At 26.5% G+C, this 253,183-nt stretch overlaps 11 protein-coding genes across 16 annotated transcripts; 3 read left to right on the top strand and 8 right to left on the bottom strand.

Moving 5' to 3' along the window:
* Positions 1-54,635: 54,635 nt before the first annotated feature.
* On the top strand, positions 54,636-122,590 carry LOC132929844 (cell adhesion molecule Dscam2-like). Its single transcript, XM_060995447.1, has 28 exons — positions 54,636-54,764; positions 79,106-79,162; positions 99,237-99,426; positions 105,126-105,268; positions 106,790-107,225; positions 107,294-107,510; positions 107,584-107,830; positions 107,903-108,079; positions 108,150-108,269; positions 108,334-108,606; positions 108,661-108,942; positions 109,053-109,172; positions 109,234-109,407; positions 109,484-109,750; positions 109,809-110,090; positions 110,196-110,266; positions 111,544-111,775; positions 111,855-112,001; positions 112,341-112,499; positions 112,566-112,693; positions 112,766-112,922; positions 113,032-113,164; positions 113,237-113,646; positions 114,496-114,792; positions 116,111-116,279; positions 117,733-118,058; positions 119,290-119,448; positions 122,211-122,590. Exons 2-28 carry the CDS (start codon positions 79,117-79,119, stop codon positions 122,240-122,242), a joined length of 5,394 nt encoding a protein of 1,797 aa, XP_060851430.1. The 5' UTR covers positions 54,636-54,764; positions 79,106-79,116; the 3' UTR covers positions 122,243-122,590.
* LOC132929846 (SH3 domain-binding protein 5 homolog) lies at positions 122,293-127,492 on the bottom strand. Its single transcript, XM_060995453.1, has 8 exons — positions 127,099-127,492; positions 126,971-127,033; positions 126,364-126,541; positions 124,133-124,251; positions 123,882-123,965; positions 123,598-123,819; positions 123,290-123,526; positions 122,293-123,217 (listed from the first exon to the last, which is right to left on the bottom strand). Exons 1-8 carry the CDS (start codon positions 127,180-127,182, stop codon positions 123,020-123,022), a joined length of 1,185 nt encoding a protein of 394 aa, XP_060851436.1. The 5' UTR covers positions 127,183-127,492; the 3' UTR covers positions 122,293-123,019.
* On the top strand, positions 125,295-151,345 carry LOC132929845 (sodium/hydrogen exchanger 9B2-like). 4 transcript variants are annotated; one of them, XM_060995449.1, is made up of 11 exons: positions 125,295-125,406; positions 128,092-128,142; positions 141,548-141,605; positions 144,927-145,223; positions 145,847-146,029; positions 146,695-146,870; positions 146,971-147,077; positions 148,685-148,843; positions 149,033-149,176; positions 150,693-150,794; positions 151,021-151,345. In XM_060995449.1, exons 2-11 carry the CDS (start codon positions 128,124-128,126, stop codon positions 151,189-151,191), a joined length of 1,416 nt encoding a protein of 471 aa, XP_060851432.1. In that variant the 5' UTR covers positions 125,295-125,406; positions 128,092-128,123; the 3' UTR covers positions 151,192-151,345. The 4 variants fall into 4 exon arrangements, with proteins under 4 accessions (XP_060851432.1, XP_060851433.1, XP_060851434.1 ...); XM_060995450.1 differs by lacking the exon at positions 125,295-125,406 and adding an exon at positions 127,787-127,919; XM_060995451.1 differs by lacking the exons at positions 125,295-125,406; positions 128,092-128,142 and adding an exon at positions 132,804-132,953.
* LOC132929847 (proline-rich protein PRCC) lies at positions 148,587-155,172 on the bottom strand. Its single transcript, XM_060995454.1, has 7 exons — positions 154,982-155,172; positions 154,585-154,909; positions 154,455-154,511; positions 153,192-153,605; positions 152,871-153,077; positions 152,678-152,777; positions 148,587-148,818 (listed from the first exon to the last, which is right to left on the bottom strand). Exons 2-6 carry the CDS (start codon positions 154,903-154,905, stop codon positions 152,691-152,693), a joined length of 1,086 nt encoding a protein of 361 aa, XP_060851437.1. The 5' UTR covers positions 154,906-154,909; positions 154,982-155,172; the 3' UTR covers positions 148,587-148,818; positions 152,678-152,690.
* A 548-nt stretch (positions 155,173-155,720) lies between these two features.
* Positions 155,721-165,271, bottom strand: LOC132928837 (uncharacterized). Its single transcript, XM_060993747.1, has 3 exons — positions 164,953-165,271; positions 159,248-159,366; positions 155,721-157,825 (listed from the first exon to the last, which is right to left on the bottom strand). Exons 1-3 carry the CDS (start codon positions 164,986-164,988, stop codon positions 157,561-157,563), a joined length of 420 nt encoding a protein of 139 aa, XP_060849730.1. The 5' UTR covers positions 164,989-165,271; the 3' UTR covers positions 155,721-157,560.
* Positions 165,272-165,378: 107 nt separating this feature from the next.
* On the bottom strand, positions 165,379-169,139 carry LOC132928836 (uncharacterized). Its single transcript, XM_060993746.1, has 3 exons — positions 168,998-169,139; positions 167,238-167,326; positions 165,379-166,942 (listed from the first exon to the last, which is right to left on the bottom strand). The coding sequence occupies exons 1-3, from the start codon at positions 169,016-169,018 to the stop codon at positions 165,646-165,648; spliced, it is 1,407 nt and encodes a 468-aa protein (XP_060849729.1). The 5' UTR covers positions 169,019-169,139; the 3' UTR covers positions 165,379-165,645.
* Positions 169,140-172,791: 3,652 nt separating this feature from the next.
* LOC132929018 (AT-rich interactive domain-containing protein 1A-like) lies at positions 172,792-177,347 on the bottom strand. Its single transcript, XM_060994043.1, has 5 exons — positions 177,195-177,347; positions 174,949-175,160; positions 174,312-174,562; positions 173,969-174,243; positions 172,792-173,664 (listed from the first exon to the last, which is right to left on the bottom strand). The coding sequence occupies exons 1-5, from the start codon at positions 177,201-177,203 to the stop codon at positions 173,362-173,364; spliced, it is 1,050 nt and encodes a 349-aa protein (XP_060850026.1). The 5' UTR covers positions 177,204-177,347; the 3' UTR covers positions 172,792-173,361.
* A 16,828-nt stretch (positions 177,348-194,175) lies between these two features.
* On the bottom strand, positions 194,176-195,338 carry LOC132928307 (uncharacterized). Its single transcript, XM_060992887.1, has one exon. It carries the CDS (start codon positions 195,336-195,338, stop codon positions 194,745-194,747), a length of 594 nt encoding a protein of 197 aa, XP_060848870.1. The 3' UTR covers positions 194,176-194,744.
* Positions 195,339-197,233: 1,895 nt separating this feature from the next.
* LOC132928306 (uncharacterized) lies at positions 197,234-213,608 on the bottom strand. Of its 3 annotated transcripts, none has more exons than XM_060992884.1 (3): positions 213,327-213,608; positions 200,087-200,190; positions 197,234-199,385 (listed from the first exon to the last, which is right to left on the bottom strand). In XM_060992884.1, the coding sequence occupies exons 1-3, from the start codon at positions 213,345-213,347 to the stop codon at positions 197,936-197,938; spliced, it is 1,575 nt and encodes a 524-aa protein (XP_060848867.1). In that variant the 5' UTR covers positions 213,348-213,608; the 3' UTR covers positions 197,234-197,935. The 3 variants fall into 3 exon arrangements, with proteins under 3 accessions (XP_060848867.1, XP_060848868.1, XP_060848869.1); XM_060992885.1 differs by lacking the exon at positions 213,327-213,608 and adding an exon at positions 200,253-200,400; XM_060992886.1 differs by lacking the exons at positions 200,087-200,190; positions 213,327-213,608 and adding an exon at positions 199,681-200,057.
* Positions 213,609-229,525: 15,917 nt separating this feature from the next.
* LOC132929772 (prisilkin-39-like) lies at positions 229,526-232,796 on the bottom strand. The gene is made up of 3 exons (XM_060995331.1): positions 232,636-232,796; positions 232,380-232,488; positions 229,526-230,433 (listed from the first exon to the last, which is right to left on the bottom strand). The coding sequence occupies exons 1-3, from the start codon at positions 232,639-232,641 to the stop codon at positions 229,625-229,627; spliced, it is 924 nt and encodes a 307-aa protein (XP_060851314.1). The 5' UTR covers positions 232,642-232,796; the 3' UTR covers positions 229,526-229,624.
* A 10,290-nt stretch (positions 232,797-243,086) lies between these two features.
* On the top strand, positions 243,087-245,602 carry LOC132929977 (RNA-binding protein 14-like). The gene is made up of 3 exons (XM_060995635.1): positions 243,087-243,247; positions 244,022-244,259; positions 244,854-245,602. The coding sequence occupies exons 1-3, from the start codon at positions 243,242-243,244 to the stop codon at positions 245,381-245,383; spliced, it is 774 nt and encodes a 257-aa protein (XP_060851618.1). The 5' UTR covers positions 243,087-243,241; the 3' UTR covers positions 245,384-245,602.
* Positions 245,603-253,183: the final 7,581 nt, after the last annotated feature.

Here is a 253,183-nt window from a genome sequence, read left to right as displayed (position 1 = left end):
GAAAAGCCCTCATTTATCAATCTTTAACAATAAAACAATATAATATTACGTGTAGACTTGCAACTAACACAAAAATAAAATATATTTGTTTATTATTTAATTTTTTTAATTAATTGTGTGAAAAAAAAACTCAATATACTTAATATTTTTACAACATTACAAATTACAACATGTACAATCCTGTACACTAGTGATGGAAGAGTAGGGCCTTTAGAATATAACATAATTATCCATATCAGTGTATACTATAATATGATCAGTATTTTAAGATGATAAATAGTAAGTAACAGTTTTAAGGTCGTTTTCCAAAGCTTTAAGGTAAAACATAAATTAATAATATTATTATAAATTGTGGTAATAAAAGGTATATTATTTAGTTTAATAAATTGAAATAGTAAATATTTTCTTTAAAAACAAGTTTTTTCTTTATGAAACGCTAATACGAGGGAAGAGTTATAATTACTTCTGCCATACAGCATCGTTATTTCAGATATATTCAAACAGTAGGAATTTTATATTTAAATAATTTATTGTAATGGAATAGAAATATGTTACATCTTTATTTTTAAATTTAATAATTTATAAACATTGACACTAGATAATAGATATAATGTGAAATGCAACGATAGTCAAATAGTATTATATTCATAGTAATGTTATAATTGTTATGTTATAGCTTTTGATTAGTTTCCAAAGAACATCACCAAGATACACTTTATCTTCAAATTGTTTTTAATTAATCTTTACCAATTTATTATTTTGAAACTTCCACATACGTAAAAATTACTTCATCAAAGTTCGTTTGTAAACTTTATTCATGTGTAGCAAACAATCACAGCCAATATTCTTTTGGGCGATTAGTTTAAATTTGTCACATAATATAATTAATTTCATTGGAAAATTTATCTTTTAAAAGTTACAACATATAAATATCTGTCTTATGTTTAAAAAAAGTTGTACCAACAAACTATTTATAGGTTAAGTAAGAAAAATCTTGATATCCATATTCCTTTGATTGTCATTTTAATATAACACAAGAGTAGAATTCCAGCAATTGACTGTGAAGGTGTATACCATCAAATAACAAAGGTATCGGGTACTCTTTTAAAAGTCAAACTTTCAAGTGAATAAATGCACATTATTGTTATTTGTAATTAAAACTTTTAATGGTTAAAAACTTTATTCATCTCAGTTGTTATTATTAAAAAAAATAACTGAGGTATTTTTTGTTTTTGTACTAGGAAAAAAGTAAGTAGGTATTTAGGTATTATTACCTAACATATAATGTGTTGTTAGACAAAATACAAAGTATTTTATAGAAAACCATCAACTGTTTATCTATGTTAAAATAATATTTTATAAATAAAATTTGATACGCGTTTTTGAATGGTTGCTATGTTTCCATAATATTATTTCATTAATTATGTTGAAATATATTTTATGATAGTTAAAACAATAATGAAAATATTAAAATTACAAATATATTTTTATTAATAAAAAATTGTCAATTTGTAGACAGTTTTCTAGTATCTGATGAAATACATGATATAAATACATTTTTTTTAAACGTCAATATAACCGTACTATTTCGATATATTCGAATATTATACTATTATACTATCCGAATATTACGGTTAAACGAGAATATTCGGATTTTACAATTTGAATTATTCGTATATCATATTACAGCTATTCGAATATTTAATAGATCCGAATATATGTCTCAAAACTAGTGTGAGCCATTTTTAACTTATGTTTTACCTACTTAAAATTGTATGTAAGGGCAAAATAAAACATACCATTTCAATACATTTTATAATGGCGTAAATTAAATAATATTTTTCTGATGAATTGAATATTACTACTTACTGGTTATTAGATAATTGGATACTTCTACCAGCAGTTCATTTTTTAGTTGGGCTTTTCCATCTGATGACCATTTTACACAAGGACATTTTTGAATGGCCTTACTTTCCATAAGAAATTTGTTCATAAAAATAGTAATCGCACTGAATTAAACTGTATTTAATATTTACATCGGATAACAATAATAATAATAATAATAAATATTAAATTCTTCCATCTAGTAAAATAAAAAGAAATCTTATAAAGATAAATTGTAAACGTAAAATTGAAAACTCATCCATTTCATTATATTTTATGATATGCTTGAACAGATATGTCACTCTAAAATTTCTACTTATAACATTTCTTTCTAAATATTTTCCAAAATCTAACAGTCATCCACAACCCACAGATTAGGCTAGACATTTTAATTTATTGTAATTGTATACCTGTTATTTATTTCATTTTAATGCTAATTGAAAGTATGATTTGATTTTAAAGAATAATACATTTTACAAAAAAATACTATGCATAAGAAATGTAATTATGTACGAGTTTTAAACAGTTTTAAACTATTTCACTATTATTTATCACTATTAAAAGTTACTACTCCTAACTACTACTAAAAATTAGCACTCATTTTGTTTCACTTATTCTGGAGGATAAAGGAGTGTTGTGAATTCGTACTGTTAATTATATGATACTATGATAGAAATCATTAGAACTTATTGTTAATACTCAAAAGTGACATTGTAAAACTAATACACATGTACCTAAAATGATCCAAAATTATAATTAGGTTAAACAATTATTAATCATACATTGTTTAAATCAGAAAATATTTTATTCACAAATATCAAAAATTGACGCTACCAACAAATGTATAAAAATAATAATTTTAGTTTTACATTTATGTGTGAATAATAAATAAAAATTAAAATATATGTAATAATATTGTGATGGCTTAATATTTTTCTCATTTCCCCGAAGGTGCTTAAATCGTTAAATTTTTACAAACAAAGCTTTTAAAACTAGGACTCAATGATGCCATATTTTTACTTTTGAATGGGTTAATTTGTGGAATATATCGAATTACCTACCTTTTTATTATATTTATTCTTTATTTATATACTAATGTTATTATTATATTATGTACAATTATATTTATGCTGAGATTTATATTTGTAATTTGTAAATAATGTCTTGAGTTTATGCTATATTTTCCTAAAAGGTATCTTGAAACAATTTTTCTTATTGCGCTTGAAAATTAGTCAAAGAATATATTTTTGTTGCTTGTTGCTTACTCCTTAATTGTCACAACACATCATTATCAAGAAAAATTTACCAACCACCTATTTATAAATGTGTGGATGATAAACATTTATTTTTATCCACTGTAAATATTTTTAGCGTGTGGTGTGATTCATTGCCCGCTGTTCACCGATTACTCGCATAAAATTTATATTATTCTCACAATTTTTTTTTTATAAATATTGTTACAAGTATAAGAGTATACTCCATGTATTTCAATGTACGTTTCGATATACTCCTGACAATATATCTACTTAAATCTCAATATTTTCTTCCTGGTATCATATTAGTGACCGCTCCGCCTTAATAATTTGTTGATACTTCCAACACCCCACATGATATTAATCATTAAAAAGGTGGAGTAGAACTGTACTACTAACTTAAAAGTATAATAATAAGACCTTTAAAAATTAAAAAAAAAATTTAATTAGATTGCATAGTCGTATATAGAATATTGTAAGCTATATTATTATTATTTATGCATAAAAATAAAATATCATTATCGTTACAATTCGATTTTCGAGAGTACTCAAAAATATAATTTTACTTACAGAAGAAAAAAATAATAAGATTTAAAATATCAGGTGTAAAACTTACAAGGCATGTTGTGATGAAAAAAAAAATTTTAGTAATCATTTAATCGAATTGTATATACTGTTTTAAATTATTTTATAACTTTAGTCGAAATGAAAAGTAGGTAATAAAAATAAAACAATAAACTTGTGACTATTGTTTTATATTAATAACATTATGTTTGTAAAAGGAATAATTATCAAGGAATATAAGAAATATTTTATGGTTATATATATTATGTAATAATAAGTATTTGAGCATAGATTTATTACTTAAGAGGTTAATATGGTTATCGATTACAATAAATATATAGACATAGAAAAACACATAAATCATTTTTTTTTTGTATCTTGATACAAGGCAACTTACCATTGCATCGTGATTTCTGGAAAAAAATAATTTTGAAGTTTATAATATTTTTCAATAAAAAAAAAAATGATTCAAGCGTTTGTTTTAATGGACTAAAATTATCAAAATGATAAGTGGTTAATTGATAACTGGCTTAACAACTTAACATAATGCCTTTAGTAGGATTAGTAATAAATATTTTATACTTTGGTAGTCTAGTACAGTGTTTCCCAACTGGTGTTCCGCGGAATCTATAAGGGTTTCGTTAGCCGGTGCCAATAAGGGTTCCGAGAGCAATTTGAGAAAATATAAATTAATTAATAATATTCTTGATTTGAATTATGATTTGAACATAGAAAAGCTTCAAAAATTGTATGGGGATTCAAAACAAAACGTTCAAGCTCCTGTAAAGGTTTTACGTGTAAAATAAGTTGGGAAACACTGGTCTAGTATATATAAAATACCTATCCAAATATATTATATAATTATGGTACTTCTTACTACCCACGAGATTCAGCTAATTACAGTACCCAATTTATTTTCAGAAATTATTGATCAATTTGAAATCGCTTTCATGTTTAGAAAACTTTATCATGAGGTACTGCCACTCGTATGGAATTATCCTACTTTCTTTTATATCAATACCATGCGTTAAGTAACACAACGAACGATTATAGTGGCTATAAATTATAATTTATAATAGTTCGGTGTGAATAACAACACGTGAAACAATGTGTTGATTTTTAGCGGTCGAAGGAAGTTATCTAGAACTAAACTTGGGTACACTATGATGGATGAGAACAATAGATTATATAGTGTTAGATATAAGTATATAATATATACTCAATAGTAATAACAATATAAATATATAATAAATTAATGTCCTTTGATATATAATATATATATATATATAGGTCTCCGTTAAGATTCATTTTTCGTATATAATGATTTATTATTGAATTAAAATTTAACACAATATTCATTATAGTGATCTAATCAATTGCGAGATACATTTGAAACCTATTATATAGAAGTACGAAATCTTTTTGTTTTATATATAAAAATCATATAATTTAAATGGTTTACATTTTTTTGTATGGATTTTATTTCATTTTTTTAAATTTATAATTTGAATAATTATTTTCAAGTTGGGTTTTAGTAATACCCCGAAGACTTAAATAATTAGTGTAGTATAATATATTACATAATATTCAGTATTCTATTATTATGTAAATACAATACAACTATTATTAGAATCACTCTACAAGTTTTACGTAGTGGTTGGTTATTTTTGCCATAAAGAATCCATATGCATTAATTTTCAATTTTATTCAACAAAATTATAATGAGAATTTAAAATCTATAGGTAAATTAAATTTTTTTTTAATTCTATGAACACATAATATATCATTTTATATTTATACAGTATTGAAACGTGTGACTAAAAACAAAAAAGTACCAATACAGACTTAAGTTTCTCGGAGAAAAAGAAATATGATATACTATTAAAAAAAAATTTCTTTTATGTTTTTTTTTTTTTTTTATTAAATTTCTTTTATCTTTTTATTTTTTATACATGTAATATTGAGTTTAAAACTAAACGCAATCATTAATATGACATTTGCAATTACATAACTATGTTCTGTATATATTTATCATTGAAAAACATTCTTATGCAAAAAAAACAAAAAAATATAAAAATAAAAATGAAATGTATAAAAAAGCTCTTTCAAAGAGATTTTCCCTACATTTCCGGTTTTAAAATATCCTCATTAACGAGTTTTCTACTCAAGAGAAACGGCTTTAGCTGAACGGGCGAAAGCAAGTTAAGTATTTTAAATATTACAAGAAAAGCACATGTATATTTTTATATACTAAAGGCTGTTGTTTGTAAATGTTTTTAGAGCCGATCTTTTTCTTTGGTAATGATTTTTTTTTATGTGCAACAGACGAAAAACAATAAGTCAAAGGATACACTATAAGCAAAAGAATTTTGCATTACCATATTATATATATGGATCGGTGAGCAAGTATAATGGGTTTAATTATTTTTTTTATGACTCACTGATTGTAACAAATTACTTAATAAACATTATTGCCGGAACACGTTTAGTTGTTTAGCTATAGGAATAGTTCATATAATATCGTCTTTGGTAAATACTCTTAAATTATATACCATTAATAAATGTAGTTTAATCTTATTTTATTGATTTAAATTGAATAAGTAAATAAAAAATAATAATTTACGAAATTATTCAAAGATTACACTAAATTAAATTAAAAATTACTATTAGTGTAACAAGTCAGTATATTGTAAATATACTTTCCTATAATAAAGATAAAAACACCGTTGACAGCTTTAATTTATAATACTATATGAATGCGAGCTGTATAATACGGTTATATGGCTGTTGAAGCTATCCACGAGTTATTATACTATTGTTTATTTCGTAAAAATGTTCTTTAACAATAATATTATTAACCGAGACTTATTGTATCTTATTAAGTAATATTTATTATGATGAAATAAAATAAATCGAAGTATATATTATATTCTTTTATAATACGATAGTGATTATTTTCATCACACGTTTGTAATACCTACATGTATTTGCCTCGGCTCGATTTATGTAACTGCTAATTCGAGAATTAAGGGTCAAGGCATAAAACAAAATGTAGTCTTTTCATCTTTATATGTATAAGTTTATTGTAACTACTAACTAAGAACTTTACATTTTAAAATAATAATAATAATAAAAAAAACATAATTATATTCGAAATATTTAAGTATTGTTCACTTCAATGCGCCTTTACGAAATAAAATAAACATAACATTCGCAACACCATAGAACATAATCACAGCTGGTAATTAAATTACTAAGATATCATGCAGAGAGTATGAGGCGTGTAGGTACTCGTGCATATTATAATACATAAATGTTCCTTTCTTCTACCTCGTAAAACCATCGTCGATAATAATGAGGCAAAATTAAATTTGTCTCTGCCGAATGATGGCAGAACGACGATTAAGTTATAAATATATTATATAAGTTGTAAATAACGTATTTTAGAACACATACTTGAAAGTTGAAGTATATAGGTACGTGTAAAATATTTTATTTAGGTATATCTTATCATCAACGTAATTTCGTAATTGTCGTCGAGTCAAATCTAAGATAAAGTTTTATACAAATTATGTAGATAAAAATTCAAAATTCGTCGAAAGTGCTAAATAACTAATTATTATAGTAAGGTTCGCGAGGAGTGAGCGCCTGTCTACAGAATTTACTAGTTTTCAGCGGTAATTATAAGTTAATGATTATCAAAATAAATAAACACGCTTTTAAACATTTTTGAACGTTTGTAATTTATTATTTTGTTTCAGACATCACAGCTAAAAAAATAAAAGGAGGTTCATTCTATACTAAAAATTAATTGTAAATACATATTTTTCCGACAATACCTATTTTGGCTCCATCCATTGGTCGCTAATATTAATTTTCTGGAGTTCTACTATAAGTAACCATAACAGTTTAGTTTATCACTTGAAAATCTATTTAATGGCTATTTTGAAAAAAATATAACCAATAATTATCTTCAAAAGCTAATAACAACAGTAGAAATATTAATAGTCATTATTTATTCAACTTTCCAAAATTTATTTTTATTAAATATATTTCAAAATTAGCGTATTAAAAAAAGAAGATATGATAAATATAATTGTCCACGAATATTTTGTTGTGTGTGAAATCATATTATAGTAAAATAAAAACTAATTACTGTTGGGAACTTAGACATTTTGTACACAAATCATACAATTATGTGGTATATAATTTTAATTTTTGCTTTGTTTTTTATGTAGTATAAAAATAGTTTAATTTTATGGATTATCATGAAGTATGAGAAGTAGTGTTATTTATACATTTGAAAAATAATAATATCTTAACTGTTTTCATCTAGTATTGTCTGAAATAAACGTAACAATAATATTTACATTGTATAATCTACAGTAAACCATCTAAGTACTTACGGAATGTTACATGTTTCAACGATCAGAGACGAGCCCATTGTAATATAATATGTGAACTCCTAGTACCAGACCCAAAAACCACAACTTAACTAATTTCTCCATTTATCGAAATTGTATTATAATGTTAAAACTAACAATATCTAATCTGTGCTAATTTTATTACTTTTTTTATTTTGTAGATATCTTATTTATAACAGTTTGTCATTACTCATTGCTCATTACTAATAAATCATTAGTAACGCTAATAAATTTGCTGTTGATAGTTGACACGTACATAAAGATATTAACAATATATATAATAAAGTTGTTAGATAAAATAATAAAATGTATTAAGTTTAACATTTTTTAATTTCATTAGACTTACCCAAATATAATTTTGTTATAAATTAAATTTCACAAAGAAAAAATATTGCTCCTTATCCTGTATGTTCCTTATTAGTTTTTAGACATTTTTTATCTTATGGTTGGAAAATAAAAAGTGAAATTAAAAATACTTGAGATTAATTCCAATAGTTATATAATATATACTTATATAGAGATTATTTATATACATATATAATATAAAATATGTTTTACCAAAAATATAAGTAATAATATTAATTATAGGTTTTCTAAAAAATTAATAGTGTCAATTTAAAAAAAAAAAATTTCATCTGTTTCGTATGTATATTTCACTCGATAATTAATTTATAGTTCGTATAAATTCGTATTCATAATACTATAATAGTTCTTACTATACACATTTTTTTTTTGTAAATCTGTGTTGTCTTGGTTCTTAGAAGTATTTTATCTTTAAGATACCTACCGACTACCAGAAATCTAAAATACCATAAATATTAAAATTGTATGATAAATTATTAAAATGCGATGATGAAGTTATGTTACCTATGCTACGAAAATAATCGGTGCCTATATTTGATAAATAAACAAATTGCAATTTGGAATCGATAAATAGATTTATTATTATATGTGATACTGTGATAGTGTGATGTGTAAGACTAAAATATTTTGATTGACTTTTATAAAACAAAAATCGAGAATTGTACCTAGTTACTGAATTTTTCTGAGTTATAAGTTATTGAATAAATTTAACCTAAAAAGGACTAACAGCAATCTATAAATAATTTTCCATTTAACAAATAAACCCTCTAACTTTTTAAACAAATCATTAGATCAACATAGTTTATCGGATTGAAGAATTTAAACGTCGTTTAACTATCAAGTAATATGCATTAAAATAAAATATACTTTTTATGAATTATAATGATATGATTCACATAGTATGTTTCAATTTAATTTTTCTCTTGCACGTCTGATCAATAATACTGAAACTAACTAAACTTTGTAATTTACATAGATACATAATAAATGTATAATACAACATTATGATTTGATATTATTCTCTTCAAAATTTTAATATTTATAAGGTTTAAAATGTTCAACCCTCGTGATGGTTATTAAATATCGGACGATCACGCACGATTGAATTTAAGATTTAGTAGAGACTTTTTTAACTTTCACCCTTTAACAGGTATCGGTATAGAGTGTCCTGTAAATTTACGGATACACTATTGGCTTCAGTTGCAAAAAATGAAAGGCTTCAATTCCTTGCTTTATGGTTACACGATATACATCAATACTATGGGACGTGAATGGACAAACATTTCACTGAATTATTTTTCCCTCCTAGAATAAAATCCTTTTTTTAAAATTTTTTTTTGTCATTCCAAATTGAACGAATATAATAATATGTACATCCTTAACAAATGAATATTGGTAATGTGATTATAATTATATTTAGGTACTAGTTGGTGAAAATTTGATTGGACATTTATTTTTAAACCAAACAAAATATCTAAAAAAACACATTGTTACTGATATGACTAGTAATTATATGTTTAGTATAATTCACCTAAAATAGATTCTACTTGGAGACATGTAAATCAAGAAAAAGCAGCAGTTTTGATAATTATTGTCGGGTAAGATATGCAATGTAATATCCATTTTCTTATTGAGTTGAAAATTAGAAAACATAACATCAGACTATGATTTTGTATGAAATCTTTTGGAAACATTTTAAACATATAATCGTTATTAGAACGTTTTTAAAATGTTTCTGTAATATTTTTGGAGCATTATCGTTGCTGAATACTAGAAATTAAATATAGGTAAATGTGTAATTTATTAGTTTTTAAAGGGTCAAACTAAATAAAACTGTATAATATCATTATTAGAAAACATTAAGTATGTATACTTTGTGCATGCATTGAATCAATTTAAAAAAAAACTACCTTTTTCTGAAGTCCCACCAATGCCACTATAACAGTGTATACGAAATAATATGCTACTATAAGTACATACGTTTCCATTGTGTAATGTATATTTTATTAGTAATTAGAATGTTTCATGACATTATTTAGAGCTTTATATTACTTACTTAATTAGTTCTAAGATATGCAGTAGCGTTTTATAAAAAATAACATGGAATGTATTATAATATAAGCGGTACTATTAAATACTATTAAATATTAAAACATTAAGCAAATACTAATTAATATTATTAAGATAAGCATGTGTTCTGTATTATTATTTGTTTGAACTAATAGAAAAAAAAAACTGTTCTGAGCTTAAATTGTAGGGCGTATACTTATTAAATACATAAATAAATGTTATTAGGACATTAGGTATGCCATTAAATCAGAATATAATATTTAATAATACAAATATTATGTACTCAAATATGAGATAATTGGAAATTACCTTGATTGTTTTTATGATTCACTTAAATCGACAAACTCTTCTGTTTTTTAAAAAAAGAGTCGTAAAACGACAAAATAATATTACTGAAATATAATTTAGTCATACTAAAATTAAATACAGTAAAAATAGATACCCAATAAATGAAATAAAAACTTGTTTTTGAATTAATGAGTTAAAAATAAATATGATCATAATAACTAATATTAGATATTTAATAACAGACTACTGATAATTTGAGTTTAAAGTTTTAATAAAACCAAGATTTCAAAATGAAAACTCAAAATATCTATCTGATATAAATTTAAGTTTTTAGTTTATTACATTGTACAGAATAAAACTAATTATTATTCAATATTGATAATTATATCAGTTTGTTTCATTTATTTATTTATTTAACAAACAATAATGCGTGGTAAATACAACTGAATTTAATTTATTATAAAATAGTTTTGTTGATTTTATTTTCATCAAAATTGAAATAAAAGACGATTAAACTTAATCAAAATTATTAATTATTTAATTATGGTCATAATTAATTATCTTTAATGCTGACCAAGAAATAAATCGATATAACACATATAAAAATAAAATAAAGATATTATATTGATGTACGAAAAGTGCATTTTCGAGGATTTTTAAGTTTAAGTAGGACATATTATTTTGTAGTTGTTATTTATTTTAAAGTTTGGTATAATTGTTTTATACATAAAAAAAAAATGGTTGTTCATGAACAACACTTATTTAGTAGTGCACTTATTTGGGTTATTTCCTTATGCCCGTGGCCTTTATTATGCTTTAGGAATACGAAACATAAGATAACCTTTTTATTATTTTAAATCTTATTATTTCATCAGCTAAATATTCAAATATTAAGACATTATTTACATCATATTTCAAACTATTTTAATTAAAAAATTCATTATATTTGTTTATAATAAACTTATAAATATATTAATTTATACAAAAATAATAAATAAATTAAAATCAATTTTTGTTTATTCACCAAATTTAGATATCCAACTTGTTGATTTAAGTGGTAGATCTGAAGATTGATTTTGAGACAAATTATAGTATTTGATAGAAAATAAGTCTTCAGCATACCATTTTATTACCGATTTTACTATACCTTAGAATTAATTTAGTTAAAGAAAATTAAGTAACTATATAGTATAATGCATTAGTGCATATAATTCGCGTTTTATTTAAAAAAAAAAATACAAGTTTACCTACATATTATAAATGATAACTGATATTGAATAGACATACACACAGTTGATGAGTGAAACTCAGATACTGTGATATTTATAAATAGTAAATTTAAATTAATTAATTATATTATTAAGTATGTTTATTTAATATAATATGTTACGGGTATGTTTTGATTGCATATCAACCTTTTTTACTATTACGATTGTGTACGTTCTACCTATTTAAACTTAGTGCAACGTTGCAGTTATTGGCAATTGTGCAAATTTGTAAAATAATTTATTTTAGGAAATTATTGCTTATCTACGATAAACTTTAATAAACGTTACTGTAACTATTATTCCCAGTGCCAATTTTTTTGGGACTGGTTATTTATTCCAAGGTTTCAATTTGTAATTTGTAATTTTATTGATTATCATATATATATATTTATGTTACATCCGGAGTACAAAAACTGGTAGTTTACACATTACCAGGTAATAAACACCTTATCCATATGGACAATATAATATATAATTTATCAATTTTAAATTTGTACAATGTATACATTATCCATTTTACTATATATAAAGTATGAAGTAAAAAAAACCGAATCTCATTAATCCGAAAAAAATTATTTATTAAATAAATTAAATATTGTTAAGTTATTATTTTATAAAAGAAAAAAAATTGAAAAATTAAATAGTTACAGTTATTTATTAGAACATTTTAAATTCGGGTGACATTTGAAGTTGCAAAGTTGCAAAGTTTATCCCCAGATTTGCATTAACATTTATTTGATAAACATTTAGCTTTTATACAGAATAGATATGTTTTAAAATCTTTACCATTAGAAAGAGATTGAGTATTAGCTATTTCACGCAAAGATTTTTGTTTAGCTGACACTTCTAAAATATAAATATCTATCAATGGTCCAGAATATACAGAAAATTGATTTATTGAACAAAGTTAAAGAAGAGTGTCATTTTTTATTTCCGAGCTTATAGTATTGATTACAATACCAAAAAGTATATTCTGCGGATCACCTTTACTTCTAGTAGTTTGACTCTAACTGTATCGCCAACATTGCATGGAATTAGTTAATTGATGTGAATTTATTTTACCACTTTTTGTTCAAGCGACAATTTTGAATTTTTTCTTTTCTATTGGTGCACTAAAATATTTTTAGTAAAAATAAATTAACATTCGCCTAAATACAACTTGTTGGTAATTATTAATTGTATTATTTATAAATCATAAAAAAAAGATATTATGTTTGTTAATTACTAAAAGTACAGTCACATGATTCACAGAAACAAGATACTATAATACTGTTCCGTTTTATAAAAATAAAATAAAATAAAATAAAAGTTTATACGTGAAAAAAAATGTGCCTCTTTATCGGAAACACGATTGTCTCTTTGGCCATAATTCAATACGACACTTTTCAATATTTCTTCTAACTCTCGTTTAGTTGTTAATTTTTCTATTGCGCTTTAACTAGAAGTACCTAAGCACGACAAAAGTCCAATTTTCACATCAGTTCCAAACATGGCCATGTATGGTAATCTTTTAATACCATCCTGATAAGCCCCTATTATTCGTCAGCTGTACAAATCCGTTGACCCTCTGACCATGATTTACAGTTGTTTGTTTTCATACATGTTATTAACATATTCTGTATATCTTGGTTTACTCTCTCAACACTTCCCTGAGATTGACTGTGGCATGGTTGTCCTCGAACAATTTTTAATTTATCCTACATTTCTTTTAAATCTGCTATTATTTTGTTTATAAACTCGCGACCATTATCTGATTTTAGTATCACGGAAGCTCCAAAAATATAAAATATGTCAATAAGATGTTATGCAACTTTTTCTGTCCTCTTTGTTTTTATTATTTTAATTGTATGAATTTAGTTAGGTGATATTTATATATTGATATATCATGATAAACCAGAACTCTCCATTCTTCTGCTACTCAATATCGATCAGATCAACATGGCACCTATTACTGTAGTTTATTTTTGAAAATACCATTGGTTTTAGATTTTTTTTTGGATTGACATGACTCGCAAAATGTTAAATAGATAGACACTGCTTAGATAGGCATAATTAGTATTCACATTACACGGGCAATGTGTACATTATCCAATTTTCGTACTCAACTCGTAATATAATATATATTTAAATAATTTTAATTTTTAGAATTATTTAAAATTATATTGTTATTTTTCATAACATAAAACTGATCGAATAATACAAAAGAAACATAAACATTTTACTTAAAATTTGTCATTTTGTCAGTTAATGTACTATATTTATTTGAAAATATTTCTATTGTTATTATTACTGATTAATAATAGTAGTACATATTGGCATCGTTGCATTTATTTTTGTACGCAATCGTAATATCTTTAAGGGTAATGTTTAGAATTGTACGCAATCGTACAAATGTATGCAACTGTGCTACTAAAAGGGAAAACGTATGTAATCATATTTCACCTCGGCATGGTTAAGTTATTATCATTGAATATTGGTCTAAGCAGGTGATTATAAATTAGTAATTTAAAATTACGATCACGCGTGGTAGTACACATAATATTGTAAATGTAAACTGCACCCGTCATTTTTTGATTTTTCTCATGAGTATTTTTCGCTTATAATATCAGAATTACCTCCTCGTTAGGTACCTATTTTACAGTTGTTAGTGTAAATAAGATTTAAAAAAAAAAAAAATCAACGTGATTTATATACGAAATTAATATGAAATGACATGATTCACGTAGGGCTCAAAGTGTGATGATAATGTCTGGAAACTATAGTAGATAAAAAATAATTTTTATTATAAATGGTGTAAAAAAAATTTAAAAAAACTTTTTTTTACTATAACTGTATTCTGAATTTTACACAAAAATATATGATTACATTTTTTTTTAAATTTTTGTGGCAATCTAATAGAAATATCAGAGGGTAATGCTAAATGCAAAATTACTATTATAAAAATAATATCACTTGGAAAAAATGCCTGGCGAAATTTACTACCTACAAATTCATACCTTAAGTGTATTGGATACATTATAAAATGTTACCCTTTCGTTAGGAATAATTTGTGTACGGCCATCGGAAAATAATTATATTGATAGTAGCTACAATAACGTAATGAAATAAATAATTAATTTGTCGGTTCATAATAGGATAGCTTTTAATTGGATTTTCGGAATTAAATCATTTTCAATCCTAAGGTAGGTTGGTAGATACTCGAAACGCACAAAAGGTGGTGTTTTGTGATGTTAATTGTTTTTCAAGTTTTGTATTCGAAATTGAACACTATACATAATTTTCACTTGTATCAAAATTGAGGGTCTCATATTTTTAAAGTGAGTTCGTTGATGACTTCAGAATTATCCATTGTGTAGTTCATATAAAACATGCCCTACTGTTTTTTAAATGATAATCTGCCGCGCGTTCAACACGCAGTGGCTGTTTTAATGTCGTATTTATTTGATTTTTCTTACGGATGTTGTCCGATTTATACAGTATCTACTTGCTACTATACTGCAAGATAAAAGAGGGAAGCATCAGCTACGTTCGTTATAATATTTTTCCTACTCGAATATTAATTATTATGTAATATATTCATTATTATATTTTATAGCATAATATAATGATATGTGTATTGTTTATGTTGATTAATTGTATCGATGTAATACTTCACACTATCTAGACACATTGCCTTTGTAGTTGTTTCGTTTGTGTTGTTCATGTAAATCGGTCACCCGAGTTCATTTCGCTCGATTTCGCTTCGCTACCCAAATGGGGTCGACATGGTACTTTTTGTATAATATATTGAAAGCTTGGAGAGCTTACATTTTTTTTTATTTGCTACACGGTCCTGAATTCTTGATGTCATTGTGCCCCTGAATATTTAGCGAAGATCGAGAGGAAATAAATATTAAGGTTCCATCGCTTGGCGTTTTATAGATGTTAAGCTCATAGGTGAATTTCACAATAATACTATTGTATCAAGTTTGACAAGTTACATATTTTCATATTTACAAGATACATTTTCAGGCATCAATAATGAAATTTGGATTAAAAAACGACTTACCACCAAGAATTTTTCTGCATTTCAAAATAAAATTTCATAAAATGTAAAAAAAATAATAAGTTTAAACTAGTGTTAATGTTGGTATATTTTTATTACTACATTTTCATGACCAAATTACTTTTATTTAATCGAGAATCTCTTATTTTTAATAATTTAGTATACATATTTTATATCACAGAAGTAGCCAGTGGGCACATAGTTTATTATGTATGGCGCTAACCTATGCTAAAAGTTAAAAGTAGAATTATTAGTTTATAATTTTACATTTTTATTGGATTTTATAATTTAGTTTTTTTTTTACTAAATAAAAACAATTATTAAATATTTTTAACACTTATGGTGGGTTTATAATTATTTAGTTATGTGCCTATAAAACTGTCCAGCCTTTCCTAACATATAGTCATTCATCGATTAATAAAGTCATGATAGAATAGATAAATCTATTTATTTAATATTACATTTTTATAACTTTTAAATATTACGTGTATATAATATTTATTTTGGCGGACATGTATTGTGATACTAATATTATAATAATAATATACAAGTAAAAATACGGTATTGTAACATTTTTTTGAATGCGCCTTTAAATAGTTTACATATATATTTAGGTTAATTAAATAAAAGGTTTTTCATTCAATACTATGATAAATTAACCAATTATTGTAACTGGTTATCAATTTTTTACCATCAATTGGGGAAAATATAATTTATTATGTTTTTCGTATTCATTTAAGATTAGGTCAGTTCCTTTTTTAGTTGTTCGAAATTTATTATATGGTTTCAACACAGTTACACGGAGGTTAGGTTGGTTTCTATTATAAATGTGTTTATTTTTGTGATGTGTTGTTATAATGATAATATTAGTGAATGCATTGCAATATATTATACGTTGATATATTACATTATACAAGTGGATATTTTTAATTTTAATGTTGTTATCAAAATATAAGGTAAATACAAATATTCATTTATGTTTCATTTTTTTCTTATCTTTACACGTAAAAATGATATTCTTTTAATGTTAAAAAAAATATAAATCGTTGCCATTTTTTATTTATGTAAAATTATTTATGTTCCAAAACATAATTTTTACATTTTCAGGAATGGAAGTTTTTCTAGGTATAATGGTTTGTTTGTTGTAATTTTAATTAAAACTAGAAATTAGTAAAATTTGCACACTACAAGATCAATGGTGGCTGGTGTCTAGTTTATTTGTTTGAAACATAATATATTCAATAATAATAACGAGAAGTTGGTCAATTACATTCATTATGTTCAAATTAAATAAATTACTAAAATAGGTAGGTATAAAATATTTAAGCAACATGACGTAGCTACTGCATGTAAAATATAATAGATGTATAAAGTACTATAGAAGAATATATTATTTTGATTAATTTAATGTCAATTCAATAATTAATTAAAGACAATTAAATATTGTTGCCACATCTATAGTATCTATAGGAGTGTAGGCCAAAAGGTATCGTTAAATAATATTTTTATTATTATTATTATGAACTGTTATGGAAACTTAAGCCACGACAATATAGACAAGCACAACACGCCACAACAAGTATATGATTGCATTAATGTATATTATTGTTCTTTGTGTAGAAAGCTTACATTTTATTATGAAACAATCATTCATATACAATAACATAATATTAAAAGAAGTTTTTGTAATGCAATCATATTTATTTTGAATTCGAAAAGTGATATTAAATACTTAAAGAATTAAGTGCATTAAAGATTAAATACAATTGCTCAATAAATGCTATAATTATATACCAGGTGATTCATTTAACGCAAGACATTAATTATTTTTTTTATATTTTCAAGTCGTTCAATATAATATTTTTCTCTAAAGAAATATATTTGTAATTTTCTTATTTTATTGAATGACAACAGTTTTCAACTACTTTTTCCAAATAAAATATTTTTAGAAGTATTCGCTGTTTAAAAATATAATTTGGGACGAATAGCTTATGAGTAATGAGTATAAGAATTTCAAGATTAGATAAGCTGAGTAGAAGTGAAGTTAGTAGTGTGTAGTAAAACGGAAAAGGTAAAACAGTACCTCGAAAAATGTTGGTCCATCACTATACTCATCAAAACTTTAAGTACTTATTATAGACAAAAGCTATACTTGGTCTAAATATTTTAGATTATGAAATTAAAGATGTATTTTGTGATTAAAAATTAAAATTAAAACTTTAAACAAATATAATGATAAAAATTTTATTTTATAATGACTTAAAATTATGTAAAAGAAATATTTTAAAAACGTTTGTAGGTATTTTCTGAAATAATAGGTGTATTAAATTAAATGGATCACTCCGTATAAAATATTCGGTCACATTTTTATATTAGGTACCTATATTATTATTTATATTTTTTCCACTTCAACCATTGAAGTTACTAAACCAATATGGATGACTAAGCACAATTTATTATTTGATATATTATAATAATTTTATTTTATTTATATTTTGATGTATGTTCCTTATGATCTTTAAATCTGACAATAAATAATATGTTGTAGGTGCTGATTTTTTATCATCGTCCGTGTGTGTGAAAATTGTTGATGTTCACCTTGCTAATCTTGTTTGTTATCGTCTCTCCGGCTATATCTCTGATGTATTTTGTTTAATATACTTATCAAAAACTTTGTAATCTAATGATTTGATGGTATTTGGAATATCGTACTATACTAGATAGTTACTATAAGTATTTATATGAGAAAACCAATAAATCGAACACTACACACCTTAAGCAGCTGAATTTACATTCAATTACAGTAGCGCTGAAAATAGACAGAATGTTTACTAACATCTACTTTCTATAGGTATATAAAACAAATAGTTATCAGTTAACCGTGCTATAGTAGATATTTACATTTAGTGATTAATTGTGATGTTTTATTGACGCCAATAAATAAATATACAAGACTTATCGATAAGTTATTATTATTGTGCCTCATACTTATATGTATACAATATAATTAAATTATTAGATAAAACATTTTGAAAACAATATTCTAACAATTAAAACAGTAGGTATTGAATTATTATACTATGTTGTAAGACAAACTTAGCATCGTACACGGTGGCAGTGGTATTTTATATTAGTCAGATGTAAGTCATAATAACAACTTTTAATTTGTTTTCATAGGTACATTAAAGGTAACACGGAAAAGTAGGTAAATAAATACAATTTTACGGTTGTTAACTTTTAATAAATTTTGTTGTGTATTTTTGGAGATTTACGTGATTTATGTTCGTTGTAATTTATCCGTGAAAGCATAATGTAGTAAGCGTACCTACATCATAAATACGAACAAAACATACTGTGTACTGTCATATAATATACTATATATATATACAGAGTGATTAACAAAGCATGTGCAGTTTTTCAAAATTTGATTTTTGGAATTTTCAAATATTCTTAAAGACTATATTTTCAAACTCTTGAAATTGTTTGTATAACTTGAAGGATTATTTTGTGTATGTATAAATTTATGATTTTCAAATGGTAACTTTTATTTTCTCCTGTAAATTATTTAATGAAATAATTTTTCTAAACATTTAGAAATATTAAATTTATAATTCAAATGAGTAGTTTATGAGTTATTTATTTTTTGTACCTACTAAAGATAATAGGTCCACGTTTGGAAGATATAAAAGCTATGACATGATTTGAAAATTTAAATAATTAATATTAATTTATCTACATTTTTATTATTTGTAAAATTTCCGTGTATAGTAAATGCCTGATAAAATAGTAGTCATTAAATGTATTTAATATTTTAGTAAAAAGGTTTTTAAAAAAATTGTATACTTAATACCTATAAACATTTTGATAACAGAAAAACTACTCATTAAACTTTTGAATTAGGTAGTTAAATATTTAGAAAACAAATTTATTTTATAAATTAAATATATAAATATATATTCTCTAAACAGAAGTTCACAGTACAGGACACCCCTTAAGTAGTATAAAAATCTTAAAATTCGAAAACATGGTTTTTAAGTATAATTAAATATTCCAAAGATCAAAACTTGAATAAATTCATTTTTAATTGAAGAAATAGGGGTTTAGTGTATTTGGTGAATCACTCTGTATATGTATGTATTATGCTGAATTACACCTTAAATTGAATATTTTCGTGGTTCATCCCATTGGAACTTTTTTGTTTGTAAACGACTTTGAAAATGCCCAAGGCCAGTGATAACGTGACGCCAAAAGCCGTTTTGTATTTACCATAGGTATAGTGTGGGTGTAATATAGGTAGGTACTACACACGTCGTACCTATGTGTGCGTTATCCAATCATTGGTCGTATACACGTATATTACATACATATATTCTTACAACCATATTATACTTTCATGTGAGAAGAGGATTTTCGTGTGGAAAAACAAACATCATATTATTATTCGTCGCGAAACGAATCGAATCTTGTTGGCAAACAATATCGAGTATAGGTAAATTAATTATTCCCTAGAGCTATTTTCCCGAGTACACAATATATATATATATATATATAATATAATATATATAAATATATAATATAGTTCTTGGCGGAAACTTGTACGTGAACTTTTTCGTGTATCCCGTCGGACCCGGTCCGCTCTGAGCGAAATCAAATTATTTATACCGGAACGTGATAAGAATGACGTTCGTTATATAAAAGAGATTAAAATGCAAGCGATTTCTTTTCGGACACATCACATTTCACGACCGATCAATAAAACTCGATCGCTAATCCTCGACCCTTATTCGTCCACCCGTCGCAGGTATTACAACACTCCTATATCCATTGTACGTTGAAATACATTTACGATTTATTCTCCAAATTACATTTCTAAATTAAACTGCCTCGCGTCGCGCGTTGGTTTAATCGGGACGAACCAATAGGCGAATATTGAGCAAACAATTTTATCGTATTTAACATTATGTATAGAGCCATGTAGGACGTATAGGTGCTATCGTTATATTGTTGTCTTTGCTGAATTCGTGTTGGACATACAGCAATAGTATTTAGCTTGGATTTAGCAAGATTTAACGTTCTATTGAGTATTTACACATTGTAGGTATTTCGCCCTTTTATTGTAAGCAAAAAAATAAAATAAAATAAGCTAGTGTCTGCGGATTGTCAATATCGCAACAAATAATTGTATACATTTATGCAGTTTGTACATTATCTACGACAATAGAATTAATGTGAATATAAATTATATGTTTAATATTTTAAATTACAAGTTGCTTTTGTTTTTTATTGACACATACTTAATTTTATTTAATTTAAAACAAAGAAATTAAAAATATTATATTTTTTTATTTTTATTCATTGTTTCTAATGAAATAAAATTGTTATGAATCTAATTAAATTATTATTTGACTTTAAAATGGTGAATGTAAAAAGCAAATTCACAGAATTCAAAATAGTGAAAATAACTGTAATGATACTAACATGATATAATACATTATAATAATGTTATATTTATTAACAAAAAATACGGCATTTTGAAGAATTGTTTGCAGTTTATGAATGAGAGAAAACTAAAACTAAATATTTATCTAGGAAAATATATTTTTATTTAAAGAGATAACTTCCAAAAATCAATGATTTTTTAAACATATAAATAATTTATTATATTAGATAATTACAAAAAGAACAATATTTAATTTACAGATTTTTAATATATATTTATAATATATTAACATTATGTAAACATAATACATTTCAAACTCAAAGAACAAACAGTTTTGAATCATCTATATATTATTATACATATTTATTTGTAAATAGATAATGTTTGTTATTATTTTGTTTAGAAGCTAATAATGATATCCATATCAAAGGCCACATCAATATCAAAGGCTACCGTTTCGTATATATCGTCAGGATGAAATGAACGTAGTAGGAGGAGGGATGAACTGGAAATTTATTTTTTATTTCCCTCACATATTGTCGCAAATTACGGACAACAAAAAATAAAAACTAAAAGTTACTTAACCCTAACAAGTATATATCTACACAAAACTCCGATCAATAAATCTAGTAGACTGCAATTCCCTCTCGGTTCGTTTTTATTATATTATGTATTTTTTTATTATATTTTTATAGCTGGGCAAAATATGTTCAATTTTTTCCGCACAACAAAACTCGGGTGAAATGTATTTTTCCGAGGCAAAAGTAAAACGCCATCGTCGTTACACGATTTCCTCTTTTGATAATATAAAACTTTTTTCACAAGACTAGGTTGACAATGGTAATTTCACTGGAGAAAGTTAAAAAGAAGTTTCAATGGTACGCTTTTAGCTTCTCCGTTGCCACCATAGTATTGTATATATACATTATACATAGATATATTGCGAAAAGAATACATTTATGGGTATTACTCAATAGAAAATGTTGCCAGGGCCCAGGATAGACCCCAAATGATAGAAGATTCATAAAAAATATACATAGACGAATACAAAACACGTACTAACATTTCTATTGTAGTTTCTTGTATTCTTACGATAGAATAAAACAACCATAAAATTCAACAAAAAACATGAATTATTACGATAACAAATAATACAATATTGAATATACAAAAAAAATTGAACAATCGGATTTTAATTTATATAAATATAATCCCATTGTAGTTTTCATGAGTTTATGATGTATGTGAAGACGCTTTAAGCCCTAACTTTGTCAAAATTATAGTACGACCTAACTTGAATATTTAGTCATAATATTTGTGGTAAAAATATTTTTATTATATTAAGTAATCACCGCACACTTTCATGGTTATTTAATTTAAAAGACCCGCGATCGAAACTCGCACGATGGCGAATACGATTGTGAAATTGAATATAAACCGGGAGTTCAAAACGTAAACGTAGATGCATTATCTAGCTAGAATGTATACTATTAACGAAATAAAAAACGAAAGCTATCCAGTATTTTTAAATAAATTTGAAATGCACTTAATAACAAATAAAAACACGAAAAAAGTCAACGGTAGTTTTATAGAAGCACCTGCTGAATATCAAATTGTGTCAGAAATATAACGGCATTATAGCTGCATGTCGGGAATAAAATATATTATGAACCGAAATAGAAATACGGTGACAAACAAACACTAATACCAAGTAAATCTGCCGGGGACGTAAACTATTTTATAAATAACAATAGGTATATAATATTCTTAACAACAAAAAATTAAATTAAGCAAAAAGCCACTTACAAAAATATTTATATGCCTTTATTCAATCTAAAATTATTATGGAAGGATAAATCTTTGAATAAAGTAGCTATGGATAAATTAGGATTTAACGACAGACTTGAATGGTCACAACCTCACGGGTACGGGCTAAGATCTGATACGTATTTTGGTATAATGATATAAAGACATAATCATTTGTTCCAAGTTAGAATTTAGCGACGAGGAAAAATTATTAATATTTAACCAATGTCGCGATTCTATAATCGGCAAACATGCTGGAATACATAGGACAATAAATAAAATTAAAACCCAATTTAACTGGAAGAATTTAAATGAGGATGTTGTTGAATACATAAAAATTGCGCATCATGTCAAAAGGGAAAGGTCACAAATAAAAAAGTAAAGCAATCTATATTTATCACATCGATAAGTTCCGAACCATTTGAAAAAATATTTTTACACATTGTGTTGTTCCGTTTGCTACTACATTACCGGGGAATAATATATATTAACTTTACAAGACGATTTAACTAAATACTCTATGGGGACACCTTTACCTAATCATCAAGCTATTACACTTGCCGAAGCTTTTGTAACACATTTTGTATGTACACATGGTATAACACAAACTATATGAACTGACCAAGGAACCGATTTCTTGAGTAAAATATTCATAAAAGCACATAAATCATTACAGATAAATAAAATAAATACAAGTCCATTTCACTCACAAACAAGGTCTGGGAAAAAAAATTTTTTTTTCCTATATTTTTATGGATATCGTCAAAATTAACACGAGAGCAATATTTACACAACCCCTTTCCACCTTGTATAAATTATTCCAGAAAAATGTGAAGTTAAAGTCTTAATCTGTAAGTAATTGTAAGGATATCCTCTCTGTTAATTTTGCCTATATCTTAGAATCGATTTAATTATAAATTCCAAAAATCGACTTATAATTACTAATAAATTGAGCTCTACAACTTGCAATAATTTATTCTGTTTAATTGGATCAAATCAAGAGAGGGGTTAACTCAATAGTAGGAATAGCTGTATGCAGCCTTATTGGTTTAGCTAATTAAGAAAATTCATTTTGGTTTTAGTTATTTTTCGTTTATCACAAGTTAGAATGAAATTATTTAAAATTTTACCATCTTCCTTTAAAAGTATTACTTGTTTAAATAAAATAAAACTAGTCAAGTGTGATAAATCACGTTGAATTTAATATTGCTTAGTATTAATGTATTATTATTAATTTTTTAATAGCTTAAAATTTAAATTATAGATTAAGTGATATATTAGAATTTGAATTGTATATAATGTTTTAAAATGAAATTCCCATTACATTCTTTATATATATTTTATAAACCACTTATTCAATTTTTAAATAAGACTTTATTTATTCATTACATAGTAAATGAGCTTGGTTCAAAATCACACGTGAATGCATTGATTGATCATTTTTTTTTTCAAATTTAAATAAATGATTAACCTTTTAACTTATACATAATATATAATATATATGGGTTATTTCAGTTATTTTACGTGCAAGGTATAAGTTCCTGTTTTTTTTTATATACATAGCGTTTATTCAATATTTATAATCTTGATAAATACTTTTAAGGTAGATAAATAATTAAATACCTACTTTTAAAATAAAAATTGAAAACAATTCACTTAAAATGTCATTATTTTATTATTACATTCATTCATATATGAGGTTAAAAATAAATTAATTAAACCGGGAGGTAGGTAAATTAATGGCTTGGTTTTATTATAAAATTATTATTTAATATAAATTACAAAAGTTTCATTTATAGTGTCTGCTAACTGTTTATATACTACATCAATATAATAAGATATAAATATCCCGATAAAAAAACCTCATTTATGATTGCTCCTAGATTGTGATATATTTTATAAATTATAATTAACTAAAATGTAATAACTATAATAACTAATAAGTTATTTGAGTTAAAATGTAAAAACAAATTGTGCTAATCAATACGTAATTATTTTTGAATATTAAAACAATAAAATTATTTACTAATAATTAATAAGGCTTAAAATATTTAAATAAATAATGATAAAAAAAAAATAATTGAATTAAAGTTAATAAAAACTGAAAAAAAGTATTTAACTGTTTTAGGTTACCGTTTATCAGTATCGATGTAGATTTTGACACTAAGAAAATTATATAAAGAACAAAACTAGCGTTTCAAGTACTAGTATTTTCAATTATATTGTTTCAAGCCCCGATTTGTTTCGTTATATTATTGTTCTGTACGTGTCAAATTCGCGGACGTTCGAGTAAAATGTGCGTTTATATATATAAATATGATATATATTTTATCGACTATACTCTGCGGGTGTTAACGGGTAATGTTTGACGCGCTTGGCAATACTTGACGAACAGATTCGTTATTTATTCGTTATAAATCGTGGTTTTCTGGAGTGTTTTACGAAAATATACAGTGTGATTCACCAAATATTCTTACTCTTTTTTTTTCATTAAGCATTGAATTTATTGAAACTCTGATTTTTGAAAATGTTAAATAATATGTTTTAAGATCATATTAAAAAAAAATAATTAAATGCCAAATGTGCTATTTTTTTTTGTAAATTATGTAATGAGTATTTTTTTAAAAAAAATGTTAGTGTGTATACTGAATACAACATTTGAACGAGAATTTTTCATTTATTAAAATGTTTATACAAAGGATAAATAAAATCTTTAAAAATGGGTTTATAAAAACAAAAAAATGATTTAATTTTGGATCTTATATTTATTATTTTTAAATCATTTTTATAAATTATAAATATTGATAGATTAATATAAGTAAATTTTCAAATCATCATAAGATTTCGATTTTCAAGACTTAAAAATGTATAGAAAAATCATCTGTTAAATAATTTACAACTTTACTGAAGAAAAGGGCGGTTCTCACTTGAAAATCAAATTTTGAATTTCTAGATTTTTAAAAAAAATGCGGTGAGTATGTTGAATCGCCCTGTATATATATATATATGTATAACTATGGTAGGTATACAGAGAACCTTGTACTTTAAAGATCGGACTATAGAGGTATAGTCGTGGTTTGGGGGCGTAATATAATAACAATAATAATAATAATAATATAGCGCTAGGCGTGCGACCGTTTCAAGTCCCGGCACGAATTCCTCTCCACCGCGTCATAGCTTAATAGTAGGTATCCTGCTCGTCCGCCGACCGCCTCTCCTCCCGCAGAGAGCTTAGCCGCCGCGTACATTACATAACACGGGGTAGCGCATGTAATTACGGCGGAGAAACAGTGCGGACGGCCGACCACTAATGACGAAACGTACCTTAACACCAAAAATAATAACTCAAACAGCACTGGCGGAGTGTGTAAACGGTCGGCGTCGACGGCGGCGGCGGGAGGCACGCCGCACATGTACACCGTATAATATATTATTATACATAGCGTGTAACGTATATAATATATATATATGTATAATATCGTGCACCGGTCTGTGTCTGTGTGGGTTTCGCGCAGAACGGACGAGCATTTGGGGGTCTCGGGGAAAAAAAAAAGTCCGGCAAAAGCGTAGTCGTAGTCCATACCGAAACGGGTCTAGGGGAAAATAAAAACCGTACAGTCGTCTATATTATATACATAGAACGCATTTCTAGCTGTATATGTAACGTGCGCGTGTGCGGATATGTATAAATGCGCGTGAGTGTTTTCTCTCCCCACCCCCCCTCTCTCTCTCGCTCTACCATCCCTGTCCATGAATTTTCCTCTCTTTTATTTTTTTTTCCTACATTTATACCACACACACACATGTACTGGGGCGAAACGTGAGTTACTTTTACTAGCTCGCACACACCTCTAAAAGCCCCTTTCTGCGTCGGATCACACACGCGCACATATATACGTATACCCACGCCGTCCATCGGTTACGATTTCGTTATGTGCCCCAACACTAAATCGGCTTACCAACGTTTACTGATGGACCAAATTGCCTACGGGATACTACACCGCCACGCCCCCCTCGCGCGCTCGTCGTTTCCACTCTCGACCTATCCGACGAGTCTTGACCCGGAAAAAGGATTTAGAACCGGACGGGCCACTCCGCCTCTGTTCTCCGCAAATCGAAATGGAAACGCGCTCGGTCGTGCCGTCGGATGCACTCGCCACCCGCCTGCCCGTCTGCTCGCACGTCCTCGCGACGACGGTAAAAATAATTGTTGTATTGTAATAATGTATAGGATGGTTCAACAAACACGCTCACGCCTTTTTTTTCACTCCAATAATGAATTTATTCGAATTCTGATTTTTAGAAATTTTCAGTTTTTAAATTCTTAAGATTCAACGTAGTATTTAAGGAGTGTTCCACGGGGACAATGACTTTTGTTTTTTAAATGAGAACTGCCTTTTTGAATTACGAATCATTTAAAATAAAAATTGGTGTTCATAATTTAAAAGTCGAACGAGTAGTTCAGCAATCAGTTTTCAGTTATCAAAATATTTGAACTAAGGTTAAAAGTTCTTAATAATATAACATTTATGTAATATTGCATAAAGTGTTTATTATACTTAGACTATGCTTACAAATTATAAGTGTGAATAGATTGATATTATAATTACTAAAATATTTAATACACCATAATCCTTATAGCTTTCAAGCCTATTATCGTGGAATTATTATTTTATAATAAAAAAATTTAAAAACAATTATTCTTTCAAATTTTAATTTTAACACGTTAAAATTAAAAAAAAAATTATAATATAATAATTTATAATTTATATAATAATTATAAATTACAGTAGAAAAGGGGCGTTGTCATTTGAATAACAGATATTTAAACAAGACACTTTGAAAATAGTACAAAAATCTTAAAAATATTTGTCTAAATATATTAAAAATTACAAAAATCAGAATTTGAATAAATTGTATGTTAAAATAAAAATATGAATGAGCATGCTTGGTGAATCATCCTGTTTATATTTTATTTTTATATATAATATATACAAGTTCGAAGTATAAGTATTTTTATTTCAGAGTTCGGCCGGACGCTGATTACTGTTTTGTTGTGGGGACCGTATACAATGACTTAATTGCCCTCGTCGTCAATATAGCCATTTCCGCTGATTAGGAATTTGATAGTAATGATGACGTGATCACCTATAACCTGTGATATTTATAAATTTAAAATCTTTCCACTAAAAGTACTCCATTTAAGCCAGTTTTTTTGATTTAGATGCTCGTGATTAACAAGCTCGATCATGTATTCTACAGCTTTGTTTACAAAACAAATATATGAAAAATGAGTATGAGCGTTTCGAGAAAAAAAATTGTGCAGTAGACTAGTAAAATATAATGTATTATGTTCTATCTATATATAGTAATATTTTGATTTACACACAGTGATGATAAATTTATTATTAAAATGACCTAAAAAAAAAATTACCATGGTGAACATGTGATAAGGTTTATTTGTACGTGTTTCAATAACAAATAATTATTTGATATTATTTTATTGTTTTTTAACAATTCTGTTTCACGAATGTTGTTGAATTTTTGACAATATTGATAAGAAAAAAGTTAATTTACAAATCAATGACTCGTTAACACAAACGAATTTATTGGCGTTGATGTCAAATTGTATTATTTGGTATATAATGGAAATATGAGAAGAAAATCTAGAACGAAAGTCTATAAGATATAGCTTTATAAAAATTGAAATAAATAATAAATATAATACTTAAAAAATAAAAGATCTGATAGATATTACATTTCAAATGTAATATAGATCACATTAATATATTATACTAAGATGAAAAACTTGTATGCACTTTGTTTTAACAACAAAACGATGGACGATGCATAAAAAGCAATGTTTTCACAAATGTATTGTTTCTAATAACAATACTATTTTTTGCTTGATATTATGTGAAAATCTGTTTAATGAGAATTCTATGACATACTTAAAATACAATGCATAGTAAAGTTGTATACTTGCATGAGTTGTGTATAATATTTATTCGATTTCTGATTAATTGAATGACCGACAAAAAAATATATCAATCAAAGTTCAGCCTTTAAAGCAAATGTCTTTAATAAAGCATAATAGCTCTCTCGCTCCACTTAGAAGCTATAATTATACATAAAAAATATTATTCTCTTAAAATATTCATTACATTTTATACAAAAAAAAATAATAATAATAAAATAAAAATAACAAAGTTATAAAAGACTGAAGTGTTTTAATATTCAATTTTGTTTTACTGGGAATGAGGTTGATTATAATAAATATTTGTAATTCATATTATTTAAATAATCTAATTAGCATTTTGTTCTTATACTTTTTATACAGACACTACTGACTATAACAAAGAAAGAAAGATTAATCTTATTTAAATTAAATTAAATAAGAAAAAAAAACATTCGGTTAACTCTTGTAAAGATTGATAAGTTTGAGTATAAATATCAACAATCTAACGATTCATTATTTTTCTTAAAAGTAGATATAAGAACTGGTTCATTATTATTTTTGAGTGTAAATTGAGTGTAAATAAATATTATCTAAAATATTTTAGATTTATTAATAAGCTTTGAAATGAGAAATTAATTTACAATATTTTTTTTTAAAGTTGATGCACTTTCATACATTATTATTAAGTTTTTAAATCGATTATTGTGTACGCATTTAACTATATAAGTATAATACAGTCGTAAAAGATACTTTTAAAAAATTTAGAGTAAATTATATTTAATAAATAAAATTAAAAAATCTGTATTCAAAATATAACTCAAATATCACTTTAAGAAAGTATTTCAAATACTTTAAAAAACTTAAAAAGTTAGAGTTAACCACACAATGTATATTTGTTTATTTATTTATTGTTACATATTTTTGTAAATAGTTTTTCTTTCATTAATGTACATCCATAAGATGTATAAGCTATTTTTTCTGTCATAAGTTTCCTTATTCCTGACAATATAGATATACGTTCAATTGAGGTACTTTTAATTAACTTTATAAATATCTGATAAAATACAAATTATTTTTATTATTATTTATTGAAGAAACAAATTCGAGGTCATATTTTTATATATTCAGTTTTTAATTTTGAACTAATTTTTCTTGAAATACTTTTTGAAAATATCTAATTTATAATGTTGAATACTTATCTGATGCATTTTTTTTTTAATATCTAAAATACACATAGTTTTAAACAATTTAAACAATAGGTGACTAATATTAGTAATATTTTAGCAAAATTATTTCATAACTATCAACTTTTACACTATAATGGACGAACAACATAAAACACGTATTTAATGCAAGAAACAATATTTCAAACACTTAAATACTTGAACATAAAAGTATTTAAGTACAATACTCAAATACTCAACAAGACTGAATAATATACAATAACATCAAGCAATGTATGACTAAATATTGACTTGGCTCACCTCGTTTTTAATACAAGCTAATGTATATTTATTACTTATTAGTTAATACTTTATTAGATAAACGAATATATTTGATACCAAAGATGTACAAAATACAATTCTTGCTATACTCAAATTAATTATTAATAATTTTTTTTAAGCTGTATAGGTTATTGGCTTAACAATATTTTCAATATTTTCAGCTTTATCACTAATTCATATTTATATATGCATTACAATAATGTAATACACAATAATATTATACTCCAAAGAGGCAAAGAAATTTATTTTTTTATTTCAATTAAAATATTACAAAAATAGTTTGTGTACTTATTTCATAATCAGTGCGAAATATAAACTTAATTTTCGAAAATATTATCTTATTTTTGATCGAAATAAGGAGAATGAACATTTTTAAAAATGTGATATTTATTTCATTGGTATGAAAAATAATTTATAATTATTATTTAAAATTGAAAAATTTATAATTATATTATTATTAGTTTATCTTAAGAAAATTGATTAATGAAGACATTAAATGTGTTCTAAAAGTTACCTTATGTATCGTTAATTATTGTAGTAAAAAATGTACATACAAATTTAAGAAAGTCGTTTTCAGATAAATGTTTATAAAAAATTCAAATATGTTTTAGAATTAGTTATATAAGTAATAATTATGTTTCGAAATCTCCGAAAAATCTCCACTCAAATTAAAATTGAAAATATAAATAAAGAACAACACTTTAGTTTTGGACGAGTGATTGATATAAAAAAAAAAAGTAAAAGCTGCATAAATGTATTTAGTTTACTTTTGGAAAATTATTAAACATGACTGTTATGGAAATTGAAAAAAAAATGAAAACATTTTAAAATAAAATCGATTTTAAGCATCATATTACTATTATATTCTTTACTTGTCCAAACACATTTATAAATTACAATATAATTATATTTATTCATATTATTATACATTCTATTTTATGGCATATATTTTAAGTAGATATTGATTTGCTCATTTCAGATGAATCGAATTATCCTATCGCGTAACTACCGGCGACCACTACTTGTGAATTATCGCAATATCTGTAAAATCTTTTGAAAATTCACTAGAAAAAAAAATAAATCCAATGAAACTTTAATTAAAAACTCTTCAGACTCATATTCTTCGTTCGAGCGAGTTATGCTTGAGCGCTGCAGCATAGTACGTATATTAATAACGAAGTTACACACGTTGTACAAGTGTTAATAATATATAGATTCTCTGATTCTCATATCGGCATTTCCGTGGATTGAAACAATGACAGCATTTTACGAGATAATGAACCCGGACACGTCTTTGGTTTACTATATCAGAGCGAGCGATACGTTAACCCGAAATGTATATTATTTTCTGTGCGCTGGAATTACAAAAGTTTTGTTTAAGCAACTATAATATATAAGGATGTCTGTCTATTCAAATACGTATAATTAAATTTCTATTGGCACGCCGTCGACAAAGACGTGGTGAAATGTTATTTCAATGTTGAGTTTTTAAATCAGTGTTATATGTATCTCTCAACCACTATATTCGGATTTGTTGAAATATACCAATTTATTGTGTACGACATTGTGTAATATTTTAGTAGAATCATTTTCAGTGGTGGGCGAATAATGGAAACTGCGATAAAAGATTGAAAAAAGAAAATTAGATTGCAACTGTTAGGATTGACCTGACAGATATTTAATAATATTTCGTTTGAATGAGATTACAATCGGAAAATGGTTTAAATATTAAATGTAAATGAAATTTCACATTTATAAACCTTTTATCCTACATTTTCAGTATTATATTTATATATTTAAGGTGCTAGATGAGTCGTTGTTTCACTTTTGTTCCGTCTTTATGCTATTGGGACCATCTATGCGAACTAATCTACCTTATTTTAAAATAACATTTGCCAATTTTAATGAAAATACCTGTAAGAATTTTTTTATTGAATACTTATATAATTTATATTTTAAATATAATATGCTTAAATTGATTATGTTTGATGAACAAAACTAAATAATTTTATTTAACGGTAAATTTTGTGTATTATTTTATATATTATAGACTTGAGTATTATCTTAAGTTGTTTTATTAAATTATTCATTAATGTTATAAATAAAATTTAGAGAAAAATAATTTAGATAAAAATATTGAGTTAACTATCATAAATAAATAAAAATCCCTTTAAACTGTAATAGTTTCTATAATCATGTAAGACAGTATTTCTGCAAAAAAATATAACTGTTATGCATGTAAGTCATTTAAAATAATAAACGCTTATATTGTTTAACAATAAATTGTATAATAGACAAAAATATCAAAGTTTCTTCAATAAATCATAATTGAAATATTGAATGTACATTGATTATTTTTTAATAAGTAAAAATATATATGCGTAGACAATTATAGTTTTCTTACCTAAATTAATTTTTCAATACTAATATGTTAGATGATTCAAAAATAAAAGGGTAAATCGTGCAGAACACGTACGGCGGGATCGGATATAAGAAGTCGGATAGGTCACAAAATAGATACCAGAGAGCAAAATATAACCACTAGATCCTAAGAGCTCATCGAACTCGATGGGTAGACAGAGTTCAAAAAGATCACGCTGAGCATACATAATGACGAAGATATAGCTATGGATCGAAACAGATAAAAAGGATTGATGGTTTTGGTGAAGGATCTGAACGGTCTACGTTAAGCTAAATAAAAAAAAACCAATGTTTAAATTTGTAGTAGTTTGATTTTCATAAAGTCAACCATTTGATTTATATTTTTTTGATTTTGTATTTTAAAAACTTTAACTACGTTTTATTTGGTAGAATTTCTAGGGTTGTAAATTTATTATCTATTTGTATATAACACCCACGAGCTACGACCTAGTCCGATCTAAAATTAATGTAAATAGATGTTTTTCACTACACAATCACATCATATTCAGATGTATGAAGTAGGTTTGAACAAATATCAATTTTTTTTTTTTTTGAAAAATAGATATAAAATACAAAAAAGGTTACCTCGATAACTTATATTATAATTGTATATAGAGCTATTAGTTATTAGTTATTACTGTTATTAGTTTCAGAAATGTTAAGAGGATGCCATACCCGCATGTGCTGTCTCTGTCTTACTAATGTACATCATAAAAATTCGCGTTCAGCAAAACACATTTTGTGAGGTTAGTTTCAATATTAGAGTAAATTTGATAATAGGTAAATTTTCTTTAATATAAAGGGGTATGGTATTCTCTTAAATTAGTTTTTGCTTTAATCATGCTATATTTAAGCAGATTATTTAGCATCGAGTATTTTCGGCTGAGTAAATTTTATGTAGTTTAAATTTTTGTAAAAAAATAAATTGAGATTTATGGGTATCAGCATACAGTTAGTAATAATAATAATAATATATTCGTTTGAATAAAACGGGCATAAGCCCAATTTTTTATAACAAATGATACATTTAAATTAAATCTAACAGGTTAATAAATAAAATAATATAGATATAAAAGATAAATATGCATAGTATACGAAATAGAAAACAACAGTAGATAATTTGTAATAATAAAACATAAAGAGATAACAACCAATAAATAGTAAGATATTAGAAAACATAGTGTATAAAAGCCTTAAGTGTTACTTAGTTATCATATTTAATGGATTTTATTTGGGTGAGTTTTTGCGAAATTTGAATAATGAAATGGGACATCACGTAATTTTTAATGCTATATAATATTACTCGTGTCTTTTTTCGTTATGTGTATGAAACTATGAAATTGGATGGTTTAAAACAATCTATGCGACTGTATTATCCATTATTTAATATATGTATATGATATATATATCAGCTGGTTTCAATAGTGTGGCTAAACAAGTAATTTATGTTAATCAAATGTTTTTATATCTACATTACCCTCAAAAATAGGATTTAGTGCATTAAGGGTAAAAATATTTAAGAATACGCTAATGTGCAGCTCGTCCAAACGTTTGTATTAGATGCAGCATAAGTTAAAATAAACTAACCTTATGTCGCTATTAAAAGATTTTAATATACGTTTTTAATAATGAAAATGCAATATAAAATCATTCCAATTTTATTGTAAATATACTGTTAAAGAGTTTCAAGAATTTGTAATTCACGATTTTGTTCGTAAAAGTAACAATGTAAAGTTCTTACAAGTTCAAAATAATAATATTCTATATACATTAAAAAGGTATTAACAGATTGTTTAATTATACAATATATTGGTATATATATTTAGGTTTATTATTATTATTATATATATAATATAATTTATAATATATATATATATGTATGTATGTGTGTATAAGTATATTATATAACATTAATAGTAAAGTATAATTAAAAATTAAAAAATTTAGTAGTATTAAAATGATTGCGAGTCGTGGCGTTGTGAAAAATGATATTGTCTGCATAAAAAAATTCCAATTAATACCACTGCTTGGTATTAAGAACGATTTTTGTTAAACAGCGTCTAATGCCCCATGCGTCATATAACTATGACTATGAATAGACTTAACTTTGTACATATTAACTGAAATTAAATAAATAAAAAACGTGTAAACTGTGTAAACATAACATTTTTAATATTGTACGCTCAGGTATTTTATTTAACCGTTTTTTTTTTTTTTTTGTTAGAATTAAATTTAAAACACAAGAACGTCGAATAAAAATTATAAAACAAATATTTTTAATTAAAATATAAAGATATGTTTTAAAATTGTTAATTAATTTTTATATTTTTAATATTTGTTTTTGTCATGGAATCCGATAGGTATTACAAAAAAAAAAAATGTTGTGATTTAATTCAAACAATTATTATTATTTATTTATTGTTGGTTGAGTTTAATAAAATTAAAGCAATAAGGTGTGCTTATAACAATTAATTATATATATTTTTGCATTATTTACTAGTTATATTAATAAGGAATTTATTTTTCATGATAAAAAGTACGTCTGCTGAATCGATTATAATAACTTTAACTTTTTAAAATAACATAGCAATAATAAATTAAATGCAATATTTTGTATGTGATTTATCCAGAATTAGCTATATAATTTAGAACAGTGTCATAACGAGTATTTTTATTTTTGTTAAACAACACGAATTGTCTATTTTTATATTACAAAGTACGTTTATTGTTTAATTGTTTTAAGGCTTAAAACATTTAAACAGCAAAATATAAGTGTATTTTGATATTATTGGACCTTTTTTAATTATATTACACAATATGTTTTGTTTGTGTTTTTTTTATCATCAATTAATATACTGTTACTTGTTAGGTGCTTAAATCTAAAAAGTAAGACAAAATACCATAATCAACGAGATAACTTATAACTAGGGTTAGGATGTTTAAGATTTTGCATATTTTTTTTATATAGAAATGGGTTTCATGATATCTATTTTCAAAATATAAAAATTGTATTTTGCATATAATGGCATATTTTACAATTTTTTTATTTATAAGTGCATTATTTGTGTTTTTTTTCTATTTTTAGCGCATATTTGACGGTTTTCGATACAAAATGCTGAAAAATACCGTAATTTTATATTTTATTAGCTGAATCTAATATAAGTTTGATTATCTGTATTTACAAAGTAATTATAAATTATCACTTATTATTTCAAGTTAAGAATTCAATATAGTTATACGAAGTAAAGGTACCTATGTTTAAATATAATTTTCGATAATTCTCATCAATTGTCACAATCAAAACTTATCTTACAACTGCGATCCATTACAATTTTATCAAATATTTTAACAGAGCGTTTAATAATGTAGGTATACTTAGTTGACGTCTATAGTTTACGACCAATGTGAGTACCTATATAAGCATCAAATAGACGAAGATTTATCACGGAACATTTAAAACAAACATTAATTATTCATTGGAACTGTTTTTAAAATGTATTTTTTAATATTTTATTTGATTTTATATAGTAAATAAGAAAATTCAAAAATTAAATATACAATAGTAAATATATCGAGCATACATTCTATTAACAACTAAATTTGTCTCTTTATTTTATTGCATTTTTTATCCATATTTCTTTATTTTTTAATGCATATTTTTCAAATTGTTCATACATATTTAGCTGTTTTTTAGTGTATACATATTCATACATTTTTTAGTGCATAAATATCCTAACCCTACTTATAATAGGGTTTATTCTATATGACGTGTAATAGGTAGTACGCCATCTTTGTAATTTTAACAACAAATAAAAGAAAATATTTGTAGAATTTATACCTATTGGGTTTGGACAAAGATTCACAGTATAATAAAATTGACATACTCAGGATTTTCAATAATTATACACTATCGTACAATTGAATTATATTACATTCTTATTGTGTGTTTTCCGTTTCTCGGTATTTTTAATTGAGTTGTGTCTACACAATGTATTTTCAATCTATTAAAATCAAATATGGCAGCTCAAAAATTTTACCACTGCGTATTAAATTACTTACCGAGTAACCTGAACTCACGAAGTAAGTACCAATGATAATTTAGATTTTAAAAATTCTTCAAATTATCCTTTTAAATTGTCACCTTTTTAATAATTAATAATCAGGGACTAGGAATTTATTAATCTCGTATTACAAAATATATTCAAAACCAATCATCTGCTATCAAAGTAAAATTTCAATTTATTGTAAAATAAGTTTAAAATGATCATATTTATTTATAAATTTATAATATTCGTTTTTGTCGAGCTTGCATTTAATTTACTAAATAATTAATTAAGTCGGCCATTAAACGTTTACAGTGACTATAGAATTTTCATGTTTCAATGCGATTAAAATAGATATAAATATTTAAGTTTTAACTATAGTTCACAGCTATAGTACTGTACACTATATATTCGCAGATAAATAAATAATTTCGAATAAATAAATAAAAACTATCATTAAATACTATACTATAAATGAAACCTTATAAACATTAATATATGTAGATACGGTGTAGATAAAGAAAATGTGGGCTTTTCGTTTGTACAGCTGTACGCCTCTTATAGATTTTATATAGTCCGAACTAAAGGAATCGAGAAAAGTAATTAGAGATATTAAGCTTATTCAAATGACCTACATTTTGTCACCTTCTAGATTTTTTTCGTACCACTATTTAGAGATATTTTGATAACTGTTACACTGCAGTTATTGCGTATAACGAACGTGGGAAGTGTCATCGTGATTTGTCAGTTAATTGTAGTGTTGGTTTATCGTTAGATTCTTGATATACCTACTGTTGTTACCATATTTTTACTTGAAGTAAAATAATAAACAAGTTTTAAAAGTATAATTATATTACAATGTGAATTAATCCTTGGAATTAAGTGATAATGCTTTCGTAATAAATTAGTATAACATAAATCAAATCCAAAAATTACAGTTGAATTAACTGACATATCATGATTATTCTACCAACTTCCAGTGTAATAGTCATCAAATAGAATCTATATTCTTATGTTTATGAACGAATAATTTTGTTTCAATTTTTATAGTAATTTTTTTTGATAATGAGGAGTTTTTTGGAAGCAATAAAACTTTTTATATTTTGAACATCTTATGTAAGAACTTATTTTTTGTTTGGCATTTACACACTTATTTAAGCTGCTTAAGTCCGAGGAAAAATGTCTAAGTATTTACGTTCTACAAAGAAAAATAAGACTAATACGTGGTATAGAACTATCGAATCCACCCTATAGGTTCAATTATTTTTACACGTTTACAAGATCACCTTCACTAAATTGTTATTAAGGGATTAAGGGACTTTACAACGATAAGTGCATTTTATTTACAAAGAACAGGACATTATAACATTGTTAAGCAAACAATGAGCGAGACCTAGTCATAGTACCTCTATGGTACTTATATTAATCTAGTTTACTATATTTTTTTTTTAAAGTATTGACGTACCAATATTTATAAATTGGGTTTTTATAGTTATTTGTCATTTGCTTGTTTTTTTTTTCTATATAAAAAAGTAATAAGTGTGAATTTAAGAACTATAAATATATTATAATACAGTGAATAGATTCAATCTGTTTTATTTAATGCCTATTGTTAAAACAGTGTCATATTATGCATAAATAATAAATAATTAAAACTATATAATATTTAAACAATTTAATCATTGTTATATTTAAGCCCAAAAATAACTAAGTAATCATTAGAAAAGTTTATAGGCAGCTTAAGTAGTGTGTTTAAAGATAAGTTACCATACAAACATACGATAAATAAATAATGAATAATGATCAATGAGTAGCATTACTAACCGGCAGATTTTAAAGTAGATATTTTTTACTTTTATGAATTTAGATACACTTTAAAATTGGAGAATTCAATTTTTAGATAAAAATATAGAATTTAAGATAAATAGGTCATGGTAATATTGTATTTTATATTTTAATATAAATTTGTATTTTGTGTAAGCTAAATTATGTGTAGGTACTAACTTTTTCCGTTAGTCCTGGTAAGTCATCAACAATTGCAATTGGTCATTACTTATTAGCGATAGATGAACCGGCCAAGTACCTACTGACTATTGTATCTATAATAAGCTTACATTGATGGATTGTTAATGAATATTGTACCAATAATGATATTTCAGCATTCTCCGTTCTACATATCATGACAAATAGGGTTCATAAATATTTCATTTTATCCGTGGGGACTAAGGAATGCATTTAAATAATAGGTAAACTTGTTTAAATTTATAATAGTATAGAGGATAGATAATATTTAAAATACAATTTATTATTAAAATGCATATTATTGGGTAAAAATTTGACTAAAATTCTGTACAGTATGCAGTGGAAGTATGTTAAGTAAGTATAGGTACCTTTTTCCGTTCATAGTTATTCGCATATTTAAATTTAGTCATAGAAACAATATGACTTGATTCTTAGTCAGGATCATTTTTGTAATAGAATACATTTGATCAAACAATTAATACTTATACAAATGCGAATTTTTACAAAATATTATGAAGTTTTTTATATGTGTTATTTATGTTATTTATTTATAATTTCATAAGTGTCCTTTAATAATGGTTGGTAAATTGTTTATGTACATTTTTTTATGTGAATATAAGATTATTTATGTTATATTAGTTTCTGTTTAAAAGTATACAGCTTATATATTATTTTATTTTGAAATTTGTGTATAGTTGATTTCCACAATGTTTTTATTTAACAACAATTGTAGTTTAATAAATAGCGTATTATTTTAAAGTTGGTACTAAATATGTTATAACACAACACGCATTTAAAGAATGAAAATAATGGATAGAAATACAAGACAAAGAAAACCAATTGTATTCATTAGAATTTGTATGGTATTAAAAGTAATTGAAGAAAAAAAATTAAATTACATAAATAATTTATAATAATGATTACATTATGACTTTTTTCATTATTTTTTTTTTTTCGTAAAGGTAGGTAAAGGAAAATACGAAAATTGTTTTAAAGATACAGTAACTTTGGTACAGGGAACTATTTATTCAAAATGTGATGTAAAAGCTATTATGTTTTTATTATTGTGATTTCATAACTAAAATATTTTAGGGTTATTAAATTTAGAAGGGAAATGTGAGCAGTAAAGTACGTAGGTATACTAATATAACAAAATAAAAATCAGGTTATGTTAAAATTATTTTTATTACAATTTACACCAGAAATAATATAATTTAAATATATAAAAACTATTACCTACTAAAGGTATAAACTATTTAGTAATCATTACTTTTACTATTGTTTTACTTAAAATAATTCAACTATAAACATGTTTATCTTTAACTTAACCTATAAACAATACTTTTTTATTAAACAACTGACAAGTTTAGCAGCTAAAATAAGTTTGACTGAATAACTAAAGTCACATAATAATGTTGTCAACAACTAAGTAATATTGCTAAAGAAAAATAGTCGTTTTACTTTTCAATAATATAACAACCGAACGTATTTTTCAAATTAAGTATAGTAGTATAATGCCTGAATGTCTGATATATAATATGTTTGTATATATACACTAACAGAATTCGATATATTTTCACTTATACAAAAAGCAAAATATAATATATTTCACAAAGTTTTTTCCCTGTTGTTGTTAACACAATATAATGCTAACACATGTACCCATAGTTGAAGTATAACTAAATCGCCAGTCGTGTGAGACACCTAATATTATTTTTTTCGATGTTTACTTTTAAACATTAAGCGATATCATGATTTATTCAAAAATATATAAAAATATCATTAGTTTATTTTATATATTTTATATATCTAGTTGCATATGGGTATAAATAACACATAAAGTAAAATTAGTTGTTTACAAATGTATACTGTATAGGTTAACGAATGTAATGCACATCTAACTGATATTAAATAAATCATAACTTATACATATTTCTGAAAGCCATAAGCAAGTACAGTCACATAGAAAATATAAATAATGTTGATGCATTTATGTTTACAGTAGGGCTCATATAGTAGTTTATTGATTGAAAAATATAGATATATAATATAATATCAAGTATTTGAATAATCATTAATCTCTTATTATTTTAGGCTGTCAATCACATTTTTTTCATAGTTATTATTGTAACAGTTATAAGTTATCACTACTATTTCCTTATAATATTACGATACTGAGTACTAAAATAATAGTTTAAATACTACTTGCATATTTTGATTAATTATAGTTTTGTATACACTATTATTTAGTCATAGAGTTCAAAATGTATTTATTTTAAGACAAATTTATTATGATGTTATATGCAAGATTTGTGTTTTATAGTCCGGCGTATTATTCAATTTTTTCGAAAATCTATAATTAGGTATATTCAGTATTTATATGTATAACAACAGAATGCCATTATGTTAATATTTCTTAGTTTGATGTAAATTTGATATGTATACCTCTATCGTCATTTTTAATAATATAATAAATTATATAAATATTTTTTACGGTTGAAAACTTGACATTATTTATTAGGTATAATTTTTACAGTATACATATCAATAAGTATGGAAATACAATTGTGTTTACTAAAAAATATTTTTGTGTTTGAGATTTGTTGGTGGTTAACTTATATTTACATGTACAATTTAAATGCAGGGCCATAACTGGTGGGAAGGTCCAGGGGTCCGGACCCCCCACGAAATTTTTAAAAGTAGAAATATTTTAGTGGTGAATATAGTTTATTGACTATACATTTTCAGCATTTATATTTAAAAAAAATGTTGGACCCCCCGACATTTTTTTTCAGTTACGGCTTTTTTTAAATGTATCGACGTTAATGTATATTTTTGTTACCTACTAAAAAGTCTCAAATGTAGGCTTTGCAATTAATATTTTAAAAATAATATAATTTTTTTTAAAATCATAAATGCTATTAATTTTTGATTTATCTGCCAAGTTTGAGTGTAATTTTAAAGAAAACGTTTTAATTTTAATAGGTGACAGGCACAATAAAGATATTTGTTTTACTATCCCGAAGCAGTCGAGCGCAACATGATGGAATTATGCACTTTTGAATATAGGATATTAATATCCGAAATAGTATATTGTATAAATTATGTTATACTATGTGCATATAAATATATAATAGCAGAAATGTATTAAGCATGTTTAGGTCTTGTCAAGGTATGCATATTTCAATGTTATCTATTTATTTTGTTTTATCTTTTAAACGCTTAATTTGAAACCCGTCCATCATGTTTAGACGGATAACTTCATCTATATAATTTATATAATTAACATAGTTACATGATTAACTGCAGGGGAGACGAGACACTATTTCGAAGTGCTGTGTACTCTCGTTTTGTCATGATATGCGTGGAACAGGCAGCGATGGAATAGAACAAATTTACTGGAGCTAACCTTTTAACATAATACATATATATTATGTGTAAGAGTTGTACCATATATTATGTGTCTATTACCATTAGTTCAACTATAGAAAGTCATAGACCATAGTTTTAGAAGTACAAAATCCCAGTTTATCATATTGTACATGGTGCAAACGTTGAATAGAAATTTACCGTCAAAGAGGCCCCTTAATATACATTATGTATCATCAAATTAGAAATATAAGATCAGTGAAATAGAGAAAATATTTCTGTGTTAGATTATATAACTTATCTTAACACCAGTATTGTGTTTCAACACGTTCGCCCCAGTCATGTCGACACATGATTTAATTAATAATCTTTTTAAAAATTATTATCATTTTAAATAGAAATATTTTTAATAACTGATATATTTTTCTAAATTTACGTTTCGAGCTGAAAACAAAAATATTAAAATGGTGATTTTTATTTTATTCTTATTATATATTTGAGATAGTCAATTTATATGGCTAATTTATGTAAATATTTTAAAAGTTTAATCATTAATTTACATTAAGTACCTACAATCTACATGAATACTTATGTAGTTATGACGTAAGTCTTAAAGTTTAGTTTGGAAATAGGCTGGTATATGTATTGAGGACAAACTCATCGTTACTCCCTGCATAAACACGTATATTTATATTTTAACGATTAAAACTTTTTTAGGTAAATCAGAAAACAAGCATTATGTACAATAATATTATTAAAGATAGTGAATAATAATTAGTAATTAAGTAAATGTTTTTAGGTTCGTATTGTAACAAAATGTAATATAGATTCGAATGTAATGGTGTTATAATTAATATCGTTAGGTATGGTTCCGTTAAAATATATTTAGAATGTTTATATATCATGAAAATGATTGATATTTATTTTGTAAATATTGTTTAAAGATGTGGATGTAATGACAATATTGTATAATTAATTATATTTTATCCAACAGTAAAAAATTTAATTTATAAATTCGTGTGATTACCTATACGCGTAATTGCTAATATATCGCGTTAAAGGAGTTTAATATAGGCAATATGCAAATTTTACTTGTGGATACGTGCGTGAAGTCAATAATAATTTAATATTATTAGCGAATATCCCGAGTGTACCATACGATTTTATTTCACAATACTGATATCTATTGATTAATCGACCGACCGACTGACCTTTTAATAAAATCTGGATTTTGAAAACTAACATGTTTAAGCTTATATTATAATAACTTCATTTTTTGGAGTCTGGTTGTACTAGTTGGTGTTTGAATAATATTGTGAAGTAGACACAAGTTTTAATGTTTTTTTGAATTTCACATTTTTTTTTTCAATAAAGGTCTTAATAAGTATTATTTATGAAAATACGCTCTTTAGTTAAAAAAAATCAACTAATAGAATAATAAGTCAAATATTAAGTATCCAGTATTCTCAGTTCGACCGGTTTTCGTGAATGTGAGAATAGATCTAAAAAACAGTTCATTTGCAGTGTAAAATTTAAAGTATCTAATTATCTATACTACAGGTATATTATGCTATAAAAGGAGATTTAATACATATTCAATATCTTATGGCTGGCCAATAAAAAAGATAAAAAATTCATTATTAAACTTTCCCACTGCAAAGCAGTCATGACGCTTCGATAATTAACCTATTTAATGCAATATTATTACTGGATCATGTCCGCGTTAAAAATAGAATGACCGGCGATATGAAATAGTAATTCAAATATGCGTATGCCTTCGGAATGGATTATAAACAGTGATGGTTTGAATGTTATCTTTCTTTTTCAAAGTAGACAAACTATTTGTTAATAAAACAAAAACAAATACAAATTCAATTCAATATAGGTAATATTATATAAATACGATATCGGAAAAAAATCCTGCAAGGTGCCTGTGTCATTTTTCCACAAGGATCGTTTTAAATTGACATTAAAGCTGCATTAAGCGTTAACGCGATACCGCTATTATTATATCCACGGTATCTGCGCATAATAATACCTTTCTAGTCGTCTCCGACTATACATTTTTTTTCTCATATTCGCACACAAATCCGTTTATCCGTTTCTTGCATTGAGAAAAATAAGCTTATATAAGGCTTAACTTATTTTCGCAGCCAACAGTATGCTCATTTTTTTCGCTCGTACTCGTCCTCTCCTCCGCGTTCTTTTTGTCAGTCCGTATGTCTTTCTCTCTCTATCTACATATATATTTTTTTGATTTCTCTCTCTCTCTCTCTCTCCGTCACTCTTTTCTCTCTCGCCCTCTCGATCTCCCCGTATTGGCGACGGGCTCCGCACCGCTTGCACATAATCCATATTGATTTCGTCGAAAATTGGCGGTGCGAGGAAATTGTAAAAGATTGATTCCGCCTTAGGCCAGTGTTGTGTGCGTGTGTGTGGCTGGGTGCAGTGTACATATATAATAATGTACACACACACACACACACACACATATATATATGCGCAGTCGACGACGATGTATCTTCTCCGCCCGGGCGAATGATGACCCGCAATAAATTGGCTATATAAAAAAAAAAATCCCATACCGATGGCGGAAGCCGATGGCAGATCGAACGGAGTAGGAAAAAAAACAGAAAAAAAGGCTTTATACCTATGTTCGATATAGGTAAAAATAAAAAAAAAATCGTGTCATATTTACACGATAAATATTTCGAGCAGGATATAAACGCGCGTGCTGTATGTAGTAGGTACATTGAAAGTTCAATATGTCCGCGTTGATGGATATTTTCACGACCCGTCGCTGTCGTACCGGAAAAAATGAAATTTAAGCGATGCGCTTAACGAGAGTCTCGGTAGCAGTACGAACGCTGACTGTAAACCTTTATAATATATATATAAATTTGTATAAATATTATTATAAACATGGTCCAATAAAAATGTGAGTAAAAAGAATATGCGTGGGCCGGGCGAGAGTTGTCGTTTTTCTCAAGTTTCAATGCGGATGGCGTGCAATGTTCAAATCTATAATTTTTTTTTTGTTATTTGTGACGAATGTTGTCTAGACGTTGCAGGATTTGTCGGAGAGAAGAGGAGTACACGAGTTATAAACGTTGAACTGCAGTTCCGTGACCGGACAGAAAATCCTTTAAGTAGTAGCCTTTCAAATCGAATTATTAACAAATTTGTAGCCTACATTAAATGTGTTTCGTTCACTTTTGACTATAGATTTTTTACAGAAAATTATATTTTTGACAATTTCTCAGAAAATATGAAAGGTTATGTACAATACTTATTACTTATTTTAGTCGATAGTTTGACTATTGTAATTTAATCGGAAAACCATTTACATTTATATTTTTATTTTTTTATGAAAATATGTTATTCAATTATGAAATTAATTAAGCATAAAAAACTATTTTTATGTTTAAGTATTAAGTATGTATTTATATAATTAATTTTCAATTACGGCAAGTTAAATAATATAAAAATATTTTTTTTATAAATTGAAATGATTATAAGGTTAAACTGTTTTAGTAACATAAACGTACTCAATACGACCATACATAATATAAATAATAACGAGTAAGTACCTAAAACTATATTCTGTATTATAGTTGGTACCTAAAGTGGTTGATGTTTATTTTTTATAAATAAGTTGTAAACTTTGATAATATGAACTATTATTTTCAAACAAAACTAGCACATTTATAAATACATTTAATTAATTTAATGAAAACTATTATTTATAATTCATATATATTTTTGATACTTTAAAGTAAAGTCATGTGAATTACAAAAATGGAACGTATTGTTTAATTAAGTTACAAAACGCTTTAACTAAATTTATGTGCAGTTAAAAATGTGTTGTGAGACATGAAAGAATTTACAGCTTAAATTGGTTCTTTTTATTTTTTTTTTTAGTTTTGAATTATTCTCATTTTTTCTAAAGTATTTTAATATTATAGCAATTTCGGTTTTCCCTGTACTATATTCTGTTTCTTATTTTAATTAGAAAATGTTAATTACATTTTTAGTAACAATATTCCTTTGAATCTGTATTTTAACCTTGTTTTTAGGCAAATTATTATCAGCTGTTAATTAATTAGCATAAAACATTTAATGAACATTTTACTTTTATACTTTTTTTTTTACATTTGAGATAGAGTCTAATTTTGAATACGTTATATAGATAGACAAATGTTGAACTAATATTATTTGTAAGTTACACTAAAATAGTTTTAAAAAAATCGTATAATATTTATTATTTATTATTATTTAATAAAATTTATATACGGTTATGTAATTATTTTAATTTTATAAGTTCTGAGTTTAGCGATTAATGTTTTGGTTGAACAATGATATATTTTATTTTATTTTTTTATATCACACAGAACTTTTTGGAGCAAACCAATTGAATCTTTAATATTAAAGGTGGTTTAATGTAACAAGATTTTTGATCTGTTAGTAACTTTTCTTGAGTGTTCAAAAGTATGAAATTCCCATTTAATAATTGGGTAAAACTAAAAAAAATTATTGAAAAAACTACGAAGATAAACAATGCAAGTTTTTGACTATATGAGATCAATTTTGTTTTTACGTTATAAATCAAAAAAAAAATTACCGCTGAAACTTAATTATCATAAAATATGCTTATTAGTAATTTTCACGACATGGTATAATACTCGATATTTTTGAACTTTTTATAAACAATTTCATTTTTTGAAATTTATTTTCATATAATAATTGTTTCCAAGTCAATAAGCTTAATAATTTGATAATGTTCCTTGTAATTTTTTTTTTACATCTGTAGAAAAATATTGAAAATTCAATGTCTCATATTTTTTAATTTCAAATTTTATTGATTTTATTGTAAACATATAATATATAAAATAATCTGTCGTTAGAAATAAACTATTATTCATCAGTCTCCTTCGTTCATATTCGTTTTTCATTCCAATGCTACTTCATGGAATTTAAGTTAAACACATAATTACTATAAAGCGACATTGTCAACGACGAGGTACATTCGAAACCTTCTACACATCAAATCGAGTTCATTGAGTTTGTTGTTTTCTTTGATATTTGTAGTTTGTAGATTGGTTAATAGAAGATTTGAAGTTTCTAGGGTATATATTAATATCAACTACTATTGTAATATTTAGTTCAGCCAACTATATAGTGTGTAGTCATTTGAAAAGAATTTAAAAGTAATAATGTATAAAGTTGTTTTAAACATCAAACGCATACACCACCGTCTACCGGTCCATTGGGTTTTTCGACTTCGTCGCTTTTTTAGGTCATACAGTATTTGATGACATATCTGCAATATGAACTATAATATGTTCTTATTTAAATATTAATTTTAGATTTAAAATTTGTTTTTAGTGAAAGTTTAATATTTAATAGTTAAATTAAATTTATTAGCTACTGATAATGTTATTAATAAATTTGGAGTTTTATTGAGTTTATTAAATATTGAAATATTAAAATACTTAACTTTATATAAAATATTTGTTTTTTTTCAGTACCTAGGTGAATATGAATATAATTTTAAAATTGTTAATATATGTGTTATATTTTAAATCATATTTCATAAGTTCATATTAATATAATTAGTTATATTACATATAAAATAAGTGACCCGAATTCAAAATCATTCTCTGCTTCTTTTCATTCTGAAAAATTCCTAAAGAACAAATCATTAAGCAAAATTTTTCATTTTTCTGAAGTAAAAAAAAAAAAAATACATACATGCAAAAAATAAATAAAATAATACCGATCGTTTCAAACATTTATATAGTCATCATTTATCAATAACGATACTTGTTGGGGCACGTATATTTAAAAAAAAATCGTCAGGTGTTCAGTTGATGCTTAACCAGATCATTATTTTCACATTGGTCGTCAAAAGAAACAAGATAATAACTGTAATGGGAAGCAATGAGAGGATCAATAGTTCAAGAACGGATTTAACGTCTGATTGGAAAAAGTTCCCAGGAAAATTCACTACATCCGGTAAGTCAATAATAAGGGTTTTCTTTTGAACATCGCCAAAAAAATAAAAACGAAAAAAGTCTTTGTACCACCCAAATTTCCATCATATTTACTTACCAATTGATCTGGATTTTTACGATTACATCTATTTGGAGTCTCTAAATTATAAGATAATAAATAAAAAAAAGCATTTGAAATCCTTGTAATATATTTTTTTTTCATTAAAAAAACAAATCAAATTTTCTTTGATTGAAACATTGGAAAATTAACTTAAAAAAACATATTGTACAGTGTAAAAAATAATATCATTAAAATGTTAATTAATTTTATATTGCTTATGCATACTTGTAAGAGTAATATTATAATTTGTGAAGGAATATTTAAATTAACTAAAGCAAAGTACCATATTATGTTAAATATTATAATAGTATTAAATTATAGCATAGTTATAATTTTAATGTTTATTTTTGTAAATTTACCTATTGGGAATTTAAATATAGACCAAGTTTACCCTATTAAATAAATATGTAATCTAATTATACAATAATATAATTGAAATTACAATTGAAAAATACAATATTGGGTCCACATTTATACAATATGTATTATGTTATATTAACAGTTTGTAACGGTAACCTTATTCTCGTATCCTTATAGTATATTATTTTCTGCAAGTATTTTGTAAACTGTAGGAACGTTGAGATATCGTTAAAAAACTTCAAGAAACTACAAAAAACGTGTACGACATTATTTACGAAGTTTATGTCGTATTTTGATGATTAAGTCACCTCATGACAAAAGTGTGTAACATTTTTTCATTTGTCTCAACAATTCACGCCACGTAGGCAGTGTTTATTTTTAAGTAAAAGTATGTGCTCATGGGTTTAAAAAATTATGTTATATATTTATTTATTTTATTTATATGATTTTTTAACAACATTTTTGTATATATTATTATTGTGCTCGTTTAACTTTTTGTTATAAATTACATAGTTAAAATGTAAAATATTCAATGTAAATACATTTTTATTAGATACCCAACTGTTTATATTCAGATTTCTTTGTTGTTTTATCAATCTGATACATTTTAAGAAGTTAATACCGCAATGCTCAAAACCATGAATGTCTTGTTAAAAAAAATGACTACAATGATGTAAGTCAACATTCTATATACAAATAGGTAAAAAGTAGATATATGATATTTTTATCAATTTTTATTTAATTTTTATTAAGTATTTAAATGTACTTATAATATAAATAAAATACTTATTGATAACTGCTTACTATTTGATCTATAGCTATTTTTAAATTATACAACACCACGTTAATTATCTGAAATTTTTAAGATAAAAATAAACTTTTTTTATGCTCAAAATATTTTTCCATATATCTACAAGTTTAATCTAAACTAACTAATGTATAATACAATTATGTAGTTGTTAAAATTCAGGCGATAAGTTTTATTTTTTTATATTTTAAATTTTGATTGAAGTGATAAATGAGTTGGTTTTAAAGTGAAATGCTTTTATTTTTTGAATTTATATTTTTTGTGTCATCACTCATCAGATACATACGACGTTTTGGAGCAGAAAAAAATATCTTTAACATTGATGAAGAAGGTAGTAATAAATTGGATCTATAGTCTGTTCACTGATAGAATAGTATTGCTTCGTAGAAATTATAGGCGCTCTGTCAAAAATCGCCTCACCATGACTAAAACTATTTGATATACATAGTAGGATGCGAATGTGATCGAACACCCGATTATGGATTGCAATCAGTACAAAGAAACGTGACACTATCAACCTTATCCCCACTCGAGAGCAACTGGTGGTAAGTAGTTGGGCCTAACTGTTTCATGCTATAGTGAGGAGAAACGACGAGTTTTTGTCCGCTGCATAGTACTAATATAGTACTATTCTCTCGATGAATAGGCTATAGAGGTAAATGCAAGAAGTCACAGTACTTTTTAAAATAATTAAGGAAAATAAACAAAAGCAGCAGTAAAACGTGAATATTATTTATACGAGTACAATAATAGTTTTACTACATCGATTTTTTTTGGAGGGAATTAAAAACATATTTTAAATGTTGACATGTACTTACACTTGCTTTAATATGATATTACCTGATTGATTATTTTAAACAATTTGTTTATAATATATAATATATAGGTACTTTAAATATTAATAAATAAAATGATAATTCATTGTAAAATCTATAAATTTCTTTTGATTATCACATCATTTTAATGAAAAAATCCAGTAAAAACAGAAATTATATAAATCAAGAATTAAATATTCAACAAGTGTTAGTTACTTTTATAAGAAATTTAGTACATTAGTTGTTACATTTCAAATTTAAGTAATATTCCATAGACGAATCATATGCACTCAAAGATGAAAAAAAATATTATACGTTCCCTGCTGATAAACGTTCATTAGGTAACGTGAATGATGTTATACGTTTGCATTAATGGGAATTATTTGAATGCTGTTTATTTACTACATAATTCAAAATCATTTTTTGTTATTGTTGTTTTAAATTCGACTATAAGCTCAGTGATGGTTTTTAGTATAATGAGCGTGGTGTATTTTTGTATGTATTTTTTGCGAGAATAAGTAAAAATACTCAAATAGGTATTTTAGCGTATTATCTATCCAGGGATTGAAAATAAAACATAAAACATTATATTTACTAAAATATATTGTACTATTAAGAGGTAACTTTTCCCGTTTCTCGATTTTCGTTAGTTTTCAAGAATATTATGAAAAAAAAAATTGAAAGCAAGGACTGAGCACACTATTCTTAAAGAAAGTGATACCTGAAAAGATGTTATTTACTATTAACATAATAATGTCTCTTACGTTAATAAACTACATAAGACAGGATGATTAGATAAGCACACTCTTTTCTTCTTCAATGATACAGTGATTCTAAACCTAATTTCTATAATTTTAAAAGTGTACTTTTATTAATTAATTTTTAAATTGGTGTACTACTTAAGGAAGAGTTTTCCGTGGAGGGATAAATTTCGGGTTTTTAAATAACAAGACGTAACAACTTCATTTTCTATAGTTAACAAGTAATTTTGTTTTTTTTTTAATTTTTACTTACTAAAATAAAAATTCGAACGAATAATTGATGAGTTGTTTAACTTTATATACTAAAGATAATAATTCTATGGTAATGCGATTGAAATATATGAAGGATATGATTATTTTAAAATTTTATTTATATTAATTTATCAATATTTATAATTTATAAAATTATATCTATTTTTATATTTTTGTAAAACCATTGTCCACTACATAATTTACAAAATAAAAAAGCCGTCAAGACACCTTACGTAGTACCTATAAAAAATACAAGAATTTGAGATTTTCAAGTATATTTAAAAATGATAAAAATCAGAATTTGAATAAATACACAATTAAATAAATCAGGAATGCATACTTGGCATGCTTGAATCCCCTTTTATACCAATATACCTGCAAGATGAATAGTAACATTTTGTTTAATCGTTGTTGGAAATCTTATTGAAAAACTGTATAGTGACGATTTTGCATTAAAATCATTGTAATTGTTTATATTAAGTATACATTATATTTGTACACATAATAGATTTAGTGGAGTATATCGAGGAGGTGCGTAATTTTCTAACACGAAATGTCTCACATAATCATTTTACAAGTATTTAATGAAAATTACGAAGGACATTTGAATTATTTATTGGTAGGATCACACTATTTCCATCACTTCACTCCTCTCAGCAAAAACAAAATTCAGCGTGCGCCACTGAATATGATTAAACATCATCATATCGTTATTTGAATATATATACATAATACATTATTCATACATTGCCATTATATATCAAAATAATTTAAATTTGAATACATGTAGGTGTGTTCTATAAATATAATTCTATGAATTATTATTTTCAAGTCTCAAGTAACAAGATGAAAGATGGAAGTAAAACGTAGGAAGTGGATAGGTACTACACTATATAACTATATAATGGCGATATTTTACAAATATGATTTACATTTTTCATTTTCGTCCAAATAAAATTAATTAGTTTATATATTGTTCATTATGATGACAACAGCTGCTAGTAATTGAAAATATAAATGCATAATATTGATCGGTATGTACGTAGTATTTGTGCTAATATATTTTATTTATCAATATAAAATACATAGTAATATTTTCAGATTTATTTTATAATTCTAAATATTATACTTTTAATACATTTTCATATTACAATAATAAATACTAAATATATTGTATAACCAGCAGGTGTTAAAGTTTAATGACGATAAAACGAGTACTTAATCAACTATTTTTATTATAATTTTAACGATTTCCACGTTATTTAAAATATAATTTAACTAATAATAATATAACATTTGATTATATTTTGTAGTCGGTAGTTTATCAATTAAATATCGTTACTATAAACAATATTGTTTATGCCTTAAGGCATCGTATTTCGAGTATGTTTTCTTAAATCGGCTAATTTCAAAATATATTTGTTTAAAAAAATAATTGCACTTCATAAATTCCCTTATCTTCCCCCCTCTAGATAGGATACACGCCTATATCATAAATTAACACGTGTTTCAATCAAAATACATGGCTAAATATAACCAGAAAACTAATCAAATTAAAGTTTGCACTTCAAGTTAAATTCACTTACATAAAGAAAATCAAATATGATAAAGATACAGTACTATAATGTGTTGGTTTCTCATTATATTTCACTATAATATACACTTTGTACGGCATAGTTGTTGTTGTGATGTAAAATTTGGAACTTGGAAGTAATGGTAGCACTATAAAAATGATTTTGATGACACATTTTCAAAAATATTACTGTTATAACTATAGTTTTCAGCACTTTGTTCATATGCTCAGAGAAATTATTGTTAAAGTTTCGATTTTGATCTTGTTAAAGGCGCTAACTTTTTGAGTAATTATTTTACCCAAGAGAATGTTCATAGGAAAATGTATAAAAAAAAATACATCATTGTAAAATCAATAGGTTTAATATTTCTCACTCAAAATCTAAAATTTCAACTTATATTATTATTACATTTTTATTTAAATTATTTATTTTCGTATTATATTATTTTATTTTATAAATGTATTTAAATATCACTTCGATAAAGAATTGTTGTTTAAGAATTACCTTATATTTAAAAAAAAAAATGTATACCTATGTAAAACTGTGTATACGTTCTACAGTTTATTACTAAATTAACAATAATATTCATTTGTACAATATGCAATCTTGTTACGTTATAAGCTGATAGTATTATTGAATCTACATAGTATATACTATTAAACTTTTAGTTTAATTTTTAATTTATGTTATAACATTTTTAACAGATCGTAATATATATTATATATAAATATAATGCAATACATTTAAACTCAGATAGCTAGACTAGTTTATACGTAGGCGCAGAGTATATTTAATAGTATATTATTTGTATATGCGTATAATATATGTATTTTAAATGTTTTATTAAAACAATTATAGGTAAGTTATTATATAATCACACTTTCGTGTACAAAAACATATTCAATTACAACGACAGTAATTAGCAACAGTATTGTAGTAAATAGCAATACCTAATAAATTAATTTTTCATTGATGGATGTGCTATAAGTTACAACGAATGATGGTTCGGAACCCATAGTAAAACATATAAATAAATAATTGAATCATTTATGTCGTAATACATTTTCGGTCGGAGTTTGTAATGTACGAACGTTTGGCGGGTAAGAGATTACACGCCAACAGACCATTTTGTGGGTTTGGCGGCAAGGGGTGGTACGTTGGAAAACGGGGCAATTTTACTGCAACGGCGGCGTCGTCGTTGGTGGCGCGTACGCCGCCGTTCAAAGCACGTTCGCCGCCACGGTGGCAAGCAGTCGCGAACCGGCTCCCAAACGTGTCAGTACCCCCCCCAAACAGCCCGGGGCAGGGTAGTGCGCTGTCAAAAACACGATAGCTTCCGAAATCGTCTTGTATCACGTAAGTCCCATATATTTATATACTATAATATTTTTATTATATCTTGATTCCATTATCATTCAAATATTGATGGTTATTAGAAAACATACAACACGATAATAATATACTTATTACTTAAACTAGATAGGTATACTGTTTTTTTTATTATGTTCTACAGAAAATAATAAATAATGATAATAGTAGCTATGTCGAGTTGATTACTCATTAAATTCGTATTATGGTATTAATCACTAATAATAGTACTACAGGTATATTTAATATTATCTTCGAGAAGATTGTTGCGGCAATAAATAATAATAATTTAGTATAACACAAAGATGATTTATTAAGCACACTCACTCAATATTTTTTATTCGACTACCCATGCATAATTATGCAAATTATGATTTTTAAGTTTACCTAAAGAACATATTTCCAAGTAACCTCCTTTTTTGTAGTAAGTTGTTAAAAAAATGATTTTTTGAAAATGTTGATTTATATAAATTTAAATTAAAAAATTTAATAAACTTAAGGCACGATAATTTGAAAATTATAATAATTTATACTTGTTAATTTATTTAAAATTAATAATTCTAAAAATTGACTGAGTATAATAAGTACAAATCAAAATATTGCATACATTTTATAGTTTATTATGTAAAACAAGTATTAAGATTTATTATCCTCAGAACATTAAGTTTAGTAATTCAGAAAACTCTTTTAAATTTCGATTTCGATGCATAAATATTTTCCATAAAATCATTACAATTGTCAAGGCTAGTATTTATTTGAATAAAAAAATGACTACCCCACAAGATACTCATAAATAGTATATTTGTATACGGCCTGAATGTTTAATTGAAAATCAAAATTTGAACAAATTGGTATATTACGATTTTGTAAGAAAAGGAAGGAAGAACATGCTTAGTGATTTTCACTCTGTATTATTAAATAAATTGTATATTTTCTTGTGATATTTATTTTCATAAAAAAATTACGTAGGTATTGAATCATATTATGTAGGTAATAGTATGTTAAAATCAAAATAAATATTAAAAAATTAATTGTACAAGCCTAAAAGAGAATATTATATTTCGATATGAACTAATAATAAATTACCAATATAATTAAAAATTATTTTTGAAACTTATTTTAAATCAATCTAATAACTCCTAATTAATATTAAAATACTTATAGTTTTAATCATCATATTTGAAACATAACTATAATATATTTGTTTTTATTTTTGTTTTGCCACTAAAATACATATTTTCTGCTTTGGAATACGATACATTTATACATATAATATAATATATCACTCAATAGTTTTTATCAAAAAGTTCCATCTATAAATACCATAGTATATAAAATATATAATGTAGTATTTAATACATATATAATATATTATTATATTGGTACATACTACATATATTCAAAATAACAATAAACAAAAAAATGTCAAATTAATATTTTAAAAATATCACAGTTTTTTTTTATTTTTAATAATATGCAGTTATTTGTGGAATTTTTTAACCTTAAAATATTATTATAAAACTACCTGTCATTTTTTTATTTACCAATTAATTATGATTTATATAATATTATATGCATTTTATATATATATAATGATAATCAAATCATATTCTAAAATTATGAAGAAAAGTTTACGTGTTTTTATCATACGCAAAAATCATGTGCTTAAAATATTTGACATTCTTTAAATACTAAAAAGCTATAAATTAGGTAACAAATAATATTTAAATATATCTAATTCCGCGTGTATAAATATTTTTTTTTTTTTTTTTAAATCCACTATATCGATTATAGGTAATATTATTTAGTGTATTTTTGTGTGTGTCAAGTATTTCCAACATGATAATATTATTATATTATACCTATCTAACGCAGAATTTAGTCCCAAGACCAAAAATGTAATATTAGGTCCTTTAAATCCAGCACGTGAACATTATAACATTTATTCGAGAGAACATAAAAGTACATATACATTTCTTTATGTTAAGGTGGTTGGTTAATACCAATAAATTATACAAAAGTCTCTTACGAGAAAATGTAATACATATAAATGTTTACCATAGACATAAAACTATGTGCATCGAACATAAATTATTAAATTTTTTCGAATGGGACTTGTGCTTCGGATCCATTCAATATATACCTGTTCAGTGGACATAGACGTTTTCTGTACCTAATATAATGCTCTCTAGTCTTGTTTATTTACTTTTTAAATTTACATTTTAAATGTAAATTTTTGTTTTATTTACTAACATAGGATAAATTCTTGTAAAGTTGTAAACATAATAAACTATAATGGTTTATTTTGATACGTTCTATAGAAATTATTTTAATTGAACTATATCTAAATTTATGGGTAAATCTTGATAAAATTAAAATCCAATAACATTTCGTATTGCTAACTTAACGTAGACCTTTATATTATTAGATATTTATTTATAATAAACTAAATTGTTGAAAATCTTTCACGAAAATTATACAGCATAATAAACCTTCGTATTAAAAAAAAACTATAATCGATCAAAGTTTGCCCGTGTTCATGCTTTAACATTATTTTAAAAATATTTATAATAATAATAATAATAAACATGGATCAGTAAACAACAACATACTATTGAAAATACTTTAAAAGTTTTGTTAACGACGGTTATTACTTTTGATGATGATGGTATAACATTTTTATATTATGAGGTTGAATAGTTTATGTATTTACATGATTACGATTCATGTTTGATTACCTAACCTAACCTAGTTATTTTAATGATAAATTATCTGTGGATTTTTTTTGTATTATACCGAATATAAAGTTGTATAAATACTAACATAAATTATTTTAAGCAAAAATAAATAAAACAATTCTTTTTGTTTTTAAATATATATATATTTATTTTGAGACAAATTTATCACAGATATACTTAAGTTAAGTTGACATTTAAAAAAACATATATATATATATTTATATTATCAACACATTTTAATTTATATGTATTATTTAATTAAAATGCACAATATTACAAAATATAATAATTATCATCCACAATATATCTAAAAACACAATTACAAAATTAGAGGTACATTACGTTTTACCCCGTAGAAGTGTAGAGAATAGTACTCTACTAAAAAAATATAATTTATTTTATAACATTAACCACCTAAAAAATGTATTACAAAACAGTAATTGAATAATATCAGTTTCTCAAAAAAAGAAAATGATATAAAACATTATAAGTATACGTAGTTTTCTGTAAGAATGAATAAATTCCAATAACATCAACATTCGAGTAAGAATACAATTTTGTTCCCGAGATCTTCTGTCACTGCAGGAATATATTAATAATACATACTTGTAAAAAAGAGTTTTATACACATAAATGAGTTTTAAAAAAAGTACAATCAGATTTCGTGTAAAATCTAAAATAATCCCTCGAAGCCTAGCTAATGGTGTAATAAAATGTGTATGTCTGCATGGGCATTTATATGCGCGCGTGTGAGTATTTCAGTATGTGTGTGCTCGCCAATCGTTTTTCAAACCATTTATTATTATGTGTATGACACGGAAAAGGTCTAAGCCCACACACACACACACACACACACACACACGCACACACACATACACACACTACTGCAACAGCTTTCGACTCACTGTGTTGGCCTTCCGGTGGGAATGAAAACACTATAGTTCCGCAAAAGTTTGTGCAATACGTACAAATATTTAATTTCAAAAATATTTATTTACCTGTATAACAAGACTATTTTTTATTTACTTTCGTGAGTAATTTTATAATTTATCGTATTCTATAGTTTTAATTTTTATATAAATGTATTTTTTGCAGACTTTAAATGTTCGATAGGTGCATTTTATTTAAACACAATAATTTAACACAGTTATAATGTACAACCATCGGTATGTCTTAATTTTGTATTAAATATGTTATAAATATATTATTGTTAATATAAATAAATGTTTTAGATTCAGCACTTTTATTAATACCTAGTTGAGAAATAATAAATAATAATAATATTTTTTTAATAAAATAATATTTAACAATAAATAAAATCATAAAAAAACGTACATGAGATTCTTCTAGTAACCGTAGTTTGTGTTTGAACTGTTCGAAGTGAGTGAGTTAAAATACAATTTTATATTTTAGCATATAAACAAATTGTAATTGTCAAATAATATTTCTTAAAAATATTAAAAATCATCTGGTTTGAAATTAATTATAGAAAATGGTTTTTTAAAAATTTAAGCTCCATAATATTTTTGGAGTTCATTAAGTAATCTTAAACAATTATTTTTCATCTTTTAAAGTTTTCATAATTAAAAATATATTTAACATACATTAATATCCTACAGTCTACTATGTTTGATAATTTATAGTACATTTGAGGTATCTTCTGAATATTTTTTATTCAAATTATTTGTTTTAAAATTAAAACTTTATTGTCTGTTAAAACTAATAATTACTCATAGATATTATAAATCAAGTTATGAGAAATTTTTTATGGTTTATTATTTTCATATTACCTATACTCAAGTAAACTATAAATTAAACTATAAATTAAATGGAATACAATTTTTTTCCTAAATATTAAAGTTAAATAAAAATCGTAAATAATATTATTATTATTTAAATATACATTTATTATATATTTATATCTAAGTTAAATCGGTAAATTATAATGGTACTTATTCAAACAACTAAATTCCTAAGTACGTGTTTAGCTAACAAAACTATATTTTATACCAGTTATCAAATGAACGTAATGACTACTGTGTAATGTACTTATTCCATATATTATTTGTATAAATTTAAAGGTACTTAGTACTTACCGTCTTAACTCAAGGGGGAGGAATATGTAAATTGTTCTCTAGAGACAAATTTCGATGTTTTCATTTTGACGGATGTTAAAAGTAGGTACTTCAGAACAGATCATATTACAAGCATTCTTGTTACATTGAATATTATACTTCACCCCTCGGCCTTCACCTCTCAAACTAACTAAAAAGGAATATAAATATTACCAGTGCAATATTATATGATTTTACGGTTTGTTATGTTGGGTAATTGGATTTCATTCTTCCTGAAAGTATTATTCTTTTTTAACATAAAATGTTATACTGCAGGAATTGAAAAAGTATAGCCAATCAGCATTAGTCACAAGATAAAATTCGAATTAAATAGATATATGTACACACTAGTTTAATATTGGAATGGTCTTATTTTTAAATAATATAAACTTGTAGACAAAATTTAGGAGATTTGAAATTTTTGATATTAATATGTTAACTATTTTGGTACATTGTATTCATTAAATAACCAATAATCTATTATTGCAAGTGTTTCTATACATTTTATGAGTAGGAATGTAGAATTTTAGTTTATACGTCATATATTATAAGAATTCAATACGATTCAGCTATATTTTGAATATTTATAATTAAATTAGATATATATTATAATTTAATATTAAGGTATTTAAAACAGGATTGAATATATATTATAATCAATATAAACATTTATATAAATAATAAATATAAACTGATTATATATGTATAAGTAAACTACGTATAGTAGACTTAATAGTGATTTTTATTAAAATAATATTATATTATAGAATTCATCATTTCATCACATATTTTTATCTCGAAAACAGGATCGTTATGAATATCCTCTCAATAATTCAATTGGGTATACTTTAGCTGTGTCGGCATATTTATATTCAGCGTAAATACTAAACTGTGATAATCTAAAAAACAATGTTGGTGTGTATTAAACATATTATAAACATAATATTTTATTTTAGTAACAAAGGATTTAATCACAATAATTATCAAAGTTGCGAGAGTTTTTTTTTTTGATGAAGAGTTTATTAATGGGTTCGCAAAATTAATCAATATATTATTATTATTAATAAAGTTCAATATCCATTATTTATAATTTTTGATTACGATTTGTGATTAACATATTGATTAAAAGTTTAATTTGTCTGCATATCATAATATTTACCCATAATATAAAACAATATAATTATTTATATAAATTGAATTACTTCTTATCACAATTCAGTAATTTACAAATCATAATTACTTGTTATTTTTAAAAGCTTTATAGCGTTTATGACAAAAAAATAAAGCTTAAATAAATGAAGAATTGTCATAACTGCTATAGTGCTATATATTAGATTTTCTTCCAATAATTACGATATTCATGATATTTCACATTGTGTTTACAAATTAAATAAAAACTGGAATTTGAAATACTACATGACTTGTCGATGTTCATAATTAATTGTCAAAAAATATATAATGTAAAATAAGAAAGAAAAAGTATTATTTTTCTATCGATTAAATATTTTAAATAAATAGTTGAATAATATTTTAAAATAAACATAGTATATGTACTTAAAATAGACGACTGAAAGTTATTTAAACAATTTACTTAAAATGCTGATTATTTTACATAAAAATGTTGTATATTAATTCAATTCAATAATAGATACAGGTATATTATATAAAATCTAGAGAAGTGAAATTAAAACATGCTTAAAAAAAAAAATATATATTTGTATATATAAATGATCATCATTACAATTATAGTGTATTTTTAATTACAAAAAATATTTTTTCTTAATGTTTTCGTGAATTATTTTGTGTAAATTTTGATGGTAATAATAATAGTAATTTAAAAACGATTAAAAATACGATAGAATTTTGTGAACTGATAATTAATTATGATCACCGTGTGCAAATATTCATGTCTACAAGACTACAACGAATATTATTCGATTTTGTATTACCAAAATGGCAAAATATACGTATAACGTATGTATATTCTATTTTACTTGTAACTCTTCAACCCTTATATTATAGTTTGACACGGAATCACTTTTTTTCCGAAGCATATCGTGTTACTACATATACTCTCAATCCTGAAAAATATATATATCTCGGTTTTTAGACTTGCCGTGTAAATGTACTCCGAGTTAATTCCCCACTGCAACACTCGAGTTTCGTTACACACATACGCATACACGCGCGTATAAAAAAACTAAAAACACAAAACCACAAAAAGGTTTCAATTATAAATAGTTTATCTATATCCGATATAGGTAGGTATTAAAAACGAAAAAACAACAGCGACAACAACATTGACGACGGCGTGTATAATAAACGTACCTACGACCTAACTATACGTATATGTATAATATACATTGTATATATTTATTCTGTACAAGTCGTGGGGGGGGGGTGAGTGTAAGGTTTGAAATGTGTATCAAGTACTATAATAATGTATACTGATGGGAAGCCATGTGTCCGGCGGCGGGCGAGGTTATCTGATCGCAAAGCTCATTTGGTATGAATGTAAACCAAACATTTCCCCTCCGCCATATCTACACGACCTTTTGTCGCCGGTGCTCTCTGTCACAAGTCGTCGTCTCGCGAACTCTTCGCCCGTCACCCCTCGCCACGTATTTTTCAACTTCCAAAAGCATCAGCTACTATACATATATGTGTGTGTGCCTACGCGTAATGTGTATCTTATCGGTTTGCGGTAATCGCCGCCGCCGTGCAGCTCTGTATGCCGTAAAAACGTTAATTATCGAAACCGTTAATCTATTCCGGTTGGCGACGGACAAAGAAAAAGCACTACGCCGACGGGTTAGAGTAGGCGATAGAAGAAGTCGAAGGAGAAGAGGAAGAAAAAAAAACATTACAATAATGGTTCTCTCGTCCACGGGGGGAACTTTGTAATGATTAAAAACTACTCTAGGTCGTTGTGCGCACATTACACGCCTCTCCTCTTCCGGTCCCATACCCACTCGGGGTTTAGGTTTTCGACTCGCAGTTGGTCGGTATCGCGTGTGTGCGTGCGTGCGCTTACGGATGTTGTATGTATACGCGTATGCGTGTGCACGGGAAAGGTGTATGTGTACGCCGCGAACCCAACCGAGTTTTAGTTTTCCCCGTCTGCCGAGCCGCTGCACGAGGTAATGGACTGTAAAGTAAACAGGACATTAAAAGCCCGAACTCTAAATTCCGACGGTCCATTTGGCAGAATCTATAGTAAATGGGTCCGGCGTACCTATAATAATGACGACGATATAGTGGCGTCGACGGCGGCAGCGATGGTTTTCCGCAGATAAGTGGCCGTGAGTGATAGATTCGTTAGGATTTTCGACGATAATATAATAATAATAATAATAATAATAATAATACACATCTGACCACCACGCGACGGTAAATTCGGTTAACATTATCATTATTATATTTTTGACACGCTTTAATAAATGCGAATATACTAATCGTATAAAAATAACAAAACATTTATCTAAAATACCCGCGCAATTAATTTTAAAACAACACAAATCTAATGGTGTCATATAATAATATATATTATACACATATATTATAAACATGTCGTAGTTATTTTACACGCGTTAGTTTTGTAACTTTGATATAAAAAAAAATTAATAAAAATAAAATAAAACGCAGATATTTAAAACGTTTTAATCTTCTAAAAGAGTTAAAACAAAAATCGAATCATTTATATATATATTTATATACGTAGGGAATATTATTTTTCTGCGTACTAATCTAAAACATTTAAAAAGTGCTTAGTCTAAAAAAAATGTATTTTAAATTAAAACAGTCATTTTGAATATGTATATACGAATAATTAATAATACAATACGTGTAGCTTTATGAATGCTGTTTAAGTATAATAATTATTAGACAACTGTTTAAGACCTAACTGCAAACAATAAAATACAATAATAGAGATGGAAGAATACCAACAGCTTTATAAGTTATAGTATGTCTTGGCACTTTATTCTAGTTGATGAATGTAAAAATCATTACTTAAAAAATAAATAAATAAATAATGTTTAAAATTGTCTATCATAGCTGTGTATTGTGTACACAATATTTGAATATTTAAAGGATATTTTTTAAATTGTATGTGCCTCTAAAAAATTGGCTACTTAAATATTTTGAACATAGAGTTGTGAATTTTTATACAAATACAAATACAAGTAGGTATTATAAATTATTTTGTTAAATATATTTCTAATGTTAATTGTCGAAAAATATTTTAACATAATGCACGTTACTAAATTGTTTTGGAGGTCCAAAGTAGGTGCGTAATTCGTTATTATTCATTAAAATTTATAATTTAAACTCGAGAACTGAATTTAAAATAATGTTAATTACTCAGTACGCAATAAACACAAGTTTTTATAAGATGTATTATTCAAGATTTTTTGAGTGAATAAGGTATAAGTTTTATTCCAAAAACTTTGTTTGAAAATGTGTTTTATAATGTTGACATACATTTATTATTTTATGATTTGAATGCAGGTATTATAGATGTTTTTAATATTTTTAATATTTGAATAATATACACTGTTTGGTGAGTTTATTTGAAAAATTACCCTTAAATATTTAGTTTACATATAAGTTAATAAATTTAGTTGATTCTTGTTTACCAAACAAAACATTTAATTTAATTTTTATTTATAACTAGGTACATTATTATGTATTAAACACTTAAATAGTTAATTTTAAACAAGTTGGTCTCATAGGATATTAGTTTTATAATTTGTTCTAAATCGTCAAATAATATGCACATTTTTTATAAAGAACAGTATAGTACGGTTTGAATATTTGTATATGATAACATTCTATATAATTTATACCTCAAAGAAAGATTTATTTAGAATTTTAACATTACTTACATACATTTTAATCTCGTAATTTTCACGTTAATACAATATGTAACTACTCAGTACTAAACATTATATTACAATATAACATGAATCAGTAGGTATGCAGCATATACATTATACGATTAACTAGGTTTTAAATTAAATTTAATAATATTTAATGAACAGTTCACCGGGCTTATTAACTGATGTGATAATACCCGCCGCCACTGTGTGAAAAACCTCTGAGTAATTAATAAAGATGCTTTTTGAAAGGATTGATAATCTAGCGAAGACTTAAGAGTCCTTTTCATCGGTTTCGCATTTATATTTTAAAATATATTCAATATTATACCTCATTTAATACTTAATTTTATATGAAAAAAAACGAGGTGCGTATACTTTATATATTTTTTTTTAGTAATGTGCAGATGCAATTTAGTAATGACATATTGTACAGATAATTCAAATAATCTAGTTACGCAAGTATTTGCATAATTATTCATGTATAATATTTTGACAGTGTTATTTCAATTATTTATAAAAAGGTTTTTCATTAGTTTCTTTATATTTTCCATAAAATAGGCTTAGTCGTATTAGTCACTATAGTCAGAACTAGGTAAATGAAACATAGTAAAATTCAAAATAAATTAATTTTAAATATTATATACAATTTTTAAAATTCAAAATTTAACTCGTTAGTGTACATACAAGATCAACAATTATTATTATAAAGATCGATATAATTGATATTATATTACATAAAGTTTATCTTATTTTTTTTTACAAAATATAACCTATTTTCAAGAATATATTGTATACGAATCCAAGAATAATATAAGAAAATAAATTATATTTATTTTAAAACTTAATTTAAACTTTTAAGTTTGTACCTATAATATCTTCTGCATAATTCATAAAAAGATTAAAAAAACACTAAATACATTTTCAGAAACTAATTATAATACGAATCATAAGATTCTTCTATAAATAGTTATAAAAAATAAAGTAATGATTTATTAAAACAGTAGGAAGTTATCAAATGTTAATTAAACGATATAAGGAAATATTTGTATTAAAATGATTTTTACAAATATAAGATTTTTTAATTAAAAATAATATTAGTTTATATCCCTTTGATGCTAACAAAAAATTTAACATTCTACACTTATACAATACGACTGTTAACTTTTATTATAATATACTTTCGATTTTAACTGGCCGAATTAAACAACTCACATATTATATTATTATTATCACTTTATAAAAATAATGTTCTTATTTAATATAATAACTAAGTGTACCAAATTATAAAAAATATTGATTATTTAGCCATGCTGAAATATAATTTTATTATATAAAATATATTCATGAATATATTTTACATCTATTATTAAATATCATTTATAATACATTTCTAAACGATAATTTATACATTTTATACTAAAAATCCTTAAAAGCTAATTTTCGTATTTCAATTTTGTTTGAACGGCAATGATTTCTTATTACGTTAAAACAAGTATTGAAGTATATACGATTCATAAATTATTTAAATTTCTAAACAAAATTTAAAAAAAACAAATATCATTATTTATTTTTTATAACGTTGTTTAATACGTCGATTGCATCTATAAAATATACAATTGTTATTTATAAGTTTATAACGCATAACTAAATATATGACATCAAATCAATTTATTACCTCTTATGGTTTTAGACATGTTATAGTATGAAAATAAAATATTTTAAAGTGATGTAGAAAAATATATTCATTAAAAACTAACCATGATAAAATTAAAAACCGAATATTTTACATTTTATTTTTATAACTATAAAAAAAATTTAAATAAAATAATGAATAATATATTATACGAACATTTGTATTTCGTATAGTTATAACTTATAACTTATAATCATCTTGCTATACCTATAGGAAATAAATAAATATTTCGAATACTGATATAAATAACGATACGTCAATAGGTACTATAAACAATACAAATTAACTTGCCATTTGATAAACCACGAAATGTATTAAATTGTCAGTTTAAATTTCAGCGTTGATTTATAATTATATACGTTTAAATCGACAAATTCATTGATGTGAATGTTTCTAAAATGATAAAAAGGTTATAAAAACATAAAAAGAAATTCTATCAAGTAAAGCTTAAATCTTGATTTTTTTTATGCATAATATGAAAGAATATAAAAGTTAAATATTATTTTATAATCAGATTTAAATTAATATTGGGTTAAGTATACTTAAAAATTCAAATTTAAATTAATTAATTATTCAAGAAAAGTATGGGAGTGATCATGTTTGGTGAATTATTGTATATTATATAAGTATAACTTTTTAATATTTGTCAAGACTTTGACATCGATGGTTTTTACTTTGCTTTTGCTTAAATATAAATAAGAATAAAACGTTAGAAAATATTATATTGTATGTTATGATTTATAGTAAATATATAATTACAATACCTCCCCCTTCCATTATCAAAATATCAATTAGATTTAATTTGCAAATAGAAATCGCTTCCATTTTCAAAAATCAAAGCGTTTTTACTGCCCCTAAAAATGATTACAGACAATAAAAACCATACATCATTGTAAAATTAATACATTCATCGATCTGCTCAGAATTTAAAATAAGAATAATAAATAATTTTATTATTTTAGTCTGCAGTTTATAGTCTTAAAACATTAACGACTATTATTGCATAGCTAATGAAGTATAATAATAGTAGTTGTCTAGTGTGAAAATCTCGAGTATCTATACTAATCTATTATCAATATGATGATATATTTTTATTTTTTAAATTACCTATTGTACTAAGTCGTTTGCCGCTTGAAAATAATTTTTGATTAAAATAGCAAATGTATTAGTTTAATTATAAATTCGTACATACAATAAACAAACGCCGGATAAGAACGTTCTCTTAAGAATTCGATTCAGTGTTTCTCCGTGGCTTTTTTAAATATTTAATATGGACAGTTTTAATGAGTTTTTAAGAAAATTAAAAATGGAATTATATTAAAATACCAATTTAAACTAATTTAAAATCAGTTTCTCACCGTATTTAGACGTTGTTGGTCGTTACGCAATTGAAAATGTAGATATACTGACAATATTCACTAAAATATGTTGAATAAAACACTTATTTTAAAAACTATTAGAGGATAATAATTGAAAATTATATTTATTTTATAAGTATAATAAGGTATCAAAAAATAATTTTTTATTTATTCTATAAAATGTTACAGAAAAGTCTGTTATGCACTGTTTTTCAAAAACGGATATGTTATATAAAGTATAAACCTTTACAAAACATTGTTTATGTTGAATGTTCTCTGTAAGTGTGTTTTTAAAACTGAACATTTGTGATTTTACACCTAACGAGTAATAAAAGTGAGTATCTATATTCTATAACAACAACATCGTTAACGTGTAAATTGGATATATCGCGATGAACCTTTTCACAAAGCATAATAACTAATAACCCCGCGGCACGGCCAACAATCACTGAGTACAGCCCTACCTTTCTCTCGTCGGTCTGACGGGTCGGTTCACTATTAAATAGGTTTCGTGCAAACATTTGAGTGGACTGCGAATTCCGAAAATTTTGACACTTAAAACAACATAATTTATACGATGACATTTACATAATATTATACTGTCGGTAGGCATTCCGTTCAAAGATGGAATAATAATAATGTAGTAGACAATAATATATAAAGTATAAATGGTAAAATCGTTGGATAAACAATCGAACTATAAAATATATAATAATAATTAATCAGTGAATGAAAGGTCGTCGTGCACATTATTATTATTATTATGGCATTACACGAGTATTATTTAGTCGTCGAGTAGGTCAGGGTGGTGGACTGGCAAAAAGGGTCGCCTCCCTTAATTAATTTCTGTAATTATTGTACGCGTTGTCCTCTCCAGTATACAATGGTAATATAAGAGCGCTCGCCGATACACACGCGTATTGTTCGTCCGCGGGCATTTGTTTGTGCGCGCGTGCGAATTCTCTCTCCCCGGCCCATCACCCAACCACCCCTAATATACGTCAGTCCATCAACACCCCTTCCCACGCGGTGTCACCTATTATCCTCCTACCCGGCGGCAACTGCAGAATGCGTATACATACACGGCTAAAATCAATTTGATGGGACGCCGCATAAACAGAGCGACAAATGGAAATACGTAGACCGCACACATCATCTTCTATTGACATTGTTACGTATATAGGACATAGGTACACCGCATAAACTTCTATACAAAAAAATATACGTATACAGAGTGGTTAACTAAACATGTGCAACCAATTTTTTTCTTTGACAATGCAAAATCTTATTTTTAAAATGCTTAAATACACACATTAAGACTATAAACAGTATAAACTCTGCAAAGTCTTAAGTACTACTGAGAAGTGCTCTGTGGTAAAATACAAACTTTTGTTTTTCAAATGAAAACCTCCTTTAAAAGAGTTAATTATTTAGCGGGTAATTTTTTTAAAAATGTTTATGTACTTAATAACAATTATAACGCGTAGTATTTGAGTTAATCAACTTTGTGTATTAAAGATAATAGGCCTATGATAATGAATTTGGATTGTTTGAAAGATATGTGGCCTATGGTAATTTGAAAATGTTGGTAGTATTGATCATCATAATTTATAAAAAAAACAATCTAAAATTCTAAATATAATAAATACTAAATCCGATATTAAATCTATTTTACGAGTATATTTTAATAAAATTATTTTAATGGACTATTTACTTATACAAACATTTTGATAACTGAAAAACTACTCGTTCGAATTTAAAATTAGGTAAGTATATTTTTTCAGTAGAAAAGGGAGGTTCTGATCTAAAAAGCAGAAGCTTGTATAGCTATCCCTTATTAAGTATTTTGTTTTCCTGTTTTCGTTTTGTCACACGTTTATCGTATACATTGACTAAATATATTTACAATTTTCAAAAATCAGAATATGAATAATTCATTATTAAATGCATAATTGGGAGCGATTTCATGCTTGGTAAATCATAAAATATACATGCACGGTGCGGGATATTTAGTTTTTCCGTTTTATTGTGTTATAACATCACGGAAAACACGGCGACCTACGAACCAATAAGTGTGTACACCGTAATCTAATTGAATCATTTGTACATCCGTAGACTTATTATTTTCATTGTTAGTTTTTTTTTTTTTTTCTACTACCTACTTTAATTAACAAAAAAAAGCCCTTTATTATGTTAAAGTTTTTTTAATCCAGATTTTATTCTCGTAATTCACAATAATATAGTACTACTACAGTAATAAACGTTATCCGCATACTATACAAGCCTTATTCGCTGTGCACAAGTGTATATACATATATGGTGTAATAATGGGATAACGCATATTTCTTGAATTAAAACCACAGACGTGAATAACGGATTTCCCCATAAACCTTATTGTTATACTAGTTAGTAGTTACCTATAGGGTTTATTCGGAAACATTAAAATCATTCGTTTTGTTGAAGTTAAATAAAAAAAATCATCTACTAATCCGATAAAATATACTATTTAGGTTCCTGATTATTTTTTAATTAGTTCTTAAAAAAATTAGAAACAGCAACTATTTTCTTTTCGACTAGAAGAATAACAGAAACCGTTTTTTTTTTTTTCTTGTATAACCTAATAGTACAAAAATAAATCAGAATTCTCAATACTATACACTTAAACCTATTGGAAATGTTACTGTTTTTTTAATTTTTACTTTTGGAAAATTAATTTGTTTTATTGAGGAATGGAGGGTTAATGATTGTTATTTATTTGATGTACCTAACATAATATTATAGACGATATTATGAATATAAGATTTAAATTGTTATTTTTATCTAAAAATTTAAGACAACAATAATTACCTAGGTTTTAAGTGTTGCAGTTAGTTTGAAGACGAATCAGAACGATGTGATTAACTTACTTTGAAACAGAAATGGTTAACAATATAGCAATAGAAATAACAAGTAAGTCCTGCGGGACTTAAAATCTTTTGTGGTCCATTACCAAAATTACCAAAAGTATATTCCACAGAAAGGTCGACATGTAAAGTTAATTCAAAAAGATTTTAAAATAGCTAGTCCAACAAACTACAAAGTGGTTTACAAATAGTAATTTTAAAATATCGTTAATCGATAATACGTATAATCTAAGTACGTTAAAAAATATTAAAAATATTTAAAAATCATTTTATTTTACAATGAAAATTCAGTCAAATTATTTAAAACAACTAAAAAAGAAATAAATTACTATTTTTTTTTTTTGTAGTTTTGATAATCTGAAGTTGATATTTATATAATTATATTTCAAAGTTGGAAGTGTTATTGTTTTGAATTTTATAATAATGATGATACACTCATCTATAATATCTTAAAAGTTTTAATATAAATGTACATTTTTTTTTTATATAATGAAATTTATTTTACAATGACATATTTCGATTAATTGAACTTACACTTGTTAAGTTTTGAATTATTATTATTTTTTAATATCTAGTGAATCACTAAACTTCACGTTTATTATATGATACTAACCTATTTAAAATGTTTCATCATTACAATCATATCACGTCATGCTACATCTAGCCATTAATTATAAAGTAACTATTTTATATATTTAACATATTAAGGGATTGTTGATAATTAACGATCGCGTCCAACCGTGAATGATTCGTCCTAGAGATCGATCAATTAAACAACAAAATATAATTGATTATAAAATAAAATAAAAATTAACTAACACATTGAAAACATAAATAATGAGATACTTACTTGTTACGTACATAAAGCACAGCCTAAAACCATTAAAATACTCGTAATAACTGATCAACGGATATATATGTGCATATACATTATACAGTGCTTCTGATACACATTTTACTTACAAGCGGTAATTATAAAATGTATAATACTTGTATACATTTGTTGTTAATTTATGGTATAATTGTTAAATTTAATAAGACATCTTTCACTATTTTTTATATAATATACATTAAAATATTAAATAAGCACTATACAATATAAATTTAGAATTTAATAATTCCCAATTAATCAACTATTATCTATTAATACTTACAAACAAATTTGTATAATATTGACTATTGAAGTATATCGAAAGTATAACTTAATTTTCACTGTGAATTTGAAAATTGTATTAGGTATTCTTTTACTTGATATTTTAGTGAAGCTAATAGAACGTTTTGTAAATATTTAAATACCTTTATTAATGTTTACATTACATCAACAAATAAAATAAAATATTATTCTACGAATCAGAAATAACTTACGCAATACTTTTTTTTAGTTTTTAAAAGCAATGGCGCCACATTTTATCCACATCCGTTTTTCGTCTAGCTGTTTCAAAACTCCGGACAAAATATCTATATTGCAGTTATATTTTGTTCTATTTCACATTTTATATACGAATATGTGACAATAATACTTTTGTATTTTCTGTATTTATCAGATGTCAGAGTTCCCGCAAACGAAAATAGCATGTCGTGTTGAATTAGAAAATCTAAATCTAAAAAAAAATATAACAATTTTGTGTGAAAAAGATAACTAATAAACAAATATATTATAATATAAACGAGATGCTTCTGCGTAGATTTCAAATTAATGGATCACTTTTATGGTATTTAAACATGATTAAAAACTTTGAAACGTATTAATGAACTAATATACCGCCTAGGAATCGCGGGTGTTTATATTAGTCGATTAAAATCTTACAGTAGATGTTTTACTTGAATTTAATTACCCATATAATATAATGTATACGTCCTTCGTCAAATAAATATAAAAAGAACCTGACAGAGTCATAGATTTTGGAAAAGGTGTGGAACTCTTGTCTTGTTTCGTTCATATTGGTGCGGCAGGATAGTGATGTATTATCATTATGAAATTAATTTAAAAGTAAAGGGAAATTATCGCATTTTAAAAACGATTGCGGTGATTTGTTAAACCACAGTTGGTTAAATTTAAATTATCTGTAATTAAAAAAAATGGCCTCATCTAAACTGAGGTACCTACTATTATTAAATGACATTTTAAATTAAACTGAACATGACATTTTTGAAATACTTAAATGGAACACCAATATACTATACTTCTATACATAAGACCAAAATCATTTCTTGCGTCACTATTTATAGGTATCTAAAAACCTGAAATAAATCATAAACTTTTCTGGACTAGAAAGCATTGAATATGTTAACTACTTATAATATTATTATTATTGTAATATAATGTAAATCTTCTAGTATTTGTATTATTCGGATTACTTATTATATAGTATACTTAAGTTTTTCAAATTCTGTTGGTACTCAATTTCAACAAAACGTGTTTAAAAGTGGGTTATTTTAGCTGGATACTTTTCCTATCCATTATTATATTATATTATGCAGTATATAACATTATTTATATTTATTTATACTATTATACGTACAAAATATGTTATGCATAATAGTGTGTCTATTCTTATAACCAAATCCAAACAAACACTGTTCACCAAACACGTTTTAAATAGAGATTATGTGCCTCTCGATGCTAACGGAGTATAAGTACAGAAAATAGGGTGAACACACCTACATCATGTAGTTAAATTTTATCGAACTTGTGGTTTCGTCTACACGCAATATCTTATAATATAAGAGGTTGAATTATATATATTCCGGGATATTGAGACCGATTATTCGGTTCACTTTAATATTACAGTATGGCTATATAATGACTAAATGAGATGTGCTAAATTTATTTTAATTGGGCATACAAATCATAGGTGAATGTGAATTGGAATTTATTAATTTTTGAACGTAAACTACCGTATTGATTTTACAATGATGTGTGTGTTTTTTTTATACGAATCACAATACGTTGCCGATAAAATGCTATTTGAAATGTCTTTAGAGAATTCTTTACTTCAATGTTATTATTTTATAAACTCTTAATATTAAATAAAATATCAATAAAAAATAAAATATCTTAATCAATGTAATAATCTTCATTTGGAATCGTCAATAAAAAGTGTTTTACATATTAAATAGTGAATTTTAATTTTAAAATAATAAAAAATAATGCCTTATATTAAACAATAAATAATACTTAAACAATGCACTTCTGATAAGTGTTTTGAATAACAACAGAAAAATATCCATTAGCTTCAAAATTATAGATTTGAAAAATATTAGTGATTCGTATTCATTAATTACTAATTAATGATTATATTAATATGTAACACTGCCACAGAATAACCAGAAGGCTCACTTTTTTAGTATTACATGGGTTCTTATGGGGGATAGATTTGTTATTAATCTAAAAGTAAAGCCTGTATAAAGATAATAATACAATACAACATATCGATACAATAAATATCGTACATCATTTTATTTTATAATAATAGTAACAATCTCTAAGTAGTAAAACATTAATTTACACTGATAGACCGAACATTTTACCAATTTCTGAGTTCTCATTAAGTAAGCCTTCTGGACTTGAAGTTATTCTGTGGCACTGCGCCCATGACTGTAACAAACTGATATTTTGAAAACGTATTATAATATGATGTGTTCATTATATCACACGTAAATCTTTTAAGCAGGTATACTTTCAAAAGTATATAATGTATTAAGAAAAAGTTTTACCGACATTAATCCCTGACTTCGTTATAGAAAAATTAAGATCTTACTTTTACGCGGAGGCGTGAAGCGTTGCAATGTCTGTACAACTAAATCTTTTTTTCTGATTTATCTTTAATGAAAGTACAGTATAATCGTTTAACTTCATGTTTCAACCCTTATCAATCAGTTATTCGATGTCTTGAAGTTATCTACCGGTAATGTTTTTCACTTTAATTATTTTTGTATATTTCAAACATAAGTGATTATCTATGATGTCTACGACTTTATGAATAAAATTAGTTGTTATACACTAAAATTATAAGAAAACATTTTTTGGTAAATCAAAAATTAAAGTTATTTCCATACATATTTAATAGCAGAGAAAAGTATTTTTTTTTTCTAATAACGTATTCGATTTATTGATTATTAGCCTAATGATTTATTGTAAACATACAAATTATATTATATTACTCAATTTTAAAATATGACAAAATATGTATTATAACGTGTCTACTCTACATGACTACATATCTATAATTTTATATTAATGTGGAACAATCGAGAAGGTAATCAATACATCACGTTATTTAAACTCACTGAAACTAATTACACTAATTATGTTGATTAATATTATAGTATGTTATTATAAAAGTATATAACTAATAACGTATCGGGTTTTAGACATATTGTAACCTGTCGTTGTATATGGATATATTTATTAATTTATTTGATTATAATCAATAAAAGTAATAGTTATATATTGTTATTTTAAAAATTACTTTCTATTGTAAAATAGTCATTTACAGATTATGTAATATAATTTTGTTTAATAAACAACAATAATAAAAAAATATATTAATTGTAACAGGGCTATCGATTTAATATAACTAATATTTATATAATTTTATGTAAAATATATTATACGATAAATGATAATGAATATTATTTTAAATTTGAGATATAAAATATTTTTTTTTCCAATTAAAGTATTTCAAATATTTGTTATGACATGACATTTCAATTGTTTGTTATCTATTAACTAGAAGTCGGTACATGTTAATTATGATAATGTCAAGTCGTAAAGCGTAAATGTTTCTGTAATTATAATAATATAATAGCTTTTATAATAATATGATTGTTGATTACATGAGTTTCTGAAGGCATTTTAAAAATTACCCAAGCAAAATAATAATGTCCGTTATTGAAAATTGTTATTACCAACAATGTAAAATTATAAATAATAACTGTTAAATGTTTATATAATTAATATAATATATTATTATTATGTATTTATTTTTTTATCGTTTTTATTTGGAAATTAAAAATGTTTAATATTTGATAACGAGTAATTGTTTACCATATTTTCGTAATGTTTTTATGATTTAGCAATTTTCTAAAAATGTCATATAAATATAAAAAGTTCAATGTTTAAAGCAAGTTCGATAACTGCGTTTAAAATTTAATTTCAAATGTTTAAAGATAATATGCACGGGGGCATTTTTGGATATGGGTCAGGCGTTTAACAAAGTGTGCCACCAAGGCCACCTTTATAAATTAAAAACCATCTTCCCGCCCTACTACTACCTATTATTCAAATCATACTTTGAGCACAGACACTTCGCCGTACGTCCAGGATCAGCTATATCTGAAATTAATCCCATTCACGCTGGAATCCCTCAAGGTGCTGTAGCAGCCCCACTTTTGTTTGACTTGTACACCTTAGATCAACCGACAACAAACAATACAATCAAAGGCGATTTTGCGGATGACAAAGCAATTCTTGCCCTACATTCAGAACCTGAAATAGCATCTAACTTAGTCCAATCACACCTCAACCTGCTATAAACGTGGTACAAGGAATGGAAAATCAAAATAAATGAATCAAAATCCACACACTGCACTTTCACATTAAGACCAAGAAACTATCCTACTATAACTCTCGATAATCTACCCATCCCTCCCCTTCAGAATGTTCGCTATCCAGGTCTCTATATCTGGACAGAAGGCTGATCTAGGTCCACCATATCCATAACAAGCGTATTACTCTCAACAACCAATCCCGCCAGCCGCGATTCCTCCTAACTTCCAAACACATAAATATAAACAATAAAATCCTTCAATATAAACTCCTCTTGAAAACAATATGATTATATGACATATAGCTCTGGGGCTGAGCCAAGCCTTCGAGTATAAAATCAAATGTTTCTGTCAAATCACAAAAGCTCCTTTCTATGTATCCCAACAGTAAAAGAAGTAGCTAAAACTTTCTATAAATGCTTTCACTCACACTATCCAACCCCCAAAATCCTCTCGTATCAAATGTATCTATCTTTAATAACCCTGGTGATCCGAGTAGGCGTTTGAAACGTAAATGGTGCCGGGACTACTAAACGATTGAACGACTAAATTGTTAACTGTCGAAAAGTTCCAACACTGGATGGATTCTTCCATCAAGCCTCCAACCTAACAACTCTCACACTACTTGTACTTATTCTAAAAATAACACATTTACAGATTATATAAATAAATATTGTAACAAAAAAAAAAATGTTCAAAGATGTTACAAAAAATTGTTATATTTTTCGCTCCATATTAAATAGTTTTGTATAATAATACGTCATTATTTAAATTCTACAGACTACAATCTATAGAAAAATGTAGATTAATAATTACTAAAGTTTTTGAAGTATCTCATCCATTAATCTATTTGAATCCTAAAGTTATACTATTTTATAATGGTTAAAACTTATGAATAAACTTAATTATTTTATTGACTAAATTAATATAAAAATATTTACTCTGTGAATATTTTACACATTTATTGGTTATTTTTAACTCATATTTTACGATATTTAAGCCCTAATAGGTAATATAATAGCATATTCAAGCACCATAAAATCATTTCCCTGATTATAATCAAGCATATCATATAACTGAATACTAGTAACTCACATTTTGATATCTTTTAATGACCTTAAACGGTTAAATGACAAAATATTTGTCTAATATTTAACACAGGATATAATATAATTATGATTTATCGTTTATATAGTATTACTAAAACTATATAATAAATACTTATTTAATTGAGCACATTTTATAACTATCTCACCGAAGTAATATTAATAGTGTCTAGGTTCTTGGAATTGTCCCATGTCTATAAATTATACTGTTTATATTTTCAAGCTTAAAATAATAGAAAACTAAGATGAATTATTATTCACTATCGTATTTTAAAAGCATTGTTTTTTAATATCTAGAACAATTCTAAACGGTTTTACCTATTTTCAGCAATTGAATTTTATAATAATATATTATTATTATTATTATTATTATTGTGATAAAATGGAATTGAAATCCAATTTAACCTTTTTACCTATTTTTGATTCCGTTGGGTTATTTTGAATTTTATTTTTCAATATAATATAGGGAAGATATCATCTAAAATAGAAAGAGTTCACCCAAATCGATATTTCTAAACCTTCAAATATTAGTCTAACAAATATTATAAAATAGTGTTACGTTCATAAAATTAAAATAAATTTTTAAATTGTCGTGTTCTTAATTATCATAAAATTACTTACAAATATATATATATATAGATACTTACATTTACACGTAAAGTATTTCTATTTGAGCAAAATAATAACTAATTATATAAAAACTTCAAACAAATTGTTTTTTTATTCAATTGCTCTGTTTGATCAACGCCTTATTGGATCAGTCGTACTTTAACAAGTCATTGATAATAATAATTGTAATAAAAATAATAATAGTTAATAAAACGATAATTAAAAATTAATTTATTCGATTTATCATATTACTACATTATAGGTTCTTATACTAAGTAATAATAAATTATTAAAAAAAGAACTAGGGTGGTATGATTGTAAAGTATTCCACCTGAAATTTGAAGTTTTAGAAATTAAATTTTCACTGAATTTTTTATTTGTTTAATGACTAAACATTAATAATAGTTGAAAATAGCTTAGTTATTGTGAATTACTTAAATTTTTTTTTACCATTCATTCGTTTTCTAAATATTTAATTTAAAATAAATTATGATTTTACAAATATTTCAACTCGTTAGAAATTCAAGAGGAATATTATTATTGTAAAGAACCCTGTCACCGACAACTGGCACGTAACGTCAGAGTCGCTCTCGTCCAAAATCCATTTGTCGACAGAATAGAAACCTTTAAGCCTATAGAATAGGATACGTTTGCGGCAGCGTCTGTATTAGACATATTTATAAAAATTCGATTATTACGGTAAGGCCACCTTAATTCGACGGTAAAACGATTTTCATTCAAATGAAAATTATGTCACGCGGAGCTGAGGAAAGGATAAATGTAGTGTTTGGTGATTTAATCATGATTGATATTATAGTTTAATAACCATCGGAGAATGCTGTGGGCTTTGATGCTGCGTATAGTATGTTTAAATTACACTGTAGGTAGTATACATGTTTAAACCTCTTAGTGCCAGCATATATCACTTCTAATAAATTAATTTAGTACCTACTAATAATATATATTATCGGAATACAACTTTGATACACATATTATATAGTATATAAAGATATAGAATATATGTAATATTGAATCTAGTATTTTATTATTGTAAGACATTTTTTTTACATATTATAAACATTGATAGATAAATATTAATTAATACAGTTTTTAAGCCACTATATAATCACCCTGTATATATTGATATAAAATGCGTAATTTACGCGCTATATTATAATATAATATTGCAAAATATACCAAATTAATATAGCTTGTACTTTTATGATATACAAATTAACATTTTATTATTTATAAATGAATATAATTTTCTGTTCAGACTTTATATTGACTATAAATATTTGAAATGTTTTATAATAATTAAAGTTTATTATATACAGAAATTTTAACTAAAAATGTATTTTTTTAAATTATTTTACAGAAAAAGTTAAAATGGAATTGTTATGGATTTGTTTGATCATCAACGCATGTACTCAAGGTAATAATAACCGATAATATTAACATTTTTTCAAAACTTTTAATTATTAATTTTAGCCAACTAGATCCCGGGGACTTAATAACAAACAAATTAAATATCTCCTTCACTAAATTTTCATGATCTTGGATTTCGATATTGAATATATATTTATAATAAAATTTTATTCATATTATAATAAAAATGAAAATACATTTATTATTAACTTATTTGGATACTACATTTATAGCACTAAATTTAAAACTGTTCTTTCATTTAAATTTTATATTAACCTATGGATTTTTTTTTCATTTAAAGTATTAGATCAAGATAATTATAAAATTAATATTTCAATGGTTTGATTCCAATATCTATCAAAAAGAAACGAACAAAGTTTATTACAATTCCACGTGAAGGTTTAATTGGATAAAGAATGTAACCTTTTGTAGATTGAACCTTTTATTTTATCTAAGTATATTTTTTCATGTTTAGTACTTATATGAATATTATAATTTAAATATTTATAATCACTTTTAAGTATACACTTTATAATGTTGGTTAATTAGTTAATATAAATTACTAATTATAATGTTACGTTAACAAATGAGTAGGGAGATTTTCCTTAATCAATACTTTCTTTTTTATTAAATATTTTAAAATTGCCTTTTAGCGTTATTGTTAATATTAGTCATCTATTAATTCAATTTTCAAAAATAAAATTCTCCCAAAAATATTAAATTGTATTCTTCTATTCTGCGTGCAAACTTTAAACTTAATAATAATAGAAAATTATGTTTTCAACTAACGCACCGGTTTGGCTATATCAGAGACATACTACAGTGAGAAGTGATTTCAATCAGGTTCCGTAAATCTAGTTATTTTTATACTTTAGGCTTTTATTTTTAGGTGTTTAAAAAAATAGCTTTTTTTTTATTTTAAATATACAATTTATACTTATGAGACATAATAAGTATGTGTGATAAGGGAAAGGCAATACATACATATTTAAGCATGTTATGATAATAATAAATCTACATTTACAAAAGCTTTGACGTAAGAAATAATTAATTGATGACACATGGTTAGAAAATATGAAAAATTGTGTTAAGAAAAATTTGAATTTTCTTTCATAATAATATGAAATATGTATATATGATATATATATTATATATCTAGTTTTAAAAAAATAAATAATTATTGTATATTAAAAGTTACTATAGGTTAACTTAATTATATTATTAGTATACTTTATTTTCTCTTAAACACTTAATAATTTAATTAGGTAACTCAAATTTAATGTTAAATACATAATATTATAGTTATGAAATATAAAACATTATAACTGAATAGTTGGAAATTCAAAATATTATAATTCAACAATATCCCGTTTTTAATTATAATACATACATACATATTATATTATACATATATTTCGAGTACCAATACAATACATGTAGTGTAAAAATTATTATAACAGTCTTTATAATCGTCATTATTATTAATTTTTCTAGAAATTAAGAGTTTTGAAAATTAATCCATGCTCATCATATTATTTTAAATCTAATTAAATAGGTTATTTTAATATATATTTGGTTTTTATCAACTTGCATAATGATTTAATTGATCATGTTATATTAATAATATTGAAACTTTGTTTTTCAAAATCTTAAACCAACCTAACTTTTGAAGTTATTAAATTTAATTGTGAGCTAATAATAAAGTTATGTAAAATGGATTGGGTTTTACCTTTTTCTACATCGCCATTATTTTAAATTCTTTAATTTTACATTTATTAAATTAGATCCACTAAATAATAATACATTTCAACAGTGGTTTGTTAATCTATTGCGTATTAATAGAATATTATTCAACCAAATTTATTGGTTTTGTATAATTATATGAAGTGTCTTGCTGCAGGCTGAAGGGGATTCACCGAGGTATGATTCAAGTACCCACGTCCCACATCAAACTAATTACAGTTATACATTTATACCTGCCCGATTGTTATAACTTATAGCTGATTTGTGATGTAGGTGGTTTATTTTATTTTTGATCTAAGTAATTAAAATAAGTCCATTATTGGAATTGTTGAGTTATTTTTTGATTATATAGGAAATTATTTTGTTACCACAAATGTACAATTTTCTATTTATGATAAATTGATATGGATATGAGAATATATTATCAAGTCGCCACGATCGGTTTATTTTTCTATAGGAAAAGTTTAAATTTATATATTATTCGTTCAAGACATTTTTTTTCGTAAAATTTAAGTGCTTATAGTAATTGTGCTTTGACTTTTTCATTTGTGCAGTTGTTGATAGATTAACCACTTTGCCCTATCTATATTACTTACTATTAGTTCTAAACGAACTTACTAAAAACGTATTATTGTGATAAATTATGGTATTTAAATTTAAAATAACGTAATATGCATCTGATGTATTGGTTAATATTTTCTAACACTGACTAATATTAAAAAATTTTAGTTCATTATTCTAGACTTGAATTTTTAATTTCTGAAGATTAAAAGATTATTTTAAAATTCAACTGTGAAAAAAACATAATATTTTATTAATAACTTTTAAAATGCTGAGCGTATAGTTTTCTGAATTTTTTTTTTTATGTTATCATACTTTGAAGTATGCTAGTATTCCACTATTGCTTATATTATTAGTTTCTGTATACAATTAAAGTTTCAAAATGTTTAGATTAATATTAATATTACTCTATATTCTACTAATAAGTATTTTCGATTTTCATTTGTTTTAGTTTTTTTTTTTAAATATTGATAAAAAAATTCTATTTGTAAAATACATATAAGTGTAATATGATTTATTTTATAAAAAGTAGCACTTATAAGAATTTTAAAATATATAAAATATATTATATTAATGATTTTTAAAATTTTCTAGACCAATTATTATAAGGTTTATATACAAACATATTATTTTCACAATTCTACGTTACGCGTTACTGACTTAAAAGTAAATTACAATAAAATATTGTATTATAATAATTTGCATTTGGAAATATATAATTAATTTATTAATAAAAGTATTCTACGTAGGTACTACTAACAAAAAAAATAAATCAAATATAAAGGACTTTTCTAATTTTTAGTTATTTATTTCTTCGACGGATTCTACAGGTAATAATAATTTTGAATGATACCATTAATTGTTTTTAAATTAAAAATATTACTTAAATATACATTAGTATGTATTACTATTTTTAGTTAGGTACTCAAAAAAAAAAAGATTTTACGAATGTAACTTTTTTATATGTGCTTGTTTTTAAAAACAAAATTTGTCTTTTATTATTATATTTTACTTATGATTTTATATAAAAGAGAAAAACATTGGTGAAATAGAATCATATTCCGATGAAACAATTTGGTGTGTCATGAATTAGTTTAAAGGAAAATATGTTCAATACCTTTGGGCATGTTGTGAATAAAGTAAACATAACAGATAATAATTTAAAAAATATAAAATACAAATATACAATGAGCGCAAATACATTGTATCTATATTACTAGATCAATAGACAACTACAGCTAGAATACGAATTAGTGCATACATAAATGCTTCACTATAAATATTAAATAAGTATGTTTTATTAGTGTTTATTATTTTGCTAAAACTTTCATAAAAAAACTGTAAAAATCGGTTATTTAAAATACAATATGATTAAATAGACTTGTTTTTTATTTTATTCAAATTATAAAATTTAATATTTTACGCTTATTGAAAATTCATAATACCTAAACATAACTTAATATTTTATTGGGATATTGATAACATAATACATTATACAAAAACATATCATTGATTTAAAAAATAATAAGTAAATTCATGTTAATTAAATAGGTATGAATAGGTAGTGGATTTGGACATTTTTTTATTGTTTTGATAAATATTAAAATAGGTAGATGGATTAAAAAATGAATAACATTATTAATTTATTATTTTTATTTAACACAAATATGAAAATTTAAATCGAAAGAACGAAAATCTTCTTTAGCTGTAGTGTTCCAGGTAAACAGATACAAATAATAATTAATAATTTATGATTAATTATTTTATGAATATATACAATATTTAAAAATAAATATAAAACCTATACACATAAAGGCCCTATACTGATAAATACAAGGAATTTGAAATATATATATATATATATTGTATAATGTATCCAGTTATTTGCCTTATTTGTTTTAAAATAAACACAACATTTATATCAAACATATTTTAAAAGGTTTCTTACTATTGTATAATATTACATATAAATGCATGAATATTAATTGCTTATATTTAAATGTACATATTATAATACTTAAATGATAAACATAATATATATTTGTTTTTATTGTAATGTTAGTTTTAATTTTCTTAACTATTTTAGATTAAATAATTTTATTATTATTTTTGTCTTTTATTACACGACCGATTTATTACCATAGGATATAGATGCATATTTGTATTTATAATATCTATATTATGTCAATAATTTAAAAAAATAACATATTTTCTTTAACTGAAATTTTTATGTAGAATAATTTAAAATCTTTAAATGTTATTACTTTATTAAATATTAATTAAAAATAAAGTTTTTTAGAAACAGGTTTGATTTTATTTACAACATTTTTTCTAAACTTACAAGAATATAAAAAAATTATCTTATATAAATTTAATGGTTTTACAATGTATTGTGTGATGACTCAAACCTTAAGAAACACTATTGTTTTGCTGGAAAAATTATTTAAAGACAATATAACACACTTTACACACTTACTCAAACCAATGAAGTTTTTACTAGAATTCACCTATAAAAATTCTAAATAAAAAAATATATTCATTTCTTTCAAAGTTTTAATTTAACATTAGCACATATAGGTAATTAAAATTAGTACTAAATTTATTTAAAAGGTGTTTTATTATGATGTCATTGGTATACCATTTAAATATTTTTTTATTTTATTTATGAACGGTTTACAATAATATACTAAATATAGTAAAATAATGTGACTTATTTTCGGTTAATATACTTGTCTTATATCTTTTATCTTGTAATGTCTTTTAAACTTAGGAGGTTTCGCATTACTTCTCCAAATCTGTATAGTTTTAATAAAATGTTTTTGTAAATTTACAAAGTTTTAGTAAATTGTAATAAATCATTACATTGATAATAGACTGAGTTGAACTTCCATTTATTATTAATAAAATTAATTTTCAATCATTTTTTACATAATTATAATATCATCTCTGAATAATTAGCATTTAGGTACCTTTGATTGGTAATCATACTGATAATCATAATTTTATCAATATACTCGTAATAATATGCTATTTTGTACTTAGTTAATATTTATTTGAATATTTCATAGTTTATTATGTTACCAATTGAAATATAAATTATAATTGGTTTTAAATATACAAATAGTTTTAATAAAACTATTACATCGATAACTTTTATCTGTAATCTGATAACTGTAAGTTGATGTTTGTTTTGAAAAAAGTAATAACTACTTTTTTTTATGATGTATTATTTGAGAATAAACTATAAAGAACAAATTGATTTTTTTTCAATAACATCCAGTTATGATATATATTTATATACATAAATGAAAAGTTTACATATTATATTTCATATCCCAATAATTGTTTTGTTCATTCAAGAGAACGATGGATAAAATAACAATGTTTTATTGAAAAAGTTATTTTAATGCAGAATTTTATAAAAAAATATATATTTTAGTCCAGTGTTATGTATTTTCTTGAATAAAAATAAATTTAATTCTGTATAATTTATATTTAATATATTCATAAAACAAATTCTTCAACAGTGCTACTGTCACCAGAAAATATATGTTCGTTGTGTTTAGACACTTTTAGTTTAACTGTGTTTGAAGAGATATATAAATAAAACTATATTTTATTTTTTTTATGTGGTTAAACGAATTTCAAACTTCATGTGGCTATGTACTTTGATTTTAATTTTCTAGAGCAATATAAGTGTTTTGAGAGGGAAAAAATACATAGAAACAAATCATACCAAAAATATTAAACATAAGACAAACCATTATTAATTACATTATTCATAGCATAATATTATTAGTGCCTGCAAAGATACACGCAGACAGAAAAGTTTAGGGATTTCAACCCACCCACAAAATGTAAACACTCCGCATATGTTGTGATTAATACATTTTTATTTAAATTAAAAACCCTTTCTGAAATGAAATTCGGCGTTTACATTACTGTTATAATATGGTATACAATTTCCTGCATAATTTTAATTGCACACTTTTTCCCAGACCTAAATTCGTATACAGGGTGATTTACATTGCATGCTTACCTTTCTTTTTTTCCATTAATAATACATTTATTCAAATTTTTCGAATTTTTAATGTACTTAAAGAATGTATAATTTAAATGCATGACATTTTATTGTAGCATATAAGAAGTATCGTGAATTCGTGAAACAATACGAATTACTATATTTTTAAAAAATGAGAATTGCCCTTTTTTATTGTTAACTATTAAGGTAATTAATTATAAATTCGAATAAGTAGTTTCTCAGTTCTCAAAATATTTATATTAAAAATAATAGTCTTCAAAAATGGTTTTAAAAAATATATAAATTGGATCAAGTATAAATTTTACAAATTATAAATATTGATAGATTAGTAAATAATAAAATTTTCAAATCACCATAACTATCATATTCATATTTTCCAAATCCATCATCATAAACATATTATTATATTCCTGACCAAAAATTTAATTAATTTTAAAATTGATAGTTTTGATTATAATGCAACAACATTTTCACGAAATTATCCTAAAAACTAAGCAATTTAAAGTAGAAACGTATGGTTTTCATCTAAGAAACAGAAGTTTGTATCTTTACAAGATACTCCTTAAGTAGTAAAAAATAATTGAAAATATAATATTTAAAAATTCTAAAAATTAGATTATTAATATTTGTATTGTTGATGAAAAAAAAGGTTATCTAAGTATGCTTGTTGAATCATTCTGTATACTTACTGTACTTAGTCATAAAATAAATTAAATTTAAACATGCATTAAACTGTTTACTTTAGTCAGTGATTACAAAAATCGAATTCATCAAACTAAATTTATAGAATTTAAAAATTAAATATGATACATAATATATATTAGCAGTACATTGATTTAAAAATATATCTTTTTATAAAACCATTATAGTCAGAGAACCATTAATTGGTAATACTAATAATAGTGAATAGACATTACTCGAGTATATTATATAATAGTGATTTGTGCATATCAATTTTAAAGTAAAGAAAAATTTTATTTTTGTTAAATAATTGTTATAGCTTTTTAATTTATTTATACAAAATAAAGCTTAAATAACTGAATAATTGATTATATCGTAGGTATAGATTTTAAATTAAATTAAAACAAAGATTTATTTTTAAGTTAAATAAGTCAATATTTATTGTAAAATTAAGTATATATTTAAAATTATTTAATAAACTATTCACAACTTGCTGAAAAAATTCAAATTTTGGCTGTAGATAATAATCGATAATTTAAAAAGTTAATCAACTCAATAGTACTATTTTTTTTTTTTTTTTTAAATCAAATTTGTATAATATATAAATAATAAATATATTAAATTGTATAAAAAAAATTTCAATAACATTTATAGATTTTGAAATAATGAATGTTGTTTGATAAAAAAAATCACTCTACACGTGAATATCCTATCAATGATATTGTTGATAAAAAATTCATAGCTTAAATTTTAGTAATTATATTAATTGATATATCTTATTTTACAAGGAAAAGTAAATAAATCATCTTACATTGGCCCACTTTCAACCGTTTAAAATTAATTTTTCCTCAAACGGAACAACATTTTGAATCATTTAGATTTTATTACCATTAACTTTTTGATCTAGTTTGTTGTAATTTGTAATAAATTGAATTTTTCTTGTGTAGGTATATAATATTTTAAAGTTTTGAAAGTTAAATACCTACATTTAGTTCATTTCAGTCTTCATAATATTTCATAAAATTTAAAAATAGTCTGGAAACTATTTTTGCTTTGTTTAATTCATTTTGTCTAAGAATATAAAAATATGAATATTATTTAATCGTATGTCATCAAAAGATTTTTTGTTATCCATTAAAAGATTATTTTTCTGGCTACAGTCTTAGACTAAGCTGACAATCACAGCACTGTTCTGTATCCAATGTATACCTGGCTCTATTTTATTATCTTAGTTTTCATATTATTTGGTTTAACCAGACATTTAGTAACAATTTCCTATAATTATAGTCATGTGCAAAAAAACAAAATTGTTCCCAACATCTTATTCTAAAGATATTCTTAAAGAAAAACGCTTACAATTGCTCTCCAATTTTCTATATAAATTAATTTTAGCTTGACCTATTTCCCAGAACTACTTTGTTTAATCAATTTTAAAATTAATTATTTTTACTCTAGAAATCATGATCCTTTTTATCCTAATCATTCCGACAAAAATTATGTTAAACTGCCCTGCTAATTTGTTAATGATTGCAGGTAATACTTATACTTTTGATTTCAATTAGTTAAGTTATTATTTTAATATTTTCTAACACTTATTTAATCTACTGTATTGTATTTATTTAGTTAAGTATCAGATGTTTACTATAATATTATTATTATATATTATACATTTTGTACCTTAACTATTTTATTATATGTTTATACCATGACTGTTGTAAAGTAAACCATATTGTATAAGGACAACGTCCGTTTAATAATAACAAATAAATTGAAAGATTTGTATTGGGATAAATATTTTAAACTTTGGACCTATTTATCCTAAGCTCGACTTTCTAATCATCTAAATGTTTATACACCAAAAACCCAATTCTGTTATACTTTATACGCATTTAGTAAGGCAATACCTTTTTAGCTGTAACATATTGAGGTGTTTCCTTTTTTTAGTATTGGCATAGTTATAGCTGTTCTCTATAGTCTTCTGAGAAAATGGATATATTTTTCACGTCGTATTTTTATTAGTGGAGAGTGGATATATTCAATTAAGTTTTTGCCTGCAGAGTATTTTAGCAGTTTTCTCAGAATTCTGTCTTCACCATCATAGGTGATTTGTTGTTTTTTTTTTTTTTAATTTGACCTCTACTGTAATAAGCCTCAGAGAATTAAAATGGGTTCTCTGGGTTGTTACAATTTAACAAACGACTAAAATACTAAAACCACCTATTCCCCTGTTTTAATGTTGTTGTTATTAAAATTGCATCTTTGTTTCTTATAAAGCTTTTCTTACGTTTATAGTAATTTCTTAGTAAATTTACATTTTTGTGGAGAGACCTTGTTATATGATGTTGATAGTTCTTTACTTCCCCCGCCATTTTGTTTTGTATATTTATTATTTTCTAACATCTTAAAATATTTTAAACTTCTTTTTGCCAAATTTTGTAGTTTGACATATTTTCATCATCTTCTGAATTACTTAACCATAAATCCTTCTGTGTTTAAAGCTATAAAAAACTTCGAAAATTAGAATGAACACCGATTTTTTTTTTTGGTTTTTTGTTGTTTACCAACTGTCTTATCAGCCATTTTTTTTGTAATGAATTCTTTAAGTTCTTCCACATTGGCTCAATATCCTTATTATGTATATTTAGTTTAAATTCACTACGTGATTTTTCGTCCGTGTGTGAGTGGAAAGCTTCGCATATTTTTAAGTATTAAAATCTCTGTACGTCGATGCACCTATTCATATTTTCTCTTTCTCTTTAATATAATTTTAAATTTAACAATTATTAAAATGTGGTCCAAAATAAGCATCCCACTATTCAATATTTTTTTTTTAAATAATGAATTTATATTTTTTTATAATTGCTACTTAAATTTATTAATAAGTTTAACTTAATAAAAACTGATAACCAATTATGTATTTTAATTTTTTAAATTTTGTTCTCGTCTGCAAAAATTAACAATTGTTGTTTCAAACAAATTCAGGTAGGTACACACAAAGTGCATCACGAATTTTCAAAACTTACATAACTTCAAATAAGTAAACTATATTTCATAATAACAAATTATCATTAAATACAATTAAACACTTTTAACTTGTAACCGACGAGACAATATATTATAATTTATGTTTAAGCAAAAGTATAAATAAATGTAAAATGCCTATTAATAATAATAATTTACTAGAGATCTAGATTAGAAATAGATATTGCTTTGTCTATTTCGTCTATATGTTACACCATTTAACATTTTATGCACTTTATACCTTTGTGATTACCCTATTTTTATTATAAAACGTAATATTGTAAAGAGAGTAAAAATATAGGTAAGAAATAAGCCATATGGTTTATATAAATACAAATTGATATCTATCATGAATATAATAATAAAAACTAGACCAACTTTTTTTGTTTTTAATTAAACCTATGTACAATCTGATCTAAACGTATAACGTTTATTACACAGTAGTTGTACATACACAGGTATATTAAGCCTCGTGTATTATATTAAAATACTCGCACTGACTACATATACATTATATTATCCACGTAACGGTAGTGTTCGTGGCATGTCGTTTCGTCAGAATATCGAACGAAGTTTACTATTTTAGGGTGTTAAATATACAGAGTGATTCTTTTATGACTATACACGCAGTAATTTATTCAGTAAATAATTTCATGTTTCAAAGCAGAATATTTTACTGAAGATTTTAAAACATATTTTTTATATTTGATACGATTTCGAACCAGTTTTTGATAGGATGTAAAATTCTTAAATATTTTGAAAAAAAAAAAAAATTTTAATTTTGTAACGATACAAATTATAAAAACTATAATGTTCGAAAATTATGCGATATAATGACTTAAATTCACACAAAAAAAATAGTTTTAAAAATGCAAAAGGTTTTCAATAAAAATACTGCATATAGTAATAAAAAAACCATCCTGTATAATATAGTATATTATATACAGAATCGAAAAATCCGCACGCCTTACCGCGGTGATGACCGCACGGGGGTCAGTAGCTGATTTCCTCACCCTCCCCTTCCCCAACGACAACGATGGTTGGTGCAGGCAACGACCGACCGGAAAACATTATTATCCCGTCGCACGTACATCCGACTTATATATATATACATATTACATATACAGCAAGCTGGGATTTATTAAATGTTGAGCCGCCCGTCAGACCCATCGTAAAAAAATAATAATAACAATAATACGAGGAGAACCGAGAACTCGTACGTCTGTGTATTGTATATTATAAAAAATAATCGTTGTGGTGGTGACGATGACGACGGCAGCTGTAATGACAGATCAACGCATCTAAATAAATAAATAATGTGATATCAAAATTCAAATAGTCGATCACAGACGAGTACAAAACATATCCTTTTAAAAAATTTCTTGATATTATATTTGTACATTTTTTTTATACATTTAAATGTTTAATAGGTAAGCGATACAGTTACAGAATACAATATTAAACAGCGTACTAACTAAATACTTATATTTAAATCCTACGACTCATATAATTTAAATTTCAAAAATTTGTGTTTTATAAATTTTCCTTTTAAAATTTTTTTTTTTCGAATCATCCGTGATGTGATATAAGCCTTTAAAATTTGAGTCTTTTATGGAGTTGCTAAAAAATGTTTAGTTTTTAAAGACCAGTAGTTATAAATTATGTAAATTCGATTAAGTTAGACGAAAAAATATTAAAATTTGAAGAATATTAATAACTTATAGTTTTTACAAAAATAAAATATTTCCAAAATTAAAATTCCAAAAAAGTTACAACTTTTTGAAATAATAAGTGTCTTACGTTAAATGGATCACTCTGTATATATGTATATTATGTATTTATGCTTCAGTGGGTTTTAAAAAAATAAAATAATCGTGAGCCTGATAGTCATTGCAGTTCCTGAGGTAAAAACTGTAGGGGATCTTCTTTTGAGTCAAACTTATGTATTATATATGTTTATACAGAGTGTACACCAATCATGATCACCAATATATATATATATATAATATCTACTTTGCATTAATTTAAATTCTGGTGACGTGGAAATTATTACTATTACTATCAATTTATTATTAATGTTTCAAAATTTAAATAAATGTCCTAGTATAAGTAGTTTATTTTCTATTTTACGTCTATTGTACTATCTCAGGCTATCTAAACCGTATTTATTACAAACCTCTTATCACGGACAAATTTAATAACTTGGGAACGTCTTTGATTTGGTTATTTTATAGTATCTAGTTTATTTTAACAATATAAATAGATATGGATCTTTAAAAATATATTATTTATGTTTTACTTAAAATTAATAAACCTTAAACAATATATTCATTAAATAAAATAGTTAAACGGCAATAAAGAGTCCATAATATTATCAATAGTCATAATTTAAAAAGAATATGGTAATGGGTATTAAATAGGTACTTTAAAATTAATGAGGAAAAGTAAAGTAGACAATTATATTTTACCAGATAACAAACAATTTAAATATAAACATAAAAATGAATTTTATCAACAGATTTGTAGTAAAAAATGTGGAGCTTGTTTGAAAAAAATTAATTTCCGCAGATCAATCATTTAATTATATAAAAGGTCTAGACGTTTTAAAATATGGTCATTAATTTTATTTAAAAATTCCAAAAATTAGGATTTTAATAAATACATCATAAAATATGAAAATGAGTGAGAGCGTAATAGTTAATAAATCACCCTATATATACCGTATATTATACGAATATGTATGTATGACAGATAACTGTGACGGAGAATAAAACTATTTCTGAGAGTGTGAAAAACCTATAGCGTAAAAAATACAGAACAGACAACGCACGTTTTGAACTTCCGAAATGCATTTTGTGATTTAAAACCGGCACTCGTTTCGTATTTGTACGTGTCAAATAATTATAATAATAAAAACATAAAAGTAAAAAAAGAATATTCTTTTTTTTATGGCGTCATTACATCTTGTTATTATCCATGTTATTTCACCTAAATAATACTCGTAATATTAAAATGGCCTAAACGAGAAGAGGTTATTGTAAGCCGAACCAATATTTAAGAATTAAGTGTAATGTGAATATTACAAGAATGAAGCAAAAAGTAATACAAAATACCAATAGTAATTAGTTGCTCCACAATGTTAACTATTCGTTTTATATCATTATGTATTATAAATTAAAATATTATATAAAGAAATTTAAATTAATTTTACCAATGTTTAAATTATATTTTATTTATTTCATATATATATATATATATATATATATATATTATGTAAATCTGTTATTCAATTAAATTTTTAAGTTAAACTGAATGTATTTGTAGCACATACGAGTATACTAACTTTAAACATGTATTTTTAAAAAAATTTTAAAAAAACACTATCCATATTGTAAAGGTAATTTACAGGCATGATTATTCCATTTTTTCTCTCATATTGTAGGCCGTAGGGTATTTAAAATCTAATTTTTAGAATTTTTAAATATACGTCAAAACTATATTTTAAATTTATTATGATTTTTGTACTACAAAAAGGACTAGTAAGTTTAGTTTCCTATTGAAATCCAAACTCTTTTAAATTACAGAATCTTCTTTTCACAGCATAGAAGTAAACAGATCATTTTTCTGAAAATGTTGATATATGAACAAGTAGTTTTCGTGTCATTTAATTTTATATATTAAAGACTATAAATCCATAATAATAGGTTTGGAAAATATGGCGATTTAAAATTTATAGTAATCTATCAATGTGTATAGACAATTTATAAAAAATGATCATGTATAATAAATTATAGGTCTAATATTACATCTATTTTATATTTTTGTGAATAAATTTTTAAGGATTACTATCCTAAGTATAAATATTATATTAATTGAAAAACTAGTTGTTTGAATTTTTAATTAAGTAGATCAATAATCAACATTAAAAAAAAAATTACTTACTATGTAATTTACAGTAAAAATTAGAATTTGTATTGGTAACTCCTTAAGTAGCTTAAGTAGTACAAGAAATCTCAATAATTTGAAAATATGATCTTAAGTATATTTAAAAATGTCTTAAACCAAAATTTGAATAATTTCATTATTATAAATGAACAAATTATGCTCATTGAATTACCCTATATATTTTAATATGACAAATTTATTTTATTCTTCAAATACTCTGGACAAGTGAAAAATAATACTAATGAATCATTCATAAATTATGTTAAGCACTTATTAGGTATACGTCATTGTGGATGCACGTTGGCTGTTCAAACAATATCGTATTATATTTTGTATATAGTAGGTAGTTAAAAGACGAGATGGAAAATAATAATAACAAAAAGGCGTTGTAAGAGCCAAACAAGTATCAGTTATAATGAAAACAAACTATCTTTCATCACCAGTGTTGTGTACAAAAGGAGATTGCTGACAGTGGTAGTGAAAAATTATTAATTTTATTTAAGACAGTACCTAGCGCAAAAACGCCGTTTTCTTTTGAATTTATCTGTTACGTGTTGCCGTACCACCGTGGAAAGCTCGTAGTCATTGAACGCGCTATAATCGAGAGTTAGCGTATCGTTTATTCGCTTATTTTTTTTTTTTTGAAATTCCGTTACGTATTTTATGTTATGTAATTATATTGTCTTTACGATCCACTGCAAAGACTCTCAAGAAAGACACTCACACATGCATAAAATAAGAAAGAGGGAAAATTTCAGTAGGGCGTAGCAGGTACTACCAACGTACTATAGACACAATAACAATTTCAACGTGGTTTTGAAATCAAATCACGATTTGAGAGGGATCAGTGACCGAACAAAATGATCCCTATTCTATTCTGTCGCCGTTCAGTCGTCATCGTGGCCCGTGTTCAAATCCCTGATGACGTCCCGCCCGACTAACACTTCATTATAGTTTCAAAAAGAGAGTATAGATAATACTTACTACGGTTTACATTCGAAGATTATATTTTTATCAATTTTTTTTTCTCTGTGTATAGTTGAATATTATATTTTATCGACAATTATTTAATCAAATAGTTAATATATGATATGTAGCTATATGTTATAAATATTTTTCTGAAATACCAGCGATCTGTTTTTTTACCAATTATAACATTTAAATAATTCATTAAATTCATTAAATTAAAATGTTTTATTAATCATAATAACGTATAGTTTAATATTTTATTTGTTCTATCATAGTCCATCGTATTACCCTATTCTGAGGAAAATGTATGGTGTGCTATGTTATACAGTAGTCGCGGGTTTTTAAAATTTAAACATTTAATGCATCAATGGTATAAATAATTAGGAGAGTATTTCTCAATCTAATTTTAGTTTTTACGTATTTCCATTGAAAGGAATCCTAAACGAATTTAATCTATTTAAATAATTCGATTTAGTTTTTACATTGTTCATTAATGGTCATTATTATGTTTCTTGCATAAAAATTAAACTCAACACTCATTTTGTATCTTAATTATTATGAAAACAGATGCTGTGTATATTTTAATTGAATATTTATTAACTTATTAATTTATGGCTGAACTTATTGAATTTTATAATATAAGATATAAACAGAATGCTATTATTTTTAATCTTAAACAGTATTTAGTATTCAACAATGAAAACAAATAGAAATTATTCAAAGCTTGCTTCGAAAGGAAATTATAATAGTTATTGAGTTTTGTAAAAAGCACTATATCATAGAAAAAAAAACACGGTTTATAATAATATAGTGACCTTTTTTAATTTGTGTGACATATTTTATCATGGAACTGATGTACATTAATTATCCGTGAAATGAATTTATCATGTATATTAAACTTTTTACAAATAATCATATTCCCGGTTGTTACAGTTTTTTTATTTTTAAATACTGTTCATGGATGTTTTCAGTTGTTTAAATACATATTATGAATATTTTTTTTCACTCCCTGTATATTTATCTCATAGTTACAGGTTGAATCACCCTATTAAGTGTATATTATCATAGTATATATATACATTTTAAGACCTAATCCTAGAAAAGTACTTACTATTTTTTTTTTTTGTAATAATAGGTATATATAGTTCGTTTTTTCGTGACCACACACTTTTATGTTGAAATAAGCTCAAAAGTTTTATGACACACCTCCGTAAATTGAAGTTTGAATATATAGATAGTAAGATAGTACACATCATTTTTTAGAACTTCCGAAAAAGAATATAAAAACTACAAAATAATGGATAAAACAAGCAGCAGGCATATTTTGACAATTTTAGTATAAAAGGCTTAGAGTTACTTAAAATGATTGTTAAATGCAATGGCCAATGTTATATTTTTATTATCTTTTGAAATAATCTAACATATATTATTAAAAAATGGGATTTCTGAAAAAACATACAATACATATTTTGTGTATGCACATAAGAATATCGTTGACAAACTAGCTTTTTAATATTAAGAAAATATGATATAATTTGAGTATTTAATAATATATTAGGATAATAATTACTAACACTATAATCACAATATTATGTGATATATAAAATATCATAGAATTCTATTTGTTGCATCGGAACATAAAACAAAGGTCCATCAGTGGCGAAGTCAACCAAATAAATAAGTATCTACAAATAATAATAAGTAGGTACTTATTGTAATCTACATGTAACCTGCTTAGCGTAACACAAATAACAAGAATGGACTTTGAGACACACTATACACGCGCACACCGGATCATGTTAATTTTGTCTTATCATTTTGCGCATTGTGCGTGCCTGTTCATTTGTGTGAAATCTCATCAGTATTCACGTCGAAGAGCTATAGTAGTGTATAGTGGTGATTGATAGCGGACGAGTGGATGGCGGAAATGAAGAGGATAGGTACAGTGCATGCTGCATGGGGGGGGAATCACTGCGCAATCGAAATTTCCTTTGCCAACATTGTTAGCTATCCCTCGTTGTTAATAGGGTTCGAAAAATGAGAAGAATAATAATCTTGTCATTCCCGCCTTGTTCGGCGACCCTGTTGTTTAGCCGTTTCGTCGTTGTTGTATTTTCTTTTTACTCATAATGAGAAAAGACAAAATAATCCTGAGCTGTCTGGTAGTTTGGTCTAGTCTTTTTATTTATTATAGAAAAAAAAAGGAGAAAATTTGTTTTTAAAATACTACCTCACGCGTATATATACTCTTGGAACGCGTATTTGGCGTGGATTCTTCGAAAGGTCTTTTGTTTTTCCCCCTTTGGCGTACATATATTTTAATAATTAAAATGACAACAAAAGTGGCATCTTTTTGTTCGATTCTCACTGTACTCAAAGGCACACAAAGACACAACCCATTATACTATTTGATCTAAAAATATGTTGATAAACTTGAAATGATCCAAACTGTAATTATGAAAATGTGTGCAATTTTAATTTTGTTCGGTATTTTTATTTACGTCATTTTCGGTTTTATGTACAACGGCTAGGTATTTACCATTTATTCGTTCATAGTAGAACATTAGAAAATCCATAGTCAATATAAAAAAAGCATTAATATATGTATTAAAAATTATAAAAAATAAATAATTTTATAATATATTTATATCATTGTTAAATATTTATCAAGTAATAATTATTGAGTGAATATTATGTGCTTAAAATAGCGATTAATAATAATTGGATGGGAGATTGGCGTTGCACACATCAATATATTATATTGTCGGTATGCAATATAATATGTATAGGTAGGTAAATTAAATTATATCAAATTCAATGCTGGAGGGAGCATTAATATTCTTATCTAATAGCCACAAATTGTTTTAGTGTTCTGTGGTAATAATCGGGAGATACAATTTTGTACGTAATAATAAGAACTTTCATATTAATATTAATAATAATATCATATTATTGTTATAAGTTATTAATCTAACATATTTTTAAATATTCAAACATTATATTATATTTTTTTATAATTATCATACAATATATTATCAAAGCTAGTTTTGTCAACTCGTATATTCTTACGTGTATTAATAAACGTATACGAAATTTTCACAGAAAAACCGTTCTTAGTAATAAATGAAAGATTACTTCAAAAGATGATAAAAATAAATCATTGCGTTTAACAATTATTCTGAGTTAAGACCAGTATTTTATCCAAAAATTGTCAAGATTTAGTTTGCAAACCATGCCCGCTGATTTTAAACATGATTCTCTATTATTTTGTAGTTTTTCAAATTTATTCTTTTTCAAAAGTTCAAAAAAATAATGTGTACTATCTGTGTTCAAACTTCAATTTACGGAGGTGAGGTATGTTATAAAACTTTTTAAGCTTATTTTAACATAAAAGTGTGGTCACAAAAAACCAAACTATATTATTACAAAAAAAAAAAAAATACATACATTTTGTTTTATAAAAAAAAGAAGATAATATTAAATATTATACAATAGGGTATAGGTATACACATTACACATACAGATATTTAATTAAATGCGTACAAATTATGAATACTATGTTAATATTGTAATATATTTTTTCATTTATAAATTAACTTAGAAAAATGAGTTACCCACGTGTAATTATTTATAATCCAGTAAAAATGTTTAATTTTTAAAATAATGTTTATATTATTTTTAATTGCAATGTATTTATTATTTATATTATACATCCAAAAGAAAAATTATTTTGATTTTATTATATACTTAGGTAAACCATGTGTCCAGTTATTCAAATTTAAATAAGATGACTAAAATTTAAATATAAATGTAAAATCTCTCAGCAGTCGCAGCATCTGGTCAAATGCATTTTAAAGTTTTAGCAAGAAACCGTAAATAAAGTATAGTTTTCAATTTTAATTTTAATTATTACAAACATTTGTTTGAATATATTTACATACTTTAATTTTCATATCATATACTCATACTATTACACTCTAACTGTAGTCTTCTTATTTTTTTTTAATCATTCAAAATATGTTGATATTTATTAAAGTCCACTTATTTGTAAATATTTAAGTTTTTTATTACCTATAAAGCTATAAATACCTATTATATATTTTCGGTTTTAAAATAAAAAAAAATAATATTATTAAATTTAATTAAATTCTATATAATATACTACTACACATTTAAATTAACAAATTAATCAAAAATATATAATTAATACATTATTAATTAAGTAATTAATCGTTATTAAATATATTTTGAAAAAAAAAATATATGAATTTTATAGATATAAACTGATAGTGTATTATGATTTAATATAAATAGATTAGAAGTATTATATTAAATAAAATTGTTTAAATCAAACTTTAAATTTTGTAAATTTATATTAATAACAAAGTACGAATGGCATTAATACATTTGAATACAAAATTATCGTAATATTATATAATATTTATTTTGTTTAATTTCTACCTTATACTTTTATTTAACTAAGATATATTAATGTATACTATTATTGTTTACATTGTATTTTATTGATTTTTTTAATAAATTATATTATCGATATTTGCTACAAATATAAGTTATAATATATTTTTTCGGTTCACAAAATCACAAAATATATATTTAATGATATTTTGTTTTTTGTGTACTTGATTTTGTAATATAGAAATAGTATCAATTATCAAAAATAAATAGAAACCAAAAACTTTATTAAAATATTATATTATGTAAGAAAAACTTTTTATTTTTGTTTTAAAAATAAATGTAGTATTATTAAAACGTAGAACTTTTAGACATCATACTACTTATATTCAATAAACAAAACATAGTACATTATAAACATAAACCATTATATCCAATTTTTCTTTTTTTCGACGACTACGACTTAAAATGTAATATTCTATATTGTTAATTTACAAAATAAATGTACGTTCATGGGTAATAAAGATAAATTCTCTGAAATAATTTAAAAATCCAATTTATTTTAATATTTCTATATGCTAATAAATTAAATTAATTAATCCATATAATCTTACCTGATAAACATTCATTTTTGGTTAAAAAAATCCTATACAATTCCACTATATTTAAAACTATATTAAATCTAAAAATATTTTAATCGTTTCAGATTTGGTGTTGGGAATATGGCAAATCAGTCCGATGGAACCTCCTAATTTTATAGTAGAACCCCCGAGTTTAATATATTTCTCCAACACTACTGGCACATTGATAAATTGCCAAGGACAAGGAAACCCACAGCCTAATATTACCTGGCTACTTTACAACGACCGCATAGTAACTGACATCCCAAGACTCAGGTACGTTTATTTTATCTTATATAATATTATCAGATACATTAAAAACAAAAAAATAATCAAAGTACGCTTTGGACTCAACTTTTCGTTTTTTTTTTCGTCACAGTGTTATTATTATTGCAATTCAATACTATATTTTCCCGGTTCCTCGTGAGTATGATATATTTTGTTCAACTGGGGAAATGTAGTAACATTTTGGTAACACGGCGATATAGTTATGCAAAATAGGTACATCAGCACTGTTGTGGCCGTGGCCCGTGTGTTCGTGTTTCTGGGCTTCTCAAGTACGTGATATGTTTTTAAATTGCATTTCAATTGGTTGCCGTGATTACTGTACCGTTTTATACTGTTTATTAATTAACTCATGGAGGGAAACGACTAACAAATATATAGATGGACGCCCGATGTACGCTCAATTCGGTCCAACTATTACATCCCTATACATCGAAAACGAGTTACTCACAAAAATATTTGTCGGATGTATTGGAATTTGCTCACCTAACAACGTTAATCTAACCTTCTAAAAATATAATGTATACACTCTATAATGAAAGTATAGCAAAAATTAGAATTTTTTTTATAATGTTTTTTTTGTTTTTTTGTTAGATGAAACATGACACATATTATATAATATTAAAAAAAAAACTGTTAAGTCATATATCAACAATATAAATAATTTTTTGAAAAAAATTAAATGATTTTCTAGTCAACAATTAATTATAATTATTGAAAATAAGTACAACTATTTTATAATGATATTTTTGTTATTTAATATAACTACCTATAATATTAGTTAATTCTACGTAAATTATTTTAAATGTTTATGTTATTTAAAGTTCTTTCTCCAATTTTTCATTACTGATATAATATCAATAGTTACTTAAATTAAATTAATAAGATGTTTTATAAATTTATGAACATTATACTTATAAAAATATTTTTTTAGATGAATAATAGCTTGTATATTTAAATTAAATAAATACAAATAAGTATACATTTTTTAATTTGACATTTAAAAACAATTTAATGTTTAACTACATATTTAATGTAGTTATGTTTATTTATTTTTTTACTGATGAATTACATAGTATTTTTCTACAATTTATTTGACCAAACCTAATTCAAACTCTTAATGGTACATTTTATATTACATTATAATAACAAATTAGATAGCTTTAATGCTGTACTATATAGTATTTGCTATGATTAAATATCTGTTACAAAATATATCAAATTACACTTATAATATACATTTATCTTATAGCTATTCAATTTATTTTTATCATTGACTCAGTGATATCCAAATTGCGACAGGTAGTCTTAATAAAATACAAACAACCACATGCCTACATCTTACATATTAATCGTTATCGATGTATTCATAAAATAAATTAACACAATTATTATAAAACGCTAAAAAACACAAACAAATTATTTTTTAATTAACCGCCTGCTATATTTAAATATAACTCAATAGCATATAAAAAATAATCATATTATCCATAAAATAAATAGTAAATTGATTGAATAAATAAGTTCTTTTTATATAACATCGTATGTACAATCAACTTTTTTCATTTTATATACTTTAATTATTTTTAATTTTTGAAGCGTTAATAGTTGAAACTATCTTTGGTATCAATTAGTACAAATTGCTATAATGGGTATTTATTATAATATATTGGTTAAACAATAACAAATTAATTAATAATTTTATCACAAACATTATATATATTATTATGTGCACATAGTCAAATATTATTATCTACACGTATACATTTAAAATATGTTCATAATATATTTTACCACAAAAAAAAATAATATTTTAATACGTAATCATAGCTTTACAGTAATATATTTTTATGTTACAAAAATATTGGAATTAAATGTTTATATTCTATTTATTATTTCTCTTTTATAGAAAATATGGAAAAAATATACATATTGCATCTTAGTTCAATAACCAAACGTTTAGATTTCTTTTCTGATATGAGCGGGAAACCAAAATTCAATTATCTAAAAAAAAAAACAACGTAATAAATAATCTATACTCAGATATGTATTCAACCATAAAAGAAAATTACTTACTATATATAATAATATTCTATGCTACTGTTTTACTTGAAATACGTTTTTTAGTATTTCTATAACAAAACCCATAGGTTTTTCGAAGTTAAAACGTTAAGTGTACTAGAAAATAAGTAATAACCGTATCAATTTATTCTGTTGTATTTTTTGGACGTTTCCGCGGGTTTTTGAATTTTTACTATATTTTACGGTTATATGCGGGAGTTTTTCATTAAAACTCTATTCACAATTTTTCCTTTATCACTTATTTTACTTTGTACTATATATGAACATAAAAATCCTTCCACTTTGAGCACAATATCTTTATGGCGCGTGTATTTCCGACATTATATGTTTCTCGTATTGAATGATAATACACATCTCCGTAACACCGCGACTATATAGAAAGATGGCGTCTCGTCCTTAACCACATTCAATATTTACACACCACCAGATAATCGTCCATTCGAATACCGCACACACTTCAAACCGATTACGCGCCCTCTGAAACGCGGTATAATTGAATTCAATATCAAACCCCCACACGACGGTAGTTGCATTCGACATATATTATGACGCCTACTATTATTATATACATTGTTTTGAAATAATTTAAATTAATTTTACTCGCACGTCATGTTGTATATGCACAAAAATCAACGTGTGCGTACGTCGCGTACGAGTATTGCTTTGTTTATTGTGTTCAGATGTACTATATATCGAAAATGTTTATGAACATGACGAGTATGATGACATAACATCACTCGTCATTCATCCGTTTAAAATATATCAAGTACGTGTAAACGTCCAATAAATTTGGTATAACATCGTGACGCGCCCTTCGGCGGTTCAAGATGAATTCGTAGGATCTTTCATTTCGAAAGCCATTTTACGCAGGATTGTTTGAGTGAAAGAAAAGCACTGGTATTTTTTTCTTAATTATAGTGTTCATTATTATTTATAACATTACGTTTTTTCAGGAAAACGCAATTACATTGGGGCGGTAAAAAAATTTCAACAGTTTTCTGCTGCGCTTCTATATAGATTGTTACCTATCTACCTAATTAAACAGATTGAATGCCTATTTGTGTTTTACAAAACCACGAATCATATTATATTGAAGACATATTTTATAATAACTGCAGGTTTTTTAATACATCGTATTATTACCATTATTGTTGGAAATATACTTATAATAATTATTTATGTGCTGAAAATTACTATTTCAAAAATATCAATTTCAAAATCACACCCATCGCCATTGTATATATTACTTTATATCACATATAAGTGAAATTTTTTAAAATTATATTTTTTATAATGCAGGAAAAAACGTTATAAGACGGTGTAACAGAGCTGCAATTATAGTTAAAAATCACGAGCGTGCCCTCTATAGGGTATGATGGCTTTAATTTTACTTGTTATTAAAATATAATTATTTCATCAAAAAAAAAAAAAAAAAAAATGAAAATGTATGTTTGTATTGTTAATTTTTTATACAACGTAGTTGGTAGGTTAGATTCTTAATATATTTACATTTAAAATGTACAATTAATATTTTGTTTTTTTAATAAAACATTCAAATTTAGACATTATGAAATATAAAAAGACAACGTTAAAATATCTTAGTAGAAGTTCTTGAATTTATTTAATGAACCCATTACTATTGAATTTAGGATGCCATCAATTACGAACTACAAAAGCACGTTAATTAAGAGTGACACACATTAATAAGACCACTTGAAATTTCTATAAGAATGTTTTAAACATAACAAAGTAATTAAAGCTGTTTTTATTTTACTTATTACGTCATATTGTCAAATTCATTTGTACAATAACATCTAAAAACAGTAAAAACTGTTACTACAAATGTATAAATCGTTTAATAAAAAAGTACCTTCGTGCGATATTATTATCTAAAATGCGTATTATAATGAGAAAAAATGTCTATTAAGATTTCGCAAAACCAAATTCTCATAATCTTTTTTAAATACGATGATTTATAATAATTGCTTTCGAATGTATATAATAACGATTCCACTCGGATTTGCGCCAAAGGGAGCGAAGAGAAATGAAAATATATCCAATCACACCCACTACCATGTAGTGACTACAGTGTATCTGTATCCTGTCCATAAATCATTTTTCCTATTTCTATAATTTCAAGCAATACATAATGCATAGGGTCGGGCACCAAGTTTATAATCATGTTTTATTTTTGTATGGCAAAATTATTTTAACGTATATCATACATAAAAATTAAAAAAGAAAAAAAATGAGCATAATTATACAATTTGAGTACACAGAGTGGTCCATTTAACTTAAGATAATCATTGTTTTAGAAAACATTAACGTTTTTGAAAATATTTCTTTTACATAATTTTAAGTCATTACAATACAAAATTTTGCTTTGGAATAATGAATTTAAAATCTATGATATCATTAAAAAAATTAAAAAATAGTAAAAATTACAATATGTTCAAAAAAAACATTGTGTTTTGACAGCTTAAAATTTTGTGTAAAAATATATTTGAAAAAATATTAATAACTTATGTTATAATGTGTGTGTGCGAACCAATGGTGGTATAGTATTGTATATTATGTGTATTATACAATAAATAATATCAATAAAATCGCAACAGAATTGAGGCGAACGAGTTGATTTCATTACTCGTTACAGTCATTTAATGTTGAGCTGTTAAAAGTTTTAAGAGCAAGCACGCGTATAATAAAAATCTGGTACATTGATGTTATAGGTATAGAACTCTAAATGAAATATTATATTGCTGGAAGAAAACGCTATATATAATACTATTCCACGCGGTAAACGTTAAATGGCAACGGCAACGACCATGTGTCGCCAATAATTACAGTAATGCCGGGTAGTTATACTTTTTTATTACATTCTACTACAGTATGTATCTGACTGAATGTGAACAACGCGAGAGGAACGGAAAAAACACACTAATGTACGATAAATACGTTATATTATAAAATGTAGATTATACATATATTATTATTAATCATGACCGCGACTTGGCCGGGAAACGTTTTATGATCTGAATCCTTAATTGCAGTCGTTTATACGAGACAATACACGATTTCTGCGAATACGCATCTCGTGTGGAAAAACGGACTGAACTCATTTTTAAATAATAATTGTTGTCCTAGTGAAAAAAAAAACAATTTTTTTTTAATACAAACCACAAACCGTGTTCAAGTTTTAATTACACGCCATCGCGATAATATGAAATAATTATAAAACGAGATATGAATAATTTGTTTAACCAAAAAGAATTCGCGTGCACACATATATAGGTAGGTATACCGAACGGAATAAAAACACTCGAAACAACGCAGTCGTGTGTATAGGCACTGCATATAGTGCATACACATATATGTATAATTGCATGCCTATAATATTATACTTCCGACTTGTGTATTATATGTTTGATCGCTACAGTTCGTCGTGTGTATGACTGTATGAGTCACTCACGGCTGAGGCGTAAATTACTTTTCACGCTTCGGTTGTACAACTATTTTATTCGTCTTTTTTTTTACATTTTTATGTTATCTTTACAATTACTATTACAATTTTTCTTTTCATTGCGTGCCGCATATATTTTTATTTTCAGGGAAATGCGGCCGAACGGCAACTTGTACTTCCCGCCGTTCCCCGAGCAGTCGTATATGCCAGAAATACACGCGGCGACTTACAAGTGTGCCCTGGAAAATCCAGTGGGGAGAATCGTCTCGCGGGAATCCAGGATTAAAGCCGGTACGTATCTGTGTAAATATTTAATATTTGTTTCCGCATTCCGCGCCGCCACTATAATATACACCACTGATCCGTGACGTTAATTATATCGCTTGTTTTTTCCACCCGCGGGAAAAGTTAATCCAACGTCCATTCACAATAACATTCCTAATGCATATAATATTACTTCGACTAGAATATTATCAAGTTGACGATGTGTGCGCGAATGAGCATACTATACGTATTTTAGTTTTTTTCTATGTATTCCGTTAAAAAGATGTTTAACTTATTACTAAAAAAATGTTTTAATGAGCTATCAATAATCCTTTAAGATGATTATTAATTTATGTTTATTTTATTTATATATTGAGCATTGACCCATTCGTATTAGAATCAACACGAGCTTATAATATGTAATTAACATAGTCACAGCTAGCTCATATATTATTATGTCAAATCACTTATTTGCTGTTAGATAAAAATTAAAAATTAATTCAGCTCTTATGAAATTCATATTTAACTACTATTTAAATAAATCCAAGGTATTTTTATAAACATTTATTGAATCTATAATGTTCAATTACCTGTATGATTTTGTGAAATCATAATAAATCTATAACTTATAATAATCTAATAATGTACCTACTTATAACTTATTATTTCATTTAATTTGATTTTTACGCCGACATTAAACATGTATTTGGGAAAGAAGTCTATTTGAAATTTTTAAAACTTTTTTTTTATTACAAGTGTTTTTAAATTCTATGTTAATATCATTTTTTACCAAAATAAACACGTAAATAATATATATTAAATATATCTCTAAAACTCTAAACAAAATTCTTTTTTGAGTTTTGTAATTCAAAAGACATCTTCATGATCCAAATATCCAATATCTTTCTCAATAGGGAATAAGTAATAGGGGTTTTTTAAAGGTAAATTACTGTGTCGCTTTGCAAAATTATTTGTTGTATAATCTATACGATTACATTTAATTTTCGTATATATTATTTATTATCATTCATATAGTTATATATTATATAAAAGGTGATTAACTAAACTTCATAAACCAAAGTGTATTTCTCTTATAAACAACCTAAATATGAATCCCGGGAAAGAGTGTACTTATTTATACAGTAATCATCATACATTTTTTCTTGCTTATGAATAAGTAACAAGTATGCTTATAAAAAAAATCTTATTTGTTATTTATGTATTATTTTGAATTTTTGTGCAATAATAATGTCACTAGTTTTCATAAAATCTAAAAATTTGAATTTTAGTAATTTGCCAACTTCAAATTAAATTCGTTGTCAATTTTCCATGCACGATATTAAATTTAACCTAATTATAGTAATCTAAAAATAAGTTATAATTGTTTAATTTATTTTTATGTGCATATTATTTTACTATTCATAATAGTACTATTTTATTTATAGACACATTCAAAAAAATCATAAGAATATGTTATAGATATAATATAATAATAAGCAAAATATTGTTACTTAAATAAAAATTTCTTGACAATTTGAAATTTTTTAGTGATGTCAAAATCGTATGAGCTATCCGTCCAAAATGCGTTTGCTCTTCAAGGAAACGTAGCTGCATTTAAATGTCAATTACCAGAGTTAACTAGTGAACATTTAATAAAAACTTGGTTCAAAATGGAAGATTCTAGAATGGAAGTTGGCCAATCCACGCCAATACATCCAGGAGGACGTTACGTAATCTCGTTAGATGGTACTTTACTAATTCACAATGTAGTACCTGAAGATACGTTTGATAGATATTTCTGTCAAGTTGTCAACAAATATACGGGAGATCAGCTGGTCAGTCAATCGGCTAAAATAGTAGTCAAACAACCAACTGAAGATATACCACCGGTTATTAAACACCATACAGAACATATTCACGTCAAAGTCAATCAAGAAGCCGATTTGATATGTTCAGCTGAAGGATTTCCTCCACCAACTTATAGGTATAATTAATCGTGTTACGTAACAATGCACAATTGTTCAAGTTTTAATTTAAATCAATATTTACTAGATGGTTCCGTAAAAGTCAAGATAGTTTACAAGAAATATCTATGGAGTCACTGACTGTACATCCCTATCAATCATTGCTACATATCATCAGAGTTCCGATGAGCGAGTCTGCTATTACTTACGAATGCGTAGTTTCTAACAAACTCGGTCAAGATAAACGTCAGATATCATTATCGGTTACCTTACCATTTGCCGTCAGTGCATATCCATTGAAGCAGGTTAATTTTGATTAAATTATTTAGTTGAAATCACGGTGATTGATAAAAAAAAAAACGTAAATCTTTTCTATAGGTAGTCGATTCTGGTTCAACTGCAATTTTCAACTGTACCACTCAAGGTACATCGATACAGCCATTGTTTTCGTGGCTTAAAGATGGATCGCCAATACGAGGATTCGGTAGACACGAAATATCACAAAAAGGCAACCACTTAATAATACACAACGTTATGAAAGAAGATAAAGGGATTTATCAGTGTTTAGCTAGAGATCCAGAAACCGATGAAACAGCACAATCCAGTGTTCTCCTATCACTCGGTGGTACGAATTTAAAACAATAACGTATTAAATGTCATCCTTGAAACGAAACCTTTACATCACAGTTTATTTCAGCTGTTTCACCAGAATTGATGGAGACTTTCCATGAACAAATTGTCAGAATAAATGGTTTTCTATCTCTCAGATGTACAGCTTCTGGTAATCCTCCACCCAGGATCTATTGGTATCTTGACGGAGGACTCATACTTCCTCAAGGAGATTATGTCTTTGGAAGTTATATGCATGTAGATGGTAATTATTCAAAAACGTTAATGTATTATTATTGTATAAAAATGCTAGCTTAATTTATTTTGATGTATAGGGAATGTTGTTAGCTATTTAAATGTATCGGTGGCTGATGTATTACATGGAGGTTATTATACATGTTTGGCACGAAATATTTTAGGATTGAAATCATATTCTGCAATGATTAAGATTTACGGTATGATTTATTGTTTATACATCTTATGAAGATAATTTTGTTGGTAATAATAATAATATTTTAGGTGATCCAATTGCAAGACCACCATCAAATCTTACGGTTCGTTCAGAAGACGACGCATACCTGCAATGTCCAGTTGCTGGTTATCCGATCATTAGAACGGCTTGGCAAAAAGATATGATAACAATTCCAAATAGTGCTCGACACACTTTGTTTGATAATGGAACTCTTTTCATACGTTTTACACAAGACACCGTTGATTCTGGATTATACGTGTGTACCAAAATAAACGATAGGGGACAATCGGCAACGGGACATCTATATTTAAGAATAATGAGTATGCTTTACAATATAAATAATATATTTTGTATATAATATATTTTTTCAATAGAACCACCAGTCGTAACACCATTTCAATTTACAAAAGATCTACAAGAAAGTGAACGGGCCCAAGTGTCGTGTACAATAAAATCAGGAGATCTTCCAATGGAATTTGTGTGGCGTAAAGATAATAGAATAGTATTGACAGATAATGAAATTGAACTTCAAAATTTCAAATTTTCGAGTACTTTACTTTTTAGTAATTTAAAACCCAAACACGCTGGAATATACACTTGTATTGTAAGCAACTCGGTAGCTAGTAGTAACTATTCAGCTTTTCTTAATATCAAAGGTAAGATTATACTAATTTTTTCTATACTTTAAATCTAACTCTTTCCAACTAATTTAACTAACTTATCAATAGTATTATTTTATTAACCACATTATGTATATATAATTTAGTGCCTCCAAAATGGATTATTGAACCTGAAGACACCGCTGTATTAGATAATCAATTAACAATAATAAATTGCCAAGCAGAAGGATACCCAGAACCAAGAATAACATGGACTAGAGTATCTGGTTTGTTATTAAGTTATATTTTTTGGAGTATACTTAAATTATCTACGATTTTTATGTATAGATAATCAACTTTTACAATCACTCAATCATTTTTCCGAGTCATCAATATCAGTATTAGGAAATGGTTCTTTAGCTATTCGTCTTACAGCTAATTCAAATGAAGATAATTATACCTGTACAGCCAATAACGGAATAGGGAACCAACTAACGAAAACGGTGTCTTTAAAAGTTCACAGTTAGTCTGAAAATTATCTTACTTAATACCTAAGTATATAATATTAATGTTAACTATTTGTATTTTATTTGCACAGTACCCGCTCATTTCAAAGAAAAATCTATTAATAAAAGTGGTGTGGTTGGAAGCAGAGTAGTGTTGACATGTCAGGCAGAAGGTTCAAAACCATTAAATATTGAATGGAGTCCCTCAGTGGAAAATATCAATACTAGAAATACGAACAAAGGGATAATATCAGAACTATATTTAAATTCTTTACATAGTAGCCAGACAGGAATATATACATGTATGGCAACTAACTCATATGGCTATGACCATATGACGATAAATTTAGTCGTTAGAGGTAAGGAAGTATTTTTTTTAACAATATTCCTACGTATAAAATCATTGTTGTTGTTCAGAACCACCAGAATCTCCAAAACGATTAGATGTGGTGGACGCGGGTACTAGATGGCTGGAATTTCGATGGGATTCGGTAAAAGCACACGTGACTCATTATGTACTTCAAATGTGCATTAATATTTGTTCAGATTGGTCAAATTACACTATTGGTGGAAGTTTATCATACACTAAAATATCTTATTTAAAACCAGCTACACAGTATACAACAAGAGTTATAGCTGTTAATGATTTTGGTTCGAGCAATCCAAGCCCTAATAATACCGTCACCACTCTAGAAGATGGTAAATTACTCGAATTCACATCCAAACACACATTAATCCTTCTTTACTATTAATTAATTAACGATTTATTATAAAAATAAAAAACTAAGTAAATTTTTATTTCAGAACCTAGTGCACCTCCAAATAATGTGGAAGCCATTGATATTGATACAACTCAAGTGACAATTCGATGGAAAGTAAGTATACTTTTAATTGATTAGATAAGCGTATCTCATGACACTGTTACAAAAAAATAAAATTATATTTACGTCTAATAAAATTAATATACCTAATACATTTTGGTTGACCAGAAGCGTAACTAAGATGTTTTAAGAAGGGGGCTGTTAACAGTACATAAACATGTAATTACTAGATTGCAATATGATGAGAAGTGGCGCTCGTAGCTCTGGTGTAAAACTTTCACCTGTTGTATGCCTCTCATGACCTTTAAGTGCATAATGTGTTTAATGTGCATAATGCTATTGTTTCCAGTCTATTCTATATTAGTCCATGAAATCACCCTACCTCTTGTACAAGTTGAAATTTGAATATAAAAAGTAATATAATATTACTCTATAATTTTGAATTGTGAGCGCAAGATGACACGATCAACTATTCCCATAGAAAAACAAAATACAAGTTTTTCTTTAAGCTTTTATAGCCGTTACAAATTACGATATAAAATATATTTTACATAACTATAATAATTATAATATTACATTTCAAAATCATTAATGAAAAAATGACTAAAAATATTAAAATTAAAGTCAAAACTATTCGTTGACAATGTCGATAATTATTAATTTTTCTATTCACTTTAAAATATAAATTATTTTTAGTACTATAATAAATATAATCAACCTTAAAATAAATATATAATGAATTTAAAAGTTTTAAACGCCTATGGTTTGGATTTATATACATTTGAATATTGTTTTCTAAAGTTGGTTATTGTCTTATTATTATTTCGTATGGCTTAGATAAATATTACATTCAATTCACAATTTCACATAAGTAACATAGTATAAAATAGGTATAAATATAAAATAAAAATAATAATTTTATAATTGTCTTATAATAAGCTATAAGTGAGCCATCTTATTATTATTTATGACGAGGTTTAAAAATGATGAATTTAAATACATAGGTACTTGGCCATAATATTTTAGAACTGTTAAGTTTTAGTAATTTTTTTTTTTTGTACATTTTTTTGACAAATATCTATTATATTTTGGGAATTTTTTTTTAATTTAAGGCACAGATCCGTTTTTATATAATATTAGTAAATTATAAGTATGACAATGTTTGAGTGGACATATTGTTTTTTTTGTCCGTGTACTTGTAAGTTATTATTATTATAAAGCATTTTTTTAAATAATTGATCAACATTTGGACACATTAGGCTCATACATAAAAATCAAAATATAACAACTTTTAATCTAAATTATTTCTATAAAAAAAATGTGTTTGTTAGCCTCCAGATAAAGACACGTGGAATGGCCAAATAACTTGCTATAAAGTATCATATGCAGATGTAAATGAAATAACAGAAGTATTCACAAAGACAACCCTTGGCTATGAACGATGTGAAATTCGAATCACCAACCTTAAGCCATTTACGACTTACAGAATTGCAGTGAAAGCTTTCAACAGCGTTGGACACGGGCCAGATTCGGATTTTATACGTATCACGACCAACGAAGGAGGTAAAACAATAATGTTTGAAATGAACTTCTCAACTGTTAGTTTGAAAACGCACACTAATCAATTAAAAATGTTGTGTAGTGCCAGAAGAACCCCCACAAAACGTTCAGTGTTCGCCGTTGACAGCAGAGTCGTTACGAATGAGTTGGGATCCCCCGCCCATACAAAGTCATCATGGCACTATATTAGGATACAAAATACACTACAAAAAAGTGAATCCAAAATCAGGTAAAAAAGCAATAATCAAGTTCAATAATCGTGGATGGGATACTCTCCTAAGTCCTTCTATAACCTCCCGAAAATGCTTGAACAAATAATTATAATATTTTCCTTTGTAAATATTAATAATATTATTCATAGAAAAAATACTAGAAATAAATTTTATAATGAACGTAGTAAATATTTTGTCAAAAAGAAAATCTCTCTATTTTGCATTATCTACTTGTGTAATTTCCAAACGATAACCCCTGTTAATATTCTAAAATTAAATTATAATAATATACAAAATACAAATACGTTCGATTGGAATATATTATACAATTTATAATATATTATTTAAATGTATAGGGTCATTTGTCTTAAACGAAGTGAAAAAAACGACAAATTTGGAAACGAACCTGCACGCTCTAGACAAGTACACAAACTATAGCGTAAAGGTATTGGCGTACACCAAAGTGGGCGAAGGAGTGCAATCAAATCCTGTTTATTGTTTAACCGAACAAGACGGTAAGTCGTCGTATTCTTAATTATATACGTAGCGGGTTATGCATTATAACACATCGTCCGTTGTAGTTCCCGGGCCTCCGGATAACGTGAAAGCACTGACGGTGACGTCAAGTAGCATTCTTGTGTCTTGGATTCAACCGAAACGACCGAACGGCATGATTATCAAATACACCGTATACGTAAAACATAATAAAGTACATCACAATCGTTAAATCGAATGTAGGCAGAAGTGTAGATAATATATATAGAATTTCGTTGGTTTCTAGATCGTTGAAAAGGAAATTGTGTTTGGCGACAAAAGTACCAAGATAGAGGTGAGGCGGCTTAAGGAATTTCAACGGTACGAGTTTTGGGTAACCGCTTCGACCGTGGTCGGCGAAGGCCAACCGAGTTTTCGGGTGAACCAAAGCCCGAACTCCAGAGGTAAGATAGTATATAAATATGCCTACGAACAATGCGCGTGTATTATTATAATGCACCAGACACGTATAACAGATATATAGTTTTAAAAAACTGCTTTGTCTACCCACAGCACCAGCCAGAGTGGCGTCGTTCGGCGAACACGTGAATACCATCGTGGGGTCCAAGTGCACGATCGAGTGTTACAAGGTAGGCATGCCGACTCCCGTCATCGTATGGAAAACGCCCGATGGTATCGAAACCAAGTGAGTAGTAGCCTCGGCCCACTACGTCATTGTATACCACGTCGATCTCTGTTCATTTTTGTCGGTTCGAAGGATGCTGTCCGACGGTAGCTTATCAGTGGGCCCCGTGAACGACAAAACCTACTCGGGCAACTACACGTGCCACGTGGAGAACATATTCGGCAGAGACCAGATTTCGTACACGCTCAACGTACTCTACCCTCCGTCGCCGCCTGAGTTCAGCGTGGACCCAGTTTCGACCAGCGCCGTCCGGGTTCAGTGGAAGCCGGTCAAACAGCCGGACGCAGTGACTACAGCCTACGTGCTCAACTACCACACTGGCAACGAACAGCAGCAAAGCGTGGACGTGGACTCTGACCGGTTCACGTACACGGTAGACCGTTTGAAATGTGGTACCAAATACGCGGTGACCATGCAAACCGTGAATACGGTCGGCATAAGCAACGTAGGTCGCGTCGTAGAAGTGTTTACGAAAGGCGGAGGTAATTATTATGAACGGCGTTTATTCCGATGATAGATTTTTTTTTTTATTAATTGTGGATAACTGATATTTACAAAACATAATATAACCTATTTAAAGTCTTGAACGTAAAACTTATATTTCGTATACATTTATAATGATTAATGAGTGAAAACGGTACATATACCGTTTTTCATAACTCATAAGTCGGGGAGAAAAATGACAGCCCAGTATTTCGTACAGTTTACACAATAATAATACCCAGCAATGAATAATAACGTATATTTGTCACTTAAAAATCAAGCATCAGTCGACTATCATACATCAAGTTTTTTTAATGAGTTGTGTGTTTAAATAAATCAAGTTTAAAAAACGAATGTATGTAATACTAAGTACGGTCATTTACAACTGTTCATATTATGATCAATATTATATGAACTCCTGAAAACATTTAAACTTTTTACGTTACATTATACTTTCAATTAATAAAATAACATGTGTTTATAGAAAATAGAACCTTAGTTTTTACTGCTGCTTAAATAAAAGAGAATTAAAAAAAAAATTCAAATAATTTATTGTACCCTATAATGAGTTTATAGTCTTCATTCACATGAGAATAGGAACAGCGCTTAGAACAAATTTAGGTATTGGTTATATCTCATCAGTTCTATACTAGATAAAACCGCACTTTTATAGCTGAAATTTGTTGAAACAAATTATTTTATGCTTGAAAATATGACCGATATAAAAAAAAACTGATAAATTACTGACCCATTTAAGTGTTACTAACTTTTATAATATATATAATTAAATTACTTTTGTTTTTCACTGATCCGCTGTTATGAAATTAAAATAAATATAATATTTCCAGTGCCCAAAGAACCTGACAAGGACACCGTACTGTCCGTGAACTCGACCAGCGTCACGTTCATGTTCGATTCGTGGCCAACGCAGATGTGCAGTATACACTCGTTCACGTATCAGTACGCGGCCAACGGTCGTGGCGGCGGATGGATCAAGTTTCCCAGACAACAGTTGATCGGCGGCGACACGTTTACGGTTGGCAAGCTGCAACCGGCTACCGTCTATACGATCCGGATGGTCGTGCACACCGAAGCCGGTGATACGTCATGGGAACATCGGTTTGCCACCCGCACTAAGTCCGGAGGTAAGCGACAGATTAGAAGCAGTGACGACAGAAACCGCTCTTCTTCCTCTTATTCCTGTTTGGGGTGGTGATTCCTTCGTGCTTACACCCTTGTTCTGAAAAAAAAAAAATAGATTTCCACGTCTCGATTTATTTTTGACAGAGAAAACATACTAATTTCCCCTCCCCCCCCCCAAAAAAAAACCTAACGAAATTCCTGCACGCGCTATTGAGCGATGACGAGTTAAACACGTTTACATTATATTATACTTTAAACGCAACGTTTGACATCGCGACCGGTTAATAAAAATGTCCTGATTACCAATCGTTTTATAATTTCGATAGGCAATACCATTATGACAAGTGGATGCGTGATAGTAGTGTGTTATTAGGTCATTGCCTCATGATCAATTGGGAAGACGGTGGTCACCATTCGGCGCTCGGTCAACAATTATAAAGATAACGATATTATATTATGAGTATTATAACAAATTGATGGGCACAATATATAAGAAAAATAAACCATTTATTCTTCTTAAATTTGAATTAGTGAATTACAAATTATATAATTTTATTATATATTATAACCACAATATAACTGTGAAGTATGAATTAGCTACCTATCTAATTTATTGTTCAAATAAAGCTATAAACATCTATGAATTGCATTTTATATAAACTTTCAACTTTTCAAGTGTTGATTTGTTTGTTTAAATTACTCTACCTAATATATTTGAGAACATTAGTTCATATTATACTTTATGAAACGGTTAAAATATTATTTGTATTGACTATGGGTACTTGTTACGCAGTTACGCGTCTTGCATTTTAGACTATTGTAATAATGAATGCTGATAGGCGAATACTATATAATTGATTTATCGTGTAATTATATAAAATAATAGTTAAAATCATATTTTGGAAGTACTTATATTTTTATTGTAGAATGGTGATTTAAGGGTTTGTGGTATTTATTAGGTTTTTGGTCTTAATATATTATTATATTTTGATAGGTACTATAATTTGTAATTTTACAGGGATAATGCGTGAAAACTCAAACTATTTGTAGAGAATAACCACCTTTCCTTTCATGATCATTTTTCAAGTATTTCCGAGTACTAAGTACTACTCAGAATTATAATAATATTATTCGTTATTACTTATTATTCACTTAAGTGCATAAATATACTTAACCTATACAAAATAATGACATCAAACGACCTGCAAGTGTAAATTATCGTTTCCTACTCTGACGGCTTTCCCTATAGCGTAAATCATATATTACTACAATTTTGCATAATATATGTAATATTATTCACCATATACACTATAATTTCAGGAATAGTGTCGTTGGATGTGTACAGTAACGACGATGGCGTCATCGACGACGACGACGACAATTTGAGCATACCGAATTTTGCGCAGATGCACAAATACGTACCGGCAGCCTCCGCACTCGTTTGCATCGTGTCGTTTTGCATATGCATATGTGTCGTAATTCAAAGAAGGTAAAAAATAAATAAAACAAATAAACTGATGTACACACAATAAACAATTTAGTGCGATATACACACACACTTGCCCGCGTGTGTAAATAAATATGTAGATATATAATATTATAACAGTATATACGAGAAAACCGATAACGTTATTTGTAGAACAAAATACTTGAAAGCGTATTACATACAAAAAATAAAATACTACCTATATAGTTTAGCTAAATACGTATATGATAATAAGAGTACAAGACCATCCGGTCCTGATATAAATACAGCCGGTGGTATTAATGCACCTAAGCGTGTGTCGAAAACAAAATAAATATTATATATGTGTAATAATACGTAAACCCATCTCCCGATAATCAATATCTATATTATTCAAGATAGACCGTCATCCACGTGCAGCGTGTTTCATTATTTTCCGTCTATTTGGTTTAGGTACCGACTCGTGAAAATCGATCTATTTACGTTTATTTTTTATACTATGAAACCAATAACGTTGCTTGTAAATACCTAAGTAGTAAGTAGGCACTTACTAATACAATATAAAACCACAGATACAACTAATAATATGCTAAGATTGTTGAGTGTTGGGTAGACGGTCTATTAAATATAGCAATATTACTAAATATTACCTACCATTATTCAGTTTATATTATAATCGAGATATTGATTAGGTGTATGAAATATAATTTTAATTGAAGTTCAACATTCGGGGGTAAAAAAAGACATGCAGTCTATGTGATAGAGATGATAGCATTTGATATATATGTTAAAAGTATGATACCTTTATTTTAGGACCTTATGTATTGGTTTGTATTGATGACATAAAGTAGTGGAGTTTCTTTTAGGTTATTTAAAGACAGTATTAGTGTATCACTGATGATTTTTTTGATTAAAATTACCACTTACTATGTTAATTAATGACCAAGGAAGGAAAATTGAATAATTATATGTCTGGAGGAGGAGGGTCAATGAATTTCCAAAATTGTAACAAGAATATAGTGTATAATTAATGATATACCTGAGACTTGAAAAGGGAGATTTTGAATTTAAGAAAGTAGAGAAAATTGATTATTAATGCAGCACCTGCATAATAGGTATAATGTGATATTATTGGAATGATAATTTTACTTTGTTATACTTTAGACATTTATTGATAAGTATTTTAATTATTATTTTAATGAACAATGTATTTCCCAAGTAAATACTTTTCGTCTTATCCTCCCCTCCAAAAAAAAAAACCAAAGTACCCCTATTTTTATATGTAATAAGATTTTTGAGATTTCTCAAAACGGGACAATGTATTATTCTCATCATGGTGTTTTTAATATCGTCATTACTCACTAGTAACTATTAAGCAATATCTACCAACCTATTGAAATATATTATTTAAAATCAAACGAGAAAGTGTATATTATATTACTACAGTGTTGGCCCTGTGTGCGTTTTGTTTGGACAGGAAAAAAGACGGGGCGCAGTACTCCCGAAGGAGGAGGTCGAGCAGTTCAGCCGAAAGGAAATGCAGTTACGAGGTTGACAAACAAGTCGAGTACACGACGTCTACACTTCAGAAAAGTAAAAGGGACGATTCGGCGGACAAGATGTTCATGGGTGGCGGTGGCAAGAACATCGACTATGACGTGTGTCCGTACGCAACATTCAGTGTGATGCAAACGACACCATCCGGCAGCCGGACGCCCACGCATCACAGGGCCCTGAGCCAGACTGATTGTTACGAAACGCCCGACCACGTCGTACACGGTCTGCCGATCGACAAGTCCTACGGTGAGTGAAATAGTTGCCTGCACCTGCACCGCCATATTGGAATGTATCAACTAATATTATATTAGAAACGGTATTTTTAATGACATAAGTACTATATTATGTAGATACAGCTTAAAATGCCGTTATTATAACAGAACGTCACGAGACCAAAAAAAAATATTTTATTCATAATATATAAGTATCTAGACTCTAGAACTTTATTTATAAGTCGTGGACCCCCCTCCTCGTTTTAAGTATCATAAGTCAATTACCTAGTTGTGGACATGCAAACAAAAAATGACAACACGAAGTACGAAAAGGTAATAGGTAACTTATTTTTTCGCTTAGTAATAATTAAACGAACAGATTCAAGTATAAAATATGATATCATAGGTTTTAGATAATAATAGTTAATTAAACACAGTACACAATATTATCAGTATTTTAATAATACTCGATATTTTAATATTTTATTGCAATATGTATATAATACTTTTGAAAGTAAGACTATCCAATATCCATAGTATCAAATCATTTAATCAAAAATAAGATATATATAGGACATGGGTACTTACTCATATTAATTTTACAATCGTAATTTTTCCTAACAACACTTTTAAATTTAATTAAGACGCAATAGTTTTGAAACTCAGAAAAAATCATATAATTAAATTAAAACTATTTTATATGTCCCAACTAATTATTCAATTTTAATTATTATAATAATAGCTCTTTTACTTAATACAAAAATAAATGCATTTATGATTTTTAAAATTAACAGAATCAAATAATATTAGATGAAGAAAGTTAAACTTAGTTACCTATTGTATTATAATCATTGATCGTATAAAAATAATAACTACTTATAGAGTATATGGGACATATAAGCATATAGTAAACCATACCCTAATGTATATGTCGATGAAATTTAATTAAAAAATTATCTGTTTTAATAACTAAGTATTAATATTACATACAATGATAACAAACTTCGTTTTCTTTTAGACAGATTCTGCTTTATAGTAAGTATATCTTCAACATAATATGAATATGAAAATATGTTATATTATATTGGTTTTAAATGGTACCTACTAAAAATTAAATATATTTTATAAAGATTTCTGATTAATATTTATAAAATTTTATTTTACTGTAAATAGTCATCCCCACCGAACAAATTACAACCGAAACGTTCGAAATCATGTTTTTATGGAACCAAAATTTAAAAAATATTAATGTTTCTTTTTTTCAGAAATTTCGTACATATCAAATCAACAGACTCTCCCTCTGACAGCCGCCAAGTCGTCGGCGTCGAGAAAAGCCATGACCCCTGTTCATTTCTTAACAGACATGGACGACGAACAGTGTCGAAAAATCATAGCGTCCAACACAGTCAGAAAACAGAGCTCAGGTGATAATTATTATTAGGTATACTCGTATACTTTTTGAAGACGTCACGTCATGATGAACAAATATTGAAGTACCAATCTCAGACATATAATATTAACACACTGCGTGTTTAATAATAATTAATAACACTTAACAAATAGATAAAGAAATACAAATTTGTTATCGCCATAAAACGATTAGGTATTATAAAAATACGTAATAGAAAATATTTTAAATCTTTCTCAAGATATTTGAGTACAAAATAGTCATAAAGGTTTATCAATTATATCTTCTAATATAATGAGTAGATCAAATTGCTTCATACTGCAGCCCCCTCCTCATGCGCAACCACGCATCAAGTAGTATTTACAGAGCAAGAGCAAGAAATATTCTTTTTTCATTAAAATTTTAATATGGATATGATATTATTTTCCCTTGGGAAAAGCAGTAATCCAATCAAATCGCGCTTACCATGTTTCCTGTAACTAATGTCGTATACATTATACTTTAGGGCGTGAGGAAGTAGTTTTTTGCGGTATCACATAGGTGGTAAAATTCTAATTATACAACGCATATATTTTCATTTAATTAATTTAGGATTTCGTTATAATTTTAAAAGTAGGTATCATTGCTTAAATTTGAAACCCTCACCAATTATGTATTAATAATCATCAAATTTCAAAAAAAAATATTTGACGTTTTTTGTATTATACTATTATGTATATTTTTATAATGATTTTTTCCCCATTATCCTATTGGATTTTAAACCGTCAGACCAAGAATAGTTTTTCTATTATGTTTCTTCTACAAAAATAATAATGAAAAACATGTGCGTGAAACAGGAAATATTACTATTCATACTTCATACACAGTTAAGTAACATCGAATAACTTATGATCGCTTGTGCATGTATCAATTTTATTAAGTTGCGCATTATGACACTGTCAGATAGCAGATAATATACAAGCTAAGTAGGTATAATAAATATTAAATAATAATGTGATGTTTACTGACATGTGATATCATCGAGATCGAGTAGGTAATGTTTTTGTTTATGTTTACTGAGTATAATATGCGATTTTATTTTTATAGTTTACACGAATATTATATAGATTTAGCGTATAGGATATTATATAGATTGAACTGCAGGATATCTACACCAGCGTTTCCCAAAGTGTGTTCGGCGGGACAGTATCAAGGGTTCCGCCATATGTATATGATTATTGAGAAAATTATTTTATATTATAATTGGATTATTTATATTATTAAAAATTATGATTTTAAATAATTAAAAAAAAGGGGTACCGCGAAACATAAATTATTTCTCAAGGGTGCCGTAGTCGTAATAGTTTGGGAACCGATCAGTTTTTTCAAAAGGGGAGGGGGATATACATTTTTGACCATTTCTAGACCATTATATATAAAAAATTATATTCTTGCATTTACTAACAGGTGCTAGTTAATTAAAATAATATATTATAAATCGTGTGCAAGGAGAATTAGTATAATATTACGATTTATGATGAATATTAGATATTACTTATTACTTATTAGTTATAGGTATAGGTAAATCTTGGCGTAAATCATCTCGTGATGGCACTGATGGTAGTAAATACGCTTCACTACCTACCTACTCTATTGCTACTAATCAATTTAAATTTTATGGACAATTAAAAATTATACAGCAAAAAATATTAAAAACTTGCCAAAAATAAGTCAATCTGGGGGAAGGCGATCAACACACTCGATGGCTACACCGTGAACATGTCCCTGATCCGATTTATTGATACATAGAATTATTAGAATTCCGTGTAATTTAGATAATATTTAAATATTTAATCAGTAACGTATGAGAAAATAATATTGAAAAATTAATTTTATATCAAAATTAATAGCACATAGGTACTATATAGCAATATGGAAAGTAAAAATATTATATTATTATTTTTTATATATTATATAAGTATTGTATTTTAGACTTTAGTAATATATTTATATATCTGTATAATATACATCACTGATGCAGTGCCCATGCTGTAAAAATACTTTATTATTTTTGAGAATTTATAGTTTGCAAAGTGGTTTTTAGATTAAACAATAAAATTGAATTTTACCTCAAACTAAAGCTATATTAATGGCATAGCCGGTAGAAGTGCATCCCCTCTACAACCGAAATTTTAAGAAAATTAAAAAAATATTTCGATGATTTATGAATATTATTACAAAAGAAAAAACTTATAACTATTGTATTCTACTGATTTTTAATTGTTATCTTTATTTTGTTAGCTTATTTGTTCATGGACAAAACTTAACTATAAAATATTGAAAATAATGATTTATTTTAGAAAATCAGGTTTTTCGATAGCTAGTTGGTACTTTGATGTATCATTTTAAATTTCCCTGGTAATTTTCTTGAGCGCAAAGAAAAACTATCTAATAAAAAATATTATGTGTCTAGAATTTTTTATTTTTGCAAATTAGAAAATTTTAACTTTAAACTAAGTTACTTTTTTTTTTAAAGTTAACTTTTAATTTAACGAGTTAACAAAAAAAATATGAGTAACTTTTAACTTAATTTAACTTTATTATTTTAAAAATAACTTAACTTAACGAGTTAAAAAAAATCGTTAACTTGCCCAGTTTTGCACATTTTACATTTTAATAGAATTTAATGTTTGAAACATACCTACCTAATTAATCAAAAACTTTGTAATAGAAATCATAACTGATATTTAAGAAACAGCACAAATAATATTTTATAATATTAAATGTTTGCATTTTTAGAATCAAGAGGAGCACGAAGACACTACAATTAAGATATTATTAAAAAGACAAGAAAATGTTGGAAGAATAAAGTACGAAAATATAAATCTGTTGGACCATCATAGATTTCTTTTATCATTAAACATGTTTTATACATAAGATATATATTATAATAAATTATGTTTCTTTTCATAATTATAAACAATGTTATATTTAAAATTTATTTATAAAAATAAGTTACATATTAAGAAAAAAAATACATAAAATAAAATAGAATGGCATTAGGAAATTATACAATAAAATAAACTAATAAAAAAAAACATATTTTAATTTTGTTGTCATTTGGGTAACAATATCTGTAATGGAACAACATTTTAAATAAACCACTGCTATCAAATGAAGTTGTTGTTTTTTAGTACCTACCTAATTATTAATGATATTAATTAGTTTGCAACATGGTAAATAATTACAATCAACTAAGTTACTTAAAACATTATTGCTTTACAATAAACAAATATACATCCACATTGAATCATATAGCCAAATAACATTAAGTTGCCTATAATCTTAAATTAGTTACAATAGGATTAAATGGTATTGTGCTCGATTCTAGCTACCTTGATTTACAATTTCCAAATGGAAAATAAGTGTGAAATTAATATTAATAGATAAATCAACTTTAACAATAAGAACAAGAAAACATAACACTCATTGAGACAAGGCTAACATATACAATTTGATTTCCTATCTCAATACATTTCAGGTAAACATTTTCTCCCTAGGCCAATTAATTGAAAGCCTAACAAATTTTGATTTATACCAATAATTTACTAAACAGGTGATTGTTGTTGTGATTTTTCGCACTCCTGTTTTAACATCATTCTATCCAATTTATCAACAGTAGCATTTAACTCACTCTCCCAACCTTTACGATCTTCTACGCCTTCAACCTCTTCAGTTCTTTTACTTTCCATCATTAAAGGTTTAGTAGCGAGATCACGTACTTTTTGACGGAGTTGTTCAAGTTCCTGTTATAATTGAGACAAAGTAAAATCATTAACCTTACACTCAGATATGGTTTATTGAAAATATTTAAATACCATCGTCACTTGGCTATCATCATCAAAATCTAAGTCATCTGCATCACTCAAAATAGAACTAGTATCCATGGATAGACTACCCAAGCTTCTTGAATCACATTTATCCAAATTCCAATCTAAATTTATATCTTCCATGCCATTGGCATCCTTTTTGTTATCTAGCTCTTGCCAGCTGTTGACCATAGAAGAAACTTCTGCACCAACACCAGGTTCTCGTGGACCTTGTAATGAACATTCCTGTCAAAGAATACATCAAAATTGATCAATTTTGTTTGAGATATTTAAGATTTAAAAAAAAATGTAAGTACCATAAGTTTATTGTTTTGTCTTTGCACATGAATTTCTTCAGAGATCTGTTCAAGTCTGTGCAAACAAGCCGAATATTCTTGTTTAGCCCGTTGCACAGCATATCGGATTTGAATAATAGTATCTTTTTGTGCTGCTAATTGACCTTCGCATAAATATTTTTCTTCAAAATATGGACGAGACTTAATAATGCTACGTTTAAACTTCTGCTCCAACATTTGAACCTAAAATGAAATGTTATTTGAATATTAAAATTTAAGTACATAACAGAAGATTTACAATATACCTTTTGTTCTGCAGCTTGGTAGAGAGCAGCTTTTCTTTGATGCTCACGCCCACTTTCAGTCTTTTGATTTTCTGCTTCTGTTACCTGCACATAATAATGTTATTGGTATTTTAACTAAAAAAATTATTGAACATTTTTATAAAAGGTTATTAAAATTTAAATTTTTATACGTAATAAGTAAGAGGTAAAATAATAATAATACATAATATTCTATGAATAATGAATATTATGATTCCGTTACACTTGAATACCTTTAAAATAGCGTTATTTAACATTTCTTGCCACGCACTATCAAATTTCCATTCATGTTGTTTACTAAGAAACCGTGCTTCAGCTAATGCTACAGTTTCTTTAGCGGCTTGATGAATTTCTAAAATTTATAAAGTACAATTTTACTTGTAATACAGACTATACAGTTAAGACTATAATCTATTAATTCTTTTTTTATTATTATTATTATTTATTTGTACTTATTATACAATAAGCAGAAAAAATATCTTTATTTCATAATTAAATATAGGTATAGGATATATGAGTCTATCTAAAATCAACACAAAATTATCTAATTAAATTATATAATATTATTCATTAATAATAACTTTATAATGGTTTGCATTAAATACAATAACAAATGCCAAATAGGCAAATATTCAAGTCTAAGGAATGAAATATTTTTTAAATGACTTAATGTTATTTATTTTTAGATATTTAAACAAAAAACTAAATAAAGGAAACATCCAAGCTCAAAAAAGGTGGCCAAAGCCCTCTTACTCCTTTTTTGCCAATAATGAATATAGAGTTTATTTTATTGTTTATGTTAAGTATAATGTTTTGGTTATGTATTAATATACACCCCCCCCCCCATGAAAATGTCTGCAAGTGCCCTTGGATTTTATTAAAGTTATAAATTATATTTTTACTGATTTAACTGATTTAGAAATAAATCATAATTGGTGGTACATAGTTATGATTTTAGAACATTTAATTTCTAGGTCTTTTCAATTCAGTTAAATAACTTAAATTGATAAATTTTTTATTACTGAACGCATTTTAGGACTTCCTTATATAGATGATGAATGAATATAGATAACACATTCTTATTGGATCTACAATTATCCATTAGTATGAAATAATTAACAAACAGTATTTAAAATGAGCAAAGTACATTAAAAATATCTCATTTAAAACAGATTTTTTTTGTTTTCAATTTTAGTTAGGTATAATGTAATATAGAATGAAACTATTTTATATATATTAGAATTATAACAATATTTTATATTCTATATTACACACACTTCTACAACCTAATTAAAGAAGGTTTACATATTAGATTAAAAATTATTAATAAAATAATTTTTTCCTTCTATTTATGATAAGATAAAAATGTACTTGAAAAGTCTCTTATTTGAAATATTATATAGATTGATTTTAAAAAATGTACAGTATACAAACCAATATTGTTAGAATTGATATATCTCTAGTATAACAGATCACACAGTAAAGCACTACAATATTCGAGCTTTTGGTATGTACACAATTATATATTTAAAAATAAATAAAATTTAAATATGAATATTTATTATAAAGCTTAATGTTATAAAATGTTTGTCATATATGTACAATATGTACATATTTATAAATAATAGGTAAAGAAAACTAACTAATGTCTAATAGATACTGAAGTTGAATAATTGAATTCATCATTTTAAATTCCTAAATAAATTATTAAAATAATTAATTATTTAGAATAAGTATTATTTTATAGTTAGTTAAGTGTTAAAACCAACCAGAAAAAAATACATCCCTTAAATAGCTAAGTCAATAAAATAAAATTAGAAATAGTGGATAAATTTTTATCAAAATAACTATCAATAATTCTGTTGTTTTTGAGTAGTTTCTTTTAATTTAAAAAAATAATATAATCACATAAATATATGTTTGGAAAGATTATAATCTATTCTTAGTTTTCAATCTAATGTTTAATCTATAACAACAATATTGATTTTTCTATGAATCATATTATTTTTTAGATTAGAAAAATGTTATCTATAACTAGTACAAAAATGTTTCATTAATTTCATATTTAAAATATTTTTTTATTTATATTATTACTATACAATTCAACATGAATCTCTAAACATTATAGTAATATGTATTGGCTTAAGAGGATGCTATACCCGCATGTGTTGTCTTCGTCTTACACATGTATAAAATAGCAAAAATAGTTTTGCACAGGATAGAATCACTCAAGCTGTAGTGATAGTTAAGACTGCAAATTGAGTATAGTTTAGAAAATTATCCTTTTTATTAGAAGAACATTTTGTTTCTTAGTTATGACTGTAGCGTTCTCGGTTCTTTACCACACAAAAAAGTTTTTGCTATGTTTTATATTTTAAAACGGATACAATACATGCTGGTGTAGCATACTTTTAAACCAAGGAAAAAAATTAATTTTTATAAATGTTTATTTTATTGATTTTACCGTTAGCTCGTTGATATTTTACAGCTGCAATTTGACATTGTTGCTGAGCATGTTTAGACATATTAAGTGCTTCATAAAATGGCCGAGCTTTATCAATACATGAACCTAGTTTGCGAGCTCGTACTTTTAATCTCCTAGAAGCTTCAGCCATCAACATTCTGAATGTTGTATTTGCTTCCTAAAATAATAATATAACATATAGATTAATACACTTAATATTACATTTATTAAAATATTTGTCCATAAACTAAATTATTAAATATTATATAAAATGTATTCTGTAATAAAAATATAATTAAAGAGATTAATAATCAAAAATGTCTAGTTTGACATAAATTAACTATAACTGAAGAATAGAAATAAAATAGGTTAATATGTGCTTCCTCCATGGCTACATAGTAACTATTTCAAATATTCATTATTATTTGTTTACATTACTCTAATTTCTAGTAGTAATTTATAAAAAATAAGTTGATAGATTAACATTGTAATTTATGTATTAAATATAAATCTAATAATATAGGTAATGTGCAATAGGTGCATGTAATGTAATAAAATAAAATGTTTCAACTGTTAAATAATTTAGTTTATATGCACATATACTTACATCTAATTCAATTTCAAGTTTATTTATATTGTCTGTGGATGAATTCAATTTTTCAAGTTCCAGCTAAAATGAAAATCAAGAATTTAAAATATTTTATCCATATAAATAATTATGAAACCTATCATTACTTGAATTCTAGGGTCTAAACTATCCTCTTCATTGTACAGGGACGTGTCAGTCTCCTGATTACTCTGTCCGCTAGACGAGTCCATCGTTAAAACAACAAATGTCTTTAAACTGGTTAAAGCATTATAATTTGAAAATAATAGTATTAAATTTAAATTTAAAAGGATAGTAAAATAAAATAAAAAATAAAAAAAAATGTCAGTAAAATAAATACTAAATTGGCCGTACCAATTGTATTAAAGTATCATTTATTATTATTATTTTATCGTGATAAAGGAATGCGTGATAACAAGACGATAATGAAATAATACAAACATCAAACGTAACCGACGTTACGGTTTAAACCGTGTTTCCTGCGACCACCACCCACAGATGTTAAGTACAAAGTACTAAGACATTATCCGTCTGACAAACCGTTTACCGTTACCACTTATGCTATAGCCTCTAGGTAGGTATTTTACTTATTTTAGATAGGTACTTTAGTCTTTATTAGTTTATTGCTATAATAATGCAATAACTTTATTACTTAGCTGTATGTACCGTAATCTAATACAATTAAATAAAAGTATAACGTGTAGACTATAGTAATAAAGTCTTCTCTACTCTCTCACTCTTCAATTTTATTTCAACCTTCAATTTTCATATTTTGAATAATTGAATATTAATTTTTAATGTCGACCGTCGTACACTCGTCTCTACCTATCATCAATCGTTATTCATTTCATCGTAATAATAAATGTATTTAAATAATTACCCATCCTACCTATCACGAATTCGGCACGACAATTGCTGATGGCATCGAATCATTTTATAAATTTCTACGGTATAATAATAAAATTACGATATCTAAGTACCTAGTACCTTACCTATCTATTATAATATTATATAAGAATAACATTGTATTTAATACTTATTAAAAATCATTTATTACAATATCAGTTGTCTTTTACCGATCGCATTGTATAATACCTTCTTTGTTTATACTTTGTTTGCAGGAAATAATAAAGTATTGGAGTAAATCGAAATAATGGATAAACCCTTAATAGGTATGTTACACACTCGTAAATTGCGATATTGTGATTTGTATTTGTTTGCTTGTATACGCGTATAATAATATATAACATTACTTAGGTAATATTATTATACAGTTGTGTTTGTATATTGTATGTTAAACCATCAACTTACTCAAAAGTCGCAACATATTTTTTGTTGACCATGAATGAATTTATCAACGGTTATTGTATAAACTTAACACTGTTAGGCTACCAATAGCATAGATTGATAAATATATACTATTAGTAAATCGTGCAAATACACGTGTTTTATAAAAAATGTATAGTAGAACGGTATTAATGTGTTATAGGATTTAAGTGATACCTACCTACATAGGTATCTTAGGAATGAAGAATGTCCTACTCATGGCCGTACCTGGGGGGAGGGGGTTCAACCCCCTCAGAAATGCTTTCATGTTATATTATGTGGTAGTAAAATAACTTATACAATATTTTAATAAAATTAGAAAACAATTTTTTAACTTAAAAAGTTAAAATTCTACCGAAATTAATTTCCAGCCTTAGTCCTATTCCTACATTCCTACATAATATATTATTATAAAGGTACAATTTATAATTTAAATCTTATATAGGTAATACAATCTCTAACTTCAATACGTAGTTTACACGAACAAGCCTCAAGTTACTGGTGCTTATATTATATTATTGTACCTATATTATGAGTGATACGACTCATCTTACAGAGATAAACGTTGGTAGGAATAATGTTGAGTACCTAAACATTTACTGGTTTATTGCCTTATTGGTTATCAATTTAATATGTATTTACGTCTTTTTAAAATTATTTTTTAGATGATTGTTGAATAATATATGTTGTATTATGTCTCACTTGTTTTCTCGTTTAATTATTCTATAAGCTTTTAAAAAAATATGTTAACATATTATAACAAACGGTTAAACATTAAATCTCAAAACAACCACATTTCTAGATTATCTCGTAGGTTATACTATACCTAGTCATATAATAATATAATACCTACAACCTACGTGGTTATAGTTATTTCCAATCAAATTAATATTTATATGTATGTATATATTATATCAAATACCAGTTTAAAAAATTGATATAGATTTTTTATGTGTAAATATTTGCTGACATATAACACGTAGACATGTAATATGCATGCGTAGGTTGAAAGAAATGTTACAAACTTTCCCAGTTGGAAAATCCTGGCTTGGGGAAAAAATAAGTGACAAACCATAAAGAATGATGTAAGAAGGCCACGAGTCATAAACACCATAATTATAATAATATGATATATATTAAGTATAAACGAATACCTAATCCTAAATGTTTCATTGTTATGAAAAGAACTTCATAAAATTGAAAATACCGAAAAAGATAATATGTCATACTTACGTACATAATAATAATAATTATTCAACTATAAGCATGCTTTTTTATCTTATCCGTATATTTTGTTATTTGACTAAGCGGTCTACTCTCAAAAAATGGTAAAAAGATAAGAACTTATCTCGTATTCTTATTCTTCCGTAATATTATGTATACCTACCTCACAAATCGCTATAACTATGAAGACATGAAGTTAATCATTACGTAATTACTTTTGAATTATTTAAGTATCTGCCTACTTTTATAAATAATTATATATTTATATTTAAGAACATGCAATTAATACTTTTATAATTTGGGAATATCCAACCAACATTATAAAATTGGCAAATTTTAATAATACATAAATAATAGTATTATCTTGTCTTCTACCTTAATAACTAAACTATCCTTCTTTACAAGAAAATCAATTCTAGAAACATTTTTTGGTAAGCTAACCTACTAATCAATATTATAGGTAAATTTAAAATGTTTAAAAAACAACAATAGATTTTGTGTATTTTAAATTTTTACCTATATTATTATTATAAAACAACTTTTAAAGAACTTGATATTATTTTTCAATCTTTTTAACACGGAAAAAATAATTTAATTGTTATGAATCAAAAATTTAAAATTTTTATAAATAGTTCAAAAGAAGCAAAAATATTTTTTAAATTGTATTATGTCTGGAAAATACTTATTTAAATAATGTGAAAATTAATGCCTAATAACAATTATACTTTTCAATAAAATCGATTTTGTTGAAAACTTTAGGTATTGCATAAATTGTTTAGGTAATTTTTTTAATACTCCTAATTATTTTGAAAGGAACTGGAATATTTTACCCAAAATATATTAATTAGATCTATTTTATTACCAAAAAACATCCTCAATGTTGATTATTGAAGCCCTTTTATTACTCCTTAAGGTAACGTCAGACGGAAAAATTATGAAATAAATATTAGGAATAAAAAACAATCCTTAACATTTTACAAAGCCTATACTTGCAACATTACTCTGTTTAGAATCAAAGAAGTTAGTTAAATATTCACGAATACTGTATACCTACTGACTAGTTATTATAATTAATAGTAATTTAAGTGGTTTAACCACCTAGACTGTAACGATTATAAACATTTTTCCATGTATATTGATAATCATGCCGTGCACTTTAACTTGAAAACTATTAAGAAAATTATCTTTTTAAAGTAGGTATAGGTATTATTTAGGCTTAATATTCTATATCTGTATAAATACCATATATGTTGTAAACTTAATGAAAAAGTGTAAGATAAAAAAGGAAAATTATTAAATTTAACTGTTATTTCAAACTATGTACCTATCTATTAATTATAAGTAATAATATACACTGTACTTATATGTTTATTGTATACCTATTACACAATTTATATATGAAATAAAAAATTTAGCAGTTTATTTAGCTTTTTAATTGTATACAGAATTATCGAAAAAAAACTTACAGGTCCAACTTCTTATTGTCGCGCAAATATTTTATAATATGCAGTAAATATTTTGAGAAAATCATTGTTGAATGTTTGTAAACAAATTGAAATAAATCTTTGAAATAAAAATAAAATATTATTTTCATTATTAAACTGTCAATTTTCAAAGTATTTTTAAAATATTTTTATAGTTATATAAGTGATGCATTATTTTATTAATATAATGTGTATAACTTTAAATTACATTCACAGTAAAATTAATATGAAATATTATGAACTAAATACTTCTCCGTTTTTATCTCACTAATTGCAATGTTCCTATCTACATTGTTATTTGATTTAAAATTTGGAATTCAGAAGGGATTGAAGTACCTTACTATAATTTTGAAAGTGACGCACGCATTCATTTTCCTTAGGTAGGTAAAATCTACATATTATCTATATTTTTATTGTCTTACGTCATTTTACTTGGACTACAGTGACGCGATCCAGAGACCCCACCCCACGCTTAACATCTATTTGAATATTTATATCGGGTGATACATTTTATTCGGTATTCATGCAACATGCACATTGTAATAATTATATTAAATAATAAATCAAAAATATATATTATCCAATCCACCTCAATAAATGTATTCTAGCGATATCGACTTTGGATAATATTTAGGTTGAATTATGTTACATTTGTTTCATTCTTCAAGTTTAAACTGATAAATATATAATTAATCTAATAATAATAGGTTTAATTTTTTAAAAAACAGATGACAATATTTGTTTCAAACCAAAAATAATATAGATAAATTATTATATGTACTCAAAAAACTCTTCACTTTCTTTTTGAGAATTTATTATAAAATGAATTGTAAAGTGCATTTTTCAACTTACATCTCATAAGTAGTTAAAAATATATAGTATTCAATAGGCCTATCAATATAAAAAGACAAATAATTTAAATCCTCATAACACGTTAGCACTACAACCACACATAGGTAATATATTCAACAAATTTGTTATTAACTTTTTGCACAGTATAGATTTACTCCCGGATTTTGTTATACTTAATTTTTGCTGGGAGAGATTTTTTAACTTTTGTCCTGCCAATTATACTCCAACGCTATAAGTTTATGTTAGAGAACTTTTTCTTGAGTAAAAAATGACGATCCCATTTTATTTAATATTGTTAAAACACTTCAAGATTTTGTTGGACTTTATTTTCGCCTAAAGAAACTTTTAAAGTTTAGCTTTATAAACAGTATAACTTTATGATAATGAACGATTTTAATGTTTTTACTTTATTATAGAGCAACCACCAGATTAGAATTATGTAGATACCTTTGTTTTTTATTATCAGTCAAAATAAGTTGGTATAATGTGGTTTTAATAATATCCATCGAATAAAGCTGACAGGCTTGACATTTTTCAATTGGAATAAGGACGCTAACAACAAAGAACTAGTCAACTTAATCTAAACTTCAATCTTAAATTAAAAAATAATGAAAATAAATGTTGACGATTGAAGCATTATTGCTCCAAAACATAATGAGACGCATTTTGAAGATTCGTATTAATTAATAACTGTAGATCATAAATGATTATTACCTATCAGAATATATTTAGTTTAATTGTATATATTATTTGAATATTTTACAAAGATCTATTGTTTCATTTTTATTTTTACTGACACATAGCTTAATGAGAATGTGAGGAATTCAGCATTAGGCTTATCAAAATTTCCAATTTATCATTCTGATAAAAATATACATACAAGTTTATATATAATAGAGGGGGTTGTACTATAATAGCTATTAAATATAATTGTAATTCTACATTTATAAATATTTCAGTTATTTCACTGGGACAATTAATATATTATTCAATCCGTTATAAAAACAAATGATTATTTTGAGTAAAAATAGTTATATCTACTCGTCCCAGTCAATAAATTAAATATTTATATTTTGTTCAATCATCGAGAAGTAATCGTAAGTATTCTATCGTTAAATCTTAGATCAATTTTAATTTATATCATAATAATTACTATCATGGAATGATAATAATATAACTTTTTTAGTAAGTATAATTCTATGTATAATGAATATTAAATTTTATTCATTTAAAAATAATAATAATTTATTTATAATATAATATATATATATATATATACAATTTGTGGCATAATATTGTAACTATATATGGTAAGTACCAGGTACCTACACTTATGATAAGTTTCAATTTAACGAGTTTTTACTCTTTTAATGAATACAGCATATATTTTTAATTAATATATCAAAAAACAATATTTTAAAAAAAATTTCAATTCATAAAAATGTAATTTGGACAAGTTCATTAGTGATATTGAATATTAAAATTCTTAAAAAATATTCTGTTTTGTAACTTTAAATTAAAAATGTTTGCTATCATTAAAACAGATAATGTTTAAAATTTTTTTTTCATAAACGTTAATTCCTATTTATCTTGATATAATCAGTTTTAAAGATTAAACAATTACACAGTAATAGGTATACCTATATATACTTTTAGACGGTGACCTTTTTGTAAAAATTTGTGTATTTCGTTACACCACCTTACATTGTTTCTATAAATTTAAATAATAGGGAAGAGATATATAGTAAATAAATTAAAAACGTAAATAAATATATTATATACCTCTCTACTTAGTTTTGTGGAGTAAAATGTATTCTATAAAAATAAGTTAATAAATGTTTATATACAATTATAAATTATAGGTACCCATTTATTTTGATTAATTATAATACAATATAGAATTATTTGTATGTAAAAAAAAATTAAAAACTATGTAACACATTAAAATTATATTAATACCACAATATTATGTCCCATAATTATTTATTTTAAAATATGACGTTTGTTTATTTTATGAATAAGTTCCATAGTTTCATTTATTGTAATATTATTTTGTAGGAGAATAATTATATAATATATCTACAAGTATTACAAGAAGTTATATGATTAAACACATTATGATGATATATTGTATTTAACCTTCAAAAATCTTAATAATTTATAACTGCTAAATATATAATTGCACGCGTGTTACTATTATAATAGTATACCTAATACCTATATATAGGTACATTTAATTATCTTATTTTATGTAGTTAAATCTGTATTTATTTTATTAATAATTATTTTTTTTACTAATATTGAAAGGTTTATTGTTATTAACCATATTTATTATTTAGTTTGTTTACAATATTAAACAATAAATAAGGCGGATAGTATAATTTCAAAATTAAAAACAGAAATAGAAATCATTAGGAAATTAATTATGTTTGTTTTTTAACTATTCACGTTACATGGAGTTATCAGTAACCATAATTATTACAGTGTCAGTATATGCTTAAATATAATTATCCCGATTTGAATTTTAATTGTTTGTTTTATTTATTCTTAAGTTTGTATAGTATAACATATTCTAACTATATATTATTATATTATAAATATTATAATATGTTAAATCATGATGTCACTTTAATATTATCAAAATTAATTTAAATAGGTGCATTTATCGACGATTAGAGGCCAATATTTCAGTGGGCTATAAAATTACAACCAACTTTACTAGAAAGAATAAAACCTATTTGCGTCATTGATCATTATTATCATGCATCATTGTACACAAAGACAATCTGTTATAATGTATTGTATTTTAAGAACCATTTTAAGATGCATTACTTATTATAATATTTTATATTATTATATAATGTGGATATTTTTGACAAACTAGATATAGCTAACATTTAACATGAAAATAAAAATAGGTATTAAATTTTATTTCGATATTATTAGAGTACCGGCTTTTTATTATAATATATTATCGACTATTTTCTATCTACAAATTTTGAATTGTATCCAATTTATTCTTTTAATGACCTGAATACTTTTCATAGTAATTGTTGGTTATAACTTGAAAACTATAATTGTATTGAGTTACCTGTATGGTTTCATTGTAGTTTTAATATTTAATTCGAGAGTAGGTACATTAGTATGTGTTAGTGGTAATTTATATAGCATAATATGATAAAATACCTTTAAAATAATAGTATAAACTATATATAATAAAATTATTTTGTTGGTTTTGTATAAAATGATTTCCATAGAATTTGCAAATATGTAGGTAAAAACAAGATTTATGACATTTTCCTTTGTTAAAAATTAGAAAATCAAAGAAAAGAAAACAATGAATTAAATTCGGTGATATTGATTTTATTTTCTAACTCAACTCCTTAATATTTAAAGCCTTTTGAATAAAAAAACTCAAAACAATTTTAAGATATATTTAATTTTATTTTTACGTCACACACTTATATTGTTACAGAGATCCACTATAATATAAGTATCTTAGTAACTATATAGTAACTAGCAAAAACCTGTATTTTTCTTCTTCAGAAAGCATAACCGGTTGTTGACCCCTATAGTTAAGAACAAAGTGTTAAATCTTTGGTAAATCATATGCATACAACTTAATATATGTGATCATATTTTAGTTGTAAATATAATAATATAATACTTTGACACCAAAACATAAATATTAATCAAAACAAATTACATTTCAATTGACTAGAATTAGTATTTTACTTTAGTGTTATATTTTAGATTTTATAACTTGTTTTTTAATTTCATTGATACATTTTTAACGCAATTGTATTGTATTTTACATCGAAGCATAATAAATTAATAAAATGTTCGTAGATTGAACCAATGCATTAGTTGAATGCCTTGGTATAATACTAAAATTATTTATTGTTTTATGTTACTTATGTGTTATTGAAAAATAATTTACAAATAAAATTTAAAAAATATGAATATTTAAAAATAAAATTTCATTTTTCCTTTCAAAACTGTTGCATATTTAAGTATGTGGCACTATTTATGGAAAAAATAATTAATAGACGTGTGATAATATAATAGATAAATAGTCAATGGAACAATATCGAGTAAACCAATATTATACAGTATATCGAGTAATTTTTATATTGGTGTCCTCCAATAAATATTTCATGATTTTTAAAATAATTGACGCTTTTGGAAATATTTTGTGTATTTAGTTTGAAGTAATTACAAGAAAAAATATTTAAAAAAAAATGTATTCTTACTATTTTGTATTGGTATAATTATTTTTAAGTTGCTTACTCTTTTTGGATAACAGCATAAATATTGTAATTTATATTTTCAAGCAGAATATATATTTTTTTAATATCATACATATACATAGAATAGTCTGCAAAATGCTGGGTCACTCGTCAGTTCACTACCGCAAACTACCTCAATACACCTTTAGAAATAATTATTTACTTTAAAAGAATCACTCTGTATAAATATATTATAGATTATAGTGCCTTTGTATATATTTTCATAATGCCATGAATATAATATTTTTTATAAAAACTGCTTTATATCAAATATTTACTTTTTGTCTAAAAAATAATTAATACTAATGATGTAGCTATATAATTATAGTGATATTAATTAAAATTATAAAATGGTTGACATATGCATGTCAATGTTCATGCTTTATCATTTGAATGATTATAAATGTATATAATTTTTAATTAAATACTAATGAAGATAGTCTTCAGTTGTGCGTGAAATAAAGTATAGTGTAGTTCTTATTTTGATATATTATGTATATATATTTAATATATATATATATATATATATATATATCAGTTTGAATACTTGACATCAAAAATGTAATTAAGCAATTTATTCAAAACACTTTTAATAGCATTATTTTTTAAATTCTCCAAAAAAGGAGAATTTAAAAGCTTAAAATAATTAAAATTAAAGAGGAAATCAAGCTAATCAAAATTTGGACTACAACTTACTAAAAAGGTTAGTGTTTTTGTTCATTACTTAAAATGTACATATATACTCGTCGTTTTTATAGGTAAATAATAAAGATTCCAATAATTTATTAAGCTACCCATAATTTTAGTACCTATATGTGAACATTATAAACACGTATTTTTTGGTATCTAATTATATCTTTATTTGATTAACGCTTGTAATTAATTTTAAATATTAACATAAAATAGTCTGTACGCTAGTAGATAATACTTTATTTCAGTAAAGATAAAAAATTTAGGTTTAAACATAGGTAATCGCCATATAGATTTCAGTAGATTATAGAATAATCGCCATGATTTAAATAAATTTACTTAATATATGATTATAGTATTGTTTTATTAATTTCTCATATATTACATAATTATGCTTCCAAATATTAAAATAGGTATCTGTTGAAAAAAATATTAGAGTAATAGTGTACAAGATAATCATGTACCTATTTGTACAAGACATCAATATTTTTTTATCATCTCTATTATTGTTAATGATAAGCGGTCTTTCTCTAATTTTGTCTATAATGATCCACTGTGTGAGTTCGCTATAATACAGAATCAGGTCTTGTGTATTATATAATATATTGAATGTTTAGTGAGAAAGGGTTATGCCCTCAATCCTCCATGTGTTAATAAAGGAAATGATTTATACTTATTGTTTATTAATAGTTTATAGTGACACAATTTGACTTATAATTATTTTTTTATTGCAAATATATTTCATAAAATAATAATTTAAGACCCGAAATATCAATTAACTCTAATATAAACAATAGAGTGCCAAATAGTGGGTATATAGGAGCTTAATAATAAATTATATTAATGGATAAGATATTTAAAATTTAAGTAATAAAAAAACAATAGTAGATAAATATAGTTAAATATGAATATTATTTAATTAAATAGTTATCAATTCTCGGTATTGGCTATTGTTTAATTCCAAACATTATAAATTATGTAGGCATCTGTTACGATTTTTACAAAATATATTTTTAATAAATTGACATGTATAATGTCACTTTTGTTCGCGGAATCATTCCCAACAACGATTCTTTCTATATGAGGAATGCAAAGCTTTTTATATTTTAGTGTCAAATAAAAAAAATATAATTGATTACTTTTTGCTAGGTTACCCCTAACCTATTATAAAATATAAATTATTAAAATAATTTTATCAGGCTCAGTTTACCAAATTATCTTTATTTAATTTGAAAGTGTCACTATGTGACACGTCTGATATAGGTTCACCATCTTTGCTCTTGACAGTAATGGTTATTATTTTTGATTTAATCGATACCATTTTTTTAGAAGTTATACTATACAAATTTGATAGGATTTATACAATAGTAATATAAATGAATATTTTTTTTAAATTTAGATACAATGCCACAAAACAGTTTTTTTTATGTTTTGAATGTACTTAGAAATGTACATAGAAATTCGTTTGTAATATATTTTTTATTATTACTTGATAACAAACTTATATAACTCTTACTTATTTAGTTACATTAATTATCAATAGGTATAGTGATAGTAAATTAATTATAATAGTATTTGTAATTATTGTGCTTTTTATTCTTTTTATTTCATTAATATTTAACTTAATTTCTTCTGCCCTTTTCTCAGTTCAAAATCAGCTCAGACGCCGTTGTTTATATGTATATTTTGATATTAAATGACGCATATTATTACATGCACAAAATTAGTCATAGAATTTGAATTAACGATGTCAAATATTAAGATAAAACGATTAATTGAATTATTTAAGTAGGTAATTGATTATTATGTCTTCTATATGTTTATTTGGTGCTTTTAAAATGTAAACTAACAATGACATAACTATACTAAATAAATTGTCTACAATTTAACAATAATGTCCTTAAATAATATATTTTAAGAAATGACACTGAAATACGTCTTAAAAATCAATGGTGATAATAATTACATTGGCTCTATCACGTATACAGCTGCAGAAAGCTTTTACATAATCTACAAACAATTATTTGTATAGTAATATTTTATGGAGAATTATTAAATAATATTTATAGTTTGATACCCTTCGACATCCCATATTAGATATCAAAATACATATTTAGTATACAACTACGAGAATAATTGGTACGTCACTTAAAAAAAACGTATTCACTTATAGTTTTATTATAATTATAATATTATATGATATTATGTTAGTTGTTGTGCTGCCAACTTAAAATATTTAACTAGGTATCATTTTTCGTTAGATAAAAATATTCACAGTTGAATTCCGTTAGGTATAGTAATTTCATTTAATTGAACTCACTACCAATTCAAAGATGAATTACAACTTACAATAACATTTTTAATATCAACACATGGTATATATCTATTAAACAGATAAGATATATTATATTATTTCAATACAAAATAATAAGTCAATAATTATTTTAACGATTTTTCGATGTTTAATGTTAGATATCATAATTTGTTTATGTTAGATAGAAAATCAAATAAGTTTTCTATTCACTGTATATGAGAATAAAATACCAGTTTGTTATAATTTCTTAATTAGGTAACTGTAATATATACAATTATTTAAATTTAATGTAAACATAAATTGATTGGATTTTTATTTTTAAAAATAACCCTCATTTTTTGGTTGTATTTTCTTGGGTCAAAATATTGCATTCTTAAGAATATTTACAAAACTATTTCAGCACAAATTTTTAATTAACAATTTAATCGTGTAATGTTAAATTATGATACTTGATAAATTAATATAATAGTTGATTCAGTGTTTGCTCTGCGTGCAATGTTTTTCCCCTGGGAGTGAGAATTATACATCTAATTATGAAGTAATAAAATAGTATCACTATACACTCAATCTTGTATTTTCAATCTATCAATATTGATTACTTAATTGTTTCACCGTCTGTTGTGTGACATGGTACGTAGTAAAGATTGTTTTAAAACACAAGTTAAAAATAAAATCTTTATAAAAGTGGAACTTATAAAATAATATATTTTTTGTGATATAGTTTTAAAAATAAAACTAATAATAATGTAGTAAAAAGATGTCATTTTTTAAAAATAAAAAACAGTTTATAGGTTACTCTTATAACAGTAAACTATGTTGAAATTTTACACACATTTAACCTATAAGGTCAATCATTATAATTTATTAAATTAGTTAAATATATAGTTCAATACTCGAATAAGCAAGGTATATCTAATAATATAATATTGTATACACTATATTTTTTTTTTATACATAGAAATTAGTAGTTAAACAATCCTGTATAGTTTAACTTTTTCTACTAAAATTTTTTTATTGATATTATGTTATTACCTGTTCAAATGTGTACACTATAAAACTATACTTAAAATTAGTTTGAAATTAAAATATATATAATATTTCTTTAAAAAAACAAAAATTAGCAAAATTTAATAAAAACTAATTAAAATTATATTTTCTATTTCTTATTACATTCTTTTGGTTATCCACCTTTTATAGTTCGTATAATTTATTTTGATGTTAAACTATTATTATCTACAGTGCATTTAATAATTGAATTCAAATACTTGAAAATATTTGATTATATGGACGGTGTCGCCATGAAATTATTAATCATTTAATCATGTTCACTGTTATGGTTTATATTTTGTATATTAACATTTTATTAATGTGAACCTGCTAGCCGGTAAATATCTTGTTGTAACAGCGATCTATAGTTATAGATTATTTAGGTAATATATATAAATTGAAAACACTTATTTCAAAATTATAAGTTATTAATTATAATCATTTTTATTTGTAAAAATAATATAATATAATGTACAGAAATGTATGGGTTGTATATTATATATATATATATTTTAATATGTTACTGTCAATTGAAAATTATATAAGGCATAAGTAATATTGAAATTATCCTTTAGGTTAATGACTTTGAATAGTCAGTGGTGACACTTCAATATCCATGGTACTTTTACAATATTATAGTAAATTACTAAATTATATTATCGAAGTTTTATATTATTTAGTATACACATTAATACACTATGTATTATATAGTTATGTCTGTAATCTGTATGCAATTTTCTCAAATAATTTTTGCACAGCATATTAAATTGTATTTGTATATGATATTTAAATATGTATATACCTATAATCTATCTATAAACTAAATAGATAGAATAATAATACACAATTGATTAAAAATCAAACACGAATAATAACTTGTATTCCGGTTCGTGTTGATAACTATTGTTATTAGTGTTAGCCGAAAAAAAAATATTGAGTTAAGATGATGTCATGTCGTTGTAAGGTTCATATTCCTCTCTGGTAATAATGAATTAAGAAGTTACACTTTATTCATGTAGATCAATATGACTGTCAACTGGTGAGAAGTGTTCAAGTGTATATATATTTTATCGTTTAGTATAGTAAAAATGCACAAAAATATTATTGACATTATTTATTTAAATAAAATATATTTATATTATAATTTCTTATATTCTTCTTCTTAATTTTTTTTAATTTTATAATTTGTGACTGGTGATTTGCATGTGATATTTTTTATATGTTAAACGCACGCGATAAAAATACACATTACAAACACATGTATTTCATTATATATTTATTTAACAAATCTTGCAACCTTGTAATATTCTGAATCATCATAAAACTAAACAATTTATTTATTCAATTTAAGGAAGTGGCCAAATCAATTACCTAACAATGACAAATGGAGAAGATGGAATAATAAAAGGGTAAGTAATGATTAATGGCTAAAAGTGACCTAGTGTCCTAGTTACTAACATTTATCATACAATATAATATGTACATAATGTTATTGATTCTATAAATAGTTTAGTATATATTAACAATAGAAAGTATATTTTTCCCACATATTTAGGTATATAAATATATGATATTATAGTATTTAAGTACTCAAAAATTGCAGTGTTCAGTTTACACTAACTTAACTTTATTTGGACGTCCAGACTTATATGGTCATAAAAAACTTGTAATTATGCACCAAAAAAATCTTGTCATTTTATGTCTTAGCTAAAATTGAAAATTATATGTATTAATAGAAACCAAATAATACTAAAATTTTGTCAAAATTTAATCTCCAAAGCATTTATAAAAAATATTTTAATTATATATGTTCGATATTATTAAACTTATAAGCAACATTGCATTTATTAAATATTCAAGTATTTTTTTAATTTTACTAAAAAATTTAAAATTTAAAATGTCTATATAAATAACATGATTATTGGTTAGTCGTAATAATAATAATAATAATAATAATAATAAAAATTAAATCGATTTTGTCAAAAACTAATTTAGCACAAATTCTCCCCAATTTTTTCGTAACTGTTTTTTGTTTTTCCTAATTATTATATGAAAAGTGAAACTAGATCAAATTTAGTATACCTAAACATCTCCCTTAAAGTTCAAAAATGATAAATCCGAATATTTATTTTTTTTATTATAAAAAATGTCCACAAATACAAAAATGCTATAATATTATTATAAAACCAATACAGTCGTCCTACCACTCAAAATGTAAAGTTATTTCATGGAACAAAATATAATATATTTTTTCAAAATACCACAATTATATAATAACATATTATATCCCATCAATAATCAAAAATATGCTTCAATATATTATAAAGTTAATTATTTTTATATCATGTTATTGATTAAATATACAATATTTGAATATTGCATATTTAATCAACGATCATGTACATTTTTAGTAGAAAATATGTCCACATAGCACTTAAACTTACTTTTCTCAATCCGTTGATGTAAACATACGCATTTAAAAAATATATTGTAAAATAAAAACTGTGATATGTAGATAAATATTAAAAATGTATATAAATCGCGGTAAAAACAAGAATTCTTATCATGTATATATGTAACTATTGATCTTTATATGAGAATCCTAGACAACAAAAAGTTTTAGAACAAATATAACGATGATTGAAAAACTATTATTTTGATACAACTGTAAAGGTAATTGTAATTTTTTATAAATGTAAAAACTAAATAATATATAAAACCATCCGATTTAAACAGTGATGAACTTTCCTGTGTACTATAACATTACTCGGAATATAATTGATATATGATAAAATAATTTACACATAAATATTTTGAATAAAAGAAATGTTATTAGTCTATATTATAATAAAGAATTGCAATGATTTAATCTGAAAATTCATCGGTTGATTTTAGAATATGGATACTACGATAATTGAGTACAAATTTGATTTATTTTATTTTTAAATAACATATGCGCAAATTACATATTTATGTGTTTTGTATGTTGTATCGTATAAATTTAGTAGGTATACTCAAGTTCTAAGTCAATTTTTGGGTTTGAAAAAAATTGTGTGTAGTTAGAAATAGATTCATGTAACTGATGAAACTAAAAATCTGAGTAAGTTGGTACCGCTCTGTTGTGTAAAGAATGGGTTAAATTAGACGTTAATAATAGCTAGGTAGGTACATCATAATGTGTAAAAAAAATCTGAGCAGAGATACTCTATCAGCTTATATTACTAAGCAAATTTCATGATAAATTATTGATATTGCTATTAAATAAATTTGTTTTACTATTAGTATTACAGTAGGTTGATTTAATTTTTGCCGAAAACATGGCATTTATTATATTATTAATTATTAATTATTAAAATAATAATTAATATGATTATTTTAATTATGTTTAGGTATATCGTATATTATATTTTTTAGATTATTTAGTTCAAATATAACTTATAAAGAATATTGTATTCAATTTCCAAACCTTTGCTAAAAAAACTAAAGATTTTATCAATTTTTTCTATAAAGTACTTATACTTTATAAATGTTTGTGATTCTAAATTTTTTTATTAAAATTTTAAGTTAAAATAAAAAAATTGTACCTAAGTATTTTTAATATTTTTATAAAAATGTAAGAATAACTTATGCGGGATATTTATTAAATTTTCAAGAGTTTTGATTTAGCGAACAATTTTTTATCTACATTTATGCCAGTTTAGAATCTAAAATATGCGCTCTATTATACTTTATATTAACAAAATATTTCAAAACTTTTTATTCGTAGTAAATACTAATCCATTATATTTTGAACTCTATGTGAAACCTAAATAGCACAATGATTTTACAATGATATATTTTATTTTTACAAAGAATATTATTTATTTTAAATTTTATTAAATATAATTTTTTTTTAACGAACATTAAGTAAGAGATTATTATTATTATAAATTAAATTATTATAATAAATAATAATATATAATGTACTTACTATTGAGGCGCTACATTTATGTACTACACCGTACATTTTTTATATAATGTAACAATAATACATACCTAAATATTAATAATGTTGTAATCTGTTATTCACTATAAATTATAACATATAGGTACCTGAGCTTTTATCGACAAATTCGTGAGGTAATTATCAAAATTAATGTTTAATATTATAATTTTTTCTATCATGTCCGATTGCATGTTAAAGATATAAGTTTTCTGAGTCACATTTTTAAGAAGACACGTCTAGTAGCACGCGATAATGCTTATTTTACATTTTTACTGACCAACGTTAGTTTGCTCTACGTCATAAATATCGCAGACATAATACAATTATATTTTTCTACTTTTCTTCAGAAGTCTAGATTTAAAAGTTATACAAGACACATTAAGTATATAATTTATTAGTAACTTAATCTTTTTAAAATGTATTTATCTGATATAATAAAATAATTTTACATTAAAAGTAATAAAATTCTTTTAAAATATTATATTTACTATAACATTTACATGATGGAAAAAAATATTTTAGTGATTATGAAAAAAAAAAAATGTTTTGTGTTTCGTAAGATTAAACGATTTTGAATCGAGTAATTTTTTTAAGTGTTATGGAGGGGAGGGTAAAGTCCAAAAAGTATTTCTTCGGGATGGTGGTATGAGTGGCATGTCATCACCAACATGCATAAAAATCGTTTTATACAAATAAGGTCGTCTATATACGTACATTTTACATTATAATATTTTGCTCATTTCAGGGGCCGAACGACTACTTCATGGACATGCAAGTTGCATCCTGTATTCTACGCCACGACATCTGCCGCGTGCGTGCTGATGACGTGGTGCATGATGTATTTTTTTTTCGACATGACGCCCGACTCGCAGCTAGCCTCCGTCGTTTTGTTGATCTCGTGTTCGTGGGCATGCGGAAAGATCGCAGGGATGCTGTACCTGCCACCGTTGCTCGGCATGTTACTTGTCGGCGTCGTGCTCCGTAATACCGGTCTCTACGATGTGAACCAAAACGTCTTCCAGTCGCATATTATCAACTTGAGGTCTGATGTCGTCCAGCGACCCATTTATTTACATACAATAATATACTTTAATGACAATAATACCTACGTACCTTCACCAATACCTATATCAAAGGCATAATTATCTTTTTGGGAATCAACATTTTATCATAAGAACACATAATTATATTATATTAGAAAATTTTCGTTTAAACTGTTTTAAGTAAATATAGGTTAGTCATCCTACTTTATTTCCGACAAAAACAATATTACTAAGTAAAAAGAAAATGAAAATTTATAAACACTACTATAAGACATCAACAATACAGTGTAGAATAAATAGTTTTTATTTCATTTACAACTTTACAAGCATTTGAATTTTAAAATTTAAAAAATATAAATAAAGTAGTAATAGACAATATTACTTAAAGAAATATATAGTGCACATACTAGTCTCTCCACGTGTACGGGTCCCTGAAATGTTGAAATCAAAAATAATCAATAGACTCTATAATTATTACATATATTGAAAAATCGAATTTACAAAAATTAAATTTTTATCCCGAAAAATGCAGATTGCGAAATAATGTCACGTTGTAGTAGTTTTTGTCGTCGTTATCCTAACTGGTCCATTCCCGGTCGGGGTTGTATTGTTGCCGTTGCAGGGAAGTGGCGCTCACAGTGTTGTTGGCGGCGTCCGGTCTCAGCCTTGACCCAGCCATGTTGAAGAAGCTCAGTCTCGTCGTTACCCAGCTGGCCATACTACCGTGCATCACAGAAACAATTGCCGCAGCCGTGGTTACACACTATCTACTAGGACTGCCGTGGATTTGGGGACTGTTGCTCGGGTAAAAACACACATTTATATTATGTAATACTTCCTTACATATTATTATCACGATCGACATTAGTAGGCGGATATTAGAAGGGGTTGGTTTATGTGGGCTTAGCCTCTTCAAATAATTACTCTATAGCCCCACTAACAAATTTCACATTTACACGATTGACGAATATTAATATTTAAATAAGTACTTATTATATAATACAATTTTAGAACGAATTGTTGCTATTTCAAAATAAATTGGATTTTATTTTGATATATTTTTAAGTCAATAGTTTAAGTTATTTTTTGACCCAGTCCATCTCGCATTGGAAATAGACAAACACTTTTATTTAATTACAGATATCAAATAAAAATGTAATCAAAATATTGTTTTTATACTATATACTATATATAGTAAAAAAAAAGAACATTTTTTAAACATTTATAGTAAACGGGTAAAATTTTGGAAATTTATTTCACTTTTTACACGTAAGCGCTTTTTTTTTGTAATTCATTTACATATCCACCTACGTCGTCACGCCGAGAGCTGTGTATAACAAAATATGTATATGCACACGTCAATAACCATGCACTTGTTGAGTGATCTTTTTGCGCATTTATTTTGTATTTATGATTTTTATTTTTACCAACAAAAAATTGGCTCCACTCACTCAACTCCTCTGTCCACAGATGTATTTTGAGTCCGGTCAGTTCAGCGGTAATACTTCCGGCTCTGTTAGACTTCAAACAAAAAGGTCTCGGTGAAGATAAAGGGATCATAACACTGGTGATGGCCGCGTGCAGTTTCGACGACATATTTTGCATTTCCGCATTTGGAGTGTGTCTCAGTATCATATTTTCCGAGGGTATGAATTGTTAACATGACTATATTATTACAGAACAATGTGGGCTCACGTGACAATCGTTGTTGATTTAGTGTTTGTTTGTTTTTTCCTTTCCATTCAGGTAGTTGGCAGACGAACGCCATGCGAGGACCCATGGAAGTAGGCATCGGAATCTGCGTAGGCATCGTTTGGGGCTTAATTACCGGCTTCATCCCACACAAATGCGAAGTATGTATAATAAACTTACCGTATATACTACATATAGTATATTCATTATACAATATGGCAATATATAATAATAATACACAAGTTAGAATTTGAGTCCTCTAGTGTCCCAACACTTGCAAAAAAAAAATCATACAAGACTTTTTGGAGTATACCTAGGCGCCTAATTCTATAAGATTTTTCTATTCTATTCTTTTGTTGTTATTTCGGGGTTCTACGATTTAGATTTTGTCTATATTACTAATCGTGTAGAGTGGTTCACATACAAGTTAGAGTTGTCGACATACAAAAAGGTGCTCTGCTGCTGCGAGCCGAAACTTTAATATTTATTTTTTGTGCTTCGCGAACTACCGTTTTGACATAGGTATTTAACAAACCCGAAAGGCGTCACAGGAGACTGAAGGGGTTGAAAATTAAACAGCATGTTCTGACGAAGCAAACGGTACGCCGTAAATCATCTAAAGGTTTGAGCCTCTCAAATGTTTCATGAAATCATGACAACGTTTTCCTATATGGTTTCTAGAGAAACGTATTCCATGTAAAAAAAATAAATTTAGTCTTATTTATACCAAAAGTTTCAATTTTTATAATATACTGCCACATTGCAGTTATACTTTATAACTATAGATACTTACTAAAACTGTTAATAAATAATAAGTTAATATTAGTACTGATATGAGTTTATACTGCATTGAATTTAAAAGAAAAATACTAAAACTTTTCCTGAAATATAAATGTATTATATTAAGTATTTATAATTATAAATTATAGACTAATCATAGCTATTAAATTATTATTATCGACTCATCCCAAACAACACGTTTGGCTCATAAAATCATAACTACCTATAATAATAATTATTATTATAACTGTAATTTGTGTTATATTAAATTACTCTTTTTTTTTTAACTCCTGTGAATTTTTATGTTATTTAAGTTTTATGATTCTCGGCACTTGACTGAAAAATTAAATTCAGTTCATTGTAATGTTTCGACAAATACTATATTTTTTATGACTTTATTCTTAAGTTTACCTAATAATTCATCAAATAATTATACTTTATTTCTGATAGATTTTGGAAAGTTTAAATATTTTTACTTTACATATTTCAAATAATTCAAACTTTTTGGAGCTTTGTTAATTGTCAAGGAAAATGAATGTGTCATTGGGAATTGTAATTTTTTAATTCGAAAGGAACATCTGTTTACTTCAACGCGTATCGAATTCATAGACTCTTAGTCTACATGGATCATATTGTCTTTCTTATCAATAGTGAGAATTTTACAATATAAAATTGAGTTGTTATTAACTATGATAACTGCAAATTTGATGTCAATAACATAATCATCATAATAGGTACATCAAAAATGCACAAATATCAAATTTCTTAAAATCATTAGAATTAATAATGCAATCGAGTTTTATATTGTGTGGTCTGGGCCTCTGGGTATAACTAATGACGTTAAGGATGGTACTATGCAGGATATTGTGGCGGATATCGTAAAAATAATATTCATATACATTTATTTTTATTGACATTATTTTATATATTACAAATTACAGTATTTAAGTACGACTCGTATAAGTATTAAACAATTTTTTATTTATAGACAAGTTTGACTCTTAAACGGACGTACATAATAACGACTGGCGGAGTGTTGCTCACATTCGGATCGAAAATGATCGACTTACCGGGTGCCGGTCCTCTGGCAATCATGACGGCTGCATTTGTCTCCGCGATATGCTGGAAAAAAAACGATAGTTATAGCGTGAGTGATGACTGATGAGATAATAATATTTAAACTGAACGGGGTGTGGTGAAAATAAAAATTCAACCAGCTCATCAAATGCATTAATAATTTACAATAATTCCTAAATTAATCTGACAGTTAACCAGACTTCAGACTGATTATAAACGAACATTTTAAAATAATAATAATAATGTTTTATCGTCATAGGATAACGTGGAAATAGCGACAAACAACGTGTGGGACTTTATGGAGCCTTTATTGTTCGCCTCAATCGGCACGGAAATCGATTTGAGCAGCATAAGACCAACGTTAATTACGTCAGCGTCTATCTTATTGGTTATCACATCTTTGGTGAGTGTCATGCAAAGTTTTTAGTACATAAGCTGAGGACTGGTTACCAACGATTTTTAGTCAAATTTTTATGCGTATGTGTATTGTGTTGTGTAAAAAAATAGAGACATATAGTGTGTGTCTTAGTAGTATAGTGGTGTGTTCTGTGACTTCATTATGAAGATGTCAGCACATTATTTGTTTCCTCTCTGGTCCACAAATAATATAGGAAAAGCGTATTTGTGTAAATTTAATTTTTTATGATTTTTGAGGGTTTGAAATATTGTTTCAAAACCATTTAAAATTTATTTAATTTTACAAAATGTATTTTTTATTTTTTAAGTGGATTATTAAGCAATTAAAATTTAAGTATAAAAATAAGTCAAACCTTTAAACAGGGGCGGATCCAGGAGGGGACGATTGCCCCCTCCCCGTTTCCGTCTCAATCTTAAGTTTTTAACGTAATTACTTTATAGTTCATTATTCATACTTCGCAAGACATTATTGATATTTTGCTTGCTCTTTAAAAATCGCTCCCTTCCAGTTATCTTGGCCTAGATCCACCTCTGCTCTTAAAAATATTACCTACAATTTTTGTAAGAGAAAAAAACCTCTTTTATATAATGCAAATGCGTTTCAAGCGAACCAGTCTCCTTATCATACAACCTGTTTTATTTTTTGACTTATGTCAGAATCGTTATTATTAGTCAACCTAATGATACATGATGTAAAAAAACGGATTTGAATTCAACACAATAATGTCAAACGCCAACAATTTACGGTTAGACATATAGTAAGTCAATGGACAGAGAATTTCGAAACGAAATTTTTTCAGACAATAGTCAACAGAGCCGAATTTAGGGGGCGAACAGCGGCACTTTCCTGGAAGTCTTGGTCGGGGGCGTATATATTGATAGTTTAATTTTTATTATTATACGATAATTTTATACTTTGCCCGGGTAAAAATATATGCTAGATCAGGCCCCGATAATTAAAATGATAAAAGGAATATTTTAGTAAAAAAACCTATCGGTTAGGTTAGTATACAAATGTGTTCATTTAGTTTTGTTCTAATCACTGAGTTAAATTGTACGTTGATTGATTAATTATCATCCGACGGGAGAATGCATCAATCGCAACACTTCTAGATTGAAATTAAATATAATATAATATGATACGAACGAATTCACATTTTTTTTATTAATCGGTTTAATTTTGTATTAATTACAGTAGTCTATTATACGCTATTAATTGTTATAGATGCTCTGCATTACATTTGACAACTGAATAAAAATTAACAAAAAAAAAAAAAAAAAAAAATGATATCAAAATATGTTTTTGATACCTAAGCGGAACTCTGTGACTCGTTTATTCATAGCAATATTTATTTATTTGTTAATTTAGGTATTTAGGTACATAATATTATACACCATTGTCTATATTGTAATTATTTTATAACTGACAGTATATTTAATATATTTAGATTATAATAGTAATAAAAATTGATATTTGTTGATTATTATTATTTTTCTTTTAGGTAAGAGTGGTCACGTGTTTCTTCGTTCTAAGGGATACTAATTTCAATTTACGCGAGAAAATTTTCGTTAATATTGCGTGGTTACCAAAAGCAACAGTTCAAGTAAGATTTTATAGTTATATGACCTATCTGCATAGGTTGAAATACATTTGTAACGAACAATGGTTATAAAATAATAATAATATTAAAAATATCAAATAGATAGGCTAAATTATCAAACTTTTGTAGGTACTGTTACTAAAAATGTACAAATTTATTTTTGAAACATAATATTTCTCTCGCAAAGAAATTTATGAACAAACAATAATGTATTATTTATTTTGAACAGGCAGCGATTGGACCAATCGCATTGGATATGGCACGCAGTCGTGATGATCGCTTAATCCCATATGCATCTGATGTATTGGCAATCAGTGTATTAGCAATATTGATCACTGCACCGGTTGGAGCGATTATCATGACACTACGAGGAGAATACTTATTGAGGAAACAATATTGATTAATTATTATTTATACCGAACAGAGAATCTTGTTCAAACAGTGAAATTAATAATTGATCAATATTAGTTTGTTCTATTATTAATGCTAGTCAAATTTTCATTGTTGTTACTTAAATACATAAAACTAATTTCTTGGTTTTTATATTTTTTTAACCAGTTCTAGCCTTTAATTTTTTGCATTTATTATAAATTATTATCTTAAGGTTAATATTTTATACATATAATGCAAAATAATTAATTCACAAAAAATTCCTTACGTCCTTTCTTAAATATCCACTCTTCTTAAAAAACAATTTTTTTTATCAATTTAAAAGTATAGTAGTGCATTTATAGTAATGCAGTCAAGAATTAGGTTTTGAAAAAAGTTTTCTTTTTTAAAGTTATCATATAAATTTTAACTGGTTTTCTACTGGAATCATAAAATGCTTTTCATATTAATCTAATTATGAATATAATTTTGTTTTTGCCTTTATATTAAATTATAAGATCATTGAAATGTAAACAAAATACCTATGGTAGTAAATGAAAATACAATTTGTAAATATAGCAGTAATAATACATATATTAGTATATAACTTATATTACAACTAATCAACCATAAAAACATACAGTAGTTAGTTGCATTACTCAAAATTGTAATTTAATGTTATTTACATTCAGAAACTTTAAAATTTAAACATAATATAAATGATTTTAGTCTCATTCATAAATTAATTTTTAGTCCAAAGTTGTTAAGCTTATTAATATTACCCTATGATTTTGGTCTATGCAAAGGCACTGATATTAAAACATAAGATTAAAATAGTTTACTCAAATTATGTTTATGTTGAAATGTTGTTTTCTTTTTCAAAATTACTCAAAGATCTGTTTAAGACTCATTGATCTCTTTCCGTTTACTTATCATCGTTTCCTTACTATATCAGATACATTTAATGTTTAATATTAATTTTATACTTTATTTATTTATAATATTACTAGTTTAATTCAATCATTTTTAAACAACTACTTGAAGAATACAATTAGCAGATTTTTTTATAATTGAAATTAGGTATTAAACGTTTAAAATACCTCAAATAAGTCCAATTTTTTTTTTACAATAATAATAACAAAGTTATATCAAATTTATTTTAACATTGACATGTATATCTGTGTTCTAAAAATGCGATGTTCTTGCTACATTTCAGGAAATTAGTTATAAAACAGTACACAGAGTGATACTATTGGATTTATCCTCTAACCATGTATATTTATATTAAGTCTTAAATTATTTGTGTTTGTTACTCTGAAAGAGTGTAGAATATATAATTATGATTGTAAATTTAAAAAACAATAAAAATACATATGTGTATAAGTGTAAGAGTAAATATTAATAGTATCTTTATTTAAACATTTCGTGTATGTTAATTAATTTATATTTGTATATTATGTACACTAAGAATTATTCCAAAAACCTAATCTTAATTTTTTTTTTAATAAGTAACAAACCTTTTTTCAGCAACTAAAATCCATATTTAGCCTGTGTTTGCTTCCTGGTCATTCTATTCTCAGCCCACATGTTTTTAAGTTTCAACTCATTGGCTTTAGCCTGTACATATTTATAAATCGTATTAATTTTTAATATTTAATTTAAAATGGATACATAATGTAATATTGTACACCTCATTTTTCTTGTCATTACCTGTTGAGCTAAATATGTTATCTGGTGTTTGCGTTTCGATTGTCCACTTATATTGATATCACTACTGACATTTTTACTTTCTGCATACTCTTCAGTCATATTCTTTTGCAACCATTGTTGAGACTCGTCCATGACTTGACGCATATCCACATTTATTACTTCAACTTGCTTTATTTGAGTTTTACCAGGATCACTAAGTTGTTTTAACTGTTATAAAAAAAAATAATAAATGATAAATTAAATCATATGTAATATGCATATTGCATACATAAATGCTTAATATTCATTTTAGTATAAGAATTGTATAAGCATTAAACATACAGCATTTGAATCGAGAATTAGTTTTGTTTCATCCTCTTCATAAAGGTCAGATTCACTAGGTTCAGAACAATACACTGGTCCATAAACCCTGTCGTCATCTTCAATTATGGTAGTATTAGTTTGTATTTCAGGCAAATCAAATCCAGCAATAGGCTCTACATCAAGTACTTCATTTATTTTGTTTAATCCTAAGAAATCACCATCGTCTTGATCATCATCATCATCAGCTTCATTTTCAACTTCAATTGGTTTAGTTTCAAAACACTTAATTTCTAATGTTTTGGGTTTAAGGGTTTCTTTATTATTTCGAATTGTACGCATCGTCGCCCTAGGAACCATTGATATAGTCGTTGAAGCTTTGCTTGTTTTTTTATTTTTGGGATCAGGCAACATGGAGAATAAGCCACATCCACTCTGTAAAACCACAAAACAAATTTATTCATAATTGTATGATATACAAAATTAAATAGTCTAAAGGTATGGTTGCCCTGCAGCGTCAAAGAGTGGAACAGCACAGTGTCATGACGCTTACTATGACCAAACCAGTAGTTGACGCTAGACGTCTGGACGTTGCAGGGAAACCGTACCTTAAGACAAATTTATGTTAGACAATAGTCAATATTATAATAAACAGAGTAGAAATATTGAACCATACAACATTATACTTTAATAATTTCAAATTTTAGTTATGAAATGACTTATTCCAAGCCTTATAATATATTAAAAATGTATTTTGTTCCAAAGAATACCACACTAATGGATAACTTAAGGATTTAACCTAATACCAACATTTATTTTATCTATCTATGTGCATAATATAGGAACGAAGATTTTCTGTAATTCTACAAAGAAGACTCTTTGGTTTACCTATTATATATTTTATAAAGAAGAATATTTTCTATGCATTAACCGGATAGATTTTTAATATTTTCATTTTTGAATAAGTTATAAATGGTTAAAAATAATCAAAATTAATTAAAATTAAAATATGCTTATATTTATAAAAAAAATATTAAAAACAATCAAGTCAAGGAAAATACTCTTCTTTATAAAATATATATAAAAGGGGCATTTGCCCTAAACTAAACCAGAGAGTCTTAATCGTGGAAATACGGAATGTCTTTGTTCCTATATTATGCGCGAGATTGACAGAGAAAAAAATGTTTATGTGACAGCTTCTTAGGCTTAAATAATAAATTAAATAATCCAAAATTCTTTAGATTTGAATACACTTTAAATTATACATAAACAATTGAAACTTACATTTGAAGGTTTGATAATTTTACATTTTGGTTGATAATCATCATCTTCATCATAAAACTACAAAAATGAAAAATTAATTATAATCAAAATATCAAATATTTATACAAAGTTTTAATTCATGTATAAGTACTTCATTTAACGAAGGAATTATTATTTTGACTTTTCCTCCAGTTTTAGGTTTAGGTAATGTGGGAAATAAAGGAATTTCTTTTTTTTCTTGGATGCTATTGACCAATGGTTTTTTTCGTACCACTGGTTTTTCTTCGTCAACTGAATCATAATCATCTATTGTTTTTACATTTTCAATAGATTTGGGTTCAGGCAATGTTAAAAATGGTTTACTATCAACTGTATTAGTCACTGCTTTCACAACAGTGGGTGATGGCTTTATTTCTTCACCATTATCGTCATCTGAATCACAATCACTGTCTGCGTACGCCACGAGCGACATTATACTAACAAACCACAATCAAATAAATATCTACATTATGTTAATGTTAACACAAAACAAAATCTTAAATACTTACTTTATATTACTTGAATGTTTGCTTTTAGTTGTAGACAATTGTAGATATGCTTATATGTATCGATTAAATATGTATTGCATAGTTTGTATTTAACATAATATTGTTGTTATTTTAAACAATTAAAATTAAATCTATTAAAGTTATAAGTTATAACTAATTGAGTTGTGTGTTTTTAACTAAAAAGTGATTGTAAAAAAATAACATTGATAATTGAGTGCATTTAGTACACTATCATTCCATATCTATAACCGTAATGCAGTGTCACCAATCTAACCTTAAGATAATATATTTCATATAGACCTATAAAGTTTATAGCACGATGTAGAGAAAGAATCTCTTCTCTACATCGTGATAGGTCTATGATCTTCACATCTATCAATAGTATAATAGTTTATTAGTTTTTCATTATTCTATAATATGACACTAATTTAAATGTATAGTGTTATGGACCATGGTTAATCATTCATCTTCGATATTTAAATACAAAATTCACTAAAAGTTTTTTTCAGGGTTTAGAATAAATTTCAAAAAAAAATCCATGATATTTTATCTGTTTAATTAAGTTATAAGGTATACGCTTTTGTGTTGCCAGTAGCCAGTAGGTATACAATTTATATACCTATTAGATATATTATTAATTATTATATTATAACTTACTAATATTTACTATTTAGTTGAAATATTTTATAATTCTATTTTTCAACATTTTGTAATAGATGAACAATAATAAATAAACAAATTAATCAAAATATTTTTATTGAATAAATAATAATTTAATAACTTTAAAATAAATGCATATTGCTATTCTACAAAATCAAAAGTTAAAACATTGTAGTTAATAACATTTTATTAAATTATAATACATACTTAAAATAATCTTATATTATAGGTGTAACATTTATTATTTTACTTAATGGCGTATTTTTTTTAAGCTATATAAAACAGATACCCTATATTATTATATACTATATAGTTGCCTATTCGATATTATATTTTAATACTTAGGTGTATTTATTTGTACATTTAATAATATTATTTAACGTCTTAGCTGTTTTACAAACTTGTTTTACTTCAATTGGTGACAAATCCTATAAATGAGGTCGTGTAGTTGCCGTGTATTTATGTCAAGCCTTATGTAAAATATAATCTAAGTACTAGATGTGTTTCAATGGTATAACCAGGATTTTAATGTAAGCAGGGGGGTGTTAAAAATGATTTTTTTAGGAAAGGATTAACTAGAATCCTTATAATTGTAAGTCTGATACGTTGAAGTAGTTGGTATATTCAATGTTAAGCTTTTTCAGTAATCTTTATATAAATTACAATTGTATTAAATGGTTAGTTTCATCTTAATAATACATTCACAGAATACTGAAAGCATTTTTAATGTTCCTGAAAACTCCACAGAACTACTACCTTAACCCGGTTATACTATTGAAATGTTTAACGAAATGGTGGGCGAGTCAATCATCATTATTTATAATATTCTTAGTTACAAATAATTCAAAATAATCTAAATTTATTTTATAAGTTTTATATAGGTAGGTATATAATGTTGTATCAATGTAGATCATAATAGAGCGAAATAAAAATTTTAAATTTATGTGAATTTACATTTAATATTCATACCATAGTCCATAAGTTTTTACATTCAATGAGCAAAATATAGTGATTTTAAACAAATATTATTGCATTTTTACATTGAAGCAAAACCATTATTTACCACTCTTTATCAAAAGAAAAAATTCTTAATTAGTATGAACTATAAAACCACAGGATAAATATAAATTATTTTGCGATAAATTTACCTAAACTGATAAAAAGTAACGTATATAGTAGTGTTTATTTATTTTATATTCTGAGAATCGTATCAAATTGAAAAAAATTGGTACCTATTTATCTTTTTATCTAACTATTCTATATAACATTATAGGTAATTGATTTCTTGAGTTTAAAAATGTATTATTTATATCGACTGGTATATCAGTTAGCAGACGGCGGAACTCATATATAAATGTACTATAACTAGTGTTATTAATAATAAATAATTAAAAAGTGGATCTAAAAGACAAAAGTACATATCTTAACAACGAGAAAGTAAGAGAAAAATATAAATTGGGATATAACAACTAATCAGATTCAAAATAAATAATGTATGCACACAACGCAGTTACAAGAAATCTAGTTCTTAATATAGGTGGTACTAAGTAGGTAGGTAGGTATATATTATATATAGGTACTTCTTTGCGTTTAAAATTTCACACTTACTTAATCGATTTCACGGTGGGTGTAAAATTTACACTATACTATTAGGTATACTAAATATAAATAATCTAGTGGGTGGGACCCCAATGTTGGTGTACAATATTTTTACAGTTGTACAAAGATGTTTAGGTCATCAGTAGAATACATTTCAATCCGTTTAAATATTAATGAGTGAGCTGTAAAAAGTATTATAATAATACTACCTATATGACACTTTTAAAAGAAAAAAGAAAAGGAAAAAATAACAGCGACTATAGTGACTTTAAACTCTTCTCCTGTCGATGTAGACTATTATGTTGGCTAGTATAATATTTTTACGTCATGAACTCAAAGTCATGAATGTCTTCTTGTACGGCTATGTGCCTATAGATGTTGAACATGGCACCGAGGACATCTTTGGGTTGTGACGCTCCGTCTCCGTCGCCATTCCCAGTTATGTAGTTGAACATGCCAGAGAGCAAGCCACCGAAAGCGGTCACCATGTCAGGTACGTTGAACGTGATCGGGAATACGGGAACGGCTTCGACTAGGTTGCCGATGGCCGAGTAAAAAATTCGAGCTAATTCTGGTCCGTTTGTCCTGTTTAAAAACATTAAAAATAATAATAAAAATAAACTCGCGTGATTTTTACTTTTACTATACTCATGAACTTAAATAATTTCGGTCAAAATAATTTATTGACTAAAACGTAGAGAAGTACAAAAAATAACGAGTTTTGAACTAATGGTTTTTATATATATTTTTTTTATATGCGTTCCACGTTTAGATTATGAGCGAAGTAGTTGTACAATATAATTATTTATCAAAGTACTACAATTTACTAATTACTATTCTTTAAACAGCCAAAACGTAAATGTCAATGAAGAAATAAATGGGGAAAGTAGTTAATTGCTCTGTTGTAAAGTAGGTGTTGAGTGTACCTCGACAATAAAATAAGTTACTATAATGTATATGTAGAATATGAATTCAATGATAAATAATTGCTTCCAAAAAAAAAAATATTCTGTGTGACGACAGTCATTCTATATAAGGAGGTAATTTTATGATTTATTTATATGGCTTTATTAAATAAGTAATTTATTTTATTATATAAAATACGGTATTTAGAATTACATTAATTTGTCAAGAACATTTCATTAAAAAATGAAGTTGTGTGTATAAAATATAATAATGTACTTATCAAGTTTTAAGTTCCGCTTATAATATTTTTAAATTAAAACAAAAAAAGGAAATTGATTTGGTCAAAAACTGATTTTAAGTAAAATTTTTCGATTTTTTACTGCTAATTTTTTACTTTTGATCCCTTAAACTTTAGGACCTTAAGTTTCACTTTTCTATCAAAAATGCTCTAAAAGTCTAAAAGATACATTTATCGTTCCGCTAAAAATCTAAAAGCTACTGTTTCGATGTAGTTTATTATTTATTTACGTCAATATTTTCATGAAAATGTTATCTTACTATTTTTTAAGCAGTCTTGATTTATAAAATCGAATTTTGAACGAATTGTTTATGTGTCATTAATCATTATTATTTATATCTCACAAAACGTTACCACTATCCCGCTCATCTTAACTTAAAATACCTATACCGGCTAAACCTAATTAATAAAATATTCATATTTTAAAAAAAATTTGATTTTTATAGATCAAAATATTCCAAATAATTTTCTAATTCAAATATTATAAAATTAAAAATGTATGGTGTCATCCAAAAGTGTAAAATACTTAAAAACTACAGCTATAAAATAGTAAAAATAGTTTCTTTTTTAAAAATGTAAGTTTGTAATGACTCAAGAATATTATATAAAAGAAGTATATTCAAAAAATATTAGTATTTTCTGAAATAGGTAATAATTTTCTTAGTTTCTTACTCTAAATAGATAACCTCATGTATAAATTATACTATCATTAAATTAAATTGAGAACATATTAATTTTATTTTTTTGACATTATGTGTACAATAGTCTTATAAATATAATTATTTTTGATATTTTATAATTACGCTGTCTCTTTCAAATCATTCATTGGTACTGCCGGAATCACTCCAGTGTCTCTCAATAGAGCCGAAATTCCCGCATTCGTTTGTAATATGTTCAGGCAAAATAATGTGAAAATCGCCAACTGAAAATAAAAATTGTACTTTCAATTATTTTAAAAATCACTCTATGAAAAATATGGAAAAATACTGTGTTACATATCATTTTTTATTTTTAAATTTAAAATGTGACAATTTTTGGGTATAGAAATTGTTTTCTTTGTCGTTGAGCGTAAGTATAAAAAAAACTGATTAAATTATTTTTTAAGTTTCTATCTTCTATCTTTTATTTTTAAGACCTCCGATTTTCTACTTTAAAATAATTAGAGAAGTATAGAAGTAGTCATATTTTTAATGAGTAATGAGTGCACAGCAATGTATGGAGAACGAATGAACGATTCACTCGACATAAAATTATAATAATGTAGGTTAGGTGAGGTACCTATTATTGATAGATAGAAGAGAGTAATGGGTGCGATGCTGTGATGAGTTACAGGCTATGACTACTGTAATAATAGTAATAGATAATAACACCTTAATTAATACTAATACATAAATAACTAAGAATATAACATATTTATTTTAATATATGTCACGTTAATACTGGATTTTTCTATTAATTACCAGTTGGTAATATCAGTATGCTAACATTTTGTTTAAACTATAATTATTTTTTACACATTATATATCATTACACGATATTATAATATTGTATCACATTTACTTATATATGTTATTATTATTTTAATGGTAAGATAATATATATTTTGTAATTATATATTTACATTTCGTGTTTATTAAATAATTTTCTAACCAGTTTCTAGTTGAAATATTATCCAGTCATACAATTGTATTAAAAACATTAAGTATAACAACATTTAATTGTAAAAATAAATGCTACTTTGTTTCACTTAGAATCTAAAAATTAAATCAAGTTTTTCAGGAGAAATTAATTTATATTCTTGTATTTCATAAAATTAAATTATATTTCAACGAATATAATTTTTCTGTTTAAACAAAATCTTTATACAAATGATAAACTATATACCTAGGAAAACATCTCAAATCTCAAATATTTTAATAACTAATATTTTTTTTATTATTGATTAATGTTAAATATTATATATACCTAGTGATTTTAAGCATATAATATGTTATAATAGAAACACAATATTATCCAAGTGTAAAGAAGATAAAGTTTTATAGTTATTTTTAAAAAAAAAACGCCTATGGCTTGATGATTAATGCTTTAACCATACTTAGTTAAACATCAGTGTAATTTATTATTGTATAGAAGTGATGGGTCAAATGTTTTTAATTTCTCCAGATGCTTCTATAATCTATGAGCACGGGCAATATTATAGAACCGGTTTTTGTATATTATTTGATTCGGTTTAAGTGGAAAATCATAGAAAGTGGAAATGTCACGACTTTGGGGACTAGTACCTAAGTAATACCGGATTATGTGTTAACTATGTAGAGACGATTGTACTCGACTGTGATCACGATTTAATAACCTAAGTAGAATACATCCTTAAAGGGGTTTTTCCCATACGAGAAAAACAGACGTATTGAACTTTGATCTACTAAGTTTATGGACAAGTATTTTTTTAATTAATATCAATTAAATTCTAAAAATGGTTTACCGGACTACATACAAATAAACATGTCGTTTGATTTTTTTTAATCTTAAATTTGGTACCTACCCAAACACTTGAGTGTTATTACAAAATTGTTGTTTATATTACTTTATTGTAGTATAATTTTTAAGAACTTCTCACTCGATTTAACATCATAATATTTCAGTTCTTACTATTGTCATTCATTTATATAATCAAATAATCAATAAACAATATAAATAATATATTTTAGACATTAGTGTACGAGTTTCCTTAAAACTTATAATAGTTTTATTAAGTACTTTAACCAGATTTTATTGTTTTTGTTTATTTCCTGTAATTTTATGTTTTACAAATATTTATTATTATAATTAATACTATTTAGGGTATTTAGGCCAATTGCCATGAGCGTAAAATTGTTTATGTTCATCAATATTTATTTACAATCGTTCTACTCTACTAATCTGTTATAAGATGTTTTTTTATTCACATGTGCTTTCATCATATATATTATATATATAACACATAAACAACAAAGATACCGGATCTATTTTGTATTTACCATTTCTTTTAGAATTCGAAACCAGTTTAAATTAAATCGAATGTAATAAATTACATATTATATGGTTAATTTGGTTAAGTATAAGACCCAAAAATAATATTTTAATAGGAATTTATCATTTATATAAACATTTTTCTAATGAAACTTTAAATTTTTTAAATTTTTAAAAATTTTTATTTTTTTAATAATGTTTTTTATAATGAATGATTATAAGTGCATGTTGTATTGTAAATTAACAGTTATTACATGTCAAATTTAGATTGAAATATACGTGAAGTAGTCATTAAGAATCTATATTATTTTGAATAAATAACCTTGTATGGTCGAAAAAAGAGCTAAAATATAATATTTTCTTTTTTCAAAATATAATTTTTATAATACTTAAGTATTTATATTATGAAAATAGATTTATAAAAAATTAGAAAGGGGAGAAAAAACTTGAGATTAATATACTGATATAAATATATAACACAACAAATACTTTAGGTTTTGATATATTGTTGAATCACGTGGACAGGTTTTTTCATCATAAAAAAATATTATTAGTACCTACTATACCTACCTATACAAACCGTTGATCTATTGCAGTTGTACACGTGTACCTATTTTAAAATATATTTAGAATTACTACAAGAGCCTATAGTTTGTTTATAATAATATACACATTTATATTATTATTATTATTATTATTGTTTAATATGAAATGTATATATTATTTACCTATTTATACATTTATGTATACGTCACTGCGTAGGTAGTACGTAAATATTTATTTTTATTAATTGTTTTATATCTTTACGATAAATACAATTTATCAGATGGAATAATAAAGATTCTTGAATAATCGTTTCTACTGTTTATTCTATAATATCATGTAAACATCTGTTAGTATTTTGTTTAATATAAGAAAATAGCTAAATAATGATTTAAATAATCAATTAATTTCACAAAGCTGTGTCGTATTTTGTCGTGCTGCAATTGTTGAGGTACGCCTCCGTAATCAGCTTTCCAAAATTGAAAGTTGTTTAAATATTTTGATATTTGCAGTATAGATTTAAGATATAAATTTACAATTTTACAAGTTAAATTAATTCATTTTGGCTACAATAAAAATAATCCTGTTCTCAATTTATTTATTTACTCGTATAAAAAATTGGAGAAATCCTATTAAAAATCTTGATATTTTCTCCGGAGTATGGAAAAACATTGAATTATACAAATGGTTTTTTGAGTCCTTGTAATAAAATAACGAGATTGGTAATTATATTACTTATGCATCAGTTGCTAGAAGAAACTTAGATATTGTAACGCAAAATTGGTCAACAAATAAAGTTATCCATCTTGAAAACAGATTTTTTTATGACATAAACATAATATAGTAATTATAACAGAATAATAATACAAAGAGTCAACATACTCGTATTTTTTATTTATTCTAGAAAATCTGATTTATATTAATACTTGATATAACACAATCAGATTATTTATTTTTGAATAATAAAAATAATAAAAATCAAAAAAAATCGATTTTGTCAAAAACATGTATTGCATAAATATTTACGTTTTTCAATATATATATATATTTTAGTTTTTCCGGATTACTTTGAAAAAAAATGAAAATATTGTCTACTTTTTATCAAATCCTCTTATATATCCTTCAAAATTAAATCTATATCCAATATGTTTAATATTGAAGTATTGTTTTCTAATCTAAAATGTGATGTCAGACATACAAAAATAAAAAATAAAATACGCAACAAGACTAATAACAATAACCAAAGTGAATTTATTTTCTTGAATCTTCTCATAAGATTGTTATGTTTTTATCTCTCCTGCAGTCTTGCTTGCTAGATTTTGTTGTTCAATTTAATATTTCATATTTTATACCTCAGAATTATTAATTAATTAAAATCTATAATACCCGCTATTTTAGATAGCCCGGGGCTGTATCGTGTTTAAGGTAATTGTATTTTATTTCTCGAGACATTCAGAGATTGTTGATGGATAAACTTCCTAAGTCACAACTTGTATATTATTTATCTTATGGTCTAGGTCGTCTAGGAGAAAGTTTTAAATTCTTGTCATTGGAATTCAAGATGAAAAAAAATAATGGATGACATTGTTTATTGTGTTACAAACCATCATCATGTTTCCTCCTTTTATTTACATAGGTAAATGTAAATATTTGCAAAGGTGGTCATAATAAATGGCATAGAAAGTTCAAAATAACAAACATTGTAAGATTGCTCGAAGTATTAAAACTTATATCGTAATATTAAATATACAAAATACTAAAATACTTCCAGTATTGTTTAATTAAGATTACTAGATAAATAATTGTTTAAGACTTCCGTTAAAATTAATTATAATATTATACATATAAATATAATATATAATCAATATTTAAAGCATCTTATTGGTATAAAAAACAATATTATGGATAAAAGATTTACAAAACATTTAACGACGACGATAAGATTCAGAATAACAATTATGGTTCATGCTTCATAGATATGTAAATTTATTCATAAACCTTGTTTTTTATTTTTAGCTGAATGTATTTTTAACCTATTTTCTTAAAATGTTTTTTTTTAAATATGTTTGACTTTTTCCACATTATTTAGATACTATGTATATTTGTATTAACTTATTAGTTTAGGGTTCTATATTTTGAGTTTTAGGATTTTAGTTTTAAGAATTCATATATTTTATGTAAAATCTGTTACATTCAGAACTTATAATATATATATATATATATATATATATATATATACAATATATATAATATAGAAAATGCTTCGGTTACTATTTAACCGTATTAATTATACGGATCGTATAGTAACATTAATTTATTAGTGATGTTACCTTTTCTATGTTGCATCAATAATTTAGCTAAAACACACTTATACACACTAATTTACAATAAAGCTATAACAATACGATAAATATAACATATACTATAATTTTAGGTTAGGATTTTTAAAAATAATCTTATTTAAAACTTAATAAATTATATTTAAAGTACCTAATGTGAAAACACCTATTTAAAATAAAATAATATTTGTTGTTTTATTGTACTTTTAATATGATTTACCTTAAGTTGTTATTGTTTAAATAATTATAGCTAATCAGTGAATATTAAACACTCATTATTTTTCATGGACTTATTATCTTATATAAATAATCATTAATCATACACCCAAAAATAATTTAAAGAAAAGTGAAAAATATAAAATTACCATTAATAACTTTTTTTTTTAAATTAAATTATGACGTATAAGCCATAATATTATGTATTTATAAATAATTCAAGTTTAAATACACATTACAAAAAAAGTATAATCGTTGCATTATTTTAGATCTGTATTAAATATTATATTTTTAATTGATAGATATTCATTTAATCTGTTAAAAGTAAATATGTATAATGCTTAATTAAAAGATTAATTAAATCTTAATGCAAGTATTAAAAAGAAAATAATATTACTTACACAATAAAAAAGTTTGTTTGTCCTGTGTACGTACATGCTGCTTTTTATGAGTATAATTAATTTAGTATTATTTATTTTTAAATATTCCCCGGACTACGTAAAAAATAACTAAAACACGTTTTAAAATTTGTTTTAACTATACACACTAGTCGGTAGCGATATCACGATCGCGCGAGAGTTGCGTATAGACTGAAAGGACTTTCTTTTTCAAATATTCAGCGTGGAGATTCTAACTACCGTCGGAGCAGGTTTCAAAAAAGGGTTGTCTTATATGAAAAGTACACTGAACACAAATATAAAAATAATATTAAATACGTATGACTTTAAAACACAAATAATTGTTCAGTATTTTTATTCTTACAGGGAGCAAAAAAACTATACGATTTTAGAAGATACCAATATAAATTTGAAATCACATTTGAAACATTATATACGTATAAACATTTGACATTAATTTATTATATTAAAATATTATTGGTACTTACATGGTGTTAGTGAAATCATCATGTTTTTACCGTTATTGATATAATAGATATCCATAGAATAAATAATAAATAAATAATAATTTAAAATACATTTAAGTCGTTATTAAATAAGAAATTATCATTATTCATGCGTGTTACTAACACGTTCATATAAATATATTTATATATATATTTGTTGTCTTGATTAGAATACAATTTATGTTAGTTATCACTCGTCAGGATGAAAAGCTGCATATAGACGTGGGAATAATAACTGTTTTAAACGTAAGATTGGTGGCTTGGGTCTTCGAGTGTTTTCTTCGTAAGGTAACTGAGTATTAGGTATGTAGTATGCTGGGGCAGGTGGATTATAAGCTGGTGGATTATACGGTGGTAAGGTTGTAGGTTGTTTGTAAAAATAAAGAACGGTAGAACCAAGAACGGGCTGAGCTACTAAGTTCAGTGAAGGAACTTCAGTCGGTCCGTATCCAGATATAGGTTTAGGGTCACTTGCTGTTGAATTTTGTTTGGGGGGACAAGGTAGTTTTTGAGTCGTTATTTCAGGGCACTTAGGTTTCGGGGTAGTTGCTTCCGGGCATTTGGGTTTCGGGGTAGTTGCTTCCGGGCATTTGGGTTTCGGAGTGGTCACTTCAGGACAGTTAGGTTTTGGTGTTGTAATTTCTGGACACTTTGGCTTCGGAGTGGTCACTTCCGGACAGTTAGGTTTTGGAGTTGTCTCTTCTGGACATTTTGGCTTTGGAGTAGTAACTTCCACACAATTAGGTTTCGGGGTGGTAACTTCCGGACAATTTGGTTTTGGAGTGGTAACTTCCGGACAGTTTGGTTTTGGAGTTGTAACTTCCGGACAGTTTGGCTTTGGAGTAGTAACTTCCACACAATTAGGTTTCGGGGTGGTAACTTCCGGACAATTTGGTTTTAGAGTGGTAACTTCCGGACAGTTTGGTTTTGGAGTTGTAACTTCCGGACAGTTTGGCTTTGGAGTAGTAACTTCTGGACAGTTTGGCTTTGGAGTTGTCACTTCCGGACAATATGGTTTTGGGGTAGTGTCTTCTGGACATTTCGGCTTTTCTGTAGTCACATCTTCTGGGCAATTAGGTTTTGGAGTCGTCGGCACTATGTAAGCGTCCGGTTTATCTGAATATGCATTTTGGTCGGTAGAAATATTTTCATTTTCCAATGGCACAGGAATGATCACTATGGTGCTCGTACCGTTACACGGTAGTATTACCTGCGTGTTGTTCGACGAGTCTAACTGGTACCCGTCGTTTTCCGGATTATTGATACCGGGTCTTAAGTCATTTAAGTATTCTGGTGGATTGTACACGGAAAAATAGTTCTGTATGCGCTGTATAAAACGTTCGATTGGAGTCGGAAACTTGCCCTTGAACTTATTTGGAGAATTTGGATCCAAACGTATCAAAGTTGGAGGGCTGTCTTGTTTACCAGTCTTAATGTTTTCCGGCGGAATTGCTACATATATTTCCGTATCGACTGATTTTTTTGGTCTGAAAATTAATACAAAATTGAATTAATTATTAATTTGATTAAATTTATCACAGTTAGCCTAATTATTCCGATTCCTGGACATCAAATTCGGGTTTAAATTTCTGATACCAATTCATAAGACCTGATTTACTTTTTTTATAATACGAACATATAGTCCACATGTACATCTAAATAGTTTATAACTGATTTTATTTGAAATTCCTAATCAACAAGCCGGAAAAATAGATGTTCTTTCTCTCGCAAGATTTATAGTCATAGTCAATTATATACACGTGTAATAACGATGACGTTCACCTTGATCTGCCAGGATCGTTTTTGTTGAGTACATTGACGTGGTTCGCGATGCTGGATTGTTCGTAACACACTACCAAAACCACAATAATCTAAAAGTATATGTACAAAAAAAGTATGTAATTAGTAAACATGATCACCGTTTGTTTAATTGTATTTTACATTTAGTACTATCAAGAGTTACATTGTATTATAATAATAACATTTTGGTTTACATTATATAATATAGAAGATGTTTCACAAAGATTCAATTCATTAAACATAGTGGAAAAATCGTGTTTACGTTATTACATTACTTAATATCTTCGTATTACGGTTTAGGGTCAACACACGTTGAGGTAAAATAGTTATACATAATAAGGATATGTTATAAATGCAGTATTACATCGATGTGCATGTCATGAAACGATACGAAAAAAAATAATAATAATAAAACATACAATGATATTTTTATTCCAATATAGATATAACAATTTAGTAAAATATATATTGTGTTAGGAACATTTTTTATGGCTAATAATTAATTTCAATGTGTAAATATGTAATAAATAATAATCGACAGTAATAATTATAATGCATTTAATAATTCAATCATTTAAGTAGGTTTTTTTTACCTATTACTTATGAATTTCAATTGATATTCGATAAGCATCATTGGGAAAAGAAAATATCAGTGTAAATATAGTAAGTATTATATTATATATTAATATTTTTTTAACATTTATTATACACCAAAATCTCTATCTATAAATAGTAGGTGTCCATAAATCAAATACGATTTAAGCATATGTCATATTTTCAGGCGTAAACTATAATATATTATATTTTATAATTGAAAGATTTTATGAATGATTAAATTGTCATCATCGAAATACAACAAAATTATACCTATGCGGTTTTAATGAAAATAAATAAAAAATATTTTATTAAATTTATTAACTATTTCGGTAGATTTTTAAAATACATTTTTTTTATTCATTACTTAGTTTTAATAATATTATAATAGTATTATCTGTGTAACTCTATTTACATATCTAAAAAAATTACAATATAAAATGTAGTGTACCTATGTTTAGGCCTTTGTTTTTTTTAAATTTATGGATATTTACTATACACACAAATAAAGTATAATAATTGTATTATTTACATGTACTAATTATTTATTATTTTATTGATATTTTTATTTTTAGGCAATTATCGAATCAATAATCGAATACTAAAAAAATTCAACAGTTAAGAAAATATGTACAAATTGCAATTTAAATGACTAATGCAATTTTATAAAATATTTAATAATGATATCAATGATTTATGATTATCATTTTCAGTAATATTATTAATGCAAAATTTCTAAATATGTCTCATTCAAATTACAATATATATGTATACAAATAAAATATTGCAAAATATGAAGTTTACAATAATTGATAAATAAATAGGTAATAATTAACAATTTATAATTTATTTTACAATTAACAAGTACAAATTAAATTGTTAGGGCGAAAATGATTATTATTTAAAAATATTTCTGATATTAATAAGAGTTTATTATTGTTTATTAATTTACGAAAATATTATAATTTATAATATATCTATTTGAAATAATGAATTAGCAAATTCTATTGTTTTCTTAACATATACAATTGCTAAATTGATACTTTATAATAACATTTTAAAGTAAGTATTACATTACTTTAATTGATAATGTAAATTAAATAAAATGTATAATCAAATTCATTAAATTTGTTTTCGTGTTTACTCACCCAAAATTTTGTTAAATCCATGACTTCTTATTTTAAAAACACAGTAGTGTCTAGTGCGATTATATAACGAAGACTGGTATTATTGTGATTCAATCCGGACTATAAAGTTCCCTTCCATCCTTGTACCTAATATCAAAGGTCATCGATCTTTAAAATAAAATTTACGATTAACTCGTGTGCAGTTTAGGCCTATGCTATAATCTGGTCTAACGTGTTATGCTACACGAAACTGCATACCCATTAATGACATGCACTCAAGTTCAAGATAACTTCGTCAGCGGAGGTCAATTTATAATATTAAGTATCTTTGTCAAATATCCGAATTCGTTGTAAATGGAATACTAAAAACTATAATTGCGGATAATTTTGTATAGACGATCATTATTGCCCGTTACACGATTATATAATACAGTTTTGCGGATGATCAACATAAATAGTTCATTTTTGGAAGTATCATTAAAAATTCTTTATATTGTTTACACTTCTAAATCATATTTTGGTTATACACTATATGCATTATAATAATTAGAGCACAAATTTCTACGCAATTACATATTTTTTCTTTTTCGTAATTTTGGATTTTTTTCAATAATCTTTAAGAACCATAATAGTTTGAAACTAATAATGAAATTTTTGTTTGCATATTTTTGCATATTTAATGGTAATTGAATATTTTCGCACATTTTTACAAAATTAAAAGTATATTACATATTGAAGCTAAATAAAAAAAAAGTAAAGTCTTAAGTATGAGTATATTGTCAAGTAAAAAATTAAAAAAACATTTTGTAGGCACTAAATATAGTAATATAAACATGATAAATAAATTATGTTTTTTTTCATTAAGTATACTAGTAAATTCTATTATTAATTATAAAAAGTTTTTATATTTGTAAATTAAATAAAAATTGTGATTTTTTTTTAACATTATTCATTTTGCAAAAAATTTTTTTTTCCATATTTGTTAATTTTTTTTTCAATTTTGATTGCATATATTAATCAGTGGCGTATTAAGAATTTTTTTAGGGAGGGATCACATTGTCTAAAATTTTGCCAAATATACGTTACCATAATGTGATAACGGTGGTAGCGATTAGCGGTATAAACACAGAATATTTTGTGGTATAATAAGTCATATTATTTGAGTATGCGTTCATCTATAATACGAATAAAGAATATATAGATATTTAAAAAAAAAAATAGCAAATATGGTCAATATAGTCAATACGGTCAATTAGGAGGGGCATAGCCTCTGGATAGGCCACAGTATTTATGTTATGAAATATTTTGATACTTTTTAGTGCATAAAAATCCGTGCTCTATTAAATAATAATGGGAACTCGCGTCGTATGCTATCTACCTGAACTTTGATCGCGTTATATGTTATCTACCTTTCGGTTGATATCTACTTAATACTTTGTACGGAGACTAATATTGCAGGTGTAACCGTATAATTATAAACATCAATAATACACTCTACAGTCTACACTTTACACATATCATAGCTAGTAGACATATGACTTTTGTAAAAGTGGTGTATGCTTAAATTATTTTCAAATTAAATTATTTTATTAAATTATTTATGTAATTATTTTTTGTTAAATCAAAATGGAACATTTTATTGACTTTTATAGACATGTTATTTACAATGATGAATCTTGCACCAATTTTTTAAAACAATGTGGTGTCTTACCCACTGCTAAAGTATGCCAAAAAGTTAATTCAAAATAAAATATGGCATAAAAACACGTGGTGCCACTAACTTATTGGAACGGCAGTTGATGGAAGAGTGGTGACGTTCACTCAATGCATCAAAGAATCTTTTTGACCAGTTTTTTGAAGACATGAAAAAGAGTTCTTTAATGTAATTAATGTCTAGATGCACAGACGACACCAACAATCTACAAATTGCGGGGTGGAAAATTGTAGATAACATACAACGCCAACACACAATTTTGGTAGATACATTTTTCATGTAGATAGCATACGACGCGAGTTCCTAATAATGAATTATTATGGTTGTTTTTTTTAAAAAGACTTATTGACATAGTGGTCAATGAAATGGCGACAAACGAGCAAAATTAGCCATCTTATCACTTGTTATACCATTTTTAACATTTCTCGTTTACAGATGTAAAATGATCAGATAAAATAAAACAACAGTGTTTGTGGCAAAATATACTAAATAGCCAAACATATAAATAATATAAAATAAAACAATCGGTTATAAGATGAATAAAAATCCAAAAATTATCAAAAATCAAATCAAAAAGCTATCTTAATGGACATCGAACATACCAATCAACTAGTATACACAATTTTAATAAACGCGGACAATATTTGAAGAACATAGATGTATGGAACCATACAGCACTCATTAACTAAAAGTGGTAGGTTTTTATCCCACAAACAAATAAAAGATAATTAATTTTTAATAATATCCAAATATCTACTAGAAAAACTAAAGTTAAACGTTTTAAATAAATATCGATTAACATACGATATCGTATTTCGTAACTACCTATAATAATTATCATTTTAAATATTTAGATTATTATTATTATTATTTAGGTATATAAATACTTTAATTAATACTATTAAAATATTGTTGTTATGATTATACCACATTGCCACACTCATTCGTGTATACATACTGTATAAACAATCCATGATGTCTTATTACATAATTTTTCGAAATTTCAATTTTAATTTTGTTCTATTTATTTTTATTAAAATTGTAATACAAATGTAAATTTGTTTAATTATATAAATTCTTATTCTTAGGTATTAATTAGGTTATTCATACATAATATTTCGTATTATTCGCACGTATGATGTATGTATGGTATATACCTAATAAGTGTCTCCACACAATAATTTCGTCTGGATCACATTTATCTGATCGGTAAAAATAAAATAAATAATAAAAATAGAAGTACGAAATATCATATGATAAATAATATTTAATTTTATTCTTCCAGAATAAATGTTTACTAAATTGTTATCGAATTTTATCCATTTCTGTATAAAAATGTCAAAAAAGATGCAAAATAAAAGTTACAGTTAATTCTTCGATGTATGTAATTAACTTTGTGCTTGGAAAACAATATTTTCGGACATTCAGAAATAAAATGCTATTTGCATTAAAATTCGTTCTCTATTATTATAATGTTAATTCATGGACCTAATGCTTATGGCGCAATTATCGATATAGAACAAAGACCAATAAAAAAAAAATATGTAATTATAAATTACCTAATATCATAAGTATATTATATTATTATAAAACCAGGCAAGATTTTTGGCATTTTATTTCATTGGCCTTAAATATAAATACAATTAAAGTATTTTAATTTAAAAATAAAATTATTATCACAAATTCGTTTAGGTACTAAATACAAATTTATAATTTTACTATGTTTTGATTTCAGCAACTTTGTAAACTCCCAGTTCAGGAGCATATTTTGCCACATAGGCTGTTGTGTGCTTGTGAACTGGTGTTAAGTCAATTGTTGGTGTTACGTCCAGTGATATAGCAGTAGCGCTGGGGCCTGAAATTGCTGTAGCATTTTTGCCTACAATCGCTGTGCCTATAGGTCCAGCTCCGGCTCGGCCGCCGATTCCGGCGAACGCGATACCCTGTGGCTGAGCCACTGCTATTGTTGGACCTATTATATACATACGAGACACATTTTAATTTCAAATTTTTAATTAAAAAAGTTATAAATATAACTATTATAGCCTATTGTATATGTAGGTACATAGTATAATATAATGTATTAAATAATATCGTCATATGTAGGTAATAAAATTATATTTATAAAAAAATAATAAAAATCATATTATTAAGTTTTTATGTTACCCTCTACCCTTTTCCGTATTCTTTTAATGTAAAAGTAAAATGTTAACAATACTCAAATCTATTTAAGCTAACTTAAACTGTAAATGACCCAAATCAACAATGTGCGCTTTTCAGCATATTTAAACAATGTTTGATATTGGTTTATTATGTCATAAATAATTGACATAAAATTATTGCATGTAAAATATAAACCGGTTAAAAGGGTTTAAACTATTTAAGCAAAATAAATACATTTTTTTTTATTAACCAATAGTTTTGTATTACACATTGAAAAAAGTAGTTTTAAAATACAAGGATATTTTCGAAATACCTATTATTTGACAATAAATTCGTATTTTAAATCAGCTTCTATAATAACAATAGTATTATGTGCATCGAATTAGCTCACGTTACTATCATATTTATATTGATTTCAAATAACATTAATTATATAAAATAAAATTATAAAATTGTAATTGAATTGGGAAATTTGTATAAAATAATTCAGTCGGGTAATAGCTCCAAATTAGTTCGAACCTGTAGCTACTTTAGATTGTGGTTGCTGTTGGCCTTCAGAGTTGACTTGGAGTCCGGTTACACTAGAATCTACTACAACAGAGGATTCGTCTTTCTGAGTTTGTTGATCGTATTGTTGTTGGAATGGTTCCGGCTGTTGCGGGAATGGTTGATCTTGTTGTTGATGTTGGTATTGTCCTGGTTGGTATTGTCCCAGCAAGTGTTGTTTTTGGGACTGCAAGTATCTCTGGTAAGCTTGTGCTGCGGTACCTTGGTTAGACTGTGGGGCCTGGTAGTATTTTTGTTCAGCAAACTGTGAAAATTAAAATAAATTGTCAATAATAGTTGCATAGTAAAAATATAATTAATAATATATTTGTAGACAACAGATAAGGAAATTTCAGCACTTATTAGAATTTCCATAAAAATCGATTTTATTGGTGTAAATGTAATTAATGTTAAATTTATAACAACATTATTATGTATACATCTATAGCATAGATTTACGTTTTATAATTTATCGATTTTATTTTTGTACCAAGACCATAGTTAAAGAGACATTTATGCCGGGTAAGTTATGTCTTATGCATGATTTAACAATAATTATATTTCATTACCGGTTGCGGCTGTTGGAACACAGATTGGAGTTGACTTCTGGGGAAAAGGAAACTTGAAACTGCACCATTGTTCGCTGCATTCAATTTAGCTGGATCAAAGACAGCTGCTTGTTGATAAGGTGCTTGTCCATAGAACTGGGGTTGACTGAAGTAAGGTAAAGGATATGCTGCGAATTGTTTAGAAGGCGATTGAGCTGGTTGTTCGTCGCTAGCAACTTGATCTGATTTGGGTGAATCTGTTGGTTTATCACCTTTTCCTGGACTTGTGTTTTCAGCTATGAATGAAAAATATAAACACATATAATTTCGCGTTTTAATTATTTTTTATATTTTATTGCCGTACCTGAAGATTCAGCGGTTGCAGCAGCCGCACCGCTTTCTGCTTCCGAAGATGGTTGAGTTCCAGACGTTACGTAAGGGAAGTTCGGCACATAGCTCCAGAAACTGTTTGACAAGTATTCACCCCAACCGGGTTGAGCTGCAGCGGGTTGAGTTCCATCATTCTGGACGTAAGGTACTGGGTACTGCTGAGCTTGAGAATAGGCTGGGAAAGGAGCGTATCCGTAATAATAAGGGTTGTAGGTAGGACTAGCTCTAAAAAAGATAAGTAAAACATTTTATTATAAAAAGAAAATATTTTAATTTATGTTATCTGATGCTTTTATACGTTTCTATATTTATCATAAAACTTAAGTAATTATATCTATTTAATGTTGGAAAATTGCAATTTTTTATATATAATATTACCTTTCAGTTTATTTACATATGTGTAATATAATATTAAATTTGATACTGAGTAAATTGTAATTAATATATGTTTATAAGAAATAATCATGCAAAAGTATATTCAATATACAAAATATATCTTTTATCCTTTTTATTGGACTGTAAGTCTTAATTAAAATGTAGATATATAAATTGTATATAAACATAATACATTATACTTTTATTTTATTCACATTGGAAAATATTACACTTACGGTACAAAGACTTGTCGATAGCTTGCTTGGGCTGGGTATGAGGCGGCTGCTACATAAGCGGGTTGCACACTGTACTTCGGTTGTGCAGAATAAACTTGGGGATATACTTGAGGATATGCTACCGGGTATGGTTGAGGATAGTATGGCACAGCCTGATTTTGTGAGATCTTGCACTGAACACTGACTGCCAATAGGCAAGATAGAGTAAGAAACTGAAAAATATTAATATATTAATTATAAAACATTGTAAACGGTTTACATATATATATATAATATGTATATAAATAATAATAAGCTAACCATTTTATTTAATCACGTTTAACTATGTTAAGAAATATATTTGAGGGACGAGGGGATACCTATAAACTTAAATTTAACTACTATATAATAAAATATATACTTTTGTTTAATCGAGTATAAACAAACCATACAATATTTCATAATTATCTACAATGCTTCGCATTTATAGAGCATTAAATCCATGTCAAGTTAATTTTAAGTTATTGCGTATTAAGTGACTTATAATTAATGTATTAATAACAATATTGTTAGCTTCTACTCCCGATTGGTACCTGATACCGTTAGTATCATTACAAAGAATAAAGAACTATAGTTATGCAATACTTTAATTATATGTGGAATACTCTACACGGCATCCTAGATTCCCTTCACTTCTTTCGTCCCGGACACGGTGACAAACAATGTATCGATTAGAAAACAATTTTTTTTAACAATACCTATATAGAACTATAATTTTGTCAAAGCAAGATTAGATATGTAGAAATTATTTCGAAACATGTAAGTACTACAAGTATAGTAAGTTAATTAATACAACCATTTTGAGCCATGACCCATCATAATATACGCGCTTATTCACAAAATGATCAATATGATCTTCAATTCAGTATTTAATATTTATTATTATTCGATTTTAACGTAATAAAACGTTATTATGTTTAGTCGAATACAACGAATTGTTACAAAAAAAAAAAAAAAACAATTTATTTATCAATGATTTAAAAAAATATTTTATAATTATGAGTTTCTAGATGATTGTTACGAATAAATTATGTATACAAAAATTAAGAAACACAACATATAGAATTCTAAAAGTACAATGTTTTATATATATAAATAGTGAAATATTAAAATATAATATTACTGTATGGGATACAGTAACCAAAACTGTTTTTTTTTTTTTAGTATGCAAATAATATAATATATGAATTTTATTTTAAAATTATTACTTTTAATGAGAAAACTATTAATAAATAAATATAAATTTACAGTTATTTTTATTTAGATTACAAATATTTGAAATATTTATCACATTAAAATAAATGAGTAATTCAATTACGATGTTATACCTACTCATGGAACCAATCATTATTTATAAATAAATAAATAACGGATGGCATGGTGCACTAATATATTTGCACAGATGTCTTATAGTTCGTTGATCTGACAAAATGAAACGAGTTTTTTTTTCTAACACAACTAAATGGCAAATTAATGGATGGTCATGATTATTATACACGTTGGGCGTAAATTATATTATACTAATTTCTACCTACTATATACCTACATTAATCTTGAGCTGATTAAGATGTCGAGGTTAAGAAAGGTTATTGCCACTATGCTCCCAATTAAAGCTAGACAATATATCGCCTACCATATTAGACAACATTTTGCGAATTTTAAGATTTTATTTTAATTTATTTGATGGAAATTTGACATATGATCTAAATTCTACTTTTTTTTAAATAAAATGATATTCTAAAAAAAAATATTGTTGTCTTTTCAATGTACTTTTAATACATATATTATTATTCTACGCATATTAAAAAAATAAAATAAAAAATAGTTCAATATTACTATTATAAAGGTTTAACAATTAGCTATAGTTAAATTAATTTTATGTTTAAAACTTTAAACTATATGCTACAAGTATCTACATAAAATAGATAAAATATAAGTTAAAATAACTGTCAGTAAAATATTATACTACAAAAAAAGCCTTTATAACTATTATTTATTTTAAATTTATATGAACCATTATGCACTAAATAAGTATTTTGAATTGATTTTTAATGCTATGAATATTTTTAGGTGTTGAATGACTAAAAGTTGCAAAAAATACGATAATTTTATTGATATTATCTTCAATAGTAAAATTTAATTATTTTAACAATAGTTATATTTTTTATAAGTATGTAAAATACCAAAATGACTACAATAATGCTTACCTTGAACATGATTGCAGACTTGTGAAGACCAGTTCAGTGAAGTGTACGAGGAACGTCTACATGCGAGGCTTATAAAGGAGTTCGACTCCCTACCATCGAGCTGAGGTAATTGCCCAACGATTCGCTCCGGTAAAACCAAGCTAAGGACTTACGGTAGGTATGGAAAAAACAAAAAAATTATAGATTCTTGACATGATCTCCACCAAAGTGTAAAAATCGACAACTGTTTGAATTATACATATTTATAAATTTATTATTAAAACCCGATTGTAATAACAACCGACATTATTTTAATATAATAAAATAATTATTTTTCTTCAACTATTTCATTGAATACAACTTATTAATTTATCATATTTTATTAATGAACCATATTATTTTACTTGAAATTTAAAATCAGTTTATCATAAAACATTTCTTATTTTGAGGTATTATAATATTGAATACTTACATTATTCAAGAACTTACATATAAGAACCTGCGTATACTTTACAAGCTATAATGCTAATTAGATGGGTTGAACTTAAAATTACTCAAAATGTGTAATAATGAAATATTTACATAATTAATACTTAATAAATATAGAAATTTTTTTATAAAAATAACAATAATTCGTGTATTTGTGTATTATAAATATAATATTATTTTATATTGGTTAAAAGCATATATTATACATTATAGACCTATGTCTATATATGTTATTATATATTTACATTATATTTATTAGTTATAAATTCAATTATCATTGAATAAATGTATATATTATGACAAAATATAGTAATCAATTGAATTAAATAAATAATAATATAATTTTTACAAGTATTTCAATAGTTTTAAAAAATGATATAATTATCATAAAATTAATTATTATGTGATCAACAATGATGGATATTATGCTATAAAACTTTCTAAATTCTAATTTAAGTATCTTATTAATTGTTATCAAATACTTCGCAATTAACTACACACAAGCTTCAATTAAATAAAATATAGAACAAAGTGTATGAATAATAAATACGTTATATAAATATACGACTGGCACACGAAAGTATCATATAAGCAATTGTCATGTACCTATCACTATTGATACAATACAATTTTAATAAGCACCTATAAGATAAAGCTATATGCATACCCTTATGCAAATGAGAAAAAAAAGTGTTATATTATATTGCAATATAGTGATTAGCACTTGTTAATTGTCATAGTATGTCTGTTGAATTATAATATTTATATTAACAATATAATAATTGATATGATATTACATAATTTTTACACTCAATATCTTTGTTTAGTTTAAGAATTAAATATTTAGAAATCAGTTTGAATCCAAATCGGCAATAACTTATACTGGAAAGTAAAAAATAAACCTTAATAATACAAAATATAAATCGATAAGATATTTATTTTTTCTAACATAACGGTTTAAAAATGATTTCTAGTGTAAACAAATATTAATGTTTATTTAGAATGAAAAATAAATTTCAATAAGTACCTACTGTTATAATTTTTAATGTTTATAGCATAACATAGTAATTATTTTACGATTTACAAAATTATTTTGTTTAAGGTTTGACATTAGCTATACTTGAGTATTTATATATTTGTGTATACCATGTATAGGTACCATTAAAATGTTTTAGTCTACTAATTCTTATCATTATAGTTTAAGGCATTTAAGCCATACTTTTTGAAAAATGTTTATGACAACACTAATAACTAACCACAAAGTACGAAGATTCAATACTTTTTTTGGTCATATAATGATGAAGTCGATGACGATTAAATTATTAATAATAATATTTCATTAAATCTATATTAATTATTTATATTACTACATACATATTAGTACCTAATATCAATTGTTATATATAGAGTATATTTAGTTTGATAGATTAGATTCGCAAAAAGAAGAATTTTCTAATTCGTTTTTGATCTTCGTCAGTTCTAATGAATATTTTTATTTTTTAAATATTCGTCTCTTAAAAACTACAATTTATCTTCATATATTTCACATATTGTACATTATGAAACATCAATATTTTTTTAAATATAAATAATATTATATTATAGTTTATGAGCACAGTTATGTATATTATTATAAACATATTATTATACATAACAATAATTGATAAAATTATTAATTGTTTTTAACTGAAGGGACAATTGAAGCAGACAATTTAAAATAAAGTAAGTACGTATGTTATAAAAGAAAAACACCGTTCGATGATATGATTATTGTCTGTTAAAGGTACGGATATTCTCACGGTACCTATTATATTATTATTATGATGTTGACATTTATCCAATGTATCCAATGTGTATACATATACAACGCGATTATCGGATTTATATTTAATGGGTTTAAGGGGACGTGAACATGTTTGAACGTTGCATGTGTTTTAAACATTGTGGCTGCTAAGAACATTGAATAATAATATTACCCGTACCGCAAAGTTATTTACTCGAGATTTGCGCGTAGGCTCGCTTTACATGCACTTCCAAAGAACCGGTCTAATAAACGATAAATTAACCTAACCGAACGAGTATTCATATCTATACGAAAATAATAATAATAATAATAAATTATATAAAAAAAAACGTTAACTTTGGGCCGTTGACCCTGACCGAGAACTTCAAATGGTATCGTATTCCAAAATCACTCGACCCTCCTATGGTTGGACTCATGCTGGATAAATATCGCATTGTAATTTATTATATGGTTTATATTTCATTCTCCCACACACACATTTGGAAATGCAGATTTCATAACGTATTATGGAAGTTATGATATAACCTACGAGAGATAAGTAATCGACTTATAGTCATCTTCTCGAATATTTTCTACTGTCACCCACCAAGGCCAAAGTCCCCCTCACCGATTTCCATTATAATATTATTAGTTTTTCATCTTTTATACGATTTTTAATGCATAATAATATTGATAAAAAAATATAAAGCACATAAGAATATTATTCTTTTGTAGTTAAAATATTTTGTCATCAAAATGGGCTAAGATTTAATCATTTATTATTATCCTGTGAATTTCAGTATATTATTATACTACTTATATAATACCAATTACCTCTATGTATTCAATGATTTGTCATGTGGAAATAATTAAAGCGGTTCATCTACTTTAAAAAATGTTTTAATAGTTACTCATAATATTAACAATTTATTAAACCTACTGAAAATATCTTTATTTAAATGTTAGATTATTTTATAAGCCTCAAATACCCCTAATATTCATAATACCTAAAATAAATAGGTACAATTAATTCACAAAACTCTATTCATCAAAAATAATATATGTAATGAAAAAATGGTTTTACATTCAATATTTTTAAGGTTTGGTTTAAAAACTAAAAATCATTTTTCACTTCATTATATGTGTAATTGTAAAATATCTCGTATTTTAATCTATAATATTGTAAATATATTATATGTCTGCAGAGAAAACAAGCTTTATTCATAATTTATTCCAGTAAGCAACTATTAAAATTGTATCAAAGTATAAAATTCTTCTATAAGAAAAAAATCCTATTTTCTCTATTTAAAAATATGTGTGTTTGCACTTAGTAATATATTTCTATAATACATTAATTTAAATCAAATAAGAAGAAACTATGTACTTTTAGATACCTAGCTAATGTAAAATGTATAATATTAAAATATACTGTTATAAAAATTTATTAGTTCTCGATTTTAAACACTTAAAATGTAATATGCATGACACATGTATTCTAAGCGCAAAAATATACACATGATTTATTTTTATTAGTCTTAAATTTGCATGTTTTTACATAGATAATTTTATTATAATGAGTTTATTTTAAATGAAGTTAGTAGTTACACTTTAAATCGTATACAATATTAATGTGATATCATCATATAGCTGTAAGATTAAAATATAGAATACATTTCTTTATATTAATACAATTTTTGATCATATTCTTTTTAAAATATTAGTATTCATAAACAAATATACACTAAAATCATTAAGAGAATGCAACTAAAAAATTTAAAACCTAGTAGTCACATATCTAGTTTTACTTTTATTATACTAGATTCTAGTATAATAAAAGTAAAAAAAAATCCTGATATTTAAGCCTAATAGTTTTTGAGATTTTATTTGCAGTCAAAATATTAAATGTTAACTTATCTAGCAATAAATATAACGAAACTAAAATAATAATAAAAAAAATATATATTTGTAATAAAATATAAGCCCTTCCTATTATTTAATATATTCATTGTAATTTATGCATAACGATTATTTTTTAAATATTTTTTTAACTTATTTTTGATTTGATTTAAGTTACAAAAACACGGTGGAATAAATCTTACAACTGTCAAACGCTAATACTAAGTCTTTTCTGACGTCTATATGGATTGTTCATGTACTATCTAAGTGTATAATATGAGTTCTATTCGAACCATTTAGTATATTATAATATTGTCACAATAGGCATCCATCATAGGCACGATAAAAATCTTTGAAGCAAAGACATTTTTTTACTGTCAGACGAGACCAGATTTCATTAATTTAATGGCCCGACGACTGCAGGATTATAATTTTTTCTAGTAATGCGGTTTCCTCGTTAACGCATCTGCCATCTGGTATGCCACATAAACTGTACAATCACATCAGCAAACCAGACTTAACGTCGATTATCGTTTGACAGAACGTATCCGATGAATTCCACGATTCGGAGAAACATTTTGCGGTTAGGGGCTGATTTTTAAATCGAAGGGTAATAATGATTACGGTACCATTTTCATATTTCGTTCACAAAATATTCCCTTCAAAGTTGCACACCCATATCACAATGGTGTGGTATACATGGTTTGCATTATGCAGCTAGCATAAATTCGAAAGGTCTTCGACCTGAATCCCATCGCGGTAGGGCGTACTAAACAATCTGGTTTATTTGACGTAGGAACATGCCATGTTTGTTCCAACTTTTTTTTTTTTTACATACGGCCTTACATTTTATTCTGGCCACTTATAGACGCGGTATATATGTTATATGGGTGAGCCAAGCCAAGCTTTATCGATGCCAAACGACCTACACGGCCCTTTTTAAATTAACACACGTCGATTGTTTCCCACCCAGCAAAACAACTTCAGGACGCACTTTGATTAAATAAACGTGAAGATTACAGAAAATATTAAACATTACAGTCCGTAGGCAATATAATATATTATCGCTTAATTCATTCAGCTGGCCGATATAATATATATAAAGGTAAACAAATGATATTGTACGACAAATTGTGTGCGTGATGGATTTTTAACTCGATGAAAAAAATCATTTATGTACAGTATAATATTATAGTAAATCCAGTTCACACCAAAGCGCATATCAAGGTACTCATAATATTCCATAGTCAGCTGCACGGCCTAAATGACAGTTATTAAGGTCGTTGTTGGTGTTATGAGTTCAAAATAATTAAAATATTCATGATATAAACATCGTTCTATTTATTTTAAATTATTATTAAAAATTAAATGAATAATGTAAATTTTCTATTGAAAATAATAAGCCATTGTTTTTTTTTAAAATGTATAGTTGTAGTCATGATGTTTAAACTTACTCTAAAGTCGTGTGTTTCCGTTAAAATACATACGTCCACGGGAAGCAGAATAAATTGAAAAATTTAAACTGGTTATGTAATACTGTATTTGTAAAAATAACTCGTATATTTTATTTACGATTACTCAAAACACATTAGGTGATAATTATACCTTTTAAGAAACGTCATCAGAAGACAAAAGTAAGTATAAATTATAAAATATCTACTTTTTTTTTTTACTTTGAAGTTCGGGGTTGTTAAAAGAAAATATATTATAACGATTCTTTTGTACTACCTATTAAAAACAACGGATATTACTTATTAGTTTATTACATATGTACACATTATACATCCATTAGATATCTTAAACCAGTTTGTTTAAGTGCAAATTTAAATATTCTTAGTATATTGCGTTGTATATTGTAATAACCGCTGGCGGTCCAAAATAATTACTATTATTATAGATCTTATAAATATTATATCATATAAAAATGATTCAAATAAATTAAATATACACAAATAATTCATTTATAAATAATTGCCCAACCCTTCAAATTCTTCTTTGATGATCAGCTGATTCATTTTTTAGATATTAATAACAGATATCATTATTATTATTATAGATTGCCGCTAAGATATGACGTATCACATTAAAATAATATTTTGTATTTTTGTCAAATATTTTTATGTCCTTAAACATTTTCAATTTAGCTGTCTAATCTTATAACTATTCACTGCTATACCTATCTCTTGATTTTGTCGTACGTCGTTTAATATAATATTGTATTATCACTATTATGACATAGCATTATGTAAGTATATTAGATGATCCAATAAACATGTTCAATTCTATTTTTACTTCAAAAATCTGTTATTTAGAGCATTCAAATATTATAGTCATTGTAAATTAACTAATTATTTAGTGGATAATTTTTCTGAAAATGTTAATATATAAATATAAAAATTTTAACGAGTAATTTGAGTTATTTAACTTTGTGTAAAAGATAATAATATAAGTAGATTATAATGGGTTTGGAAGATAATATGGTAATTTGAAAATGTTAGTAATTAATATTAATCTATTAAAATTTATAATTTGTAAAAATAGACCAAGTATAATAATAAATAATAGATCCGAAATAACATATATTTTATATTTTTGTAAAACCATTCTTAAGGATTATTTTAATAGCTTAACATACTACTGATATAAATTTTGAATTAGGCACAACAAAATTTAAAAAATATATATACTCTAAATAATTTACTGTGAAAAAGGGAGCTCTCATTTGTACAACAAAAGTTTGTATTACTATGAGATATTCCTTCAGTAGTATAACAAATCTCAAAAATTTGAAAATGTAATCTTCCTAAAGTCCTAAAGTATAATATTTAAAAATTCCAAAAATAATTTGAATAAATTCATTATTGAAGGGAAAATTAAGGGGGTGATTATGCTTGATGAATATATAATATATATATATTGTTTTAGTCAAAATATCACTTTATTAGAAATTTGTATTCTACTTAATATTTTTTTTTTTTTAATTCCTTTATAATTATAAATAACTGTGCGTCTTAAATAATCTGATAAAATTATTTACTCCTTGTGCGTGGTAGTGTTGAATACGCCGTTGCTTTGACCATAACGTATATGTAACATAATATAATAAAATTAAATATATATATCACTCACCCACGTACAATTACTGTGTATTCAGATGATATTTATTAATATTTTATTTATAAGCATATTTCATACTTAGTTACTTTTGTTCGTCGCATATATCTTACATATATTATTTATATTCATGAAACGCAGTCAAATTTCATATGAGTTTCTTTTTTAATATTAAGTATATATATTATACTACCAAAAAGGACTCGTGATGTTATAATTTTAGATTTATAGATAAAAAGATTTTTTGTTGTTCACGCCGTTTTTAAATAAAATAAATAGGTAGCTACTCGTAAATATGCATAAAACACTGAACACTTTGGTATACAAGGTAATAATATAGTAGAATAATAAGTACCAATATTTTTTTTCAGTAATTTCTTGCTTATCGAAAAATTAAGTTTGAAAAAAAATAATAGGTATATAACAACTATAATAACACGTGTTTTACAACTATAATACACTTGTATACGATTTTGATGTGGTTTTTTTACTTCAAATCTGATATTATCACAACACACAACAGAAATGAATAAATCCTGTGACGATGTGAAAATGAGGAATTGTGGAATGAGTTCCATCTGAATTGTTTTTTTTAATCCATTCAAAAGTGTGTTATACTTGGAACCTACTTTTCCTGTTCCAGTTCATTATATTGTGAGCTAATGAAATCAACACGATTCAGTCGTAAATAGTGTTGTTAAGTTTCAAGCGTTTATAAACCAAATATCAGTTGAATAATTCAGCTAAAAAACTAAATAACATCTAAAAAATAACGGTTGAGATATGTACCTATAACCTAACCTAATAATCTAACCTTTCCGTGTAGCGTCAACAATTGAAATAATAATAATCGACGTGACTCAACTTTTCTGTCAAAACCCTAATACACAACGTGTATTGTCACTGTGCATTATAAACATATGAATTATAAGTTATAACACTTAATCTTAGGTATATAATATAAATTACACAAATTTCACTATTGTTTTCCTATTTAAAAGTATTGTATATCGTATACAATGAATTTGGTATTTTATGAAGTAACGTTGCCCGGGTTGGTATTTTATAATAATGTGTTTAAAACACTCATATTATACAATGACGTAAATGGTCGTATACATAAATCTTATTATTTATACTAATTCAAAATAATCATTCTGTTTTGAGTAAAGATGTTTTTTTTATATGCATATTGATAAAATTTAATTACATATTTATTTTTAGAAATATACTTATTATATAAATGTATATTATTATACTTCACGGAATTCGGTTCGATCAATATAAATTATTTTCTAATTAATTTTTTTTTGAAAATATGGTTCAAAAAGATTAAAATATTTTAATTATTCTACTAAAGAGATTATTAGTATAATTTATTGCAGATATTTTTAATTTTAGATAATTATCAAAATAATAAAATATATTTAAAAATCTTAAATAGGTAAACAATTTTTAAAGTTAATATTTTAAAAGTTTTTTTACTAACATTAGTTAGTGGCAGAGAAGTACTTTTCAATTAGTTAGTAAACAAGTGGCAAATTTATGGAAATAAACACAAATATTAATTCTATTTATAACAAAAAATCGAGAAGTTTATAAAATAAATTGATTATTAATCTAACATATAAGTATTGATCGTTTAATTATTACTGTATTTTCATCTACATATTATAAACATTTATAAGTGTAGTACATTTTTTCACTTAAAAACACAAAAGAAATAATATTTTCTAAGAATAGTATTAGCTGGTATTATCAGATACCAGATTATTTCAGTACACCAGTTATACACGATGTAGTTAATTTTGAATAATGTTTAAATTTATTTACCTAGTGATTTGGAATTTCGATTCTAGTCGAAAACGGAGGAAATAAAAACAACAGATATATTTATTAACCGTACACGTAATGTATTATAATTATTGTAATGCACGCATAATATAAACGTAAAAATAATATTATATCGAATGATTTACACATTAATCATTGTCGTGCCAACCTATGGCGCAACCATTGGCCGGAGTGGGATCGTGATACGTCGCTGACCGCCGATCGTATTACGAATTGATGAGTACATTTTTTTTACCGTCAAATATACCTACGGATATATGGTTTCCCTAAAAAACATAAATACGTCGCTCCAATGATCACAATATTGTTTACTATTATGACTACCTACTCCTGCATTTAAGCACGTATATAATACTATTATCTTATACCGCGTTGCGGGGGTCATCCACCCACAACAAAACGGGGGAAAAAAAATTACAGATATTAAAAAAAAAAAAAATCAGTTTATTTAACTGTATAAATAAAATTATGTAATTATAAATAAAAGTTTACGCGTTAAATATAATGATGAATATCGAATGACAAGGACTGCGATATCATATTATTAATATTATTATACGTTATTAGGGCTAAGATTTTTATGCATTAAAATACTATTTTTCCTTTAGTCATCCAAATATATTGGTTGCCTGTGTTTTATTCACGGTTTAGCTCATGTACTGAATCGAATAGAATAATTGTTTTCTTTCGCATTTTCGAATATTTAAATCAAAATACAGACAAATACATATTTTGGATTCTCGAGAATGTATTTAAAAAATGAGTGTAAAATCATATTCATCAAAATATATAGATCTATAGTTATTATTTTATATGTATTAAATATGTTATTTACAAACTGAAATGGCCAGTTAAAACGATTTCGAAGTTTGCCCGATTTTTTAAAGATGTTAAATTAAACAGAACAACTGTTGAATAATAATCTTACAGTTTACAAAATTGATAGTAAAACACTTGATTGTATTATTTGCGTTCGATCTTTGTATGAAACTATTTAATGATCGATAGAATTTCGAATATTTTTAAAATAAAATGCATATAAATCCTAGCCCTTTAAACGTTATTATCATCGTCGTATAAAATATTAATCATAATATCCGTCGTGCGCAGACCGACTAGTCCGTTAGTTGACGTTTTGGGGGGCTCCGTACACAGGTCTGAGTATGAATCCCCAAGCGTGTGATTCGGGTATCTTGTACAGCGGATAAGTGGGCCACACCTGCGGGACGGCAGTGTCGACAACGGAGCTGCTAACAGCGGGTCCGCGTGGGCCGGCGGATCTCCTGGTCTTGACAGCCGTCTTGGTCGGTTGCGGTGTGGCTGCAACGGCGGCGGCTGCGGCCTTCTGTCTGTGCTTGCCGCCGTTGCTGGCCACGCCGACCAGCGCTTCGGCGCCGGGTATGCCGGCGATGGCCGTGGCCACCGGTTTGGCCAGCGCCAGGCCACCGGGTCCGACCACGGCTGTGGCCACGGGCTTCGAGGACGCCACGCCGCCGGTGCCCGCGATCGCCAGGCCCACGGGCTTGGCCTCGGCCACGGACGCGTTGTCTGGCGGCAGGTTGACGCTCACCGACTCATTGGGCGGCTCAGCGGGCGACGGGTCCGCTCCGGTCTCCTCTTCCTGGCCCACGTCCTCGTCGTCTTCCTTGGGCACGTCCGCCAACTGCGGTGGCCTATGGTCCTCCACAGTGGTCTTGCCCGACGGGTGAATCACCAGAAACTTGCCCTTACCGCTACCGTAAAACGGCACAGCCTGCACCGGGTCATCGGTGTTGTCCATGAATCCTTGGTGTGAGGCACGTGACAGGCTGCGAACAGATAAAGAAATTATAATTTAATAAATATAAAAACCGACCACCAATATCGAAACAAACGATAGAGTAAACGTTAAGGCGTAGGTTAATACTATATTGTGCGGGTCACCGTACTTTGCGTCTATTTTTTAAATGTTTTATGTAAACTACGTCTTTCAGACTTAGGACTGACAATATAAATGTTTTGATATTGGTATGGTTGGAAATATTGGTTTTCTTGTCTAATGTGTGTAATTGTGTTGAATTGTTGGCGATCGCGGGTCTCTAGAAGAGTAAAACTTAAAAGAACTGGAATTCCCATACATATTCCTATTTATTTTACGTACTATACATAAGCGTAAAATATTTTTTGGAGATGTTGTTTTTTTCATAACGGTCACTTTAAGACTTAAACGTTATGCATATTCAATTTTTAAAATTACAATTCACAGTATAATATAAGTAAATACCAGATAGTTATATTATAGTAAATAATTTGCATTTACAATAATGTAAAATGCATTAAAGACTTTACATTTTTGTTGTGTAATATTTTTTTGGTCTTCATTAAGTATGTTCAGTCACAGTCTTGATGATATTATACTAGTCATGTTATGAATTGAGTATTTAATTTTATATTTAAATCGATTTTAAATACTTACTATAGCAATGGTATAAGCACCAATAATAGTAATATTTATAACCGATGGTATTGTTTTGAAAATTCGAGATTAAAAAGTATAAAATCGTCATTAAGGTTCTAGCCCCCAAGTCTTAAGATTATATATTATATTACATGTATGCTTATTTTATAACGGAACACAGAAAAAAACTTTGGGAATAATAAATTAAGTAAGTAATAATAAAATGCGGATGTGCCGGATACTTCGGTGACGATGCACACTTGCGAACTCTAAACATTTTAGCACCTATACACTTTTTATTATTATTAGTGTCTTATTCCGCCTGATGTGTGTACCTATAGTATACACATATAAATAAATATTACAATGGCCTATTATATATCTGCGGATAGGACTGTATGCGTACTGTACAACATTATTATAGGTAAACAACGCTTCAAGTGCGTCTATTCAACAATTTACACACCATCAGTGCGCGTCTATTGTGTTAAAATAATAATATTTTCACTGCATTCCTACGCGATTAAAAATATTTGCGTGTGCGTTTTTTCTATTATAATTTATGTATAATATACAAAAATAATAATAAAAACACGTTTCTAGTAAGATTTACTTTGACGAATTCGTACCTATATACCTATATCTACCGAATACGGACTATCGACTAACCTGCAGTGAGTGGCAGCGACCGTGTCGTGTTCTTACCGTGTGCTCAGTAAAATAATAGGTACCCAAAGCTAGTACACCGATTAATGCGGTAATTATTGTTGTTGTTGTTGATCTCTGATTCGTACACGATATTGTAATGTTATATACGATATGGCCATTTGCCCGGAGTAATGGCTTGGATTTAGTAAATTAAATTAACGCATATCTAATGTAATACGGATAAATAGCTATAGGTGCAGTCGTTTGTGATATTCGACCGTATGGTTCCTCTGCAGGCGGCAAAACGACATTAATTCAAATCGCGTGTTTCACCGTCTCAGGTACAAGAGGAGGGTAATCAAATAACTGTTCTTCGACTACATAATAATAATAATATAATATTAAAGGCACGGTTCAGCGAAATGGGCCAACGTGGTTTTGGCGACCGGTCAAAACGCGTCTGGTTAGCCGCCGAGACGTGGATGTTCGTGACGAACCTACATTTTAGGTCACGTCGCTATGATATTATAATATAGTAGATGGCAAATTAGTATAATGATAATATTGTCTTTATATATTATTATAATACCATAATGTTCAAAGTGCGGAATGTGCAGTAGTGTGTCGGCGGACTTGCGTTAATTGTTTGTTATAGTCAGTCATCGGCGTCATACCTACTAGGTGATTCAACAAGTATATGCTTTCCCCAAATATTTCCTTTCCGTATTCATTTATGAATAATACTGATTTTTTTTCCATAGTTTACCCTTTTTATTCGTGTGCCAGTTAAAAATCGTTCTATGACAATGCATTTTTTTCAAATACGTTATTTTTATGAATATTTTGATGTACCTAATATACTATATAAATCAAAATTTAAATCAGTACTTTCTGAGTTATTAAAGTGTATGTACTAAAGATAATAGTCCAAGATAATGAAAGATAAGGAGCTATGATTTAAAAAATTATAGTGATTAATTTTAATTTATAAAACTGTACAAATTATAAAATGGTCCAAGTACCTATATAATAAATACTATATATATTTTTATTTTAAGAAAAACTTTAAACTATAAATAAAGGTTATTATTATAAGTAAATAAAGTTTAATAATCCAAAAACTATTTGTTTAAAATTTGATTTAAAAACACTAACATTTATCATGTGCTAAACAATTTACAAAAAAAGAGATCATTTGTATATGAAAAAAAAATATTTTTAATATTTTAAAACATGATTTTTAAGAATATTTAAAAATCCTTAAGGTTAGAATATGAATGAATGCATAATTTAAGGATAAAAGAAGTGTCGGTGGACCATGATTAGAGGAATTACCTTGTAATCTATATATAAGTACCTACTATAATTATTGTATAGACGTTCAGGGAAAATAGATTTTTAAATTGTGATGAGCGGATTATTGGAGTGTTGGAGTTTACTATTTCCTTTACTACGATTTACTTAGATTCTTTTTTATTTAAAAAGGGACGATAGGGTTGAATAGAAAATCGTAAAAAATTTTACGCAGTACTTTCGTATATTGGATGTCGGACGATAGATTGTATATTATAGTTCTTAAAAGGTCGTTTTTAACTTATTGGTGTGTTCGAGAAAATCGTAAAAAACTATACGTACGAAAGCATTTTTTTCAATAAAATATTTACTTTTATAGCTCGGAACAATTGTTTTAATTAATCTAACAAATAGGTAATTGTTATAAAAATGAATAATTAATAGCAAAACAAAAATACGCATTATTGCCTGTTAATGGGACACTGTACATTGTTATGGGTTTGAAGCCAATTGTTAAAAAAACTCGTTCATCGTTTCTAATATACTTAACTTCATAGTACTTAATATAGTTAATAATAGTTATGATAATCGTATCAGTGTCACAATGTATCAATTAGTGACATTTCAATATTTTGTATTTATGATTATTTTCTATACAGTAATTTATTTTTTACAATATAATTCCAATTGTAGGTATACAATTATACATTGTTCAGTCATAAATATTAACAACATAATAAGTTATTTAATCGTTTTGTTTTATAATATAAAATAATATCATAATATATTTAATATTATCACGTATAATTGTATAATGTATATTCTCAGTCTTTATAAATTATTATACGCTTTTAAGTTTGTAATAGTTTCTCTTGGCTATTTTTTATTAATCTAAATATATTACTTATTGCGGAAAACTTTTAAAACCTACTTTATGTCCACTGGTTTATTAATGTTGAAAAATTATAAAATATTTTATTGATTACAAAATAAAATTATATTATACTAAATAACCATAAATAAAATATTATAATTATAGAATATATCTAACAATTAGTAACCCAACTGTGCTTACTCTATTACTATAATAACTAAGACACAATAAGTCACGTGTAAGACAGGTTACTACTATATAGTGTATAGTATACAGTATAATACTAAATGTTAAAAAAATACAAAACAATATGTAATGTAATGCGATTGAAATGCTTGTTGTGTTGCAGATACTTTGAATTGTAAGGATCAAACAGTAGATATTTACGTTTAATATTTAATAACGACATAATGATTGTGGTCACTAATATTGCATTGCACTTAAACATTGTACTAAATTAACTTGACGAATTTGTACAAATTGTCCAATTCTACAAGTACAAATTATTTTTTTCGTTTAAATTAGTATGTAGCTTTTTTCACCAATGCTATATTACAAATTGTATTCGTTTTTCCGTGGCCATCTTCAGTTAATTTGTTTTCTTTTATTTTATGTACGTAAGATATTCGCTTGTTTTATATGTTCGTTGAATATATTTATGAAGAGTCAGGTCGGTTCAGTTTTACTGCATATCATGGACTTTTGTATTATTTTTGTTCAAAAACCAAAAAAAAATCAACTATGCATAAAATATTTTAATACAATGGAAAACACTAAAAGTAAAGTAAAATTATCGCGGTATACTGAACTCTACGAGTAGTTTGACTGATCTACGATGATAATTTAAATCGAACAAAGTGATCGACACCATAAAGTTTATCGTAATCGTGAAAAAAAACTAATTAGGCAAAACTCACGAATAACCTTGAAAGCGAACATGACAACGATATGTATTTTATTTTATTAAACGTGGATCATAAAATATATTGAAATAATGAAAAACACACATTTTCAATATAGTTTATTACGATCATCTTGTCAATCAATATAATTTATAAATATCGTTTTATGTTATATTTTGTTATAAAAAATATGAAAAGTATAAAGATACCTTAATTTTATAATACTATTATGTACTGGGCTAATAATATTATTATTTTTTATTTTTATATTTTATTTTCAATGTAAACATTGTAAACAAACAAAATTTACACGTCTAATCCACAAAATAAAAAATAGGATACGCACACAATATCATATATCTCGTATGTTATGAATAAAATTTACTTATTTTTAAATTAGTCATTATAATTATATAGATTATTGATTATTTTAAACAGTCCAAACATATCTTGCTTCATATACGATTAGTACTATCGGTCGTGTGAAGAATATATAATATATTTGTCTGTATCCAAAGTACCTACTGTACTTTAAAAGTATTATGAAAATGTATTTGAATATTTTGAATAAAGAATAATTTACTTGTTCAGTGTCTTAGGTATGAAACCATTCAAACCTATTTATGTTTACAGATTAATTCTTGAGCACATCTTTTGAGTGTCGAAGTTTCTTAAATTTGGTTGAATAACCATTAACAACGATCATAATTTGAGGGAAAGATCAGTTTTGCATAATTTATAATCTTGGTTTTTTGTCAAAAACAATATTTTTTATTTCGTATCATAATAATATAGAGTATTTGAATATTTGTATATTTATATATACATATCGAAAAATATTAAAATAATTGTATGTGTTTTCTTAGTTAGACGTATAATTAATTATTATAAAGTATGGCATAGGTACACTAGAAAAATACTACCAATGGAGTGCCCGGTGCGATGATTTTGGTTGACATACTTGAAACTTTCCGATATAATTACATTATGCACTTAAGTCTTGAATGTATAAACTGTTTTTAATAAAAAAGTAGTATGACTGGTATGCACTTAAATTAAATAGGTAATACTCTAAAAATAGTTATTGTGAGTGATTAAAAATTAAAATACATATGGTTTGTAAGTTCATATTAACTATTCACAGCGCTTATTTAATATAAAATATATATTAACAGTAAATTATGGGTAACTGTAATAAATTAGTACGTACGTTAAGTTTTGTGAGTAATATTGTAACTTGTTATTAATATGTAATAAAACTATTGGTGTGTCATGTTTTCATTACTATTTTAAATTCGTTTCTATTCGTGGTACTGTAAACAAATAGATTATATAAAAAAAAAAAATCTGTTCACAATAATAAATTAGATGACGTAAAGATGTAACATTTTGGGATTTTACATTTTATTTTTTATTTATTAGCTTCTATTCAAAAACTATTACAGCTAAACAATTACGATATTTTCATCAAAATGAAACATTTTGTTATAACCAAAAACTCACTTTTGTCATAAGCACTTATATACCACAAATAGTCATATATTAATTCTGACATAAACAATAGTCGTAAACATATTATATATTATAATAATGTGTGTATCGTTTCTTACAATTTGTTTTCAGATTATTCGTTCTTTTCATATTTTATCGATCGTTATTTAGAAAACGAAAATATAAAGGTACAATACTCGAATGTCGAATAATATGCATAATTATTGAATAATATAATATATTGAATCAAAAACTAAGTGATATAAAAAGTACAAAAGACAAGTAGCTCACTAATGATAAAAATAGAAAAGACAAGTCAGTATAAAATAAATCAAGAATTTGGCCATACAAAGTTATGCGCGGTTCCTTAGTGGCTAAATACAATCTCTCGACATATTATATGTAATTCAACTCATTATAAAACACATTATAACAGAATGTCACAGAACGTAAGAAAAACAATGATTTATAAGATCATCTTTATAAAAATATTGTAGAGTCTAAAATTGAAGTCACTAACAAAAAATTAAAATGTTTGAAACAATTAGATTTATACAAGCTTAAATACCTAGTACTTAATATTAAAAATATAAATTAAATCGAATATTGATATAAAAAAAATATTAAAATATAAAATTATTATACATTTTATATTGTATATTAAGTAGGTATAGTTGGTACGTATATGTAAATATATTATAACATATATCCAAACGCGTGTGTATGGCACAATTTATAGACCTAATGGTATTATGGCGGCGTCAACGATTTTTAGCGGGCGCGTATTGCTTCAGTCAATAAAATGAATGACCAGTTCCGGTCGGGATATGGCAACGCCACCATCGCCCGCTTCCGCAGTGGCGTCCGGAAGATATTCAATGCTGACCGTGTCACCCCTTCGAACCACTGCCGTGCTGATCGGATTAGACAGGGCTACGCCGCCAATTCCGGCCTTTGCTCTGGCTGACGGTTTCAGGTATATCTTGGTGACCGGACTCGCAGTGGCGACGACCGTGGAGTCTTTCACCTGCGCTTCTTGTACGATCGGAGCCGACGTCGTTGCCACTGCTGTCCTCCTCAGCCAACTTGGTCCTCCGACACTTGGCGTGTTCGAGTGCAGCGGCTTGACCAGCACCGGCCGCCGTTTCGATTGTGGGTCGGCAGCCGCGTCACCGACTTCTGGTCGGTTTGTCGTATCGTCTACCACGGTCACTTGGCCGTTGTCAAAGTTCACGGCCACGGATCTTCTGGACGGTGGCGGGACGGCGGCGGGGGCGGCGGCGACGGTTGCTGTTGATCCAGTTCCGGTTCCGGTCCCGGCGGCTCCGGGCCAAACGCCTAACGTCGGCACGAATGCCCAGTACGGCAGCCGATACCTGCGCATACAATAACCACGGTTAGGTTTAGGCGTTTGGCCCTAATGACGAAGAGATAATATATCGTACAGTTTTGGTCCGTAAGGTGCCGTCGATTTTACATATTATTATTTGTTTTTGTTTGTTTGTAGTTGACGTTTGAGCGCCGGTACACCATTAATGGTATTGGTACCTATACCGCAGGTATATTTGATAATAGTTTTGACACGGTCGGTAAAACAAATATGGAATTTTGTTTAATTTAGTGGCAGCCAACAATCTAAAACGCGTTCGTTTGCCATTTTAATCGTCATATTATGTTGACCGCTCTGTACCATAATATAAATAGTTTTTTTTACGCGATTTCGTGCAGATTATAATAAACGAACGCATTAACGCGCAAAATCAAAAAACCAAAGAACACACATTTTAGACGAAAACCGCTGCAGAATTATGTATACTTTTTTATCAATACTCTCAGACCACGTTATAAGCTTATAACAACAAACAAAAAATAAATATATTATATTATTATAACATTTAGCCACAAGGTGGACTATATTATTACTTATTATTAGTAATATAAATAGTAAATCAGCTAGTGATGGTTATACATAATAATACATAAAAATAAAAAATTTAAAACATGAATTTTTATTTTACCAATGCATTATGAGAAATGAACAAATCCAAGATGATGGTGTGAGAGTACACGAGAACATTGCAATGTTATAATGTATAAAATATATAATGAAACTAAAAAATACTCTAAAATGCTACATGTTTCAGAAAAATGCGATTATTTCGTTTGAATTTTATATAAATACCAGGTTGTTTATAAATGATTAATTATAAAATGAAGTACATTAGCTTACGATAATACGCATCAAAAATATGCCAATGTTTAAATAAATAGTCAATTGTTTTAATCATATAATATTAGTATACTGTGCACTGCACAATTATTTAGAGATGGAATATTATAAAAACGTCGAGTAATGAACACGTTAGTTTAATATAATGGAGTCGTGCAGCTTATGAAAAGTTTATTGCTCGTCAATAATAAATTAATAAATGGAATAAGTATCTATGCGACTGAACACAACGTATCATCACAACGTAATCTTTTAACGTTAAACTTTTTCAAATGCAGTATATCTGGTTTTTCGATTTAATGACTTGTTGTTTTTAGGTTAGTAGGTATCTTGTTGTTGTTGTTGTTGTTGTTGTTACTTTTGTAATTGTAGGTTTTTAAATGTAGACACAATCACACAGTTATTCAGTTTTATGACCATATTATAGTAACAGCTAGCTTGTCACCGATTTCACGTATGGTACCTTCGTTGGTTAAAACAATTCTTAACACAAAGGTTTACATGAAAAACACATCTGATTTTATTACTTTATAGTTTTTGGTTTATTTATTAAAATATTACCTACACAGTAACGCAGTATTATATTTACACGTTACCTAACCGATAGTACTAAATGTCTAAATACTTTCCAAATATATGAAATACTAATATTTTATAATAAAAATATAATATAATATTTCATAAAGTTTTTCAACTCGATTAGTTATCAATTAAATGAGATACTGATTGGTTACACATAAATTAATTTTTTAAACCAAAGTCATCGAGTACAATGTAAAACATAAGTTTCATTAAATGTATATACAAATAAATTTTAACATAATATATAATTATGCGGACTTTTGTAAAATACAAAAGTAAGGATTTAAAAATGCAAAAAATGAAATTGTATGTTTGTCTAAAATATAGTCGTGAATGGATACTCGTATAAAAGTTTTCTAAATACTACTTAGAAACTAATCAAAATGATTGTTTTAAGTTAGATTATTATTTAGTAATAACTAATAATATTTCAATGACGTAATTATGACAGAAAATGTAATTATAAATATATAAAACTAAAGTATATTTCAAAATAAAAATGCAATTCTACTTTTCTAAGTAGGTAGTACTTATATAATAAAATTGAATAGTATAAGTAAGCGTTTAAGGTTACATATATCTGTAAATCAAATAATAACTAATGGTGTTTACGTATAAACGTGTAAGACATTATACATAAGTAATTAGGTATACATTGTGTTCATAGTTGAATATTATTAGTAGACATTTAAGGAAATTTGAAAAATATTGTTAATATAGGTAAAATGTTAAAGATTGTATAACATAATATTATGAATAAAGTTAGGTGCGTATAATATCTTACTCGTATAAATTATACGATAAAACAATACAAAATATGATAATATACAGCACTCGACTTATGTATACACAAAACAAAACTAAGAGAAGAATTACATGTAAATTTATACATAATAAATATAATTATACGAGTAAATATTACGGAACTACCACAGGATATGATGTATAATAATAATTATTGTTAAAGGTACCACTTAAATAAACGTAACTAAAATATTACTATAAATACGCTAAACCTATGTATACTTAAAATAATATTTTGTGTCAATGTAGGTATGCCAATATAGAGCTTTTATTTAGTAATATTATCATATTGTGCAATATATCACGACAGTCTTGTGTTGTTGTTGAGGAACAAACGAGTAGACGTTAGGCGGCAGGGCATATCGTCAAAATAGGTGGTTGTCGTGTTTCTCGGCGTTGGCGGTCCCGCGGGTCACGGACTTTTTTCCCTTGCGCGACCTCTTCCGGACGGACGGTTCCGGGTTGTAGTACACTATCGGCCCGGTGGCTATCAGCTTGGCGCCGTCCGGAAGTGAGATCTCGCGAGCCTCGTCCCCGCCGCGCCGACGTTGGGACGCCGTCAGTCCTCGGGACGGCGCGGGGAACGTGTAAGCGACGCCGTCCGTGGACAGGATGGCCGTGCCGCCGGCGCCTGCGTTCATGCTCCGCGCGAAACCGTTGCCCTGTGGCGGGTACGGCGCGTAATATCCGGTTGGGGACTGCACCATCTGCGGCCCATAGCCGCCCATCGAAATGCCGCCGGCCCCCATCGGAACGTCCGAGGAGGCGCCGGACGCGGTGTGCTTGGTGCTGTACGCCGACCCACCGGGGCCCACGATCGCTGTACCACCGGATCCGGCGGTGGCTATGCCCCCGGGGCCCGCAATCGCCACACCACCACGGCGGACCACTAGCCGCTTGATCTGCGGGCCCGTGTCACCGTTGTGCTCGGTGGCCTGCTTGTCCGGCGACCACGGGAACATCTTCGACGGTTCCGGCGTGGTAGTCGTCGACTTAAACGGCCGCACGTGGTTCAGCAGTGCTCCCTTTTCCTCTTCCGACCGGGCCACCGTGTTCCGGCGTGACCGCCTCCGCGTTTCCGGTCTAACAGTGGAAACTATACCACGGTCGGAAGCTCGTCTATTGGTCCGGGACGATTCTTTGCCGTCCAGCCGGTTGCCGCCGCCGTCGCCGGCTACTGTTGTCGCGTCGTCGGTCGTCGCGTGCCTGCAAATGTCGGCGGCCGGACCGTACTCGATGATCTCGGAAAACGAGTTCATCATCGTCTGCAGCGGATCTTTGATCAATATTGGGAAGTAATCGGCCCAAGGCGAACTCCATTCGATTCTCGCGTCACCGCCGTTATATATCCTATTCGAAGTGCCCGCGTTTCCGCCCTGCAATGGTGTCGCAAACACGGTGTGTCTAATGATCTTGCGCCTGATGGGCATCTGATGGCGTTCCGAATATTGTTCGGCCATGTCGCCGTCGTTGTCGTTGTGGTGGTGGTGGTGTTGCTGCTGCTGCATGTTGTTGTTTCCGCTGCCGCCGCCGCCGGTTGAATGCGGTTCTCCGTTCAGGTTTTGGAGTATCTGACCTATATACGGGTCGCTCGGCCGTTTTCTTGTCGAGTACTCGTTATAATTCTGGTACTTTTGAAGGTTTTTATCTAAAAGGTCCCTAAGCGCCTCCAGCTCTTCTCTGGTTATCGACTCCAATGCTGGCTTTTTCATCTCGGCCATTCGTAGGTGTGCTATCGATTTCAATCGGTTCAAAACGTTTTCCGGTGTTGTCGAAGATTCCGTTTGGTGTTGCGGTAGTTCGTCTATGCTAACACTAAAATACACAAAATTGTGATTAAATCACTCGTGTCTATAAGAGAGAGAAAATAAGAGAACTGTTTAAAAGAAACTTTTTTTTAACCTCTCACCAAAAAATAATTAACGCATAAAAAATATTTCATATAAAAAATGTTTAAAACTTTTACCAAAATATTACATTTACGGGGGATATTATTTATAAAAAATTAAATATGTTATAAATTATTTGAGCGGAAATAAAACAAAGCATAATAGAAACATTTACAGCACAAAAATTATAATAAAAAAAATGTGTTTGAAAATAAGCTTACCTTCCATATATTATGTTACACGCATTGAATATATTGACCGATCCATTGCCATAATTTTGCATAAAGCACTAAAACCGTAGAAAACAAGAAAAACCACCGAAATTGTGCACTGCTAACGTGTGTTTAGTAAAATATAATATAGGTAATCAACTAATTTATTCAGTGTTTAAGGATTTTAAATTTAAAACTTTTGTCAGTCAGTACCTAGTTTATAATATTATCTTAAAAGTCAGTTGCCGTTATCGAATGCGTTAATATAGTGTTAAACCCATTTTTGTACAGTGTTTTTAATGTTTATAATTTGTTAAGGTGTAGTGTTGTTGATAGTATAATGTTATTAATTATTATTATATACATTAATTGACGTATCGCTTCCAAGAAACGCAAAACAAATGTCTTTACTTACTGTTGGAAGTGTTTTTCTTTTTTCACTTCTCTTAAGATTTCGTCATGTTCGTCGCTGTCCGACGGTCTGCCGTGTCCATAGGCGATCAGACAGAATAACAACACCTGGAAAAATCGATACACACAGCATGAAAAAAATGGATTATGAACATAAACGAACGATTTACCTGGAAAAACATAATGATTCTATTAATAGTTGTGTTAGCACAATGCGTTCAATGTATGTACATGCAGATGGTCCGAGACTCAAAAGCACTATGACCACCGACTACCCAACCACCTTTCACTGTATCCACAAATCCCTACCATCTCTTAAATCACACGCGGTGTTTAGTGATCATAATATTTTCTATGACTCCATTGTCCGTTTATCTTTATAATGATGATGCCTATACATAATAGCTGTCTAATCGATTTTTTATATTTGCTTCCGAATCCTCATCGATTGGCCTGATTTTACTTTTATTGTTGGATTATATGATTTTTTCATCGCGAGTATTTATTATTTAATATTTGATGGCAAAAGATCATATTATTATTATTGTTGCCGTTGTTATTATAGATATCTGGCATAACAATAATAATTACTTTCGAAGACGTTTGTAATAGTCGTCGTCGTTTATAATGATTTAATTATAGATAACTCGTATAATAGCCATTAGACGCCTTAAAACAAAACCACTATTTCTATGATAAACATAATATAATATTAGTTTTAACATTTTTTTTTGAAAAAAAGAGATTTCAAATTATATTGGATAACATTCAGTTTTAATTTTAATAGTGAATAGTTTTTTAAATTGTTTTGTTGTTTAAACATTGAGAAACAGACCATCACTTAGTGATTCTTATTAAATAGTAATTACGTGCCTGTAATATTTTATGCAAATCGCATTGAGTAAAGTAAAATACTCACAGAAAGATCCGTTATAATAATCTCATCATATTTTATTAAAAACACTTCTCTAGTGTATGACTAAAAAAATAATAATTGTTAACCTAACCGGGTTAGTGGTTGGTAAATAGTAATTACACATTATTATAATGTGTACCCGCACAACGATAAAATAATAAGTGTCGACGCATTACATTATTCTAATTTCGACTTCCGGCTAAACACGGTTATCTTTGCTACAGAGATTCTTATCGGCGGATATGACGGCAAAAAGTCGTTCTGGGAGTCACCGCGCCGTGTACTGACACGAAATTGTTGTACTTTTTTTCTATCTTCTCTATCCGTCTTTCCATCTTTCTCACGTTCACTCCCAAAATACAATTCGAACAAATCGTCTGTGGTTCATCAAACACAATCATAGTATTTACGAAAGAACATCATTAAATCGGTCAGAGTTCAGAGACGTATGTGTATAATAAAAATAATTTATTATAATTATATTAATAAATACAATACAATGTCCCAACACTCCCAACTCACCACTGATGATATCATCTTATCTGTGAAGTTCGAGTACTTAATAAATAAAAGGTGTATTATTCCGATATAAAGTATTATATATTGGTTTAAAAATTAAATTAAGTTTATAAGGAAAATAAATTTATATAAAATAATTGTTATGTAGAAAATTAGAAAAAAATACAAATTCTTCAGATTATCTATTAGATGAATATGTTTTAGGATTGTATAAAATTATGGTTTTTGGAGTTCTTAGTTTCTTACTAGTGCTATCACGCTACCATATCCAAATTACCCCAAGTAGTTTTATCATATCGTAAATCATATAGTTAAATAGATTATACATACAGTATACTTGAGTATTTAAAAATGTTCAATGCGTATAATAATAAAAATATTATATGTTCAATATTATGTAGTCTGTACCATTTTAGAGTAAGTGGTTGAACGCAAGATTCGACCGACCCGTGTAAATGCGAGTTTGTCAGTTTTTATTACAGTGTAGTTGTAATGTTAAGTACAACGGGGAGATGTTTGTTGTGTAACGGTAAATTTTCATTTTTTTATTATAATGTATCTTTTAGCCGCACACGACCAGTTTAACCTGTGAGACAAGCCCTGGACTAAGAAATATGTAGACAAAGATAGTAAGCAACGTCGGAAATAGGAACAACAATAATAATAAATAATACCCAAAATCCGATTAAAACGACTTTATTCACGGATTCTTAGATAATTTGCGCGAAATCATCATTAAACAGCGGGTGATCAATGAACTGACATAAATGTTATAAATGGAAAATTGTTTATTTATAATAAAGGTATATTGACAACTGCCTGCAATAATGCAGTGACCTTAATTCGAGAACTTATATGATAATTTTTATATATATAAGATAAGCTGCTATTATATATTATTATATACGCATATATATTAATCTCGATGACACTAAACCATAACCATATATTATTATTTGGTTTTAAATATCACGCAAAATTTGATGTGTATGACCACGCAAAAATGCATGCCAACGATGGCTCAGTATAAAAGATCGATATACATTATTGAGATAAAGAACACCGTGTAATATATTATCGTTTTTATGAAAAAGGTTAAAAGCGAGATGATTATAAACACGTTCTGAAACATCAAAATTTAAAAAGAGAAAATCACGGAAATTTAGTTTTACCGGTCAAGTTTCAAAAAATGTTCTACTACACGCAGAGAGAGAGGACAAAATCGTGTTGATATACAAACAAAAATCTAGTCCTATCTAATAAAAGTATACCAGCTATATCTATTTTGTATTATTTTTGTTTATATTGTTCAGATTTTTTTTTTACCTTTATAATTCGTAATAGAAACTAAATATTTTTTAGTATTAACCATTTCAGATATTGTTTTGAATTTTACTCAACAACTATATATTCACTGTGTTATAATATGAACAGTGTACTATCCAGAATAGTTGTTAATTACACAGTATATAAATTTAAAGTCTGAGTAATTTGTATCCAATCATACATAAATATACGATATGACAGATGAAATTTATTTTTATTTTGATAATTTCTTACAACTGGCATTTTATTGATAAACGTTGTAATATTACTGTAAATATTGTATTAAATAAATATAACACAAAATATATTCTAAACACGTTTTTAATATATTTAATTATTAGCATCGTTTTAACAAAGAGCGACATTTGCATTACAGTTTTTTTTTTATATTTTTACATTCGACTCGAATTCGTATTTCAATAAATTATGTAAATATATGCGAAATTGCATTTAATGCTAAAAAAAGCAATTGAAAAGAGTTGTATTTAAAAAAAAAAAATTAATCACAAAATTCTGTCTTGGTTTTAAGCTATAATAATTTAAAGCCATCTAAAAATGTAATAAAAACAAATTACGGGTTTTATACATTTTTATAACTGCAGTTTACAACATTTAATGTCGGTGTTTTATTTAAAATATGATACTCATAACTTTGCAGTTTACATGAGATAGTTATATAGAAGTGTATAAAGACATATCTAATGTTATATTTAAATTCAAATCAACAAACCGTTATGATTTAAACATTTAATAATAATTAATCCAATAATGCAAACGCTTATTTTCAATAAAAAAATTTAAATTATTATGTAAAAATTATTTATACGAATGTATAATAATATATAGTGGTTACTTAGTCATTTGAATATTTCAATTAAAAATAACTATTAAGTATTTACATTATTGGATAATAATATAAATACTTTAATTTAAAGCTTAAACCTAATAAATTTTGGTTTAAAGGATGAATTTATATTATTGTGAAGTGTTTTTGGTTTATGATTTTATTGATTTTTATTTTTTTTTCAACTTAGAAAATACTTATTTGAATTTAAAAAAAAATCTTTAAATTATGTTTGTGTTCAATGAATTTAAATTAATAGATTATGTATTTTAAATAGTAAAATATTACTTTTATTATGATTTATGGGCTGTATTGTTAGAAATTTAAATTTCTGCTTGTACAATATGAATGCATGTGTATAAAAACTAAAATATTAGCTAGTTATACTACATTAACAACAACAATTTTAAACTTAATTCTTTATATAGTAATGAATATTTGAGTGGGTAAAACAAAAAAATACATGTCATCATGCGTAAATAAGAGGTACCATAAGGGGTACAATAAGGGATAATCATCAAAAAGTCAAAACTATTTCAATGTCATCTATAAGTGCACAGTAAAATCAAAACATCGGTAAAAACATGTAATATATTGTAGTATATTACCATATTATTAATACAGCTTATTTTATCAAAATTGCAAATACGTGTTGGCACAATGTTAAGATGTGAACCTTGATATGATTGTAAAAATAAATACATTTTAAAAAACGGTCGTTACAATTAAATAGAGGTAATATTTTAATCATTTTTTGATGACAAATCTATTCTTATAATATCTACTTGTCCAATTAATGTCAAATATAGTATCCGTGAATCCATGTCAACTGTCGAAAAAATGTCAAAATGATACTTAAACAGAAAACTATAATAATTGTGAAACAAACTAGTTTTAAAAAAAAAACGGTCGTTACTAAACAAGGTTAATATTATAATCTTTTTTTGATGATATACCTATTTCTATAATATTTACGTGTCAATGTCATCTATAGTATGCCGCTTGTCTATAAAAAAAACATAGAAAATGACATTTGGAAAGAAAATTAGGACAGTCTGTAATTGAAATGGATTTGATGAAAATAATTATCGGACGAAATTAATATACCTAATACTAAATGTAATTTCCCGGTTATCTGGTAACATATATTATACTATTATTAATATTAATGAAAAATGTATGTATTGTTATATTTACTAGATAGTAGGTACATTGCTATTGGGTATAATATCGCGTAAACCTAAATTATGTTTTCTTGGACGCAAGTTTTTTACTATCGGTCGGTACATACACGCAAGCCAAAATATATTTGCCAATAAATACGCTTACAGTAAGTACCACTGTTGGTAATTACCAAAATTAAGAATTAGGATTTAACACTATACAATGTCCGTATCACATATTACGCATGTTTGTTTGGTATACGTATAATATGACAAAAATATTTTAAATTAAATCTCGGTAATTTCTGTAAAGGTATTACAAAAAGATTTAGAAATAAATAAATTGTAAAATACAATAATATTTTATAATTTATATTGTTATAACTTAATGAATAAAAAAAAAAAAAATAAAAATTTCGGCAGTTCTTACATTTTTTTATTTCCGATAATTTAGTCATTACTCATAACACAAAATGTTGAGAGAAAATTTATTTTTTACTATTTTCAAGTTTTTACTTTTTAAAATTACACCATTTGTTTTTAATTTCATATACCTAGACACTGAAGTATGAATATTTTTTTGGGAATAAAATATTCTATATGGTTATAAAATCAATAATAAATCCAGATGTTAATATTAATTATATAATCGTATTAAAATTCATCGCCATTCCATCGTAGAAAAAAAAACGATGACAAAAGTAAATTTATCCGGTTTTTCGCAGCTAATATCGGCGGCTATGATGATCGTCACTTTCGGCGGTCAAATTTACATATTAAGATAGGTACTTATAAGGTACTTTATAGGTACCTATAAGGTTATGACCACCTGTAGTACACACGTCAGGCAGGAGCGGTCAGACGTGTTAATTAAAAGCGATCGGGCGGGGCTGAACAGGGCGGGACAGGGCGTAGTGGGGAAGGATCGGGTAGTCAAGACATCGGTGGGCGAACTTGTCCGCACATGTGCAGTGTTCAAAATATTTATAATATGATAATGCGTGTTGGCCAAATGGATACACTTAATAACACGTTTTTCGCGGTTGAAAAAAAATAAAATGTTTTTTTTTTTTAAATACAAATGCGGTATATTATCTGCACGTGAACTTTGGATACATTGCCACGACCGGTCGCGGCGGGTATGTTTGGTGAACTGTAAGGCAGATGCGGTGGAGGGTGTTTGAAGAGGGGGAGGGGAGGGCGTGTGCGTTGACCTCCGGCCAATGACTCCCGAACCACCGCCGCCGCCGCAGCCGCTCGGTGACGAATTTAATAATAATATTAAATAAATATTTCCGACTACGAAAACGATAGCTAATAACATATTATCATACCTACGTAACACGAGTATTATGCAGATATAGTTGTCAAGTGTTTTTTCAGGCGACCCCACGTAACGTTACATAATTAAATTGTGTATAAATCTGCGAATCGGTGACGGTAATTCGGGATTTTGCGACGTCGTAAATTGGCACGTTTAACGACGACGGCCCACGCGGTAATAAAATAATAGGAATGAAATTAATATGATATAAAAACCATCGTCACGCGCGCGTCCACTGTACACATAGGTATAATAAATTGTCTATCATTATAATACATCATTCATATCGATCCTACAGCTGTGTTATGAATGGACGCTCGTAGGACGTACTTGTGTATATACTCATATTATGTATGACGTGTACTAACTGACCCTGCACGACGTTGCCCGTGAAAAATCAAACGCCCGTGAAATTTACGCCTTCTTAAACTCCGCTAAATGTAAGTTGCGCAGGTTTTCAACATAGTTATCTGGATAGTTTTGGAACTCGCGTCGTATGCTATCTACCTGAACTTTGATCGCGTTATATGTTATCTACCTTTCGGTTGATATCTACTTAATACTTTGTGCGGAGACTAATATTGCAGGTGTAACCGTATAATTATAAACATCAATAATACACTCTACAGTCTACACTTTACACATATCATAGCTAGTAGACATATGACTTTTGTAAAAGTGGTGTATGCTTAAATTATTTTCAAATTAAATTATTTTATTAAATTATTTATGTAATTATTTTTTGTTAAATCAAAATGGAACATTTTATTGACTTTTATAGACATGTTATTTACAATGATGAATCTTGCACCAATTTTTTAAAACAATGTGGTGTCTTACCCACTGCTAAAGTATGCCAAAAAGTTAATTCAAAATAAAATATGGCATAAAAACACGTGGTGCCACTAACTTATTGGAACGGCAGTTGATGGAAGAGTGGTGACGTTCACTCAATGCATCAAAGAATCTTTTTGACCAGTTTTTTGAAGACATGAAAAAGAGTTCTTTAATGTAATTAATGTCTAGATGCACAGACGACACCAACAATCTACAAATTGCGGGGTGGAAAATTGTAGATAACATACAACGCCAACACACAATTTTGGTAGATACATTTTTCATGTAGATAGCATACGACGCGAGTTCCATAGTTTTTACCAAAATGTTCGTTTTTCATAAGTCTACAAATTCCTGCATGTGTAAGTCTATCTTTAGAATGAAAAATTCAAGAAATCGTCTAGAACATTACACATCATCGGGTATAAGTTTACTATTGATTACCACAAGTGCGGTAGATCTGGTTGTAAATCACTTTTACACATTGATACACACATAAATACACATACATTGCCTTTTATTGCTATAGATAGAATATAGATAGATTAGTAATAATATGTGCGCTTATATTATGTATATACATATATACTATATAGGTATACGGTAGGAAATAATAACGAAATTGTCGTTGTGCCGTAAAGTGCTTTATCGGAATGCGCATCAATGATATACGATTTAGTAATGTTCGATTTACACTCAACATCAGTAGATTTATAATCAGACTAAAACTACGAAATCGATTTACATTTAACCTATATTCTGGCTACTATAGTGATTTTTTTTATTAGTATCAAATTTTCCAGCAGCACTATATTTTAATAATTTAATTATAGTATTTAAGTGAGCCTGCTCGAACCCTTAGGGCCAACGAGTTTCACGCTACATCACTGTGTATAATCTAAATGTGTGGTACAAACTAAAAATATCATAGTTGTTACAGGACATATAATACCCTAGCACACAGTTTGTTGATATTCACTATAATTTGATTATATAATTAAAATAATACAAATCCGGAATATTTAAACATTAAACAATAAATTCCAATCAGTTCAATTTTTTTTTTTTTAGTATCTGTTATACTCGTATAAAAAAATAATAACGTTCTACAAAAATAACAATTAAATAATGGCGAAAACATATAACGGAATTGCACACTTTCAGCTAAAAATAAATATTTCGTATTTTGAGTGGATCCTGTGAAAGAACACGGAGTTATTTTATAGTCATAATTTATATATTTTTATTTATTGTTATTGAACCTTGCGTTCATATGAATAATATATAAATAAACATTATTTACGGGAGATTTAAGAATCATAATTTTCTATTTTTTTTTATCATATAAATCGTAATGTCAGCGATATTTCATTTAGTATATAAAATGTATAATATTCGTAAAAAACCTAATGATTTTTTTGAATATATGTTTTAATGTTTTGTTGTTATTTATTGTATTTTAAATGATTTCGGAAAATATGTAACTATGATCTATGAAACTCATTAACTATAAGTTATTAAGATGTTCATGGTTAACCTGTTGTGAACAAATAGATTTTCCTTATGATAACGTATTCTCGTTTTAAAATATTAAAATCCTATTTAAAAAGTATACCATGTCAATCCGTCAGATTTAAATGTTTACTAGATAATTTGACATTTTACTTTACATAATATGTCATAATTGTTTATCCGCTATGGTAAATTGTTTTGTTATAATAATAACATAATGTTATTATTAAATCGTTTTTAGTATTCTCAATCCCCAGACTTTAACTGCAACTCATAAATAATCTCATGTGAATAATTATAAATGTTGAACTAAAAATATAAAACAACTTTTTACTCAATAGAAAAATAATTTGAAAATTGTGTCATGTATTTGTAGATGAGATGAAATTATTACCATTTAATTATTATATTTTTAATAGAAAACTTCTCGTTGTACGCATTCCACGAAAAAGTATATTATACAATTATTATTATAACACGACACTATAATAGTATTATGTAAACGTGTAAGAATTAAGAGGGACGAGAATGTAAAGTCCTCAAAATATTGTCAGTTGATAAATGTATTAAGTGGCAATTTGTACTTTATATAGTAACAAATATTACATTTTAAAATAAACTAGAAAACAGCTTTTACAAGACAAGATATATTACCAGTAATTAGTGTGAAAATGGTACCTGTATATTATGTACCTACTAATAGTCAGTGTTAAACCATATCGATCCGTATTTTTTGAGTGTAATTAGAGAATATTTTTATACTATTTTGTTTTTTCTTTTTGAAAACGACGACAACAATAACGATAATATTGTAATTGAATTGAATATTTTTTTTCATCGATATATTAAATATTTAAATATATTGAAAAATATACATAAACCAAGAGTAATTACTGAAAAAAAAAATCATCTCAGTGGGCAGATGCATGGGATGATACAACAAGTACCCGTTGGTCTCATGGTCCCCAGTGGTCTTAATCCGGGGCTTGAAATACGCACAGATTACAGATTGTTTTTAGGCTCAGAAATATCAAATAAAAAGCGTATACGCTAACAGGTATCACATACACGTCGTACATTTTATTGTATAATATCGCAGAAAAATTCATCGCTTCGGCTTTCCAATAATGTTATTCTATACGCACACGCCGCGCATTGTATTGACGCAGTGTGAATCGCGGGAGATCGAAACATTCGACGGCGTTAATTATTATTGCTTTCGCGTCGGAGTGTACCTATATAATAATCGTTCACGATAATATATATACGTATACATTTGCCCGTAAAATCCGAACGCGTCGTCGCACATATAATAGTGAGTCAAAATGGTCAGTTATACGGTCTGGGGGGGAAAAAAAGACAAAACAAATCACAATGAAGACATATAATGTCAAGCGGCTATATCCCGCTACCTATTGTTCGGCGTTTATACACACAACCGAGTCGCATCGACGACGCCGAGAAATCGCGATGCCTGTGAATGCGAATAATTAGCAATGCTGCAATATCTCTGCTATATGATATATTATTATATATTACACACGGTGATCTTTGATCGCGTATTGTGTGCGCGGTACCCACTACACAGTGTTTTTCGAAATTTAATTAAACATTAATAATTGTAAAACGCCAGACATCTGCATTATTTATAACCGATGATAATATTATTATAATGATAAATCGAAGTTATTATAAGCTATGTGTATATATATATGCACGGTCCCTCCCGCGGCACCACCGCGACGACGGGTTGTTCGGCGATCGTTTCGGGACGTCTTGACGGCGATTTAATATCATCTCAGACCGCTCGTGTATTGTAATGCACACGTATTATATAGTAGAACGTTATATATTATAATATATGCGCACTCGTGTATACAATGTTACTACCGGCAGCGGTATACATCATATATATATATACCTACGATATTATAACGAAATAAACCACTCTGCGGGATGACCGCCGTACGTATATTATATTATTATATACACAATGGGCCAATTAAAATGTCGAACATATTGTTTTGAGCTGTTAAAATCGTCGACTTGGTTTTCGTTTTATTTTTTTTTTCCATTCCATTTCAGTCGACGACGCAGGTACAATACAATATCGCTTCCATTGCGCAGGCCCGACGATGTCCGTAACCAAATAAGTCGATGACACGACTGTGCCCTACGTCGAATTTATTTATTTTACTCCTATCGAGATGGGACGTATGCCGAAAAATAATCGTATTTTACATATTATAATAATATATATTATACGATAGCGAACGAATAGTGTTTCGTGACAAACACAATACGTTATTATTATTAACGCGCACTGTGCGCTGTTTGAAATATTATTTTTGTCGTGTTTGTACAGCGTGTACGAATGTTGTGAGGACAAATACGGCCATCAGCCCCATGTTGATTCTTCAATCAGCTCAATTATTCACCTTCTTCAAACCGGAAAAGTAAAATCGACTCAATACGCTGTGCATTCGTCCGTTATGTAAAATAATAAATCAAATATCAAACATAATTTACTGTGTACATACAATTAATCTTTACGCGTATTTTACCACATGATGGGTACCTAATCAATTATGGTCGTATTCGCCCATGCGTCACTAAATAGTACTACAATTAAACAATTCGTTTGCTATATAAAAAAAATACACGTACGACTTAACCCGAGTTAAGTATCGTAGGTACACGTTTAGTTCATTTCTTACTTATGTCTGTGGATAGACTGTATGCTATTGACTTTTTTGTACTTGACATTTTTTTCCGAATCCATTCTGTCAGTTCATTGTTACTATTCTCACGCCACCACTCGTCGTGGCTTGGAAATATTTTTAGTATCCGTGCAAATCGTGCAACCATATATTTAAAAATAAAACAACTCCGGCCTTATAGTTATAGTTATTTTTAACATATTATTCGCGTTAGAATCTAATAAGCTGTTGATGCAATTAAAGAAATGTAATGATAACTATACCTAACTATTTTATAACTTATTTCATTGTACGATATTATGTCAATACTTGTGTTTTTATACTTATACTAAGAAGTATGTAAAAAAAACTGTCTCGAGTATATTGCAACTAGCGAGTTCCAGGAGATATCTCATTAAATCTCACAGACAAGGTGGTGAATACAACAATATGTCTTACGAACATCGTTAATAGTATAAAAACAATAAATAACAATATAACGATTACGTCGATAATATCATTAAATGTTGAACCGCATTTTCATTTTTCTTTCGAAGAGCAAAAAAATAAGTAAATCTATCGGTCCGGTTTTACCACTCTTTTTCGTGGTCAAGTGCGGCGTCTTATACTAACCCCATGTCTGCGGTACAGCCACTTTTACACAAGGTCGCGTCCTTGTCCTGCAGCAATGTGACAAACATTGAAACATGTTCTAATAATATATTGTTTAAAGGGATAATACGAGCATTGCATGGTGGAAAATTGAGAGCTAAACGCTTTTTTATAAGAAGTTATCATTTATAATATTATATCCTCATTGCTTTGTATTTGTATGTAGTTATTAGAGGTATGATGATTGTTGTATGTAAGAGATAATAAATCCGTAAATCAATTATACTCGTAATTTTTAAAACTATGTTGGTAATTGAAAATAAAAACAAAGATAATTGGTTAGAGACTAGTGCCTTCTTTTAATTATTTTTCTTGGTGGTTTATCTCGTTTAAGACTTCCAGTAAGAGTAACTGATTTTTTATTAAAATATTTTTTTTTTTCATCAACGGATTTCGGGATATTTATTTACACATCTAAGCATTTCAAACTAAAAATAGTTCTAAATTATAAAGTGAAAACCTCTAAATTGTACTTTTATTATTTGAAGAAGGGGGGTACAAATTTATATATCTGGGATCTTTTAATAAATACATACAGACTATTATTAATACTATAATTTTATTTTTGATAAAAATAAAAATTGTAGGCTTAATGAATTGTGAAATACCATTGACATATTTAATCATAAATTGTCTTACCGGTGCACACTATAGACTATACCAAATCATACATCGTAATATATAAAAATATTATAAATATACTATCATATAGTATATCGTTCCGACAATTATCAGTCTATAAGATCACTTTAATTACAACTCAAAAATGACAAAATCGGAATCATCTTAACGAAATTACACGCGTATATTATAATATATTGATCAATAATAAACAACCTTGGTCATATCATATTAAATTATATAGTGTTTGATGGGTGTGACAATTATATCGTCTGTCGTGCCATGTGACTTTCATTGTATTCAGATTGGTCATTGCAATCGTGGTATCAGATACTAACCATAATCTACTGGAAGATTTACAGAGTTGGCCAGATATCAATTATTTGACACGACACGACAGATGACAATATATAGCTGCTGTAAACACCTTGATATTACCTTGATAGGTAATATACTATACTGTTACCGTATTCCGTACGCAGTAATCGTGATTGTTAATCAAAATGTTCTTGTTGTTAACTAAATTAAATAATATTGTGTTGGTTAAAACTATTTCGCTATATAATCATTAATAAAACAACACATCAATACAACCCACATGGTAATACGTGTTAGAATATTTTCAAATATTTGTTAGATACACTGTGGCAACGGGTTGACCACGAGTTATACGGAATACATGACAGAGTGTAGTATAGCAATAATGAAACCTTATGAGTATTTATTTTAAAACATTTTTTTTTCACACCATTTTAACACGGTCACGGCTGTGGTGTATGTTAAATGACAATCTTATTACTACAATGCTTACCGCGACGTTTAACGGCTTCATGTCGGCGGCGGGCAGATACGGGTAGACCAGAGAGCAACGACCAACGACCGACTGATGATTTACGGTCCAGCAGATGCACTTGACCGAACGATGTGGACTTGTGACGACGGTGCTTATGGGCGCGAGCGTACGACGTTATGTAAAACGCGTGCGACTGAGATGATGGCCGGAGTGGTCGCGCAATGCATTTGCGGGCTCGCGGACAACGCAGAAGAAGAATCTACTCGGCAGCGGCGACGGCGGCGGCGGCGGCGGCGACGGCGATTCGTGCGACCGACCCGGTAAACATAATTTCCCCCCCACGACACCACCGCCGGTGGAGTGGCGGGTGCACGAGGATGACGCTAATTATAAGAGGTGAATCGTACATAATACAATAAAATATGTATATTGGTATATGTGTAAGCGTATTATTGTATATCCTATAATATTGCGCTGCGTGTAAGAGACGCTTTAGATTTTGCACTCGACAGGTCGGCTGCGTGGATAAGATAATGATAATAATATTATAATTTTTCCCCCACCACTTTCATCCCGCAGCGCAAAAACCAGACGCAAGTCTCACTTCGACCGATTATAATATGTTATACTTTTAATTCATGCATATATACGTATTTTATTTTAGTTATTATATTATCGTGTATTATAAAAGAGTTGCGGGAAAAAAGTAAATCACTTTATATATACTCGTTTAATAATAATTAGAGCCCAGATTTAAATGCCCTGAAAGCGATTTAAAATGCCGATTCAACTCATCAATAGTTCCTTTAGAAAATGACTATCGTTTTTTTGATAGGCATAAAAGTGAGAGGAAAATTATGGTTTTACTTTGTGCGTTTTTAATATTTCTTTATCTTAACTAAACTAACAATAATAATACAAAAATAAAATACCGAACTTAGGAACGCACAATATTTAATTAAATTTATTTTACCAATTACATTATTGCTTTATTTTTTATATGGGTTTATTTCGGACATTTTTACAGAATTTTTTTCAACTACTATTATATATGTATATTGTATACCATATGTACTATTAAATGTTAATACAGGATTATTCAAAATAATTTATCCAATTTAAATTTGATTATTTTTATTTTTTAAGCTTAGGAATAATGCATGATACATTAAAAGAAATAATAATATTTCGAATGTATTTAATGGTACCTATAAATGTCCTATATGACTTCCCCTGGCCACTCTAACAACTTCTAATCAAAACTAAAATTCATTTCATGCATACCTAGTATAATTGATTTCTCTAATTGCTTAACTCTTCTATGGTTGCCGATAATAGTGGTGCGTAGATACATAGTATCTTCAACATATCTCGGCCTAAAGAAGACTTAGTAGTCACGTAGCGTAAGATCAGGCGATCTAAGAAGCCAAGAGCAAAATATTGGATGATTAATTTTTAATAACCCTGTTTATTATTTTATTTGTTTAGTATAAAGACTTACGGATAGTTATATCTTCATACCTGTATAGTTCATTGTCAATGTTATTTAAATTAAGTCAAAATGTTATAATGTTCATATTCACTATTCAAGAGAAAATGTTCGTTTATAGAGTATAATATTAATTATAATTTATTTAATAACGACTCAGTAATCTATACATAACGTGTTCATAAAACGATCATTTTTGTTTTATTATTCTTCTTAGCTGTCGAAACTGCATTTACCTATGCTTATTGGGTACTTTTATAGATATATAATAAATAAATTATGATACGCAGTCGAATCATATATATATATATAAAGGTTATAGATCGTATTTTGTAGAAACATTGTCATCAAACTCGTAATAAAATACGTAATTTATATTTTCAGGAATTTTATTGAAAAATATTTTTGACCTTTCGTGATCCAGCTAGATGTTTAGATTCAAGTTGTACAATGTATACATCATAAACATCACAAAATACATTCTCGTGAAAGTTTCGAATTTTTATTGTCATCATTTGCGTTAGTCTTTAACAATTAAAAACAGAATATCGATTAATCTGGACAATAGAAGTCTTGATGAAGCAAAACGCATTTTACTACGGTCTACGAATCACACATCTTCAAGCAATATTATCTTCTCCCATTTATTTTATATTCGTCACGAAGTGATGCCGTCTGATGCATTTTATACTGAAAAACGGACATAATATTACCGTTATGTTTTAACACATCAATCATATATCTTACCTGCGTTTCATTATTTAAATTGAACACGAGAAATTCATTTTTTGTACAACTTCAACGTTTACGGCATCTAACTGTGACCAAACTTATAATTACATCGCAGAAACAACGTATTATAATATTCTCGATAGATGTATGAAGTATGAACATGGCAACATGCTATATATTATGTTATGATAATAAACACTAGTGTGTATACCATATCATAAATCTATCAAAAATATTGTGAAAAATATTTAAAAAAAAAAGTTATTTTAAACCTTATAAATCAAATTATCCTAGTTAATTGATCAATAATTTACATGTATCGATTATCACTGTATAATCTTATACTTCAAGTTAATGGATTTTCAATACTAATATATGTGCCTATTAGCCAAAATATGATAAATGTAACCTATTTATTTTTTTATTGTAACCTCATTACTTTTAAACATCTATATAATAATAAATATTAATCATTTTAAACATTGTAATATATATATATATATATTATAACGTTGGTCCATATAAAATATTTTTTTTCTGATTAATTTAGATCGTGATTTCTTAAAGTGTATTGAGGTCGAGTATAACTATTATTGCTAGTAAGCATATACAATTAAAGAATTTTTTCTCGATATAAGATATGTCATCATTTTATCCAGCCCTAAATAGAAACTCAAAAGCTAAATCCAGCATATAATATTAGTTTAAGTGGATCAAAAATATTATATTATAAAAATATATATTTATATATGTCATGCATTGAATTATATATTAATATAATACAAACTGAAATGTTTAATATTAGAAAAAAAAGAGTTTATTTAATTTAATTATTTTTATTCTAAGTTTTCTTAAAATCTTATAATTTTGTAAGTCTACTTAAAATAATTAATAAATAAAATAAACATAAATTATAATATTACTTTTTGACCGTGCGTTAAAGTCTTAAAGTAACAAATAATAATAACGAAATGTGCATCAAAATAATACATTGAAAGTACAATAAATGTATTTATTAATGTGAATTTAGCCTTATTCACTCATGTACATGTTTATTACACCATTATCAATGTTAATAATTTATAAAAGTATATAATTATTTTTGTTTCATATTATAATGTTAATAAGAATTGTATTTGCCTATAAACACATAATATAATAAATACTAAAACACGTAATAAATAATAAGTTAACATTTTATATGGTTATATATGTTTTAAAATTATTTTAGCTATAGCCGCTATATGTATACCTAATTCTTTATATTTAAAAAGTATGTGTAAATGAATGAACTAAAAATTATCATTTCTAAGAAAATCAGAAATTAAAAATATACAAATTAAAATATATCGTAAATTTGGCACAAATTAAAGTACGAGTAAGTATATATATCTATATGAACAACTTTCCTATTAATATTAATTTTTTTTTTTTGTTCTAATGATTTCAGTCGATAAAAACTCAATAAACGTTCAGATATACCTACATATCAATCAACCATATGTATGGAAGGATTTTTAGATTGCCTTAAACTATATTACACTTGATATTTTCATCTGATAAATGATTAAGTGATGAGTGATGACCTATTCGGAGTGAACTGAAATGTTAGTACCTATTACAATGGAGGAAAGAAAGTCAATTATGTTGTCGTCAGATGTTCTTTGGCGATATGCAAAAATTAAAACATAAATGATACATTTCTCCGTAGAAAAACAATACAACTAAAACTGCAACCCGGTTACCTTCAAACGACGCAACATCGCAACTGAAGTCTACGCTTTGTGAATATACGAGTAAATACACAATAATAATAATATGTTTATAGATACGTACTGTATATTTCATGTTGACAACTATGTATTTATTTTTGTTGATTGATAATTATATGGTGGTATAATCCGACAACGCGTGTTTATGTGTAGTTTCAATGCCGTGTAAAATGTAACACAATATTATGCGAAATCAATAAGCCAATAGGTACACAATTATAACGGAACTCATGAGTAGGTATGAAAATTGATTTTAAAATAAGGTGTAACCAATCACAAATGATAGGTTTACATTGTGCACTCAACTACTAGCGTTTTCTGGTATACCGTAATCCGGATAATTATATGACTATATCCTTTTGGTAATGAAAAAATTATAATTTTACTGTAAAATATTTAAATACCTACTGATTATTAAATAACACTCTATTATTATAATCACAAACGTACGTCAATGGTTTGCATAAATGTTCACGTATTATACGTTTATGATGATCAAGATATTTTTAATAAGTAGCCTGTAGGTATACATGATTTAGGAATGAGGTAAAAGTGGTGATATTATAGTGTACAACTTACTACAAATGGTGGCTAATGCGCCAATTGGGCAATGTGCAAATAAATAAGTCACACATTTATTTTGGCGTCACATTAAACACATTAAAATAAGATTAAATATAATATTTATTGAGTATTGACAACACTATTGATTCGTTTTCATATTTTTCTAATATGTTAGTTATCTTAATTAATTTTAGAATAAAATTATACAATTATCCCGCTAATACCCGTCCTATCAACTAATCAACTATTCTAAGTACACAGAAATACTTTATGTTAAAGGAACTATGTCTAACACTACCCATAAACCATCAATCCGCCGTACAATCTGTTAATATTATAACTATATAGTATGTTGTTCTAATTTTATTTTTTTTATCATAATTTATTTATGATTAGCTATTTAATTACATAAACAATATCATATATGTTATGTAATTTTGCATATCATGTTATATTGTGATGACTATTGGAAAAAGGTCATTAAATCAAATTCAAGAAAATATATATTTTAAAATCAAACTTGCTTTTCGTCATCCTAAACTCTAAAGTCTCCTTAAGTAGCCAGTAGGTATACAAATAAAGTAATATATATTTATTAATTCATATTTACTTTAACTGTAAATTTTAATTAATTATTCAATTTAATTCTACCATATAAAAAATATTAATCAATAATCATTTATTTCACATTTTTTAAATCCCTGCAAATCAAAAACATTAACCCGACAACAGCTAACGCAACTGTTTTTTTTTTAATTCTTCTTACCTAATCGTTTTATTTTTTATATATTTATAAGTTTGAATTTAATAATGGGTTATAATTATAAGAATTCAGAGATTTTTTATAATTGAAACATTCTTTATAGTAAGGTAAGTACTAAGGTTACACGTGAATGTCATTTTTTATTGTGTTCATTTGAAAATATAATATTTTTTTCCTAATGTATATACTATATAAAATGTTGATATGTTTATAAAATATATTTTTTTTAATTTAGTGTGTATGAGAGTCTACAAATTAATTCCTCACTTCGTTTAACTTTTAAAACACGAAGTTTGCTGTAGTATACAAATATACGAGTTTGATAATAGTTTGGACTATAGCATCAAAATTAAATGTAGTTTTCAGTACACCTACCAACTCTTTACATTAAATTTTATTTAAATAATATTACTTAATAGTTAATATAATATATACATTTAAGTACGGACAACTTCACAACGATGATCAGCAGATTTAAAAAATGTACTTTGTATTAAATATATTTACCAACGGAGTATATATTATATATATTTGATTAAAAACATGTTTTTAAAACGTTCTTGCTCTTGAATACTAATATAGTGCTAACTAGGAAGTATCTACTAAAAATACAAAATAAATAATATTATTTACGTTTTATTATTTTATTTATTGTAGAACATTATTAAAATTTGGTTTAATAGACCGTTTATTAATATATTAAATTTGTATGTGAAGTTTGTTAAACAAAATATAGTTTTAATCATTGTATCCGTTAGAATGTTTAATACATCGTTGACCATATAATACTATATAGGTACCTAAATAATATATTCTTGTCTATCGCATTAATGCGATTACTGCGATTTAAATTAAAATAAAATTCGTTCAATATTTCATATAATATTACAAATTATTTTGTAAGAATAAATAAATGAACATTATATCAACGTTTTAACGAAAATATAAAATAAAATATATCCATCTATAAAATCGTTTATAATATTATCATAATTTATAGCTTTCTAGCTTCAATAATTTAATACGACATTTAACCAGTTTCATCTCAAACTGGTAAAATAAGGTTTAATGTTTTATTTTTATGTATTGCCTTTATTTTTTTTATATATTAGAGTAAATAAAGTTAAATTTACAAATGCAATCAATTTACGTATTATAACATATTCACTAAAATTTAAAAAGATAAATTCCTTTTGCTCAGCTATTACTTTGAGTAGGTTTAATGTATTTACTTTAAAATATGAAATTTGAATTTAGTTATTTATAGAACGCATTTATTATATACATTACAAAATATGTTTTATATAAAAATAACACACTACGTCACTACATAATATAAATATCAACTTATAATTTTACGTATTTTTATGAATAATAATATGTATAAACAAAAATATATCTTAGATACCTAAAATATATAGCTTGTTTTATAAGACATTTTCAAAACTTATAATTTTAGGACTAGTAATTATAATTTTTTTTAGAAATTTCAAATTTGTTTCCATTGATAAATATATAGGTGTATATCAAACGAAATATACAAAAATTTTCATTTTATACTTCATATTATACGTACCTTTGTATTGAATTAATAATCGGATATATATATAATCTTTTATATTTTTCAAAAATTAACTTAAATTATTCTTGATTAATCTACTAATTTCAAGTTTATAATATGAGCGAGTTTAAATTGTGTTAGTTAAAATAATATTATTGTATAATTATACTATTATTCTATACATATAGTCAAACAGATTATTAGAAATATATTTTTTCTTTTTGTAATTTATGTATAATGTTTAAATAAATTATGCCTGTATATAAAAATCATTTATTTATTGATACGTTGATGTTAATATGTATAACTAATAGCTTCTTTTTGAAACCTATAACATATAAAATTGTGAATTTTAATTGCTATTATTTAAGTCTAGATTTTAAGTCAATAGCTATAGTTAATTTTAAATTTTTTACATTTGATATTTTTGTATATTTATCTACATAATTACGTGTATATTTTGGTTGCTAACGTTAATGGAGTACAATAAGGTATTGATCTTGCGAAGGTCTGGTGAGAGGATTTCAGAAAGTTTACCATACTGAGTACATTCGAGGCAGATACACTCAATAAGGAAGTATTTGATCGCCAATGGAGTGATCACGTCGGGGGTCACTATGACACTATGATACATTAAGAAGTTCTACGTCAAACGAGAATGCCATGTTCCCATTTTGAATATGATTAGGTATACTTCCTTACGTCCGTGTAGGTTAAAATTAGATTAAAAGAGATCGATCATTCAACCTAATTTCGTTTGGTATATATGTGGCTTGTGACTTTTTAAATTGAAATGTAAACTCTTTTTTTTGTATTATACAATTTTATATTTACTGAATATATTTCTTTTCACAAATTTAACGCTATTATACTCAATACATAAAATTATAAATTATAAATAACCGATTTTCTCAACTGCAGATCCTTATCATAAAAATACTGTGAATAAATAAATCTGAAAGAAATTTATGAGTGATTTCAATTTGATTAACTTAAAAATTAATAATAAATGCACTCAAAATTACATTTAAATTTAACTTCTAACTCTAGATTGGATATGTTACTCTAATTTTATTATATCTACTTATAAGTCACTTCTCACCCATGTACAACAATTATGGATGACGCCATCTTGGTTACAATTTAAATTACTAAAATCATCGGATATCTTAACTTACCAATACTTAATTATAAGAAAAACTTTTCTTAAAATAAAACGCCAAGATATAAAATAAACTATAAAAAAATAACATTGTTTATCGTACGAATTCTCAAAACACTATCAAATTTGAAAATCTTAGTTATATTCTCCATAAATACAATGTGTAACATTCTCAATAAGCTCAATAGCACAATTTATACATTATATTAGGTTATATATGGTGAATAAACATATGACCAAATGGCAAATATGCTCACCCACTTTTTTTTATTAAATAATTAATTTATCCAAATTTTGATTTTATTACATTGAAATTATTAAAAAAATAATCGCTAAATAATTTACAGTAAACAATTAATATGTTATTTAAAAAATAAAAGTTTGGAGACACCTTTTAAGATAAAAAAAAATATTAAGAATTTGAAAACGTAGTTTATTTAAAAACTCAATTATCAATTATAGAAGAACAAAAGGGGTAAGAATGTTTGGTGAATCACTCTGTACATACGAAATAAGTAAATAAACTATATTATCTTCCTTTTATTATTTTTTTTAAACTATGAAAGTATAGAACTACAAACAATAAAAAAAAGTTAAAGTAAAAGTAAAAGTTCCTTAAAATTGGTTTTACAGTTGGGCGTTATTATGAATTGTATAGTAGTAGAAATTGATTGAGAATGGTATTTTAAAGTATTTCAATGGGTAAGTCTATAAGGTTTTAATTAGTTCTAGTATTTTTGTAATCGAATATAATGTAATAATTTTTTAATACTAAAATTATCGCGCGCACTTGGTAATGCAATGACTTATTTCGTTAATTGCAGTTAATTTAATGTGATATAATTATTTTTATTATTATTACCGAAAATTAATAATATATAATTAAAACTGTACAATTTTTAAATAATAAGAACCTAATATGCAAAGTGGCAGTCGTAATGTAAGAAAGAAAATATCTTCAAGGCGTGGTATATACTATATATAGTAACAGTATTTAAAAAAAAAACTTATTTGTTTTCTTTCGTAGTAAGTTGACCAACCGGTTTTGATGATTTTCTTCGAACTGTATAAGAAAAACTGGTAATTTGTTTTGGCAAATAATTGCTTACATTATTCTTAAACAATTTTAAAGTAATCAATTTCGTATAAAATATTATATGACCACGAAAAAAAAAACTTTTTAATATTTTATTACATATTATAGGTATTATAGATTACACGAATGCAAATTTTGGTGTTATGTTTCGTTCAATATAGGTGTGTGCATAGTTTATCCATAATACCGTATTTGGTTTTAATGCCATAAACTTAATATTTTAGTAGCCTCCATAGACGCGTAATTTTAACATGTATGTACTTAGCCGAAAACCACAGTAGGTTCAAAGAACTCGAGCACATAATGATAATATGAATCTACAATATCTGGTCCCGGTATCTTAATTAATACCATGTTACACGTTATTACTCAATATGTTTGTATCGATATTAACGAATAGATTACTGCAGGTTTGAACGCCATCCGTACTAATAAGAAACTAGTATAGTGTATTAAATATTGATCAAAGTCAAACATGATAAGTTACCACAGTAACAAAAAAGATAATTAGTAGGTACCAAACCAATTAATGAAACATGAATACGCACTGCACTCGTATTATAGTATTATTTTTTAATCTATTGTAGTCAGGTACTTAAAAACAACATAATAAAATGCTTTCAAAATAATTTTGAATTAATTTTTATTGTTGTGTTTTTTATTTCAAAATGTCAATCATTTAAATCCAAATCAGAATTATTATCCTGAAATTTCGGTTGATTTGTTAGTTGTAATTAAAACAGGATTTTTTTTTAAAGATAATAGTAGTTAAGCTTATTCATGTACCAAAAAGAGAATTTCTGACCTTCTATATCGTGTAAAATATAACAATATAATATTAATAGTAATAAATTGTAACGCGCACATGTCATAGTTTTGTATACATAGACTAAATATATTATTTCTTTCTTAAGTATTATAATAATATTAAATGAACATAAATCATAATTATATTGATTCAAGTAAGTTTACATCATATTTACGAAGTTCATCTACACAAGAGCTATTAAACATCGATGGGAGTATAATTAAATCCATTATGATGTGTACCTATTTAATTTAACTGTAGGTTTCTGATTTTGTTTGTTATGATTACGCGTATAATTTAGAGTGATTTTATAATAATATGTAATAAATAATAATAAAACTAATTACTAACAAGATCATACTTATAATGTTTGATAGCATATTATATAAAATTATGATACAAATTTTAATTTTATACGTAAAAAAAATAATATATTTCTTAACCTACCCTTAAATTTATTTTTCACGCGTCTTCACTAGTCCAAAGAGAAGTGTTAACTTCGAAGAGAATTTTTACATTATGTCCATATACGACCGATGATCTTTAATCTGTTAAAATCTTTAATGATCATGGCCTATAGTGTCGAATTCGTATGCAAAACCATAGAATAGTGTTTAGTGTTTATAGTGTTTTATAGTAAACTAACACAATTTATGTAAGTTTATTAATATTCTGTATTTTAATGTTAAAGGTTATCTCATTATAAATTAAAAATAATATTTTAAAATTTTAATAAAGTATAGAAAAAATAATAAATAATGGAAATTTAATTAATTTAAATTTAAAATGTACTAAGGTCATACGCCCCAATGTTAAAATTAGTTATATATTTAGATTTTTATTTTCTATTCAAAAAAAAAAAAATATCAAAACTGAGATATATGTGTATATTCAATTTCAATATTGAAAAATGTTGAGCATCAATATGTGTCTCTCATGGAAAGTTCACAAAAAAACGAACGGATAAGTCAACTTGTTAATTACAGATTGTAAATTTTCTAATAAAAAAAATATATTATATTTAATAACATGATCTTATTCTCAATGAGTATAAAATAACCAAGATTATGAATTTAATGTACTAAATGAAATATGCAAGCAAAAATACACTAAAAGGTGACTAAATATGCATTCAAAATTCTTAGTTTGCACTTATTTTTTAAAAATATGCGTAAAAGCACAACAATTTTTTTTATTATTTTTGACGACATTTAATTTATAAATACGTACCTATAATATAAAATCCATAGCTTTGTATGTCATGCGTTCCATGTCCCATGACCTATAGAATATATTATGTATATTATATGTGTATAATTTAATTTTTAGTAGTTTTTTTCATATTTTTAAAAAATTAATGCATACCTATTTAACAATTTTAACTGTAAATTATATTTTGTATGCATATTTTGTCAGATTTTAGTTCTTAGGTATTTAATAAATTGTTTATCACATTAAATTGACAACCCTGGTTATATTCGTTCTGAATAATAGCATATTATTATTTTGTTCAACCTATAGTAATAACTAATAAAAATAAAATTTGAAATACCTTCACTAAAAATTATTGAAATAAAATACGCCAATAAGGAATAATATACTAATGAGGATATTTTGTATAATGGTTATTTTTAAGTGAGATACTCATAATTAAGGCAGAAGACTTAAAGCCATTAAAAATCAATAAATACGCATTTGATTATTCAAAATATGCATTTTAAAAATAAAAACGAGATTATTTTTATTTATTTTTTGTATTTTATTTAATTTTTAAAAATAAATTTATGTTTTGGTTGTGTTATTCAGAATTAAAACGTCAGTGGAGAAAAAAATTGATAAAATTATTATTTAAGTTAAAATATGTCTCTAAAAGTATAAAATTGAAGAAATATGACCTAAAAACAAAAATAAAACAACTGCTATTTCTGTGAATATGCAAAACAAATATGCAGTCTCCTACCCTACTTATAATGAACATAATTTTACCGTGGGATATTTCGGGAGAAACCCCTAATATTAGGATCACATGGTCGGTTTAATATGTCTTGTGGCGAGACGAAATTATTACGAAATCTGTTTCAAACGATGATATTTTATCGTATGAAACTGTAATAAATATATGGTATTAAGTAGCATAAGCATACTATAATAGTTCAGTGGCGTATTTATGTATTCGTGTTAGGTACAGATAAAAAATGTAAAAAATATTCAATTAAATTTAAAAAAAAAAATTGTTTAGTACAATCACAATTTATACGGCTATACCCACAAATGCTTTTGTACAATTTTAATTTTGTCATAGCCTATAGAGTATAAGTACTTATGTTTCGTAGATTATATAGCAATTGTTAGGGACTAATAAAGTATAATTATTTTATTTATTACCGTTAGCAATATATTAATATGTAATATCATTTTTTTTGTTTATATAACAACATCTATTTTTCGTGGTTTAAGTACATTTCCTCACATTAAGCTCTAAAATCTCCGCTGCGACGTGGTAGTGGACAAAAAGCTTTTAAGAGAAAATAAATGATTGAGTTTATTTTTCTATTAAAATTATTAAATGATTCTAAAACACTTTTTATGTTAGCATTTCCATTTCCTATTTTTAATTACCGCCTTTTAAACTAAGTTAAGGAAACTCGTTAATCTATGACTTAAAATAATACTTCACCATCTCTTTAAAACTTATTTCATTATTAATTATTGATCTTGTGAACCGTGTGGAGTTAAGTAGTCATTTATTTCCTAAAAGTCAGCCACGCTAATAAAGTTAAAAATAGTCTAAAATGTATTACACTTATTTAGAAATAAAAGGGGTTGGGACTATCTGCGTCGACTTCTCCCTATAAATACACCACTGGTACATCACAAATTTGAAAAATGAACAAGCGTTATTCGCGGCGTCAGCACAACAACAATGTATGGATTATCGTACACTCTGGTGGCCACTTTTAGTGTATGGTTAATAGTAAAATAAACGCATCACATGAAATGTTCCGTTTTTAAAAAAAAACTAGTCAACTCACACAGCCGGAGATGAGTAGCTGCCTATTCACAACGCCGTATCATTTTATATTTTTACGATCTAAAAAAAAAAATACAATAATAATTATACCCACTAACGTTGGTATGAAAAGTCACGTTAAAAGTTGTATCACGAGTAATAGGTATATATGTATATTATAATTGATGTTAATATTGTGTCTTACAACCAGTTATAAGGATTTAAACGCAGAGTTTTATTATTTTTTAAATGCTCTAGGGCAATGCATTCAATGTACATAATTCATATAACAGACGCTTTAAAGGTTATACTATCGCTTTTAAATTTTTTAAGCATTTCTGATCATTTTATTAGTTTTTAGTGAATAATATTAATACGCTGTATGAGTGTATTATACTATTATAGTGTAAATTAGGGAATTCAAAATATGTATATTAATAATAATTATTAAGTATTTTTCATCTATATCAATAAATTTCGTTTGTTCTATTTATGACAAATAACGTTTTTTGTCTACAATGATTATTGGATCATATTAGTGGTATCTTATCTGATCTTATTCAAACAAACAATAACTGATATTAGTGAATTTAAGTTACATCACAATTTCGTCTATTTTGAATATACTTATTATTGTTATTAGGGCCCGGATTTAAATGCACTTAAAAACCATAGAAATATGCTCTAAAAGTAGCTAAAAATGCATTTTACATCAAAAATGAAAAAATGACCTAAAAATGCCATATATTTTTTTTATTCAATTTGTAATTTATAAATAAGCTAAAATTATTATTTATTATTTTATTAAAAACAAAAAAAACACTGAAAATTTGAAATGATGACTTGATGCTGACACGCACGTGTTTTGGCCGATTTGGGGAAATATTATTCATTATAAATAAACCAAAATATATATTAAAATGTATGTAAAATTAAAATTATAAATAAGCCTATTGTACTTACAAAATGTTAAGCATTTCATTAAACAATAATACATTATTTAATATGTTTTAACACCAAAGATCTTCTATTATCTAAAAGAATATTTTTGTACGTTAAAAAGCTCCTTTCGACGTCCACGGATGTAATACGAGCAAATTTCATGTGACAAATATGGTTTGTAGTTAATTTTTCTGATAATTTTGTATGATTTATTTTTAGATAGTGTTTTGAATATGCTAAATTTAATCGTATATTGAACAAATAGGTACGCATTAAAAACCAATAAAATGACCAAATAATGCTAAAAATACTCTAAAAATAAAAAAACGAAAATGCAAAAAAATTTGTAGCTTTGAAACCCTCGTTACATGAAACGAATATTATGCACTTTGCGTTGAAATCCGAGCCCTTATTATTATTTTTTACAAAGGATAGTCTTCAACAACTAGGTAATTACATGAAATTACATTAGCATTGACATTAATTGATTATATGATTATTTGATTATTTGCTAAACTATAAGAAATGATTTTGGCTGCAATAAAGTTCAACTCTTCACAATAAAAAACATAATCCTAGATTGTCCGCTATTTCGTTTACTAATAAATTGTGCTTGTAGTATTTGGTTTTTGTGTCATTATATATTACTTTAATTATGATAAAGAAGTAAAGAAAAAAATTAAAGTGAGTTTTTATTAAAATTATTTCTATGAATTGTAGTTTTTATACAATTTTTAATTACCTAATAATATTTTAGTTGAACTATTTGTTAATTAAATTTTTTTGTTTTTATTAAATCATAAACATTTTTTTTAACGCTAAATTGATATATTACGAATAATATAAAAAAAAGACATATGCATAGGTTTCTCAATTGGTAATATTTTATCAACATATTTGTTGGTATGTGATAACAATTATGAAATTCTTATGGTATTGGAAATGGTTTTGTCCTAAGCCCTGTTGAATTTACACCCCACATCCAATTATTTCATTGTACGATAATACGATAACTCTAATTTTGTATTCGTGATTTTTATGGATGTGGCTTCTTAAATATGAATAATATGAAACAACAAGAATGTACAATCTAATATTTACATGTCACTCGAATATAAGGTAAAATACCTTAGGTTTTTCTTTGATTTTCTAAACCTGTACAGTGTACATTAAAACCACATTCATACATACTTACTTAACTAATAAAATAAATTCTGAATAAGCATTGTTGAGTTAAACCATATGAAAACATCATTAATTTTAGTAATCTTACATACAACTTGTAAATAATATAAGTATCTGATATAGTGATAATATGCATTATGTAGTATACACTTTATAAACCATCATTCGGCGCATAATCCACGGAAAATGGCAGTGCATGAAATTGAGGTAAAGTTGATGTGGAGAATCGTTTCACACTGAAATATTTTTCACTGCTCAACACTATATAACATAGTACGATATATACTCTTATTATTTGATTAATTATTATTTAATAATATTATATATATATATATATATATATATATATATATACATATAAGTTTACATACTCGCGGATAGTGACATTCACATGGTTCGATAGAAAATCGTTTTCAATTGAACGATGGTGAGACGGACGTGGAAAAAGCTGACAGTTACTACCGTTTAATATTTAGATATGGCTGCGATAACAGGTGTATATAAAATATATTTTAAAATTCCTTCTCCTTAAATATATTGTAAATTCGTAAAGATGTACAATAAATTCAATACTCATCATAGGTAACCCCCAACACTCGTTTGGGTGGCACTGACAACTAGGATCTAATACATCATATGTATGATCATTAGCTTATATAAATCAATCGTAATTAATACTAATTATATTATTATATAATTATACCTATGTAAATATATTTAAGGGTTATTAGTTATTTAAGGCTATGAATGAATATATAAATATATATTATTTTTAGAATCTCTATACGTATATATTATTATTTTAATAAAACATTGGAAGTAACTTAATTTTTAATACTACAGCTTAAAAGCTTATATTTTCATATTACCTAATATTACTGATGCTGAATTTGTTTTATTGTTTATACACGTGATTCCAAATAATCAATAGTTTACCTGTACATTGTTTTAATAATATCTTTTTATATACTCATAAACATTAATATGACAAAATGGGAGAAATATTTTCTTTTGTCACGTTTTTAATTAGCACAAGTAAGTACATTAATAAATGATAATTAAGTTACCAATATTTTAATGTATTACTTTAAATTAATAGACATACATATTTTTTTAAATAAATAAAGTATTAATAACTTTAAAATAAATGTATTTATTTTATATTCTAAACACACACATTATTCATTTATTTGCATTGTTATATTTTCGTTTCATAAATATTTCGTCGTTGTCTATTTGTTGAGGTTGAAAGTTTGAGATCCCAAGTATTCTGTGGCGCCGTAAGATGCAGCTTTTGGTGCAACTGTGCTCGATACGAATTCAGCGTTGCTCACAGCAGCAGCAGAGTTGGCAGAATATGCCAAAGGAGATGCTCCAGAGTATGCAGAGTACGACGATGGAATGGCGGCAGAGTAAGATGCTGGTAATGCAGCAGCATTGACACCAGAGTATGATGCTGGGTAGGCACCGTATACTGAGGCTGGAGATGCAGCTGAGTAGGTCGAGTAAGATGATGGGTAGGCGGCGGAGTAAGCCGAGTAAGATGCTGGGAATGCGGCGGAGTGAGCCGAGTAAGATGCTGGGTAGGCGGCGGAGTGAGCCGAGTAAGATGCCGGGGAGGCACTGTAGAAGGAGGCAGCTGGAGATGCAGCTGAGTAAGTCGAGTAAGATGCTGGGTAGGCAGCCGAGTGAGAAGAGTAAGATGCTGGGTAGGCAGCTGAGTGAGCAGAGTAAGATGCCGGGTAGGCAGCGGAGTAGGCGGAGTAAGATGCAGGGAAGGCAGCAGAATTGGCCGAGTAGGATGCAGGGAAGACAGCAGAATTGGCTGAGTAGGATGCAGGGAAGGCAGCAGAGTTAGCCGAGTAAGATGCTGGGTAGGCACCAGAGAAAGCTGAGTATGAGGCTCGGGAAGAGGCTGGGTAAGATGAGTATGATACTGCAGGGTATGCGCCTGAGTAAGCTGAGTAGGATGATGGGTATGCTGATTGGTATCCAGATTTGTATCCAAAACCAGCTCCGTATCCAAAACCAGCACCGTATCCTAAAAAAATAACATTAGGTATTTTAGAAATAATTTAAATACAAAAATATTTGAGGGAACAATTTAAAAACTAAACTATTAATTTGAAAATCCATACAAATACTATTCGTTACCTACTGTTACTTTAGTTTATAAATAATATTTGAGTAGTTCAAAACATAATGCAAATATGAAAAATACATAATAAAATTATGCGTTATCAAGAAATACATAAAATAAAATAAACATAAATAATTATAATCAGTATACAAACGTGTGAATTAACAACAGTGAATGTTAAAAAAATTTGAATTAATTTGGTAGAAAAAAAATTGAGAAAATAGCGGGTCCTGTTAATTGAACATAGTAAATGAGAAAAATAATAATTTTTTTTAACAGATAAAATAATAACGAGATCAATATTATTCCATGGGAGTTATCGAAAACTTACTGAATTTATTTATTAGGGCTCATATTTATTTGAGCTTTTTGGTATACGAATGTAATGTGTTGAATATATAAAATATAGTTTACTGGTCACAGTACACAGTATAATAATTTTTCAAACTTTATTACATTTTGAGTTGATTTAAAAATCAAATAAAAACAATCTCGCCTAACCATTTTATTATCAAGACAGTACCTACCTATTTGATATCATAGGTATAAGATGTTGTCTTAAAATACAGTTACAACACTATTTGCTGGATATAAAAATATAACCTTGTAATTCCACGCACATATTATAATATTATTATCGATCAAATTTAACTCACACGACTCATATAAGAGATACATTTTATAATCAAAACAGCAGTAATATACCACTTACGTTTCCCACGTTATGTCGTAAAATTAAAATATAATACTAAGGTGTGACAAAATATATTTTAGCGTGTTATTTGTTATGTTAATATTATTATGTAGGTACGAAGTAAAATAGATTAGATGAAAATGTATTTTTAAATCCAAAGAATTATACGAGCCTGAAAAAATGATAGAATACTGTGATCACATTATTATTATAATCTATAGTTAACTACATTTCAGAATTCAATATTTTGATGCGCCTAATACGAATAACAAAACATATCTAAAATTAAATATTCATGGATAATTTAATACTACGAATAACTTAAATGCGATACTAAATATATATATATATATATATATATATATACTTCATAACGTATTATAGTTATTATTTTATTAAGCCTTCCATTTTTATTATTTAAATACATGGTTAAAGAAATGAACCGGTTAGTTCTCGAATTATATAATTATTATAGTTTGTTCTGAATAAAAATAGAATTTTATAAATAATATCACGAAGGTTTAAAATACGTTTAGTTAAACATAATCTCCAGTTTATTTAACACTTTTTTTAATGCCTATCTCGGTCATTATAGTGAATAACGTCTACAATTATGTTGTACGAAAACAGCAGCAGTGTACATCTCAAGAGAGTAAACTATTTTGAAGTGACTGAAGAATATAGTAATATATATATGTACTGCAGTCTAAAAGCTTACATTGAATTAAATATTATACGAGCCATATAAATCGTTAATGTCGTATTTTATGGATATGTTTATAAGCAACAAAAACTACACTAACAGTAACATATTATCACATGCTCAATCAATGTGCATGATAAAAAACATAGCCGCCTCGTTAAATACGTCTCACTGGGATTGTCGGAATTCTCTTTGGTTGAGCCGCTTAGTATAGTAATAATTATTAAATGAAAATAATCGGTACCCAGAACTCACAAGTGACTGACATCGACACTATAATAAGCGTACGAATCGCATCACAGGAATATAATCACAAACAGGAGACGCCCTTTGCCGTGATTGTCGAATTAGATTTATACACAACTAATATTTTTTTTAACCGTGTCCGTGTATAATTATATCGGAAAAAAAATAATCAAAACGAATGGAGGTATATTAGAAATAAATTACCCAAAGAGGCAGTGGATGCTGCGTGTCCAAATTCGTGGCTACGTTTTGCCGGTTGATTCTTGGTTTCAGCGAACGCCGCGGCGACCAAAAGTAATGTAATACACAAGACCTGTACAAATATAAAAAATAAAATAATGACAATAATAATGGTGCGACGAGGTGGTCAGTTTAAACGAAAATATACTATTTGTCCGAATGAAAATTTTATAATATATTTTCAAAACGAACGTAATACTAAATAATAATGTCTGCTTGCCTTCATATTGATAATGATATTTGTATCGGTGCAGGTTATCTGACGAAGACGACGGCGACGGTGTTCCGTAGGTATGCTGCTCGGAGGTAGGTGCTCGTGCAGATGGTCAGAACGAATTGTGTTCAAATGGTCCCGGTGCGGCTTTATAAAGGAACTTTTTTGCACGATGGGCGACTACAAAATCCCGAGAGCCCATACAAAAAGAATAATTGCATACGGGGTGAGATGAATACGGAACGACGCTCACTTCTGTCATTGGCAGAGGATGACAGTGGGGATCTTCATATCCAGTTTTTTTTTTCCACCCGTCCCGAAGAAAATTAAAACTAGTTTGCAACGGCAATGGCTGCACGCCAAAATCTTTGAATCTTCTTCATCTTGTTGGAAAAAGAAAAAATTAAATGTTCGTAAAAAGTTGTTTTGTTATAATCTCGCATACGCTCAAGGCCTTGTTTGTGGGATTGCTTTTAATGTCCAATTACTTTTATTTCATAGTTTTTTTTTTTTTTACCCACTCGCGGTTTTGTCTCAGAGTCAGTTAGTCTTCTCACGTGTTAGCGTTTGGATTTCGATGTCAACAAAATACAAAATTATAATATATTATTTTTAAAAATGTTATATAGAATTTATTTGTAGTTTGTAGATTTCTAACAAGGCTGGTTAATGATTTTTTTTTAACTCAGTTAAATTAATATGTATCAGTAAGAAAAATTTAAAAGTTAAAAGTTAATAAAATTTTTGGTTAACTCAGTTAAGTTAAAAGTTAATAAGTACAATTTTTTTTTTTATTCGTTAGCTTACTTTATTTTTTACAAACACAAAACTAAATTATTGATTATAATGCTTATAATTCATACAACATACAGTATTTCTATATACTATGTTTTTTATTTAAGTTTTTCGTTTCTAACAAAAAAAAATAAAAACAATAGTCATCTAAATAATAATTAATAGGTGCCTAAGAGCTGAAAATAATTAATTTAAATTATTTAATAAAGTCATGTATACTGATATTATTGGTGTGTTTGTAATAGAGTATTCTGAGTATTACTGTATTTTTAACTAATAAATTTGCAATAAAAATATTTTTTGACATAAAAACGACTGAAATAGTGAAGATGACTTAACAAGCACACAAAGCTAGTTATAATCTACACTACAAAAACTAGGAGTCGTTTGATATGTTATCGCGTATTATATCTAAACGTGTACAAATCAATTATTATTATGTATAATATTATACATTATACATAAACGTTAATTGTTGTCCAATTTAAGTAATTAAATTTATTTAAGGTAAATACATTAATATAATTTTATTTAAATGTAAATTAAAACATTAACTTTTTACTAGGTTAAAAAATCGTATTATATTCAGTATAATATAGCATAATATTATATTACTTTGAATTAATAAATCGTTTAAAGAAAATATTCAAAATATAAATAATGTGTTCAGATAAAATAAAAACTATTCTAAATTCAAAAAATATATTCAAATGCAGTAGTTGATCAGTGATTACGTAACACCTCAGTTCGTTTATCACGGATAAGACTATTATTTTAAATTTGAAAGCAATGATAAATTATGATGACCGTGTAATTAGTATGAGTAGAGCTCCATTTACTAAAATAAATCAACTTAACAATTGAATAATACAACAAATATGATATTATAAGTAACCTTGTATTAAAACTAAATGCATAACTTTAAATACCTAAAAAAAAACTATACCTTAAATAAGGAAGATACACATTAAATAAATATTATCAGTTAAACAAGGTAATTTCTAATAAATAGATACGTTATGTTATGTAACTAGTACAACAATTTTAGATTAAACTTAATCTATAATGGTAAACATTAATATTATCATAAAAATAAAATATTACCTAAGTAAGTACATAAAGCAATTAATCATTTAAGATTCAGGGTGATGCAATGAATGTACCTATTTATTTTACAATTATGTATATTTTTTTTGTATTTCGATTTATTTTTCATCTATATGTCTGTCCTCACCATTGGGTGCTGTAAAAATGCTTCATTTCTCTTTTTTAGGATGGTTTCTGGAATAAAATTGCATCTAATTAGTACTTTGAGGAATCGAAAGTTCAAAATACTTAACTAAAAGTTTTCAAGAAAATCCATTCAGTTTTTATTTAGGGATAAAAAACAACTTGAAAATTCAATTCAAGGTACTAAAATACAAGTATTTTCGGTAAAAATTAATAACTACCTAATTAAGTACGAATAGTAAAATTACTATAATTACTATAATAGGAATATAAATATATCAAAAAATATACTATTAGTAATATTATAGGTATAAATTATAGTAGTAGATTTATAGTAGGTACTTATTACTCACACAAACAAGTATTTTTGAACACAATAACGTTATGTAATAACTTAGTATTTAAAAGCATTTCTTTAAATTTTAAATTTTTGTTTGTAAATTATTATTTTTTCTGTTCGTTATACTTAGAATTGCAAATTAATCGGTTAAATCATTGAATTGTTTACATTCAAAAATTAGAAGATTAGAACATTTTTTAAGAATTTAACTGATCCAAAAATTATACATAGAAAAACTATATTATTTTAAATGAAAATTGAATTAAGTCGCACAAATATTTGTCGGTTGTTGAAGTTAGGACCCTTAGCCTAATAGTATTATCTACGAGCAAAACCACTCAGCAAATTTAGTAAATAAATATTTTAAACTATATAGGTTCTCTATGCATTACATAAACTTAAAGATTATTGATTAATAATATTACAAACTTTTAATGAAATTAATACTATTGAGTTTTCAAAGTTCGAAGAATAAGTTCTATCATTATTTGTTATAATTTTCGTTAATTTTAATGCATTCTAAGTTTCGTCCGCACTAAGTAATCGTGGAAGGGCGTAACGAATAAGTATGGACACTGGACAGTATGGTTAATGTTTTGTTTGATTAAATATCGATCACTGATGGTGAAACCATAAGATTTTATAAGGTTTTTATTAAATTGTTTAAAATATATTCAATTTGGTCGAACTTTTAAGCCATTTTTCATTATATTCAAACTTTAAAAAAAAAAATCATGTTCAAATTCAACCAGTTTGTGAAATATATATAGTTTTTTTTCATTATTTATGTTTTGCCGGTGTGGTTACGGTTTTGTGATCTTTCGAAGAAAAAGAATATTATAATTGACATTGATATATTTAAAAAAAATACTATAATTTTTTTTTTATGTATTTTATTTTTAACTACGACAGTTAGATGCTCGCTGTTGGTATATAATATGGTACGAATGTTAAAATGTCAAGTCGATACCGGCATGTTCGTGATCGATGTCGTAAAAACGCTAAAAACCGGTTGTGATAACAAAATTTGATATTTGAAATTGGCTGGACAAAAAATATTGCAAAACCCGTGTCAAATTTTCCTGCAACTAGATGGCTGTGCCAATTTAACGCACCGCGTGTGTTTAGTTTTTTCTTCTAAGCGGCGTTTATAACAGATATATAATATAATATATGCAATTTATTTTATAATGTCGCGCGAGTGCAGGGTTCTTTATTAAAGGTTGGTACGAAACATGTTTTTTTCAGCATTATTTAACAGACTTGTAGACGCGGTTTATTATCTGTATACAATCGAGCGTATAACCCCTCTCGCAGAATCCTGTTTTGTGAATCGAGAAAATCAAAGATTCAGTATTTAAGCGAAAACGGAAACAGTCATGAATAATAAACGATAATCATAAAAACAAATGTATGCATAACATGTTTAATGCGTTTATATTGGTTTTTAAGATACAACCCTTGACTTGTTATAGTTAGCAATAACACAGATATAACGGTTATTATTATATATATTTTTTTAATTGGATATAATACACGATTACGATAATATAATCGTTCTGCTGTTGAAGACAAGGACATATTATATCATTTTATATTCGTAATCGACATCATATTGGTCGAAATTAGTTACAGTAAGTGTCCCATATAATGAAGCAATGTAAAAAATAATTCAATCAAATTATTGATGATACTTGTGTGTAAAGTGAAACAGTAATATTATATTTGATTTACTAGCTTAACAAAAATTAATACTACATATTATATTTTCTTTCTATATTTTTAAAATCTGCATAATGGTTTATATAATCCGATTATTCTCCTAATAATCATTTATATGTTCTAACTATAATTAACCAATACTATATTATTAATTTATTTATACACGAGTATTAGCCCGGTTATTTATGTGCTTTTACCTAAGTTAAAAACTAATCATAAATAACGTATACGTATATAGAGTATAAGATAACGTATTGGTATTGTAATAAGGTTTAAGGGCCGTAAATACAGGATTGTAAGGTGTTAAAATACCATATATATAAACAAAAGGTATCTTACTTAAAAATATAAAATAACATTAATAATTAAGGTATATACAATATAGACTTCTTATTTATTAATTAATTATGACATATATTTTAACGATTCTACTACGATTTAAAGACTGTGTAATTTTGATTAATGTACAAAATAATATAATAATATATATATCTAATAGTTAAATCTTAACTTTTAAAATATAATCATAGTATCGAATATAACGCATATTAGTCAATACAAATTTATTTTTAAATTGTGTCTTTTAGATGTGATATTAAATTTTAAATTCACTCATATTTTCAGTATTAACTTTATTTTTAAACCTTGAATATTTTTTTTATAGAAGAAGGATAATGTCAGATCTCTTCTTTATTTTTTGTATGAATTTAGGTACTTCTTAATTTTCTTTTTCAGTTTCATCACTAAATACGTAAATAATTTTTATTTAATATTCAATCGTCTTATATCTAGTTGTACCTATCTATTTTATATCTATCAACTATATATAATTTCTCAATGCAGAATACTCGTGTTAATATCGCTAAATAAATATAATATTGATCCATGTTCATGCCCAACTACGTATATTAATGTTTGAAATACATATTCAAATAGTTTAATTTATTAATATGTGTACTTATAAGTTATAATATATATTTTTATATTATATATTATAATACAATAATATATCTTGTATTTATTATATGCAAATATAATATATATTTTAGATTTCATATTTTTAATAAAAAAAATTATGAATATTAAATACTTTTCATTATTTTACAAAAATGTAATCATTAACAAAACAACTTTATTCACTATAAGTTTGTGTTCTGTTAGCCAAGTTTAACGAGTGTGTTCAATGGCGTCATTCATTTTGTGTCAGTGCTGCCAAGAAAAAGCTTTCGAATCACAATCTCAACAATTTGACTTTGTGAAAAGCAACCAATGATTTGTTAAAATGACTTAAATTTATATTTATATATTTTTTAATAAATTACTTAAGTATTTAATTTATGATATAAAATATTATATAATATATATATATATATTAATAACTACGTTATTAAAACGATATATTATCGGTATGCATTTTAAACATAATTTAGAATAATTTCATTTTTGAAGACTTTACGCTTCGTTTTATAAAATAAATAAATATATAATATAGTGTCAAACCTAAGGATCACAAGATCCCGAGGACGCTTCTAAATAGAAAAGGAATAAAATGAGCCTTTTAAAAATATATTAATAAAAACTGTTTTTAATTTGCTTTTAAAAATAATGTATAATATACAGTTGCGATATGATGTGTATCATACACATTATCATTTTATATATTCATAACAATATTGAATATAGTGTAACATAATATTAATTTCCAAGTTACTATCCACCTTTATTACCTTATATAATAATATTCTTAAAAGAATATGTCTATCTAAGCATTAAACAAATAAATAAATAATATTCTACCTGGGCTAAGGGCCGCTAAGTAACTGCCTAGTTTGACACTTTATATATTATATTATATATATATACATTATACACAATATACACATTATAAACATATAATTTTGTGCATAATTTATATACTTAAAGATATTCATTAATGTATTGCCTTAAAAGTCCAGTAGAGTACATACATTTTTTCAAATGTAATTAGGAGTAATTACAAAATTGATTACCTAAATAAAAAATAAAAATAAATAGTTTTTAAATACAGTTTATGGTTATGACTATTAATATTAATAGTTTATTGTAAATCCAATTTAAAATATCAAAATATTTGCACATTTATTATTTCATGATAAAAAGTTTAATTGAAAAATATTATCATTCAGCTGTAGACTTGTAGAGTCGTAGGTATATGAAATTCAGTCTTCCAATCGCCCTTGTAAATTATAATCACTGATATTTATTTAGTTTTTACATGGAAATATCAAGGTGGGTATTACATGTTTAATGCAATACCTATACATGCAGATAAACGATAATGTAAATAATACGATAGTGACACATGATAAGGTACAAGACTGCACCGTAACTTTTAAATAAAATGATCATTTACATTAAAATGAAGTCGATGAATGAAGGGTGGGATAAGGTTGAGTTAGCTTCTTAAAACACCCCCTCCATGTTGTGTATGCCACTGGATAAATTTATATCATAGCATTAAAAAAAAAAAAATGTATTGGTATACTTATTGTAACTGGCCACCGCGCACCGACGTCTGTTAACAATTTATTACCTTGCCAAACAACTTTTATACTTTTACACAAAGTAAATTTGTAACATTGTATTTTATCATTTTTCTCAGATTAAATAAAAATTGATAAACTCTATAACTGTTGGTAGGTACATTTACGCTCTTTGTGTACTCATACTAAATTAAAATGAATTCTAGTATTATAAACCTCGTTTATTACCTATAAGTATATATATATATTACTGGGTAATTTATCATTGAAAGATCTTAAACTAAATTTTACATTTCAGTCACGCGTGTTGTAACTTGGCAAATTTACCTTTATAATATTTCTCATTCAATCTGAATGTTAGTTACCTACATCTAAGTGTGTGCACTGCAATTTTAAACATACAAATCAATATTTATACATTCGTGTTTAAATGTTAACTATAATATAATTACGAATTGTATTGCCGCGGTCTCTTGCAGTCTGCAACATGCGATTACATAAGAATTAAGTACGTAAAATCGTGCGTCATGTTTAGAAAATATGAAAAATGTAGAGAGGAAAAGATAATGTATTATTTTAATTATCGTAACAGTTATTTATTACTACCTAATATTAATATTATGTTAAAGCCAAGAGTACCATATAGATGTTTGTCATGGTAATAATAATTATTAACGTTAAAGATCAAGGGCTACGATGAGTAATAGTCACTGACCGGTCACTAATATTTTCGTATATAATATGATCACTAGTCATATTACATTATTATAATAACGCAAATCACTACTGCATTATATTGATTATATTGTGAATACATCGCGTTTATGGATACTTAAAAATGTTTTTACTTCTGTTGAGAAAAAACAATTTGGCGCCACTGTCCGAGTACGGGAAGGAGGGGTTGGGGGTACCGTCGTAACCCGCAAGCTTTTAACAACGATTTAATCATATTATAGTAATATTAATATCTATAGTATAGCTCATGGGCACGAAACGTAAAATAATAAATCGAATCGATTGCCGTGAATTAATGTCAGATTATTATTATATGTTTCTATTGTCGCGTTTGCTGGCGGTGCTGCGAACGTTAAATCGTAACTGGTAATAGTATTTTTTTTTTCGATTATTCGACGACAATAGAATAACACTGCGCGTGCGCCAATACATAGCAGACGACAGTTTTTTTTTTGTTTGATTGGTGGTACAACAGGTATATTATATTCAACAGATATCAATATCGCGGTGCACATCATAATATTTTATATTGTGCCGAAATAATAAGTAAAATGACCGATTCGTGCCGTAGGTATATTAATATATTATAAAACACTATAGGCTACACGTTACTCAGCTGTGGTAAGGCTCGTTATGCACCTCAAATAAATCGCGTAAATGTGTGTATATTATGAGGCACCTGGAGCGGCGGTGAGTTACCTTGAGCTTGAAATATTATATCGTGGAAACACGGCGTCGGTTCATCGCGGTTCAAGCGGTTATATATTACGATATTACTCGGACGTATTCTGCGGTTGCGCCGATCGCTTTATAATAATACGAATCTAAAATAATAATAATAATAATAATAGGTAGTGCATATAATATTATTATATTAACGGCAGCGTTTGTCCGCAGTAAGTTCACCCGCAGGCTATATACGTAAACGCGTAATGTTGCAATTATTTATATTATTATTATCGCTGTTATATAACGCCAAATTGAGCGTCATGGCTATAACTGGCTGCGTTTCCGACACTCGAGTCAAACGTGCAAATCGTAATATTTCAGCCCCGAGCAGCACCGTACACATATGGAATTATAATATCGAATCATAATATAATACAAAGTGTGTGTTCGGATAACAACGAACTCCATCCACAAGTTCACAAATATCCTTTCCTTCGAAACTGTCCGCGAAATATTTAGCGAATCCATCGTATATAATATAATATTACATAATATGCGCACTGACCTCGAGTTTATATCTATAAGAATTGTTCAACAAAAAATTGATCGTGTAAGTGTGGTAATTTTAGAGCTGACATAAGCGCCATAACATATTAAATTATAATATATTATAACTATAGCTGTATTAGTGACTTCATCAGGATAAAAATGAACGGACATAAAATATGGTGCTGTATCGATGTAACTCTATTTTGATGGGCAACAGGTCTTTTAGTCCGGGGACAAAAAGTCCGGATTCAATTTTTATAGTCGGAAAATTCAAAATATTCTATATAATTAATATTTATTTTAAAAATTTAAAAATGTTTTTAGACATTATATATTATACACATTATATTATTATAATATTATATTTTATTATTTTCATTTATAATTATATAATTTATTATTAATTATAATTAATTTTAATAGGTACGTAGATATCAACAAACAATGAATTTTATTTTATTTATAAACATGTAAACTAAAAAAAAAAATAATTATAATATTATTACCTATATATAATAAAAAAAATATAAATTTGTGAATTTGTCATTACTATAATAGATACCCAACTATAGTGGATTTCCGTTATATTTTTGTTAGTTATACGAAAATATAATAGTTTAATATGTGTACAAACATTTTTAAATTTTTAAAATAAATATTAATTATATAAAATATTTTGTACTTTCAGACTTCATGTCCCACACTAACAATGTACTCGGACTTTTTGTCCGCAATTAATTTTGATGTATCTCAATATAACGAATTATTTCGACCGAGATAGTTAATATAATCGTATAGTAATTAATAGCACTTTATATATTTTTGAACGTGATTCAAACACTGTCTAAACGTTAATGGTATCTCTGAAACTTTCGTCAAAATCGGGCGAGTAGTTTTCGAGTGTATAAGCTATAAATATACTAAGGACATTGCTTTTTGTTGTACATTTGAATAACAAACAATAAATTAAATATTATTTCATTTAAAAAAAAACCAAACCAACGTAGGTATTCAATGTGGTGGTTCGGCTAGTCTATATAATAAATTGTTTTTGTTTTTATTTTATTTCAATAAAAATTGACAATTTATAAACATAAAATTATTTAATATTCGTGAGTTAAAAGTTTAAAACGAAATTTTCAAGCTAGTCAGGAATTTGTGTAGGTTGTGTAATTATTATGGAGGAGGATTAGGGTGTTGTATCCTCTAAGATTTTTAAACTCTACTGATTAGATTAATTTTTTTATCAAATAAGAATTCAAATAGTTTGACTGTTAAAATAACTTTTTTAGCAAAATTAAAAATAGTCTATCATGTTAAAATAGATATTGTTTTTAAAATTGTTGGTTTCAATATGGTTTTATTCATTATTTATTATCGCTTATAGTTTTAAATAAAATTAATCTTATACTATAATATTTCTGCAATGTTTCTGGATAAAATAATATATCATATTATATAGATCCTATTTCATTATTATTATTATTATCATCATTAATTTAAAGTACTCGCGGCGGTGATACGGACGTATTTTTATTCTCGTACATACGGTCACAATCGTTTATTTTCCGCCGCACGTAACCGGTCGAATGGCTGGACCGGTTTCCCGGACAAACGGAGCTGGACCGCGACGGATAAAGGACTCGGTAGCCCATAACTCCTTCCGCAGGGGGGTCTCGCTGGGGGGGAACCGCAGCGCGTTGTACCCTCTCTCACTCCTCTCCAGCACGTCGCCCGCCTCCGCATCGTACGTGTTGTTTCGCGTATTATTATTTTTTTCATTCCCTTCCTTTTTGTCCGTTGTTATTTTCCCATTATTCTTCGCCGACAGCATCTTTTTCCTCCGTCTTCTTCTGTACTTCTCCCGCACTCCGTTTTCCCTGCATGCACGTACCGCGGCTATTTAAGATCCAAACGTCCGTCAATCGGTACACAAATTGGACCGCAGTGACTTGAAAGAGACGCTCGCAGTTTGTACTTTCGATATAACGTACAGCGTACAAACCACCGTCCGTCTTAAGTCCGTCACGTTATTATCATCATCATCATCATGAAGGTAAGGTTTTTGAACGCGCCGCCACTATATCGTAGTATAATGTTTTTGTAATGCAGCGAACGTTCGATTAGATCGAAATCATTTTTAAATTTTGCCGAAATAATTTATTGTCAGGAGAACGTGCGCGTGTTGTTTCCGTCTCATACAAACGAAAATATATCAAATTTGAGTTTTGCAGGACCAATTTTGTGTTAACTTTTAGAATGAACTGAACTGTTAAAAACTTAAAAAGTTATTTGTGTTCTCTCGTCGGATTTTACGATATTCTTATTGTTAAGCGAGATGAGTATGTAAAATATTAAAATGCTAATAAATGCTTTAAAAGCTCATAACTTGTTCAAAAATTAAAATTTCATAGAAAACCAACGAGAGGACATAATCTAACAACACAAATTTACCATGTTGTACTTTAAGACTAAGACGGAGACAATACAATATGCGGTTTAGTGTTATCATAATAAATACTTTTACGAAATGGGCGATTTTTATACGTAATTCGAACAAATAAAAATAAATGACTCAAAAACCAAGTAATAAATGTTATATAATACAGATTAGGTACGTAGAATAGGATTTTGGTTTTGGTTTTCTGCATACGATTTCGAAAAAAATAGCAATACACGTTCGAATCGTTTATAATCTCTTTGTTGTTTAACTCTTCGGTTGAAAATTACTAAGACGATTTAAACGGTTATACAAGTACACGCGAACGAGTAGTGGCTAAATAATTATATTGTTCGACTAACAAATCTTTTCGCGTCCTCTATTTTGCAGGTTTCTTACGCAACCGCCCTGCTGTTGGCCGTCGTGGCAGCCGCTACGTCGTCGGAAGTCCAAAAGTCCACCGCCGCCGCCGCTTCCGCACCGTCATCTGCACAATCGCCGGCGCCTTTCCCGGGACAAGGAAGCGTCCCGTACCCGGCACAGAGCTACCAGTATACATCCGACTACGCCGGACCATTGGCTAAATCTTCGTTCGGACCCAAGGCCGCCGTCCCATCGTCTGCTTTTGGTAAGTCAACATCACACAGACGTATTGTTGCTATAATACATCACTACAACCGGGCACGCTGTAACCAAATCATCGAAAGTTTCGATTTGGTGTGTTAAGCTTAAATATTAATATGAAATTACCTATTATCGAACTCAAAAATAAGAAAATTATCGTTTTTTACGATGTTATAATTTTTAAGCGAGTAATGAGTGTACAAAATATTAATATTTAAGAGAACACGTTCAAGTGAACACAGATCACGTACTTACCTTTAAGTTTGGTAATAGATTATTTCGCTTATCATTTAAATATACCTATTATGATAGCTATACCATCAAATTGTAACTGCTGAACGTATATATTTTGGTGTGTCACGCGTTAATAACTCGAAGACAACAGCAGGTACGATTTTCTCTCTGAACAGTGATAGTCACTGTCATATATTTTATCGACGTGGTAAACCAAAATTCGAGTGTAAAATAGTAATTTTTACTAAAATTTCATTATTTGGGTATAATGCGATAACCAGTGTCCAACATGCAGTTATATAACAACCATTGAAAATAATAATGATGTATTTTGTACTTATCGCGAGCCTTTTTACGTTTTCAGCCGCTTACCAACCGTACCAGCACCATCAGCAGTACAATTTCGGACCACACCAACAATACTATCCAGCTTCCGGATACCCCGCCGCCGGACAGTACCCGACCGCGTACTCGGCACAACCATCGACCGGCGCCGCTTACCCAACTCCGTACTCTGCTTACCCGTACCCGGCCCAACCATACCACGGTGGCTCTTACTCGCCCTATCCAGGTGCCTTCCCGTCGTACTACAACGGTCAATTCGGCGCCCCATCCGCCGCCGCTCCATACAACGGTCACTACTCGGCCGCCTCTCCGACCGTCACTCCGTACTCGTCTCTGCCGTCCGCTTACCAACAACAACCGCTGCAGCACTCGTCGTCGTTCTATAACAGCGGTGCAGCCGGTCAACAGTACGGCCTGTCCCAACAGTACCTCTCCCAACAGCAATACCCGTCCCAGCAGTACCAATCGTTCTACGGTGCAAACTCGCCGGCCGTCCCCGTCGCCGCCACCGCCACTGACGCAGTCAAGGCATCCGCCGAGAGGAAATAAAAACGATTGATCATCATGGACATCCGGCCGCAGGATTTTTGACTTATTTTTTCACTATACTTAGTATATATATATATGTACGCGTGTATTATTATTATTATTTATTTTTGCAACACTTATATTGCCATATGATATGATAAAATTAAGTATAATAATATATTTAGTGTAATTATATTATAAATACTGTTTTATAGTCATTATTAAAATATTATGATACTAGCTGATCTTGTACACGTGGCCCGTAGATTTACTCCTCCTCGAACTCGGTTAAATCTAAACTGCACAGATTCTGAACACAATTATTTGAGTCGTTTACGGGTCTAAAATTATGTTCAACTATAATCACTAGTTTATTTTCTGCGACCAACGGCAAAAATGATATATAAATTTTAAAAAAAAGATAGTTTTTCACCAATAAACTATAATATAATAACATTGATGTGTTGAACGGTAAAAAACAATGTATGGCACTTCGAATCTATTGGCAATAGTGTTTTGAACATCTGTCGAAAACTGTGCATTTACATATCAGGGCAATGCGTTTTGGGTCGTTGATTTTGCATATTAAATATTATATCTATTAATAATAGCTGATCCTGCATGGCGTTACCTGTGAACAATTAAATAATGTCAGTGGATTTATTCTGTATTAAACTTGAATATAAGCTACATGTTGTTTTAATATTTGAAACGTGGGTTGTTTTAACAATAACTATAAAATATATACGGGTCTAAAATTAAATTAAATATTATAATAGCTATTTTATTGTCTATAACCAATGGCTGTATCCATACAAACAAAAACGTCAATATATTATCTCTGTGCAAATCTTTCTTTAAAACAAAAAATTTAATAATTCTCTTCGAAATGCATATCATCAAGTATAGAATTACCTATGTACTAAATTACAGAACCACGAGTGCGATAGACTTGGTTATAGATGATAGATCGCTTACAAATGCTTACACACGCAAACATTGTCTTTTATTAGTATAAACGCATCATACCAGTTTCCTAAAATTCAATACTTATGTATACAATAACTGAAAAGACTGCGTACTTGAATTATTTTTTAACTAAAATATTTCCAAGCACGTCGATAATATTGATACACCATAAAATAGGTTGGTAAATCGCATATACCTATTTAGTCGATCACAATTTTAACGATGTCTTCGTGAATTAAATCATATTACCTATTTATTACGATTTATACCAGGTAAGAATATATTATAATATACGCGTTGCGTTGGTTTAGTATGATATAATGTATAAGGTTATGACGACAATGTAAATCTTACATCATATGGCCAACGATATAATTTGTGTGCATTAAATTCAAGAAGGCAAAATTCATGATATAGATGACTATTTTGTACTGCGGCGGTGGTCTGAGTAACAACGCGATTTTATCAAAATACGACCTTCTTGAAGTCCACGATATGTTTAAAGATAACACTTGTTGCATTTATATTCACACCATAGGTACATAAGTTTTTTAAAGCTGATTTGAATATTAAGATATTTAAACGAATATGCCTTAATTTGTATAAATCTTAGGTTATATGGCGCCTGCGAAGAAAATAAATGTAAATACTTCAAAGATCGTGTTATTAGAAAAACAGAAACTCAATAATTTAGTTACATAGAGGATTTAAAACAAAAATATTACTATTAAAATAATATTGAGATAGGTGTGTCAGGATGATAACCATATAATATTATACTATAGTGTAATATTTTTACTTGTTAGAGGTACTATCCCCGTGAATGCATTAGACAATATTGCGTTATTTTTTATAATATATAACAATTTTGAGAAAAATTCAACAACAACTAGATATAGTCCAATAATAATAGATTGTCTTCTTATTTTAATTACTTGTATTATTATTTATATTTTAAATTTCCTTAAAATATGAATCCTAGTATTTAATAATTATTACAAACTATAAATAAATTCCATTGAGAAGTATATTGTTAAAAAAAAAACTAGCAAACCAGTGGCATGCATAACTCCACCGACCGATCAAATTAGTTTCAAAATTGTTTAATCTTATATTTAAACTACACTGATAGTGATAAATAAATATAATAAATTTGGTGACAACTGTCGGTGAAGCAATAAACAATATAATATTATAATTTTGTCTGTGAGTTTATCTTTACGTAGAACAATATATATAATAATATTTACAATTACTTGGAACCGATGGAGCTAATATAAATTTTGGTTCTAAATTATTTAGATATAAGAAAGTCTCACTGCGTATTATGTACTTATAAAAGTTAAATCATCGGAGTTAACATACCGTAACCAATTTAGTATAATATTAATAGAAGTTTTATTCAAACTTAAACGAAATTATAGAAAAGAATATATAAATCCTAATCAAAAAATATATTTTAAATGAATCATCACATAGTATGTAATAGTTCACATTTATATACATAATATACAATCGATAGACAATAATAATACTGTATATAATACATCGTACTTTGATCGTATTTACACACCACTTTACCTCTTTCACATTTTCACGAAAAGTATTTTCCAACTTCGTAAATAAAAAAATAATAAAACCATGTACACAATTATTCGTAAAAAAAAATAAATAAAAGCCAATTGTTGAACATTGCAGACCTGACGTCGACGTCGGTGGTGCCGGCGAGTCATCGATCCGACGGAGGTCTTCGACCCTCCTCCGCCGCCGCCGGCATCTCCACGTAACGTGTACATGTATATCGGTACCTACATAAGATTTATCATTTCGTATATATATTATTGTATATGAAGAAATTACTATGTTTGTTATCGTATCGACTCCGACATAGGTACCCGTAAAGAACATGATGCGAGCTTGTAACTACCACCAGATGCAATAGAAACGGACTATCGCCATTATCGAAAGAACACTATGGCGAAATATTTTGAATTTTCTGTGTATGGATGATTGGCCTGCTTAGGCAATCAATCTTCAAAAAAGGGATTTTAGAAAAAAAAAATATATATTATATCTAAAAAACTATAATATAGGTATACACTATATTTGTATTTTTCATTATATAATTATGTTAATTTCATGAAATAAGAAAAAAAATATACTATCTATGAGAACCAAGAAAAAAAGTCATTATAAATATTTTTTTCCTGAAATGAATACTTTAATTTAATATCGTATAATTGTATTCATCATTTGGTTATCCAATATCCATTCTAAAATATAATACACATATCAATAGGCATATTATAATTTATAATATGTTCATTTATTGCCACAGAAAATAATTAATATGTATATTTATTATTTTATACATGTTTTATTATTATATAATAACTTATTTAACTATTTTATTTTTTAATTATCTAGGTGTATATCACATAAAAACAATATTAATGTTTTTAATTTCTTAATGAGACAATATTTTGGAAATTATTATTGCAGAATATCATTTTTCTATTACAATAGTTTATTATTAAACAATAAACACAAATATAAATATAATGAAAAATATATTTAAAAGATCAGAGCTATTCGGAACTATAGATACATTTTATGTTTATAGACCAGCTTTTTGGACTCTCGTAGCGGTGTATAGTAAATTAATAAAGGTCTCTGTTAGTCTTAATGACTATGAGAAATTATTTTAGATTCTAAACGATGAATGTATCGGTTTTTGTGGTTTTACAATTGTTATGTGTTTTTAATTATTATTTTTTGTAGTTTATGTCATTAGCTTTTGAAGCAGTTACAAGTTACAATGTTTAAATTTTTAATTTTTGGTATGGTTTTTGGTAAAAAATTGAATATATGTACCACTTGGGATTTGGATAAGGGCGATAAAAGTAAGAGATTCCTAGTACTTTTCAAAATAGTTGAGAAAAACTCAAATTTCCCAGCTTTTGTTTTCGATTACTTCAGTACCTATATTATAATTTATAGAAATGGACGCCAGGCTGGACGTATTTATGGATCAACTACTATATTCTACTGTATATAGACACGAGGGCTTTGATCAGCCCGCAAAAGGATCGAGTTCGGAGTCGTGTGTATATACGTGAACACTTACAAAATGAAACGACATTACGTGCGTGCGACCGTGCCGGATGACCACCGGCCGAGGAAGACGACGATAGCGAGACAACCGGTCCGCTCGACGTCTGCTGCAGCTGTGCGCGCGGCCTTGATCTTGGAAAAGGAGGAGACGGGTATAAGACTGGTCACGACGAAGACGGCAGAGACCAGACACAAAAGGTCATGTGCGACGACCACTGCGTATGTAATAATATTATCTATAATATAATTACTGTATGAAGTATACGCGTGTCCAGTGGACAAAGGCTAGCCACGGTCCTGCATAGTCCGGTCGCAACAGGGTCGACGTAATTAAGAAATGATTGATCATATCAATTGTATGGTGCACACTAACGACACACCATGGGGAGAGCTAGAGATGTAACATAACAGTGGCTTATGAGTCCATCGATTTTTGTGAGCCGAAACCAAATCCATATGCGAGCCAACCTATAACGATCCGTATATGAGTTGAAAAAAAATGTTACATATCCACGCACGAATTTTAGGGAATTTGAACTTGTATTGAAAACGGTTCAGTAGCTATAAGTACAAATAAAAACACGTTAAATTTTATATTATAATAAAAATATTTTTTTAGAATAAAAGATTACTTTTAATTAAATGAATTTTTCATTAGTTTTCGTTTTATTTTTATTTTACTTCCTTTGGATAAACATGTATACTTATGTTGCATTTTTATAGCCCCCAAAAAATTCTTCAATTCCTAATGTAGTAACTCTTCAAAAATATTATAATTTTTAGTAAATAACCATCAATAATTGGCAGCATTAATCGCAGCAATTCACTAAATTTTAGCGAAAATTCTATGCAATTTATTATTAACAAATAATAATTATACATTGAGAAATGCGTTTTAGGTACAGTTTCATATGGTTTAGAGCTAGAATCATGTAAATTTTAGTATGGATGTTCAAATCTTTCCCACGCGATATAATTTAATTTCAATACAATACTCCAGATTCAATATCCTTCAAAAACGATGAAAATGTACATAAATTCGACTAGTGCGATCAAAATTATACAACTATGCGAAATTATACAAAATACATTTAAGATTATAATTTACAGTGGCACATAACAAACTATTCATAAAGACATCAATAATTAATTGTATGAATATTATATAAAAATTTATAAAAATCAATTGGGGGGGAAAAAAAATAACTAACTTAATAAAAAAAAAGGTAGGTAAGAGTGGTTACAGCTTTGTTGTACATTAAATGTCGAATGGGTCACTATTATGAGTATATTAAATTTGAATTTAATGATTTATCATTATAATATACGAAAAACGATTCTAAGCAGAAACGGTCTGTCAGTTTATATCACTATAAGTATCCATAGGCATAGATTGAACATAAATCACTTAAATTGGGTTTAATAAAATATGGAATTCGTACTCGATTGTGCCTCAAAAGAAAAAGATCAGATCACTCAATATTTTTCATCAATCCGCAGACTGAAGTCGTACATGTTGGTAGTTAAGAATCGTGAAATAAAAAACTCTTTTAACGCGTACACGGCGTCTAGAGACTTTTAGAATTTAATTTTAGTACTATATACTTCGTGGAAGCTGCACAAACTCCAAGTCACTTTACCAATAAAGGTGTGACTAAAAAGTAAAAAGTTGTTTTTCAAGTCGTTGCGATATTGTGAAAATACCAATATTTATGGAACATGCAATGATTAATAGCTAACATAGAGTAATATCGTATTTTAGTATACGAATAAACAGGATTTTCGATATTAATTCAAAGAATACATTATCGTTATAAATTTACTCGAATATGACAAAAACTCGAGGCATCAAAAGGCATTAAAAAAATTATCACACGGACATCAATAAACCATGGAGTTGGCAGTGTATACGTAACACAAGATGCGATAAAATACATTCGAAGGACCCGTATTTTCATGAATACATTTTTTCACTCGGGATAACTAGTTTTTTTACAAATCAAAATTTAGATTTTAATGTTGTAACTATTAAAATATAGGTTTAGTACTATAGTAGTACCCGCCTATACGTCTATGTTTTTTATTCTAAAACTATTTGAATTTACACTAAAAACAATTTATCATGCATATTGTATACATTATGGCTTCATTAAAATAAAAAATAATAATACCTATAAATAAATATTCATTCATTATTATTCAGAAAAATAAATTAATTGAAAAACATACTGTCGTAATTAAAATTAAATATTCTTAGCATTAGGTATGTTTTATTTTTTATAATTATGTTTACCTATGAATTATAAGTAAAGTTTAAGTCAACTATAATCTACAATATAGATTCTATATCATCAATTTATTACTAAATATAATTCGGTTTAATTTTTAACTACTTATTATAACTAAGTTGTAGACTCTAATTTTCTAGCGTTGCGCCGATAAGCAATATTATATAAGTCTTGAACATAATATCTACACGTGTATCTATTTAAAATCGAATATTAATTACTTTTATTCATTCGTTATTCTTCTAACATTAACTGTAAATCCAAATGATGACAAAACCGAGACACTCACCAATATTTATAGCAAAACATAATATATTATGGAAGGACTGAAAAGTATTACTATATCAAATATTAAATTTTTTCTATTCGATAATTTTTAGATATTGGATAAATTTTAATTATACAGTTTCCCGTGAGGATTTACCCATTTCGATACCTCCTGAAATAATGGAGATATCATAATTCTGGTTTTTTAATAAGATTCACAGAGACAAGACTACAAATGTTTCATAATTATTTAAAAAAAAAATTGTAGATAATCATTTTGTAGAGTTTATTTTTCTGAAAATATTTACTTATCAACATTTTAATTTTATTAATATTATTTTTAATTTCAAAAAAGAACTGCGAATTATTTAATACGATAGTGGTATTATTGTATAAAACATGTGGCCTGAGTATTCGTACGGCCAGCGAACGCCTTCAGTGTTTTACTCGAAACTAGAAAAAATATTAAAAATCAGTATATTAATGAAATTAAAATTTTGAAAAAAATGAACTCTACAAAATGGCTAAGGATCTTCAATTTTTTTTGAAAATTAAAAATAAAAAAATATATTTTTAACATTTTTACAAAAAAAAAAATAAGTTAAAACATGAAATATTTGTAATTCTTGTCCCTGCGAGTCTTATTAAAAAATCAGAATAATGGTATTTCTATTATTTCAGGAGATATCGCAATGGATAAATCTTCACGGGACACTGTAGTCTAGCTGTAGGCATATATCTAACAAAAATAAATTGATACTAATTTAAAATAATAATAATTATTCAAATTACTTTTTGTAGAAATAATGAAATGATCCATCTTGAACAAAAAAAAACATTGATTAAATAATCAATAATTCACTATTACTTTCAACCTTCGGCATCAAATCAAGACCTTGACAATTAAATATTAATATTGAGAGACCCCCCACAAGAAGTTACTATGTACTATTATAGTTATAGAAACAATTATTAAAACTGATCGTTCCCTATCACGATTCACTGTATTACCTGTGACATTTTATTTGTAAGAAAAAATGATAGTTTATTTTTAATTTATGAATGGTTTCAAGTGAAATAAACTATTTAAAATAATTATTGATTTTCAAATAAAATTAAATGGACTCAAATCATAAAAGTATTTGAAAGTAAACTTATAGTTAAGTCTTAAATTTATCAAATC

The sequence above is a fragment of the Rhopalosiphum padi genome, chromosome 4, assembly GCF_020882245.1.
Source record: "Rhopalosiphum padi isolate XX-2018 chromosome 4, ASM2088224v1, whole genome shotgun sequence".
Taxonomy (NCBI): domain Eukaryota; kingdom Metazoa; phylum Arthropoda; class Insecta; order Hemiptera; family Aphididae; genus Rhopalosiphum; species Rhopalosiphum padi.
Note: the sequence above shows the minus strand (reverse complement) of the source record. Positions and strands in the feature narration are given on the sequence as shown.

What these genes read in the sequence shown, in the direction of transcription:
- LOC132929844 (XM_060995447.1), top strand. Translation starts at nt 79,117, where the DNA reads ATGGAATTGTTATGGATTTGTTTGATCATCAACGCATGTACTCAAG. An exon ending in GTGCATATCCATTGAAGCAG is followed by an intron (nt 107,511 to 107,583) that starts GTTAATTTTGAT and finishes TCTTTTCTATAG; the next exon opens with GTAGTCGATTCTGGTTCAAC. An exon ending in TCTATATTTAAGAATAATGA is followed by an intron (nt 108,607 to 108,660) that starts GTATGCTTTACA and finishes TTTTTTCAATAG; the next exon opens with AACCACCAGTCGTAACACCA.
- LOC132929846 (XM_060995453.1), bottom strand. Translation starts at nt 127,182, where the DNA reads ATGGACTCGTCTAGCGGACAGAGTAATCAGGAGACTGACACGTCCCTG. An exon ending in GTTTAGACCCTAGAATTCAA is followed by an intron (nt 127,034 to 127,098) that starts GTAATGATAGGT and finishes TTTTCATTTTAG; the next exon opens with CTGGAACTTGAAAAATTGAA. An exon ending in ACCAAGCTGCAGAACAAAAG is followed by an intron (nt 123,820 to 123,881) that starts GTATATTGTAAA and finishes ATTTCATTTTAG; the next exon opens with GTTCAAATGTTGGAGCAGAA.
- LOC132929845 (XM_060995449.1), top strand. An exon ending in GAAGATGGAATAATAAAAGG is followed by an intron (nt 141,606 to 144,926) that starts GTAAGTAATGAT and finishes TGCTCATTTCAG; the next exon opens with GGGCCGAACGACTACTTCAT. An exon ending in TCGCATATTATCAACTTGAG is followed by an intron (nt 145,224 to 145,846) that starts GTCTGATGTCGT and finishes TTGCCGTTGCAG; the next exon opens with GGAAGTGGCGCTCACAGTGT.
- LOC132929847 (XM_060995454.1), bottom strand. Translation starts at nt 154,905, where the DNA reads ATGTCGCTCGTGGCGTACGCAGACAGTGATTGTGATTCAGATGACGAT. An exon ending in TAATTCTCGATTCAAATGCT is followed by an intron (nt 153,078 to 153,191) that starts GTATGTTTAATG and finishes TTTTTATAACAG; the next exon opens with TTAAAACAACTTAGTGATCC. An exon ending in TAACATATTTAGCTCAACAG is followed by an intron (nt 152,778 to 152,870) that starts GTAATGACAAGA and finishes AAATATGTACAG; the next exon opens with GCTAAAGCCAATGAGTTGAA.
- LOC132928837 (XM_060993747.1), bottom strand. Translation starts at nt 164,988, where the DNA reads ATGTACGTACACAGGACAAACAAACTTTTTTATTGT. An exon ending in CAAACAAACTTTTTTATTGT is followed by an intron (nt 159,367 to 164,952) that starts GTAAGTAATATT and finishes TTTTATTTTCAG; the next exon opens with TTGGCGATTTTCACATTATT. An exon ending in AATGATTTGAAAGAGACAGC is followed by an intron (nt 157,826 to 159,247) that starts GTAATTATAAAA and finishes GTTTTTAAACAG; the next exon opens with GACAAACGGACCAGAATTAG.
- LOC132928836 (XM_060993746.1), bottom strand. Translation starts at nt 169,018, where the DNA reads ATGGATTTAACAAAATTTTGG. An exon ending in TGGATTTAACAAAATTTTGG is followed by an intron (nt 167,327 to 168,997) that starts GTGAGTAAACAC and finishes ATATACTTTTAG; the next exon opens with ATTATTGTGGTTTTGGTAGT. An exon ending in AACGATCCTGGCAGATCAAG is followed by an intron (nt 166,943 to 167,237) that starts GTGAACGTCATC and finishes ATTAATTTTCAG; the next exon opens with ACCAAAAAAATCAGTCGATA.
- LOC132929018 (XM_060994043.1), bottom strand. An exon ending in TATCGACAAGTCTTTGTACC is followed by an intron (nt 174,563 to 174,948) that starts GTAAGTGTAATA and finishes TATCTTTTTTAG; the next exon opens with AGCTAGTCCTACCTACAACC. An exon ending in TGCAACCGCTGAATCTTCAG is followed by an intron (nt 174,244 to 174,311) that starts GTACGGCAATAA and finishes TTTCATTCATAG; the next exon opens with CTGAAAACACAAGTCCAGGA.
- LOC132928307 (XM_060992887.1), bottom strand. Translation starts at nt 195,338, where the DNA reads ATGCGCAGGTATCGGCTGCCGTACTGGGCATTCGTGCCGACGTTAGGC.
- LOC132928306 (XM_060992884.1), bottom strand. Translation starts at nt 213,347, where the DNA reads ATGAAGCCGTTAAACGTCGCG. An exon ending in TGAAGCCGTTAAACGTCGCG is followed by an intron (nt 200,191 to 213,326) that starts GTAAGCATTGTA and finishes CGATTTTTCCAG; the next exon opens with GTGTTGTTATTCTGTCTGAT. An exon ending in AAAGAAAAACACTTCCAACA is followed by an intron (nt 199,386 to 200,086) that starts GTAAGTAAAGAC and finishes TGTGTATTTTAG; the next exon opens with TGTTAGCATAGACGAACTAC.
- LOC132929772 (XM_060995331.1), bottom strand. An exon ending in AGCATCCACTGCCTCTTTGG is followed by an intron (nt 230,434 to 232,379) that starts GTAATTTATTTC and finishes TTATTTTTTTAG; the next exon opens with GATACGGTGCTGGTTTTGGA.
- LOC132929977 (XM_060995635.1), top strand. An exon ending in CGTCCCATCGTCTGCTTTTG is followed by an intron (nt 244,260 to 244,853) that starts GTAAGTCAACAT and finishes TTACGTTTTCAG; the next exon opens with CCGCTTACCAACCGTACCAG.